At 46.1% G+C, this 288,358-nt stretch overlaps 4 protein-coding genes across 14 annotated transcripts in view; 2 read left to right on the forward strand and 2 right to left on the reverse strand.

Moving 5' to 3' along the window:
* The window catches only part of RAP1GAP2 (RAP1 GTPase activating protein 2), a 200,807-nt gene extending 159,232 nt beyond the window's left edge, over positions 1-41,575 (reverse strand). For 2 of the 6 annotated variants that reach the window (XM_083479631.1, XM_083479622.1), the window contains exons 1-2: positions 41,473-41,575; positions 30,105-30,221 (exon numbers count right to left, since the gene is read on the reverse strand). In XM_083479631.1, the coding sequence (XP_083335757.1) occupies positions 30,105-30,221; positions 41,473-41,525 (170 nt within the window). In that variant the 5' untranslated portion in view covers positions 41,526-41,575. Of the gene's footprint in view, positions 1-3,602; positions 3,777-26,036; positions 26,317-30,104; positions 30,222-41,472 lie in introns of those variants that run through there. The other 4 variants (XR_014520035.1, XM_083479623.1, XR_014520036.1 and 1 more) reach the window with 3 other exon arrangements.
* Positions 41,576-50,954: 9,379 nt separating this feature from the next.
* On the forward strand, positions 50,955-82,333 carry CCDC92B (coiled-coil domain containing 92B). 2 transcript variants are annotated; one of them, XR_014520041.1, is made up of 5 exons: positions 50,955-51,775; positions 56,490-56,646; positions 70,052-70,099; positions 77,452-81,530; positions 81,889-82,333. XR_014520041.1 is itself a non-coding variant. In XM_083479655.1 (4 exons), exons 1-4 carry the CDS (start codon positions 51,722-51,724, stop codon positions 78,213-78,215), a joined length of 1,023 nt encoding a protein of 340 aa, XP_083335781.1. In that variant the 5' UTR covers positions 50,955-51,721; the 3' UTR covers positions 78,216-82,333. The 2 variants fall into 2 exon arrangements, 1 of the variants encoding a protein (XP_083335781.1); XM_083479655.1 differs by having other exon boundaries at positions 77,452-82,333.
* An 18,458-nt stretch (positions 82,334-100,791) lies between these two features.
* Positions 100,792-176,995, forward strand: CLUH (clustered mitochondria homolog). Of its 3 annotated transcripts, none has more exons than XM_083479520.1 (26): positions 100,792-101,139; positions 136,253-136,446; positions 140,168-140,339; positions 142,404-142,547; positions 144,796-144,923; positions 145,826-145,980; positions 147,124-147,249; positions 147,982-148,129; positions 149,448-149,540; positions 152,777-153,471; positions 155,482-155,723; positions 157,748-157,852; positions 160,664-160,764; positions 161,027-161,179; positions 161,524-161,586; positions 163,582-163,826; positions 164,199-164,283; positions 166,742-166,895; positions 167,852-167,991; positions 169,083-169,163; positions 170,318-170,443; positions 171,000-171,121; positions 171,406-171,499; positions 171,624-171,758; positions 173,017-173,090; positions 174,539-176,995. In XM_083479520.1, exons 1-26 carry the CDS (start codon positions 101,022-101,024, stop codon positions 174,687-174,689), a joined length of 4,044 nt encoding a protein of 1,347 aa, XP_083335646.1. In that variant the 5' UTR covers positions 100,792-101,021; the 3' UTR covers positions 174,690-176,995. The 3 variants fall into 3 exon arrangements, with proteins under 3 accessions (XP_083335646.1, XP_083335645.1, XP_083335647.1); XM_083479519.1 differs by lacking the exon at positions 100,792-101,139 and adding an exon at positions 125,778-127,086; XM_083479521.1 differs by lacking the exon at positions 100,792-101,139 and adding an exon at positions 135,380-135,525.
* A 3,297-nt stretch (positions 176,996-180,292) lies between these two features.
* PAFAH1B1 (platelet activating factor acetylhydrolase 1b regulatory subunit 1) lies at positions 180,293-240,867 on the reverse strand. 3 transcript variants are annotated; one of them, XM_083479648.1, is made up of 12 exons: positions 238,628-239,118; positions 212,375-212,585; positions 200,340-200,381; positions 198,975-199,059; positions 195,527-195,601; positions 194,382-194,588; positions 191,501-191,669; positions 189,133-189,235; positions 187,909-188,137; positions 186,019-186,120; positions 185,518-185,674; positions 180,293-184,287 (listed from the first exon to the last, which is right to left on the reverse strand). In XM_083479648.1, exons 2-12 carry the CDS (start codon positions 212,404-212,406, stop codon positions 184,214-184,216), a joined length of 1,275 nt encoding a protein of 424 aa, XP_083335774.1. In that variant the 5' UTR covers positions 212,407-212,585; positions 238,628-239,118; the 3' UTR covers positions 180,293-184,213. The 3 variants fall into 3 exon arrangements, with proteins under 3 accessions (XP_083335774.1, XP_083335775.1, XP_083335773.1); XM_083479649.1 differs by lacking the exon at positions 200,340-200,381 and having other exon boundaries at positions 238,628-240,867; XM_083479647.1 differs by lacking the exons at positions 212,375-212,585; positions 238,628-239,118 and adding an exon at positions 204,307-205,074 and having other exon boundaries at positions 200,340-203,736.
* Positions 240,868-288,358: the final 47,491 nt, after the last annotated feature.

Raw genomic sequence — 288,358 nt, forward strand, 5'->3', positions numbered from 1 at the left:
GGATTTGACATCTTTCCACAGGGCCTGCAAGATGGAGCTGTTCCGCCTGGCCTTTGGTTTGGACTCAGTCTGACCCTTATGTTTCCCTCTCCTTATGATTTTGATTTATGGGCTACTACTAAAATGAGGCTGCATTTTAAATTGTAATTTAACTCATATTTTAACCCATATTTTAATTACCTTTTTTTCTTCTATTATGTTTTATTGTAATTTTATTGTTGTTAGCCACCCTGAGCCCGGTTCTGGCTGGGGAGGGCAGGGTATAATAATTATTATTATTATTATTATTATTATTATTATTATTATTATTACCTAGGTTCCTGGAGTGTCCATGTAAAATCTCCAGGCACGGTCATTATTGTGGAACTGTTTCGTCACCCATGAAATTTGGGGTGGGAGGAGACATAGGAATCAGACCATTGGTCAATCTACTTTAGTACTGTCCACACTGGCTGGCAGCAGCTCTCCAAGGTTTCAGGCTTGAATCCCAGCCCTACCTGGAGGTGCCAAGGATCGAACCTGGGACCTCATGCATGTGAGGCAGACACATTGCTTCTGAGCTATGTGACTTTCAGGCATTGTCCACAATACAACAGTCATATTTTACCCCCCAAGGATATTGCTGGGCGTGACAGGAAGTGGTGGCGATCCTTCTTCTGTTCTTCGGTGATTAAGAAAGAAGGGGGGGAAACCCCTCGGTTATCTTTAAAAAGAGAAGCCAAACAAACATCTGAAAAGTCCCCCCACTGCCCAATATTTGGCTGAGGCCCATCACTAGTGCAGACAGCAACATGAAAGATGAGACAAAGTCCAGTTTTGAAATGAGGAAGCTTCTTCTGTTCCTTCTTAAGAAGAACAATGCGGAAGAGGCAGAGGTCAGTGGTAGGTCACCTGATTTCATGTAGCCCATCTCAGGCTCAGTCCCCAGCATCTCCAGGTGGCGTGGGGTGGGCAGTAGTGGCCGCGGACCCAAGTGCAAATTCTGAAGGGCACAACTAGACCGCAGCAATCCTAAAGGTGCTGCGAGACTGGGAGTGAGGTTGCTCCCTTTTTTGGCCCAGCAATGCATGGCACAGGTGTCTCCTGGGCAGCCAGGTGGGCTATGAGTAGAGACAGGATGCAGCCGGCCAGGCCTTCCCCTGCTAGAGTGGAGCCCCCTCTCAATGCCTGCCCCAGCGTGCTTCTAAAGGCCACTTGTAAGAAAGTGCAGGGTGGGCAAGTTGCAGTTGCGTGTCAAGACCCCGAAACCACCCCCTCATTGAAGAATAACATGCACAAGGACACAGATATTAGGTTAATGTTATTGGGCTAATTTTGGCCACAACTTTACTGATTGCAGAATGTGAGCGGTATTGGCTTAGCCATTGAATGAACCCGACTATATCTGACTCCTGCCCGTTGTGAAGTGTCTGGTAAGGGTAAACCACCAGAAGGGGGAGCCCCATAGATGCAGACGAACTCAAGCTCCCCCGGGTGTTCCCATCGGGGTCGTGTCATGGCCCTAGCCCCGCCCCGGGCTTCGGACAAGATCCACACCCCCAGATTCCTTTAACGGAATACCCTTAAGCTTGGAGGGGCAGGTGGTGGCCACACCTCCCACCAGCCAGCGGATTGGCTGGCCGGTTGCTGACGTGGCCAGGATCCCTGGGCAACATGGGACTTTGTCCCACGCCCCCAGAGGAGAGTGGGTGGCCACGTGGTCCACCGCAACTCCTCCCCACGGTGAAGTGGAGCAGACTTGTGCTGCCCATAACTAACTACCTAGGCACAGGTAGGCAATGTGATGCCTTCACAATGTGCTTGGACTCCGGTTCCCATCCAACCTAGTCAACATGGCAAGCTGACAGCGATGGTATTAGTTGGAGGTGTGACGTTAACGTATGAGAGTGCTGGAGGTGAAATAGTTAAACAGGTTACCCAATCAGAACCCAGGGGGTGGAGTCAGAGGGACTATAAAACCAGCTCTGGGAGGGGCGAAGGGGAGAGTTTGTTGGGAGTTGGGTGGTTGGTTGGAGTGGGAGTGAATTGGGATAGAGTCTGTGGGTAGGTTGAGTTAGTGTAGCGAAATAAGCTGAGTCAGGAACAATTAGGAGCTGGGAAGACAAGTAAATATCTGAGAGGTGGTTTAGTGAGTGAGAGCAGGTAGCGGAAGTTATAGGTCTGGATAGGCACCCCATGATTGTAATTGACCGATACTGTTTATGAAACCACACGCTTGTTAAACTGCAATAAATAAACAGAAGTTTATGTTCCAATTTAACCCTGACTGGACTCAGTATTGTACCAGGTAGGGCCTGGGTGGTGGCAGCGAGAAATAAGGTGGTGGCACAGGGATCAATAGACGGTGAAACATCTGGGGACCCTGTGTGATCGCCACAGAAGGGCATCGTGTTGGCTTAGGGTCTTCCCATAGGGAGATCTGGTTGGCTGCTGTGAGAACAATATGCCAAACTAGATGGGACACTGGCCTGATCCGGCATTAGGGGGGGTCAACAGAATTTGGATGGGTCAAGTCTTCCGTGCAAAATCCAAGGATTCTCCCTCCACCCTTTGTTGAAAGAGGTGGGCAGAGTAGATACCAAAAGCCTCTGCATTGCAAAGGCTCTCTCTCTCTCTCTCAGTGCTCAAAGATCAGGGGCTCCTTCCTCTTCCTTCCACCTTCCCTCTTCCAGCGCCAAAGATAAACACTCACAAACTTACACAGAAAAACCTCAACATCATACAGATTAGGGTAATGTGTGCGCATTTGAGCCATGTGGTGTTAAGTCCTCCTGAATGTGAGGATGCATTTCAGGTGTGGGTGGGTGTGGGTGTGTTATTGTGCTGGATTTCCTGAGTACAATGCTAGCGCTTCTACCCTGGAGTCCAACCACCTTCGTCGCACTGCATTCATTACCTGTTGCATTATGGAATGGTGGCTTTTAGATCAGTATACCGGCACATCACACTAAATTTTAAAGGACGGGAAAGAACTGTGTGCTTGAACACCAGCACAAATTTCATCCCGGGGAAATTGGCGATGCAAAACTCCCACATTTGTCTGGATCAACAAGGTTGCAAACAGATTTTGTCTGGAAGCAAATAACATGGAAATGAGCGCCATGCTCCCACTAGATTCCGCTGGTTTTCTGCGCCATGTGAAAGATAAAGCACTGAAATTGTTGGGCACAGAAACATTAGGAAAATGGCATAAAGTGCAGTCTGAAAGCTTCTCCGTAATGGGGATATTTGTGAACAGAAATGCAGACAGATTCCCCACCCCCACCCCCAGCCACCAGCACCTAAACCTCTGGTACAGACAACACAAGCTAAACACTTTGTCAAAACATACTTTGTTGAGGTTGCGCTTAAGAGCCCCTTTCTGAAATTCTAAACAAATCGTAGAATTGTAGACTTGGAAGGGATCCTGAGGATCATCTAGTCCAACCCCTGCAATTCAGGAATATGCAGCTGTCCCATACAGGGATCGAACCTGCAACCTTGGCATTATCAGCACCACGCTCTAACCGACTGAGCCATCCAGGCTCAAATGGGTCAGAAAGACGCCAGGAAGATCTCCCTCGGCAACCTCAGCTCTGCAAAGTAAATGAAGACAGACCCACCATCCGTAGCCTCCAAAGGAGACGCTCCGCTTCCTCTGAAACATGGTGGCCGCTGCTTCTGGCTCCTGGCACTGTGGCCTGCTCTTATTCCTCAGGAGGGCTGCTCGCTCTCTGGCTCGCTCACACCGAGGTCGAACAACCGGGGAGACACATATTTCAAAGGGTGTTTCTTAAACTGCAGCTACATGTTGTATCCTTCTGGCACGTGAAGGAAACCGCTGTGACCACTTCCTGCCCCAAACGCCTCTGCGATTCTCGATTAAGGAGGTGCAGTCCCTCCCCTCTGGGAAATAGCATGCCCAGTTATTTATTTATTTTCTTTTAAGTGCCGTAAAACTTTCTTTTTCTTTCTTTCTTTTTTTCTTTCCTTTTGTCCTCTCTCTACTACTCATTCCTTTAACACAGTGGTTTTCAACCAGGGTGCTGTGGCTCCCTGGGGTACCCTGAATGATGGTCAGGGGTGCCTCAGGCAACACACGCCTCCATCCCTCTCTCCTTCCCTCCCTCCTCTGATGCCCTCTCATGTCTCTGCCTCCCAAAGGCTTGCACAGCTGTGTATTGCAGCAGCCCTGGCTATAAGATCCACAGGCAAATGGTACTCTTGGAGGCCCCTCTCTTTGGGGTGGGGGGCAGCTCAGAGACCAGGGGTGGCAGCAGCAGCTGCTCAGAGGACTCTCCCAAGTAGAGAGGGGAGAGGAGAGGAGGCTGAGGGAACACTCAATGAGGGAGGGTGTTCGAAAAAGGGTGAGAGGCTGCCAACTCTGCAGGCAGGGGGTGACAATGGGGTTGTTCCATTTTAAACCCATGACTAATGCACAATTATTACACCAACACTGTTGTAGAATACACCCACGGGAAGGGGGGGATACACAAATCTGGAGGGGCCCATTATGAATGTGGAAAATGCTCTGATGTCCGCTGTCCCCTAAAGCTTCAGGCCCCCAGCTTTTGCCAGGGAGTTGGACAGAGGGGATGGGCTCTGAGCCTCAACATCTGGAGACCCAAAGGTTTTCCACACCTGCCTAAGACAGCCCCACTGACGCCATGAGAACTCACATCCCTCTTTGCGTGGTTCCATTTCCTGGAAGAAAATTAGTCGACTCCGTGAAAGTAGACTGACCTGACTTCAAAACCCCATTTAAATGTAAATCTTGACCTTCAGCTTTCTCATGAAAGTCTTTTAAATTACTAGCTGCGAGCTGAACAAGATTTCTTTTCTTCTAAGTGCTAAGTTGGTGCCCCTTCCAAGCATCACACATTCCACTTTTCCCATTGCTGCTGCTCATTTTGGCTGCGTGAAGTGCAGCAATATGCACTCTGGCCTCTTCCTTGAAGGATGCTCTGTAGTGGGGGTGGCAGGCTGCTTCATAAGATAAAGGCATCTTCAAAACTCATTTCCATATGAAGCAAGCATCGACTGAGTTTATCCCCATCGAGGGTCCGCTGCCTGGTGTCTCAGCTATGAAATGTACCCGGCTGACAGAGCGACACCAGATTGAGTGGGCAAGAGCAATAGAGACTTCAATGGTCAAGAAGGCAGTTTCTGCACATGCTATAGAGGGAAGTGAGATGGGGCTCATTGGCTTGACTTCACCCCTGGAGGCACACTCCATTATCTCTTGGGACAGACGGATGCCAGGGGAAGTTTGCAAGAGAAGAAAGGAGAACTTCTGAACACTGCAGGTGCTCCAAGCCTGGGAATTAATGTGAAGAGTCAAATGGGAATTTAACTGGACCTTTGTCCAGAACCGAGCCATCATCCGACAGCAGATAATGGTCTTCAGTAAATTGCAAAGTACAAACAAACAGATGCCGTCTCCTATGACTTAAAGTGACAGCTATCCATCAAACCGCAAGGATACTGGGTGAAAACTGCTTCCTGGATGTTAAGAGCCCTGGAACATCACGGCAGCCAGACCAGCAGTATCAAGCTGCTTCAAAGGCAATGCAGCTTTAATGAAGGGAATAAACACTAATATCTCAAAGGCAAAAGCGGCAGTAGATTTGCTGCTGCCCAGTGTCAGGGCTCCGCAAGGCAGTTTTGTGTCCCCGTCCATGCCCTCTTAAATCCCTGGCAGAACGGAATGACCTCAGCACAAACCATCTGGGTAACATTTACAGAAAAAATTCTGCCAAGATCGTGGCGGAGGCATCCTCGGTTACAAGAAGCAATGCCCTTTGTGGCTTAGAAGCATCGCCTTCGAAGGCAAAGGACAGACAGCTGTGCCAAACTTTGGGGAATAAGTGGCATGCAAATCTGTGGTGGCTGCTGCCCATTGGGACTGGTAGGTTGGGAGGGAGGGAGCCCAACAGTAGGTGGCACCAGAGCCAAGTTAGAATCATAGAATCATAGAGTTGGAAGGGACCCCAGGGACTAGCCCAACCCCCTTGCAATGCAGGAATCTCAGCTAAAGCATCCATGACAGATGGCCATCCAACGTCTGCTTAAAAACCTCCAAGGAAGGAGAGGCCACAACCTTGGAAGGGAGACCATTCCACTACCAAACAGCTCTTACTGTCAGACGTAGGCACCAACTCCTAGAGGCCGAGGCAGTTCTAGTTTGGCCCCTATCCTCTCCGTTGAGTTCTGCAAGGGGCAACAATAAGCTCTAAGGAGGAGGAGGAGACTGGCAATCAGGGCCGCCCTCTGGGCTGGATGCAAGGAAGAAGACAGACAGTCCCAATGGACCAGCCTCTCTAATACAAGCAGTTGAAATAAATAATAATCGATAAGTTGTAACGAACAGCTGTGCTCAACTCCCCACACACATACACATTTAAAAATTATTTTCTTGTATCCTGCCTTTCTTCCATTATGAAACCCACAGGAATGTGCATGGGCCTTCTCGGTAGTGGCACCCGCCCTGTGGAATGCCCTCCCACCAGATGTCAAAGAGAAAAACAACTACCAGACCTTTAGAAGACATCTGAAAGCAGCCCTCTTTAGGGAAGCTTTTAATGTTTGACAGACTATTGTATTTTAATATTCTGTTGGAAGCCGCCCAGAGTGGCTGGGGAAACCCAGCCAGATGGGCGGGGTATAAATAATATATTATTATTATTATTATTATTATTATTATTATTATTATTATTACAGTGGTGCCTCGCAAGACGAAATTCATCCGTTCCGCGAGTCTCTTCGTCTTGCGGTTTTTTCGTCTTGCGAAGCATGGCTATTAGCGGCTTAGCGGCTATTAACAGCTTAGCAGCTTTAAGAAAAAGGAAACAAACTCGCAAGGACTCGCAAGACGTTTCGTCTTGCAAAGCAAGCCCATAGGGAAATTTGTCTTGCGGAACGACTCAAAAAACGGAAAACTCTTTCGTCTTGCGCGTTTTTCGTCTTGCGAGGCATTCGTCTTGCGAGGTACCACTGTATTATTATTAAGTCCATACATGGTCATCCCCCTAGGCATTCACCATTGGATCCATCTAGCTCAGTATTGCCTTCTCATACTGGCAGCAGCTCTCCAGAGCTTCAGGCAGGGAGCATCTCCCAGCCCTGCCTGGAGATGCCAGGGATCAAACCCGGGACCTTCTGTGCACAAGAAAGCTGAGCTACAGCTCTGCCTAGGATGCAAGCAAATCACCAGAAGCAAAGCAGCTTTGAGGCATAGGCAGCACCAGTGCACCTTATGGGCAAATCACATCCCGTTAAGCAGGTTACATAAGATGGCTTATGAAAGAAACAGGTCGCCTGTGAGAGCTAATCTTCCGCAGCCTGGCCAGTGCTAATCGAAAGCACCCACAAGTCATAGAATCGTAGGATTGTAGGGGCGGAAGGAAACCCAGGGGTCATCCAGCCTGACCCCCTGCAATGTCCCCGTCACAGAAGACGATTCGGAAAGAGAGGTTTGCGCAATTCTCTTTATTGCTAGTGGAGTCAAAGTGTGGAAAGAAGAGTTTGGATTTGGATTTGATATCCCGCTTTATCACTACCCTAAGGAGTCTCAAAGCGGCTAACAATCTCCTTTTTCCTTCCTCCCCCACAACAAACACTCTGTGAGGTGAGTGAGGCTGAGAGACTTCAGAGAAATGTGACTACCCCAAGGTCACCCAGTAGCTGCATGTGGAGGAGCGGAGACGTGAACCCAGTTCACCAGATTACGAGTCTACCACTCTTAACCACTACACCACAATGGGAACGGCCATGCCTTAGAATTCAGTGGTAGGATAAACAATAGCTCTTTGAGTTGGCAGGGAGGTGTTGTGACACGGCATGCAGAAGTTAAACTGGGGCCAAAATTGACACACACCCACCCAAGTTTCCACAACCGTCCCCCTGTGGAAAGAGGGGGGCAATCCTTTGCTGCTTTCTCCAGAGCGAAAGATTCAGAGATTAAAGGATTCTCACCCCCTTTGCCACATGAGGCGAGGTGGGAATTGCCAGCTCCTGCCCTACCCCACCAGAAGACAAGCAGCAGCACAGCACGCCACAATGCCTCTCTCTCAGTCGGTTAGAGCACTGTGCTGATGACGCCAAGGCTGCAGGTTCGATCCCCGTACGGGACAAATTCCTGCATCGCAGGGGGTTGGATGAAATGATCCTCAGGGTCCCTTCCAACAATTCTAGGATTCTCTCAGAGAATCGGCAGAAGTGGTGGAGTGAGTGGAGCGCTGCCTCTTGCACTAGGCCAATGCTCTGAGCTCAAGGGTAAGGAACGTCAGAACTAGGGGCTGAATGTGGCTCTTCAGGCCTTTGTCTCTGGCCCTCGGGAGTCTCCCCGGAATAGACTCCCTCTTGACTCTGCTCCATGCCTTCTTCCAGTTCCTTTGCCTGGGGGGAAACACAGTCTTGAATTGCAAGTATGTGTGGAAGGAGAGATGCGCAGAAGGAAACGTCTGGCTTTTGCATGGCTAGACTGCAGCCTACAGCATAAGGTTTCATCCACTACTGGTGCTGCCTTTGGGGTGATAAAAATGCTCTGATCCCTGCCTGAGCAGAACAAATCAATAATAATAATAATAATAATAATAATAATAATAATAATAATAATAACAGACGTTCTGCAATTTGGAGAGTGAAGGGGAAATATGTTGAAAATTGCAGGGCGAGCGAATCATTAATGGGAAGAAGTGTACATCGGGATGAATGTTCAATGAAGACCAGATATAATCTAACCCCGTGTAAGGTTCTTGCAAAGCAAATCAGAATGAGTTCCCCGATAAACAGAGACCATACACCTCTCTAACCTTCCTAACCTATTTTTCCTGTTCTCATTTCAAGGGCAGTTTTTCTGTTGTTGTTGGGGGTTTTTTTAAAAAAAAAATGTGTTATATGCTGGAAATGAAACCCAAAGGGAACTGCTCTAATTAACCTGTTAAAGAGGATTCGGCCCCTCAAGAGCCAAGGCAATAAGAGAGTCAGCGTTCCCAAGCTGTCATTTGCGAGTCCTCACCCATCTCCACCACCTGGAAGCCACATAAAATTGTTCACCGTGAGCCGGTGCCAAACCTAGGTTGATATGAACTAGATCTCAGTGTTGGGCAAAGTCAGATCTCTCGATGCTGTTTGGGCACAGCTGGTGCGTAAATAACGAAGCTTCACGCCACAGCTGGCAAATCTCCATTTGGCTAATTAATGTGTCACTGGTTGGCAGATGAGATGCGCAGAAATACGCCCCCTGCTGGCTGAGCTCATAGCAGCTGCTTGTCCTGACTTCCCCTTGTTCTAAAGCAAGGAGGGCCAGCTCCCACCAAGAGACTGCGATCTACTCACAGAGTTAAAAACTGGCAGTGATCTACCCCCTTTCGGGGGGTTCAGGTCAAAGTTGTTGAGCTCTTTTTTTATCCCAGCCAGGCCAGGAACTCCCTGTCAGGCATTCAGGCCCCAAAGACTTAGATTAAGTTATGATAGAGGACTAACATACCCTCCAACATTTCTCTGGTGAAAACAGGGACTTCCCATTCCATAAGAATTATTTTATTATTTATACCCCACACATCTTACTGGGTTGCCCCAGTCACTCTGGGCAGCTTCCAACATATATAAACACATAATAAACATTAAACATTTTGTAGTGGATTTGAGTTACTCGTGCGTAAACTGTCCCCGTTAGGGAGCTTAATTGCCTGGGTTAAACCGTCCTGACTGCACAGCCCATCTCAGCGTGGCTGCCTCAGTCGCTAGCAGAATCTGTCTGTGGGCGTTTCTTAAACCTTTTCCAGCATAAAAGCTGTTTGACTCCCAGTCGTCTCCGCCTCTCACTGCGCGGGAGTCTTCTGCGCAGGGAGGGCGTGGGTAGTGGAGGACCAGTGCTCTCATCACTGATGTCCAGGGAAGAATCCCGGAGCTCTCCCCCCGCTCCCCCCATTTGCCCTCCTGGATCCCTGGTGTTACGCCGATTTTCTTCCCCCTCTACCAAGCTGTGTCTCCCCCTGGTGCTGGTACCTTCTCCTGCAGAATCGGGGAGCCTCTCCTTCTCCTTTCGCTCTGATGTCAGTTCCCTGACATATTTTTTTTAAAAAAACCACTTCCCTATACAGGGCTGCCTTCAGACGGCTCAGGGGTGGCATAATACCATACCCTCCAACATTTCTCAAATGAAAATAGGGACGTCCTAAGGAAAAGCAGGACATTTTGGGATCAAATCAGAAACCAAGGTGGCTTCTCTAGATCAGGGACATCCCTGGAAAATAGGGGTGGTCTGGGCTAGTTAGAAGACCAACAATAACACTGACTGGTTCCAGATTCAGAACACTTCTTCGCAATATTCATCAGAGAATTGAAATTTACCTCAAAAGCCATCTATTATTATTATTTATTATTATTAATCACAGTCTACATAATTGTCTCAAGTCAATGTCCAGTCAAAACAGCTGTAGGTTTTGTTAGAAAAGATAAGAAAAAGGCAGGTCAATTTAACGGAAAACTAGAACAATACGTAATCATAGCAAAGACCTATTTATCCAGCTGGGAAAACCAGTTCGAACAAAAATGTCTTCAGTTTCTTCCAGGAAGTACAAAGCCCTTGTTTATATCTTGAAGGGCCTGCTATTCCACAGACAGGGGCAGCCACACTAAAAGCTCTGCTCTGACTTATTGGGCTTCTGGGATCTGTAACTTGCAGGAGAGAGACTTTGCTACAGACTGCAGGAGAAGGTGGCCTCTCAAGTAACCTGATCCTGAGCTGTATTTGTGCCGCCACCTTGAACATGGCACCCAGTGCGAATCTCGCAAGCAGGGTGTGCTGCTGACTCTCAAACGTTGGGTTTGTTGAAAAATACATACAACAAAAAAAATTAATCAATTTGAATCAAGCAACTCAAATTGGATTGACTAGACCCATTTTTTAAAAAGAAATGTTGACTAAACTCGCTCCAAGATTAAGGGCCCTGATCTTAAACTTCATTAGTTTCAGAGTCTATCTGTAATACTGTGCTTTACAATCAAGAAAATTCATTAATTGAAAACAAAGGTTTTGTATGAACTGAAGAGCATTGCAGAGACAGGGGTTAAGAACTGCTTTTGAGAGAGGGTGCTGTATTTACTTTTATCTTTCTCTCTCTGTTTTTATTTAGATTGGTTTCTTTTGTCTTATTGTATTGTGAAAAAGCTTTAATATGATCTTATTTTCAAAAAGAATACACACTTCTTGAGAGGTGGGCCTTCCTTTTACATTTCTGGAACGACAAAGTAAATGACGATGTTTCTCCCTTTAATTTTTTTCATAGTATTCTAGTATTCTGTTAGTTGCCTCTCTCCCTTTGTTAGTGAGAAGTCACCTGTATATTATTAAATAACAACAGACTATAAACTACTCTTAGACCCGTCTACTGTACTGTTCTCTTATACAAAGGACTTAGCTTCATCTGAGGAAAAATAGATGATGGTACATCTGCTAATGGCTGTCCAGATTATTATTTGTGTATACTGGGTTGGGGGAAGAACTCCAACACTCGAGGACAGGATCGTAAAACTTTGGGACATAGTGTACATGGTCAAAATACTCAACGCGGTCAAGGTTAGAAAACAAAGGCAACAGAGAGACGTTTTTATAGCAAAATGTACCAGAGTAATAAAGCTCAAGGAAATATATCACTGTTGGGGTCACCGTAACACATTCATGCTTATATATTTTACTCTTATTACATAGACAAAACAGCCATTCATTGGGGAAATATATGGGGAATAGAGAGAACATCCTTCACAAAGCTGGTGCCTCCCATGTAGATATCTATACGGCTCAGTTTTTGCCTGGAAATAGTTTAGAAATTGTTTACAGCAATGAAGATTTCTATTGCTAAATATAACTATCTCTAAAGTGTCAGAGAAAAGCTGGGCACCCTCAATTCTAGACTGGCTGGAAAACATCTGGAATATAGGAACACTTGCATATCACATTAGAGAGAGAGAGAGAGACAAGAGAGCAAGCAAACAAATTCATAGAACTCAATCTTTGTTGCATTTTGTAATGATTAGGTTCAATTCAACATAGATCAATATCATTTATTGACCTATATGAAATATTGTAACATGATTTTAGTTATGTTTGTTTGCATTGTTTCCTTTATTCTGTATTATCAGTTATTTTTCTGCATTCTCTATTACTGTTATTATTAACTTTTATTGTTAATATAGTGTAAGAACATCAGAAGTGTGGGATGTAATCCATTGGAGCAGTCAAATACAACATTCCTTGCTTTCCTAGAGTGGACACAGACAGGGGGATGTTACTCCAGCCAGTATAACTTCCTGTTACACCTGGTCTAGAGCATCCTCCCCCTGCATGTGACAAGGTACCCAACGAAAGGTCGTCACGCAGCCAACTTTCTCCTTTACTCTTTTGCTTCTCTTGGACTGCACTGCTGGCCATCAGCCAGCAACACATGGGGAAAATCCCCATAAGGGATGAATCCACACCTTTCTCTGTAACTACAAGCCAAAGCTTGCCTTCAGGGATGATACTGTGAACTGAATGCATAGCTGTCAACTTTCAGATTTGAAAATAAGGGATCAGCAGCCTCGAAAATAAGGAATCAGCAGCCTCACCTGTCCCAGGGACAGTCAACAGAATATCTAACAATCCAGGATAGCAGCGGAAAACAGCTGGAATAAGGGAATTTCCCACAAAAAAAGAGAAGGTTGACAGCTATGACTGAATGTGAGTAAACTTCTTGTTACATTTAAGGAAAGACTGTTGCGTCTTTATTCTTTTGAGAGGGATCAAAGGGAATTTACCGGGAATGAATCCAATCTGGGCAAGACAGACTGGATTGCTTAACTAAAGGGATTCAAGAATGCACACTTATTGAGAGCTGGACTCTTAATGTAATTTTGGACTCTTAATGTAATTTTGCCGTCTGCTGGCTCTCAGCCAGCAGCACATGAGTCCAGTCTCCCTATGAGATGATCTCACAGTTTATTGTGTAACTATCAAGTAAAGCCTGCCTTTCGGGGATCATATCGAAAACTGAAATGTGAGTAAACTTGTTGTTACTTTACTCAGAAAGACTCTTGTGTCTTTATTCTTTTAGGAAGGATAAAAGGGGACACCAGGAAATAATCTTAACTAAGAGGGATGCGGGTGGCGCTGTGGGTTAAACCACAGAGCCTAGGGCTTGCTGATCAGAAGGTCAGTGGTTCGAATCCCCACAATGGGGTGAGCTCCTGTTGCTCGGTCCCTGCTCCTGCCAACCTAGCAGTTCAAAAGCACATTAAAGTGCAAGTAGATAAATAGGTACCGCTCCAGCGGGAAGGTAAATAGTGTTTCTGTGCGCTACTCTGGTTCGCCAGAAGCAGCTTAGTCATGCTGGCCACATGACCCGGAAGCTGTACGCCGGCTCCCTCGGCCAGTAAAGCGAGATGAGCGCCGCAACCCCAGAGTCGGCCACGACTGGATCTAATGGTCAGGGGTCCCTTTACCTTTAAGAGATTCAAACAAATCTGCAAACTAGCTGTATAAGGGGAATGTATACTTGACTCACTAGCATGAGTGAGGAAGGATAATATTTAGAAGGAGAAGAGTTTGGATTTGATATCCTGCTTCATCACTACCCGAAGGAGTCTCAAAGCGGCTAACATTCTCCTTTCCCTTCCTCCCCCACAACAAACACTCTGTGAGGTGAGTGGGGCTGAGAGACTTCAGAGAAGTGTGACTGGCCCAAGGTCACCCAGCAGCTGCATGTGGAGGAGCGGGGAAGCGAACCCAGTTCCCCAGATTACGAGTCTACCATTCTTAACCACTACACCACACTGGCTCTCGATATAATCGATATAACCTCTCCTACAATCCACAACATTCCCACAAGAAGAGCCTGCTGGATCACGCCAGTGGCCCATCTCATCCAGCATCCTGTTCTCGCAGGAGCCAATCAGATGCCCCAAAAGGAAGCCCAAAAACGGTACCTGAGGCACAACACAACTCTCCCCACCTGCAGTTTCCAGTAACCAATATTCAGAAGTGTTATTGCCTCCGACCATGGAGGCAGAGCTTAGCCATATTGCCATTTTCTTCCATGAATTTGCCCAGTCTTCTTTTAATGCCATCCAAGTTGGGCCACAATTCAGGAGAATTGAAAGGCAGCTAACCAGGAAAATCTTTACAATTTAGTATATTCAGCCAGTTAGCCCTGGCGATTATCTAATTGAATTTTGATTTTTGTATTTTATTGTTGTTCATGTTTTTATACTGTATTTTATGCTGCTTTTATAATTAAGTAGTAAGTGTTTTAAAGTGTTTTAAATTTGTTGTTAGCCGCCCTGAGCCCGGTTTTTGAACCAGGAAGGGCGGGGTATAAATAATTATTATTATTATTATTATTATTATTATTATTATTATTATATTCTTCATACTAATTGGGAAAGCGGGGGGGGGGGAGAAAGTCAACAAGGTTCTGAAATTATGCCTAGGAAGGACGAAATAATTCTCTCCTTTGCAACCTTGCACCATGAAAGATTGATTGCGCCATTAATACTTCACGCAGCAGTGGGGCAGTTCATCTATTTATGATGATGGTGCGCAGAGATATGAAAGGCCGGGAGGTTGCAACACAGACAATGGCATTAGATAAAAATGCAACGCATGTGCTTTTAGCATTATCGACCAGCCTCCGCAGGGAATGCGGACCAAAGTCTGTAAGCGAGCCTCGCCTGCTGTCTTCTCCTACCCCCCAGATTTCATGTTACTTCTAGACTCAAAGCCAGTTTGGCTACTCTCCAGAAGCAGAAAAGCAAGCCACAGTGATTATTTTCGATGTCTAAAATGTCATCTTGTTAAAAAAAAAAAAAAAAAAGGAGGCGGTAGGGAAAGATGCATTATTTAGATGAAAGCCCAGCCCACGGATTCTGAAATGTTGCTCTCTGGGAGAGTACAGCCTCTAGTTCTGGGCTAGTGGTATCTTACGTAACAAAAATGATCACAGAAGCATGGGCTGTGGGTAAGCACCATAATTTAAAGCACAATTGGAAGCAGGTGGCTTCCCTCCAAGAATCCTGGGGCTGCAGATTGTAAAGAGTGCTGGGAGTTATAGAGTTATAAGGCTAAACTGCAGGTCCCCAGAGTTCTCTGGTGCATACACTGCCTTCCTCTCTGCAGACTTTGGACCAATAGTACTATGGGAGAGAGAGAAGTGGGGTTTTGGAAGGGTTAAGAAGAAGTGCCTGATTTTGGAAGGGTTCCCCTTCCCATCACACTACCGAGTTAGGAGGCTTTCCTCCTAGTCCAGTGCTGTGATTTGGAAAATAAACCAAGCTTTCCAAGGGTTTTCAATCTGAGCCAAGTGGAGACAAGCTCATCCATCTCTGTCCAAAACCAGTGATGTGGTGGTTTAACTTGTAAAGCACAATGACCTTTAATAATAGATCTGCAGCCTGCTGAAAGGCTTTACGTTGCAAAGACAAACTTGCAAACAAGTGCTGCTATTTAAACTGCTAGCCTGAAATAAGAAGCCCGTGGAAGAAAAGGGAAGCCGTACCCAGCCTCTGTTGCAAAATAATAGTGCAACTCAAAAGCCTCATTCTTGCTTCACTCGCTGTCCAGAGCAAGAACAGCCCATCAATTCCCCTGGTGTTCCAGTCGATGACATCATCACTCCTGCTCCGGAGTAGTCCCAAAGTTGTGCTCCCACCCACTCCACTTGTGAGAGAAATCCCAGGGAGCACTGGAGCAGTTGCTGGATATCAAGGCCATTAATCATAACTCAAGGGCCAGTCTATATTTTAAGGGGGGAAAGAAACAATGGCCGTGTTACACAACTGAAGAGCCTGTTTGCAAGGTGGCCCCGACTGCATCTCTTAGTCCCACAAACAAGATCTTGCAGACTTGGGCTGAGTCCCAATAAGGAAGCAAAGAAAGGAGCCATTTTCAGAAGCCAGGTGACCTTGAGATCAAATCTATCTGTATATCCAAATAGGGTGGTTTGTTTGTTTTGAGCAGCACACAGACAAGACCAGTGTTGCCCTGGATTTACTCCAGAATCATTAAAAACAGCGAGAGGCTCACTTCTGTGTAGCGTTTCCAGATATGGATTTGTCCTGGAGGACTGGAAACTCTGGCAGTCGCGCCCCTTTCGAAACATGCAAATCAGCATGCATGCACCCGCATGCACCCGCACACAACATGAGAGAGGTATCTCTGGGGTTGTGGGTTTTTGTTTTTTTCCCTGCCACTATATAAAATCCCTACGAAAACAAAATAAATCCTGTTGGCTGCCAACAGGGAAGAGAAGCAGCTCCAAAAACGCTCCTCCATCTGTTTGGGACTGGATCAGGCAAGCGAGGAATGCAGCAGCAAGGGCGTTGAGAAATGTAATTTGGGTATATAAAGGATGGACAAATGGTTCGCTGTCCAGAAACCATGAAAGCACATCGATTCTAATATATTAGAACCTAATATTTAGGGGAGAGAGGTGGGCATAAACATGTGTTTTTAAGGGGTTGTAGCTGCTCTGGTAGGGACACGGGTGGCGCTGTGGGTTAAACCACAGAACCTAGGACTTGCCGATCAGAAGGTCGGCGGTTTGAATCCCCGCAATGGGGTGAGCTCCCGTTGCTCGGTCCCTGCTCCTGCCAACCTAGCAGTTCGAAAGCACGTCAAAGTGCAAGTAGATAAATAGGTACAGCTCCAACGGGAAGGTAAACGGCGTTTCCGTGCGCTGCTCTGGTTCGCCAGAAACGGCTTAGTCATGCTGGCCACATGGCCCGGAAGCTGTACGCCGGCTCCCTCAGCCAATAAAGCGAGATGAGTGCCGCAACCCCAGAGTCGGCCACAACTGGACCTAATGGTCAGGGGTCCCTTTACCTTTATTCCATCAAGGCAAATCTATCAGGGACCACATGATGATGGTTGATGGGCCTCCTGTCAAATGGGGGGCATTCGTTTCTCTCTTTCTTCCACTCTCTTGGCTCATCCTAACTTTCCCCATCCAGTGGGCTGTGGGGAAAGAGGCAGATTGGCCCCATACCAACCTGAGGTTGCCCACTCCCAGTTTAGGGAAGCAACCTTCAGCCACATCCACTGCTTGCATTTAAGGAACTAGGATACCACTTCAAACAGTGATGGATTCTCCCAAATAATTCTGGGAGCTGTAGTTAGTTAGGGGTGCTGAGAGGCATCAAGAGAGCCTCTATTCCCCTTGCAGTGTCATGATTCCAAGAGTAGTTTAGCCATCAACCCCTCTTCAGGGAAGTTTTAAATGTGTGGCATTTTAGTGTATTTTTGGTCTTTGTTGGAAGCCACCCAGAGTGCTGGGGAAACCCAGCCAGATGGGCGGGGTACAAATAATAAATTATTATTATTATTATTATTATTATTATTATTATTATTATTCCGCCAATATGGAATTGTGAAGAACTGAACTTGAGATGGAAAAGAGTGAGAAACCAAAACTGCTTGATTCAACTATCCCTCACCCAAGCATTTTGAAATCTCGTTGTGGTAAGCTATCTAAGAACAGTTAACAAAAATAGTTTTGAGTGGGGGGGGGGGATAGAGAGAGATAGAGAGAGAAAGAGACCTGCAAAACTGTTATACTATGGGAAAATATTCCCCAGGAATTGAGATCAAACACCTGCTCAAAGGAAAACACAATGCAGAACGTTAACAGCTCCCACAGACATTATTGTATGGATGTTCTGAATAAGACTCGTTCCAACCTCCAGTCACCATGGTTACGTAGTTTGGAGTACCCTTTTCCAACAGCAGCACTGAGTTCCACAGAGGGACTTGAAAGCAAAACCGTCAGTATCACAACGCCATTATACAAATCTACTGTTGCTGGGAGTATTGTGTACAGTTAGGGTCACCTCACTTGAAAAAGGATATTGCAGACTTGGGAAAGGTTCAAAAAGGGGCAGCCAAAAGGGCAGGGGTCAGCATACTTTTTCAGCAGGGGGCCGGTCCACTGTCCCTCAGACTTTGTGGGGGGCCAGACTATATTGGGGGGGGGGGAATGAACGAATTCCTACGCCCCACAAATAACCCAGGGATGCATTTTAAATAAAAGCACACATTCTACTCATGTAAAAACACGCTGATTCCCAGACCGTCCGTGGGCCGGATTGAGAAGGCGATTGGGCCGGATACGGCCCCCGGGCCTTACTTTGCCTACCCATCATCAAGGGGATGGAGTGGCTCCCTTGTGAGGAAAAAATGCAGTATTTGGACATTTTTCGTTTAGAGAAAAGAGGTAGCATGGTAAAATGATACATGACAAGGAGAAAGTGAATCGAGGAAAGTTTTTCTTCCTTTCTCATAACGCTGGAACTGAAGGGCACCTAATGAAGCTGAAGATTCAGGACAAAGAAAGTAATTCTTCATGCAGTGCACAGTTAAACTAAATAGAATTGGGCAGACTCACAGGGGATGAGGGTATCAGTGGCTACAAGTCGTAATGTCTAAGCTCTGCTTCCACAGATGGAGGCAATCGTGCTTCTGAATGCCATTTGCTGGAAACCCAAGGAGGGCAGAGGGCTCTTGTGCTCAGATCCTACTTCCCATGGAGGGATCTTGTTGACCCCTACGAGAGCAGGGTGATGGACTGGACGGGCCATTGGCACGATCCGGCTCGCTCGTCTTATGTTCTTAGGTGTAAATTATATCCATTCTGGTTTCTCTCCATTTCTCATTTTCCGATCTTTAAATTCAGTTCTCCACATTTCTATGTCACTTGGTGAATTTTGCTTTTTTAAAAAAGAAGTCCTTGTGAAAATTCATCAGCATTCTCATGTGAATTCCTTCTACTATACACATTTTAGCCACCGTGAGCCCAGTCTTGGCTGGGGAGGGCAGGGTATAAATAAAAAATTATTATTATTATTATTATTATTATTATTATTATTATTATTATTATTAGCAATTTTGCCTAAAGTCCACATTTCTGCAAGGCATAAAGTAATGCATTTCCATACATTCTTTGCACTAACGTTCGCATTCCTGGGCACACTTTACCCTAGTATATACAGTGCCATTTTTTGAGAAAATGAGGTGCCAGAACTCACCATGAACGCCCCCCCCCTTGTTCTCTTATAATGGCAATGCCCACCTGAGAGGAGGCGGAACTGAGTTCTGGCGAGTTCTGGCTGGGAAAATAAGCCTTGAGTCTACGCATCATTGAACACAATAGTTGTCTGAAGAACCACGTTGCAGAATTCACAGAGTTGTCCAATTCAAAGAATGGTGATGTTTCAGTTTACAACATTGTGGATTCGGACAAGTTTCCCTTTAAATGCAGATGGAAGTGGATTTCTCCCCGAAGCCTACTTCCATGCCACTCACAACAATAACAAGGCATTAAAAACACACACAAGCACATTTCCGACAATATAATCAACACAGTGGTGCATCGAGAAAGCAAAAACAAGCAATGCAATTAAGAACCAATGTTGCTCAATAGAGAGGTCGCAATAATTCAAAAATACCATTATCAGAAACGGCTGCTGCGTGCCAGTGGAGAAATCCTTCTGGGAAGGGGCTTGGTTACCCAGTGCAGCAGCAGAATTGCCCATTTGCTCTTTTGTAGGGTTGCAGCTTCAATCCCCGGCAGCATCCCTAGGTGTGGCTGAGAAAGACTTCCTGCCTGAAACTCTGGAGCGCTGCTGCCAGTCAGTGTAGAACAGAGGTAGGGACCCTCCACCCATGGGCCTAATGCGGCTGACTAGGCTTCTCTATGGGACGCAGGTGGCGCTGTGGGTTAAACCACAGAGCCTAGGACTTGCTGATCAGAAGGTTGGCAGTTCAAATCCCCGCGACGGGGTGAGCTCCCGTCGCTCGGTCCCTGCTCCTGCCAACCTAGCAGTTCGAAAGCACGTCAAAGTACAAGTAGATAAATAGGTACCACTAGCGGGAAGGTAAACAGCGTTTCCGTGCGCTGCTCTGGTTTGCCAGAAGCGGCTTAGTCATGCTGGCCATATGACCCAGAAGCTCCCTCGGCCAATAAAGCAAGATGAGCGCCACAACCCCAGAGTCGGTCACGACTGGACCTAATGGTCAGGGGTCCCTTTACCTTTACCTAGGCTTCTCTATCTGGTCCAGGTCACACCCCACCAGCCCTGCTCCACCCACACCTTGGGGTGTTTTTGTGTGGCAAGGAGCATGTCCTTTCTGACCCATACAATAAGGTGGGAAATGTGGATTGGGCCAGTTCTCCCTGAGATTGTGTGGCACAAATTAAATTCCTCAAGCATCCTGCCTTCATCAAGTTCTAACATCATGCAAAATAAAGAAAAACACGTACCACACATGCCACACATCAGGGCCGGCCAGGGCCGGATTTTGGTTTGATGAGGCCCTAAGCCAGGCATTGACAAACTCGGCCCTCCAGATGTTTTGGGACTACAATACCCATCATCCCTGACCACTGGTCCTGTTAGCTAGGGGTGATGGGAGTTGTAGTCCCAAAGCACCTGGAGGGCCAAGTTTGCGTATGCCTGCCCTAAACTACTGAAGGTAATGGGGCCCTTTATATGTCCAGCTATCCTTTATCAACAACAAATTGTCGCTGTTTTTTTGTGTTGAATATATGCGATATGGTAATTTATGGACCGGGTAGGTATCTATAGCCACTTGCACATAACAAATAGGAGCCTACACAAAACACTGTTGCTGTATGTAGGTTTTATTTTATTTGCTTTTTATCTTTTATATTGGAAATGTACATCCAGGTTTTAATTCCTTTAAATTTGGGGGGAAGGGCAAGAGTGTGGGGCCCTAAGCTATAGCTTTCCTTTAAATTTGGAGGGAAGGGCAAGAGAGTAGGGCCTTAAGCTATAGCTTGTTTAGCTTATACGTAAATCTGGCACTGGGGCTGGCCCATTCATGTGTCAAGGTGAGGCAACTGCCTGAGGCAGCAGAATGGCTGCCCTCTGGGTCTCCCGGGGTCTCCTCTTGCCCAAGAGTGGGACCCTCCTCACTCTGTCTTTGATTTCCACTTCATCCATCCTTTAAGGTTAATTTGATTCCCCTTCTTGTAGATCTTTATTTCCCCCTTGTTCCCAACGTACATCTTCATTCACCCCTTCGGCAAAGGAGGACGCCATTTTGTAATTCACCTCAGGTGCCAAAATGTCTTGGGTCAGCCACAAATGTGCAGTCTTCAGGTTTTTCCTTTTCCTCTGCAGTTGGAAAAGGTGCAACCAGAGTTTCACACAAATATTCTCAGCTTAGCTCTGCCATATATCTGTAAGAACATAAGGAGAGACCTGCTGGAGCTAGACGTGCCTTCTTCACCTCTCATTGTCTCCCGTTCCACCTCCTGGTGGGCTTCCATCCAACCAGTCTCAATAGGTACCGGCTGTCATGGACCGGCCCCATCCCAACATCATGCCCTCTGCTACCAATTCAGTCTCCTGGCCTACCAGATGCCTAAGGGAGTCCAGAAGCAGGGCCCGAATGCAGCAGCGACACTGCCCACAACCAGTATTCAGAGGTACCCTGCCTCTGGCAGTGAAGATATAGGCATCATTTCACCCCAGTGCTAAGGACATTCCACCCATTTCCGAGTTAGTGTGGCATAGCTCCACATCTGTCAATGCATAGATGAAGGTGCTTAGATAGTCAACAGATGTTTGAAAGAATGACGTGTTTAGGAGACAGGCCAGATGTTTAGGTGCCGTCTAGGAATCTGCCTTAGGCTCGACTGGGATTGAAGATGGAGTAAACAGTGCCCAGCAGATTGAGGAACAGCTGGACATTGCCCTGGAGTGAATGTTTTGGATACTTTGAATAATCTGAAAAATGGGCAGATGGAGAATGGGAGGTCCTCTCTACTTCTTTCCTTTATCTCTCTTTTTCTCTTTCTATTTTATGCTATCTGAAATTATTTTTAATGACATTTAGCTTTCGTCTGTTTTGTTGCTGTTTTTTTGGGGGGGGGAGGTTGTTTAAGTTGCATTTGGTTTTTTGATGTCCTCTATGTTGGGTTGCGGGACGCGGGTGGCGCTGTGGGTTAAACCATAGAGCCTAGGACTTGCCGATCAGAAGGTCGGCGGTTCAAATCCCCATGACGGGGTGAGCTCCCGTTGCTCGGTCCCTGCTGCTGCCAACCTAGCAGTTCGAAAGCACGTCAAATAGATAAATAGGGACCGCTCCGGCAGGAAGGTAAACGGCGTTTCCGTGCGCTGCTCTGGTTCGCCAGAAGCGGCTTAGTCATGCTGGCCACATGACCCAGAAGCTGTACGCTGGCTCATAAAGCGAGATGAGCGCCGCAATCCCAGAGTCGGCCATGACTGCACCTAATGGTCAGGGGTCCCTTTACCTTTACCTATGTTGGGTTGAGGAGGATACTCACAAGAAGGTGATGGTTGACCAAAGAACCCTGCATGGGAGGCAGGGAAGGGAATAACTCCCAGGTGGGAGGCTGGAAGAAGAAATGGAAGCTTCCAGCTGTGAACTGGCAAGCTCCACTCCTTTTTGTGTGAAATAAGGGTTAAGGGTGCCACCAGTTTCACACAAATATTGTCAACGTAGTTCTGCCATATATCTGTAAGAACATCTGTCCTTGATTTCCTACAACTCAACATAGAGGACATCAAAAAACCAAATCAGTCCTTGATAGAGGGCTCTGTATTTTATTTTCTCTCTCTTTCTTTACCTTCCTATTTCCTCTCATTGTTTTCTTTCTTTCTTTCTTGGTTCCCCCCCCTCTCTATTTTTATTTAGTTTGTTTTTTATTGTATTCTATGTTGAAAACTTCCAGTAAATAATCAGATTTTTTAAAAAAAGAATCTGCCTTAGGATGAGTCAGACCATTAGCCCAGCCAGCGCAGCATTGTCTGCACTGACTGGCAGCAGCTCTCCAGGGTTTCAAGCAGCAGAGAGTCCTACCAAGAGATAATGAGGATTGAACAAATGCTCTATTGCTGAGCAGCAGGTCTTCTCTGCGGGGGGGGGGTGGCAAGGGGGGTCTCATTCCCTCTAGCAGTGTCTCAGGTGGGTGAGTGCCAGCAAATAAGATTTTAAAGAAAAAGAAAGAGCAGAGCAATGGGGAGGTGAGCGGGTGGTTCATCAAGCACCTTTGAAGTCCATTGGGCTCAAAAGTGCTGGTGGCAAAGGTATAACAGTTAAAGTGTTGGCTTGTGATCTGGGTTTGAATCATCACTCAGCCATGAAGCTCCCTGGGTAAACTTGGACCTGTCGTTGACTCTGAGCCTGATCTACCTTGCAGGTAAAATGGGGAGAGCGAAACCAGGTCTACCACCTTGAGCTCCTTGGAGGAAAAGATGGAGGTGTAAATGAAATGTACTACATAAACCAAGCCAGGGCTAGTGCAAGATGCACCCAAAGCAAGCCGTCGAACCTCTCCCCTCCCCAGGGCGAGCCATTGCTCCTCTTCCCTCATCTTTGCAAGGTAGTGAGCAGAGAAAGCAAAAGCCCACCCTTTCCTACTGACTGCCATGGCAGTGTTGATACGAGCAGCCGCCCCCACAGCCTTTAGAGATGCCTTCAACACCAGCCAGCCACATCCCTTGCTGCCACAGCAACCCATGCATCCTGCACTGCAGACAGCAGCCACAGCTCACAGGAGCGGCCGGGTAGCTGCTGACCACCTCCGCTGGACAGCATCCCAGAGAATCAAGGTGGGAAAGAAGAGTCGCGGTGCTCAGGCAAAACAAGAAAGCAGGGCCCACGGGAGTGCTTGTCCATCACCTCCATCTCCTGTCATCTGAGGCCATTGCTTCATTTTGTCTAATGGATGGACCGGCACCGAGTTGAACCCATAATCTTTCCATAGAGAATAGAGGGAGGAAGCAAAGTATGGGGAACCCTGTGGCCTTCTTGGAGTCCATCTCCCATCATTCGTGGCCGTTGGCCAAGCTAGCTATGCCTAATGGGAATAAGAGGTCAGCCACCTTGGGAGGGCTCCAGGTTCTGTGTTCTTGGTTCACAGAAACCAGAAGTCAAGCAGACAGTAGCCCTGCCCAGGAGCATCATTTGCCATGCAGTTAATACCACATGGAGGGAGGGTACAGGCTCATGTACAGAAGCCCCAATGAAGGCTGGGCCATGAGGGTGAATGAGGCACTGCCCCACCAACCTCACTCTGCCCTCAGCCAGATGCCAGATGCCTGCCTTCTTACTTACAACCAGTCCAGCTTCCAAAGGCTTCTGGCTGCCCTTGTAGAGCTCATCCAGGAGGACAATGGGGGGAAAACTGGAATTGGCTCTGGTGCCACCAACTGTTTGGCTCCCGTCCCACCAGTCTCAATGGGCACCGACTGCCACTAATCTTAATGGAACCACTGTACTGAATCTCTTCGCTGGTTTTACAGAGTGAGACGGTGTAAAGACGGGTCCCAGCTTCATTCCCTAGCACGTTCAGTTTTAAGACAGCGAGTGATGGGAAAGTCCTGTGTGTGTGTATGTGTGTTTGTGTGCGTGCGCGCGTGTCTGTCTGTCTGTCTCTCCCCAAGTCCATGGAGTATACTGAGCTAGATGAAAAAAACATAACCGTAGAATCATAGAATTGGAAGAGACATCTAGTCCAACCCCCTGCAATGCAGGGATCTTTTGCCCAACATGGGGCTTGAACCCACAACCCTCATGCTCTACCAACTGAGCTCTCTGACCTGGCATAGGACAGCTTCCCAGGTCCACCGCCACCCCACCTAGATGTGGGTTGCAGAGTGGCGCAGTGAAAGCAGACATCCCTCCGCTTCAGGTCAGTCCAAAGGAAGACTTCATATCATACCCAGCAGCAGTGGAGGCTGGATCATCAGGTGGGTCACTGCCCCACCAACCTCCATCTCAGTTCCTCAAGCCCATCTCCCTTCTTACTTGCCACCAGACCAGGAGGTGGCTCTGGTTGTCAGCTTCTTCGTATCAGCATTGCCCTTGCAGATCTCAGCAAGGAGGAGGAGGAGGACAAAATTAGAAGGAGTTAGTTCTGCCTCTTGCTGGTTCTGGCTCCACTTTCTGCTGGTCTTCCTGACTTCCAACCCACCAGTCCCAGTGAGCACCACCACACAGCAGGTTGTTGTAGACAACCGTTTTTAACCATCTGCATGCCAGGAAGCCTCTGTATAGAAGGCACCTAGCCCTTGTGGTTCTTGGAGGGACGATAACAATATTTGCAATTTTCTGCCCCTCGACACAGACCAGACCACTTTACAAACCATATACCCTGTTGCACCCTTGTGTTGCTCTTTCAGCTTCCATATGGGGCTAAACAATTTCAACCTTTTGCAATGCAGTTATTGGAAAAGGGTAAAAAAGGGGGGGGGAGACGATTGCCACTCTTTCTAGCAGTAATCTCACTCTGGTCATTTAACAGTGGAGGTCAAAAACATTCTGCCAAATCGTTCTCTTGCTGCTGCATTGGTCTAGTTTATAAACAGGGAGCCTCACTCACACAACACGGTGTGACCTATAGATGAATGCATTCCCCCCCCCCCTAAGCAAGCAAGACATCCTGAGTTGCAGGAGCAAAGCTTTCGTGAAAGATATGGGAAGGGGATCTCCCTCTCTTAGCACAATATTGATCCTGCATTTTCTCCTTCCGACAAGTTAGCAAATTAAGGCTTGCCTGCCTAGACAATCTGGAGCGCGCCCCATTTCGTCTTTGACATATTCAAACAGGAACCCCTGTCCCAAGTTGCCGCCACCTCCTCGGACCCTCGCAATTGCCCCAGACACCCGAGGAATGTTCAGCCTCCTCAAAACGATTTTCCGTACCCCCAACCCTGTAGCATCAGCAGACAACACAACCGCCTGTAAAGCTCCTTTGCTTTCCTAATGCTACACATGCCTCTACGGTTCTGCAGTAGTAATAGTAGAAAAAGCAAACATGTTGAAATGGTTATTGCTTGAGGAGCTTGAAAGGCACCCGGTCCCCATTGATGCAAAATATACAGAAGCACAAACAGACAGACTTTGTGCATAAGAGCATCTCTGCCGTTCCGGAGTGCAAATTCTCTTGACGCATCATGCTCTGGCACATGTTATATGAGCATTGTTTTACGTTCAGATTATGGCTCAGCCGAGACAAGAATCGGATCCTTACCTTAAAATTGCCTTGCTGCTTCACTTTATGCAACGTTGATGCTCACAGTCAACATCAAGGCAAGGTTTATTTATTTCAAAGACAAGGAAGGAGGGCGTGCAGTTATGGAGCCAGCCGCTCAGTGTTCCCTCGCAAAGGAGAAGCTTCTATGGCATTGTTGATTTGGAGTAGATGATGTGTCTGCATTTGCTAACCTGCTGTTTTAATGCTCTACGGTCTCTTGGCAAGAAACCAGCAGCATTCCCAGCCACAAGGGGGCGTTCGGTGTTTTCATGAGCCACCGCGCATCTCGCAAACCTTCCACGCTTCTTGCAAGAAACACAAAAGAATTGGTTCAGCAGCATTCAGGCTACTATACATGGGGGAGAAACAAAGAAAAACAGAGGGGGAGACCCCACAGGGCTTTGGGAGGAATCCATCTTCCATTCTGCCCTTCGACCAGTGCAGTGATGCTGCCACTATTGTTAGATGTGCACCAAGGAGACTTTGGTTCAAACCCCCGGCCAGCTGTGAAGCCAACCTCATAACTGCCTATGCTTGTTCGTTTATTTGTTTTTAAGAAATACTGTATTTATATCCTGCCTTTATAATCCAAGCAGCACAAGTTAGCTTGCATGGTTCCCTCCACCCAGCATTCTATCTCCGCAACAAATCCATGAGGTGGGATAGTTTAAGAAGTGGCCCGTGATCAATTAGCTAAGCATCCCAGTTTGAGTGGGGAATCAGACCCTTGTCTGCTACACTGTGCAGCGTTCTAACAGATCAGATCATGTCGTTCATTTGTCCATCGAGCTCAGCATTGTCAACTCTGGCTGGCAGCAGCTCTCTGGGGTCGCAAGCGAAAGCCTCTCTCATCATCTGCTATTTCCCTCTCAACTGGAATTGCCACAGGTTGAATCGGGGAACTATCTGCCTGGAAAACATGCACCCTATCACAGAACTTGCTCTACACACACACACACACAGAGAGAGAGAGAGAGAGAGAGAGAGAGAGAGAGAGAGAGAAACACAATTGGTCCATCTAGCCCTGTTCATCCCACTCTGATAGCAATGACTCTTCTCAGTTATTATCATGAATTCAAAGCATTGGTGTTGACCTTTAAAGCCCTAAATGGCCTCGGCCCAGTATACCTGAAGGAGCGTCTCCAGCCCGAACCCTGAGGTCCAGCGCCGAGTGCCTTCTGGTGGTCCCCTCACTGCAAGAAGCCAAGTTACAGGGAACCAGGCAGAGGGCCTTCTCGGTAGTGGCACCCGCCCTGTGAAACGCCCTCCCACCAGATGTCAAAGAGATAAACAACTATCTGTAGGCAGCCCTGTTCAGGGAAGTTTTTAATGTGTGACATTTTAATGTATTTTAAATCTTTGTTGGAAGCCACCCAGAGTGGCTAGGGAAACCCAGCCAGATGGGCGGGGTACAAATAAAAAATTATTATTATTATTATTATTATTATTATTATTATTATTATTATTATTTATTTTAAAAATATGCACTGGGGCAAATGGGGCACTACCCTACCATCCTTCCCACAGCCAGCTGCACCTTGACCACCTTCTTATTTAAAAGACATGGGGCAGGGCACAGCGTCTCAGCTTCCTCCCCTTTAGTTTCAGTGATACCCTTGCAGAACTCAGCAAGAAGGATGGGGACAACACTAGAAACAGTTGGCTCCTCTAGTCATTGGCTCTGGCCCTAACTCTGCCTGTCATGCACTCTGGCTCCCCCTACTGTTGGGCTCCCCACCTTCTGCCCTACCAGTCCCAATGGCACCAGCCATTGCTGAACATCTGTGTCTGCCCTATACAGCGTCAGACACTACTGCTACTTACTACGACCAGCTGTGGCTCTCCACGGTCTTATTCCACACTGCCAGGCACTCTTCCAACAATCACACTATCTCCCTCCCCACCCCTTTCCTCCATCTCTCAAAGTGCATGTCTTCCCCAAATGAATTATTTGCAGCTCCCTGTTTCAGCGCCATACCCCAGGAGATGGCTCACACACTTTCGCAAACAGAGGTGTAACTTGTGGGCAAAGTAACGCATGTATTTTTGCTCCAGTAAAGTTGCCTTGTTGGAAGGAATGGTTATTCTAGTGTTGATTAAGAAGGCCTGCTGGATCAGGCCAAACATCCTTCTAGTCCAGCTTAACACCAGGTGTCAGTGAAGTTAACCAAAAACAGTGCAGACCTAGTGATCACAGCAACTCTTCCCAGATCTTGCCTGAGTGAGGCAGTTGTGAGGACTGAAGGTCCCCATCTTCCTACCATTCTCTAAGGATCCTCACCCCGTTCCTTCCCCTGTAGCCAAAGCCTCTATTATCTTGTCTCTCTCTTTGGTCCACCCTCTTCATTTCTCTGCATGTTCTGGGGAGGGGAGCTGGTCACAGCAGGAGGGGGAGACTTACTGGGGTCTGCAGCAGCTTCCTCATCTATATGTCCTGGCCCCACTCCTCTCCTGCCTCTGATTCTGGGCTGCTCTCTGCCCCAGGCTCTTCCTGCTCACTAAACCCTGTTCCCTATTCAGATTCCGACATCTCCTCCTTCCAGGCTGCCCTCTCTGCTCCCTCTGACCACTCATTGTCATCCCACCACCAATCCACAGACTTCTTCCCCAGGGGTTCCCTTGGGGGTTCTCCAGCCAGTGCCTCCCACCACTCCTCTGCATCCAGCCAGCCCATAATAGTTCTGCATGATGATGGACTTTCCTTTCATTCCAGGTCCCACTTGTTGTCTTAATCCCGGTATCAAATGGTACAGTAATTATAAAAATGAGGTTTTCAGGTTGGCAGAGATAAATCGTTGCAGTACAACAGGCTCCAAGAGATCCCATGGACACATTCACTTACCACCGGCGGGGGGAATTGCCTTTACAGCGCAGAGGCCTACATTTACTCAGGGAATTTGGAAAACAGAGTACGAGGGCTTAATGGCTCTAAAAGCTTCCGAGGTCCACCCAAGTCAGAGAATCAAACTCAGAGAGTGCAGGAGTATCGATTTCCTTGCCATTAGCCTCTTCTCCGAGGCGTAGAACACATTCAACACAGAGGTTTCATAGGGGACAGTTCTGGCTAGGTTGTTTCTCTTAGAATTGCTTCCAGCTACAAATTCTGCAGAAAGCTATTTATCTCTCAGATTTGTGATCCATCCCTGGGCACGCATAAGGCATAATTAGATTCTACCCTCACGAAACTCATGGTGCAAGGAGAGAAAAGGCTAAGCAATAGCATACCCTCCAAGATTTTCAGTGGTGGAAAGAGGAGCAGGTTTGTAAGAGGGATTAATACGCAGTCCCCCTGAAAATGGGGGGGGGGAGCATGCGAGGGGAATTGTGGGTCACGACGCAAGGAGGGAGCAGCTTCCACCCTGCCTTGTATTCATCACAATCAGCATTGTTTCCATTCCACTGCAGTTTGGCTTCCACTAAAATGTACATTATTTGTCTCCGGTGAAACTAACATAACTAATGACGTAATCAACTTCTTTGCATTTCAGCGCAAGGGTTTGGGAAGGCTCTGGCAGGATCCTAGAGCCTTCCTTCTCCTTCCCCAAACTGTGCAAGCACTAACTGGGCCTTGGGAAAGAAAGAGGGGGACTCTAGGACCCTATCGGACCCTCATGTCTCTTTCCCAAATGCTTACCAGGATTTGGGAAGGAGGCAAGAAGGTGCCCTCTCAACTCGGCACCTGTGCAGGGGAACCAGTTGTGCCATCCTAAATCCACCGTTGGGGTGGCACAACTATCCATCTTCCTCCTCCTTGGTCTCAGTGCTGCCCTTGTAGAACTCAGCATGGAGGAGGATTAGAATTAGTTGACTCCACCTCTCATGAGCTCTGGCTGTTGAGCTCCCTGCCTTCTGCTGTACCAATCCCAATGGGTACCATCCACCACTGTCCAGAATTGGTCACATTTGTATTTCTGGACCATTGACAACCCCAGAAGGAAGGCACTATCCATAGGTTCCCATCTCTGCCTGGAACTTCACAGGCTCCCTGCCCAAACCACTTGTCCCACAGGCTTCTTAAGGGATCACAGCCCACTCTTTGAAGACCACCTAAGGTTTTTGGCTCACCGGCTCGGAACTTCCAGGTCTGCTCTGCTGACGATGCGATGCTGCTGCGGAGAGTAGAGCCACTGGAATGCTGTCAGGGTCCTCTCCTCGATCCGGAAGCGACCTTCCCTCACGTACCTGAAGAGCAGGGAGCACAGCATGGGAACGTTTGTCAGGGCAAGAAGGTGGAACAGCAGCTGAGACACAGGGGGCCATGGATCAAAGGAGGCCATGAAGCAGGGGCAGGGATCCTTACTCAGCCGCAGGGCCATGTTCCCTCACAGAGAACCTTCCAGGGGCTGTGTGCCAATGGTGGGGGGGGGCAGAGACAGAAGTGGGTGGAGCTATGGGAGTGGCTCTTCCCTTTGTACAACAGGCTATGTTCCAGCCATGCAAAAGTCAGAGGTTTCCACACGCACGTCCATTGAAGCAAACAAAAGACATTCTCAGAGTTCAAGGATACATTCCAGCTGGGCAAAAATACTCAAGGAGGCTGTGCAACAATACTGTGCTTCCATTGGGGTAGCACCCTAGAACAACTAGTCCAGTGGAAAGGTGTGCAGACAGTATGGACCCACCTCTTACCCTGAACAGTTTCTTATACCAACTGGTCATTTTAAGAATGACTGTTTCACAATGGGTGCTTCCCCCCCTCCCCTCCCCTCCCCTCCCTACCCCTTTCCCCTTGTTTGTCATGCTTATTTATTTGCAGCCCTGTGAGTGTCAGGGACTTGAATGAGGAGGAATGGTGAAGACCGCCTCCCCCTCCTCCTGAACCTTCCAGAGAATAGGAAGACCATATAGATTTACAATGGTGGTTTGCAGAAGGTCACGGCTCAGAGGGGCAAAGCTGGGAAATAACGGGAGAAGAAGAGGGGGAAGCAGAGCTGGAGCAGCTGGCTGACACATTATCACTAGAAAACATTCCAGACCCCTCTCCCAGAACCCAGCGAGCATTGAAGGCAGGAGAACAAAAAGCTAAGAGGCAAATGGCCCTAAACAGCCACCATAAGGGGTGTGCGCTGTTGATGATTGAGGAGAGAAGGGGGGTGGAGTTTACTTGGAGCAACACCATTACTCCAAGAGGAAGCATTTCTAAGCCTCTCTCTGTGAATATTAAATAAAAGACTTTGGTAAGAGCTTTTCGTGTTATCTATCCCTGGCAGCCTGCCTTGGGGAGAGGGGATCAAATTTCCTGATGCCTGACAGTGTGATAGGTTAGGCTGAGAGGCAGTGACTGCCCCCACAAGGTCCTTCAGCGAGTTTCATCTTCTTATATCTCTATCCTGCCTTTCTTCTGCTATGGAACCCACAGTGATGTGTATGGAGTTGCCAGGTGGTCACCCACACAGGCCTGACCATAGGAAGCTGCCTTATACTGAGACAGACCATCAGGCCACCTAGCTAAGCACAGCCTGCACCAGGTATCTTCAACCTGTTCAGACCCAGGAGGACCCAACTTTAGCCAAACATGCATTTGGAGACCCATTACTTTTACCATGTATTTGCACTCATGGTAGCACTCCTTTTGTGACCCACTTTGTTCAAGCCACGAACCGCTAGTGAGTGCCAACCCACCAGTTGTAGACCAGTGGTCTACACTGACTGACAGAAGCTTTCCAGGGGTTGGAGGAAGAGTTGGTGGGACTTGGTCCTTTGGGGGCCCTACCCTTTAAGTCACTCGAGGTAAAAGTCACTAAAGGCATGCAACATCCCTACTCTGAAACCACTTCTTTAATTTGGCATAAATGGTAACCACAGCTTTTGTCATTCTGCTCTCCTTTAACTCCAACACAAACCTACCTGGGTTTGGTGTGTCAGTCATTGAAAATATGCATAGGGTGAAGGGGTGCAAAGAAAGACGTAAGGTAAAGGTACCCCTGCCCGTACGGGCCAGTCGTGACCGACTCTAGGGTAGTGCGCTCATCTCACTTAAGAGGCCGGGAGCCGGCGCCGTCCGAGGACACTTCCGGGTCACATGGCCAGCGTGACGAAGCTGCACTGGTGAGCCAGCACCCGTGCCACACACGGAAACGCCGTTTACCTTCCCGCTATAAAGCGATACCTATTTATCTACTTGTACTTAGGGGTGCTTTCAAACTGCTAGGTGGGCAGGAGCTGGGACCGAACGACGGGAGCTCACCCCGCCACGGGGATTTGAACCGCTGACCTTACGATCAGCAAGTCCTAGGCACTGAGGTTTTACCCACAGCACCGTATTTTATATTAAAGAATTTTTAAGTGAACAAGCCTGGTAACCTTAGAGCAGCTTCATGTGGCATTGGGAGACTTGACTCTCTAACCGGTTCCATAAACATCAGCTCATGAAATTTATCAGGGACCACATTGTTCAATCTCATGCAACTGAACCTTTGATTGAATTTGAACAAACATTATTAGCAGTGGGAAAGGGACAGTGTCTGTGACTTAATAGGAATTCAAAGAGGACAGAAGAAAATCTGGAAATGTGACTTGAATATAGCAACAGCAGACCCTGTCTGGATGAGTCAGTGAACCAAAAAAAATTAAAACCGCAGCAGCCGGTATTCGTGAAATTCCAATGAAAACATTGTACTGCTGGCACAGAACACTGCCACAGCTGGTGCATATAACACCTGCTTGTAGCCCCAGCTTCTGGGGCAGTGATGTTAAAGGCACTTTGGGTGGTATTCAGCCTTTCTAGACGGTGGTCCAAGAGGAAATCTCTGTGGTAGTTAAGGAGCAGGTTGTTTGTGTGTCTGAGTTGTTTTTATCGTCAGCAGTGGAGCTAGAGCATAGCCATCACACAGAGATTGTACAGAGAGATCTTAGGGTCATACTCAGTTAAGTTTCAATCAGAGAAGACCCACCGAAATCAATGGCCCTAGGTTAGTCATGTCCATTCCTTTTGGTGAGTGTACTCTGGGCATGACTAACACCAGATAAAACCCATAATATCCGAAGCTGCTCTTCCAAGGAACCTCACACAGCGCCTGGTGTTTCACGGACTCTTGAATTTATTTTCCTTCTCAAAGGGCAGAGCAATCTCCCTGGATTTTACAAAGATGTTGCGACGCATGAATCACCATTTTTAAATCACCCGGGGTACCAGACTAACAAGGTATCCACAGCTAAACATGGCTGCCATTTCTCCAGTGATGCTTTAAAATCGTTTTGAAATCTCCATGGAAGGAGAAATGTGGGGCAGGGAGAGACCAGAATCTCTTCTTGGCATTAAGAGAAAATGTTCTTTCTGGATAGGCCATCTCTGAACAGAAGACATGGAATCAGAGTGGTACAGCTGCAAGGGAACAAAAGGGGTCATCTTGTCCAACCCGTCGTCTCCCGGGCGAAAAGGGGCGAGCCGAGGGCTGCCCCGACCTTAAGTGGCCTTTCTAAGGCCTGCCCCTGCCGCCAGCCGATTGGCTGGCGCCAAGGGGATGTTAATTGGGGGAATCCCGGCGGCCTCCCGCGAGGCTGGCACCAGCCTCGCGAGGGCGAGTGTGGGTGGTGTCGTGATCCCGCAACCCCCCCTCCTCCTGACGATCGGAAGGGGCATTCTGGCCCAGTGCTAGATTCAATGGGAAAAGTGGTGCAACAAGGCTGATTCAAGGTTACAGCACCACGGACAGCTCCACACAAGCAACTTGCTCCAACAAAGGCTGGGGGCAGACTGAGGCCTTTTCAGACTCTGTCTCCGGGCTACCTCCTCCAGGCTCCACCCCCTTGTGGGAACCCCAGAGCCTCAGAAGACCAACCCTCTGGCCTGCACTGCTGAGTAGATGGTGTGCAATGGAAGGCACCTGGCTCTTCACAGACCGTCCAAGTGTCCCTATTTTCCAGGGACATCCCTGATTTAGAGAAGCCGTTCCAGTTTCTGATTTGATCCCGGAATGTCCCACTTTCCCTTAGGATGTCCTTATTTTCATTGGAGAAATGTTGGAGGGTATGAAGTTATCCGACTCCCAAGCCACCTGAAGGCAATCCTGTATAGGGAATTTTTTATGTTTAATGCTTTATTATGTTTTTATATATGTCGGAATCTGCCCAAAGTGGCTGGAGCAATCCAGTAAGATGTGTGGGATATAAATAGTAAGATTATCATTATGGAATGGGACATCCCTATTTTCATCGGAGAAATGTTGGAGGGTACCGTATTTTTTCGTCTCCTCCCCTCTATTTGGAGGGGACTCAGATTTAAGAAAATGGGGGAAGATGTCCCCATGTATAAGATACCCCCTAATTTTTGACATTATTTTTAGGAAGAAAACCTAGTCTTATACGGGAAAATACGGTATGTCTTCAGGAGAAGATTCCTTAGAATCCAGGCTCTGGTCTTAAAGAGCCTGGTAGTTTGGGATGTTCCTCTGGGGACTCCTGTCCATCAGCCTTGGGTGTAGGTGTCTCCCTCTTTCTTCAGGATCCTGGTCTGAGCCCTGACCCTGACCTGCCTCTCCATCAGGTGACCCTGCAGCCTCCAACCCTCCCAAAGAAGACTGGAAAGAGGAGGTGTCAGAAGCTGAAAGGGTAACAGGACTTAGTGAGTGGAGAGAGTTGGAGTACCAGGAGAGGCATGAAGAGGGCAGAGGAGAAGCCAGCTTCATGCAGGCACAGTCTAAGAATGCTTGGGGGAAACCCTGGAGAGGAGGGGACTTAGGCTGCTGTGGGGAGGCAGGGACCTTTAGTCTCAGCAACTGCTAAATGGAGGGCAAAACGTACCAGAGATGAGTTGTTTGCACTCCACCAACTCTATGCCAATTGTGTTTTTGCCAGGGAAGAGTTCACTCCAACTTGCAAGGTCTGATTTACTGCTAGCTCGCTTCCGATACCATATGAACTGGCGTCAAAGTAAAAATTAATGGACTATGCAGAATTAGATAAAATGACAGGAAGGATTCAAAACCTGTGGGACCAGAGAGTCACAGAAGATTGGAAGAAATATACGAACTATTTGAAGAGCAGCTGTAATCAACAAATTACGCCAGAAGGACTACAAGAAGTTTTGTAAGGAGAAATATATGAAATATTGCAAAGAAAAGAAAGAATAGAGATAACAGTTTTGATAGTTAAATGTAATAGTGGAAGTAAGAAATGTATATTAGGTGATTAGATTGGAAAATTTTCAGATGTGATTGATGGAAGTAAAAAATGGTGTAAGAACTGAAAGTATGTTTAATTACTGTTGAAAATGATATGTTGAAAAATTAATAAAAATTTATACAAAAAAAAGAAAATTTCAGCAATAATAATAAAAAAGAACTGGGGTCAAAGTAAATCCTGAAGGCTCATAATAACAGCCGATCTAACACCAACCTGAGGCTTGTTGCACTAACTAGAAGCTATGTTTGCGCACTCAGCACCCAGTGCTAAAGCCACTTAAGGATTCAGTCACCCATCACCGCCATACTCTGAAATTTCCTACATCACAGAAGTTTGCACTGGCTGTCTCCCAGACAGAAAAAAATAGATCACAGCTCCTAGTAGACCTAGCATTGACCTTTATGTGTAAAGGCTTGCCATTTTATTCCTATGATTGCCTTGACAAAACCACACAGCGAGTCCTTTCTTCAGCTGTGGATTATTTCAGAAGGTGCCAGAGCAATGCCCCTCGAATCTCGTTCTGAATGTCACGGCAGATGCCGGCGCTTATTAAGCAATGTTAAGATGAATCAAGGCTTGTTATGCCAATTAAGGGCTGCTTCTCCGCCTATGTGCGAGCAAAAATATCTGTAATTACAACTGTTCCTTTGCTTTAGAGAAGGAACAAAGGCATGTTCCACGACTTCCACTTGGCAATCAGGAACATTAGTTAGTACCAACTCATTTGCATATGAAATGTTTACGGGCAAGTGATTCCTTGTTAAAGAATAATTATACTTGTCTCTCTCTCTCTCTCTTTCTCTCTCTCTCTTTGTCTTTCGGCGCACGCGCCCCATTCCTTCTGGAGAAGAAAAAGCAGAAATCAAAACCAAATCTAATTGGAAAGATGGCATATGCTTCATTAGAGAGGGAAATGGAGACTACAGCTGGCAAGGCAGTGATGTGGGGGTCAAAGGTCAGGATCAGAGGTCAAAGCAAGCTTGGTTTTTTACATTTTTTCATTTTTAGTTACTGGTGCCAAGGCTAGATTATCATGTTCCTTTTGCATATGTATTATAGAAGCAACTACTACAGCAACTACATGTATTATAGAAGCAACTGAAAATGCAGGGGGAAATAGTAATCAGTTTATTATTATTATTATTATTATTATTATTATTATTATTATTATTGACAGGGAATATGTGTACCCCAGCAGTGGAGTCTGAACTGATTTGTTGGTTGGATTCACTGGCTGCTGCCGTAGAGAAGAGAGGAAGGGTGTCAGTAAATAGGATCAGACTCAAAGATTGGAGGTTCTCCTAAATCTAGCTTTGTCGCTGGATCCCTTGCATCAGCCTTCTGCACCAGTTGGGACCCTCTCCTGAACAGGAGTAACCCAGCCACAGTTACTCATGTCATCTTCATTGGAATCAGAATGTGAAGGAACCTCAAAAAACATCTAGCCCAACCCTTCCGCCCAATGCAGGAAAAATCCTCTGTGACAGCTGTGTGTGGTAGCCTCTGCCTTAAATACTCTAATCAAAGAGAGTCCACAACTTCTGCTTAGAGACAGTCTTCATTTTCTGATTCAGTAAGCAATGTAAAGGTAAAGGTAAAGGGACCCCTGACCATTAGGTCCAGTCGTGGCCGACTCTGGGGTTGCGGCACTCATCTCGCTTTACTGGCCGAGGGAGCCGGCGTACAGCTTCTGGGTCATGTGGCCAGCATGACTAAGCCACTTCTGGCGAACCAGAGTAGCGCACGGAAACACCATTTACCTTCCCACCAGAGCAGTACCTATTTATCTACTTGCACTTTGATGTGCTTTCGAACTGCTAGGTTGGCAGGAGCAGGGACTGAACAATGGGAGCTCAGCCCGTCACAGGGAGTCGAACCGCCGACCTTCTGATCGGCAAGTCCTAGGCTCTGTGGTTTAACCCACAGTACCACCCAAGTGCAAGTAACCGATGTACATTGTGCTAAATAATAAGCATGCTGTCCGTTGGCCTTGCTTTCCTCCAGCTTTTTCAGTGAATGCAGGTGGGAGCAGGAAGGAAGGCAGGCAGACTAGATAGACCAGGGATCACCAATATTCATGGACCTGCAGGCATATTTTGAATTTTGAAAAAGGTCCTTGGGCACCAGTCACAAAATGGCTATTGGGGCAGGGCCAAAGCACAATGTGTTATAGATGTGAGATAGAAGACCAATCATAGCTTATGCCTACATATATATGAGAGAAAACTATTAAGTGCTGCAAACTCTGGCCACCACTGGAGTCTCCAGCTGGTGACTGCAAAGGAAAGGCAATTTGAAGTAGAACAGCACTCTCTGGCTCTGTCTTGTGTTGTTGTGTTCTCATTTGGCATTTTTGCCTTGTCCTGTGGCCTTCAGATGAAGGGCGGTATACAAATTTAATAAATAATTATAATAATATTGTTTGAAATTGCAGGTGGCTGCAGTGCTTGCCCTCATTTTTTTATGGCTCCTATATAATAACAATCATAGTGCAACAAAAACCCCTGCCAAATGTCAAGGGGCAGCGAGTTCCACAGAGTATTTATATGCTGTTCGACAGGAAGGAACCCTCATAAGCAGTTTACTCTGTCTGTCTGTCTAATGCCACATTAAAATTATCAACAACAACAAAAAAGACGATGTGAATTATATTCTCCCTCTATGATACTGTTTGCTCTTCGCAAAATGCAATCTGCAGAAATGAATTGTTTTGTAAACAGGAGCTGATTTCCTGAAATTGCTTGAATTCCCCCCCCCCCCCAAAAAAAAATGACTTGTTTTGATTCAATCCTAATTCCTAGCCCAGCCATAGGCAGCAGAGGGCGCTGAGTGAGCAGCTGACAAGCATTCCTTTTTAGGAGCCTCTTTCTCAGATGTGAAGGGGGGGGATTGCCTGTTAGGTGTGATTCAACCCCCTTTAAGAACCTCATTGGTTTAAGGCTCCCTTCCTTTGTATTGGTGGAGACGTGTTTCATTCAAACGCATGAGACGCCGACAGAACGTCATTCTGCTGCGAGCAGCTTGAATCAGGCAACTCAGCCCATTCATCGCGTCACGGCTGCCGTTGTTTGGGAGGAGGCGTCAAGGACACTTGGTCTCAGGATGCTGTCTACCTGAGTATTGAGAGGGAAGCATTAAGCAAGAGCAGCAGAGCAAACAGGGTGATATGTGGCTCCCGTAAACAAAATAATATGGAGCCGAGAGCTCTAGCAACAGAGAATCCTGTCCGGGGGTTGGGCAGCTTCCTTTGTTCCTAAAGCTGGAGGCGTGTGCCATTCTTACGCATCGAAATATTGCTTTATAGGGCAGGGAGCTGGCAATGGTTTAGAGATGCAGACTGCATCTGCACAACATGCAGAAAGCCCACCCTTAAACCATGAGTTCGCTGTTAATGTATATAGGCTTTTTAAATGTTCTATAAGGATCTGCAACTGGAAGCAACCAGACCTGAGATTTCCCCAGTCCAGGGTCACGATGTGAAATGAGCAGTGGGTGTGATTATGGCATATAAGGAAATGAAAAGGGCAGCCTCGGTCCAAGCTGACCTATGGCGCTGGTTGCTGTCCAAGGTGCTGAAATATTTTCCGTGCTGTCAGTTTGGGCTCTGACCCGATTTAACGGCTTTAAACTTACCGAATTCATCAATCTGAAGAAATGTCTATATGCCTAAAACAATTGCTTAGGAGAAGGAAGACAGGCATATTTCCTGAGCCAAGTTCTAACTCTTCAGCCATACAGCCTACACACCCTGGCCTTCCTGTCCCATTATTTTTCTTTAAGAAAACTAAGCACGCAAGTTCCTAGCAGCGGGTATGCACTCTGCACATGCCTCAGAGGCCCTCTTCCTTGCACTTCACACGTGCCGGGGCAGTGGTCAGTGCAATTGCAGTCGTTTGGGTCCTGCCTTCCCAAGTCTTCCTGCCTACGATCCAAAGGTGGAAGCACATTCAGCCAAAACCTGGCTGGCCTTCAAGGCTTACATAATTTTCTAAAAGCTGTAGCCCAGAAAAACAACAACATCTCATCACCTTGTGATGCAGCAAGGTGAGATATCAAACCAGTGAGAACAAAAAAAAAAAAACCCTAAACTAAACTAAAAGTGGTTAGCCTATTTTTGGCCTACAGGCCAAAGTTTGTGCATGCTTTAGCACACTGTACAGAAAAAGAGAGGGGCAGGCAGAGAAAGAGGGGGGTTAAGAAGACCCACCCACAGCCCCACTGTTCTTCCACTGAGCAATCTGGTCAGCAAAAGTGCGGGGGGGGCGTTATTCCTCCCAGTTGCACTGCTGCACTGGAAGAAGAGGAGCTCACCACTATGGAACTGATCTGTTTTTCAGATGCTGTGGAAATGCTGTGCATTTAATCCTGGGTCTACCCAGTCCTAGTCAAAAGCTCTAAACAACACACCAGCGGCATCATTATAAGTCTCCAGTAGAGAAACTCACTGCCTTTATGGTCTGGAAGGGCTCTATAGCTAAGTGGTTAGGGCACCCAAATTGCATGCAGAAGGTCCCGGGTTCAATCCCTGACATCACCTGGTAAGGCTGGGAAAGATTCCCTGCCTGAAACCCCTGATAGCTGCTGCCAGCCAGTGTAAACAACATGGAACTAGATGGACCAATGGTCTCAACTCAGTATATGCTCCTCCTTTTAAAAGCAGATGAATTTCTGACTTCAGGTAGCAATCCCTCTCCAACATTACAGATAAATCTCCTTCCTCTAGAGCAGCGGTTCTCAACCTTTGGGTCCCCAGATGTTGTTGGACTACAACTCCCATCATCCCTGAGCTCTGGCCTTGCTAGCTGGGGTAATGGGAGTTGTAGTCCAACAACATCTGGGGACCCACAGGTTGAGAAAGGCTGCTCTAGACTGTCCCAGGTGGGATCCTGCTGCCTGCCCCACCCCCCATCTCTTTAAGACCTTAAAACCTGCTCCTTTTGGACAGGAACTCTCAAGATTTACAGAGGTGCTTCTGCTTCCTCTAAAAAAATCGCCCCTCTCCTTGCCTCATGCTCAAGACAGAAAGGGATTATTTATCAAATAGGAATGTTCCTTACACAACGTCAGACTACTAATCTAGCTCATTTTTGCCCTTAATTCCAAGGGGGAGGGCATTGCTCCCTTGGTTCCATAAACTTATCCCTAGTGTTTCCCATCTCCTAAAAAGCATTGTTCACAGTTAGCCCTTCCATTTCCAGCTGGAAATCCAAGGAGAAAGAAGGTAATTTTTACCATATGTGGTGGTCATGCAATAAGGTAAAGGCTTTTGGGGAGATGATTTATAATGCATTGAAGAAAATGTTTAAAAATACATTTGTTTAAAAACCAGAGGCCTTTCTGTTAGGTACAGTAGGTGAAGCAATACCTAGAGAAGATAAATGACTATTTATGTATGCAACAACAGCAGCGAGAGTATTGCTAGCCCAGACTTGGAAAGAAGAATGGCAGACAAAATTGATGGACTATGTGAAGATGGTGAAATTGACAGGGAAGATCCAAAACCAGGAAGATCAAGTTTTTGAAAAAGACTGGAATAATTTTTTATATTACTTAAAGAACTACTGTAAACATGTAAAATCACTGGCAGGAATGTGAAGATGCTTGTAATGTGAAATTCTTATCACATGCTTTTTTCCTAATGGGAAAATTAGTAATTGGGTAATTTAAAAGTATGCAGATAACTTTGTATTATAGAAAGGACCCAGGGAGGGACGTCCGGTAGGTTCTAAGGAATCTTTTTTAAAAAATTTGGATGTTTGAAATGCTTAATGTCAATATATACAAAAATGTGGAAACTAATTGTAAAATTTATAATAAATAAATAAATAAATTCACAGTTAGTCCAGCTCACAGACACACAATATAATCCAAAACAGTCGCAATTCATTGAACATCTACTCAAAACCAACTATTTAGATTAATTCAACAAAATGGATTAAATCAGTCCAGCAATACCAGCTTCTCACATACACACACACACACGCGCTTCTTAACACACACCCCAAGGAAATCCCACTGCCCCCAGATGGTGGTCCTGAATTACTGGTCCACAGTGATTGGCTGTGTTTCCCCAGGGTTTCAGGTGAAGGGTCTTTCCTCATCTCTACCTGGAGATGTTGCAGTTTGAACCTGGGACCTCCTGCCTGGGACCTAACACTGAGCCTGCCCTTCGTGGATCCTGCACACACACACACACACACAGTGGCGCAGCCTGGACCCTCCCCTTCCTGGCAGGAGTTTGCAGAGGCACTGCTCTCCTCACTAGCCGGCATCCTTCCTGCATCACTTTGCATCCTTGTTTCTCACTCACCATCGCACCAGCTCCCATTTCTTCTCCCCCGGCCCTTTCTTCTTCGTAGCCATGGTGCCTCCTCCTCCTCTCGAGATCTTGGGTGAAAGGGACCAGCTCTAACCTAGTCCAAGGATGCTCTGCCTTCAGCCAGGGACAAATAGAGGGTGTTTTTGCAGCAGCAGCAGCAGCTACTCAGCAGCCAAACCAGGTACTTAGTTGGTGCATCAAGAAGCAGCAAAACTGCTGAGGGAGCCTGCCTTAACCTCCCAGTCCTGGCCTCAAGCACACAAGCCAGGTCCCAGTGGAAGTCAGGGAAGGTAAAGCTCAGAGATTTTTGCCTTCCCTAGAGGTTTAGGCTGGATGCATTCTGGAGGGTTGACCTTGGAGCTCAAGCCCACAAGCCAGGGCACTCCCAGTGATCACTCAGAAAGGAGCAGGTTATGGGGCATAGGGATCATAGATTTACAGAATCACAGAACTGTAGAGGTGTAAGGGATCCCTGGGGCATCTAGTCCAACCCCCTGCAATGCAGGGATCTACCTTATGCTCATTTTTACTCAGAAATCAGTGGACCCAAGTTAGCCATGCCTATTATTTTCAGCGTGTCTACTCTGAGGAGGACTAGCCCTGGAGACAACCCAGTGAGTCGGTCTATTGGTCCATGTAGCCCTATGTTGTCTACACTGACTGGCAGCAGCTCTCCAAGATTGGAGGCCGGTCCTCTAGGGCAAATGGGGCACTGCCCCACCAACCTCAGTCTGCCTTCAGCTAGTCCCCACCTGCATATCGCTGAGTAACAGTGCAGTCCTAACCATGTTTACTCAGAAGCAAGTCTTATTGAATTCAATAGGGCTTGCTCCCAAGCAAGCAGGGTTAAACCTGCAGCCATAATCCACTTTGCACGGGCCAGCAAAAGCAAGACTCATTTTGTTCCTGCAGTCATGATGGGGCTAGGATTCAAATGCTTTCCTGAAATGCAAACCTGCACATGTTCAGAGTACAGTGGTACCTCGGGTTACAGGCGCTTCAGGTTACATACGCTTCAGGTTACAGACTCTGCTAACCCAGAAATAGTACCTTGGGTTAAGAACTTTGCTTCAGGATGAGAACAGAAATCACGCGGTGGCGGCATGGCAGCAGCAGGAGACCCCATTAGCTAAAGTGGTACTTCAGATTAAGAACAGTTTCAGGTTAAGAACGGACCTCCAGAATGAATTAAGTTATTAACCCGAGGTACCACTGTATGTCTTTGACCAAGGCTGAGAAACTGGGTTTCGCTTTTTGCTTTAACAGTTTTGGGGGGTGGGGGGGGGACACAGAAGTGAGGAGCTTTTCTCATCCCACATTCATCCGTTCTGGGCAACCTTCCCATGGCCACAGGTGGATGTGGCCTGTGCAAAAGTGGGTGGAGCAATAATGTGACTGTTGCCTTTGTGCAGGGGCTAGTATCTACACACACTCACAAGTGTGCCTGTTTATCTTCCATCCAGGCAAGGAAGTAGCATTATTACAGTCCAAGGACAACTTCCAGCCAGGCAAAACACTTGAAGAAGGGGCAAAGCAGGACCAGTGACATAGATTGCCTGCGGAAAAGGGGAGTGGCCTGGGAAAAGCCAGGAGGGTCTGATAGAGAGGGCTGGAGAACCCAACCCCACCCCCCAGCTCTGAGGTCCTCCATTCCTGCTTTATCTTGTCAGGGATGTAGAAACCATTGCAATGCATTGAACATTGGGAGGGAGCAGAGAGAGGAATGTTAATGGTGTGCTTCACAGGTGAAATGTTAACAGTGTGCTTCACAGAAGAAGTAATCCACATGGTTCTCCAAAGCAAGTACCAGCGAGACAATGTTGAGTCCAGGGTCTAAAATGACCTGGCTCTAACCATGGATTCAGGTAGGATTCTGGCTCTTGTAAGTTACAGTGCGGTTTGCTCATGAATGCAGAGGATGCCAGTGTTCAAGAAGTTGTTTCCTCCAAGTGGGAATCCTCTCTTCCCTGATCTCAAGACAGCTGGAAGCTCTGAAAGAGAGGCATTATCACTGATTTCTGCTGCCTCTTTTAATTTGTGCTTTGCTGGTTTAATGCTATTTGATATTTCAAAGTGTGTTTTTATTATATTTTATTTTCACATAAGCCACTTCTAACATTGTTTGAAAATAAACACACACACACACCCCTGAAAGATACAGTGGTACCTCGGGTTACATTCGCATCAGGTTACAGACTCCACTACCCAGAAATATTACCTTGGGTTAAGAAACTTTGCTTCAGGATGAGAACAGAAATCATGCAGCGGCAGCAGGAGCTAAAGTTGTGCTTCAGATTAAGAACAGTTTCAGGTTAAGAACAGACCTCCAGAACAAATTAAGTTCTTAACCCAAGGTACCACTGTATATCTATGGTAGGTTTAACTACATCAAGGATTTGAAAAGTGAAGTTTGTAATTCCCTTCTACGTCACCAGAGGTCAGTATCGCATAAAGAAAACAGTTTTAATGTACAACACCAATCAGTGATGTGTCCAAGGATACGATATATCGTAAGCAAACCCTTAAAATATGTATTACTCAAACTCAGTGAAAATTTCTATGCACTCTTTGTACCTCTGAACCAACAGCCAAAGAGCCAAAGAAGTTTTATGTTGTGTCCTCCTCACAGGCAGAAGGAAATATACAGTAAAGGATTTTCTTCTTTGTTACAGAGTTGCTGCCCAAAGGAGGCAAAGGAAGTGACCACACACAGAAGGAACTCTCTGCATACTAGCCCTGTGCTTGTCTAGCAAAACATGCATTTGTGGTTTGGGCTGCAAACCCCACACTGAGGGCAGCAGGCTAGCTTAGTGGGCCCAGGGCAAAGCCAAACAGCACATGCACAGCTCTGTCCTACTTGCAAAGAGAAAGACCATCAGCCTAGGTAGTGGAGGCCCATCTGTTAGGGTGAATAAAACTCAGCCCCACTGACCTCAGTCTGCCTTCAGCCAATCCGTATCTTCCGGCCTTCTTACTTACAACCAGTCCGGAGTGGGGAGTTTGGCACTGCCTCTTTCCTCCTCCTTAGCCCTAATGTTGCCTTCTGTAGAACTCACAGGGAGGTGGCTCCACCTGTCATTGACTCTGGCGCCATGTACTGTTGACCTCCCAGCCTTCTGTCCCCAAGGGGCACCAGCTACCACTAGGCTAAGTAGAAATGCCGGAGGGAGTTGCCACCACTGCTCGCGCGCTCTCTCTCTCTCTCTCTCTCTCTCTCTCGCACACACACACACACAAAGACATTCCCCAGTACCTGCCACCTGAACTGGCTGTCTTGCTTTTGCCAGGTTACTTGTTGAATTCATTTTATAGCCTTCAACACACCAGGATCCTGCAGAATATTGATAGGGATCTCTCTGAATGGGCAACTTAGCACAGCGTTGGCTTCCCTGATTCTGTGGCATGAGTTCTGTCCAGCTAAAGTGGAAGCTTTTGAAACAAGAACACGAAACGCTGCAGGAATTATCCCCAGCTCAGATGACAATGGCCACCTTCTCATTCACCTTTAGCAGGAGGAGTGGCAGGACTGTGATGCAATGGCTCCTCCTCCCTCTTCCCCCCACCCCCACCCCATCCACTCTCTTCTCTCTGATTGTATCCTGGAGCGATGACCTCATTTAAGAAGACAGCCGTCTGTCCCTGAATATCTGACCTTGATCTTTCTGCAACCCTGTCTCGTTGTTGCATGGAGGGCTGTGTGTGTGTGTTTCAGGCAATAGGAAATCAATGAAGAAAGCCGAAAGGGCTATGCACTGCAGAAACAATGACCCTTTTTGATCAGGACCACTCACTTCCATTCACACAAATGTATAGTTTCCTAGAATAAGAAGGAAGTAGCTAGGGCATTGCCAGGGGTGGGGGGTGAAGGGGCTGGAGGCAGAAAGAGCAGGCAGCATAACAGGCGAGGCACATAATAAGCTAAGAATAGACACCCTCAAAGTCTGGATGGTTGAATATTGATTTGTGCATATGGGTTGTGGCACTGGAGAAAGAGGGCGTTTATCTGCAATAGAGTTGATGGCCCTGGTGGAGCAGGGCTTCCAGGCAGTAGACAGGGGTCCCACTCTGCCGAAGGAGTTGAGAAGCCACCACCATCACACACCCCCACCCCCAAATGTAGCTAGCTTTCTATATTGTGTTGTAAGCTAAATAAATACACGCTATCATCTGGAGATAGGGAGGCTGTAAGCCCATTAAGTCTGGAGTCTAAAGTTCCCTAATGCACCTTTGATTAGAGACTCTTTGCAAGCAGAAGACAGTGGATGTTTTCCAGATTCATCTTGAAAGGGGAGCTCTTACCAGTCCTACTCACATGCATCTATACACTCGGGATGCTATATCTTGCAGACATACTCACAGGCTTATCGTTTTAGAGGTCTTTACTGGAGACGATGGTGGCTCACTGAGGTTACTGCATGGGGTCTGTTGATTTAAGGCAGGCAAGCATGGCAGCAACATCTGGAGGGCCAAAGACACACACACCGCCCTTGGCCATCCCTCCAGGGACACTATGCCAGTGGTGCATGTGGCCAAAGCATACACATTCCCCAAAAACATATAGTAGAAAACAGCTGTGATGGGAAACCTGTGGGCTCTCCAATTGTTACTGGACTACAACTCCCATCATCCCTGACCATTGGCCACGCTACGCTAGGTGGGGTTGATGGGAGTTAGGAGTCTGCCAACAAGCAAAGGGCTGCAGGTTCCCCACTCCTGATCCAGAGGAAAGTGCTCCTTGAGAAACATAAATCCATCGCCACAGAGGCACATGGAGGCGCAGATGTTTGGGTTCACAAAACTAGTCATGCATTTCTAGCTAAATGTTGAGTTCAGAAATGTAAGGTGCTCTTTTCACAACCCACGCAAATGTGGCGAATCTGAAGTTGCAGCAGCAAGGTGCATGTGTTTCTCCACTTCTCCACTCAAGCGATTTCAGAAACAGTTGGCATTTTAAAGCCTTCACCAGGCAGTTGAGAATATTCCAGCAGCAACCTCTTTCTTCTAACCTGCCATACTATCTTAACAAGGGTCTAGCAGAAATGGCTCTTAAGCTTTAAATAGAGCCGGTTGAATTATTCATTGTCAATAAGAAGCTTATGTGAAATAAATTATTCAAAAAAATCATATGTCCCTTGTCCGACTAGCTCTGCTGAAATATAATTTCAGAAGGCTTTCACAAAGAGGAGCTGAGAGACACCTCCTAAGAACACAGAGCTTCAGCTATTCATAATCTGTGCCAGAAGAAGTTCAAATTTCATGCCACATAAACATGATTTCTGGTGATGTCTCCTTTTCTGCTTTTTTCTGCTTTTCGTTCTTTCCTTCTTTTCAACCAAATGCAAACTGAAGGCAGTCCAACCATGATCGTTAACATTCCACCTGTATTGACACACTACTAGCGATTGGCAAACCCTTCACCTTCATTTGCAATTGCCTCCGTATCTGTTAGCTTTCTCAGATAACTCTTTCAAATGAAATAAAAAGCCCTAATACTTTTCAGAATATTCTTCTCTAGTTTCTAACATTGGCCCTAGAAGACAATCGAAGCCCTAGAAGGAGTAAACCCTACACAAATCCAGAGTGGAGGCCCTAAGATGGTTGGATGATATCTTTGCATGCCTCCTGCAGCCAAGCTGGTGCCAAATGTATAGGTCTGGTTTTCTTTGGACCACATCAGCGAGGCTAAGAGGGGAGTCTTGTCGCCTGGGCAGCCCAGGACCTCCATACACACTGCCCAGGCTTGCACCCTGGCGAGTGTTGCTAATGCAGTGATTTGACTTTACCCCCAGAGGCACACACCATTGTCTCCCAAGACAGATGGATGCCAACAACTGAGAGTAGACCCAATTAAATTAATGAACCTAAGTTAGTCATGAAAGGGACGTGGGTGGTGCTGTGGGTTAAACCACAGAACCTAGGACTTGCCGGGGTGAGCTCCCGTTGCTCGGTCCCTGCTCCTGCCAACCTAGCAGTTCGAAAGCACGTCACAGTACAAGTAGATAAATAGGTACCACTCCAGCAGGAAGGTAAACAGCGTTTCCGTGCGCTGCTCTGGTTCGCCAAAAGCGGCTTAGTCATGCTGGCCACATGACCCGGAAGCTGTACGCTGGCTCCCTCAGCCAATAAAGTGAGATGAGCGTCGCAACCCCAGAGTTGTCTGCGACTGGACCTAATGGTCAGGGGTCCCTTTACCTTTACCTAGTCAGGAAAAGAGCCTGCTGGATCAGGCCAATGGCCCATCTAGTCCAGCATCCTGTTGTCAAAGGGCCCACCCAGATGCCTGTGGGAAACCTATAAGCAGGACCAAAGCAGTCATGTCTAATAGTCATGCCTATTGACTTAAGTGGGTCTGCTCTGAGTAGGGCTAGCATTGAATGCCACCCATTGGGTTGTATCCCATATTGGGTTGTTTCCCACTGAAAATCATGAGTATGACTAACTTGGTTCCATTAATTTCAATGGGTCTATTCTAAGTAGAACTTAGCTGGAGACAACCCTCTGATGGGGCCATATGCATGCAACATTTTTGGCCATATCTCTGCATCTTATCTACTGGTCCTCTAGAACTGCCTGTTCCCATGTGAACATGAGAACCTAGGAAATGCCTTATACTAGTCAGACCATTGGTCCATCTAGCTCAGTTTTGTTGGCACTGATGAGCAGGGCTTAGGACATCTCTGCCTGGATTTGCCAGGGACTGGACCTGGGACCTTCTGCAAGCAAAGCAGGTGCTCTGCTACCAAGGCTACAGCCCTCCTTTTTTGTGTAGAGTTGGGGGAATGATAAAGTAAAAACCATTCCTGCTGTTCCATTTTTCACTCCAGCCTGTGCCAACACCAAGCCCTACCTGGTGCATGCATTTGATATACTGTGTGGTACCCACAAAGTAGCTGGACAGCTGGGCTCCACAGTTACCATCCACTCACTCAACATCCAAAAAACCAAAGTGCTGCACCAACAAGCACAAAATAACCCCTCTGCAGCACCACAAATCCAACTCAATGGTGTAACATTGGGAAATGCCAATCACTTCTACCTGGGCAGTTATCTTTCCACAAGGGCCGACATTGATGCCGAAATCCAGCATCGCCTGAGCTCTGCAAATGCACCTTTCTCCCAATTGAAGTGCAGAGTGTTTGACAACTGGGACATTCACAGAGAAACCAAAATGCTTGTTTACAAAGCTATTGTACTACCAACTTTACTGTATGCTTGTGAAACATGGACCACTTATAAACGCCATCTCCAACTCCTCAAAAGATTCCATCAACAGTGTCTCCAAAAAAATTTACACATCACTTGGGAAGACAGGCGAACTAATACCAGTGTACTGGAAGAAGCAAAGATCACCAGTGTTGAAGCAATGATTCTTCAACATCAACTTCGTTGGACTGGTCATGTTGTGCGGATGCCTGATTATTGTCTTCTAAAGCAACTATTCTATTCCGGACTTTAAAATGGAAAGCATAATGCTGGTGGTCAACAGAAGAGGTTTAAAGACTCTCTCAAGGCAAATCTTTTAAAAAATGTAGTATAAAGGTAAAGGTAAAGGGACCCCTGACCATTAGGTCCAGTCGTGACCGACTCTGGGGTTGCGGTGCTCATCTCGCTTTATTGGCCGAGGGAGCCGGCGTACAGCTTCCGGGTTATGTGGCCAGCATGACTAAGCCGCTTCTGGCGAACTAGAGCAGCGCACAGAAACGCCGTTTACCTTCCTGCCGGAGCGGTTCCTATTTATCTACTTGCACTTTGACGTGCTTTCAAACTGCTAGGTTGGCAGGAGCAGGGACCAAGCAACGGGAGCTCACCCCATGTAGTATAAACACCAACAATTAGGAAACACTTGCCTGCAGGTGCTCCAATTGGAGAAGAGCCTTTACCAAAGGTGTCATGGGCTTTGGAGACACTCCAACTCAGGATGCAAGGGAGAAATGTGCCAAGAGGAAGGCACACTTGGCAAATCCACACCGTGATCAACTCCCACCCAGAAACCTATGCACCCACTGTGGAAGGACATGTGGATCCAGAAAGAAAGTTACCATCCAGACCAGAAGTTAATACTGTTTATTGTAAGCAAGATTTAGACCTTGGACTACTAAATGCAATTTACATATGGAAGATGGAAGCAATGGGCAATGGTTGTGTTTATGAGCAACCATGCTTTGCTAAGGTCTGACAGTGTGGGGAGAAGGATGGGGCACTGTACTGCATTTGCTGGAGTTCAGCACCATGGTCAGCTCCTTCCCAGTGAGATTACTCTGCTAGCCTGATTAAGTGGACTCCACAGTCTAGCCTGTGAAAGCTTCTGCTGCTATAAATCTGTTGGCCTTTGAAGCCCAGACCACCCTCAGAGCAGTGCATGTGATCCTCCCTTCCAACCAGATGCTGTCGGACCACAACTCCCATCATCCCTGACCACTGGCAATGCTTGCTAGGGCTGGTGGGAGTTGCAGTCCAATGACATTGGGAGGGTGCTAGGTTGGCAAAAGCTGGTCTAAGCCCTACACCGCGGTGGGCATATAAACATTGACAAAGGTATCATTTGGAATTCTCTTTTATATTTCTACAGATACAGCTGTATATTGGTGTGGGTGTGGGGGAGAGAGAGAGAGAGAGAATGGTTGCTTATGATGTAAGCTTTCATGTCCCAGAGCTTTCTTCATTTCTGTGCAACTCAAAACCTTACCTCTTTCTGGGCACCTTAAGTTTGGCACTTAAAAGCCAACATATTGTATCTTGCTTCTTACTTTCAGGCTTGGGCGCCAAACCAACTTTTTTGGCAAAATGGATAGCTTGGTTGGTTAGAGCGTGGTGCTGATAACACCAAGGCTGCAGGTTTGACAGGTTTGACAGGTGCGCAGCTGCATATTCCTGCGTTGCAGGGGGTGGACTAGATGATCCTCAGGGTCCCTTCCAACTCTATGATTCCACGATTCTATGAAACTAAGCTTAAAGCATCTCAGTTTGGCTGCATCTTTGGACCCAGTGACAAAATACAAGTCACCTTTGCTTGGAACTTGACCATTTCAAGCAGAGGTGCCAACTTGAATAAAATATGGGGGAGGCAGGTAAGCCCCACCCTGCATAATCGATCACAAGATGCAGCGTGCACACACCATTTGAATGGCAATGTTCATCAACATTGCCCCTCATTGCCTGCCCCCCAAAATATTTTATTGGGGGGCCAATGGGACCTCAGCCCCTAGGAGTAGGCTCCTATGATTTCAGGTAACTCATATATAAACAGCTGTAGCCCTGCTTTGCGCGAGAACAGCCTGCCTGGCCGAAGGTGGAACCTCCATGTAGAAGAGCAGCATATCTCTGAATGTCAGCCGCTGGGAGGCCAGCAAATGATCTAAGGCTATTTCCTTCAAGTCCTGCCTGTGAGCTTCCTCTAAGTACCCGATTGGCGGATTGGGTGCTCCGCTTCCTGCTCTGGGATCTCAGAGAGCTGCAGGGAAAAGCAAGGAGGGGGGAAAGAAGAGGAGGAGGAGGAGGTCTGGCTTAAAATAGATGTCTCCGCCTCTGTTCCCCAGGTGGGTCTCTGCCACCACCACCCCAGTCTCCATCCACTCTCCCCTGGCTCTGTGCTGAATCAGCAACCTCCAATGCCATGGCCGAGTCCCCAGGGGGAGGCACAGAGAGGTGATTTCATCGGCTGGATGTTGTCAAGTGGAGCCATCCTCCTCTCCCCTCCTCCTCCTCTCCCTGCTGCTCCTGCTGCTGTACAAGCCAACCCAGACTGATCTCACCAGTTCCGGTCACGTTATTCTGTGTTTACGCCTTCGCTCGCTCCCTCGCTCGCCTCTGCTTCTCCTCTAACCTGCCAGGGCCTGCTGCAAACCACCTCCGGCGCCCACCATTTCCATCACCATCACCTCCCCAGCTTTGCCAAGAGGGCGCAGGAGGAGGACGGGGACCGGGGAGACGGGGAAGAAGCAGCCGAGAGTCCATGGAGTCCGCAACTTTGGGACGGGTGCCCTTGTGTGTCCACTGCGCCAGGAGGCTTTGAAGGAGATCCAGGAGGAAGAGGAGGAGAAAACCCAGCAAGGGGGCGCCAGGGGTGGCGGGAGGGGATCTTCCCCCTCCATTCCCTCCCGCCTCCCTCCTTAATACCTCCCCCCGCCACCCGCCGGGTGTTTGTGGCTGACACGGAGGAGGGGAGCGTTTGGATAACCCTCCAGGGGGGACGAGGACGCAACCTGTTCGCCCTTCCTTGCCTTGGCATCTCCTTCCATTGATGACACCGAGTCGTGGCCACCAGTTCCTGCTGTCGCCTCCTCGTTTTGCCCAGGTAAGGAAAGCGAGGCGGCGGGAAGCGGGGAGAGAGAGAAAGATGTGCATATTGAGATCTGTTTTGGAGGAGAGAGAGAAAGAGAGAGAGGATTTTCCTAGGAAACCTGAATACAGAGCAGCTGCCGCTTTCTGGAGATGGTGATCCCACTGGCTCCCTGCTAAATAATAGAAGTTTGTGGATTGGCTGGTTGTTGTTTCTTAAAAAGGTCAGGGAGCAGAGCTGCTTTGCAGTCCTAGAATCAGAGAGGTGGAAGGGGGTTCCCTAGAGGTCATTTAGTCCAACCCCCTGCTGGTGCCTGGAATCCATGGCACAGTCTCAACTCATCCACCTCCGGTTAATTTCAGGGTCAGTATAGGTCAGTGTTTAGAGCAGAAGAGCGTCCAGAGTTCAGTCTCTGGCATTTCCCTGTAGGTCTGGGAATAGCCCCTACCTGAAACCATGGACAGAGGCTGCCAGTCAGTGTTGGCAATCCTGAGCTAAATGGACCAATAATCTGGCTTGGTATAAGACACTTCCTCTGTTCCTAAATTCAACAAAGGGAGGTTTTGAGTTTCTGAGCAGCAGAGGTGGGGACTCCTCAGGCTTGGAAGGTGCCTTTTTAAGCCCAGATTGGAGTAGGTGGGAGGGATCAGAAAATGCACTCTGCTTATGCTCAAAGGCAGTTGCCCTAGGCAGAAACAAGAGAGCAGCAATTCAATTTCCCTTAGTGCAAACACCAGAGTGTTCTCCTCTCCAGCTGCAAAGAAGAATAAAAGAGTCAGCGCCCAAGGTCTTTGAACTATGTTTTTTTAAAGAAAGGAGATAAAGCGGCTCAGAGGTCAAATACCCAGCGGAGGCTGGTCCATTTGGGCAAAGGGGGTCTCTGCCCCCCAACCTGAGTGTCTTCCCTCAGCCAGCCCCTGCCTGCCTGCCTCCTTACTCTCAGCCCAGGGGTGGCGCTGCCTGTCAGCTTCTTCGTCCCCCTTAAAGTGTTGCCTTCATACCACTTGAGCACTCAGTCTGGTCCTTCTGCTCTTCTGACCTGCAATGATGGGTGGAGGTTCAGCTAGAAGACCTCCCAAGGTCCTTTCCAACTCTATGAGTTGGGCAAACATCTGGAGAAGAGGTCATAACCACAGGGAAGAGCCATAGGTCAAGGGTTCAGCATCTTCTGTGCGTGCAGAAGGTCCCAGCTTCTGTCCAGGTAGGGCAGGGAATATCTCCTGCCTGGAACCATGGAAAGCCAGTCTGGGAATTTATTTATTTGTTGCCTGTATTTATACCCCACTTTCCTCTCCAAGGAGCTCAAAGTGGGATACATGGCTCTCTTCCTCCCCGCTTTATCCAAACAACAACCCTGCAAGTTAGAGTTTAGGCTGGGAGATGGTGACTGACCCAAGGTCACCCAGGGAGTTTCATGGCTGAGTGGAGATTTGAACCCTGGTCTCCCAGCTTCCAGTCCAACACTCTAACCACTACACCACACTGGCTGCAGACAATACTGAGCTGATGATCCCACTCAGCTTCGTATGTCCCGTTGGGTCGCTTCTGGGTGGGCAACCTGTTTCTTAGGACTCAGTGGGTAGATTGTGCTCTAGACTGCTGTGTATTCACAGGAGGAGGGGTTACGTTTTGCCTCTGACAATGTGGGCTGTGACCCCACACATACCAGTGACGCCACCATCAACCTCTTCCTTTTAAAAGTTTGGTCAGACTCAACGGCTGGACTTTGCTGCGACACACAAACTGAGGCTTCCTCTCTGGAGTTTGTCTGTCTAGTAAAAACGCCACTGGGAGCGATGTCTCTTGAGTTGGAAGATACCAAGGAAAACTGCATTGCCCAGGAACTGGAAACACTTCCCATATAAGGGAGCTGCTTTATATACCAAGTCAGATCATTGGTCCACGCAGACCAATAGCCGCCTCTGCTCTGGCAGGCAACTCAGCCTGCCTGTGTAATCCTAAAACAACCAAAAGTCCTGAGAAGATGAATCTCCAGAGCAAATGTTGTGCTTCTGCGGTACAGCTGTGGAATCGCAGTTCTGTCCTATGGTAAGGGTTGTAGCTCAATGGAAGAGCATCTGCTTTGCATCCAGACAGTTCCAGGTTCAATCTCCTGGCAACTCCAGGTAGGGTTCCCACTGGGGGTCAAGGGAACCCTGTCTGAAACTCTGGAGGTCCACTGCCAGTCAGTATAGACAGTATAGGGCTAGCTGCGCCAGTGGTCTGACTCAGTGTATGGCAACTTCCTATGCACCTTGTTTCCTCTTTTCCACAGTCACTTTCCCTCTGACCCACATGCCTTTCTTCTCATGAAAGGACCCCCTTCTTTCCTATGAACCTGGTTGAAATATTATAACCAGAAGCCCTGGTTTGGTTCCCAAGTGCCCATTGGGACTGATAGGGCAGAAGGCAAGGAGCCGAACAGTAGGTGGCGCCAGAGGAAATGACAGCCAGAGCAAACGGCTTCTAGTTTGGGCCCCATCCTCCTCCCTGCTGAGTTCTGCAGGGGCAACAGAGCAGAAAGCTGACAGGCAGGACCACCTTCTGGACTGGTTGCATGTGAGAAGGCAGGCAAGTAGGGAATGGCTGAAGGCAGACTGAGGCTGGTGGGCAGCACCCCGGGTGCCCTTACGGACAAGCCTTGACTGGTTGGAGGTTAGATGGGCAGATCAAGAGCAGAACCTCCCCGTTCCAATACTAATACTAATAATAAACATTCTTGCTAGAGATGTTTACTTGGCACGTCCCTTGATATTAGTTAAGTACCTAGAGAACATCACTGTATTCTCTTGGGTATACGGTCTCAATACTCCTTAATGCATTTGTACCTACTTTGCAATTGCCTTCTTGTATTTCAAGACTTTAGGTCTGCGGTTATACAGAAACCCACAAGGGGAAAGCACCTGAGTTTGCTCATTGTTTGTTCATTTATTGTTTAGTTTCCTTAAAAAACAGTAAGCCACTTTTAATAGCACCAGCGGAAAAGCAAGATCACAATGTTTGAAGGGTGCAGTTCAAGAAAAATGTAACCAACTCCCATTGTACTCAATGGGGCTTACTTCTGAGTAGGCATATAACATTCCACTGCTCCCTCTCTTATGAATTGGTGTCCTTTATGAGGTTCCCAGGTATGGATCTTTTCCTGGGGAGATATAAGACATTATTCTGCATCATTGATTTATTTTATTTGCATTAGGAGCAGAGACAGAGAAATATCTGCCAGAGGTTGGTTGGTTGTTGTCTTGAAATAGTTCAGAGGCTCAGTGATAAAGCATATGTGAAAGCAAAAGGTCTTGAAATCAATCCCCAGGTAAGGTTGGGGAAGACTTCCTGACTGGAACCCTGGAGAGATCCTGTCAGTCAGTGCCAACATTACTGATCTAAATGGACCGCTAGTTTGACTCTGTATAAGGCAGCTAGCTCTCTGTGCTTCTGTGCTCCTGGGCCATCTTTTAGGCTGGTGGCTGGCAACTTTAAAAACCACATAAAACTACATAATCATATTCTAATAAAAATCTAGTCATTTGAATTAGGTGTTTTAAAAGTTTCACATAGCAGCAGGGCACTCGTGTAACATTAACTGAAACAGTGAAATGTTTGAACACCAGCAACACTAACATTAAATTGTTTCTAGATTCAGACTAGTATCTCAGCTGGAAACCAAAAGAGATGGATTTTTAAGGCCTGTTTAAAAACCCTTGTTGATGGGGCCAAATGTATCTCTCTTGGGAAGGGGTTCCATAAACATGGAGCCACCACCAAAGAATCCCTGTGTCTCACGCCCTCCAATCCCAAGAATCTTAAATGTGGGTCTGTAAGCAAGCCCTTCAGAAGTTGAACTCGAAGGCAGGTTCAGATAGGATACCATGTATTAAATTCAGCTAAGTGCCTGGCGTGCTCTGGTCCATGGGGTCACGACGAGTCTGACACGACAAAACGACTAAGCAACAAAAACAAAGTGCCTAGCAAAAGGAGTTGCAAAAATAGGTTTTTAAGCCACTTTGCAATTCTGTGAGCGCATATCTAGGTGTAAGCCCAGCTGAAAATGGGACTTGCTTCAACAAAATCGTGTTGAAAATCATCTAACCTACAATTCTGTGAATAATCTTGATTTCTCATTCCGTGTCTAATTAAACACCATATTTGGAATTTTTAAAAAGAGCTGTTTTATTTTTATTTTTTGCATTTATAAACCACCTTTATCTTCTAAGGAGCACAAGGTGGTCACATGGTTCACCTCCTCCCCATTCCATCCTCAGAGCAACCCTGTGAGGTAGACTAGGCTAAAAAATGGTGACTGGCCCAAGGTCACCCAGTGAACTTCATGGCTGAGTTGGGATTCAAACCTTGGTCTCCCAGGTCACAGTTTTCAGTTGGCAGAGCGTGAGACTGTTAATCTCAGGGTTGTGGGTTGGAGACCCATGTTGGGCAAAAGATTCCTGCGTCACAGGGGTTGGCCTAGATGACCCTCGTGGCCTCTTCCAAACCTACGATTCTGTGGTTCTGCTCTGTGCAAGAACAGCAGCCTGTTTGATTTGTTTTAGGTGGAACGCGCAAATATATTCAGATATATCAATTGCTTGATGTGTTTAAAGCCAATGCCTTTCAGTACATCAACCTGCAGGAATCATTTGAGAGAGGGTAGAGGGAGAGGAGAAGCAGCTCCCTCTTCCCACAAGCCACTATTGCCGTGAGGGCAACTCATGAATCCACGTCTAATTCCCTCTAGGCTCTGACGGTTGACAACTGTGTTGCGATGGAGACCCTGTCCCTGGAGCACCATATCCAAAGTGTGCAAAGACACATCGCCTTCTTGAAGAAGGAGCAGATGGAACTCCTCCACGATTTGCACCTGGAGATCCTCCACTTACAGAAGCACTGCACAGGTGAGCTGTGTGGGTTTGGGGGCAGGGAACTGGTGGCCCTCCAAGTCTCGTGAGGCTCCCTAACCACACAGACCCTGCAGGTTGAGTCTGACGGGAGTTGTGGGCTTCCAGAAGTTATGGGTGTCCCGTCTCTCACTGGAGGAAGATCTTGAACTCCAACCTCTGCATACTATCCTTTGCTTTTTCCTGTAGGACTAATTGCAGTCGTTAATAGTCGTCAACAGGTTTACCATACGCATTGAGTCAATCACTCATCTCCTACTATGCTTCTGAGAAAAGCCCCACCCCACCCTCCCACTATATATAAAGGTCTGGTGACTTCTGTTTCAGTGTATCTGAAGAAGTGTGCATGCACACGAAAGCTTATATCCAGAACAAACTTAGCTGGTCTCTAAGATGCTACTGGACAATTTTTTAATTTTTTAATTTATTTCCAATGTCTGCTTCTGCCCAAATCGTTCAGACTTTATTCACTATGGTGCATCGGCAAGACAAAGGTTCAAAGACACGGCAGGTGAATTGCATGGCTTAGGGGCAAGCGAAGAAGTGGATGCAACCAACAACATGCCCGCTGCACCTTCCTTTAGAACAGGCCAGGTACAGTCTGTTTGCACAGCAAGCAAGAGGAGTCTCGGGACTGGACAAGGCAAGCTCAGAAGGCTCATCCACAACTTCCACTTGTCCCACCACTTTCCTCTGAGAAAAACCTGCATTTTGCCATTGAATTGGAGCAAAAGTCAAAACAGGTTTTCTGCAAGTTGATGTGTGCTCCAGTTCAGTGGTAAGGAGTGGGTTTTCCCAGGGAAAGTGTGGGTCAAACATAGAACCTCTCAGACCTGTGGTTTCTAGGCATGGGGCAAGCAGAAGTGTGTACAAGCCCTGAGTTGGTTGATGTTCACGCTGGAATTTCCAGGACCTAGGAAGGGGAGTCAATGCCAGCTCAGCATCCAACTTGTCTCTTCCAAGGGGGAAACCTTACTATTAGAGGAGGCTCTGGAGGGAACTGGCTAGGGTGGTAACACAGGGGAAAGGTCTTTCCCTGACAACGGGCTTAAACCATCTCCTGAACTGCAGCTCCTTGCATTCCTTCCCACCCAGTGGCATGGGGTGGTTGCCCGAGTCCCAAAAAATTTAGGGACACAAAATTTCAACACCTGGTGCTGCTTCAATACAGTTGCTTGCTTCTGTCACTGGGCTCTGTTGAAAATGACTTCTTCATGCAAACCAGGAAGTGGCCTCTCCAGACAATGGAACGACTCTTCTTTTCCTATCTCTATGGCTGCGATCTCCTGGGTGATGCAGACACCACTAGGCATTTGAATGCATATGTGTACTCTGTCCCTTTCCCTCCTTCCCATCCGCTCCTTATGGCCCCGGGCTCTGACAACCCATGCTATGCCACTGTGCCCACCAACTCCCTCTCTAGCTCCAAAGTTTCTTGGGGCTCCAGCATTGCTTTTTGGACTCCACTGGGACCTTCCCTGGGGTCATGTGGTTCTAACTCTCCAGGCTCCTCCCATCCCTCCTCTTGATCTGACCATTCCCTCCACGCCACCTCCAAGGGACTCCAGCTCCCATCAGGACCAGCCAGCATGGCCAGTGGTCAGAGGCAATGGGATTTGGATTCCAACAACATCTGGAGGGACCACTGGATCCCCATCCCTGACAAAGAGCATCAGTACGTACACACAGGCAGATGTTTCTGGTCGTAGACCCAACAGCTTCTGAGAAAGACCTTTAAGAGTCAGACGGCAATTGAACACATTGGTGTTGGGAGACTGTGTAATCTGCTGCCTGGAAAGGTTTCAAGGATACCAGAGTAAGGCCACATTCACACCCTATATCTAAAGCACTATAGCACCACTTTAACCAGCCATGACTTCCCCCAAAGAATTCTGGGAGCTGTAGTTTGGTGCTGGGAGTTGTTAGGAGAACCCCTATTCTTCTCCCAGAGCTACAGTTCCCAGAATGGTCTAACAGTCAATCCCTCTTCTGAGTTTTGTAGCTCTGTAAGGAAAACAGGGGTCTCCTAGCAAATCTCAGCCTCCTTATCAGCTCCTAGAATCATTTGGGTGAAGCCATGACAGATCAAAGTGACAACACGGTGCTTTAAATGTATGGTGCAAATGTGGCTTACGTTAGTAATCAGTTCTCTAATTGGTTTCCTTCTGGGAATACATGTTGAATGAAAGAGAGAGGTTTTTCTACCACATTCTCTCTCTGTCTGTCTTTTAGGAAACGCAGTTGGAATTGTAATTAGCATGGTTGGGCTAAATTTGATTTCAATGCAATCCAGTTTAAGACGTTCCTTTCTGTTAGGGCGGACGACTAAACAGTGTTTTGAGTTACAATAGACAAAAGCCTGGGGGTGGGGAGGGGAACATATGAGTGTGAGCATTTTGTTAATCCAGCAGTCCTTTGCCTGATCCAAGATTGTGGGAGGGAGCCATTGTGGGGGAGGGGCAAAGTACATTGTGTGTTACAAAGCCATCATTAAACCCCCTGTGTCTCCTCCTCTTCAAAGAGGATTAATTTCAGCCCTGTGCCATGTGCATCAGTGTTAAGTGATCTCATTTGTACTGGTTTTGGCGCATGGGTGGGGGACGGGCGGGCAACCGCGCATCCAGCCAGCTTGCAGAAGTCTCTTCTGAAGAGACAAAGGAAGCTGTGGATCCAGTATTTAGATCCCTCGGTTGCTGCTCAAGTTCCAGAAGCGTAATCCGAAAGGAAATTCGAGAAGCAAAAGGTTGCCAACAGAGAGTGAGGAGATTAACTTGGCTTTGGGTTAAGTCATTCTTCCTTGCGCTTGACCCAGAAAGTGCAGCTGGCGCAGAATGCTGCAGCAAGGTTGCTGACAGGTGTGAAGCCCCCATCAGCATATATAACACCTGTTCCCAGAGATCTGCACTGGCGGCCCATTTGCTACCAGGCCAAGTTTAAGGTGTTAGAATATAACAACATATGCCCACTCAACCTTCTTCCATCTGTGGAACTGGCACGGTGACGGGTTCCCTATAATATTCGTTCTGCAACTGTAAGAGAATCAGTCTTTTAGTAGCAACCTACGCTTTGAAACTCCCTGTGTATTGAACTCACTCAATTTCAATGGGGGAAGGATGAGAGGGGCAGGGCCCTGCGAACACCAGAGAAGACTTCTGTCCCATGGGCACCATATTAGCAAATCATGATCTTGGAGTGCTCCTAAGGTAGAAACATATTTATGGTTGACTTCTCTACAACCCACTGGACAACAGTGTAGGTATGACTTCCATTGGAGCTCTCTGAGGTCCTGAAGAGGCTTAACCTGCTTCCTACAGTACTTAGAACTGCTGCTCTAGGTAGTAGGCAGGGTGAGCCACTCCAGGACTTAGGAGAGCTCCTAGGGAGGACATATATTACTGTCCAGCTGTAGGTAGCTTCATATCCTAGGAGACCTCCCAAGGAAAGGTGGGTGATGTTGCTTCAGCAGTTTTTGGCTGAACCACAGGTAGGCATTTGCTCTCTTGTAAGTGGTAAAGGAATCTTGGGGGCGATTTAGCGAAGGAAAACAACTAAGCCTGGAAGACTTAAGCATACACTTACTCCTCACTGCTCAAAATTGTAACCTTCAATCAGAACTTTGTTACAGGAGAAGGACTAAGCCAAAACAGGAGTGGATGCTTCCCCTCCGCTATCCTCTCTCCTCTCCTCTCCTCCAGTTTCATTAGAAAACCTTCAATTGACTCCCCCCCCCAAAAAAAAAGAGCCAAGAGATGTATCACTTTGACCACACTTCAAAATAAAGTCGCTCTGTTTTCCCCTTACTTCAGGAGTCTTGCCCACCTGCATTTTCTTTTTATGGAAACGCCAAATGAAATATTTGTTTTCCAGTGACACAATCGTACCAACAAAGCAGGTTCATATAAAAGGAAGGCTGAACTTGCTTAATGCCTTCCTTCTGCCTCAAATGCATTAACCTGTTAGGAGGGGGGTTGAATTAGTGACCCACGGTTACAGCAAATGTGCTACCCCCAAGTCAGCCCACTTGCTTCTGCTTGCCTTGCTGTTCTGCAAGTTGTACATGGTCTTTTAGGTGCAGGAAACGGGCAGACAACTCCCCGGTGGCATGGAGATCAGCTAGGGGATCCTGCTTGTCCTCCTCTTCCACTGAGGAAACCCGTCTCCCCCAGGTTCAAAAGCTAGGCAAGGCTGTAAACCTAATAGCTTATTCTACATCAGGGGTGGGAAACACATTTTTTAAAGCCGGACGGCCACATGTCATTTCCAGTATCCTTCTGGGCCCACATGCCAGTGGTGGGCAAGACCAGGAGCAAATGTGGGTGGAGCCACATATGCTAATTTACTCAGACAACACCCTCTGTCCTCTACCCATTATCAGAATGCAAGGACGCATCATAGTGAAGCAAAAGGTGAGGTGTAGGGTCTGTAGAGAAGGGGTGCAGCTATAAAACCGCTAGCACATCTGCAAAGCTAAGCAGGGTCCGGTATGGTTTCAAATTGGGCAGGGGACTGTGTGTTGAGATTGCAGCGGGTTGGACTAGATGACCCTCGAGATCCCTTCCAGTTCTACAATTCTACAGTTCTATGGTATGGCTGGGGAGGGCGGTTTAGGGAGGACCACCCCACCCCCCATGAGTCAGATAGAGAGGCCTGGATGGCTGCGGTCAGCCTCTAAGCCCATCCTGCTCCCATGTGTGAGTCATATCCGAAACACAATTGTGTTCCCTGAGTAGCCACCAGAAAGAAAAAGGGCCAAACTCTCCAGTCCTTTGTAATCCCCACATTTCCAGTATCGGGTCTTGTGGGAAGATAAATGCTGTTAACAATACAGGAATGAGTCATTTCTTGGAATGAGCCTGACATACGAAAGGCGCAACTTGGCCCTCCTCCCATCCTGCCTAAACTTAGGCGGAAAATGTATGCTTCCAGTTCTCCTCACCCCATTCTTTCTGTAGTCCTGGGAAGGTAAAATGCAACCTTAATTAGCATTGCCATGAACAAAAAAGAAGTGGACCTCTCACACAAAGGGATCTTGAGGATGTGTTTCTTTAGACGCTAATCATCAAACCACTCAGCCAAAACCTTCAGTTTTGTTTCTGAAGCGATATTGAAATGCCAAAATTGGGCAATGGATTTGACCAACTAAGGGAAACAATAGTATCGCTCATTCTGCCTTGGTCAGACCACACCTGGAATACTGTGTCCTGTTCTGGGCACCACAATTTAAGAAGGATGTCGACAAGCTGGAACGTATACAGAGGAGGGCACCCAAGGTGATCAAGGGCCTGGAAACCAGGTCTGATGAAGAACGGTTGAGGGAGTTGGGTTACGTTTAGTCTGGTAAAGAGGAGACTGAGAGGAGATATGATAGCCATCCTGAAATATCTGAAGGGCTGTCACATAGAGGATGGAGCAAGCTTGTTTTCTCCTGCTCTGGAGGGTAGGACTCAAACCAGCAGCTTCAAGTTGCAAGGAGATTCTGACTAAACTTCTTGATGGTAAGAGCTGTTTGACAGTGGAATGTCGGTGGACCCTCCTTCTTTGGTGGTTTTCAAGCAGAAGTTGGATTGTCGTCTGTCATGGGTTCTTTGAGATAGTTGAGATTCCAGCATCGCAGGGGGTTGGACTAGATGACCCTCAGGGTCCCTCCCAACTACAATTCTATGAGTTTCCAAAAATCTGCACATTAGTTAAAATTGCGTACAAAACTGTCTGTGCCGAGAAAGAGTCACCCTGAAACGCCAGTGGATTTTCATGAGGACTTTCTGTTTTCTTAGAAAAACACAAACTGATGTGGAAATGGGGAGAGCTGAACATAACGGGGGGGGGGGGATGAAAAACTGGAATTGGCAGATTCGCCCGTCTCTGCCAGAGAGATGCTGCAGAGTTTTACTATAGCTGCAGGAACAAGGCAGGAGAAGGTGGGCATAAGGCTGCCCGTATTGATTTGCAATAGGATAGCAGGAGAGATTTGAATAGCTTACCAGAAATTGCTGTGCCTAGTCCATTACTTGCATGTTTCCGCCACTGATCTCATTCTCAGAGGATCCGGGGGGGAGGGAGAGGGAGAGGAAGTGAAGGTTCAGCCCTGTTGATCACTGTCTCAAAGTCACAGCAATGACTCGCACAAAGGTGGGGGACCTGTGGGCCTCCAGATGTTGTTGGACCTCCATCAGCCCCAGCTTGCATGGCCAATGGCCAGGGGTGATGAGGTTTGTTCTCCAGCGACATTGATCCACCACAATGCTCAAGCAAGGAAGGTTAGAGTCAACATGCAAACTATTTTATTTTATTTCTAAGAAAGACAATGATTAACTATTACAGTTTTTGTTCTTTTTTCAGCCTCCTCATTTTCCTAAGTGCTTTCCCCACCCCTCCCAGTTTTGTTCCACCATTGTTCTTAATTTCATGGTGGTCTATTAATTATTTTGGAGGCATCAAATAAGGCCCGGGATAGCTCAGTTGGTGGAGCATGAGACTCTTAAGCTCAGGGTTGTGGTCTTGAGCCCCACGTTGGGCAAAAGATTTATGCATTGCAGGGGGTTGGACTAGATGACCCTTGTGGACCCTTCCAACTCCACCATTCTAGGGTTCTATCAGGCTCAGTTATTAGAAAAGAAAGACTAGGGAACAAAAATAGACGTGGCACCATGGGAGATCCAGGATTTGGACTCACCTGTGGTTCTTGCTTTTGCTTCAAAACACTTCTGCGTGCCCAAGCTAAAGGGAAGAAATTCAATTCAGTTGACATTTAAAGGCACATCCACCTAATTCAAACCAAAACGCAGCTGTCCTTTGACATTTTCGCTTCTGCAAATTTTTCAACGAAGTTCTCCCACCAAACAATGTTTACAAAAGTTCTCCAACAGAAGTTCTGCGATAAAACAATGTTTACAAAAATGCATATACCAGGGAAAGTGTGCATGAATGCATATATTAGTGAGGTCATGAGGTCCTCTTTTTTTAAAAAAACCACAACAATAACAACAACAACAGAGAGAGAGAGAGATTGGACAGAAAGGGGGAGAACCGAACATAAGGCTGGGAAAATAAGGACGTGAAATAGATTGAAATTGGCAGAATAGCACACACCCCATCCTTAGGCATAGGCGCTGACTCCATGGGGCCTGAGGGGGCCCGAGCCGCCTTAAAAATTCATTTCGGGGGCTCTGTCCCCCCAATAATCTCGGGCACCCCTCCAGCAGAGCGCCGCCGCCCCTCCCCCAGCCCAAAATGCACAGGGTCGGGCTGCATGCCTCCTGCCCTCCCTCCCGAGCAAAAGCTCCACCCAATTTCCTTCGGAGCTGATTAATAGGCGCAGCACGCTCTCCCCTATTCGCTCACGAGGAGGCGGCGCCACTTTATCTGCATATTCATGAGCTTATTTATTATTCATGAGCTTTCGCGGGCTCCCCCAATATTTTTTATAAGTCGGCGCCCCTGTCCTTAGGCCAGACATGGTGGAGTTGAGCTCACAAGGGCTGGAGTGAGGAACGATGGCTCCCGAGTTTCGGCTGAACTCCAGCTCCCGTCACCCCTAAACAGTGGCCAGTTTGGCTGGGGCTGATGGAAGTTGAAATCCAACCACATCTGGAGGGCCACAGTTTAGCCATGCTGATTTAGACTAAAATCTAGAAGAGCTTCCTGGTGGTGCAAGCTGTTCAGTGCCTTGAATGTGGTGGACTCTCCTTCGTAATCAGAGCCCAAATGGCCACCTATCAGAGATGCCAGAGCAATGGGTTTCTGGTAACAGCATCCCTGATAGGTGAACCTTTGAGGCAGCTCCCAGCTCTGTGATTCTAAGGTTCTCTGCCCCAGGGAGAATCCACAGAGCAGGCGAAAAACTCCAGCGTGGTGACTTTTGTAGCATCAATGCGGTTTGAAGAAGGTACCCATCTGGTCTTTCCTCAATGGGGACCAAACAGGCACAACTACCTACAATAGGTAAAAGAAAATTGGAACAAACCCCTGTTAACAGAGGCAGTTGGGACATGTGGTTTCAATTGTTCTTTGCAACTAAACGATTTGCAGGAGCCCGTGTTTCATTTCGTTTTCTTGCAATTCTGTGATCGGCAACAGAAGAAAAGAGACAGGACAAAGAAGAAGCAATTGTGCTTGAACTGCAACTTTAATTTGCAAAGCTTTCATGGGTCGTACAAGTCAAAGAATGCAGTGCTTTTTTAGGGGCTGGCTGCAGAACGCTCATTCTGTTCTTTGTTTCGCATACTGGATATGAATAGAAGCCTGTTTGTCATAGGCTCTGAGTGGAGCAGGAGCTGGCCAGGCCAAGACAGAGGAGACAAGTGGCCAACAAATGACCACTGAGAAGGATCCAGTGGGCTGGGAAGGTCTCTACCTGGGTCAGGAGAGCCCAAGGAAGAGGATCCTGGGGAAAGTCCTAATGGGGTGAATTTCCCTTGCCTTGTCTCCCCACCAGTCCCCACAGTGCAAGGCACAGGTTCCACCTCCAGCTGTCAAACAGCTCTGTCCATCAGAAAGTTCTTCCTGGTGTTCAGTAGGAATCTCTTTTCTTGCAACTTGAAGCCTGTGGTGAAACCAGGTCTGCCTCCAGGAATGTATTCTGCTCTGGTCAGACCTCACCTGGAGTACTGTGTCCAGTTCTGGGCACCACAGTTCAAGAAGGACACTGACAAACTGGAACGTTTCCAGAGGAGTGCAACCAAAATGGTCAAAGGCCTGGAAACGATGCCTTATGAGGAACGGCTAAGGGAGCTGGGCATGTTTAGCCTGGAGAAGAGGAGGTTAAGGGGTGATATGATAGCCATGTTCAAATATGTAAAAGGATGTCACATAGAGGAGGGAGAAAGGTTGTTTTCTGCTGCTCCAGAGAAGCGGACACGGAGCAATGGATCCAAACTACAAGAAAGAAGATTCCACCTAAACATTAGGAAGAACTTCCTGACAGTAAGAGCTGTTCGACAGTGGAATTTGCTGCCAAGGAGTGTGGTGGCGTCTCCTTCTTTGGAGGTCTTTAAGCAGAGGCTTGACAACCACATGTCAGGAGTGCTCTGATGGTGTTTCCTGCTTGGCAGGGGGTTGGACTCGATGGCCCTTGTGGTCTATTCCAACTCTATGGTTCTATGATTCTATGAATGTCATAAACCATGATCTGCACTAAGGCAAGAATGTCCAGCTGCACAAATATAAGATAATAATAATAAATAATATTTTTTTATTTATACCCCGCCCTTCCCGGTTCAGAAAACCGGGCTCAGGGCGGCTAACAACAAAATTAAAACACTTAATTGTAAAAGCAGCATAAAATACAGTATAAAAACATGAATAACAATAAAATTCAAAGTTCAGAAATCAATTTGGGGGAAATCCATCTAATAAGCATTAGATAGTCACCAGGGCTAGCTGGTTGTATTAGTCCTACCTGGGCCAGCGAGGAGGCCAGGGGAGAATTAGCTGTGGGGTCTCAGAGCGGGCGAACTTCATAAAAGGGGAGAGGGAAGGAAGGGGAGGGAAAGAAAAGATCAGGCTGAATTCAAATTAAAGGCCAGGTGCAATAGCTCTGTCTTACAGGCCCGATGGAAGAAGGTTAAATCCTGAAGGGCCCTAGTCTCATGGGACAGAGCATTCCACCAGGTCGGAGCCATCACTGAAAAGGCCCTGGCCCTGGTGGAGTTGGACCCTTCCAACTCTACAGTTCTATGAATATATGTCCAGTCCCACCTGTTTGTTGCGCCACCTGTCCTATCCATCTATGAGAAGGCAGTAATGCCTCCTCCATCCCCCAGGTCACAGAGATGTCAGTGCAGGTGTGAATAGACACTGGTCTACCTGGCTGGCAGCAGCTGTCCTGGGATCCATGCAAGGCTCTTGTTGGGTCCCAATTGAACATGCTGGGGGTTGAACCTGCCACCTTCTGCATCCCCTTTCCGAGTGAAGATACAGTGTCTTCTCTTGAGTCAGGAGGAATGGCCCTGGCTCAGTGGCAGAGCCTCAGCTTTGCATGCAGAAGGTCCAGGTTTAATTCCTGGCACCTCCAGGTAGGGCTGGGAGAGACTCCCTACCTGAAATCCTAGAAGAACTGATGCCAGTCGGAGTGGACACTACTGACCACTACTGACCACAGAGTGGACACTATGGACTGACGGGCCAATGGGCCAATTTGGAGGAAGGCAGCTCCCTTCGTTCCTATTGAATCAAGACCATGAGTTGTCTTCTTTTCAATAGGGCATTCCTACCATCATCATCATTAATAATAATAATAATCATCATCATCATGTTTGTTTGTTTGTTTGTTTGTTTGTTTGTTTGTTTGTTTGTTTATACCGCCCATCAGGCTGGACTTCCCCAGCCACTCAGGGCAGCTTCCAACAAAATATTAAAATACACTAATGCATCAAACATTAAAAGCTTCCCCAAACAGGGCTGCCTTCAGATGTCTTCTAAATGTCAGGTAGTTGTTTATCTCTTTGACATCTATGGGAGGGCGTTCCACAGGGCAGGCACCACTACCGAGAAGGCCCTCTGCCTGGTTCCCTGTAGCTTTGCTTCTCACATCGAGGGAACCGCCAGAAGGCCCTCGGCGCTGGACCTCAGCGTCCAGGCAGAACGATGGGGATGGAGACGCTCCTTCAGATATACTGGACCGAGGCCATTTAGGGCTTTAAAGGTCAGCACCAACACTTTGAATTGTGCTTGGAAACGTACTGGGAGCCAATATAGGTCTTTCAAGACCAGTGTTATACGGTCTCGGCGGCCGCCCCCAGTCACCAGTCTAGCTGCTGCATTCTGGATTAGTTGTAGTTTCCGGGTCACCTTCAAAGGTAGCCCCACGTAGAGCACATTGCAGTAGTCCAAGCGAGAGATAAGCAGAGCATGCACCACTCTGGCGAGACAGTCTGCAGGCAGGTAGGGTCTCAGCCTGCGTACCAGATGGAGCTGGTAGACATCAAGACCATTAGTTGTCTTCTTTTCAATAGGGTATTCCCACCACTCAGTTGAGGGGCTTGCTCCGGGTGGCAAATGAAGGTGTCAGGGATTGGACTCGAGAGGCGGTGCGAGAGATGAGGAGGAATGGTGGGGATCATGCCCCCTGCTTCCCCTGATTCTGCTGAAGGAGAGGAATGCAGTATTGAATTACAACAGGGCTTTGAGGAGTTTGAGGGAAGTCACAGCTCAGAGACATGCGAACAGAAGATTTGGGAAGTGTTAGAAGAAGGGGGGAAATGTGGAAGGGGAACCAGCTGACATATTGTCACTGGAGAGTATTTCTGACCCCCCTTCCCCCAGAACTCGGCATTCATTAAAGGTGCAGGAACAATGGAATCAGAGACATTTGACCACAGGTGGCCACCGTAAGGGAAAGTGCTGTTGCTACGAAGGAGGAAGGAGGAACCCAGTTTGGAGCAACGCCATTGTTAAGGCTTGTTGCGTTCTTTTGTCTCTCACTATTGGGATTAAATAAAACTCATTAAAAGGGACTCTACCTTGTTTTCTCTGCCCTTGTTGCAACCAGAGAAGGAATAGCTTTCCCATAGCCTTGACAGAGCCTTGACAGAAGGCTGTAATCTGATACGCACTTACAGTGGAGTAAATCTCATTGACCTGTTCCTGCGCCCTATTCATGTCTCTACATAGGATTGTGCCATTAAGGCCCAATCAAAGGGCGAAAAGACCGTGTTTAATTGAACGCTGTTGGCCGCACTGCCAGAACAGAGCGCCATTTGGCATTTCCCTGGAAATTTAACTGGGTTTGTTGCATCGCACAGAGAAACCGGCATCCGATAAAGGATTGGTTTCCAAGTCTGGCGTGGAGTGCGCTGGGATTCATGCCTTGCTGCCAAGCAAAGTGCTGTTTGCCCTTCGAATGCAACCACCTCTGGGGCTGGCCTGGTTTTACAAGAGAGGAAGGAGATAGACTGAGTGTTCTCCCAGCATGCATTTCTGCCCCACTTCTGGGCCTGCCTCAGCTTCTCGGAGTTAATCAGGCCGAAACTGCCTTCAAATTGCACAGCCGGCATTTGAGTTTGATTTGGAATCTGGCAGCATGAAATCTGAGGCACTCAGGGTGCAAGAGCAGATCTGGAAGGGTGATCCCTTTGGTCTAGCCACCTCATCTTGGACCTTGCTATTTGGCAGTCGGCGTAGTGGTTAGAGCAGTGGTTCTCAATGAGTGCGGCACTGGGGTGGCAGGAAAGGATGGCAAATGTGGCAGGAAAATTCAAGGGGAAATCAAAGAAACATTTCAACGTCAACTGACGTTGGAGAGAAATTGAGTTGAGAAATAAAATTAAGGGTACATATTGATATGGGAATGTATTAGATAAAATGTAAAGAAATATACAATAATAAGAGTACATTCATTTGTAAAAAAAGGAATATACAACGGGATTGACAGAAAGTCCGTAGTGTTGTTGCATATAAGATTTTGGAATAGCTTTTTGTCTTTGTTCTTTCTTTTTTTCTTTCTTTAGGTATATAAATTTTGTATATGAACTTTGTATACATGTTGGAAATTATATTATAATAAGCCCTGTAATGTAATATGACAATGTATGCATATGTAACATAAGAACGTTAATAAATAAATAAAATGGGGAGGGGAAAAGAAACATTTAAACATTTCAAGAGCATTGGCTATTCTTCTGCAGTTCCCCACAACACCTTGTTCTAAACAGGGATTTCCAACTCAGACAAATGTGAAAGATCAGAAAAGAGAAAGGCCTCTTTGTGTTGATGCGGAGATGAGAGTTGGCTTGGCTCAAATTAGACCTGAAATAAATGAGATTGCCCAGCAGATGCAAGCTCACACCTCTCAATGACTTTGTTTACGTACATACTTAAGGCACATATGTAAAAGGCTCATTTATAATTATATTTTGGGAGTGATTCATATTCTTGCATTGCTTAATAATAATAATAATAATAATAGAATTTATATACTTCCCTATACCTGGAGGTCTCAGGGTGGTTCACAGAAAAGATCAACATAAAAACCAAAACGTATATATGATCAAAATGAAAACAAGAACTCAATAACTCACACCCCCGCCCCCGCCCAAAAGAAAGACTTTCTGGATGTCCCATGATCATATTATAAAGTGGTTGCATTCTATGTTTTAAAGCAAGCATTGTTGTTTCTTTTTGTTTTCCAATGTGTTTCTTCATTTTAAAATTTTAAAAAATATTTTGTTGAGAGCCACCCGGAGTGGTTACATAGCAAAACATGGGGGTGGGGTTTTTTTGCTGCAAACGCTGCAAAACTTTGGCACGAAGTTGGAGGGGATCCCAGATTTCAGGGTTCATAGTTCACGAATCCCATCTGGTTGGCCGCTGAGAGAACAGGGCGCTACGCTAGACAGGTCATTGAACTGAGCCATCAGGCTTCTCTTACATTTCTATGTTCTTACGATCTCTTTTCTTCTTCTAGAATTGACTCATGATCTTGAAACAAAGGAGCTGGAAGCCAGTCAGCAAGGTAAGAGGAAGCCCCCTTTGTGGGTGAGATGTTGTTAAGAGCATGAGACTCTTCATCTGTGATTCAAAAAGCGGGCGAGGCATTTGTATAGCTCTGTCCCAGGTTCAAAACCCTCTCCGGTTAAAAGGGTTTGGTAGCAGGAGGTGAGAAAAGATGCCTCTCTGCTTGACTCCCTCAAAAGCCACTGCCCCTCAGAGGCCACAGTGCTAATTCTTTACAAATATATATATATATTAACTTTAATAATGTGTTTTAACCTTCTAGAGGAGACCAGGCTGGCCTCATCCCTGTTTTCCTTCCACCACCAGACAAAGCCTTTTTTGTACCAATGAGCCTTTGGCCCCTAGCTAGCTGTTTTCTTTTGTGTGTGTGTGCTTTTAAATGTTGTTAAGTGTTTCCAGTGCAGTTTCTGATACGGCTACAGTCATACCTCGGAAGTCGAACGGAATCCATTCGACTTCCAAAACTTTCGGAAACCTGGGCGCGGCTGCCGATTGGCTGCAGGAAGCTCCTGCAGCCAATCAGAAGCCATGGAAGGCCGTTCGGATGTTTGGGTTCCAAAAAATGTCCATAAACCGGTACGCTCACTTCCAGGTTTGTGGCGTTCAGGAGCCAAAACGTTCAACTCGCAAGGCATTCGACTTCCGAGATACAACTGTAAAGGGACCCCTGACCATTAGATCCAGTTGTAGCCGACTCTGGGGTTGCGGCGCTCATCTCGCTTTATTGGCCAAGGGAGCCGGCGTACAGCTTCCGGGTCATGTGGCCAGCATGACTAAGCCGCTTCTGGCGAACCAGAGCAGCGCATGGAAACGCCGTTTACCTTCCCGCCGGAGCAGTACCTATTTATCTACTTGCACTTTGACGTGCTTTCGAACTGCTAGGTTGGCAGGAGCAGGGACCAAGCAACGGGAGCTCACCCCGTCATGGGGATTCGAACCACCGACTTTCTAATCAGCAAGTCCTAGGCTCTGTGGTTTAACCCACAGTGCTACCCGCGTCCCTCCTGAGTAGGACTAGCTTTGGCTAAAACCAGTGCTATTTTTTTCTAGAAAACGAGGTGCCAGAACTCACCGTGAACTCCTCCCCTGTTCTCTTATAATGACAATGGCACCCACATAAGGGGTGCCAAAGCTGAGTTCCAGATGGGGGTGGGGAGCCCTGGCTAAAACCCCAGGCCTTGAAAATAGTTTCATTTCCCCAGCTCTCCCAGGCATGAATGCTTTTCGACCCAGTCCTAATTCTTAGCGACAGTGCGGCCAGCAGAGGGTGCTGAGTGAGCATGTGATTGGCGTTCCCTTCTAGGCTTGGAACAGTTCCCAAGGATTCCACTATTATTCCACTTTGCCGTCTCGGTTTCTGGCCTGGCCTAGTTTCGCTCTTTACCAATGATGTTTACGGGTATTGTTTGCAAGTCTTCAGACTGAACAAGCTGGCATTGGGTGCTCAGAAGCCTTCTTTCCTCACCGCTTCCCACTGCGTGGGTGCATAGGAAAAAGAAGTCAAGATGTTTGGATCAGTGGTCCAGACTGGATTCCATGACATTCATTATTTGCACATCGCCCGTATTTCTTGCCCAGGATCGGTGTGATCATTAGAGTATCCAACTCTTTCTCTCTATCTATCTCTCTCTCTCTCTTTCTTACATTTGTATAGCAATCTTCAAATATCTAACAGGCTGTCACATGGAAAATGGCGCCTCCTTGTTTTCTCCTGCTCTGGAGGGTAGGACTTGAACCCATGACTTCAAGTTACAAGAAAGGAGAACATTTGGAAGAACTTTCTTACCACTTCTCTAGAGGATTTGGAGGGGGCAACATCCTCTGAATATTGAGGGGGCTCAGCCCCATCCAGAAAAATATTCAACTGCATCAGCCCCTGGGAGTTGGCACCTATGTCTGACAGTAAGAGCTGTTTGACTCCCTTGGGAGATTGTGGACTCTCCTTCCTTGGAGGTTTTAAAGCAGAGTTTGGATGGCCATCTGCCATGGATGCTTTAGCTGAGATTCCTGTATTTCAGGGGGTTGGACTAGATGACCCTCAGGAGGTCCCAACTCCACGATTCTATGATTTAGGGATTGCTGAAACCCCCAACCAGCAGTGGCCTTCGTGGTCAAGTGACAAAGCCACCAATAGGAGGACAGGAAGCTGCCTTATATCCGACAGTAGTTCTATCGTGTTTCCCAAAGTTGGGTCTCCAGCTGTTTTTGGACTACAACTCCCATCATCCCTAGCTAGCAGGACCAGTGGTCAGGGATGATGGGAATTGTAGTCCTGCAGCCTTGGCTGCTGGATGATGGAGGGGAGAGAGAAAAGGTCCCAAGATCTTTATCGCCAGGAGCAGCTCTTTTATCACAGCGAGGTGGTGCTGCTGAGCGTCTGGCGGCCTCGCCCCGGCCCCGGAGGCAAAAGGCGAGGCTGCAAGTGGCACAACAAAGGCGTTTGAGGCGTAGACGGCAGCAGGAAGTCTCAGGCGAATGGAATGCTGGTGGAAGGCAGACGCAGAGAAGCAAGTGGCCGATTCCAAAAAAAGCCTCTCCTCCTTCTCTGCCACACCCTGGAGGAGGAAACAGCACCGCAGCGAAATGTATCCGGTGCACCTTGATGTCCTCAGCTGCCCTTTGTAGGTTCAGATAAAGCAGAAGTCAGCCCGTTAGGGGTCACCAAAGGCAGCCCCACCAACCTCAGCCAGCCCTCAGAAACCGGCCTTTGATAACTGCCTTTCTTGAAAAGATGTCCCAGTCCCTAACAGCATCCAAAGAGCAGAGCTCGAAGGACCGTTTCTTTGCAATAGGGCACGATTTTATTTATTTCCATCGGAAGAGCATGGGACTCTTAATCCTAGGGTTGTGGGTTCGAGCCCCACATTGGGCAAAAGAGTCCTGCCCTGAAGAGGGTTGGACTAGAGGACACACACACACCAGCCCCTTTCAACTCTACAAATCTATGATTCTAGGCAAATATTGAGGTTGTTCAGTCCCACCAGCACATGCAAATGTCTGGCTCATTTAAGACTATGCAAAAGAGTTTTTTGGATTTGATATCCCGCTTTATCGGGGACACGGGTGGCACTGTGGGTTAAACCACAGACTTGCCGATCAGACTTGCTGAGCAGAAGTTTGGCGGTTTGAATCCCTGCGACAGGATGAGCTCCCGTTGCTCAGTCCCAGCTCCTGCCAACCTACCAGTTCAAAAGCACGTCAAAGTGCAAGTAGATAAATAGGCACCACTCCGGCGGGAAGGTAAACGGCGTTTCCGTGTGCTGCTTTGGTGGCTTAGTCATGCTGGCCACATGAACCAGAAGCTGTACACCGGCTCCCTCAGCCAGTAAAGCGAGATGAGCGCCACAACCCCAGAGTCGGCCACGACTGGATCTAATGGTCAGGGGTCCCTTTACCCTTTACCTTTATATCGGATGTATAACCAGATGTTGCTGGATTCTCCCATATCCAGCAACCCCAGGATGGTGACAGGAGCGAGCCAGCAGGAAACCACACCGAGCCAGTTGGCGTTAACTCTTTATTAGCAAAAGAAGGATCTGCACAGGTGTGTCGGGCCTAATGAACACAGCAACTGATCTCCAGCAGGCCTTTTCCCCATGAAACAGTTGCTGAGACTGAAGGTCTCTGCCTCCCCGCAGCTGCCTAAGTCCCCTCCTCTCCAGGGTTTTCCCCAAGCAATCTTAGACTGCGCCTACATGGAGCTAATTTCTCCTCCGCCCTCTTCATGCCTCTCCTGTTACTGGGAGACCAGCGGGGAGGGGAGCTTGTTGCAGCAGCAGAAGGAGACACCCATGCCTCTTCACCAGCCAGACTCATCTCTGCCTCTTGGCATCCCTCCTCTCCTGCTTCAGCTTCTGACTCTGGACTTCTCTCTGCCACAGACCCTCCCCGCTCACTAAGCCCTGCTACCTCTTCAGCTTCTCTTCTGACACCTCCTGTTCCCAGTCTTCTCTCTCTGACCACTCACTGTTGTCCCACCACCGCTCCCCAGGCTCTGAGCCTTCTTCTCTTGGGGGTCCCCCATCTGACTGCTCCCACCATTCCTCTGCACCCAACCGGTCTGTGGCATCTAGCCAATGGTCAGCAGGAGGGTGGGATGGCAGTTGTAGCCCCAGAACCTTCTGGAGAACCACAGATCTCCATCCCTGGGCTAGGTGAGGACTGTGCATGACAACATAGGATATCGGAATAACTCATTGCTCTCTAAACTCCTAACTAGAAGAGGGCAAGCGAGGTGATAGGGGAAGAGCAGGGCAAAAGGAGCATCAGCAAATTCATTTCTTCCTCAGCATCCTTGGATCTGCAAGCAACTGACTCACGAGCCACCCTATTCCACACAAGAGGCCGCCTCCCATGCTGTGGATTCTTTGCCTATGTCAGCTTTCACTATCCCAACATCTTATAGGACAATAAACTGATGATGAGTCAAATAATTGCTTCCCCCTTGTCACCTTGTGTACATCCACGTCTCTCAAAGAGCTCCTTGTAAGCCTCTGAAGAGGCAGTGCTGGGAAGCAATTGCGTGTAGGAGAAGGGTTGAAATAATAATAATAATATTAATAATAATGAAAGGAATCCACAAACTGGAACGCCCTCTGGACAGGTTTTTGCATGGCTAATCCTTTGGCTAGGATGTCTTTGCATTACAGTGTCTGAGAGGTGTGTTAGCAGGCATTTACATAGAAAGCTGGAAGTGGAAGCAAAGTGACTTCTTCTTCTGGGGAGACTGGATATCATCCTGCAGGCATACCAGATCTGTGCGCTCCAGCTGTCTTTTGCCTGGGCCAGTCCTGGGTTTTCGGTCTGGCAAGCCAAAACAGGTCCATGGCAAAGATCAACAAGAACACTACCCACCAGGCACTGAGCTTGTGGAGCTATCTGCAGGGAGTCGTTCATCCAAAAGCTGTGTCATCGGGCAGTGAAAAGGGTGGTAGAGCACATGCTTGGCAGCCTACATTGACAGAAAGCCCATTCTGTGTCCAGGGCGGCTGTCAACCAGCTCCGTTTGGTAGGCCGGCTGAGACCCTACCTGCCTGACCGTTGTCTCGCCAGAGTGGTACACGCTCTGGCTATCTTCTGCTTGGACTACTGCAATGCTACCTTTGAAGGTGACTCGGAAACTGCAACTAATCCAGAATGCGGCAGCTAGACTGATGACTGGGAGCGGCCACCAGGACCATAGAACACGAGTCCTAAAGGATCTGCACTGGCTCCCAGTACATTTCCGAGCACAATTCTAAGTGTTGGTGCTGACCTTTAAAGCCCTAAATGGCCTCTGCATTGTAAACCTAAAGGGGTGGCTCCAACTCCATTGTTTAGCCGCTGTTGTTTGGACTGTTGTCCATTGTCCGGACACTGAAGTTCCACCTTCGGGGGCCTTCTGGTGGTTCCCTCACTGCGAGAAGTAAGGTTACAGGGAACCAGGCAGAGGGCCTTTTTCGCAGCGTTGCCTTCCCTGTGGAACGCCCTCCCATCGGATGTCAAGGAGATAAACAACTATCTGATTTTTTAGAACACATCTGAAGGCAGCCCTGTATAGGAAAGCTTTTAATGTCTGAGGTTTTATTATGCTTTTATATTTGTTGGAAGCCTCCCAGAGTGAATGGGGCAACCAAGTGAGATGGGGTGTTGTTGTTGTTGTTGTTCTTATTATTATTAATCTTCAATGTTCTAGAATCTTCAATGTTCAGTCTTCTAGAATCCTTGAGTTGGAGGACAGCTTGAGAGAACATCTAGTCCAACCTCAACCCCATCCATGGTTCTTACATTTTCATCCCGCATTGGAAAATACCTGCATTGCAGGGGGCTGGGCTAAGCACTCTTGGGGTCCCTGCAATACTATGATTTCCCCTGAGGACATCTTGAAGGGTCTCAGGACTCATCCACACTTCCCCTTGTCCGTCTGCTTCCCCCTGGCTAAAACTGCTCTTTACAGTGATCAAATGGAGCAAAATGTGTTTTCTCCAGGTGGTTATTTTCTCTGATTCCGCACTAAAGATCAGGTTTTCCCAGGGAAAGGAGTGGGACAAGGGGAAACTCCTTGGACCCATATCTAGAAAGTGTGGGTCAAGCAGAAAACCGCTCAGCCCCATGCTTTTCAAAGCGAAAGTGTGAGTGAGCCCTCAGTAGACCATTATTTGTTTTCATTTCACTTAAAAATATTTCTATAGCCCAAATATATTTGGGGACCCCCTCCCCAAAAGGGCTCAGCCCTCAGGAGCTGCCCCCCCTCCCTGTTCATGATTGTCTGGGTTTTCTGTTTCTTCTGTGCATCACAAGTAGCACCGGGACTAAGTTCACAGTTACGTCTTCTGCATCTCGTCTGCCCTTGTTTTTGTCCACTTGAAAAATCTCAGTTAAGAAAAAGAAAGCCAAGAAGCCTCTAATTTTCTCTTGAATGTAGACCTTTTTCTTTTGAAATTCTTTTTTATTCAGTTTTACACTACGCATTTAAATTAGACATCATCACCAGCATTTAGGATTCCCTGAATCCTTAGACTCCCCTCCATGGTTTCCATTTTCAATCTTTTCCTACTTCATCACATATTTTCTCCATTTTTCTTAAAGAATCTGTTTTTACCTTAGTTTTTAGTATATTATAAGCGTTACTCAAATCCTGCCAAAGTTTTTAGTTGCTTACAATGTTCTCTTAAGCAAATTGTAATTTCCCCCATTCCTTATTTAAGTTCCTCTCTTCCTGGTTTCTGATTTTCCCGGTCAATTTTGCCATTTCGGCATAGTCCATCATCTCCATAAGCCACTTGTCTCTGGTAGGAACTTTTTCTTCTTTCCATCTCTGGGCCAGTAGTGTCCGCGCTGCTGTCGTCACATACATAAACAATTGTTTCTGCTCCTTTGGTATCTCTGCACCTAAAATTCCTAGTCAAAAAGCCTCTGGTTTTTCCCAGAAATGTTATTTTAAACTTTTTCCCCCAACTCATTATATATACAGTGGTACCTCGGATTACAGACACTTCAGGTTACAGACACTTCAGGTTACAGACTCCGCTAACCCATAAATATTACCTCAGGTTAAGAATTTTACTTCAGGATGAGAACAGAAATCGTGCTACAGCGGCACGGCGGCAGCGGAAGGCCCCATTAGCTAAAGTGGTACCTCAGGTTAAGAACAGTTTCAGGTTAAGAAAGGACCTCCAGAACGAATTAAGTTCTTAACCCGAGGTACCACTGTATATATATCATTTCCAGGAATGCTTTTGTTGTCTTGCACGTCCACCACGTGTGGTAGAACTTGCCTTCCTTCTCCTTGCACTTCCTTTTGGCTAAGATCAAGTGTAGTGTCTGTTCTTCTCAGTTTAATATCTTGATATGTTCTCTATTTGAATGCAGACATCATTGACCAGGAGCTGGAGGAGAAGTGCAAGATCATGGAAGCCCAGCTGCAGGAGAAGGAGATGAACAACGTGGAGCTGCGCAAGGAGCTGAGGCACAAGGAGAGTTTGGTGGCTGCCCTCCGCTCCAACCTGAGGAACAAAGAGAGGAAATTCCTGGAGGAGCTGAAGAGGAGAAGCCACCGGGTGACCATCCTCAACACAGAGCTGCAGAAGCAGACGGAGGCGGCTGCCTACCTCTCCTTCCAGCTCCACGCCACCAAACAGAAGCTCCACAGTTCCCGGCAGAGCGGGAAGGCCCTGCCCGAGATGCCCCCTGAGAAACCTTTCCTCCCTCCGCCCTGCGGCGAGGCGAGGCCCAAGAAACGGACGCAGAAGTCCCACACTCGCCGGCAGGCTTCCAGCAACTTCCACAGCAGGGGGGCCTTCAAGGAGCCTCCGCCCCGCGACCGGCTGAGCAGCTTCGAAGACGTCGAGCCCATGCCCGACCCGGCGCTTTTCCTGTACATGAAACGGCACCACACGCCGCCTCACCGCCAGAGAGCGGAGCATCACAAAGCCTCGGCCTTGTCCGCCAAGGCAGGTGCCGACCAAAGCGACCCCAAAGGCAGCCGGCTGAGGTCATCCGCCCGGCAGGCCTCCTCGGAGCCAACGGAAGCTTCCGGAGGCGCCAGGACTTTGGGCAAGCCGCGGCCGTCTTCCAAAGGGGAGCAGCACAAGCGAAGCGGCCCCAGCCCCCAAACTTCGAAAGATGTTGACTAAAAGGGGGCAGGCAAGTGAGAGAGATATGCTAGAAAAGGGGGGGGAACACGCAGCCATTTTGAAATTGCTTTTCTTAAGAGGTCACACTGGGGAGGGGGGCCGATCTTTTCAAGTACATCCCTAAATTAGAGGTAGTCTCAAGAGGGAGTGCTGTGGGGCCTCGTAGGTGCCGCCATTTTGTCTACCAAGTTGGGAACGGCGTCCACAACAGCGGAACTGCCAAGGCTGGAGTGGTTTTGAACATTGCGGTCGGAGCCGCAGTGAATGTAGCAAGCCGTTTGCCGCCACACCACTCAACAAGCACTGCACAACGTCTCAGCAAAGAGGATCGAGGAACTGAACCTGAAGTTTCCGTGCCTTCAGATTAACAGCTTTCTTCGTTGGTTTGCTTTTTTTAGTTTTCCCGTTTCAAATTCTGACATCAGCTTCGAAAGCCTGCTGTCTGAAATCTCTGCATCAGTGGCAAAAACTGATGCTTCGGTGCTGGCAGCTGGGTTTTTGGCTCTTCTGAATGTGTACGATTCATCCCATCTTAAATGGGTGTGATTTTCTTTTCCGTTTTAGCACTAGTTGCGATACCTTTGGCTCAAAGAGAAGGTGGCCTCAGAGGCTGGTTATGGGAGAGTGTTTGGGAAGGGGGCTTTGATGGGATTTGCTGGGGAGGGAGTAGGTTTTGGGGAGTATCTAGAGCAGGGTATTCTTTTAAGAAAGTAGCATTCAATCCACCTCCTTTGGGGGGTCGAACGACGAGGGGTTGGACAACAAAGTGCAACTCTAGAAAACATAAACATGAATGGTGACCATTGTTCTGCTTAAGTATAGGAGAACAGTATAACACCAGAGTTGAAATCCTGGAAAGTATTTGTGATGGATACCCAGGCTTAACTTACAGGGCTGCCAGAGAGATTTTAGCCCATTGGTCTTCTGTGACTGCCTCCTTGGCTGTTTTTTGGAAGCTACAGGGGAGGCTGTGTCTAAAATTGTGAGGGGTGTTCTGCCCAAGGGGGTTATGCCCTCTATCTCCCTGCCCCCCATAATGCAAGTACCAATGGGCATAGTGCAGTACAGGGTGTGATAGCAGGCATCCATCCTCAGAGGTATTTGGGGAGGGATTTAACTAAGGCTGGGTCTACACTGATCTGGAAAATGCTATAAAAATGCTGTTATAGCTCCCATTGCAATTTCCCATTGGTGAAAGTTCACTGCTCTGGGGCGCCCTCTGGTGTCACATTTTTATAACACATTTTTAACGTTATAACTCACCAGTGTAGATTAGTCCTAAGTCTTAAGTCTCTCCTGCAAGACTGAGAACCCTGTGTCCCTCCAGATGTTGCTGCACTACAACTCCCTGATCATCAACTGGGGATTATAGGAGCTGAATATCTGGACGGCCACCGGTTCCCCATCTGTGGTCTTCCTCTTTTTCTCTCTTTGCTTTTGCACTCTGCAGGCAGGGAAGATGCCTAGGCACACCCAGTGTTAAATGGGGAGATTTTGAAAGTGAAATCTGAATTTCAAGCCAAACTTAAATTCTGGGTTTAGGGTTCTTTTTCCCCCTTTTTTTCTTTTTTGGCCAAGTTTTGAATTTGGACAAATGTTTGTCTTGGGCAAAAGCTGAATCATAAACACAGGGGTAAGTATCTATGCATTCCAGTTCCTTGATTCTAACATCACAATACTAAGAGCTCAATTTAAAGTATCTACTCAGTGCTCAAATGATAGAGGGGCCTTTGGTGACTATTTCTAGATGACCACAAGAGGACCATGATTTGGGTGAAACTGAGGGGGAGCCAGCAGGAGCATCCAACATTAGTCGTACTCGGAGCAGATCCATTGGAATGAATGGGCGTAATTAACTTTAAATTTGTTAATTGCAATGGCTCTACTCCGAGTAGAATTTAGTTGACTGTGGAGCTTATGCATTCCTGTCTCCCGCTCCAATAATTTGAGTACTGACCTGCCCAAGAGGAATAATTCAGGTTTTTGGTTTTTGTCTTTCAAAAATATGTTTGGGGACCCAAATCATGAAGGACTGGGGATTTTTCCAGCCTTGGTTGGCCTCCAAGTTAGGGGGCTGAAAGCCTATCCAGCATAATGGTGGGGGGGTTGGATATGCTCGCATAGAACTGTAGAGTTGGAAGGGACCCTAAGGGCCATCTAGTCCAACCCCCTGCAATGCAGCCATGTATAGGAAGAGACAAAAAAATTGCACAGCAACCTGTTCACTGAAGTGGAGTGAACGGGGCAAAATCAACCAATCTCAGTCTAGGCTAGAACTCCGACATCTTCCATGGAGTTCTGAGACGGAGAGGTTTGGTTCCAAATTCTCGTCGACAGATCGCTTTACCTTTTGAGGCAGAAGACGGGCCGCTGAGTGACAATCAAGACGGTTGAAAGGGTATGGCTTGGAATTCAGGAATTCAGGAGTTCTGGGAAAGCCACCGAGGTCTAAAAATACGCATCCGTCCATGTCCATGCTCATGTGCTTGGCAGCATACACACCATGCACTGAAATCACATTTGCTCTCCGCAAAGAATCCTCGAAACCGTAGTTCACACCTCGCAACGCTACAACTCCCAGCGCCCTTAGCAAACCACAGTTCCCAGGATTCTTAGGGTGGGTGGGGAGGTGCTTAATATGTATGGTGTGTAAGTTTAGCTTACAAGTTTTTGCTTACAAGTTTTGCTCATCTGCTTCCATAGCGACGTTGTGCTTATTCAAGGCAGTGATCCAAAGTGCTCTTACGATGTACCCGCAGAGCAAATGTGGGAGAGAGAGGTCATGAATGAATGAAATACTAGGAACGCAAGTGGGGCCTACAGCAAAATGTTGCAGTAGGAAGCGATATTCTTTTTAGGATTCCAGCCATTCATCAATGCCTTTTCCCAGGATACTCCATTCCGTTGTTTTCCTCCCCTTGCCACTGAGAATCAGCTGCACAATATGCTGTATTTTTCTGTGTATTGGACGAGGTTTTTTGACTCAAAAATCATGTCAAAAAACTGGGGTCGTCCAATACACGGATAGTGGCATGGGGGGGGGGAGAAGCGGTGCGCCTGCCAGCCAGCCGGTTGGCAGGAACGCAACTCCCCCCGATGCCACTGCGTGCGGGCAACGATCTAGGGAGTGTTTCCTGCCCACAGCTGCGTGGGGGGAGAAGCTCAACAACTTTGGGCCATTTCCCCTCATTTTCTTAAAATTGAATCCCACAAAATAGAGGGGGGTCTTATACATGGGGGCATCTTATAGACGGGAAAATACAGTATATTTAAAGCAGTATCGTACCACTTCCCCCAAAGATTCCTAGGAATAAGGTAAGGGTAAGGGGACCCCTGACCATTAGGCCCAGTCATGACCGACTCTGGGATTGTGGTGCTCATCTCGCTTTATTGGCCGAGGGAGCCAGCGTACAGCTTCCGGGTCAGCATGATTAAGCCGCTTCTGGCGAACCAGAGCAGCGCATGGAAATGGTGTTTACCTTCCCACCGGAGCGGTACCTATTTATCTACTTGCACTTTGACATGCTTTTGAACTGCTATGTTGTCAGGAGCAGGGACCGAGCAACGGGAGCTCACCCCGTTGCGGGGATTTGAACCGCTGACCTTCTGATCAGCAAGTCCTAGGCTCTGTGGTTTAACCCACAGCGCCACCCATGTCACTTCCTAGGAATAGTAGCCTGTTAAGCGTGCTGAGAAATGTTTGGAGGTCACCCCATTCCGCTCACACAACTACAGTTTCCAGAGAGATTTAACAATCAACTCTTCCTAAGGGACCTCTGGAAATTATAGCTATGTGATGGAAATAAGGGTCTTCTAGCAGTTCTTTGGGAGCATCTGTGACTGTCTACAGGGGTGTAAAACTGCTTTAAATGTGTAGTGCAGATGGGGGCCCTGATAGATTTCCATGCCCACTGGCATGCTCAGTCTCCATTGGACTCTACTTGGGAGGGGGCTGACCCCTTAGTTTGTTTTGCTACATATTCTGCATGTGTGAACTTCTACATGCCTTTGGGTTTCTACTTGTCCCTTCTAGGCACAGATCTGAGTGGTTTTGCCCCTGTCCTGCCATTTCCCCTGGGGAAACCCGCTCTTTAGCAATAAATCAGCGCAAACAACAATCCGGAGAAACCCCGATTGAAGTTTGCTCCGATTCAGCTGTAAAGATCGGGTGCAAGGGCAAGTTCGGATGAGCCCTGAGCTTCCGAAGACAAAAATCTATTCAAGAGCAGATTACTAAACCCGGGGTGCACAAATCAAATCTAGATCTGGTCCATTTCATTTTGCATGCATGCATAAATCCATCTGATCCCATTTCCACATTCATCTGTTGTTTTTTAACTGCACAAAAATTCACATTGAAATAGGTATTTTCATACACATTTTAGAAATGTGTTTTGATGCATTTCACAAGGCAACAGAAGATTCAGGAAACACAAAAGCCAGTAATAACTTACAGCACTTACTCAGAAGTAAGCCCTCTTGATTTCAGTGGGTTATATTCAACGTGGCTTGAAAGTGAAAGTCACTTCATGGTATACTTGCTTTGTGGGCAACATGTTTTGCGCCAGAGGAACGTGGTTGCACAAGGGAATGCATCAGGTGGTTGTACGATAGTTTTTGCAATCAGCAATCAGTGCAGAGAGTTTCTGCTTCTGCAACTGTTGCGTTGGAGTCTTCTGTTGCTCAACATTAAGACTCACCTGTCTGCTAGCACAAGAGAATGTTGGATGCAGCCCACAGGGACTTACTCCAAGATAACTGTGATTAGGAGTGCAGATGTAAGAGGTCTTCTAGTCTATTTCATCTCTCTTCCACCTGTGTGGCATATCAAGAGATGAAACCCCCGAACTTCTGGGTCAAACCCAGAACCCGGTAACTCTGTGTACTACATTCAGCAGGTTGGCTCCAGACAAGTAAGCGGAAATTGGGTCCCGCGGAAACCAATTGGACAAGTTAATTTGGAGAAGGACGGCAGTGGTAGTGGTAGAACACCTGCTTCTAACATAGGCAGAAGGTCCCAGATTCTCTGGGTAGGACTGGGAGAGACTCCCTCTCTGAATGCCTGGAAATTCGCTGCCAGTCAAAATAGGCAATACCAAGATAGATGGACTTGGTATAAGACAGCTTGCTATGGGTGGTATACAACTAGGTTTTACTCAAGAGTTGAAATTAATGGACCTAACTTAGTCATGTTCATTAATTTCAATGGGTTTGCTCTTAGTAAAACTTATTGGGCTAGCTTCCTATATTCCTACTTTATTTCCCATTGAAATCATGAGGGAACTATGTTTCAACTGACATAGACTGGATCCTATCTAATGAATGAAGCAGTTCAGAGGTACCAACTTGGCAGTCTTTGGAATGAAGCTTTTGAATGACCTGCGGAGTCCGCAGAACCAGGCTCTGCTTATTTACAGCTACTCTTTCTTAGTCCTATGTTTCCTTTTCCTCTTGTGTAGGAAGGAGCAAATCCATGCAGTTGCATAGTGCAAAAAGATACAAGGTGCACAGTAACATAATTATTTTTCAGTTGGGCAATCAAACGTTCCAGTCATCAGGAGTTTTGTTTCCATGAGGGTCGCATTATGCTGGGAAGCATAGAGCAGTTGGGAAAACGTATAGATCTGGGCTGAAAAACCAGTTGCCTTCCAGAAGTTGGTGAACTCCAACTCCCATCAAGTGTGGCCAATAGCCGGGGATGATGGGAGTTGTAGTCCAGCAACATCTTAAGGGCCACAAGTTCCCCACCTTTGGAATAAACGCGAATGGGATATTGGCAATCACATGAATGGTAGTGGCTCATGCCCATTGGCGACTGGTAGGGCAGAAGGTGGGGAGCCCAACAGTAGGTGGCGCCAGAGCCAATGAGAATTCATTCTAGCTTTGTCCTCCTCCTCCTCCCTGCTGAGTTCTACAAGGCCAATACTGAGATCAAGGAGGAGGAGGAAGCTGAGAGCCCGGGCTCCACTCTGGACTGTGTGTAAGTAAGAAGGGAGACAGATGGGCGCTGACTAGAGGCAGACTGAGGTTGGTGGGGCAGAACCTCATTCGTCCTAAGGGAACAACCTCCGCTGCTTATATATGCAGCTACAGACAGCACCAGAAATCAGCGCCCGCCAACAGGCTACAGGACACATAAACAGAAGCCATTTTCTCACTGGTAAGCCAGTGTCTCTGTCGCACTAGGGATGAGCAAATCTGTCAATTTCGGTTTCTTATTTTTCTAGTCTTAAGTTTTCCCGTGTTTTCACATCAGTTTGCGAATCTTATTTAAAGTCGTCGTGGAGATTCATCAGCCTCTTCAGGCAAACTTCTCCTAACATAAGCATCTTCCTATGCCCTTTCCAGTACTGAAACCCCCTCTTTTCTTTTCTTTTTGCAAAACAGCTTCCCCTCAAATAACGCATTCTTGTCTGCTCTTTTCCACAACCACATGTGGGCAATTCCGCTCCTTTCCTGCTTCTTCAGTGGCTGTTTCGCTGCAGCCCGAAGCTCCGCGTGCTTCTGAGATGGGAATGAAGCTCTGGCTCGCCTGAGGCTGCTTTGCCCAGCGCTGTGCATGCGCGGCGAAGATTTCCCCATTGCATGCGCAGAGAAAAGCTCAGAACGGAGCCCGCTTTCGCACGCATGTAGCGCTACGTAAGCGTTGCGGTTTCTGGGTATGCAATGCGGCTTTGCTCATTCGGAGCAACTACTGTACATTCAAAAAGATTTGGGTTTCTTTTTTAAATAATAATAACAATAACAATAAAACCTTTGTATTTCTATAAACACAATCAGAAATATATAAATATATATATATATTACCAGTGTTTTTACATTTTTAAGCAAGGAGTCCCTGCGTCTGAAGGAATAACTCGCAAAAGCACACACCTGATGAAATGCAGAATCTTTTCTAACAGCTGTGGATGGGTGTATGTGGTTGTACAGATTGCCTTGTATAAATTATACACTGAACAAGAGATTTTTACGATGTTCTTTCTCCATCTTCTGTTATAGGCTTCCTGCAAGAGGATTATAAATAGCTGAAATGGCACATTTTACCTGTGTACTTTTACCTGTGCGCAAGTCCCACTGAACTAGGTGGAACTTAATTTCTGGAACTGACAACTGGTTGCGCGTTTGTTGTGTATATCGGCCTCCTTCAACCTGGCTCCCTCCAGATGTTTGGAACGGCAACACCCATCACCTGTGACTGACAAGGATTGCCTGGGGCCGATGGGACCCAACATCTGAAGGGCGCCAGCTTTGGGAAAGGTGTCGCAAATGTAAATATCTGCTGTATTTACATTTATCAGGGAGCGTACCAAATGAAATTGGCCCGCTTTGTACGATGAGGACCAACATTCAAATGTTTTGTTAACTTGTACAGCTTCACAACGAGACTTTGGGAAGGCTGAGGCATAGCAATAACTCATTGTAGTTATGTAAACAGTACGTCTTGTTATATTCACATGGGCTAAAGATGCCTTCGGTGTTGCTTAACAATCACTTGGGCTATGGTTTCCTGATTTTGCATCCGTCTCCTCCATTCTGGAATTGTCCAGCTGGCTGAACATCTCTTTTTGTCTTATTTTGTTGCACGTTCTCCTTCCAAATGAAAATGTTGCCTCCCCTCCACAATGTGTGTGTCTAGCTTTTAAGCGCTCTGAGAATTGTGTCCGCTTAAAGTGAAACTTTGGGGCGGGGAGGAATATATGAATACTGCTCTTATGGGAGTTGTTGTGCAGCAACCTTTGGAAGACCAAAGCTTGCCCACACCAACGTAAGATGTTGGATCTGGCAATGACAGTGTAAGGCCATCTTCTCACAACCGCTAGATGAGGTGGTAAATGCAGATCTCTGGACTGTGCCACTAGAGACCGTAGACGCAGACTCATGTCACTGAATGTTACTTGGCTGAAATAGTGTTCATAAAATCCTACAGTCTTTGCTCTTCCCATCAATAAATTGCTCCAGATGTTCCATACCCTCCAACATTTATCTGACGAAAATAGGAATGTCCTATTCCATCATCATTTTACTATTTATACCCCACCCATCCGACTGAATTGCTGGATTGCTCCAGCCACTCTAATATATATAAAACATAATAAATCATTTAAAAAATTTTTAAAAATCCCTATACAGGGTTGCCTTCAGATGGCTCGGGGGCTGGATAACTCCATTACCCCCCCCACACACACACATTTCTCTGACGAAAATAGGGACGTCCTAAGGAAAAGCGGGATATTCCAGGATTAAATCAGAAACTGGGATGGCTTCTGTAAATCCATAAAGTTAGGCAAGGCTACATGACCCCTTTTGGGGTGTATGAATGGCATATCTTCCAACATTTCTCCGATGAAATAGGGACATCCCATTCCATAATGATAATTTTATTCTGTTTATACCCAACACATCATACTGGGTTGCCCCAGCCACTCTGGGCAGCTTCCAACATATAAATTTTAATAATAAAAAACATTTTTTAAATAACAAAGTGCTCTTCAGGTCAACAGCACTTTGAATAAGACCAGCAGGTCTCTACACAATCTTCTCCAAGCTAAATACTGTATAACCAGTCCCTCACTGCTTTCCTCATAGGACTTAGCCCTGGCCATGTTTGACAACCTCATTCTAACCTCTTCCAATCAACAGACATCTTCCAGCTCCTTTACATCCCTCGTTCTTAAGATGCGGTGCCCAGACCTGGAGACAGGAGTCCAGATGAGGTCAGACTGAAGTAGCACTTCAGATTGAAGTAGCTCTTGCAGAATAAAGTAGCACTCTGGTGGTGGCGGCGGCTAGGAAACTCGATGGCTCTATTATTCAGTAGCCTTTTTTCTTTTTCTCAGTCACATCACACTGCTGATTTGTGCTCAGCTTGCTGTCAGCTACAATTCTTGAGATCTTGTTGATTCATTCAATTTCTTAGCTGCTCTTCCTCGTGAGGTGCCAGGGCAGGTTGCAGCAGATAGCACACAATGCCGTAAAATAACAAAAACCTGGCTCATGACCCCCAGACAATGTTGCTGCTGCCAAGACAGGGACCCCTTATTCTATACCTGTGCATTTGGTTTTTATTTTTTTTAAAAAAATATTTTTATTATATTTTTTCCAGATAAAGACATACAAAAAAAAACAAGAAAAAAGAAAACAAAAAAGAAAAAAGCAAAAAGAAAATTCCATCATTTCAAAACTTCTTTCCAATCATCTACCGGACTTCCCCACATCCCCCTCACAGTGCATTCTTAACAATAAAAATGTCAGCAAGTTATGACCTTGTGTCGTGCATTCTTTTATACTTTCAGATATTTACATTTAAGTTTAAATTACTTATTATCCATTTGTTGCTAAAACCAATATAGTGTTATATTTAAACGTTGGTCCTTTCATTAATATAACTTAGTTTCATATAAACCCAATCTCGTTGCTGGAGCTAGCCTTTCCAAATCCTGCGAATTCTTATAATTCATATAACTTATAAAGTTTTTGCAAATAGTCCTTAAATTTTTTCCAATCCTCCTCCGTTGCTTCTTCTCCCAAATCTCGGATCCTGGCAGTCATCTCGGCCAATTCCATATAGTCCATCAGTTGCGTCTGCCACTCTTCCAGTGTGGGTAAATCTTGAGTCTTCCAATGTTTTGCAATGAGAATTCTTGCTGCTGTAGTTGCATACATAAAAAAAAACGTTCTATCCTTCTTTAACACCTTTTGGCCGACAATGCCCAAGAGGAAGGCCTCCGGTTTCTTAGGAAAGGTGTACTTAAACACCTTTTTTTAACTCATTGTAAATCATTTCCCAGAAGGCCTTCACTTTTGGACAGGTCCACCACAGGTGAAAGAATGTCCCTTCAGCCTCCTTACATTTCCAGCATTTATTATCGGACAAATGGTATATCTTAGCAAGCTTGACTGGGGTCATGTACCACCTGTATATCATTTTCATAATGTTTTCTTTCAGGGCATTACATGCCGTAAATTTCATACCGGTGGTCCATAACCTTTCCCAGTCTTCAAACATAATGTTGTGCCCAATGTCTTGAGCCCATTTTATCATGGCTGATTTAACTGTCTTGTCCTGAGTGTTCCATTTAAGCAGCAAGTTATACATTCTCGAAAGTACCTTAGTCTTTGGTTCTAACAGTTCTGTCTCTAGTTTCGATTTTTCCTCCTGGAATCCTATTTTTTTATCCAACTTAAAAACCTCTTGTAATTGAGCATAATGAAACCAATCTTGCACCTTATTCTTTAGTTTTTCAAAGCTCTGTAACCTCCAATTGTCACCAGTTTTTTCTATTATTTCCCCATATTTCAGCCAACCGGCCTCCATATTGGGTTTTTTCCAAGCCTTGGCCTCCACTGGTGATACCCACCTCGGGGTCTTACTTTCTAATAAGTCTTTATATTTTGTCCAGACCATAAATATTGCTTTTCTGACAATATGGTTTTTAAACATTTTATGAGTCTTTACCTTGTCGTACCACAAATATGCATGCCATCCTAACGAATTATTAAACCTTTCCAGATCTAGGACGTCTGTGTTCTCTAAAAGCATCCAATCTTTCATCCAGCAGAAGGCTGCAGCTTCATAATACAACCTTAAGTCTGGCAGGGCTGTGCATTTGGTTTTTAAAATATATATATATATATATATATATATATATATATATATATATATATATATTGCTTTCCTCAGTACAAAACGTTGCATATGTCTCTGCATGTAGAAACCTCAATGTCAGAGGAAGGGTCTGAGTGCAGCCTTCTCCATGACACGCTGGCTTTCAACATGTAAGGATTCCTTTTGGTAGAGGATAATTCCATCCTTTGAACTGCCGCAGCCACAAACCCAGAGTCTGAAGTGGTACAGTCCAGACAGCAGCTTTAACAAGCTGTGGTTTACCAGGATTTTTTCAGGGAAATAAAGTGTTTCACCTGTGATTTGAAAGCGCAGTGTGGATAAGCTTACTGCTTCATTTCTGTTTCTGAGAGTTGGGCCTAACACAGACTGCAGATGTACACAATGGTTTCTTCTGGGGTGCTTTTTTTGTTTCGTTTTGCTTTCCTGAGGATGTTGGAAACGTCTTTCCCGGTCAGCGCAAACCATTTCAATTAAAAGCCATATTCTCCAAACTAGTCCATTGTTACTGATGGATACCTACGTTGAACCAATTTCCGATCTGAGAAACGTCCGTTCCTGGAGCGCACGTCTGATGCTGCACAACTGGGGGTGACAGGATTCAGAGTTACAGATAGGTAGCTGTGTTGGTCTGCCATAGTCAAAATAAAAAAATTCCTTCCAGTAGCACCTTAAAGACCAACTAAGTTAGTTCTTGGTATGAGCTTTCGTGTGCATGCACACTTCTTCAGATACACTGAAACAGAAGTTGCCAGATCCTTCTATATAGTGAGAAGGTGGGGAGGGGTATTACTCAGAAGGGTGGTGGGAATGGGTGATTGGCAGATAGCTGAGATTCACAGTGAGGATTCACAGTGTCAACACCCAGCACAACTGAACAAAATCTGGGAGTTCTAGCAGGGTCCACAGGGACTGGTGCCTTGCATGCTACTCCAGCAACCTCTTCTGGGATAGCTAGCTCTGCATTGCATGACGGGGTATAAAAACGGCTTCCTCCTAGCTAATTCTAGCCCCACAGCCAACTAAGCTGGGTTGGATCTGGACACGGGGGGGGGGGGGAGTCATAAATAAGTCAGAAATTAGATCTTTTCAACAACAACAAAAAATCTCTACGGAAAATCGCGTTTTAAAATTCCCTGCTCTCTGGCGCCATCTTGTGCTGCATGTTTATAGCACATTCAAATCGCTGTTTCTTTACTAATGTCGCTGAGTCCCTAGCTAGCTAGTTCACTAGCCCAGGACTGGAGGTGGCAGGCAGTGGCTGCAACAGCAGTCGCACCAACACAGCAGGGGGAGCGACCCGCAATGCACTGCAAAGTGGTTGGGGATTGGGGCCAATCTCTGGGAGGTGTCGGTGCAGGGAGTGTGTGTGTCCAGTTGCAATATATTGAGGGCTCGCCCTATCCTGAATAGCAAAATATTATTCTGGAGCTGGCTATATAGCATATCAACTTTCAAGAGCACGGGTGGTGCGTACGTGTTGCTATTTATCACACACACCACATTTCCCCCCGAGGCGGCATGCATGATTCTCCCTCTCTCCATGTTATCCTCAAAACAACCTTGTGAGGTGGGAGAAGCTGAAAGAGTCGGCGACTTGCTCAAGGTCACCCAGCGAGATTCGGGACTGTCAGTGGCGTAGCGTGGGGGGTGCAGGGGGGGCCGGCCGCACCGGGCGCAACATCTGGGCGGGGCGCGCTAGCACTCGCAGCTCTCTGCCCCTACCTGGCTCACTCACTCTCTCTCACTGCAGTGCTGGCTGTGCGAATCCGATCCGAGCCGCTGGGTCGCCACCCACTGTGGAGGGGGTGGGTGCCAGGCGTGCGGTGCGGAGAGAGAGCGAGGGACTATCTGGGGGAGGGACAGTGCAGCGGCCGTCCAGCGCAGCGCTGAGCGCGGGAGAGAACCACACCACACCAGACCAGGCAGCAGCAAGAAGAAGCTGGCAGCGGCGGCAGGTTAGGGGTTAGGGGGCGCAAATTACTTGCCTTGCCCCGGGTTAGGGGGCGCAAATTACTTGCCTTGCCCCGGGTGCTGACAACCCACGCTACGCCGCTGGAGACTGTTATCTGTATCCCAATCATTCTTCCTTGTGCATCCTTGAACCACTGATACGGGTCATATTTGGATTTAATATAGATCACAACCTCTCTTTTTCTAGTTTTAACTGATGTTAAACAGTCCACACCCAATCTTTTATTTATCAAGACTCTTCTATGTCGTTTTGCAACATGAGTTTCTGGAAGGCAAATCACATCTACCGTACTTTTCTGTGTATTACACGCCCCCATGTATAAGACACCCCCTGTTTTGGGGGACTCAAATTTAAGAAAATGGGGGAAGATGGCACAGAGCATTTTTTTATTTTTTTTTTGCAGAGGATTGCCCCAGAGTTGTTGAGCTGATTTTTGGGGGGATTACGCAGAGTTGCTGAGCTTTTTTTGGGGGGGGGGTTGCTGAAAATCACTCACCCGCACGTGTCCCAAAATCCGCCTCTCATCCGTCCCCTCGCCGGCAGAAGCTGCCAATCGCCCGCCCGACTCCCGCAGCGTCAGCCAATCAACACCAGCCATTGATGCAGCAACCAATAACACGCCCACTAGCCGCTGACAGCCGCAGCAGCAACCAATCAAATGTCCACCCTATGCACTATCCATGTACCGTATTTTTTGCACCATAACACTCACTTTTTTCCTCCTAGAAAGTAAGGGGAAATGTCTGTGCGTGTTATGGAGCGAATGCCTGCGGGTGGCGGGGGGGGGGAATCTGCTGCAGTCGTGAACAGAGGATCCATGGTTCCCCTTCCTTCCCTCCTCCATGGTTACAAAGCATGGATCCACATGGATCCTCAGGATTTTTGCATTGGGCTACTCCAAACTCACTGTCAGATCACATGTCTGTGGCCACAGCATGAACCACAAAAATCATATATCCACTATTTCGTTTAGAATATTTTTTTTCTTGTTTTCCTCCTCTAAAAACTACATGCGTGTTATGGTCTGGTGCGTGTTATAGAGCGAAAAATACGGTATAAGACGACCCCCACTTTTAAGCATAATGTTTAAAGAAACAAACCTAGTCTTATACACAGAAAAGTACGGTAATTTTTTTCTTTGTAACACACGTCCTGTCTTATTTATCTTTATTATTGAGTCCACGTTTTTTAAAAAATAGATCCATCTCAAAAAAAAAAAAATTAAAATTATTAGATTTATCCTAGTGCAACACTCTAAGCACTACATTACTTTTTTTTTTTTTTTTTACTGTTTGCACATTCCCTGTCCTTCGCAGAATGGTCTCGGGGCAGATTATACTGGGGAGAGGTGTAAGAGGCCTTGCTGTTTGTGTGTGTGTGTGTGTGTGTGAGAGAGAGAGAGAGAGAGAGAGAGAGAGAGAGAGAGAGATTGTGCGCGCACACTCCTGTTGAGTCACCCGCCGCGTGAGGAATATGCCTGTGCTTGCTGCCGAACGGGGAGAGCTCTTGTTTTCTCCCTTCCCCTGCCAAGTTTATACTGTAAACCTGGCAACTTTTCAGAAAGGATGACTCAGCAAAAGTCAAATCAATTGACCATCCGTTGGAGCCCAGGGGTAAAAGGCATCCATTGCTCCAAATTTCCTCCTCCCTTTCCAAGAAACTGGGTCCATTTAGCTACTAGATTCCTCGCAACATACCGTATTTTCCCGTGTGTAAGACTAGGGGGGGGGGGGCTTTTACCAAAAAAATAGGTTTAAAATTGGGGCTCGTCTTATACCTGGATAGTGCTGAGGGGTGTTTTCTTAATTTGGAGTCCCCCAAAAGAGGGGACGTCTTATACATGGGGGTGTTTTATACACGGAAAAATACAGTGTAGTTGTGGAAATTTCATACATTTGAAACAACAAAGGAAACTACAGTGGTGCCTCACAAGACGAAAAGAATCCGTTCTGTGATTCTCTTTGTCTAGCGTTTTTTTTGTCTAGCGAAGCAAGCCCATTGACGGATTAGCGCTATTAGCGGCTTTTAGCGGCTTATCTGCTGATCGGATCAGCTGATAAGCGGCTTAGCGGCTTAGAAAAGGGGGGGAGGGGAAAAAGCCAGCAGGAACTCGCAAGACATTGTCGTCTTGCGAAGCAAGCCCATAGGAAATTCGTTTTGCGAAGCACCTCCAAAACGGAAAACTCTTTCGTCTAGCGAGTTTTCCGTCTTGCGAGGCATTCGTCTTGCGGGGCACCACTGTACAGCAGTTGAAGCCAGTGAGGCCTCTTTAAATGAGAGAGGACGAAAAGTAATCCTTCGAATGCTCTCAGTGACCGGGGGATTTAAGTGCTACTATACCCTCCAACATGTCCCATTCCATAATGATAATTTTACTATTTATACCCCACACATCTTACTGGGTTGCCCCAGGCATTCTGGGCAGCTTCTAACATATATAAAAACATAAAACATTAAACATTTAATTAAAAAAAAACTTCCCTATACACAGGATTGCCTTCAGATGGCTCGGGAGTCAGATAACTCCATATCTTCCAACATTTCTCCAATGAAAATAGGGACATCTTAAGGAAAAGTGGGACGTTCAGGGATCAAATCAGAAACCAGGACGGCTTCTCTAAATCAGGGACGTCCCTGGGAAATAGGGGTGCTTGAAGGGTCTGGCTTTATAACGGGAAACCTGGATTGATTACAAGGAAATCTTGTCCTAGTGTTTCCCATGCCTGCTGTGCTCGGGGGAGAAGGAAGGCTGGCTTAACCTTTACTCAAGGCTTAATCTGTATCAGCAACACCCCCCTGCCCCTGAATTTGTTTGAAATGCCAGGGACGGCTGAATCTAAGAATAGGCACAGTAATGATCTGTGGTGCGGTATTCAATTAAGTTTTACAAACTAGATGCATTGAAATGACCTAACATAGGCCCCCGGATACTTAAAGCAGTATTAAAACACTTTAAACAGTCATGGCTCCCCTCCCACCCAAAATAAATAAAAATAAAAATCCTGGGAACTGTAGTTTGTAAAGGGTGCTGAGAGTTGTGAAGAGACCACAGTTCCCTTCACAGAGCTCCAGTTCTCTGAGTAGCTTAACAACCAAGGCTTCTTCCCAAGGAATGCTGGGAATTCCAGCTCTGTTGGGGGATAGCAGTCTCCTAACAACTCTCAGCACATTTGACAAACTACAGTTTCCAGGATTCTTCGGGGGGGGGGGAGCCATGGCTGTTAAAGCAGACCTGCTGAAATTAACAGATGGGACTAATTTTCATCCATTAAAGAGTAGGATTTGGTTGGCTTGCATACTATCATGTCTTAGCACACACCCAGCCTTTATACAGCATTGTTTTCTATTTAACTTACATCAAAATGTGGTAAATCCTGGGTCCCTTCCTCCTCCTTCTACTGGGAAGGGTCCCCAACAAAAGTCCTGCCTTGATAGCAACTCTATGAATAATAAAACAAATTGATGTTTTTAGCAGTTATTTGACTGGCTTTTTTAAAAGAACTGCTGGACTTCAACTGTTTTAACTGTACATTTAAAGCCGTATCAGATCGCTTGAAGCAGCCATGGGTCGTCCCCCCCCCCCCCCGCCGCCACCCAAAGAATATTGGGAAGTCTGGTGCTGAGAGTTTAAGGTAAAGGTAACGGGACCCCTGACCATTAGGTCCAGTCGTGACCGACTCTGGGGTTGCGGCGCTCATCTCGCTTTATTGGCCAAGTGAGCCGGCGTACAGCTTCCAGGTCATGTGGCCAGCATGACTAAGCCGCTCCTGGTGAACCAGAGCAGTGCACGGAAACGCCGTTTACCTTCCCGTCGGAGCAGTACCTATTTATCTACTTGCACTTTGACGTGCTTTCAAACTGCTAGGTTGGGAGGTGGGACCGAGTAATGGGAGCTCACCCCGAACCGCCCCCAAACCGCCAACCTTCTGATCAGCAAGTCCTAGGCTCTGTGGTTTAACCCACAGCGCCACCTGCGTCCCTCCCTGGTGCTGAGAGTTACAAGATGACAAATTCCTGGAGGGAAAGGCTATCCATGGCTGTTAGCTGTGGTGGCTAAGCTCCTGCTCCCTGGTCAGAGGCAGCAATGCTTCTGAATATCAATTGCTGGAAACCACAGATGAGGAGAGTGGTCTTGTGTTCAGGTCAGGCTTGCAGATTTCCCACAGACATCTGGTTGGCTATTGTGAGAACGGGACGCTGGGCCCTTGGCTTGATCCAGCAGCCTCTTCTGATGTTCTCCTTGGAGAGCTGAAACAGTGGCGTAGCGTGGGTTGTCAGCACCCGGGGCAAGGCAAGTAATTTGCGCCCCCTAACCCGTGGATTTGCACCCCATAACCCTAACCCCCAGATGTTGTGCCCGGTGCGGCCGGGGCCCCCTGCACCCCCCACGCTACACCACTGAGCTGAAATCCCCAGAGTTCCCTGGGAAAGAAGGAGAGCCATTCTTAAACCCCTCTGGGAACAGTAGCTCCGTGAGGGGAGCTGGGCTCTCCCAGCAATGCTCAGCACCCTTAACTGACTACAGTTCCCAGAGGGGAGCTGTGATGTGCCGCAGAAAGGCTTCTTAGCAGCCTGCTTCCTAGTGCTGTTGCAGGAATGAGGTGCTTGATCTGCGACTCAGAGGAACTGTGCTCGGCTAAATAGCGGAGTCTCCTTCCTGAACGTGCCTGTTCTTGTCTCATCCATCCTCCTGCTGCGTTGCCACGATTAAGCCTGTCTGTGCAGAGTCTCGGAGTGGGGGTGGCGAAGAGGGATATCCCTTCCTCGCTCTGGTGCCTGCCACACTCACACTGACTCACCCCCAGGACGCACAATGGCACTCTTGCATTCGCAAGCAAGGAAGCAAGGAAACTCATCCATGACGTCTTCTGCCGGAAGCGATGGAGCACTCCACAGTCGGACCCTCTCAACACCATCTTTGCCAGGCCTGGAAACAAGCATAGGATAAACATCACCACCCCAGAAGAAGTCTCATAGCATCCTCAACTGAGATGATCTTCAGCGGCGAGGGGACAGGCTGAAGGCATTCTGCTACGTCTGTTTTCAGAGGCTGGGTCAAAGTGGTACAAGCCTTTTCCCTGGTCAAAATTAGGGGGATGTCCGATTTTCAACAGTGTGATATATCACCAGCTAAACATCACAATATACTGATATATCACAATGTGGGCTCCCTATTGGGCCATTGCAAGTACAGGCAAACCCCCCATTTTAGGCATGACTGATATGTGTGCAATTGCGCACACACGCACAGCGCTGAATCCAGAAATGTCATGAAAGACGTCACTCAAAGAGTAGAGCAGGGGCAGAACAGCGTCTTTCCATTGCCCCTGATATTCGGGGTTGCCTGTACCCAATGATGATGACCTCTGCATCAGTTTGCAATTTTTTAAGTCCTCGTGAAAATTCGCAAAGTGTTAGTGCAAATTTCTCCTAAGGTTGTGCACATTTCTGCAAGCAATTCTTGCCTAATAGCATGTTATTTTCACAAATGTATGCGTTTTATGTACACTTGACACACACATAGAACTATATGCATTTTCCCTAAAACAAGATATTTGGCTGGATAATTGCACTGCAAATTTCGAAGCTTGGCTGTGGTTTCAGTTCAAATATCGTTTCAGGAAGTGAATTAGGCAGTTCCCCCTTTAAATGCCAGCTGGAGTTAATTTCTCCTCCATGCCTAATGAGAGGTCATATGGTTTTGGAGAGACAATAGGGCCAAGTGTGTTAATACGATAAGCATGAGTACTGTCTTGAACAAGGACCAATGAGCTTGAAGCCCCAGCTGTGTGAGAGTAAGAAAAACTACCTTGCTCTTCTAGAGGAATCAGGTTGAAGCTCCCTGAATCTGCCAACTCTGCCAATCACAGAGACCTTAACAGGTGTTTGCACCACAGAAGCAGGCAGGTGAAGCTTTCAGTAACACAAATCACTTGATAGCTGTGCTGGTTGCTTTCTAGAACGAACCATTGTTAAAGGGGCAGAGCTAACAGGAGCCGATTCAAACCTTTCTCTCCGTACTCCACGCTGAAGTATAGAAGTTTGCATATGGCGATGATCAGTTTTTAGTTGGGCAGGACAGAGAATTAGCTCTTACTTTCAACCTCCATTCCAGACCCTCCACGTGTCCCTATTTTCCAGGGACATCCCTGATTTACAGAATCCATCCCGGTTTTTGATTTGATCCTGGAATGTCCCATTTTTCCTTAGGATGTCCCTATTTTCATTTGTGAAATGTTGGAGGGTATGGAGTTGCCCTACCCCTGAACCATCTGAAAGCAATCCTCGATATGGAAGGTTTTTAACAGTGTGTGTGTGTTGAAAGCTGCCCAGATTGGAGCAACCCAGTAAGATGGGGGGGTATAAATATTAAAATTATCATTATGGAATGGGACATCTCTATTTTCATTGGAGAAATGTTGGTGGGTATGCCATTCCTACACCCCGGTGGGGGTCATGTGGCTTTGCCTAACTTTACGTGAATGGCAGGGAGGGTGAAAAAATAGGGGAAGGGTGTGCTGGAAAGAGAGAGAAATAGGGCGCGTACAAGAAAGAGAGAGAGAGAGAACGCAGAGGCAAAAGAAAAGGGAAATGGGGTGGCGTGGTGGGTTAAACCATAGAGCCTAGGACTTGCCGATCAGAAGGTTGGCGGTTCGAATCCCCGCGACAGGGTGAGCTCCCGTTGCTCGGTCCCTGCTCCTGCCAACCTAGCAGTTCAAAAGCACGTCAAAGTGCAAGTAGATAAATAGGTACCACTCCGGTGGGAAGGTAAACGGTGTTTCCGTGTGCTGCTCTGGTTCGCCAGAAGCGGCTTAGTCATGCTGGCCACATGACCCGGAAGCTATACGCCGGCTCCCTCGGCCAATAAAGTGAGATGAGCGCCGCAACCCCAGAGTCGGCCATGACTGGACCTAATGCTCAGGGGTCCCTTTACCTTTACCTAGTCTAGGGCTAGTGCCATTTAACTAACACAGGCAGTGGCCCCATTTCCCACCACTGGCCTGCAGCCCTCAATGTACTGCCCCCAAAGGAATGAGGCCCTAAACAGAAAAAGAGGTTTCCTCTCCTGCTTTGCCCCCTTGCCTGGGAGCAAGCCCCACTGAACACAAGGAGACTTCTCCCTGAGTAGGTATGGATAGGTTTACACGGTTAAGTTTCCTATGCATGCATTATAAATCCTACAGACATCATAAACGCACTCACACATTCTCACCAATCTAATACATATTAGAACATAAGCATTAGCACCTTAACGACTTTCCCAGTTCATTGTGGCCAGATGCCACTTCACTTGAGGCACAGGATGCTATCCTAAGTTGGCATCAGGTTGATTGGATGCAAAAGAGGACAAGGGGTGCTGTGCCTTTAAAACTTGCACTGGAAGGGGAATTTCAGCAGGTGTGCCTTGCATGACAAGCTGCACCTGCTGAAGTTCCCCCATCTGCACAACTGTTAAAGTCAGAGGAGCCCTGTCTCTTTGGCATTTGGCCACCAAAGTGGGTATACAGGTCAGGGTCATCTAATCCCCTGCAATCCACAATTACAGCAGACTGAATTGATTTGTTGCCCCAGTACAACAAACCCACTTGTTAAAAACTCTTTCTTTTTGCGGTTTGGAAAGTGGCAGGGAAACAAACTTAAAAGTGCCAGGAGTGGGGGAGAAGGAAACACAAATACATATATACCGTGTGCAAGCAAAATTAGGGTGCTCACTGTTGTATTACCTCCCCTCAAACAAATCGGAACCGACGTCAGTCCAACGTGGATATATTCTAACCTCCATGTAAGCTTTATGCAAGCAAAGCTGGATGAATGCTCAATAAATAGATCTTCTGCAAGAGACTTGTACCTATATATCTCTAAATATATACACACAGGTAAAGACAAAATGCACTGGCGTGCAGTGATATTTTTCATAGGGGAACAGTGCAAGGGTGATGGGGGGGGGCCTACGTTGCACGTGTGATGTTGTGACGTCTGGATGTCCCGCGTATCAGCATCGTGGCTCTCTCCTAAGCTGGGCAGAAACTTTCCACACTTTGCGAAGGAGGCACCAAGGAGACATTTAGGGGACTAGCCTAGCCCCTCTAGTCCACCGACCACACGCCACTGACAGAAAGTTTTTGGAGGGAGTGGGTCATGTTATTATAAAGCAGCATTGGAAGAGATGAGTGCGGCACTTGGCTTCAGAGAGAATGAAGGAAAGCCAGAGATATTCAACAGGGTGAAGATCTGCTGATAATGAAGTGCCCTGGATAAATGGCGTATTACATAAATAACCAAAGAGTGACAGGTACTTTCTCCCATGAGTGAGTCACTCCTAGTCACCGTTGAGCCCAAGTCTGAGAATGTGGCATCTACAGGTGATGGGACACCTGTTCAGAAGAAGATGCTGACTCAGGACTCACTTCTGGGTTCAGTTTCACTGGGCACGCAAGTTGACTCGAAAGCAATTTCCGTTGTGTTACTCTCAGGTAACTTTGCCAGGATTTTAGTGAGAATTTATCTTAATACACACATCTTTGCCTGGCTTCTTGACACATTCCTGGAAGCCATTTCCCACCCAATATAACACACACACTCTCCAAATATACACATTTTTGCACCTATTGGTTGGAGACCTGCATTGCAAAATTCAGAGAAGTGTGGATTTCAAAGGACAGCAATGTCTCGGCTTGTGTATTGGTTTGAGAGGTTTTAGGTAGGTAGTTTCTCATTAAAACCCAAACAAAAATCAAACTCCCCACCCCATCCCTGCTCTCAGGTAAGTGTGCATCAGATTGCAACCTTAGCAACATGAAAAAAAACTATAATGTTGCTGCAATTAGGGTTGACAGGTCAGTGTCCAGTTAGGTGGCTGCTAGGGACCACCCTCTTATTGCTCCTTGCTCTTTATTTATTTATAAAGGTATTTATATACCTCCCTCTAGCAAAACATCACGGCAGCATCCAGAAGAATTTCAGAAGGAATACAGAATAATCATTAAAATGCCGAAAAACATTTTTTTAAAAAAAATACTTGCTTAGGCCTGTCTTCAGAGGGAAAGTCTTCAAGAGACACCTGAATGTCAAATGCAATGATGCCTGCCAAATCTCTGCGGAGAAAAAGTATACCACTGCATAATATGGGCAACACTAAATGCCTGGCTTCTAGTTGAAGCCAATGAGGCCTGTTTAAATGGGAGAGGACTAAAAGTATTCGTCCGGATGCTCTCAGTGACCCAGGTGCTACAACAGTCCTTAAGGCAAACTGGGCCCCGGTTGTTTGGGGCTTTGCATAGCAACACACTGGCTATTCACCTGCAGTGACAGAACTGTACAGAACAACCTTACATTTGCAGAGCAAAATATCCTTTTGAATTATATGTCCAGCACATGGAACCTTACAAAAGGACAATATGAACGGACTCTTCGTACCCTTACCACGGCCAAAAGACTGATACAGGTGAATTGGAAAAATAAAAATGCGGCTCCCTTCTGTGATTGGAGACTTATACAAACTCGCAACATATGAACAACGTGACTATAAACGCAGATTCACCCTGGACAAATTCAATGAATTCATTCTTACAAATACTGTAATAGGTTAAGATCTGGTGAAGTACCATAACAACTTTGTAAAGTATACAGCTTTGGGGGGTTCCCCTCTCCCCCCTCTACTTTCCCTTCTAAACGGGGTGCTGTTTCTTTCATTTACGCCTCGCCATGTTTAGCGCACCTAGAATGATGTACTTTTTGAAGTTCCAATGAAGAAATCGGGGGGGCGGAATACAAATTGGGAAGCAAAGAGACACGACTTATTTTTTAGAAAATCATTTAAATTGCAGCTTGGTCATTATACTCCTTCCCATCTTCTTCTCCCCTCCTTTTCCTCTGTCCTCCCCCTCCCCCCTTGCCCTCCCCCTTCCCTCTGACTCCGCTGTCCCTTTAAGGCGTTTCTGCCCCGCCTCTTCCGCCCCCTCCCGTTTTTTGTCCCAGCCGGGGCACCGTCGCCGTCGCCGGGCGGAGTTTGACTCGGGCAGAGGGTGGGAGAGCGAGCGAGAGAGCGGCCGCCGGAGGTGAAGCGCGCACCACGTGGGGCTGCGAGTGGCTCTCTCCGTCCTTCGCAGCAGCAGCAGCAGCAGCGCCAGGAGCAGCGGCAGCGGCGGCGCCTTCGCCAGAGGCAGCGAGGAAGGGAAGGCAGGCGGAGGCGGCGGAGAGACCGGCCATGGTCATCAAGGCGGACGAGGTGGCTCCTGCAGGGGCGGCGGCGGCGGCGGAGGACGAGGGCCAGCAGCAGCGGGGCAGCCCGGGCCCGGCCGGCAAGGAGCCGGAGCTCAGCGCAGGTGAGCCGTCTTGCGCGGTCGGATCCCGGGTGGATCCTTCCTCCGGGTTCCCTGCAGCGTTTCACCTTCCCAAGGAATGACAGCCCTGCCCATGGGCAAAGTGTTTCAAACTCTCCTTGCTCCGGCTTGTTTCCTACTCGCGAGTAAGACCCCGGCCCGGAGCGGGTGGGTCTGACTCCCTTTCGTTACTCTCGAGCAGACCTAACGCTGGGTGCAGCCTTTTTCGCTTTGGGGACGGGAGTTACGCTGGAACAACTCGCCACCCTCTTATTTTTTTATGGGTGCAGTGTGTATATAGGTGCGCGCGGTTAGTTTCTTTTTTCTTTGCTTTTCCGACAAGTGTACTCAAACCTGTTCTCCTCTCCCCCCCTAAAAAAATAGAGAAAGCTGCAATCCTTTTAAGCATGTTTTACTATTTGGGGGTTGTTGGGGTTAGGGTAGGGAGAAAGCGCCCGCCCCAGTGTAGCTGTCTCGCTTGGACTGTTTCTTGGGGTAATGACCCCTGTCTCTAACTCCATTTCCCCTCTCCCAGCCCTTTGGAGACGGCGACCCGGAAAAATTTCCTGTTCCTTGGCCTCTTGCGGTTCCATATATATGACCTTTCCGACGGTGGTTGGTTTGCAAGGTGGCTTGTGACGTGTGAAAAGGTTGCAGTTCTGTATACGCTCCCCCCCCCCCATTAAGCCTTGCTGCTGCTCTATGTGGTGTTAGGGGTAAGGGTCCAGGCCAGTGAAGCTTGCTTGTCAGTAAAAGTCTCTAAGGTGGGTTTCTAAAGTAGGCGGCCCTAACTTCTGCTTGCTTTCACCACATTCTGGGCTAAATCTCCCAGCCCACCCTGCTTTGGAGGTGGTTGCTCCTGAATAATCTCCAATCGCTTTAGTCCCTTTCGATACATTCCCAGCAATGCATGGAAAGCGGCTTACAAGGCCAAACCATTAAAACAGAAATTAAAATGAGATATTTATATTGGGGGGGGGAGAGGGGGCTTTCTCCTTGAACATGACCCATATTTTCACAACTCGGCCGCTACAGTGGGTTATTGAGGTCCCTACTTCGCCTCCTGTGTCTATCCTTGCTTGCGAGTAAGCCCAGTGGAACTCACTGGGACTTTGACAACATAAGCATAGGCCGTGAGCTGTGACCCAGATTCTCCCACCCACCCCTTGGTGGTAGCGAACTTTGTGAAAGTGTCGGCCTTGTGTTGACAGCCAGTCGGCACCTTCTTTGCATTCGGGGACCCTCCCAAGTGTTGAACTTCGGACTCCTAAGGGGAATTATTTGCAACCTCACGTGGTCAATCATTTCCCCAGCCGACGCATGGACGCCTAGATCTACTTGTCCATATTGCGGAGCAGTGGCTGCGGTGTATTGCAGAAGAATAATCCTTGGGCTGGTTTTCCCACTCTTGGGACGGATCCATACTGGGGGGGGGGAGAGAAATAACTGTTAATCCCCCCCTCTCTCCATCTGCTTACATCATAACACATCTTTTTAGGCTTGAGGGTCATGACCTTTGGCCCTCTTCTCCCATGACTCCCAGGATTTGTGAATGACCCCTGCGTAACCTTATTTGCAAACGACGTCCCACTGGCAAGAAGGGAGGGTGGATAGCCTTGCCTTTTTCCTTGATAATACCCAGTTGCAAGGATTTATTTGTTTTTCTGTATTGAAGAGCATTCCATCCTTTGAGAGCGCCCCCCCTTTCCCCTGAAATGGTACAGCTCACACACAGATTCCCACCCCCACCCTGAGTTGGTGTGAACTAGGCCTGTCCTGTAGTAACTGTCTCATCTGATCTGATTCACACGCTTTGCTTGGGAGTCCCCTGACACCTACCCCTGCAAGTGTGTTTTGTCTGTAAGGGTTAGAGTACTGATCTCGCGCTTGGGAGGCCAAAGGTTCAAATGCTCCTCGCAGCCATGAAAGCTCAGTGGGGGGGTGACCTTGGCGCCAGTTGCTGCCTCCAATGTCCACCTTACAGGGTGGTTGTGCAGGTAAAATGAAGGGGGGTGAACCATGTAACTATGCTGAGCTTATTGGAAGGTGTGGGGCATAAATGTTAGTACGGTGGTACCTCGGGTTACATACGCTTCAGGTTACATACGCTTCAGGTTACAGACTCCGCTAACCCAGAAATAGTACTTCAGGTTGAATGAATGAATGAATTTATTAATACGGTCACAGACCAGCGTCAACACACACAATATCACAGATCATAAAAAATATCAGAAATACAAAGGACAATATGAGTATAACAAGGATTTAAATATAAAAATTAAAATTAATTATTAGCGTGCTCCCTGTAGTTAACATTTGGGGGTTTGGTCATTATGGGGTACTTCTCCTTTGGTACCTGCACCTAAAATTCCTAGTCAAAAAGCCTCTGGTTTTTCCCAGAAATGTTATTTTAAACTTTCCCCCCCTCCCAACTCATTATATATACAGTGGTACCTCGGGTTACAGTGGTACCTCGGGTTACAGACACTTCAGGTTACAGACACTTCAGGTTACAGACTCCGCTAACCCATAAATATTACTTCAGGTTAAGAACTTTGCTTCAGGATGAGAACAGAAATCGTGCTCCGGCGGCACAGCAGCAGGCCCCATTAGCTAAAGTGGTGCTTCAGGTTAAGAACGGACCTCCGGAACGAATTAAGTACTTAACCCGAGGTACCACTGTAATGAGTAATGTAATGATGTAGTATATATGTCAAAATAAATAAATAAAGCCTATAACCCAGGATCCGAATGTGTAGCAAAGTCCAGGTGTCCTCCGTAGTTTTGTGTCCCTGGGATGGTGCATTATAGAAGAATTAGGCAATCAGTAGCTACTAGCAGTGTTAGAAACTCAGATATATAAGCTAATCAGCAAACAGCACCTTAAACCTAGGTTACGGTCACCACAACGGCCTTTTTTTTTTTACAATGAGATTTTTTATTGCTATTCATTTCATTTCCATATAGCTTTATATTTTAAAGAAAACAAAAATCTCAAAGTGGTTTGCAGCAGATTAAAACATCGAATAAAACCATCCCGAAGTCAAGCTTCAAGGAAAATATTTCAGATCCTTCTCTTACTTACATTTTCCTTTCCTCATTCACCTGCTTAATTTATATAGCTGCCTCAAAGAAGAAGTGCTCTAGGAAGCCAGTGTGGTTGTGGTGGTTAGAGCATGGGTAGGCAAACTAAGGCCTGGGGGCCGAATCCGGCCCAATCGCCTTCTACATCCGGCCCACGGACGGTCCAGGAATCAGCGTGTTTTTACATGAGTAGAATGTGTCCTTTTATTTAAAAGGCATCTCTGGGTTATTTGTGGGGCCTAGAAGGTGTCCTTTTATTTAAAATGCACCTCTGGATTATTTGTGGGGCATAGGAATTCGTTCATTCCCCCCCAAAAAATATAGTCCAGTCCCCCACAAGGTCTGAGGGACAGTGGACTGGCCCCCTGCTGAAAGTTTGCTGACCCCGGGGTTAGAGTGTCAGACTAGGACCTTGGGAGATCAGGGTTCAAATCCTCCCTCAGTTCTGAATCTCACTGGGTAACCTTGGAGTCAGTCACGGTCCCTTAGCCTACCTCACAGGGCCGTTGTAGGGAACTGACCAAGGAGGGAGGTGAACCATGTACTCCTTGGAGAAAAAGGCGGGATATAAATGCAATAAACTCTTCCGCTTGCCTGCTTGAGAAAGTCACTAACCTGCCATCCAGAGATCTCCACGCAGTTGCCATTGGACCCGTGCCAGTTGCAAAACACGCCTGGCTAATTTCTGCTAGGTATGATGGCTATGGCTATACTCTGCCTCCGCCATCAGAGGCAATAATAACCAATTGCTAGAAGACCTCAGAAGGGGAGTTCTTTTGTGCTTGGATCCTGCTTCCGGGCTTCCCATTGGGGCCTCTGGTTGGCCACTGTAAGAGCAGGTTGTTGTAATTGCTCAGCTACTGGCAGGATCCAGTAAGGCTGTTCAGGAACCAGTGACCGCCCAGAAGCTGCTGGCCTCCCATCAGCCCCATCTGATGTGGTCAGCGGTCATGGACAATGGGGAGTTATAGTCTTCCCAACCCACCCAAAGCCCTTGAGGGTGTCGTCTTGTCCAGAGGCAGTGGAACGAACCTAGAAAGAGCATTTGCTGGGTCAGGCCAAAGGTCTCCTGTTAGCCGCATAGAGGCAGGCGTCCCCTCTGGTTGCAGGTCCTCATCATCTGATATTCCCAAGATACACTGCTCTTGGCAATGGAGGTTCTCACCTTGGTTGTCCAGTGGCACATACTGTACTGCCTCCTACACATGGAATCACAGACGCTTTCTTAGTGGAGAATGAGCTCCCCATCTTTCCTTGCTTTGGGGGGTGGGTGGTTTAAAGCTGTAGAATTTGAGTGAGGCGCCCTCAAGTTCCTCCTCTTTGAGAAGAGGGCCAGAACTACACATCAGCTGAGGGACACAGTGGAAGGGTGTCTCATTTGTGGAATGCGAACCCAGAATAAGTGAACCGAAAGTTGACAGACCTGGTCTCTTCATTTCTTGGGGTAATGTGAATAACTGGAAAGGAGTAACCTAATTGTAGAGTTGGTAGGGACCGCGGGGATGATCTAGTCCAGGTTTCCCCAAACTTGGGTCTCTGTTTTTGGACTACAGTTCCCATCATTCCTGACCACTGGCCCTGCCAGCTAGGGTTGATGGGAGTTGTAGTCCAAAAAACCAGCTAGAGACCCAAGTTTGGGAAACCTTGATCTGGTCCAATCCCCAGTGATGCAGGGATCTTTTACACAACGTGGGGCTCGAACCTGTGACCATGAAATGAAGAGTTGCATGTTCTACCAACTGAGCTCTCCCACAGCAACAGTTGTTGTCAGCCCTTGATCTCCTGCTGCTCAGAATTGAACCAGGATGACAGAGAGGGAATCCTGGCCCTCCAGATGTTGTTGGACTCCCATCCATGCTGGCAGTCCAGCCTAGAAGACCACAAGTTCCTACACTTGCGAAGTTTGGTGTTGATCAGAATTTCCCACACTTGAGTTAATGGCTGGGGAAACCCAGTCAGATGGGTATTGGGTGCTCTCTTGGGGAAACGGGTAGGTACCTATGCTATAATCACCAAGAGCCCATGGGCTAATATTGGGGGTTCTTTATTTATGAAATGGTTTATATCCACTATTTCAGCTGTCCCAGAAGGGCCCTCAAGATAGCGCAAATCATCGAAATAATACAGTGCAAAAAAGTGACGTTAAAATGGCGGCAACACCCAAATCTCTTTAGGACCCAAGGATGTAAGTTGCTGAAGGACAGGTCATTGGGTTAGAGAGGGTCTGTTTTGCATACAGAGGGTCCCAAATAGGGCTAGGAGAGACTTCCTGTCTGAAATCCAAAAAAACTCCTGCCAGTCAGTGTTCAGAACATAGAGCTGTATAGACTGATGTTCTGACTTGGTAGGAGATGTTTCTTTATGTGCCAGTAAAGGCCAGGTGGGAGGGCAAGTCTAATCTCTGAAGGTTCCATTGAGAGGGCTTTGTGATAACTTATTTTGTGAAGAGTCGGACTGTGGATCTAAGAGTTCTTCCTGGTGCTGGTTTGTTGTGGAATCAGATCTATCTATCCATCCAAATAACATCTTCTTATCCGTATGGCAGCCATTTATTTTGTCCCATTTTATCCGCTTTTATCCTTTCTGGGGGAAATCTGATAATTTTGAAAAACTGATGTAGACCTGTAGCCGACGCCCTGCTTGCGATATCTTGGAGACCCATTTACAACCACTGTTAGAAACTTGGATATAAAAGCCGATCTTACACCTGGATTACGGTTGCCGCGAAGGAATGTCTAGGTGCCTTTTTATTATTTTTCGTTTCACTTCTATACCACTATATATTTTAAAGAAAGAAAATCTCGAAGCAGTTTATAACACACTAAAACATCAAATAGAAACAACCCAGAATCAAAACAAATTCAAGCATCAAGGAAAATATTTCGGATCTTTCTCTATGTGACGTTTTCCTTTCCCCATATTTATTTACCTACTTAATAGAGCTGCCCCATAGCAGAAGTACTTGGAGTGGATGTTGTCTGAAACTCTGGAGAGTTGCTGCTGGTCAATATAGCCAATGTGGAGCTAGATGGACCATTGGCCTGACATGGTGATGGAGGAAGATGGCAGCCGTGGCCACTGCCACCCCCCAAACGGACTGGTTGTAAGTAGTAAGGCAACCAGGTGGGGGCTGGCTGAAGGTAGGCTTAGCTTGGCCACCTGAAGGATGCTTCCTATCGTGAAATCCTGGAGAGGCAGCAGTTGCCTGCCAGTGTAGACAATACTGAACTAGATGGACTTGGTTTAACGCCATTTACTATGTTGCTAAGTCTCTGGGTTTGTCTATGTTTACTTTGGGATAATAAAGGCACCGACAGACAAAATTGCATTCCTGTGCTCTGTTCAACAGGAGCAGCATTCATTGCCTCCTTTGGGGCTCCTTAAAGGTAATGGAAAAGGGCCCCTGACAGTTAAGTTCAGTTGCGAACGATTCTGGGGTTGCAGTGCTCATCTCACTTTACCTACCGAGGGGGCTGACGTTTGTCCGCAGACAGTTTTTCCGGGTCATGTGGCCAGCATGACTAAGCCGCTTCTGGCGAACCAGAGCAGCGCATGGAAACGCCGTTTACCTTCCCGCCGGAGTGGTACCTATTTATCTACTTGCACTTGGACATGCTTTCAGATTGCTAGGTGGGCAGGAGCAGGGACCGAACAATGGGAACTCACCCCGTTGTGGGGATTTGAACTGCCAACCTTCTGATCGGCAAGCCCTAGGCCCAGTGGTTTAGACCATAGCGCCACCCACGTCCCTGCTCCTTACACCTTCTAAATGTGCATTTGGTGGCATTAGATACCCACCCAGCTTAGCAGCTTGCATTCTGCTTGTAGGAAGGCTCACAGCTCTGTTGGTAGAGCATGGGGCTCTCAATCTCAGGGTCGTGGGTTCGAGCCCAACGTTGGGCAAAAAGATTTCTGCATTGCAGGGGGTTGGACCAGATGATACTTGTGTTCCCTTCCAACTCAACAATTCCATATTCTAAGATGTGTACCTGTACCTCTATCAATTCTGTTGCCTGTATGACATTCACCACCTAATCATTTCCCCATCCCTCAATCCGGGGTTTCTCAAACCCCTCTCCTTTTGGATTGAGAGCTGGGGAAAGTGTGGGAAGGCATATGGAGAAGAACCTTCACAATTCACAGTTAAATGACAGTATGAATGAGCCCTGTAGCTTACCCTTATTTCAGTAATCTTTTGAGCACAGGGCTTTGCCAGTGAGTGTGTTGACTTTCTCTTTTGTGATCCTGGGCTGGTGCTTCTCTCCCATTTTTTTAAAAAAGGAAGGGGAGGGTGTTAAGAAGGTTTTACCTGGTATTGCTGCCAGAACTTAAATTCTCTTTGTTTCTTTCTTTCTTTCCCTCCCTCCCTCCCTCTTTCCCTCCCTCCCTCCTCTAACGGAGTTGGAGCCAGAGGCTTGTACTGTACAGGGTTTAATCTGTGCCAGACTCTAATGCTGGGGCTAAATTTCAGCACATGTGTCCTAACAAACTCTGAGAATGTGCAGAGTGCAGCGATGTGAGCTTTCCAGAAACTTTTGAAGGAAGGGTGGTTTTCACTGGACAATTTTTAGTTTGCCTCGGGGGGGGGGGAATTCGGATGCTCTAAGCATGATGTAACCTAGCATGTTTAGTTTACTTGCATTTAGTAAATAAAGCTTAAAATGCAATTAATGTTTGGTGTTTTACTATGTTTTTATATGTGCTGTAAGCTGCCCAGAGTGGCTGGGGAAACCCAGCCAGATGGGCGGGCTATAAATAATAAAATTATTATCCTAGGTTGGCCTAATACTTATTTGCAGTTGGCACCTATTCATTGTTTATGAATGAACTTCTAAAACAGAACATTTTCTGCCACACACTGCTGAGGCTAAGTCACAATGGGCTTGGGGAAAGTTGCAATGGGTATGAATCTGTGTGTTCTCTGTGTATATATTTTATTTTGCCAGGGAGAATAAGACTCCTGCAATCCGACTTTCAGAATCCATATTGGTGTTCTAATGTTTATTTTCCACATGGTTGCAATTGGACTTGCGCCAGTTGCAAAACGTGCCTGGCTAATTTCTAACACTGGGCACATACGGGTTATGGTGGCCTTACCACCCTCTCACAAAACATCACAGCCATGTGCAGCAGCATCCTAAATAAAGCTTTGAAAGCGGTTCAGCCTCATATGAAAACTTGCTGGATGGAAAAGTCCCAAGAAGTAGTACATAGTTGAGTTTGGGCTGTTTGGTTCCTGTTCTAACGTAACAAGACATACTGTTTTCTCACCTGCACAGTCATTCTCTGCATGTAGGCTATAAAATAGGTTTGATTTTGGCAGTTTTTCCTGACTCCTGCCCCGCCCTGATTTAACCGCACACTTGAATCAGCTCGTCGGTAGACCAGGAACCTTTGGGGTTTTTTTAAAATGCTGCTGTAAAACTTTGCTGCTAAACTTTGCACGGGTTTAATGCAGCTCAACGGACCTGCCATGGGTAGCAAAGAACTGCTACTGTGAATCTGCCCCCACTTGCAAGTGACCATCTGTGCTACAGTTATCTCGCTAGCTACGTATTATAACACTGGGTTGCTTTGCTTTGTTTTGGCTTCACGTGGACCTGCTGAAAATCAGCCGATGGACTACGACAGGTGAAGCCGCTTCAAGAGCAAAAGTGGGGGTGTAAAATGTATTGTGCTTTCGGTCTGGTAACACAGATGGGGTAGATTGCAGTGCTTCCCATTCTACAGATGGGGAAAACTGAGGCTGGAAAGCAAAAGCTGCACACTTCGCTCCTCCCAGAGAGGGCACTCTTTGGTGCAGATTTGAAATAGTCTTGGGGGGGGGGGTTATTCTGCTTTATTAGTTGTTCTATTATGCTTCCCCAAGGCTACCACACTGGCCTATTTGGAATAGTCTCTACATGGACCCACACAACTTTCTCCTAGCTATAGTGGAAGGGATGACCATCTCTGAGTCTTTTAAATGCACTCACAAATTCTCCTAGACTGCCACGGATTTTAAAAAATATTTTTAGCAGCCCGCTGAGAGGCCCGTAGCCTGCATTCCCTGCAGTCAGCATAGAAACACTGATTAGGACCAATTCCCCACCCCTTTTGTCCAAGCAGGATCGAACAAGAGGGACTAAGCGATCCATCTCTCCTCTGCCAGGTCTGCACCTGAATGCAATTCCTTATCACCTGTATATTTGGCAAACTGAATGCTGATTTAGCTCATTATGACCCAAAAGCAAAGCAGTGTAATTTGGGCAGGGTTTGCCAGCATGGTGTCGGTGAGCGTAATGTTCCCACTCTTCCGCCCCCCTTCCCACTTTTTCTGGTGCATCTGAACTGCCCCCCTTGGTCATGTGGGGACCAGAGTGCCTACCTCCCCCACTTGAAAAAGAGCATAGCGTTGAAGGAGGAAGTGTGGCGCTCTGGCCCACTTCCTCTTTCAGCTCTATGTGCTTTCCAAGGCTCAGATAAAATTTGGCCAGAGCCCAGATTCACCAGATCTCTTTGTGTGCATGCATTTAATATCTTAACTTTCTTCCAACCGAGAGGCTAATGGGAGTCAAAATTGGCAACGCAGCCCATGTTAAAAATTCTGATATTAAAAGCTAGGGGCCCAGTGGCTCTAAGGTCTTGTTTTTCAAATGATGGACTGACTGTGATTGCTTCTTAGTTAAACATCTGCCTAGTTCAGATGGCAGCCTTGAGCTAGGTTAAGAACATTGAGAACCTAAAGAAGAAAAGTCCCTTGATTCAAGGACAGTCTGCATATCCCGTACTTTTCCGTGTATAAGACTAGGTTTTTTTTATTTAAAAATAATGTTTAGAACGGGGCTCGTCTTATACACAGGCAGTACATTGTGGGGCCGGGTGATTGCTTGCAGCTCCCAAAATAGGGGGCGTCTTATACACAGGGGCATGTTATACACAGAAAAATACAGTATATTGGCCTGTTCTGAGCTCTTTTTCTTAATGGTGACTGCTCCTGCTCAGCATTTCGGTTCCAGAAATTCATTCTGCTTGTTTGGATAAAGCAGGGGTCTGCAACCTGCGGCTCCGGAGCCGCATGTGGCTCTTTTACATCTTTGCTGCGGCTCCGGGGCGGATACTAGCGAGGGGAGGAGGCGCATTGTGCGCCCCGACACTCCCCACTGTGGCGGGCGCTGTACTGGCTGTGACGTTGCATGGGGGCAGTGCGTGCATTAGTCACGCACCGTCCCGACGTCACCTTCCCGCCCGCTGTCAGATCGTGGCTCCGGAGATATATTTGTTTTAAATGTCGCAATGGTTTTGCGGCTCCCAGTTGTTGTTTTTTCTTCGGAAATGGGTCCAAGTGGCTCTTTTTGTCTTAAAGGTTGCAGACCCCTGGGATAAAGTATAACTGATAGAATTCTACAGGACGGGGTATTAGTGTGTGAAAACGGTCCACATCCAATGATCCCCAGATGGCGGAAATGTCAGTTGTTCCCAAGTAGTCAAAAGCCAGGTGCAAGATGCGCCTGGCTAATTTCAAACGCTGGCAACCCCAGGGGCTATGAGAAGCTGGATGGAATTTGAATGGTTAGCCATTTGACTCTGTTGCTTTTCCCACTCCCACGGCTGACATGTTTTGTATTGGATTGGGGCCTTAACACGCTCCCACTTAAATCTCAGTGATATCTGCCTGAACCTGGCTGAAAATTGATACAGACCTAGCCTCTGCCTGCTTTACTCAGGAAGCAAGCCCTGCTGAGTTTGAGCCGCCTGGCTTCCAAGTAAGTGCATATCGTTGCAGCCTTGGAGAGACCAACCTTTCGTTTGAAACCCTGACCTTTCAGTCATTCTACTTCTTCCCTGCACTCTGCTTCCCCAAACCTAACCTTCCTTGCCTTATCTCCCTGCGTCCAGAGCAGCCTTTCTCAACCTTGGGTCTCCAGATGTTTTTGGCCTACAACTCCCATCATCCCTGACCACTGGTCCTGTGAGCTAGGGATCATGGGAGGTGTAGGCCAAAAACATCTGGGGACCCAAGGTTGAGAACCACTGGCTAGAGCATGGGTAGGCAAATTAAGGCCCAAGGGCCGGATCCGGCCCAATCGCCTTCTCAATCCAGCCCGTGGACAGTCCGGGAATCAGCCTGTTTTTACATGAGTAGAATGTGTCCTTTTATTTAAAATGCATCTCTGGGTTATTTGTGGGGCCTGCCTGGTGTTTTTACAAGAGTAGAATGTGTGCTTTTATTTAAAATGCATCTCTGGGTTATTTGTGGGGCATAGGAATTCGTTCATTTTTATTTTTTATTCAAAATATAGTCCAGCCCCGCACAAGGTTTGAGGGACAGTGGACCGGCCCCCTGCTGAAAAGGTTTGCTGACCCCTGCTTCTAGAGCATATAATTGTCAGCCTTCCCCCAGACCAGCTCTTAGACTGTTATTGCTGCCTTCCTTGGACTGTAGTTTATAGGTGGGGGGAACTTTGTTTGCTCTGATTAGTTCAACCTCCTGTCCTCTGTGCCGCTTCAAAGCTATTCGACTAGGTCATAATAAGGATCGTTGGCGGACCTTTTTCCACTTGGGGTGGGAAGGCTCTTCGGCAACCAAATTTATTTTTTGAAGAAATATCAGGAACAAATTTAATGCCCTATTCAGGGTTCCCCATATTTAGCCCTTTTGAGCAAGTGTGATGATCAAACAGCTGGCCGCAGTGAGAACTTATTTGGCCCTGGAATGGAAGGCCTGCTTCAGCTTTGTGTTGCATTATGAAATATGTGGACTCTGGCTGCCACAGAGAAAAATAAGCCACAAGTTGCACATTTCTAAGGGACAGGGAGACCCAGAACATTCCTGCACCGCTTGGTGGGATTTATTATTATTATTATTTTATTTTTTACATGTCAAATTCAGATGCGCAAAACTCTGGTTCAGTTGGTAGAGCGTGAGACTCGTAGTCTCAGGATCATGGATTCAAGCCCCAAGTTGGGGCAAAATATTTCTGCATTGCAAGGGGGTTGGACTAGATGACCCTTGTGGTCCTTTCCAGCTCCACCATTGGATGATTCTTAACCCCACCAAATCACAAAATCCGGCTTTCCAGGATGTGTTTCGCTTCTTTTATTTTTCCACATTACCTGCTCTCTATCTGTTTGGTAAATACAAGCTCCGTACTGCTCCTGCGGTTTGTGATTTTGATGGTGTTTTCTTTTTTATTTGTATTTTTTAAATTTTATGTTAATGAAAAGCTCTGTTGACACTAATCACGAATTCATCTGAAGTCTTTAGAAAACCTCACAGGGGAGAATGCAGGATGATCTCCAGGTTGTGTAAACCATACTTACATAGGAGATGTGGCTGCTTCCTAGGCTTGTGCTGTTGAGTGTGGCATCACCGGCACTTCGGAACTCCCTGCCTATTGATGCCAGGCAGGTGCCTTCACTATATTCTTTTTGGTGCCTGCTAAAGACATAATAGTTTGAAAGCACGTCAAAGCGCAAGTAGATAAATAGGTACCACTCCGGCGGGAAGGTAAACAGCGTTTCCATGCGCTGCTCTGGTTGTAAGAGTTTTAATGTGTTTCAGTATTATTGTGGTTTTAACTTTCTGTATGTTTTAAATTGCGGTTGTAAAATTCTTTTAAGGATAATTTTATTATCTTACCTTTCGAGGTTTTTTCTTTCCTTTTCCCTACAATCAAGCGGTATATAAATTTCATGAAATAATAAAATAATAGCAGCAGCATACAAGCGAGGAACCTGCATTCCTCCAGATCAGCCGTTCTCAACCTGTGGGTCCCCAGATGTTGTTGGACTACAACTCCCATCATCCCTGAGCTCTGGCCTTTGCTAGCTAGGGGTGATGAGAGTTGTAGTTCAACAACATCTGGGGGACCCACAGGTTGAGAAAGGCTGCTCCTGGTGATGCTGGACTACAGTTCCCATCATTCTCTGCCACTGGGCATGTTGGCAGGGGCTGATGGGAGTTGCAGTCCAGCGACAGCCAGAGGGGGCCACAGGTGTTCCCCTTAGCCTTGTAAATGAAGCACATCTCAGGGGTTGAGCACATTCTGAGTGTGCAGAAGCTCTGGGTTGGATCCCTGGAAGTAATTTCCAGTGTGTTCTTAATGTGGTGTTTGTGTAGGGGAGGCAGCGGCAGATGGTACTGGCATGGCGTAGAGGGTTAGGCTAGAAATTCCCACTCTGCCACTCTCGGGGGCCGGTAGCAATCTCTCTGCCTAACCTATCCCACAGGGTCGTTGTGGGGATTAAACTGAGATGGGGAAAGATACGTGGGAGCCACCTCGACCTCCCTGGAGGAAAAGTAGGATATAAACGTCAGAATGAATGGGTGAATTTTAGGGGGCAGTGGGGGGGGGGGAGAGAACTGGCAAGATTGCAGAATGGAACCTCACCTGGTGGAAAAGAGACCTGTGAGGATAACCTGAAGAGGCCAGATCTGATGTCACCAGCTCTGGCACCCTCCAAACTACAACTCCCATAAGCCCTGAGGTACCCCTGGGAGTTGTAGCGCACATGTATATGGAGGGCGCTCGCTTGGAGTGTATCTCACTAGGTGGAGCATCCTCTTCTCGGGCGCAGAAGGTCGTGGGTTCAATTCCTGACAGCATCACTCTCGTCGGGGCCTAGAGTCTCCTTGCCCCTGGAAACCTGGAGAGCTGCTGCCAGCCAGAGTGGACAGTGCTGAGCTTAGTGGCCTCACTCTGGTCCCCGGCAGCTTCCCCTGCTGTTTGCAGAGTTATAATCTGAGGAGGGGGCTGGGAAATCGGGGTGGGGGGGGAGGGAGGAAAGGAAAGCAGGAGGATTGTAGATAAATTTTTGGAAGGGGTGACTTTGAGATTTCATATGTGCCAGGTTTTTTTTTTTTTCAGTGGGGAGGGGGCCTAACATGGAGAGTCTGCATCCCAAATTCGTCCTGCCAGGGCTACTTCTGTGCCCTCTGCAGCTGGTTCCTCTGTCTCCTTCTGTCCCCCCCCCCCCCAGCTTCCGCCACCTCCTTCAAGGTGACCTTCAAAGGGGTACAGGCTTCGCCCAGCCAATCGGAGCAGAGTGGGAGGGCCTTCCTCCCCTCTACCCCTCCTCTCTTTGTTTAAGATCACAGGATCCTTTAAAGTATCCTCTCTTCTCTCCCCCCCATATCTTTTCATTGAGGGGGTGGGAACGCAACACCCCCACACCCCCTGATTCCCTCAGCCTCCCCTCTTCAAGAGGGAGTCCAAAATTAACTATATCCTTTTTAACGTGGTGTGCGCACGCACGTGGTTTTATAGAAGTCTCATCTGAGGCTTAGGAAGCGGAAGAGTCCCGGGGAATCCAGTTGTCCTTCAGCGTTGGTTGGAAAGGGGATTCCCGCCCCCCCTCCCAGTCTGAAATGGCCTCTCCCCCTCCTCCCCCCCTCCATGCATGCAATTGGCAGGTCCGTAGCTGCTCCCACATTCCTGCAATATTTTTAAAGAGACAGGCACCCTTTTCCTTCCCTTGCATAGCAGGCTTAAGGTAGCAGCAGGAGCCTCTTGCAAACAGGGCTTTTGCAGGGAAGGACCATCGGGTAGGTGGTCCGACATGCATGCAAAATGTCCCGTGTTCAATCCTCCAGGGGTCTCTAGGCTTGGAGTGACCTCTGAAAGTCTTCCAGACAGTGTAAACGGTGTTGTGCTAGACGGAGCAATGGCTTGTCTTTGGATAGGGCAGCTTCCTAACATTCCTTTGGTTGTTTGCTCATAGAATCATAGAGTTGGAAGGGACCACGAGGGTCATCTAGTCCAGCCCCCTGCAATACCGGAATCTTTTGCCCAACGTCGGGCTCGAACCCACAACCCTGAGGTTAAGAGTCTCCTTCTGTACTGGCTGAGCTATTCAGGTCGTCGTCTCGAGGAGGGCAGTAGTGATTGTTGCGTGAAGAATAATCTGTATATATGGTGCCTTCGGTGTGCATGGTGGTTTATGCAGAGTATAAGAAGGCAGGTCTCTGCCCACAAGGAGCTTACAGTTACAATTATTAATAAGTGGTGGGCTTGGAGGGCTGTTTAAGTTAAAATGTGTAATTCACTCCAGATCTCCTGGGATGAACCGGAAGGGTCTGTATGGAGAAGAATAGCTCTGACTTACAAAGCATTTTTGATGCATCTTTTTAAGATGATGGATATCTTATTTCTGCAGCCGGTGGCATCTGAAGGGAGGCAGTCCCTTTGTGTATATATAAGCCCATGGGTAGGCAAACTAAGGCCCGGGGGCTGGATCCAGCCCAATCGCCTTCCACTTCCTGCCTGCGGATGGTTTAGGAATCAGTGTGTTTTTACATGAGTAGAATGTGCCCTTTTATTTAAAATACATCTCTGGGTTATTTGTGGGGCATAGGAACTAGTTCATTTTTTCCCCTTCAAAATATAGTCTGGCCCCCCACAAGGTCTGAGGGGCAGTGGACTGGCCCCCTGCTGGAAAAAATTGCTGACCCTTGTATAAGCCAAATGGCACCTTAAACCTAGGTTAGTCGCCACAGCAGAATCTCGATTTGCTAGGGGTTTGGGTTCGATGCCCCTCAGGATCCCTTCCAATGCCACAAGTCTATGTTTCCGTGATCTCGAGTACAGTGGACGCTCGGGTTGCGAACGTGATCCATGCGGGATGCACGTTCGCAACCTGCAGCGTTCGCAACCCACAGTGGCGCGCCTGCGCACATTCAGGTTGCGATCCAGTGCTTCTGCGCTTTCGTGACCCCCCAAAACCCGGAAGTAACCTGTTCCGGTACCTCCAGGTTTCGGTGGGTCCGTAACCTGAAAAAACGCAACCTGAACCGTCTGTAACCCGAGGTATGACTGCACATTGCTTGACTGCAGCTTGCGTTTACTTGTCCCTATATGCAACAAGGAGAAACTCGCACAGTGGAAGTGGAAATGGTTATTAACTCTGGACTAAGGCAGAGGGTTCTAAACTGGCTCGATGGAGATGTCAGTTGCCAGCCTGACGCCCAGAGATCTCCACGTAGTCACAATTGGACATGCGCCAGGGGCAAAACATGCCTGGCGCCCAACGAATTTCTAACACTGTTTCCGAACTACGACTCCCTTCATCTGTGGCCATTGGCTTTACTTGCTGGAGCTGATGGTAGCCCAGAACATTGGCAGCTTCAAAGTTTCCCCCACATCGGAGTTGCTGCTTCTGTTGCTTGAGACTGTAAGCTCCTCAAGGCAGGCTGCTAGACCCCAGCAAACCATCCTGCACACGTCTGGCATTACTCTGATGTTGTTGAACTACAACTCCCATCACCCCTAGCTAGCAAGGCCAGAGCTCAGGGATGATGGGAGTTGTAGTCCAACAACATCTGGAGAACCACTGTGTTAGAGAGACTGTGTGCATAGAATATGAAGTCATCTCCCACTCACGGTTGCTTCCTTCTTCCCACCCTCTGAAAACCGGTATGCTTAACACACTTAATTTCTCTGTGTCGGGTTGTCGGAGGCTCTCCCTGTAGAGTGGAACAAGGTGCGAATTCCTCCTAAGGCTGAAAAAATGGCTTCTGTGGGCTTCCATCCATTCTGGGGTTTGGCGACGGCAGTGCCAGGGTTCAGAGATCGCTGTCTCTCTCTAGCATCTATTTCTGCCTCGACTTGTTTAAAAACCGGTTCTTGTGTGCCAGGGCTGCCTGCAAGGGGAGTTTGCCAAAATTTGCCAGAGCGTTTCTGTGTCTACATTGGCGGGAGCTATTGCTAGAGTGTGCCTCCTCCTCTCAAAGGTGTTTGGGAAGTACATAACCTCTATGTCAACATTCTCCTGTCCGCATTTGCCTGCTTGACAAATCTGGTTTGGCTAGTGTGTGTTTTGGTTGGCAGACTGCTATGGCAGTGGGGAGTGCGCCTTCCCTTACCAAGAGTGTTAGTAGACCCTGCTGGATCCTTCCAATCCTTATCCGTCATTCTCACCAGTGCGCCACAATGCTTCTTATTTCTCAAAATGCTGCAAGGTTCCATAGGAATGCGCGAATGAAAAATTCGGCAGCTTTTGTTTCCAGTTCCTTTCCCCCTTAAAAAACATTGTGAAGGTGGAAATGTAAAGATTCAGACGGTGATTTTTATCATATGTGGTGGACTTGTGATAAAATAAAAACATTTTGGGAGATGATCTACAATGAACTAAAGATGTTTAGATATACCTTTCCCCAAAAACCAGAAGCATTTTTGCTAGGTTTGATGGGAAATGAGATTGCAAAGGTGGATCAAAGAGTATGTATTTATGTATGCCACAGTCGCAGCGAGGACTTTGCTGGCCCAAAAATGGAAGTTACAAGAAATACCTACTATTGCGGAGTTGCAGGTGAAGATGATGGACTTTGAAGAGTTGGCCAAACTGACTTGCAGGATCCGAGACCAGGGCGATCAGAAATTCCAAAGAGACTGGAGTAAATTTATTGCATATTTGAATGATAATTGTAAAAAATTGAAGACACTAGCAGGACTGAAACAAATCCTACAATGTGGATATATAGTAAAGATTTAAATTGCGCGACTGGATGTGATATGGAATACCTGTTGAATGGAAGGAAGGAAGTCGTAAGCTTGGCAGAGCAAAAGGCTTTGTGTTTGTTACTGTAATGTTGGAAATGTTGTTTAAAGGAAAATAATAAAAAGTTATGGGGGGGGGCATTGTGAAGGAAGTTGTGTGACACTTGTGTCGTAAAACATCTTTAGCTATCCCACCAAAGCATATAGCCTCTAACTTATTACAGTACCCGAAGCCCATTAAGTGCTCTTGAATCCTTTCCTAACAATAACAACAAATGCCAGTGCATATTGGGGATCCTTTTTCTTACGAAGCGTGTAATAAGGCTCTCCGTGTACTTTTGACTCATCTAGTAAGTGAATCCTCAGGTGGGAAACTTTCCATCCTGGAATTTCCTAGAAAACTCATCACTGGTTCCTTGTGGGCCGTGTTGGCTACCCAGAACGGTGGATGGAAGTTGCAGCTGCAACATCTGGGAGGGCAAAAGGTCTCCGCACCTCTTTTACGGGACCAAACCCGGTAAGCCTGGTGCTTGAACATATAAGCAAAACATGTACAAACTGGTGTAGTGCTGGATACGCAGGTGTAGTGCACCTGGTTGTTCATGTGCCACTGAGCTTGCCAACAATGTGCTCTCCGAGTTTTTGGAACTACATCTGAATCTTCCATCAGAAGCAACCTTAGAATCTCAGGTATATAATATACCGGTAATCACCAAATTGCATTTTAAACCTAAGGTGCGGTTGCCACAATGGAATGTCTGTTTTACAGTGGGATGATGATGATGGTGGTGATTCCATTTCTTTTTTATATTTAAAAAATAAGTCTCAAATTGGTTTGCGCCACATTGAAACATCAGTTAAAATAATCCGGAATAAAACAAAATTCAAGCTTCAAGGAAAATATTTCAGAGCCTTTTCTAAGTTGGCTTTCCCCAGGTGCCAACCTGGCATTTCCAGAGATCTCCCGCGTGGTTGCAATTGGACCCACGCCAGTTGCCAAACACGCCTGGGTTACTTCTAACACTGGGGCCCTGAAATCTACACAGCAAATTTAACATTTCTCTTCGGGCATGGCCATTGCTGCTTCTTCCACCACCACCCCCCAAAAAAAATTTTTGTAAAAAAATTGGAACCATAGTGTTTGTGAGGTGCTGAGGATTCTTCCCCTACAGACCATGGGTAAGCAAACTAAGGCCTGGGGGCCGGATCCGGCCCAATCACCTTCTAAATCCAGCCCGCGGACGGTCCGGGAATCAGCGTGTTTTTACATGAGTAGAATATGTCCTTTTATTTAAAATGCATCTCTGGGTTATTTGTGGGGCCTGCCTGGTTTTTTTTACATGAGTAGAATGTGTCATTTTATTTAAAATGCATCTCTGGGTTATTTGTGGGGCATAGGAAATCATTCATTTAAAAAAAAAATCAAAATATAGTCCGGGCCCCCACAGGTTCTGAGGCACAGTGGACCAGCCCCCTGCTGAAAAAGTTTGCTGACTCCTGCTACAGACACTTTTTTGTAAAACCACACTTTCCAGGGAAGGGGAGTCAGGGATTTGGGTCAGGACTGGCTGATGTGGTCCTATAAGCCCCTCTCTTCGCGTTCTTGGATACCCGTGTAAAGAGGCCCTCTCGTGACTCAGAAGTGGGTGGAGCTAATTTTGCATCATGGGCTGTAGGCGTGGCTTGTTGTGCAAAGCGCGGGGGGGCACTATACTTTCTGAATTGGTCTTCTTCCAGGAGGTAGGGTGGTTTTGCTGCAGGACTGGGGGTGCATTTGCTGCGCTGGCTCACATTTGGACCTATGACTGGTTCAACCCTCCTGTTTTAATAATTTGGCGTTGAATGGCTGGCTTAATTCTTCAGCGGCCTGGTATATCTCCGTGGGAACCACCCTTACCCGTACATGTATGCGCGGAGATCCTTTTAAGTCGCCGGAATGTGCAACTACATGTTTTTTGAAAATTGCGTAACGCAAAATTGCACTGATTACCTTGCAAGGAAGGAGGCTGCCTTTGACCAGCCCAGAAGAGAGTGAGAGATCCAGTTACAGGAGGCGACTTCTCTGTTTTCTCTTCTCCATCCCCCACCCTGACCAGTCTCACGAGCCATCTGGGGTGACCAGTAACACTGGTTTTTCTGCTTCATGAGTGCTGTGGAATGAGCCGGGCTCTCAAATCAGCCCGCTCAGCAAAAACCATTAGGTCTTAAATCAAAGGGGTGTGTGTGTGTGTGTGTGTGTGTGTGTGTGTGTGTGTGTATTCAGTAAGTGCTTGGGAAAGATGGACCACTGAGACCAGTCTGCACCTGGCCAAAGTTTGTGGCCCCCTGACCACCAGTGGTAGTTTGCCAAGAAGTTTAGCAACCATACCTTGTAGGGCCCAGCTACAATACTACCCATGTGAAATCAATATTAAATTCCATGTCAGTGCTCAGGGTATAATAGGAAACTGGTCAGTATAATTAATAAAAAGGTAAAGAACTCCTGGACGGTCAAGTCCAGTCAAAGATGACTATGGGGTTACGGCGCTCATCTTGCTTTCAGGCAGAGGGAGCCGGTGTTTGTCCACAGAAAGCTTTCCGGGTCATGTGGCCAGCATGACTAAACCGCTTCTGGTGCAACAGAACACTGTGATGAAAGCCAGAGTGCATGGAAATGCCATTTACCTTCCCGCCACAGCGGTACCTATTTATCTACTTGCACTGGCGTGCTGTCGAACTGCTAGGTTGGCAGAAGCTGGGACAGAGCAACAGGAGCTCACCCTGCCACAGGGATTCGAACCACTGACCTTCTGATCAGCAAGCCCAAGAGGCTCAGTGGTTTAGACCACAGCGCCACCCACTCCCTAGTATAGATTAGTTAGCATAGTATAGCTTGCCCTACTTATACCTGGTTATTATAGTTCCCTTACGAGATTGCCTTACCCTTCATGGGCCCACTAGACCGCTTTGATCAACAGAATTGGCACCACCACAGGTGAAGCATGATGCCCATTCCTCAATTGTAAGAACCGGACTGCTTAGCATGGCAGTGCTTTCCCTTTGGAACTCCCTGCCTCTTGACACCGAGCAGGCACCTTCGCTGTTCTTTTCAGTGCCTGCTGAGAACATTCCTGCTTAGAAATGCCCACCCAGGTGCTTTAGAAAGCTGAGGTCCTTTTAATCTGTTGTAGTATTTCAATTTTGGTATGCTTTAAAGTAGGGTTGTAAATCTCTTAATTTAATTGTTTTATCTTTCTCTAAATCACTTTGAGGTGGGGGTATTTTAGGGGGAGACCAATCAAGCAGTGTATAAACTTGATTAAACAAATATGTAGCTCACATTGTCCACAATGACACGGGTGGCGTTGTGGGTTAAACCACAGAGACTAGGGCTTGTCGATTGGAAGGTCGGCGGTTCGAATCCCCACAACGGGGTGAGCTCCCGTTGCTCGGTCCCTGCTCCTGCCAACCTAGCAGTTCGAAAGCACGCCAGTGCAAGTAGATAAATAGGTACCGCTCCGGCGGGAAGGTAAATGGCGTTTCCATGCACTGCTCTGGTTCGCCAGAAGCGGCTTAGTCATGCTGGCCACATGACCCAGAAGCTGTACGCCGGCTCCCTCGGCCAATAAAGCGAGATGAGCGCCACAACCCCAGAGTCGGTCACGACTGGACCTAATGGTCAGGGGTCCCTTTACCTTTACCTATTGTCCACAACAGGGTTTCAGGCAAGTGGCTGGGTTTGAACCTAGGATCACCCCCATGTCTTCTGCCCTGCTCTCCACCATACTTGCAGCAAGAGCAGCCAGCAACTCAACAATGTTTATTGTTCTTACGGGGCAGGTGTTTCCTAGACTTTCCTAGTATGCTCATGAACTGAATGCATGGTTCCTGGGTATGTAAGAAGGCATCGTTTTCTGTATTTGCCACCTGCGGAGCTGTTTCTGTTCCCCTGCAGATCACCTTCTGCCAAAAACCATGTTGCTCGTCCTTCTGTCCGCTGCGGCGAGATTATGCAACTTAACGTAATTAATGGTGAAGATTGCATCATTCCACCCCACTGATTTTGGTTCAAAGGGGGTGTAATCGATTGTGTACCATTTGCTAACTGAACACAACAGCGGCAACATGGAATCCCACCTGCGTTTGCTGGGTTGTTTTCTGTTCTGGACAAATAAGTATTGGCCATTTCCGCTCCCTTTTTCGTCGGCGTTCTCCGACGTCTCTAAAGGCCGCTGGCAGGGGTGCCAACATGGACCTTTCTTCCCTGCCGAGGCCCAAAGAATGCCTGTTAAGAAACCTTTCCTAGGAAGACTGCAAAGCCGCCGTTGTTCTACAGAGCATGAGAACCAAACCTCTTGCCAAGAAATGCCAGCGTGGATGAGCCGAAGGCTTGTCAGACTAAACCGATTCCCAGTTAACTCTCTTTTTTTCTTTCTTTTTCTCTTTCTCTATACTCCCCTTTTAAAGTAGTTGTGAACTATTCCCCGCTCAACTCTCCCAAGTTCTTAAGAGTTTCTGGTTCCTGCTAATCTCTTACTTGTCAGTCCTGGGAATGTGGGGTTGCCTCCAATGTTGATCGGCAACAGGGTACAGTGGTACCTCGGGCTAAGAACTTAATTCGTTCTGGAGGTCCGTTCTTAACTTGAAACTGTTCTTAACCTGAGGTACCATTTTAATGGGGCCTCCCACTGCCGCACAATTTCTGTTCTCATCCCGAGGTACAGTGGTACCTCAGGTTACATACGCTTCAGGTTACACACTCCGCTAACCCTGAAATAGTGCTTCAGGTTAAGAACTTTGCTTCAGGTTGAGAACAGAAATCGTGCTCCGGTGGTACGGCAGCAGCAGCACACCCCATTAGCTAAAGTGGTGCTTCAGGTTAAGAACAGACCTCCGGAACGAATTAAGTACTTAACCTGAGGTACCACTGTACTGTTTAAGGGTTAGTGGAGTCTGTAACCTGAAGCATCTGTAACCTGAAGCGTCTGTAACTCAAAGTACCACTATTGCCTATTAAAGCTAATGAACATTGCAGATCCGGGCTGCCTATATGTTACCAGACCAGGTTCAATGCCCTTGTCTTAATTTACAAGGCCGTCAGCAAGACAGCAACCTAGGTCCCATGCATCTTAAGGATCTCCTGATCCTGTGGTTCCCCCACAGCTCTGATGCAAGGCTTGTAATGCCTACAATTCAGTGTTGTGGGCCTAGACCTGTGGAACTCTCCGCCACTAGATTGTATTAGAAGACAGGCACCCTCCCTGCTGAACTTCAGACGCACAACAAATGCTTGTATTTCCACAGGCGTTTTAAGGTAGCGTCCGGGTTTAAGTTCAGTTTTATGATGAATGTTTTGTCCTCTGCACGGTGCATAGAAATGCTCGTGATTAAGCAGTAATTAACTACCTTAACATAAAATTTAAAACCAATACTTTTAGCTCCCGTTTCAATTGGGGGGGGGGGATGACTGTACTTGTTCTCGGTGCTGACTGATCCAGAATAGCTGTTACATCCCATTTTCATATTTGCAGTTGCTAATGCCAACTAGGAATACGTGAAGTTGAACTATGCCGAGTCAGAAAACTGTGTGTTTTATATGTACCGAGTCAGACCATTGCTCCATCTGCACCAGTGTGGTGTTATGCATAGTGTTAGACTAGGACCTGGGAGACCAGGGTTCAAATCCCCCCTTGGACTCAGTCACCTTCTCTTAGCCTAACCTACCTCACAGGGTTGTTGTGAGGATGAAATGGGGGGGGGGACGACAAACACCACCTTGAGCTCCTTGGGAGATAAAAGGTAAAGTTAAAGGGACCCTTGACCATTAGGTCCAGTCGTGGCTGACTGGGGTTGCGGCGCTCATCTCGCTTTATTGGCCGAGGGAGCCGGTGTACAGCTTCCGGGTCATGTGGCCAGCATGACTAAGCCACTTCTGGCAAACCAGAGCAGCGCACAGAAACTCCATTTACCTTCCCGCCAGAGTGGTACCTATTTATCTACTTGCACTGGTGTGCTTTTGAACTGCTAGGTTGGCAGGAGCAGGGACCGAGCAACGGGAGCTCACCCCGACACGGGGATTCGAACCGCCGACCTTCTGATAGGCAAGTCCTAAGCTCTGTGGTTTAGACAACAGCGCCACCCGCGTCCTTGCGAGATAAAGGTGGTATATAAATGTAATAAATAAATAAATTCTAGCTTAGTATTGTCTGCAGTGACTGCCAACATCTTTCCAGGGTTTCCAACACAAGGTCTCTCCCAGCCCTCCCTGCAGATTTTACTCACTGATCTATAGTTCCTCCCCTCTTGGGTGGACTCTTGGGTTTTGATCCAGACACGCTCTTGCATTTTTGCTATGTCCAGGAAAGGCTTCAGGGTACCTTTCCCTGTGCAGAGAATTATTATTACTTGGAATATTACTTGGCAGTGGGGGGGGGGGTGTGAGAGGAAGAGAGCATTCCATCACGTGAATCGCAGAATCACAGAATTGTTGAGTTGGAAGGGAACCCCAGGGTCATCGAGTCCAACCCACCGCAGTGTGATTCCTTAATGTGTGCTGCCTGAAGCATTGAGGATTCCAGACTAGGGATGTTGGGGAATGCCAGCAAAAACAAAAACTGGTCTAGAAACTGCTGGTGCTTGCTTCTTCCACCCGTGTTCAGAAGAGAAATGAGTAGTGTGTGGAATATGTAATGTAATGGCAACGGAACTTGCATATTTTTGCCCCCTCAGACAGCAAGACAAACAATATCTGTTTGGGCGGAGGACGATACGCAGCGAAACGCAAACAGCGCTGCATGTGATGGATTCAGGGTGGCCTGGAAAGTGCTGCCTTCTTATTTCTCCAGTCCAGACTCAGATATATTTTTTGGCTACCTCAATGAGAACTGGGCCCCAGACCTACTTTCTGCCCCATAATTGTTCTTCTGTTGGACTCTGTTTAGTATGGATATCTGTGTGGAAGTCTCAACGTGCCATAGTAACCGGCCTTGGCTCTGCTATTCAGCCCCAACCCCATTTGTTTGTATGCTTGACAAGGGCAAAACTCTTTAGCCGCAGTCCCAGGTTGCATTGGTACGGAGCCCGGGCTCTGGGCTCTATTTATAACTTGGCTTCGGAGCCAACGCTGTCCTCCTGCTTTCAGTCTTCTTGCAGAGTTGAGGGTGGAAAAGAAGCACTCTCTGCTGGAACTTTGTTCTCCAGGAGAACACGGAAGAAAACCCATCGTGCCTTGATTGCAGTCTTCCCTGGCAACGCACGGTTGGCGTCTGGTTTTGCAGAAAATGAAGGTTGCTGGCGGGAACTCCTGGAGAATTTTGACCGTAGAAATGCAGCCTGTCAGATGTTGGTGACAATATTTTTTTTTTCCAAAGAGAAACCACCCATGACTAAAGCAGCGATTCACCAAGGTGCTCTGCATGTGTTCTCCCTGATTAAAAACGACCTTGGTCCACCTTCTGGGGAAAGAGGGTGTGCCCCTTTGGAAAGCATTTTGCCATCCAGACCGTGAATTTCCGGAGAGCGTCGCTCTGCCCATAGATTGCGCCGTTGACTTTGGATGTGACGGAAGTCCCGTGCTGGTTTTTAACACGTGCCCCCTGGCAGGGGACCATGGGGAACGGCCTCTTTGCCAGCTGCTGCCGCTGCATCGCCAACCTCGTCTTCCAGGTCCGTGTGGAGGGCTCATCGGACGAGAGATCCCCTCTCTTGCCTGTGCCAGCTGTCGTAGCTCTAGAGGGTGCTCGGGAAATCCAAGCCATGCTGGCCGTCTCCAGAGCTTTCGAGGGCTCTGCACCATACCCGGATATCGTCATGAGCAGCGTGTCGCACGAATGCCTGCAGAGTGGGGCAGAGCCGCCCAGCGGCTTAATCGAGGGGAAGAGGGTGGAAGAGCCCACCAAGGCTTGCGTCAGGTGCCTGACACTCGTGGCTCCCGGCTTGCTGCAGCATGCACCGAGATCTTGTCTGGTGCATGCCCTTCCTGCCGACCTTGAGCGAGAATCACCGCGGCCTCCAAACTATTCTTGGCCGCTTGGTCGAGCTTCCAAGGCCCACGAGGTTCTTGGAGGTGTAAGCTTTCAATCAAACCAGCTGGAAGGCAGTCCGGGCAGTGGAGCAAATGCCAGGCACGGGACACCAGCTCCTGGGCTGCACCGGTGCCAAGGAACCATGGCGGCGAGCCAGAACGTGGCTCTGGGGCCCACGCCAGCTGATACTGGCTTGGCAGCTTGCAGTCGCCAAGTCTCTTCTGCTGCCTTCGATTCTGGTGGACCCTCATGGGGCAGCGCACCGTTGGAGAAGCCTGCGCTTCGTCCATCGGGAGAGAAGAGCTCGGTTGTCCTCCAGGCTTCTTCGTATGAGCCACAGGAAGTTGAAAGCGTGGAAGGAGTTGTGGATGCTAAAAGGGACGCAGGTAGAGAGTTCGGCCTTGCACCTGAAGGGGAAGCTGGTGCATCATACAATCAGAGGAGGAGGAAAAGGGCACTTGTCTTGGGGAGGTTTCTACTACCCGCCTTGGGGTATATACAGTGGTACCCCGCAAGACGAACGCCTCGGAAGACGAAAAACTCGCTAGACGAAGGAGTTTTTCATTTTCTTAGCCGCTTCGCAAGACGCATTTCCCTATGGGCTTGCTTCGCAAAACGAAGCTTGCCCCGCAAGCTCCGGGGATAGCGGGGAAGCGCGCACGCCTTCCCCTCTCTCCCCGGACCCCTTTTGAACCAAGGGGCGGCAACGGGGAGAAGCGATTCTCCCCGCTGCCCCTTCCCTTGCTTTAAAACAGGTCCGGGGACAGAGGGGAAGGCGCGCGAGCCTTCCCCTCTGTCCCCGGAGATTGCCGGGCAGGCAACGGGGAGAAGCAATCTTCTCCCCGCCGCCCCTTGCTTTAAACAGGTCCGGGGACAGAGGGGAAGGCGCGCGAGCCTTCCCCTCTGTCCCCGGAGATTGCGGGGCAGGCAACGGGGAGAAGCAATCTTCTCCCCGCCGCCCCTTGCTTTAAACAGGTCCGGGGACAGAGGGGAAGGCGCGCGGCGCTTCCCCTCTGTCCCCGGACGGTCTTTAATGCATTCCTATGGGAAACCATGCTTCGCAAGACGAAAAACTCGCAAGAAGAAAAAACTTGCGGAACGAATTAATTTCGTCTTGCGAGGCACCAATGTATCCTGTTTGCCCTGACTGGGGCCTAGTCTGTATGTAGCATCAAGTGAGGCTAGAGCTGGGCGATATTGGGTTTTCCACTTTGTGATCTTTCACCAGCTAAACATCGCAATACAGTGGAGCCTTTGTTCTCGGACTTAATCCAAGGCGCGGCTTCCGATTGGCTGCAGGAGCTTCCTGCACTCAAGCAGAAGCCGCGTCGGACGTTTGGCTTCTGAAAAATGTTCGAAAATCGGAACACTTCTGGGTTTTCGGCGTTTGGAAGCCAAAACGTATGAGTACCAAGGCGTTTGAGAACCAAGGTACAGCTGTATAGTGATAAGTCGCAGTGTGTGAAATAAGGATAGAGCTATGTGGAGGCATTGGCTGGCTTCAGGGTTTCCCCCACATTGTGATTTTTGCAAAGCACACACAGACAGACACACACACACATTGTGACTTGCAATATATTGCCAGGTCAGAAATCATGAAACCTGATCATCACGATCTGGACTTGAAACCGGTTTTGGACACAAGGCTCTGCATGCGATTTTAAAGCAGATACGTGTGAAGGAAGAGGAAGTAGACATGGAAGGCCAGGAAGAGATGGGGGAATGATTTCTGACAGAACTCAAAGGCTGCTCCTGACCACATTATTCCCCTCTGGACTCAGAGTGGAGTTGCTCTTGACGTAGCCATTGCAAAACCCAGGTAGTTTTGCATTAAACTCCACCCCACCGCCAAAAAAGCCACCTGGTCCAGTTTTAGGCTTGAAGTGCTGGAAATGATGGCAACAACACACTTATTATTCCTCTCCCCCCACGCCCCAGTCCCTTTGTGAGTAGAGAACATGGTTTCTTGAGCATGGAGAGGATTAGAGTTCGATTCCTGGCGCCACCTGTTAAAAGGACCACAGGTAACTCGGCTGGGGGAGGCATTGGGCAGCTTCTGCCAGTCAGGCCCCAAAGACCCAGTGGGTCCAGGCATCAGAGCAGGACGCCATGTTCGTTCACTCATTTAGCAACCCTTTCCATTGAAGCCTGGAGCATGTATGTTTGGGTGCTGCAATGATTATGCAGCGTGGTTAGTTTTGGACTAGGACTCGGGGAGACTGGGGTCTGACTGCTCGCTGGGGGACTTTGGACCAGCCATGAGCACGTCAACTTAACCCTACCTCACAGGGTTGTTGTGAGGAGCAAGCGGAGAGGGCGAGTACCATACACACCGCCTCTTGCTCTGTGGAGAAGAGCTTAGGTATAAGCTTAGTAATGGCAGCTGTAGAGGACCTGTCAGCTTTCAAATCATTCAACTATGGTGAAGCTAGAGTGTGGTTCGGGTGGACTCTTCACCAGCCCTGGTGGCTTCTAGATAGTTTGGACCACAACTCCCATCAGGCTGTGCTGGCTGGGCCTGCTGGGAAACGTAGTCCGGAACGTTTGGAGGGTGCCAGATTGGGCAAAAACCGGTTTTGGCTCTCTGTGTTTGCATGTGCTTCTAAAACTTGTCAGTGGAGAAGCATGTACCTTACATATTGCAAAGCTGGAATTTCCGGTAGAGAGACACACATGCACCATGTATGTTGATTTCCTGTGCATGCTTTCAGGGAACAGGGGTTAATGTTTAATGTAGAAAGGCCAGCCGCAGGTCTTGCTGTGCGGAGTGCCATTCAAATGCCTTTTTGACGGTTGTTACGGAGAAGAACGGCTTCTGTAGAAAAGCAGGCCGTGCCTGGAGATCAAACATTGAGCCAGAAAGAGGACTTGGAACCTTGACCTCGCGTCGGTGTGGTAGTTTTAACGTTTTCCTCCTGACAGAAGGGGGGGGGGGAAGTCATGTGTTTTTTGAAAAAACAACATTGTGGAAGTGCAGAAGCCGTCTGTTGTGTGTGTCTTTGGTTCACCCAGCATGTCATAGAATTTGTATAATTGGAAAAGGACCCTGAGGATCATCTTGTCCAACCCCCTGCAAGGCAGGAATATGCAGCTGTCCCATACGGGGATCGAACCTGCAACCTTGGTATTATCAGCACCACTCTTTAACCAACTGAGAACATTCCACCTTGGCAGCCCTGGGCAAATAAAACATCAAATGTTTAAAAACTTTCCTATACAGGGCTGTCTTCAGATGTCTTCTAGAAGTCAAATAGTTGTTTGTTTCCTTGACATCTGATGGGAGGGCGTTCCATAGGGCGGGTGCCACTACTGAGAAGGTCCCTCTCCCTGGTTCCCTGTAGCCTCACTTTTCGCAATGAGGGAACCACCAGAAGGCCCTTGGCACTGGACCTCAGTGTCCGGGCTGAATGATGGGGGTGGAGACGCTCCTTCAGGTATACTGGACCGAGGCCGTTTAGGGCTTTAAAGGTCGGCACCAACACTTTGAACTGGGCTTGGAAATGTATCAGGAGTCAAAGTAGATCCTTTAGGACCAGTGTTATGTCATGGAAGCATAGAGTTGCAATCCAGGGATCTTTTTCTCCAGGGTGGGGCTTGAACGCATGACCCTGAGATTAAGCGTCTCATGCTCTACCGACTGAGCTATCCCAGCTAATGGAAGAGTCAGTTGAGGAATTTTGAATGAGCTTCCATCCGAGACGCAGAAACATTTTTGCCAAAATTCTTGGGAGTTGTATTAGCAGATGTAGAGAATCAGCAATCCAAAAAAACAGTGTCCCTCCTTTTTTGTTGCCAACTCCCACAAACCCCCAACTCTTCCATGGGGCAAAGAGAAGTCCCCACAGTCCAGAGGGCCACATTCGGGGAGGGGGAGTTCCGAGAGGGCCGCATTTGAAAATAGCTTACGGCTAGCAAGCACGCTTGCTGCTGAACTTAAGCAGCGCCAGCCCTCGCACCAGTGTAGCATCCTCTTGATCTTCAAGGTTGAGAGACTTGCGTGTCTCTTTGAAACAAAACCCAAAAGAAACTTAACACCTGCGTGGCTGGCACACAGACGGGTTAATCTCTTAAACACGGATAATCCAATTGGGGATATTTCTGTTTAAACACAAGTTCTTAGAGAGACTGCTGCGTCTGACAAGAAGATGTCTTGATGGGTGGGTTTTGCAGAAAGCCAGGACTCTGGAAACCTGAGCACAAAGCCTGCTGTGGGAGCATTGCGTGCATTCGGGCTATCAAGTGATGCCTGCTGTTTTCGCATATCGTTCCAGCACTATAGCTGCGTTCTTCTTCCTGCCCCATGTGGAACTGCTGGGAAGTGTGCTGGCACTGTGGCTGCGTCATGAGCGCTGCGGGAAACCCCCTGGCCTTCCGGACGTTGCCGAACTACAACTCCCATCAGCCCCAGCAAGCGAGCCAGTGGCCAGGGATGATGGGAGGTGTAGTTCCTCAACACCTAGCGAGCTGAAGGTTCCCCACACTGCAACATTTCTGCAAGACTTGCTGCATGAACAGCTTTTCAAGGTTCAATACACAGGATCAGCTGTTGATTAGAGTGCGGTGCTGATAACTCCAAGGTTGCAGGTTCGGTCCCTGGGTGGCATGGCTGCATATTCCTTGCATTGCAGGGGGTCGGATTAGATGATCCTTGGGTCCCCTTCCAATTTCATGATTCTGTGACATTGTCTGCATGCCATAGAAGATCTGCGCGTCTTCTCCCCACCCCCTTGTGAGGCTTGGCATTCAGATGCTGAAATGTTCTTGCAGAGAGAAAAATTTGAGAACCACTGGCTTGCTGAGAAAGCAGATACTTTTCTGCATGCAATAGTTCCCTTGTTCTGTTCATGGGGCTTTCAGCTGAAAGACTCTCTCGGAGGAGGAGGAGAGAGAGAGGGAGAAAGACCAGAATGGACAAAGTTCAAGCTTTGAGTAAGGCAATTCCATGTGTTTATGCTCACTTGAGCTCACATTTCTCGCTGTGTGACTGCTATTCCCCACCACCATCCACCACCCTTTAGCTCTTACTAAGGATGGAGAAGAAATCGGTTCAGTTCACGATGAAAGGTGAACCTACCTAACTCATGCTGGCTGAAACAATTTGTGAAACTAAAGTCACCCTTAGAGATTCGTGTTCCTATGAATTTTTCAAATCTGCCAGTGTGCACAAAAATGCACCTGTTGTGGTACAATGCACATGGAAATGCATGTACTGCTGAAACCAACACACCCAACTATTAATGAAATCAACACAAGTGCATTAGTGTTAAGGCTATCGGGTGGTTGCTCGAGAGCAATCAGGCAAGATGCCTCACTGGTCTGTTCTAAAGCTTTATTATTGGTGCTAAAAACCTTTACAATGCAGAGCACCTCTATTCCATGTCTTGCTCATTCACTAGCAGAATCTGAGAGTGGGCGGTCCTTAAATCTTCCCCAGCAGAGTAGTCTCTTGACCCCCAGCCTACACCTCCCCTCTCTGCGCGAAAGCCTACTGCGCAAGGAAAGCCTGGGTAAAGGGGGACCTCTCTCCTCCCCGCTTTGCTCAGGCAAGGTGTCCTGGCACCGCCTTGCATCCTCCGAGCCCTGAAGCTCCTCCCCACTAGAGGCGTGGCTTCCTTCCTCCGCTGAGGAGGTGCTGCCCCCCATGATCTTTGGAGGCTCTCTGTAATCCATCCGCCTTTCCCCTTCTCGCCCCTGAGCCGATGGCAGTTCCCTGACAATTAGGTTAAGGGAAACGGCTTTGCAGAAAGATGTACGCAGGCAACAACCTTTGCGTGCGGCGGTTATGTTCCTGAGCCCTGCATGCAATCGCATAAGCCCATTCTGCCACCTCCCTTCTGGCCACTTTCGGGTTGCGGCCATGCGCGTGTGCAAGGTCACACGTCGATTGGATTGCGCGTAAATTGCTCGCTGCCTGTGTTGGGATGACTTGGCGCTAAGATGCTCGTGAATTTCCAAGGGAAGTTTTTTTTAAAGCCACAACCAGATGTGGGGAACTGAAGAGAAGGTTGGGAGATTGAGAAACTGAGCAGAGCCGAAATGGGCATGCAGAGGGGGTCCCTATGCCTTGCCCGCGCTCTGAACTCTCGGGATGTGATAGGATAGCTGTGGAAATCGGTTGTGCAATGGATTTTTAAGTATTCCAACCCCTGTGCAGGAATGCTGTTGTGCAAAAGTTCGCAGTGTTTCCACATCGTCTGAAACTTCTCTCTGTAGGAAACGGTCCTGGAATGAAGGAACATTATTCAGGGTCTCGAGTTTGTTCATTTTAAATTGGGGGGGCTGAGAGAGATCTCTAGGAAGGATGTTGCCTTGCAAGCCGTTCTTCTGTCTCTCCCGCTCTTCCCTCTCCCTTCCCAAACTTACAGGACAAAGGTACCCCCTCCTTCATATGATTGCCCTTTGATCTTGCTGTGTTGCAATTTCTGGCTTCACGGTGTTTGTCCTTTTTGGCAAGGAGACGGCTACTGGTCTGCTGCACCACCCTAGATTGAGCACCGGTGGTTTTTGCCTAAAGGAGTGCTGCATGCCTTTTCACCCACATAAAATCCCCCTTCCTTTATCTTATTTATTGAAGATCTCTGCATACCCTCTTTCATCCTATTTAGGAGTCCAGGGCAGCAAACGACCGATTGTGTTGCAGTCCAGATACAATACAGTCGTACCTTGGTTTTTGAACAGCCTAGTTTTCAAACATTTTGGCTCCCAAACAATCAAAACCCGGAAGTGAATGTTCCGGTTTTCGAACGTTCTTTTGGAAGCCGAACATCCGGCGGGGCTTCCGATTGGCTGCAGCGTCTTCCTGATGTTTACTCAGAATCTCCTTTTTTGCAACTAAAATAGGATTTGACTGGCATCTTTTGCAGATGTGCTAGGGGGATGAATCTGGAACTTCAGCGTCCAAATCATTTGTGCTGTCCTCAACCCTTACGCAAATGATTATCCGAGACTATTCGGAAGTTGAGTCGGCATTTGCTGAAGGCAGGGACTTATCAGTGGTAGCCCCAAGTTGCTGTAGAATATAAGAGGGCAGAATTGTGTTGCAACATGAGTATAGCCTTTATGGATCGGACTTAAAGGCCCGTCTGATCCAGCATCCTGATCTCAGTCGCTAACCAGTTGCCCTAGTGGGAAGCCCGAAGGTTTTGATGTTGTGTGTTGGCCTGTCAGTTGCCCTTGGGTGTGTTTTTTGTAAGCTGCATTAGGAAGCACTGATACTCACATTCACCGCAAGCTCCCAATCTGGTTGCCAGAGAGGATACGATTTGAAAAGAAGAAGAATAGTTAGGCCATTGATTGGCAGGACTGTGCGTCTCCCGCGAGCGTCACATAAATGCAGAATTGGCAGCAGGAAAGAAGCATCCTGAGAACTCTACAATATGCAGCAAGTTTCCAGTCCTCAGTGTGCAAATTAGAACCTCTAGTGGCCATGGGGGTGGGCTGTGTAGTACCTCCCTCTTTCTTTCTTTCTTTCTTTCTTTCTTTCTTTCTTTCTTTCTTTTTTTTGCCTTACTTGCTTGAATTTTGCAAAGTTGTGCAAAGTTTATTTAAGTTGCACGACTTGGGAATTGAACTCTGCTCCCGTGGCGCTGAAAGGGACGCCGCTTCTCAAAAGGCACGCCTGCTTGCTTTGTTGCACGGCCTCTCTTTCTCTGCGCCTCCCTTCCGCACGCTCTGGTACCTAGCGTGAGAATAAGTCCTGCCTTCCGACTTTAAACTCCTCAAAGTCGCCAGAGTCCCCTAAGCCTCTGTCTTTGCAAGCTAAGGAACCATATGTGTGGTGTTCAGGGGGCAGGGAGGGAAAGAACTGCGGCAGCACAAGACTCTCTGCTCTCCCTCCCTTCCTGCATGCGCGGGAGGAAGGAAGATTATCAAGGTAACAATCACTTTTCGTGCCATTGGCAGCTCCTCTGCAGGAGTTTAGAGATGCCTCAGGGCTCTGCAGCTCTGCCCACACCCAGTGCCTGGTGATTTTAGTTAAATAAGTCTCTTCAAACCTGTACTGTGAATGATTCTTACTCTTCAAAAAAAAGGGGGGGGAGAATTGCAATCCACTCCCTCCCTGCATTTTTGCCTCTTTTTTCTTTTAACCATTCAGTTAAAGCACTCCCCACTCCATTCCTACCCAAAAAAAAATAGAATCCTGGAAAACGTACTGTGTTAAGGGTGCCGGGAGTTGTAGCTTTGTGAGGGGTAAACTACACTTCCCAGGGTTCTTGTTTTGGGTGCTTTAAATGTGCCTTTACTGTGTGGTAGGCAAACTAAGGCCCGGGGGCCGGATCCAGCCCAATCGCCTTCTAAATCCGGTCCATGGACGATCCGGGAATCAGCGTGTTTTTACATGAGTAAAATGTGTGCTTTTATTTAAAATGCATCTCTGGGTTATTTGTGGGGCATAGGAATTCGTTCATTCCCCCCCCCCCCAAAAAAAAATAGTCCGGCCCCCCACAAGGTCTGAGGGACAGTGGACCAGCCCCCTGCTGAAAACGTTTACTGACCCCTGGTGTACAGTCCTACTCTGTTGGTTGCCTGTGTTATTCCCCTCTTGGGGCATATCCCCTGCCTCAGGCAGAGAAAAGGGTGTTGCTCATTTGGGCAAGGGAAAAAGAGAGATAAGGTTAAACGCGCCTTTCTCGTAAGCACCAGCTTGAAAAGGGGATGGGGAGGGAGAACCCGAGTGGAATTTGCAACCGGGCTCCTGGCCCAGTGCAGCTCGGGAGCTGTGTTTTCAGCTTGTGAACCACCAAGGCGTGTGCTGTCACAATCGAGCCTCGCAGGGCTGGTTCCCTGTGGCAAGTTGGGATCTCCTGCCGGCGACCCACACCCAGGTGAGCTTTTGTGAAATGTGGGAAGGCAAGAGACTTGGTTTCAGCTTCTCCCTCCCTCTCCTTGCTGTGCCAGGATTTGTGCTGTTTCATAGGAAGTGTGGTTTAGTGGGCAGTGTGTCTGGTACCCATTGGATGGAAGGGAGGGAGGCCAACAGTAGGTGGCGCCAGAGCCAACGGCAAGCAGATTCAACTAATTCCTGTTTTGTCCCCCATCCTCCCTACTGATTTCTGCAAGGGCAGCACTGAGACTAAGGGCGAGGAGGAGGTTGGGAAGACAGAGGTTGAATTGTTGTTTGAATGCTCCTGCCTTGGACATTTTCAGAACTGGAAAATGCAGCATTTAAACTCATGTCGATGACGCTTTTATCTGGTGTTTTCACAATCGGGTGTTTCTGTTCCAATATTTCTGACTGTTGGGAGAGAAGTTAGCTGAGGCTCCCGATCCCATGTGGTTTAGGGCAGCGGAAACTACAGCCGTACCTTGGAAGTCGAATGGAATCTGTTCCGGAAGTACGTTTCACTTCCAAAATGTTCAGAAACCAAAGTGCAGCTTCGAGTTCAAAGAATGTTCACAAACTAGAACACTCACTTGCGGGTTTGTGGCATTTGGGAGCCAAGATATGACTGTATTACTTTTCCAGAAAACAGAGACCACTGTCTGTATCAGTGTCCTTTAGGGTCTCCAGCTGGCGAAAACCTAAATTGGTCTCCCTTTCTTTTCGGCTAGAGCAACCCCCGCCCAGCATAACCCTGATGAATGGCGACGGCTTGCACGAGAACCACAACGAGGAGACCAGGCAGAACGGCCACGAAGAAACAGACCACACAGACGATGGGAACGACCAAGAGGTTATCGTCATCCAGGACACCGGTTTTACGGTCAAAGTCCATGCGCCGGCAGTCGAACCTTTCCCCCTGCAAGTGAGTGTCTCTGGAAGTAGTTCGGGTCTAAATCTCCTTGGCTGGCCCCCCTTCCTCTCCAGGTGTACAAATTAGGACTGCTGTGTTTCATTGCTGTTGCTGTTATTGCCTCCGAATCTGTCTTCCCCGATAGGGTACCCTCTAAATTATGCTGGGCTACAATTCCCATCATCCCTGACAATTGTCCATGCAGGTCAGAGCTGATGGGAGCAGAAGTCCAACAACATCTAGGTCACTGTTTCGCCAAACTCAGGTCTCCAGCTGTTTTTTGTACAGTAGTACCTTGGGTTAAGAACGTAATTTGTTCCGGAGGTCCATTCTTAACCTGAAACTGTTCTTAACCTGAGGTACCACTTTAGCTAATGGGGCCTCCCACTGCTGCCGCACCGCCAGAGGACGATTTCTGTTATCATCCTGACGCAAAGTTCTTAACCCAAGGTACTATTTCTGGGTTAGCAGAGTCTGTAACCTGAAGTGTCTGTAACCTGAAGCGTCTATAACCCGAGGATGCGGGTGGCGCTGTGGGTTAAACCACAGAGCCTAGGACTTGCCGATCAAATAGTCGGTGGTTCGAATCCCCGCGACGGGGTGAGCTCCTGTTGCTCGGTCCCTGCTCCTGCCAACCTAGCAGTCCAAAAGCACATCAAAGTGCAAGTAGATAAATAGGTACCACTCTGGCAGGAAGGTATATGGCGTTTCCGTGCGCTGCTCTGGTTCGCCAGAAGCGGCTTAGTCATGCTGGCCACATGACCCGGAAGCTGTATACCGGCTCCCTCGGCCAATAAAGCGAGATGAGCGCCGCAACCCCAGAGTCTGTTATGACTGGACCTAATGGTCAGGGGTCCCTTTACCTTTACCTTACCATTGTACTACAGTTCCCACCATCCCTGACCACTGATCCTGCTAGCTAAGGATGATGGGAGCTGTTGTCCAAAAACAGCTGGAGATCCAAGTTTTGGAAACCCTGATTTAGAGGGTACTGCATTGGGGAAAGCTGCCTTGGATCCCAATTGCTTAAGCCCAGAGTGGCTAACCGGGTTGGCCGCCATTTTGGCATTTGCGTTGGGTGCCTCCAAGTGTCCTCAACTTGGTCAAGAGCTCAGGTGAGTGAGAGAGCAAGCGCATCTCTGAGGGGAGCCCATCTTCTGGAGCCGAGGGTGGCTATCCTGCAGGTAGATCTGGCCTGCCAGCCCTTAGTGGTGGCTTAGAAGAGACTTAGGCTTTGAGCCTGGAAAGAGTAAATATGCAGGTCTGGTCTTCGTATGGGACAACTGCATATTCCTGCATTTCAGGGGGTTGGACTCAGGGTCCCTTCCAACTCTGCAGTTCCAGATTCAATGAAACTCAGCTTAAAGCATCTCAGGTTGGCTGCATCCATCTATTATGCAGTAGACTGAGGAAAGTACTGCCCTGGCTGAATTTGAACATATTTCGTATTCAGAATGAAGAATGGGCATTATATTGTAGTAGCGGTTGTGGTGTCGGTAATAATAATAATAATAATAATAATAATAATAATAATAATAATAAATGCATCGATTTTGTGTGGATACCTATTTGGACATCTGGAAGGCTCATGTGAACTTATAGGTTTAAGATCCATGCACTGCTGATAGTAACTGCATAAACACACCTAATAATAATAATAACAATAATAATAATAATAGTTGTTGTTGTTGTTTTATTTATACCATGCCCAGCTGGCTGGGTTGCCCCAGCCACTCTGGGCAGCTTCCAACACACATAAGACATAATTTTAAAAAATCAAACGTTAATATTGACAATCTGCTCTAATACAAAAAGTCACAATAACTTTAAAATAAGAATAACTTAAATCAAATAAAGCAATATTCCATAATCCATTGGAATATAATAGTAAAGTAAAATTAAATATCGGCAAATAATAGTTAATTCTCTCGATTTATAGTTTAGCAATTCTTTAGGATTAACGGCAAGTCACAATGCATTAAATACCACAAAACATACAAAACTACGTGAAAGGATCAAATTGAGAAACAAGGGCACATAACTTAGATTAGCCAGTGTCCTGCTTCTTCTGCAGCAGCAGCTTACTATAAACCACCTCCAATCTAGGAGCTTAACCTGATCAGTCTGGGTGGCCTTTGTCCGGTGATAGCATTTATCAGGCAATTCCTAGCAGGGTTCTATTTTTATTTCTATTTTTTGGTGGTGGTGGTGATAAGAGGAAGAGTCCGTTCCAGCATCCCTGGGGAACGTGCGGAGGGCTTGATACACAGCCTCGTGGCACACGCAGCCGAAACGTGTAAAAAGCAGGCTGCGGGGCAGGCAAACTGTTTCGTTGTATGCAGTCTTTTTTTGTTCCCAGTAGTGATGGGCCCTGGAAACCCAGAAAACTGGAGTCAAACTCTGCATTCAGGAACATAAAGTCGGAAGGCAGTATAAGGACCCCCTGCCTTTGGGGAGGGGGAGACTGTGGGGTTGCTATGGACTGGCGCAGGGGTCAGCAAACTTTTTCAGTGGGGGGCCGGACTATATTTTGGAGGGGGGAAAATAAACAAATTCCTATGCCCCACAAATAACCCAGATATGCATTTTAAATAAAAAGACACATTCTACTCATGTTAAAACATCAGGCAGGCCCCACAAATAACCCAGAGATGCATTTTAAATAAAAGGACACATTCTACTCATGTAAAAATACGCTGATTCCCAGACCATCTGCGGGCCGGATTTAGAAGGCGATCGGGCCAGATCCAGCCCCCAGGCCTTAGTTTGCCTACCCATGGACTGGTGGGTGGTTTTTGTGTGTGTGCGTGGGTGTATTTTGCAACATGCCATTGATGGCGACAGTAGTGCAGCAATTGGTGATGGGTTTATACTGGGCCATCCACATATCATTCTAGTTTGTTAGTGGTTCTGCAGTGCTTTCCCAGTTTTACAGAGGGGCAGTTGGGTGCTGTGGTGCAAGAAAAGTGGGAACCAGAAAACAAAACAAAGCTCTGGGGTATGTACCAAATGGGAGCAAAGCGGTGTGCCTGCACCAAAACGTTTGCAGGTACAGAGTGGTGTGGGTAGTAGATCCGTGCATAACTACCTGGATGCGACCATAAGCACAAACCATCCAGAATGCACTGTAAAGGGATGTCTGGAGCAACCCCCTGTCTCAGTGTTTAGAGCCCGTGCTTTGCATGCAGAAGGTCCCAGGTTCTCTGACACCTCCAGGACCAAAACAAAAAACTTCAGGGAGTAGGTGATGGGAGCAGGTGTCTGCCTGAAGGCCCCTTGGCAGTGAGAACAAGCAGTGCTGGGCAAGAGGGGGAAATGAGACAGGGTCTTCTCACTGCTAGGTCAAAAGCTGTGGAGTTCTCTAAGGAAGGAGAACAAAACTCTTCTTCCCTTTTTAACTTTTTAAATATTTTATAAATGACCTTCCCCTCCAGGGAAAACCTCCTTAAGCAAAAAAAAAAAAAAGTCTTCAGTAAATGCCTAAACGTCCTGACACTCAACGCCTACCTAATTTCAACTGGGAGCTGATTCCAGAGGGCTGGAACTGCGACACTAAAAGCCCGTTTTTGTTTTGTACAAAACACCTTAATAAGTTTGTGCACCTTAATAAGTTTGTCGTTTTTGTTTCATGTGCGATGAACCTTTTTTGTAAGCCGGTTTGAGTTGATACCGTTCTTCCCTTTATAAAAAAAATAAGTATATGTAACCTCTGTGTCCTGGCTTCTCTTTCAAGGTATCCCCCCAAGAGATGGTCCAGGAAATCCACCAGGTGCTGATGGACCGCGAGGACACCTGTCACCGAACGTGCTTCTCCCTGCAGCTGGACGGCAACGTCCTGGACAACTTTGCCGAGCTGAAAACCATTGAAGGGTTGCAAGAAGGCTCCGTGTTAAAAGTAGTTGAAGGTAAACTTGGGAGAACATTTGCAGCCTCCGATGCGTGGCAGGAAAGTTCTTAAAACAGGAGGCTACCTATAAATTCCAGGTAGGGAGACTGTGGTACCTTAGATGCTGTTGGAATAAGACTCACAGCAACTGATGCTGTTGCCATTGGGCCCCTCTCCATTAGTATCCTCACAACATGAGGCTATTATTATTATTATTATTATTAAATCAAATTTGTATTCCACCCTTCATTCAAAGATCCCAGGGTGGCTTACAACATACCCAGAGTCTCTCCATCCCTTGTTGTTGTTTAGTCATTTAGTCGTGTCCGACTCTTCATGACCCCATGGACCAGAGCATGCCAGGAACTTCTGTCTTCCACTGCCTCCCGCAGTTTAGTCAAACTCATGCTGGTAGCTGCAAGTACACTGTCCAACCATCTCGTCCTCTGTCGTCCCCTTCTCCTTGTGCCCTCCATCTTTCCCAACATCAGGGTATTTTCCAGGGAGTCTTCTCTTCTCATGAGGTGGCCAAAGTATTGGAGCCTCAGCTTCACGATCTGTCCTTCCAGTGAGCACTCAGGGCTGATTTCCTTCAGAATGGAGAGGTTTGATTTTCTTGCAGTCCATGGGACTCTGAAGAGTCTCCTCCAGCACCATAATTCAAAAGTATCAATTCTTTGGCGATCAGCCTTCTTTATGGTCCAGCTCTCACTTCCATACATCACTACTGGGAAAACCATAGCTTTAACTATACGGACCTTTGTCGGCAAGGTGATGTCTCTGCTTTTTAAGATGCTGTCTAGGTTTGCCTCTTCATCCCTACTCTCTCTCAATTCATGCACCACTCTCCCACACCCATTTACACACCCACATGCCCAAATACAAGCTCCTTTTCACAGACCTAATAGTGCTCGATAAGGTTTCATCAGTTGTAAGGTCCAGCTCACTTTATCTGGAGGAAAGAAAACTAAGCTGCTAGCCGCTAAGCATTGCACAGAGACTGGGGGGAAACTGTGGATTCTTCGAAAGGTTATTGGACACATATATAAGTTAATTAGCAGAGTTAACTAAAACCAAACAGAATGAAATTCAAGGAGAAATCAAGGATGAACTAAGAACTGGAATAATGAAGAAAATGCAGTGTCAGTAATTAAAATAATATAAGGGAACCTCAAAAGGGAGGAACTCGAACTATTCCTGTTAATTGTAACGTTGGATTTGTATTGTTAAAATATCTTTAAACTGAAAAATATATATATATATTTAAAAAGCTAAGCACTGCGCAGCCATGCAACAGACCTTGATCCAGCCATTTGCACACACTGAGCTGTTCCTCCTTAGGCAACCTGCTTGGCTACTACGCTGGGCAGGGAGAAATGTGGAAATGCAGCAGAGATAGCCAAGGACTGAATACACTACGGGCCAGATTTGGCCCAGAGTCTCATAGTTGCCCACCCCTGATATAAAGATGGTTCCTTCAAGCGCTGCCTTGTACCTCCCTTGGCCCATCTGTGGAGTACTCATTCATGGAAAAGGAGCCAGGATTAGCAGTGAAGTCGCTGCCCACAGAGGAGAAATCCTAAAAAGGAAGCCTACTTAAAAGCCTCTTTTCAAACATAATATTTTTCTCCTAAGTGCATACCTAGGACAGAATGGTTAGAGACAGTCACGGGCCCCCAAGGTCACCCAAGTTAGCTTGAAGACTGGGGGAGGTCTTGAACCCGCGTCCTACCCAACGCTATTCAACCAGCAAAAGTTCCAGCCATAAGTAAGAAACCCATGGCCATTGGTTCTTCTGACTGGGGATCATGAGGGCTGGAACAGAACATCATTTGGAGGTTGGGGGGGGGCGGCTTGAGTTTAACATTGCCAGACTAGGGCTGTAGAAACCTGCCTTCATGCCCCCCATGTTGCCATCAAGCTCACCGGGTCAGCCAAGCATCCCTCAGGTTCTTCAGAAAGTGCAGCCCCCAGAACTGGACACAGGATTCCAGATAAAACCCGGCATGCTCCTCAATCCTTTTTTCTTTTTCTTTCCCCTGCCCCTTCTCCTCCTCTCCTTGAAACCCCCAAACCTTCCCAGAACCCTACACAGTCCGAGAAGCTAGAATACACGTCCGCCACATCCGAGACCTCCTGAAGAGCCTCGACCCCTCGGACGCTTTCAACGGCGTCGACTGCAACTCCCTGTCGTTCCTCACCGTCTTCACCGAAGGGGACCTTGGAGGTACGCGAGAGAAAGAGAGGTCGTGGTTTCCCTGTTGCATCTGTTTTGGGAAGCAATGCTTTGCTTTGTGCTCCCATGGCCTGTTAAGCAAGGTCAGGGTTTCTCGATCGTGGGTCTCCAGCTGTTTTGGGACTACAAGTCCCATCATTCCTGACCACCGGTCCTGCTAGCTAGGGATGATGGGATTTGTAGTCCAAAAAACAGCAGGAGACCCACAATTGAGAAACCCTGTCTTGGACCAAGGGGGGAATGTGTTGGGATTTGATTAGATGCTAGGAGAATATGCATTTTTATTAGATATTATGCTTACTTCCACACTTTAGTGAGTTCAGCAGAGTTCCATCCCTTTGCAGCTTAAAGGCAAGTTTGGATAGGCTAGTTTTAGCTTTTAAGTATATTGGTAATCCTGGATGTTTTAGGGCAGACTGGATTTTCCTGGTATTATTCTCCCCCCCCCCCCTTAAAATATAACATTTACTCCATGTAGGTCTTGAGGACTATCAAGATACAGCAACTTGGTGCAGGCAGGCTTAAAGTGTGTAATGGATTTACTAAGACATACAGAAGTCTAGCTTAAAAATGGAGTCTGAGCTGGAGCTCAGAGTTACAGGTGTTCTCACGTTGCAGACATACCGTATTTTTCGCTGTGTAGGACGCACCCGACCATAGGACGCACGTTGTTTTAGAGGGGGGAAACAAGAAAAAAAATTTCTCCTCCTCTCTGCGCAGTGCCCCTTCAGCGAAGCGGCAGGAGAAACGGAGCCCCTTCCATTTCTCCTCCTGCTTCGCTGAAGGGGCGCTGCGCAGCTCTCCCTCTCCCACATTGCCTTCGCCTTCAGTGAAGGCAACCCGAAGCCTCCGGAGCGCAGCAGGAAGAAGAAGAAGAAGAGTTTGGATTTGATATCCCGCTTTATCACTACCCAAAGGAGTCTCAAAGCGGCTAACAATCTCCTTTCCCTTCCTCCCCCACAACAAACACTCTGTGAGATGAGTGGGGCTGAGAGACTTCAGAGAAGTGTGACTAGCCCAAGGTCACCCAGCAGCTGCATGTGGAGGAGCGGGGAAGCGAACCTGGTTCACCAGATTACGAGTCTACCACTCTTAACCACTACACCACACTGGCTCCCACTGCCCTCCGGAGGCTTCACGTTGCTATCGCTGAAGCCAAGGAGCCTGCATTCGCTCCATAAGATGCACAAACATTACCCCTTAATTTCTGGAGGGGAAAATGTGCGTCTTATAGAGCGAAAAATACGGTAGTTGGAAAGTGTTCGTGCCCAGACAGGGAGGAGCATCTATAGTTAGCATGCTCTTCCTGTTGAGAAACGAAGGGGGAGTGACCTCATGGAGTTCCCTCTAGCAAGTTTACAGGAAAGCTCTGTGAGCCTCAGCCCCTTCCCCTTCAGGTGCCTATCTGGCAAAGCATAAATTGTTGGTTTGACTGCAACAAATATATTAGGGAAGCTTTTGTTTCTTAAGGAAGCGCATTCTGGCATGTGAGCTCTCACCTATCATCTGAAGGGGCATAACTCAAGTTCCGGAACAAGGACTGAGAATTGGTAACCTTAGGGTACTGCTAGACTCCCAGCATGCATCAACCCAGACAGCACTGGATGATGGGAGTTGTAGTCCAATATCTTCTGGAGAACTGCAGCTTTCCCACCTCTTGGAACTAGTGCAAGGGAACCTTTGGCCCTCTGGTTCTTGCTGAACTACAACTCCCAGCAGGCATGGCCAAAGGCAAGGGGTAATTTCCCACCTCTTAGGACAGGCTTCCTCACACTTGGCCCTCCAGATGTTTTTGGCCTACAACTCCCATGATCCCTAGCTAGCAGGACCCAGTGGTCAGAGATGATGGGAACTGTAGTCTCAAAACATCTGGAGGGCCGAGTTTGAGGAAGCCTGTCTTAGGAGTAAGCATTGGGCATTTTAATTCAGGGTCCCGAGAATGAGCTTGTGTCATGAAGCAAGTCTCTAGGCCAGGCATAGGCAAACTTGGCCCTCCAGATGTTTTGGGACTACAACTCCCATCATCCCTGACCACTGGTCCTGTTAGATAAGGATGATGGGAGTTGTAGTCCCAAAACATCTGGAGGGCCGAGTTTGCCTATGCCTGCTCTACACCTCATGGTCTTTTCTTCCCACACCCAGCCCCAATGCAAAAAAGGTGACGATTTTGCTTCTCCCCTGCAAAGGTTGCCTCTTGATTGTGCTGACTGTTCTCCTGTTCCCCTGTGCTTTGTTCCAGACAGTGGCAAGAGGAAGAAGAAGGGCGCAGAATTGGAGCAGATCGACTGTACCCCTCCTGAACATATCCTGCCTGGGAGTAAAGAGCGCCCCCTCTGCCCCCTTCAGCCTCAGAACAGAGACTGGAAGGTAGAGACCAAAGAACCAGGCTTCCCCCACCTGGGCCAGCGCCTTCCCAATGGCAGGGCATCCACCTGCCTGCCCCCTCATGCCCCCCCCCCGATGATCATAGCTCGGGGGCAGAGTATCTGCTTGGTCCCAGGTTCTGTCCCCAGCTAGAAGGACTCCCTGGCTTGAAACCCTGGGGAGTTGTGGCCCGTTTCAGTGTCTCATAGGAAGGGGACCCTGAGAGTCATCTAGTCCAACCCCCTGATTGAATCATTGCCAATGGCACCTGATTGGCTCTCTACACACCCATGCTCATTGGCTACATTCAAATCAAGGAAAGCTGCTGCATATCAACCTGAGCAATTGCGCTTCCTTTTTCTGGTTATTTGGCTATAACCTTTGATAGAATACAGATAATTGAACAAACTTCGTGGCATTAGATTCTTCATTTAATTACCTTTCCATTGATACATAATTTTATGGTATTACTCCCAAAAGAAGTGGTGTTATGAGCCATCAGATCTCAGAAATAAGACTTTTCCCCAAAAGGTTTCCGCAATTTTGGCCACTAGTGTATATAACAGTACAGTCGTACCTTGTTTTGTGACCAGGATCTGTTCTGGAGCCCCGGATGCTAGATGGAAAGGACGCATGACAAAGCGTCGCTCTGCGCATGCGCGAAGTACGATTTAGCGCTTCTGCGCATGTGCGAGCATCAAACCCAGAAGTAACCTGTTCCGGTACTTCCGGGTTTGTCGCGGACGCTCGACGAGTCGGACTCAAAACGAGGTACCACTGTAATTCAAAACTAGTGTGCTGGGAGACAGATGTTCTAGGGTCACCTGATCCCTGAGAAGCTAGCTTTCCACATGCACAGACCTCTTTCTTTTCCCACTCCATCTCTCTCCCCCCTCCCCCCAAAGCCTCTACAGTGCCTAAAAGTATTGACCATGAGTGGCTGGAATCCTCCTCCCGGCAACCGCAAGATGCACGGAGACCTCATGTACCTGTATGTCATCACGATGGAAGATCGCCATGTGAGCATCACGGCCTCCACCCGTGGCTTTTACCTCAATCAGTAAGTGGCTAGGCGGGCTTGATTAAAAACAAAAACAAACCATTTACCGTATTTTTCGCTCTATAAGACACACATTTCCCGTCCTAAAAAGTAAGGGGAAATGTGTGTGTGCGTCTTATGGAGCGAATGCAGGCGGGAGGCTCTGACAGCGCTCCCTTTAAAGAGCCGTGTGGAGCGTGTGTGCGGCTCTTGGGGGCTTTTCCCTGAGAAGGGCTGCCCTTCTCCCTCCTCAGGGAAAAGCCCCCAAGAGCCACACACACACTCTTTAAAGGGAGCGTGACTCTTGGGGGAGCCTTAGCCGCGCGCAGCCTCTCCCAGGCAGGGGATGAAGGCTCCCCTTGCTCGGGGGAGACTGCGCATGGCTAAAAAAGAAGCCAGGGCAGCCAGCAGGATCGCTGCGCTGCAGTCCCGCTGGCTGTTCTAGATTCTGGCTTAGCCGCGTGAAGCCTCTGCAGGGGAGCCTTCATCCCTGTGCCCTGCAGAGGCTTCACGGTGCTATCTCTGGCTTTTGCAGGAGGTGGGGGAACGGAGAGAGAGGGCAGCTCTGTCCCTTCCCCCACCTCCCAGAAAAGCCCCCAAGAGCTGCGCTCCCTTTAAAGAGCGTGCGGCCCTTGCGGGAGGAAAGCCAGTAGGCTTGCTTCGCTGAAGTCAGGAGAGCAAGAGGGATCGGTACGCACCGATCCCGCTTGCTCTCCTGGCTTCAGGGGTAGCCCTGCAAAGCCTCCTGAGTGAAGATGGAGGAGCGCTCCCTCTTAGCTCAGGGTGCTTTGCGTTCCTTTCTTGTTTTCCTCCCCTAAAAACTAGGTGCGTCTTATCATCTGGTGCATCTAACAGAGCGAAAAATACGGTATCTATTTGTAAAACATATAAGGTACATATAAAATCAGGAGTTAGCTATGCCACGACTGCAGCCAGGATTATTTATGCTCAGAAACGGAAAGATGATTTTCAGTACCAACCAAGGAGTGGCGGCAGACTAAACTAACGGCTGATGCCGAAATCGCAAAACATACGGGAGCAATAAAGGAACCAAGAGGAAAGAAAACTTTATCACAGACGGGGGGGAAATTGTGGATTATTTGAAAGGCTGTTCCTTGCGATGTTCTTTGACCAAAATATGCTGCCGGCGGCTTCTCTTTTCAGGTCCACGGCCTACAACTTCAGCCCGAAGCCTGCCAACCCCAGTTTCCTCAGCCATTCCCTGGTCGAGCTTCTGAACCAGATCAGCCCAGCCTTCAAAAGAAATTTCGCTTCTCTGCAGAAGAAACGGTAACCTTCCTCTCTCTCCCCCCCCCCCCAAGCTCTTGTCTTAGAACAAACTTTATCCCAAACTTGGTCCAGTCGTGGCCAACTCTGGGGTTGCGGCGCTCATCTCGCTCTATTGGCTGAGGGAGCCGGCGTACAGCTTCCAGGTCATGTGGCCAGCATGACTAAGCCGCTTCTGGCGAACCAGAGCAGCGCACGGAAACGGCCTTTACCTTCCCGCCGAAGTGGTACCTATTTTTCTCCTTGCACTTCAACGTGCTTTCAAACTGCTAGGTTGGCAGGAGCAGGGACTGAGCAACGGGAGCTCACCCCGTTGCGGGGATTCGAACCGCCGACCTGACGATCGGCAAGCCCTAGGCTCTGTGGTTTAACCCACAGCGCCACCCGCGTCCCTTATAAACGGGCAGATAAGGTGTAGCAAAAGTACAGGGAAGGTTTCTGGTTTTCTACCCCCATCGCATCAAACGATGAGAGATGTGTTAAAGGCAGTTAAAGCCAGGCAAAGTACGGAAAGCAGTGACTTAAATCAGAAAACAGGAGAGGGAGCAGTTTAGATGAAGACGCTTGACTGGAAAGAAGAGAAGATGGCCTTTGCTCCAAAGCTTGGCTCCTAAAACTCTTCATTTGAGTTTGATCGGTCTCGTGGTCTTTAGCGGGGTGGCGAAAAGATGGGGGAGTTTTGCAGGAGAATGGAGCGCGACAACTTCTGTGCATTGTTTGACTCCAACCCTCCAGGGTCCAGAGGCACCCGCTGGAGAGGATATCTACCCCTTTCCAAGTCTACAGCTGGACGGCCCCTCTGGCTGAGCACGCCATGGACTGTGTGAGGGCGGAAGATGCTTACACCTCAAGGCTGGGTTACGAAGAGCACATCCCAGGACAGGTAGAGATGGCTTGGCTTGGCTTGGGGGGCTGCTCTTCGCCTTGGCTCTCGGCTGAAACTTGCCCTTGGGGTCTTTTTGCAGTCTGTGCGTTCCTCAAGGACCACCTCTCTCCCTCTGAAATGACCCAGACCCTGAGATCATCATCTGAGGCCCTTCTTTGTGTGCCGCCTCATCGAAAGGCCTGGAGGGCGGCTACACAAGAACGGGGCCTTCTCTGTAGTGGCCCCCCGTTTCTGGAATGCTCTCCCCAGGAAGGTTCGCCTGGTGCCTAAAATTATATATTTTTAGGTGCCAGGCGGAAATGTTCCTCTTCAACCAGGCCTTATTCATACCTTACAGCTTTTTAAATGCTTCTGTGAGAAGGGGGTGTTATTGTTTTGGTTTAATTATTTACCTGTGTTTTATTTTGTATTTTATTCTGTCAACTGCACTGAGATCTTTTGATGAAGGGCGGTATATAAATTTAATGAATAATAATAATAATAATAATAATAATAATAATAATAATAATAATAATAATTTGACACGTTAACCATTATACCACCCTTGGCTGTCTTCTTTTAAAAAAATTAAACCTTGAAAGAACAAAGAAGAAATATCAAGCTTTTTTTAACATAACAATTAAAGAAAAGAAAAGGAGAAAAACTTCAGATTTTTACTTTTTGATATCTAGCACACACTTGCCATGCCTGGGGGCGGTGTGGGGGGAATTTTTCCCTTCAGCCTCCATTTCTAGTCCTCCTGAGGGCAGAGGAAACATAAAGTTAAGATAATGAAATCTTAGCTGGTCCTGTGTGCATCTATTATTATTATTTATTAATTTTCCATTTTATAAATCTCTTCACAGCCAATAACTACCAAAGCAGTGCATAATAAGATAAAATTCAAAAGATTACCAAATTAATAAACTAAAAGCAATACAACAGTTTCTGCAACCGTGCAGTTAATACTCCATTAAGTGCCTGGGTCACACTTCAGGAAAAGCCTTCTTAAACAAAAATTTGTTCAGTAGCCACCTAAATAGCAAGGCACCGACACCCTTGCCTAACTTGAGCTGGTAACTGTTTCCAGGGGTCTGAAGCTGCATCACTAAAAGCCCAATTTCTAGTACATACTGAGCACCTCTTTGGGGCATGCGGTGGTACTTGGCAGCAGTGCAGTTGCTGGACAAAGATATATGGGGCTTCTTAAACCCCTTTACATCTGATCTAGAGAGGGCAACATCCTTGCAATTTTTGCATCTCTCTCTCTTTCCCCGGCTAAAATTGTGATTTCATGTGATGCCTGTTATCTCTTCTTCCCCAACCTTCCTTTCAGACCAGAGATTGGAACGAAGAGTTGCAAACAACCAGGGAACTGCCACGCAAAAATCTGCCAGAGAGGCTGCTGAGGGAACGCGCAATCTTTAAGGTAACCTCGAGCCCTGCAGAGAGGCAGCCCAGAGAGGACTAGCAAGGTTCTAGTCCTCATTATGCAGCCAAGCCATGAGCACAGCTTCAGTTTTCAGTTTGCTGCTCAGTAACTGGAAAAGGGAGTTTGGAACAGGGTGCCCTGTGATGTATGCATGAAGGAGGGATGGGTGGGTAACAAATTAAACTGATAAGGAATTGTTCAGAGTTGTCCAGGTGGTGTGTTGGGGAAGCCACACAGCACAGCTGCAAACCTCCTCAAAACATAATTTCATTCATTCATTCATTCTGTTTCTACGCCACTTTTTACTCACAAAAACCACAAAGCGGCTTACATACAACAAATGACAATAGCACAATAGGTAAAGGTAAAGGGACCCCTGACCATTAGGTCCAGTCGTGGCAGACTCTGGGGTTGCGGCGCTCATCTTGCTTTATTGGCCGAGGGAGCAGGCATACAGCGTACATGTGGCCAGCATGACTAAGCCGCTTCTGGCGAACCAGAGCAGCGCACGGAAACGCCGTTTACCTTCCCGCCGGAGTGGTACCTATTTATCTACTTGCACTTTGACGTGCTTTCGAACTGCTAGGTTGGCAGGAACAGGGACTGAGCAATGGAACCGCCGACCTTCTGATCGGCAAGTCCTAGGCTCTGTGGTTTAACCCACAGCGCCACCCAAATTCCCAAATTCAACATAAATCATGTAAATTAACTAACAAGTAATCAGTTGGAACAAATTAAAAATCATCAGTAAAACACTTAACAAAACAAGTTTTTTAAAAATAGGCAAAACGGCACAACCACAAGAAAAGTCATGAAATTCACATAGTGTTTCAGCACAAAGCAGTATGAACATTGGCAAACTAAGAACCCAAAAGAAACAAAGCACTGTGGGGTTCTCTCTCCCTCTTGCCACCCGCATGACTCTTAGTCTTCCACTCAGTGCATCCAAAGCCTCCATTTCTACTGCCTTATTTATAAAGAAAGTTCAGCCAGGAATAATCCTGCCTGCTGCTGAGAACGAGAGTGATAACAGAGCAGGCTGGCAACGCATTCCCATGCCTGGATTATGCTTATGGAAAGGTAAAAGGTAAAGGACCCCTGGACAGTTAAGTCCAGTCAGAAGCAACTATGGGGTTGTGGTGCTCATCTCACTTTCAGGCCAGGGCAGCTGGCGTTTGTCCGCAGAAATATTTCTGGGTCCTGTGGCCAGCATGACTAAACCACTTCTGGCACAATGGAACACTGTGACAGAAACCAGAGCGCACGGAAACACCACTTACCTTTCCTCCGCAGCAGTACCTATTTATCTACTTGTGCTGGTGTGCTTTCAAACTGCTAGGTTGGCAGGAGCTGGGACAGAGCAACAGGAGCTCACCCTGTTGTGGGGATTCAAATCACCAACCTTCTGATCAGCAAGCCCAAGAGGCTCAGTGGTTTAGACCACAGCGCCACCCACATCCCTTTAGGACCTACAAAGCCCTATGGATCTTGGGCCTTGGCTCTCTGAAGGACCAAGTCTAAGCCTGCCTGGGTTTGGAGATCTTCTGGGCAGGCCCTTTCCTCAGTCCTGCCCACCTTCACAAGAGAAGGCCTTCTTGGTGGCTGCTCTCAGATAGTTGGAACTCCTTTCTGCAGGAGACCAGGCTGGTCCCTCTCCTTGCTTTCCTTTCACCAGCAGGCAAATGCATTTTCGTTCCAGCAGACATTTGGCCACCAGCTGGCTGTTGTGGCAGGATCTTCTGAGGGTGGATGCTATCGTGTGTGTTTGCGTGTGTGCACTTCTAAATGATTTTAAGGGTTTTCCTGTGCTGTTTTTAAGTCGGCTGCTTATTCGCTTTAATATGTGTGTGTGTGTATGCTCTTGTATACGTTGTAATTTATGCTCTGAGCCACTTTGGGTTCTGCACTGCGAGAGAAGTGGGATATAAATAAAATAACTAAATTCTTTTCAGCAAACCCGCTCTGAGTAGGACTTGCATTGACTGCAGCTTATTTGGCTTTTTTAAAATATTTATTGTGTGTTTTGGGTGGTGTCTGTTTAATTTATGCCATTGAGGTGCTTTCCAAACAGGTCTGATGTCATGGACTAGTTGGACGCAGAGGAATGGTGGGAGGAACTAGCTGGGGAACTTGCAGGGGGAGAAGGCTCAGAGCCCAGGGGATTGGTGGTGGGACAACGGCTCCAGAAGTCTGGAAGCAGGAGAGGAGGGAGGTCAAGAGTCAGACTGGTGAAGAAGTCAGGGTGTCGCCTCCTTCTACTGCAATGAGTTCCCCTCCCACCTCTCCCTCCTGGTCTCCCAGGACCAGGAGAGACATGAAGAGGGCGGAGGAGAAGTTAGCTTCATGCAGGCGCAGTCTCAGATTGCGTGGGGAAGACCCTAGAGACGAGGAGACTAGGCAGCTGTGAGGACCTTCAATCTCAGCAACTGCTTCATAAGGCAAGGCCTGCTGGAGATGAGTTGCTGTGCTCATTAGGCCTGACCCTCCCATGCAGATTCTGTTATGATTTACTAATGTACAGTCGTACCTTGGAAGTCGAATGGAACCTGTTCCAGAAGGCCGTTCAATTTCCAAAACGTTCGAAAACCAAATCTCAGCTTCTGATTGGCTGCAGGAAGCTTCGATGTTCGTGTTCTGAAAGAACGTTTGCAAACAGCAACAATCGCTTCCGGGTTTGCGGCATTCGGGAGCCAAAATATCTGAGTTCTAGGGCATTTGGGATCCAAGGTACGGCTGTAGCTGTATATATATATATTAATTTTATTATTATTTAAATATTATTTAAATTTTATTTTCAGTGCAAAATTACAACAAAAATTACAAACATTGAATTCAAAATAAAACTATACAAACAAGAAAGAAAGACAAAACACAAAAAAGAAAAAGAAAAAACACATACACATCTACAAATAAAACCATATGTATATGTATGTAATGACTAGATTAGAATGAAGATATAGCTGTATATATATATTAATTTTGGTCAATTACCAGTAGAGAAGACAAGAAGAAAACGGAGCACATAAAACACAATGCAATACTTAAAGCATACTATTAAATGTAGTTAAAAACAATGTAAGGTATTAAAACCCCCCAATGAAAAATAGAAAATAATTATATTAACATTATATTTACTGATGCCTCGCTCCTGTCCTCTTCTGCTCTGGGGTCGGCGAGCGCCGTCTCTCCTTGCGGCCGACCATCTCCCATGACTTTGCCTCTCTGCCTCGCAGGTCCACAGCGACTTCACTGCCGCGGCGACGAGAGGCGCGATGGCGGTCATTGACGGCAACGTGATGGCCATCAACCCCAGCGAGGAGACCAAGATGCAGATGTTCATCTGGAACAACATCTTCTTTAGCCTGGGCTTCGACGTCCGCGACCACTACAAAGACTTTGGCGGGGACGTGGCCGCCTACGTGGCCCCCACCAACGACCTCAATGGGGTCCGGACGTACAATGCGGTGGACGTGGAAGGGCTCTACACCCTGGGCACGGTGGTGGTGGACTACCGGGGCTACCGGGTGACGGCCCAGTCCATCATCCCCGGCATCCTGGAGCGGGAGCAGGAGCAGAGCGTCATCTACGGCTCCATCGACTTTGGCAAGACGGTGGTCTCTCACCCCAAGTACCTGGAGCTGCTGGAGAAGACCAGCCGGCCCCTGAAGATCCAGAAGCACGCGGTCCTGAACGACAAGGGCGAGGAGGTGGAGCTCTGCTCGTCCGTGGAGTGCAAGGGGATCATCGGCAATGACGGGCGCCACTACATCCTCGACCTGCTCCGCACCTTCCCTCCCGACCTGAACTTCCTGCCCGTCGATGGGGAGGAGATGCCTGAGGAATGCCAGAAAATGGGCTTCCCCAAACAGCACCGCCACAAGCTCTGCTGCCTGCGGCAAGAGCTAGTGGACGCCTTCGTCGAGCACAGGTAACCCTCGCCACCGCCCAGAATTTATAGAGAATTCATGGAGTGGGAAGGGATCCTGAGGATCATCTAGTCCAACCCCCCTCCCCCCGGCAAAGCAGGGCTCGAACCTGCAACCTTGGTGTGATCAGCGCCACACTCTCACCAACTAAGCTATTGAGGCTTTTTGCATCACTGCGCTAGGTTTCTGTCCGGGGTGTGTGTGTAGTAAATGACCTCATTGGCCCAAGGGCCGCGTTCCTTCTTGGGCAACCTTCCAGGGGCCACATGTCAATAGGTGCGGGGCCAGAGGCAGATGTGGGCGGAGAAATGGTGTTGATTTTTGGCTTAGTACAAGAAGTTGCGTTTCAACCATGCAAGGGCTATGAGAGTTCAGGCAGGGGAAAGCAATCGAGTTTGATCTGAAGCAGGCTGGGGAGGGGTGTAAGCTAGAGGAGAGTGGGAGCCCCAAGGTATTAGTAGTACTACTACTACTACTACTACTACTACCCCACTCATCTGACTGGTTTGCCCCAGCCACTCTGGGCAGCTTCCAACATAATAAAAGCGCAGCAAACGTCAAACGTTAAAACCTTCCCAATGCAGGGCTGCCTTCAAATGTCTTTGGAAAGTTGTGTGTTTATCTCCTTGGCATATACTTGGAGGGTACTCCACAGGGCGGGTGCCACTACCGAGAAGGCCTGTAACTTGATATCCCGCAGTAAGGGAACCACCAGAAGGCCTTCGGTGCTGGACCTCAGTGTCCGGCCCGAATGGTGGGGGTGGAGACACTCCTTCCGGTATACTGGGCCGAGGCCGTTTAGGGCTTTAAAGCTCAGCACCAACACTTTGAATTGTGCTCGGAAACGTATCAACTGCCGTGCTTATGATACGAGGTGTCTGCTGAAATCGTCTGTGGAGCAGACACAGGATTGCGCGCGAAAAAAATTTAAGCGCCTTCAATTGTTTTCTTAAGTGTTATATTATAGAAGGGGAGGCTGTGCAGTTAAGATACCTTTCAGTATTGTCGAGTAAAGTTTTGAGTTTGAATATTACATATCGAACATACTTCATTTTCTAGCATCCACCCGCTGAGTAAACCAAATTTTAGTCCATCGGCAGTTGAGCAGCGGGGGAATCTCTTCAGGTATTTTTTGCAGCGTGAAAAATTAACAGCGGCAGACACTTGGGCCCAAACATGCCCAGTCCAACCTCCTATTGGTTTTAGAGCTGCATAATGTTTTGTTGGGACATGGGTGGGGCTGTGGGTTAAACCACAAGAGCCTAGGACTTGCCGATCAGAAGGTCGGCGGTTCGAATCCCCGCGATGGGGTGAGCTCCCATTGCTCGGTCCCTGCTCCTGCCAACCTAGCAGTTCAAAAGCGCATCAAAGTGCAAGTAGATAAATAGGTACCACTCTGGTGGGAAGGTAAACGGCGTTTCCGTACGCTGTTCTGGTTCGCCAGAAGCGGCTTATTCCTGCTGGCCCCATGACCCGGAAGCTGTACGCCGGCTCCCTTGGCCAATAAAGTGAGATGAGCGCCACAACTCCAGAGTCGGCCACGACTGGACCTAATGGTCAGGGGCCCCTTTACCTTTTTTATGTTTTGTTGTAAGTTTCCGAGGGCATTTTCCAGCTCACCTGTGGTTCCCAAAATCCTACATCATCACAAACAGAAACCCCAAGTTTCTAGTCCTTGTGATGGAAACTTTGAGGGCTGTGTGTGTAGCCGTTGCTCCAAAGCAACAAGGGAGCCACTGTGATACAGTGCCAGACTAGGACCTGGGAGACCAGGGTTCAAGTCCCACTTGACCATGAAGCTCACTAGGTGACCTTGGAGGGGCCAGTGGCTGCTTTTCAGCCTTGCCTACTTTGCAGGGTGGTTGTGAGGATACAGTGAGGGAGGGGGGAGACCCCTGCACCCCACCTTAAACTTCTTGGATAAAAGGTGGTGCTAGAAATATGTGTGTTCTTGCAACCCCTTTTGCGTTGGGCTGCTTCATCCCTTCTCTCTTCCTCCCTCTCCTCGATAGGTATCTCATGTTCATGAAATTGGCTGCGCTGCAGCTGATGCAGCAGAAGGCGATCAAGCAAGAGACCCCCTCCCCTCTGGAGAACGGCGGGAGCCCCACCTCCTCCTCCTCCTTTCCCGAGAACGGGGTGGAGGATGGCGAGGAGAAGCCCCCCTCGGAGGATGGCAAGATGGAGGACAGCGTCGCAGGGCTGGACCAGGTGAAAGAGCTGACGGAGACGATTGCGTCGGACGATGGAGCAGGTAACTTGGTGCTCTCTCCCACTGGGAACACTGCTGCCACCCCAAAAAAGAGGGAGACCCCCCCTTTTCCTGTGCATGAAGAAGCCCTTCCATTCATAAGAATGGGGTTTTTTTGCTGGATCTGAGATAGACTGTGTCTGAACCCATAGGATCCATTTGACCGTCGGACCTCGTAGCTGTGCACAGGTCTTCGCCATGCATTTACCTGCCTTTTTAAAGGCTGGTACAAAGTCATTTGATGGTAGTGAGTTCCCTCGGTTACATTAGGTAAAGGTAAAGGGACCCCTGACCATTAGGTCCAGTCGTGGCAGACTCTGAGGTTGCCGCGCTCATCTCACTTTATTGGCCGAGGGAGTGGCGTACAGCTTCCGGGTCATGTGGCCAGCATGACTAAGCCGCTTCTGGTGAACCAGAGCAGCGCACGGAAATGCCGTTTACCTTCCCACCAGAGCGGTACCTATTTATCTACTTGCACTTTGACGCGCTTTCAAGGAGCAGGGACTGAGCAATGGGAGCTCACCCCGTCGCGGCGATTCGAACTGCCGACCTTCTGATAGGCAAGTCCTAGGCTTTGTGGTTTAACCCACATCGCTATCTGCGTCCCTTCTCGGTTACATTACCCCCCCCCCAAAAAAAAACAACAACCCTTGCTAGCCCAAATCTCCCTCATCTCCTTTTGGGAAAGTACGTCAACCTTTGGATCATTTTGGCTGTCCTTTGGGAAGAGGTGAGTGGTACCAGAACTGGACACAAAAATTTCCAGATCCAGCACAGATTTGTATAAGGACATCGTGAAATTGGCAGGCTTTTGGTTTTTCCAGTTGAACCTGGAAGGTCACACTTCGCCCACCTTTACAGTTGGGGGTCAGGAACCTCCAGCCTGTCAGCTGAGCTTTGCCCACTACAGGATCCAAGTTGGCCAGTGAGGCTGTTCTCCCCCCTCCCACATGTGACATCATCTGATGGGTGGGGTTAAATCTTGCATTGGCTACATGTGACATTTACCCAGAACACACTCAGCGCTCATCAGCTGCCATCACTTCTCCTCCTCCTCCTCCTCCTCCTCTATTATACAGTGGTACCTTGGTTCCCAAACTTAATCCGTTCTGGAAGTCTGTTCCAAAACCAAAGCATTCCAAAACCAAGGTGCACTTTCCCATAGAAAGTAAAGCAAAACGGATTAATCCGTTCCAGACTTTTAAAAACAACCCCTAAAACAGCAATTTAACATGAATTTTACTATCTAACGAGACCATTGATCCAAACAAAATGTACTGCAGTCATACAATCAATCAATCAGTAGCTGAACTGGGTTCCACACAGTCACAAAAACAAACAAAAAGAGCTACAAAAACGCAAAATAAATAGCAAAAACAGACAGACTTCAGGGTAACATTCAAAACGGAAGTGTGGCACTCAAATCGGAGCACGTTGGGCTTCCGAAAAAAGTTCGCAAACCGGAACACTTACTTCCGGGTTTGCAGCGTTTGGGTTCCAAGCTGTTTGAGTACCAAGGCGTTTGAGAACCAAGATTCCACTGTATTGTATATCACCCTATACCCGCAGGTTTCAGGGTGGTTCAGATGATAAAATCACATCATCTGCTGAGCAGAGCTTAAATCCTGCTCAGGTCAGCAACATTCCATGCAAAGCCCTTCCTGAATCAATAAGGAAATTTGAAAGCTCTGCTTAAAATGGAAAGGGGGGTGGTAGTCTTCATTTTAGCAGCTGCTTTGTGATGTCATGGGGTTGAAAGGTCCGCAGCCCCTCCCACCTGTCAAATTTGGCCCATGAAGGCCGATCCCAATAAGGATGCTGGTCGTGACTTACATGCTTCGCTCAGTCGGTAGAGCTCTTATTTATCTCGGGGTCGTTTGTTTGAGCCCCACGTTGGGCAAAAAAATTCCAGGGGGTTGGACTAGATGACTCTCGGGGTCTCTTCCAGCTCCACAGTTCTATGGTTCTGTGAAGCGGAAAAGGTCCCCCCCATTTGCTCTGCAACCTATTTTGTCTCCTTTACCCAGTGGACCCCAAAAGCCGGGAAGTGATCCAGAATGCTTGCAAAGCTGTCGGTTCCATCAGCAACACGTCCTTCGATATCCGGTTTAACCCAGATATTTTTTCGCCAGGTAAGAAGGCGCCCCAGGTGCGCTTGGAGTCCTTTGCAGCACGTAACCCCCTTCCAAGTGTTTGACCCTTTTGAGTTTAGACGTCTGCGTGTTTTCTTTCGGACACTTAAGAGATGCTCTGCACACAGAAGCTCCCAGCTTTTAATCCACCCAAGCATTTAAGTTCTGTATTTCCCCCAAATGCATCTTGATCCTGCCTTTCTTGTCAGCGATCATCAAAGCAGCTCCTAAGCTGCAAGAAACAGTGAGAAACAGGAGGGGAGAACCACGTACACCCTCTTGAGCTCCTTGGAGGAAAGGTGGGGTGTGAATGCTATAATCAGTAAATAAATCACAATTATAGGATCCGCAGCAAGCCTTGGGGCCAACACACGCTTCCTGTGCAATTGCTAGGAGAAGCTCAGAAGCATCTGCTTCTGCTGGCACAAATCATAGATAGCTGAGCCCATTTTTGTCCAAACTGGTTAACATTGGGTTGTAGCAAGCTAAGTTTATATTCAGAGTAGGTCGGTCCCGTGAAATAAATAGACTGCAAGTTAGTCATGTCCATTATTTTCAGTGGATCTGTTCTAAGTGGGACTAACATTGAAGTACAACCCATTACTTTGACCATCGCTAAACCAAGAGAAGATGACGTACAAACTGACATGGGTGGATAGCTCAGTTTGTTAGAGCATGGTGCTGGTAACGCCAAGGTTGCAGGTTCGATCCCCCTATGGGGCGGCTGCATATTCCTGCCTTGCAGGGGGTTGGACTAGTCAGGCTTTTCCAAACTTGGGTCTCCAACTGGTTTTTGGGACTACAGTTCCCATCATCCCTGACCACTGGTCCTGTTAGCTAGGGATGATGGGATTTGTAGTCCAAAAACAACTGGAGGGCCAAGTTTGGCCATCACTGATTTAGACGATCCTCAGGGTGCTTTCCAACTCTAAAATTCTGTAATGGCTTGAAACCATGTTAAGCAATCTGTCTGGTTGAATTGACGGGTTCTGACCTGGAGCAAAAGTGGAAGGTTTTTATTTTTTATTTATTTATTCAAATCCTCTGAGGAGCTCTAGGTGGCCTGCATACTTCCCCCTCCCCTTCCCATTTTTATCCTAACGGTGAAGTAGATTGGGCTGAGAGTGAGTGACTGGCCCAAGGTCTCCCACTGAGCATTGCCTGGTCTCCCAGGTCCTACTCCAGCCCTCTAACCACTACACCACACTAGTCCTATCTTATCCTGGGCAAATGGGGGGTGGGCCTGCTGTGAGCCCCATGATTTCCATATCGTTCATTCTAAGCTATGGTTTAGCGCAATGTGTGAATGCAGACCACTCTCTGACCTGCTGCAGGAAAGTTCCTAGCTAACCATCCTTCCCCAGGGTTAACATTGAAGGGGAGGCAGCTTTGGCCAATTCTGAGAGGTGTGTATTCCCCCCCCCCCCCGGCAGAGTTGGGCAGAACTTGGCAAAATCTTGCTAACAGAAATATATGCCATAAAGGCAACTCTCAGCTTAACACAGCAGTTACATTCCAGGGGCAGCACACAAAAGCCAAACTCCCATCCAGCCGGTGGTGGGTGAGATTGTCAAAACCTTTTTTTTCTCCCCACCTTCTTTTTAGTATTTTTAAATTTAAACTTGTTAATTTAAATTACATACAGGTAGTGTGTGTGTACATACACACACACACACACACATATATATATATATATATATATATATATATATTTGTTTTCGTAGATTTTCACGGGTACAGGAATGCAGGTTTTGGTGTCCTCGGGTGTCTTCCCGTGTAAAAGTTGGGGTGTCTAGGCGACGTTTCGACGAGGTCTCACTCGTCATCTTCAGGCTGGTGCTTTCGGCTTCTTGTTACTGGAACAGAGCGGGATCTCAGTGTTTGAGTTCCTATAAATACTGTAGAGGGGTGTGGTGTATTGCCTCAAAAGTTCTGGGCAGAGGGGAAGTTCTAATGACCCACCTAAGTGGTACTCAGAATATCACTCAAGAAATCACTCAAGATATCCCTCAAATAATTAAGGAACAAAAGAAGAAAAGAACACTAGCCTGGGAACTTCCCCTCTGCCCAGAACTTTTGAGGCAATACACCACACCCCTCTACAGTATTTATAGGAACTCAAACACTGAGATCCCGCTCTGTTCCAGTAACAAGAAGCCGAAAGCACCAGCCTGAAGATGACGAGTGAGACCTCGTCGAAACGTCGCCTAGACACCCCAACTTTTACACGGGAAGACACCCGAGGACACCAAAACCTGCATATATATATATATATATATATATATGCAGGTTTTGGTGTCTTCGGGTGTCTTCCCGTGTAAGAGTTGGGGTGTCTAGGCGACGTTTCGACGAGGTCTCACTCGTCATCTTCAGGCTGGTGCTTTCGGCTTCTTGTTACTGGAACAGAGCAGGATCTCAGTGATTGAGTTCCTATAAATACTGTTGAGGGGGTGTGGTGTATAGCCTCCAACGTTCTGGGCAGAGAGGAAGTTCCCAGGTTAGTGTGCCTTTTCTTCTTTTGTTCCTTAATTACACCACACCCCCTCAACAGTATTTATAGGAACTCAAACACTGAGATCCTGCTCTGTTCCAGTAACAAGAAGCCGAAAGCACCAGCCTGAAGATGACGAGTGAGACCTCGTCGAAACGTCGCCTAGACACCCCAACTCTTACACGGGAAGACACCCGAAGACACCAAAACCTGCATTCCTGTACCCGTGAAAATCTACGAAAGCATATATATATATATATATATATATATATATATGGCCCTTTTCCCATCTGGCTGATCTTCCTTTCCTGTTTTCATAGGGGTCCGCTTTCCAGAGTCCAGCAAAGAGCAGATTCAGGACCAGAAGCGGTTGCTAAAGGATGCGGCTGCTTTTCTGGTGTCCTATCAAATTCCAGGCTTGGTGAGTGAATTTGCGCCAGGAGGAAGGGGGAGAGAAGAGGGTGGGGAGCAGTCTTTACATAGGAACAGCATGGAAACAGCCTTATACTGAGCCCTAGACCCTCCGTCCATCTAGCTCAGTATTGTCCGCACGGACTGGCAGGAGCTTAAGACCAGAAGACTCTCCCATTTCTGTCTGGAGATGTAATTATGGATTGAACCTTCTGCATGCAGAAAAGCCAGGCTTGCTAAGTTCTGCTGTGTGTTTTCTTCTTCCTTGGCAGGTGAAAGACTGCCTTGACCACACCATGCTCCCAATGGACGGCGCCACCTTGGCCGAAGCCATGCACCAGCGAGGCATCAACATGCGCTACCTGGGCAGAGTGGTGGAATTCATCACCAAGACCCCTGGCCGGGCTCAGCTAGATCACATCTATGTAAGCCTCAAAAGTTTATTTGTTTTTTCCCCAACCTCTAATTGACACTTAAAAATAAATAATTGTTGTTGTTGTTTCTTGAGGATTATTTGCCCTGGCAGAGATCCAGCTGGGATAATTTGTCTTTCATGAACCGCAGCTTTAAAAAAAAAAAAAAAAGCCCACATATATTAGGGCTGCCATATGTCCGGGATTTTCTAGGTATATGCTGTGGTGCTGTGGTGTAAACCACTGAGCCTCTTGGGCTTGCCGATCAGAAGGTCGGCGGTTCAATGTGTTTCTTGTCTCCTGCTTGACCTGTTTGCTCTTTTGTGCCCCCCCCCCAATTTGTTTCCTTGGAACAGAAAATTGGAATCACAGAACTGATCACCCGGTCGGCCAAGCACATCTTCAAGACATACCTTCAGGTACAAATCGGATTATGCAACCCCAAACACCTTCCCTTACATGCCCTCTCCTGCGCAAGGGTTGCCCGCCTCTCTCTCTCTCTCTCTCTCTCTGCCTTCCCCCCGCCCAGTCCCGGTCTTCCCAGATCAAGAGAGAAGCCATTTCCTCCTTAGGCTTCTTGCACAGGTTGCCTAGCAACCGGAAGCACAATCTCATTAAGGCCTAAAATAAGTGCAGGCCTGTGTGGTTGAGGGAGAACCAGTGGCAACTTGTCTGTGTGTGGTGTGTGTGAGAGAGTGATTCAAAAACTATTCCTTCATGGCTGAGCTTGCGTTTTTGTCTTCCGCGCTCAGCAGGAAAGGTTTTTAACAAGGAGGGGCAAGTGTTTGTGTGAACTTGTGTCAGACCCGCGGCGCAGTTAATGAAAGCCTGGTGTTCCCAGATCCCTGGGAAGCTGGGAGGGGGCTTGCATAGGGTTCCTCTTTCTCCACCCCCCCATCCCCAAAAAATGCTTCTTCAGCGCATGCAGCAATCTGCTTGGGTTTGTTTCCAGAGCAGTGACTCCTCCAAAATGCTTTGCATGCTAGTTAAGTCTCCCAGCCGCCTTCCACAGTTGTGTGTGTGTGGAATCCCACATGGGGCTTCTGGCATCCGGATGGCTCAGCTGGGGAGGGACGCCCACAGTGTAATAGCTCCCTGCCCCCCAAAAAATCCAGTTCAGTCTTTGTTTCATTTCATTCACTTTTTGGGCAAATCTGATCCAGAAGATGCAACTAATCATTCTTGGAGGTTTTGTTGGTTATCGATTTACTGCCATCCTAGGTTCAAGCTCCTGTTAATTCACAAAGCCCCGAATGACCTGGACACAAAGTAGTAGTAGTAGTAGTAGTAGTAGTAGTAGTAGTAGGAATTAATAATAGTAATTTTATTGTTTGTATCCTGCCCATCTGACTGGGTTGCCCCAGCCACTCTGGGAGGCTTCCAACATTTATAAAAACATAAGACAGTCAAACCTCGGCTCCCAGACGCCTCCGTTTTAGAACATTTCGGCTCCCGAACCGAGTGTAAATGCTCTGGTTTTTAACGTTTTTGGGAAGCCAGACCTCCGACGCAGCTTCGGCTGGAGTGCAGGAGGCTCTTGCAGCCAATCAGAAGCCACCCCTCGGTCATCGAACATTTCAGAAGCCAAACGAGCTTCCGGAACGAATTACATTCGGCAACCAAGGTTTCACTGTAAAACATCAGACATTAAAAACTTCCTAACTTTAGATGTCTTCTAAACGTGGTATAGTTATTTGTCTCCTTGACATCTGACGGGAGGGCGCCACTACCAAGAAGGCCCTCTGCCTGGTTCCATGTAACTTCACTTCTTGTAGTGAGGGAAATGCCAGAAGGCCCTCAGAGATGGAAAGTACCTTCAGGACTGCTTGATTCCTCCTCCTCCTCAATTGCCAAGGCCTTCTGAGGGGGCACTTTTGGTGGTCCCACTTATCCCTGAGGTTCGTCTGGCCGTCACCAGGGGATGAGACTTTAGCATGGTAGGTCCAGCTCTGTGGAACACCTTGCCAATAGAAATTGGGCAGCAGCCGTCCCTGCTCGTTTTAAGATGTCTCATAAAAAACATGTTATTTGGGCAGTCTTTTCAAACCTGAGATTCTTTGCCAACCAGCTCTTTCTTATGTGGTTTAAGTTTTTTATTGTGATACTGTGTTTTTAGTCGACATACCACCTTGCGATGGTTTTTTATGAAAGTGCAGTTTACACATCTTTAAATGAACAGATGATTAGCTGGGTAGTCCTGAGGGAGTTTTCCTCTGTATGTTTGGTTGAATGTCTCCCTGCCATGTAGAAGGCCTGAAGTAAGGAAAAGGAAACCTCTCTGTTCCCTTCGCCTCAAATCACACACTGCTTGTGTTGGGTTTGCTCAGTAAGGACTTTTCTCCCCGGACTCCGATTGCATTATTTGACTTCACTAACATGTAGCGCGCTAACGGTCTCCACTTTCCCTCCCACAGGGAGTGGAGCTGTCGGGCTTATCAGCTGCCATCAGCCATTTCCTCAACTGCTTCCTCAGCTCCTTCCCAAACCCCGTGGCCCATCTCCCGGCCGATGAGCTGGTCTCCAAGAAAAAGAACAAGAGGAGGAAAAATCGGAATTTGGGGGCCGCTGACAACACTGCCTGGGCCACCATGAGCCCTCAAGAATTGTGGAAGAACATTTGTTCGGAAGCCAAAAGTTACTTTGACTTCAGCTTGGAATGGTACGTCTCTTAAAAATAAAACCTAGGAAACTCACAGCTGTTGTGTGTAAGGATTGCTGTCGGTCCATGGTGAGAGATCCACGGTCTTCCACACAATACTGGACTCCAGAGACCATCAGATTACATCTCTATCTTGCCCTGTGCTCTCTACTTTGGCTGGCAGCAGGATGCGACTTGGGCAGTGCAGAGCTTAGGGGGTAGGGTTGTAGCTCATGGTTAAAGCACCTGTGTTATGTGTGGAAAGGTCCCAGGTTCAATCCCCGACATGCCCAGGTAAATCTGGGAATGTCTCCCCTGTGAAGTCCTAGTTTGAAAATGTGGCTCCCTCTGGTGTGTTGCTTCCTTTTGACTCCCCCTTCTCCTTTTTTGCAGTGAGAGTGTTGACCAAGCAGTGGAAGTATACAGTCTACAGAAGGTCACCCTGCTACGTGAGATCTCCCTCAAAACTGGAATCCAGGTGGGGAACAACGTACACAACCTCCAAGTTCTTCCCCCTCACTTACCCCTCCGAACACAACTTGGAAGAACATAGACTATTTTTAAAAGGCATTTTTATCCTGCTCTTTAGCTCAGTTTCTCAAACTTGGGTCTTCAGCTGTGGTTGGACTACAACTCCCATCATCCCTAACTCTCAGGACCAGTGGTCAGAGATGATGGGAGTTGTAGTTACAACAACAGCGGAAGACCCAAGTTTGAGAAACACTGCTTTAGCTGGAAAAGGCTCCCAAAGCAAGTTTGCAAATATCAGCAGTAAAACAGCCCCAGGCCTTAAGCTCTCAAAATCTTAAGGGTGACAGCACGAAAGGAAAAGGAACTGGGAGGGAAGAGGGAGGAATCGCTCATTCTTAGTTACTGAGCTCTTCTAGCGAACAGGAGGAACGCATTGCGTTCTGCCAGCCACTAGGTTATGCAATGCCACCTGAGATTAATTTCTAGCTTTGCTGATGGAAACTGTCATGCATCCCCTTCAGTAATCTCCCTAAGAAGGAACTTTCGCTTGAGGCAGGAGAAAAGTACAGTAACTGCTGCATTTTAACCATTATTTTGCTGCTGTTCTTCAGCAGTCATAGGTGCGGCCTGAAACCCACACACCACCTGGTAGAGCCTAATCCAATTAATTCTGCAATCTCCACCTACACTCTTAGTTTAAGACTGTGAAAATAAAAAAATTCCTTCCAGTAGCACCTTAAAGACCAACTAAGTTAGTTCTTGGTATGAGCTTTCGTGTGCATGCACACTTCTTCCGATACACTGAAACAGAAGTTGCCAGATCCTTCTATATAGTGAGAAGGTGGGGAGGGGTATTACTCAGAAGGGTGGTGGGAATGGGAGATTGGCAGATAGCTGAGATGAGCCTGTTGACGACTCTTAACGACTGTAATAGGTCTTACAGGAAAAGGCAAGGGGTGAGAAGGTGAGAAATGGCTTAGTCATGTATAATTTAAGACTGTGACTAAGAGGATGGCTCCCAATTGAGCTGCCCACGATGCCTGGTTCATCTGTAACTCGTGGGGAACCTTTGGCCCTTCAGATGTTGGCTGAACTCCAACTCCTCCCCAGCAAGGATGGCCAGTGGCCAGGGATGTTGGGAATTGTAGGTCAGCAACAACTGGAGGGCCAGAATATTCCCCACATCTGCTCTGAGCCATGGTTTATAAACCATGGTTTTAGTTAACGGTAGCTGGTCTCGTGAACCCAGCCCCTGCAGCTTAACTATGGTTTATAAATCATGGTTAAAATGAGATAGTTGACTAGGCTTTCTTGTTACAAGCCTCGTTTGGTCACCATTAACCATGGCTCACTATTACGCGCAGACCTAGGCCTCCTCCTTAGCTATGGTCAAGGAGCCATCACCACCCCACAGCTGCAGAGCAGCTCAGAACTCAAAGAGCAGTCAATGAGGGTCAGGGGGTTTTTTTGGGGGGGTGAGAAATCCTGGGTGGGGGTAGCAGCAGAAACACAGATGCCGAAGGGGCAGCATACTCTGCATAGTTCCTCTGATGAAAATGTCCCTATTATCATTGGAGGGTATTAAAATCTATTTTTTGAGAGAGGAGTTTGCATTTTCTTTTCTCTTTTGTTTTTTCTTAGATAATATTATATAGTGCTTTTTATGGGGGGGTGCAGGGGTACGCATACCCCTAAATGTTTTGTGAATCTTTGTACTTTTGTCCATTTACTGTATTTATTTTTCCCGATTTGAACTATAAAATGGTCATTTTCTTGAGTCAAAATGAGAGTACCCCTAAACATGTTTTTAAAAGGGAAAGAAAAAGCACTGCACATATCCAGCATACAACATAAAAACAAGATTCCAAAGAATCTCCTGGACTTCCCTCCTCCCCTTTGTGGGTCCTATTCTTAATCATTTCCTGCTGCATCTTTTATAATAATCCAAATTTGTTATCTCTCCATAATGTCCAAAATTCACCATTAAACTGCAAGTGTTACTCCAGTCCTACTAACGATTTTAGCAGTTTACAATGGTTTTTAAGATAAATTGTAAAAAATTCCCCATTCCTTATTAAAATTTTGGTCTTCCTGATTTCTGATTCTTCCGGCCATTTTTGCCTTTTCGGCATAATCCATCAACTTAATCTTCCATTCTCCTCTAGTAGAGACTTTTATCTTCTTTCCATCTCTGGAAAGTTTAGTTAGATAAGTTGCTTTGTATTGCATTGTAGAAAAGCTTCAAAAAAGTTTTTTTTATGGAAGCAAGCAACAGCAACGCTTAGGATCAGCCCTCATTGAGAACACTGCTTGTCGATAGCCGCCTTAAACTGTGGCGCCCAGAACCCGGACGCAGGACTCCCAATTGGGGTTGGACCGAGGCAACGTAGAGTGGTACTTAACAACTGGCTTTTCCTTTTCTCTTAGGAAAGGTATGGAAGCATTTGTGTGTGTTTGTGTTTCAGATCCTTCTGAAAGAATACAACTTTGATAACCGCCACAAGCCAACGTTCACAGAAGAGGACATCCTCAACATCTTCCCGGTTGTGAAGCACGTCAACCCCAAAGCCTCGGACGCCTTCCATTTCTTCCAAAGCGGCCAGGCGAAAGTGCAGCAAGGTATGACTTGCAATGTACTACTGGCTGTGAATTCGGCTTCAAACCGAGGTGGATAGGTCCTGGGGGTGGGGTTTAACCTTGGCAGCCCAGGGGCTCTTATATGCCGGATCCTGACTCCCTGAGAAGTTTAAAAAAATAATAAAATAAAACGAAAGTTTACCCAGATCTCTGTGCAAGGCATGTGGCAGGGAGATAGGCACTTACTTTGCAACACGTACGTACGGCACAGTCATTGGGGTAGGGTAGGGCAGAATGCAGGGAGCCCAACACTAGGTGGCGCCAGATCCAGCGGCAGACATGGCCACGTAATCCGTAGAATTGCAGACACTGAAGGGGCTGCAACGGTCTTCTAGTCCAACTCCCTACAATGCAGAAATTGCTTGCCCAATGTGGGGCTTGAAGCGTCTCGTGCTCTACCAACTGAGCTATCCAGCAACGTTCTCCTTTTCGTCCTCCCTGCTGAGTTCTACAAGTGGGCAATATGGAGACATATAAGGAGACGTCTCCCCTCCCCAACTGGTTGGAAGCAGCAAGGTGGGGGCAGATTGAGAGGCGGTGGGGCCAGTGCCCCATTTGCACTGATAAAACCAGCCTCCACTGCTTACATCCTCCACATCCAGAAGAAAAAGCTAAGGGGTAAGCCCTACACAAATCTGGAGTGAGTCTCTAAGATGGTTGGATGGCGTGTTGCATGCCTTCTTCCTGCAACTCCTGCAGCCAAGCTGGTCCTCTGCTTTCCTTTGGATCACATCAGTGAGGCCGAGAGGAGGGTCTTGTCATTTGGGCCTCCATATGCACTGCCCAGGCTTGGTCACTTTAGCGCTGCTAATGCAGCGGTTTTGACTTCACCTCCAGAGATGCACTCTGTTGTCTCTCGAGACAGACGGGTGACAACAACTGCTTATAGTTAAGCATCACCTGCAATCTCAAGAGTGCTTTTTCTTTGCGCATTTCAGGTTTCTTGAAGGAGGGCTGCGAGCTGATCAGCGAGGCCTTAAACCTGTTCAACAACGTGTATGGCGCCATGCACATGGAAATCTGCGCCTGCCTTCGTCTCTTGTCTCGCCTGAACTACATCATGGGAGACTACTCAGAGGTACAGGGAGCCCTGGCCTCTCGCTGCTCCCAAATCTTCTGTCTTACGTAGGGAGGAGGCCTGCTGGGTTGGACCGAAGGAAGGCCTCTTTAGTCCGGCATCCTGTTTCCCACAGTGGCCAATCAGGTGCCTCTGGGAAGCCCACAATCAGGGCAGGAGAACCAACAGATCCCTTCTGACTCCCCAGCCACTGGCATTTAGAAGACACCTGCCTCTGAAACCTTGAGGGCTAACCGTAGAAGTATCATGACTTTTATCCCTTGATGGGTTTAGACAAATTGGTGGAAGGAACTCGCCCACATCTTGTGGCAATGAGTTCCGCATGTTTAGCTAAAACATGGTGTGAAGAAGTACTTCCTTTTTCTCTCCCGAATCTCCCCCACCAGTTATCTTCGTTGGATGACACCATTGGGTTATAGGCTGACACTCCTTCCCAAAGAATCCTGGGAACTATAGTTTAAGCGTTCTGAGAAAGCAAGAAAGAACAACTGGTTTTATGAAGCCCAAACCCGAAAATCTCCTGGGTGTTTTTTAATAAAAAAATTCCTTCCTGTAGCACCTTAAAGACCAACTAAGTTAGTTCTTGGTATAAGCTTTTGTGTGCATGCACACTTCTTCAGATACACTGAAACAGAAGTTGCCAGACCCTTCTATATAGTGAGAAGGTGGGGAGGGGTATTACTCAGAAGGGTGGTGGGAATGGGAGATTGGCAGATAGCTGAGATGAGCCTGTTGCCTTTTCCTGTAAGACCTATTACAGTCGTTAAGAGTCGTCAACAGGCTCATCTCAGCTATCTGCCAATCTCCCATTCCCACCACCCTTCTGAGTAATACCCCTCCCCACCTTCTCAATATATAGAAGGATCTGGCAACTTCTGTTTCAGTGTATCTGAAGAAGTGTGCATGCACACGAAAGCTTATACCAAGAACTAACTTAGTTGGTCTTTAAGGTGCTACAGGAAGGAATTTTTTTATTTTGACTATGGCAGACCAACACGGCTACCCATCTGTAACTGGGGTTTTTTGTGAGAGGCGGAGGAGGTTTTACGTTTTCCTGGCTTTTCAACTCTGTCTTCTTCCTTTCGTTCCAGGCCTTAAGTAACCAGCAGAAAGCAGTGCTCATGAGCGAGAGAGTCCTTGGGATAGAGCACCCCAACACAATTCAGGAATATGTAAGTAGCAGACAGCGGGGGGGGGGGTTGAAGGGATTCTGCAGCAGGCAGCTGAGGAGGCAAGGAGGAAGCGTCATGCAAACACCCCCTTGCCCACAGAAAACTAGCATATCAAGGAGAAGTCAGAACCCTTTTCCCTGAGGTGCTAGCTTTTGTGTTTTCTCAATGCGGGGAGATCTTGAAATCGGAACATTCCAATTCCCCTTACCAATTGCATTTGAAGTCTCCCTCCCCCCCCCCCAAAGAAAACCAGCCCACTTTTCTACCATTGAGATCTGTTGCCTACAAGCAACAGTCTTTTGGGGGTTGGTGCCAGAGTTCTGAGTTTCTCTTCTCCCCCCCCCCCCAGAAGTTGGGCTACATCTGCACCATGCACTAAAATAAGCATTGTTATAGCATTTTAACAGTCGTGGCTTTCCCCAAAGAATCCAGGGAACTGTAGTTTATTAAGGGGTGCCGAGCATTGCTGGGAGACTCCTGTTCCTCTCATAGAGCTACAATTCTGAGCTCCCTAGTTGTTGGTTAAACCTTTCTGGGAATTGTAGCTCTGTGATGGGGATCAGGGTGCCCCCAACAACTCCAGGCACCCATAACAACCTGTAGATCCCAGGATTATTTGCGGGGGGAAGGCCTGACTGTTTAAAGTGGCATAAGAGTCCTTTAAATATAAGGTGCAGGTGCAGCCTTGGATTGTGTGTTCTTCCCTTGGTGGAGACAGCTGGGTTCTGCAACAAAACATTGCAGCGCAAAGTCCTGCTGCTCAGGATGCAGCCTGTTCCATCCCCAGTGGCAAGCAAATTTTATCATCTTCATCCTAGCAGTATTCCATAGTCACTGAACACACGCTATCCTCACCAGGTTATCTTTGAGTTCCTTTCACCCACCCCCAAATCCTGAAGACGTGTATTTCTCCAAACTCCCATCCCCCTCCAGCTGCTATTACCATGAATGATGCCAATTAGGACTATGGAACTAAAAGGCATCACAGTCCAAATTTTGGAAACAGAAGGAATATTCTCCGGGGGGGGGGCGGGGAGGACAGCAAGGAGGGATGATTCTGACTTTTAACCGTTTTGTTTCTTGTTGAGATGATGATGATGATGATGATGATTAGTGTGTCTAAATTGTTCATCTGTTCATTACGCCTCTTTTAGATGCACCTTGCTTTGTACTGCTTTGCAAACAGCCAGCTGTCTACAGCGCTCAACTTGCTATACCGCGCACGCTACCTCATGCTGTTGGTGTTTGGCGAAGATCACCCAGAAATGGCACTCTTGGATGTAAGTTTAGCTGTTGGCCGGCCAGGGTCTCTGGAGCCCCAGCTAAAGAGCCTGTGCGGTTTCTGCAGGCGGAACTCGACTTTTTCCAATGAGATGCAGCGTCTTGAAAAACCTCTGCCTTTTGCGTTTCTAATTTGGAACACAAGTTTCCTTTGCCCTTGTGGGCTTCTAGTTCTGTGGTTCAGCAGACTTGATTCTGTGCTGTATAAACCTTTTTTAGAAATTACCTCAATAACCAAAAGTAACTGCAACGGATTGTGGGGGACGGGAGAGACTGCTATCTTCCTGTGTCCCTTGTTTTCAGATTTGATTTAAAATATTGTATATAAAGCATTGTAAGGATTATGATGATCGTTCATTTTTATGCAGCGTTTCTGACAAGCGGAAGTTCTTCTTTTGCATAAAAATCTCTGATCACTGTGTGTCCAGTATGTGCCATGAGGGTGGATTAGGGGGGTGGGCTCCTTAGGGGTTCTTTTGTTTGTGAGAAGGCCAGCTCTAGCACTAAAGGTCTACTTTTGGTGCTGCCTCACTGGAACATTTCTTCTGCCCCTAGAACAACATTGGCTTGGTCCTCCATGGAGTGATGGAGTACGATCTCTCCCTGCGGTTTCTGGAGAACGCGCTGCTCATCAACTCCAAGTACCACGGCGCCAAGTCTCTGAAAGTTGCACTCAGGTGAAACGCCCAATCCTGTTGTTTGCCCAGTGGGGAGGGAGGGGCTTTCGCAGCTAAAATATATGCATTATATGCAAATGTGTATATCGTGACCTGCCAGCCACGGAAATGCAATTGATCAAACGTTATATGAAAGTACTGAAAAACACTGTTTAGTGTTAAGTTGGTGGGCAGGCATCTGCCAGACTTGCTTCTGCAACCGAATTCTCACCCACGTCGCGATCGCTTTCCAACCATGCGCAGAAACATCATTCTGCCGTCTTCCCTTTGCATCCTCTCTGCAGTCACCACTTGGTCGCCCGAGTGTACGAGAGCAAAGCTGAGTTCCGGTCGGCTCTGCAGCACGAGAAGGAAGGCTACACGATCTACAAAAACCAGGTAAAGGTCCCTTGCTTTGCTTTAATACATTGAACGCCTTCTGTTTCCAGTATGTATGTACATTTGTTTAATATATATATATATATAAAAGTATTAATAAATATCTGTGTGTGTTTTTGGCTAGCTTGGTGAGCATCACGATAAGACCAAAGAAAGCTCGGAGTACTTGAAATATCTGACTCAGCAGGCTGTGGCCCTGCAACGCACAATGAATGAGATCTACAAGAATGGATCCAGCGCCAACATTATGCCCTTGAAAGTGAGTTGCCCTGCGGTAGCTGCCTAGATTGGCTTTGGCAGTAAGATGTACCTCTTGATTTCCCTTGTCTGAGGAATTAAGCAGCAATGCGTAGTACATTTCAATGTCCCAGAGTGCTGTTCAGTTTACTCTACTGCACCACTACTCGGGGATTTTTACTCCCATCTCGTCACAAGAGCTCAGCCGTGGTGTTTTCCTGTCTCATAGCTTGGCATTGCTTGTCTTTGCAATATCCTTGAGCTGTGGGGGTTGAGCAGCTGATTGTTGAAGATCAGCCTGACCACTTCGCAGCTGGACAGGGACCTGAACTTGGGTCTGGGTCAAAGCCACACTGTTGATCGTGTGTGTGTGAAGCACTGAGGGCTCTAGGCAAGATAAAAATGGCAGATAAAGTCTAGGCTTAATTCATTGTAGTGCAGATACGAAGCAACTGAAGTCAGCATAATGATCCTTTGGTGACCTGTTCCCTCCCCACTCAACTGAACTGCCAGGAAACAACTCCCTTCTAAGCCTAACCTTACCTAAAGGGTTCCTGTTCTTAGGAATCAGGCTCAGAAGGGTGGAGAAGTGCATACATTTTATTTACTTGCATTTATTTCCTGTCTTTCTTCCAACCTGGAACCCAAGGTGTGGTGTACACCTGGCTCCCAGATACCATTCCAGGCATGTTTTTTTAAAAATGTTGTTACTATAGTAACAAAAATTATGCCTCCCCCCGCCCCAGTGTAAAAGGCCATAGTTTAATTAGCTGAAGACCAAGGAGAAAAGAAATGCTTCTGCCTAGTGCCAAAAGATATGTAATGAAAGTGCCGGACACGCCTCCCTGGAGAGATCATTCTACATATGAGGAGCCACCGCAGAAAAGTCCTGTTCTTGTGTTGCTGCCCTCCGGATTTCTCATGGAGAAGGCGCACGAAGAAGGGCCTCAGATGCAGGGTCCAGGCTGGTTCATAGGGGGAGAGCCGATCCTTTGAGGTATTGCGGTCCTGAGCCAGTCTTCGTATCCTCATTGCTGGGAGCCCTTCCCAGTGGTCCAGTCACCAAGTCCTGTTTGCGTCAGAAACCCTGTGTTCTGCTCGCTACCCAAATCACCACCTCCCTTTATACAGGGGAAGAGCGTTGGCTGCCTCTAGGATCCACGGTCCCATTTTGGCAGCCCGGCATTTTTGTTTGCTGCTTAGAGCTGTGCGTTGGTTTCTTAGCCCCATGTGTTGCTTTTATTTTGTTGGTTAATAAGCTAATCTCTTGTTTCGTTTAGTTCACAGCTCCCAGTATGGCCAGCGTCCTGGAGCAGCTGAACATAATCAATGGGATTCTCTTCATTCCACTAAGGTAAGAGACCCCAGACTTTGTGTATCCGACTGTCTTTCTCTCTACCACTCCAGGTGTATGAATGGCACTGGGTGTCGCCTCCATTGTTTTCAATGGGCCGGGGGGGGGGGGGGCTCAGCAGAATTTTGAAGCTTAGGTGTAGGTTGGTTGGTGATTACAGGCCCCTTCTTTGGTCACTTCGCTGGCCCTCCAGAGGTTGCTGAACTACAACTCCCATCAGCTCCAGCAAGCATCGGCCAGTGATTAGGAGAGCTGTAGATGAGTAGTTGGAGAACCAACTATTCATCCACACCTAACTTTAAAGTGCATAGCAAACTCTTCATCTGCTCTACAGTGATGGGAGTTCCTTCGCTGGGTTATTAAGTCTCTCCTGCCTTTATCTGTTCCTCTAGAGCAGGGGAGGGGGAAAGGATTTCATCCCAAGGGACAGATTCCCTGCTGGACACATGGCAGGGGTGGGCGGGGCCAGGGCCAAAAATGGGCGGAGCAACTGATGTACATTTTAACATTGTACTGTAGGCTAGCACACACACACGACCCTCCATTCTGAATCATTATCAGAGTTCAAGGATACATTTCAGCCAGGACAAAAGCACTTGAGATGCAAGGCTGGTGAGGGGTGTGACTTGGAAGAAGGGGGTGTGGCCAAGGGGGAGTCTCTAGAGAAGCTGGGTGGGGGGGCCCTAGCCTGCAGTTCCATACCCCTGCTTCAGAAAGCACCTGGGCCAAATCTGCATTGCCAAAACTACCTTTCGAAAAAAGCTAGGAGCTATCTTTCGGTATAAGATTATCAAGGAATGGCTGGACACCAAGGAGTGGGGGTCGGAGACTGACTTGGAAGAAGGGGTAGGTGAACTGGGGGAGCTTGTAACAGCCAGGTGAAAGTCAGAGGCAGGAGAAGGGGGACAGAGAGCTCAGGCTGGTGGAGAGTCAAGGGCATGGGTAGGCAAAGTAAGGCCCGGGCCGGATCTGGCCCAGTTGCCTTCTAAATCTGGCCCGCGGATGGTCTGGGAATCAGCGTGTTTTTACGTGAGATGACTGTGTGCTTTTATTTAAAATGCATCTCTGGGTTATTTGTGGGGCATAGGAATTCGTTCATTTTTATTTATTTTTTCAAAATATAGTCCGGCCGCCCACAAGGTCTGAGGGACAGTGGACTGGCCCTCTGCTGAAAAAGTTTGCTGACCCCTCTTCTGTCTCCCATGACCCAGGAGAGGATTGAAGTGGGAGGAGCAGAAGCAGGTTAATCGCAGGCGGAGTCCTTGCCTGCTTGTACGTAGCTTGGATAGGAGAGATGCATAAACACAGGTCAGGTCTTTCTGTTGCGGCAACAGCTAGGGAGATGAGCTACCTCTTGTCTTCCGTCCCGAGCGCCCCGCTCTGCGCGCCATTCCTCTGAATTTGCTCTGCCAGGGATTGCCCAGCCTTTCCCCCTTCTCCCTCCGCAGCCAAAAAGACTTGGAGAACCTTAAAGCCGAAGTGCAGCGGCGCCAGCAACTTCAGGAGGTCCTCAAGGGCAGCGAAGAGTTGGAGTCGGAAGAAAAACCCACAGAAGAGAGCGAATCCGAAGCAAGCCCGCCTGCAGCCACGGCTCCCTAGCTTGGGGGTCTGCGTCGGGAGAAGGCTCTGGATGTTTGAATCTGTCCCGGGTTGGGGTTTAGGGGGTTGCTCAGCCTCTCCTCGGGGCAGCTTCTCCTCGGCAATGTGTTTTTGTGTTGTTGTTGTTTTTATTTTTTAATTTGCACTGGTACAATGAATACACAATGCAAAGAACTAAATTTTGAGAAATGAACCCTACCTGTCAAGGCGGGCACTGGGCACCCGAAACGGGGCGGTGCCCGGAGAGTCTAACTGGGGCGGGAGAATGCAGGGATGCTGTGGGGAGGGTGGAAAGGGGGCATGCGTGTGTGCGTGTACGTTTCAATCCATTTTTACCGTGTACATAAGAGATTTAATTCCAAGTGAGGTATAATAACATTTCTCAGGTCATTTTTTCTGTTGACTTTTAAAGGACATCTATAACTTTGCAGAAAAGGAACCTTCCCCACCTCCCGGGCCTGGTGGTTCTTCCTCCCCAACCCCCCCCCCAAAAAAAGTTCTTTTTCTTCCAACTTTTGAGGCTCAGCCTGCTGCTGCACTGTTTAGGTGATCGTGACACTATAAATATTATATATTAAATATAAATTCAGCCATATTTTTTATCTCAATGTTTTATCTTTAAGGCCTGAGCAGAGTTGGTACTGCAGAGGAAACTGTTTTGAGGAGATGGCATAGAACTTTTTTTTGGTCTACATTTAGGAGACAGCCATTGGATTCCTTTTAGGGTTCCTCTTTTTATTCTTTCCTTGTCTTCCCCCCCCCCCAAACTATTTAGATTTGTTGGGAACGTGGGGTGTGGTTTTGTTTTTTTGCAAGTTTCATGGCCCAGGAAAGGAGATGATGTGTGGTTTTTGTGTCCGCCTAAATTCCTTGTGCTTTGCTCCCTCTTGAGCACAGCATAAGAAACAGCATCCAAAAAGGGGGGGGGGTATTTAAAAAGAAAACTAAGGCATGGGATGCTAAAGCTCTGGTCATCCAACTGCCCCCTATGCCAAGTTAACTGTAAAAGCTGAATTGATGGCTTGGGGGGCAGGGAGGGAGTGCTGAGTAACTAGGCTAGGCTCCTCCCATGTCAAAGCATCCCTAAAGTCTGGTATAAATTCCCCCCCTACCCTTTTCAACTTATACAATGGAAAATCCCTAGTGCCTATACTTTACCTCTCTCCCCACCCCCTTCTCAAAGAGTTGTGTGAATGGCATGGAACAAAAGCGCCTCGGTCGTCTCTCACAAGTTACGCGCCCCAGAATCGTACCGGAGGAGCTGAAGACTGCTGTCTCGAAAGCAATTGGTTCAATTGGTGAGCTGAATTGAATCAATGTTTGGGTTGTTGTTTTTAAAAGGTTTATCTGTGAATGTACTAAACAAGAATCATGAACCTAAATTGAAGCTCTTTTCTCTCCCCCTAATTTCCTTCTCACAGTGAAAATAATAATAAATTTGTATTAGATACTATATAGTACGGAACAAGATGATTGGGGGGGGGGGTCTTGTTCGTGTGGAGGTTTTTTGTCCCAAAGCCTCATCAGCTTTAGAACACAAGTTTCCCAAGAAGGCATTCATTGCTGGCAATGGATGCTCTGCCCAATATTCTGCTCTCCCCTGAAGGGGGAAAACGGTGATACGTTCTTCAGCTACTCTTAATAGCTCTCACTACTGTACGTCCCTGCTATTACCGACAGGTTGAATGTGTTCGTAAGAACAATAAAGCTGATTTCCTAGCTCTGCCCTCCCTGCCTAGAAAAACACACATCATGTTGAGTTCAAAATGCAGAGTCTGGTGGTCACCACCTCCCTCCTCTCCCTTTTGTACTAAATTGCATTTTGTCAGCCGCCACCCCTGCTCAAAACCACAAGAGTGAGAGGTCATGTTTCTACCATGTGACTCGAATATTGTATTTTGGGAAAGGATGGGTTGGGGGGGGCAGGACTTGTGTTACAGACTCAGTGCAAGGGGTTGGGCAACTTACGGTCCCTGCGGCCCTATAAAACCTGCCAAAAACGGCTACCAAAGAAAGGTGGGTGGGAGGGGAGTGTGTGAGTGAGTGACGTCATCGTAGCGTGGCTGGAAATTGCTGCTACAGAGGGCAAAATAAAATAAAGCGAAACTTTGGCATGGTTCTGGGGCCCAGATAGCGAAGGTTGCCTATTCCTTGACGTGAGTGCAATTTAGGTACATAGCAAGAGCCCTGCCCCCCTTCCCTGGGGGAGAGAATGTTCTTTGGTCCAGATGTGGAGGTGGGGGGCGAGAGAGAAAAATACAGAATTTCCTTGGAAGTGTCTGAATAAAGAACAGATTTCAATGCAACTTTTACTTTAGGTTTTGTGTGCTTTGTTTTGAGTAGTATCTCCCAGTAATGGTTCCCCTCAAATAAATTTGTGACATAAGCAGAAAAAGAACAATCTGCCCAATTTTTCTCGCAGACAGTGGACAATTTGGCTTAATTTTATAGTTAAAGCCAACAACAGCCTTGGGTATCTGTCTCCTGAGGGGCTAAGGTGGTATGGTCAGAATCTTGCCAGACGCTGTGGCTCAGCTATTCTGCCACGTTATTTCCTTACGTTACAGACTACATGACCTCTATAATTTGTGGGTCCAGAGGTGTGCTGGGGTGCTCTGGGGTGCTGCGACTACCAGTGAGAGGGAGACCCAAAAGGTCTGCCCACCAGTCCTTAGCTTAATGACCTCAAGGAGGCACACATGCTTAAGAACCTAAGAAAAGCCTGCTGGATCAGGCCAGCAGCCCACTTGGTCCAGCATCCTGTTCTCACAGTGGCCAACCAAATACCTGTGGGAATCCAGCGCAAAAGCTCTCGCGCCCTCTGTAGTTTCCAGCAACTGGTATTCAGCAGCACTGCTGCCTCCGACTGTGGAAGCAGAGTACAGCCCTCTCTCTCCACCATTAATTTGTCTGATCCTCTTTCAAAGCTTCCTAGCTTGGTGGCCATCACTGCCCTCCAGTAGAAGCAAGTTCCATACTTTTAACTATGCACTGCATGAAGGAAGTGCTTTGTCTGCTTCTTCCACTCCCTAGTGTAGGTGAGTGGCTAAAAAGGTCACCAGTGAGCTTCGTAGCCAACGGGATTTGAGCGCGCCTCTCTGAGCCTAGTCGTCTCAATCAGTTGTAATGTGGGAGGGCACCACAAAGTGCCAATTGCACAGAAAACTGATCTGCATTCTGCCCCCACACCCCCTAAAAGAGTAAGCCCTCAGCAAGGGTGTCTGCATCTATCTTGGGGTGTCATGGTGCCTGACTACAGCTGCCAGGTTAGGAGCCTCGCCTGTAGGCAATCTTCTCGCCACTGTTCACACACAGATGCTTTGTAACTCTACAGGCCTCTTGTGCTTTCATCCACATTTAGCTGAGAACAAAAAACTGCTATCTAGACTATTTCTACAGTCCCGATCCAGCAAGGATAAAAGATACAGTGGTACCTTGGGTTGAAGAACAGCTTAGTTTATGAACAACTTGGATTAAAAACGCTGCAAACCCGGAGGTAGGTGTTTTGGTTTGTGAACTTTGCCTTGGAAGCAGAACAGATTTCGCTTCCTGTTGAGTGTGTTCCATTTGTAAATTGAGTCCCCCACTGCTATGGGAAAGCACACCTTGGTTTAAGAACGCTTTGGTTGAAGAATGGACTTCTGGAACGGATTAAGTTCGTAAACCAAGGAACCACTGTATTTAACTGGCATAATTAAACCATGTGAAAACAACTATAGGCCACCTCCATGAGCTGGCCTAGCAAGCTTCTAAATGGGAATGGGATCTCCCCAACATACCCATCAATAGGACCAACCAGGGGGCCATTTCTTCATATAACCCAGATATCCCTTTGGCCTACCCGTGAATTAACTAGTCTTAGCTGATTAGGAAAAGGGATATAGATGCCACATTAGCAGAACAGCTACATGGGGAGTGGCACTCAGAATTCAACCCTGCCATCACCACCCCATTTCAAATTAGATCAAACTAGTAAAATTCCACCCACTCTAGATGACAAGCTTCTTTGGTTTCAGTCAATCAGAAGGAAAACAAGAAAAACTAGATGATTTTAGAGGTCAGAGCTGTTAAAGGCTTACTGTGGGATAACCACTTGTGTGAAGCACAGAAAATCTGTTGTTTTTTTCCAATGCTAGTTAACAAGGCTGCTATCGCCTATTGTGGAAAATCAAGGTCAACGATAGTAATGTAGGTAAAATCAGCTCAGTGGAAAGAGGTCGCCCTGTCAAAGAGTCAATACTAATTAGGTTAATAAAACTCTACTTGCCTACAGTTAACACAGTTGCTCATTTGGGTGTTAGATTTATTTAGGTCAAATTACATTTGTACGGCTTGAAATTAATTGATGTGGCTTCTCCCTCCCTGGTAACTTGAGGCGTTTTCTGCATTGGGTTGCTACCCATTGGGGGAGGGTGGGGTGGCAAGTCAACACGAAATACATGATAGTAAGCCTGAAGAGTCCTGGGAGACACTGCAGCTTCTTCACAAGCATTTGAAAACAAATTGGCTCCAATGAGTTTTGGTAATTAAGTATTACAGCAACAGGCTAAGAAACCAAAAAATCCACCATTCCCACAAACAAGTGAACTGTTCTCCAGTAGGGACCTTCAGCCTCAAGCATTAATCTGGGCTGCCCACTTCCAAGTGGCAAGATGTACAGGGCATTCTGCAGTGCTGCTATCTAACCTTACCAAGACCCCAAGTTGCATTACAGCAGAAACTCAACATTGGCTAGATTGGCTAGATGCCGGCAAGAAGCTCCAATGCGGGGCCTGAAGGCAACACACAGCCACATGCCACTGCCCTTAATCACCCCCCTCAACATACTCCATTCTGTGTCACCATCAAGACGACCTCCAAATATGTCTGCTTTTAGATGCATCTCTAAGCCATGGTGGCTGGTGCCCACTGAGACCGGCATGACAGAGACCAACAGGAGGTGGCGCCTGAGCCTGCTAGGCCTAGCTTTGCTCCCATCCTTGCATTCTAGAAGTGGGCAACACCAACTAAGGAGGAAGGTGAGAGGCAACAGCACCTCCTGGACTGGTTGCAAGCAGGAAAGGGCCAGCTGAGGGTAGGCTAGTGGGGCAGTGCCCCATCTGCCCTTAGATGCCAGTCTCTGCTGTCTCTATGCCCGTGTCCCTCACCACATTCTACGACAATGAATTCCACAAGCAGATTTTGACTGCAGGTGTCCCCCGCCGCAACTTAATTTTTCCTTGCTCTTCAACTAGAGCTGAAGTTCTGGGGCTGGCTGGAGGCTGTGCAGGAACCCGGCTGATAGTCTACCATGCAAGTCAGCTGTCAGGCGGGGAGGCTGGGCAGCCTAAAAAAAGCCCCACTGTGCCTAAGGTCTCTCTGGGGCTTCCTCTGCGCTCACTGACGTCCTCACTGATGCCCTGCTGTACCAGCCCACCCCTCCTTTTATCTGCTCTGCCCCACACCACTCACCCAACTTGCATTGTCACTTGAAGAACTGCTTTCCTCCAGCTTGAAACCCAACATGATATTCTTTTGCCATCTGCTTTTAACTGCCTAATCAAGCACAATCTAAAAACACATGATCTTTTCTGCACCTAGACAAACAAAAAGAACGAAACGCATTTAGTTTTATATGCATTTAATAGTTTACCAATTGGTACAATAAGATTTTTGTTTTAATATGCAGAAAACATGAATAAATTTTGTTTTACACAGTCTGAGAGCAACAAATCTTACTGTAAAACACAGAGCAGTATTATATACATTCCTTTACTGATTTTTTTTAAATTTTAATTGTGTCAATATCTTCAGTTAACTCCTACAGTCTGGGGGTGAGGGGGGAAGCTTTCTCCAATGGCAATCTCTACACCGTTCTTATGGGGGGGGGGGAGAAATAAAGATGCTTGTCGTCATGTCAGTGTTGGGATCAAACTTCTAAAAACGTGGAATATTTTGCTAATTCTCTTCAGAAAGAACTTTGGACAGCTTGAAGGATATGCTTAGGACAAGAAAGTGGTTACTTACAAGGACACAGCAGAAAGAGAATAAAAAAGGCTGGTTAACATCCAGTCATGACTTGCCAATCTGGCTCAAACTTTTGCCCACCCTCTGCCCCCCCCCCCACAAAAAAAGAAAACCTCCCAAACAAGTTTCCCTATTTTATACACATCATTTCTGCCACTAATGGAGAGGTTTTGCAGTAGCTAGTACCCTGGGTATTTATTTATTTTTAAATATACACAGCCAGAGTGAGAATATGGAATAATTAAGTGGTTTTTTTTCTTTTTCTTTTTTCCTTCATTCAAATTCTGTTAAAATTTTGCACTCAAAACAATCCATATCAGGATTATCAAGCCACTGCGGAAGAAAAACCCAACCCAAACCGTATCTTTTTAAATAGCTTTCATGGGGTGGGAAGATGGGATGAGGGACGGGCAGAGAAGTGAGGTGAGAGGAGAAGAGAAAGCTATTTAAGAATGATTTAAACAGGCAGTTCATTTCACATTAAAAAAAAAGAGAGTTTAGAGGTAAATGGGAGAAGCAGCCAGGTGTCAACAGATTAGACCAGGGGTGGAGGAGTAGGGGTAGCTTGGTGAGGCGAGAGCCAAAGCTTTCAAAATACTACAGTGCTCCACAGCTTGACAACTTGCTAGCAACTAGTATTTTCTGGGGAGTTTCTTTAAAAAAAAAAAATGTGCCCTGGGCACTTCATTGGTCACACCACACACAAAAGCAGGACGGCTTTAAAATGAAAATGGTAAAGTGCAGGATGCTCCAAGTCATCAGCTCTCAGATTGTGTCCAAATCAAAAAAGAGGGGAGGGTGGATTTTGCACTTTCAAAAAGAAAAATGAATCTAGGATTTATTAATTTTTTCCTGGGCACATCTTAATAATCCATGCAGTTCTGGAATGTGTGTGTGTTGATATACGTGTCTAGGTATGTATTTGTGGCTTTGTTTCAAGAGACTGGACACCGAAACTGGTCTGTTTGGAAGCGTGGTGCTTGACCACTGCCCTTTCAGTTTTAAAAACAGAATGCCACTCTTTGTGTGACGGAACACACAGCAATACACTCCTGAATACCTTCTGATATATTTTAAAAATCCTCCTTCAATCTAAACCAGTAAACCTTAGCGCTTGAGACTCTTCACGGGAGAAAAAGAAAAGGCACAGGATTAAGATAGCCAGAGAGAAGCACAAAAGCCAACTCCTAGGGACAACTCCACCACACCACCAACTTCTCCCCTCTTCCATTTTCTTTTGTTTTAAAACCAGGGGTGTAACTGCTGGTGCAGTCTACAACCACTCATGGTAATGCGCCTATTATTGTAAACCGGCTAAATGGACGTGTAGCTTACAATTTTAAAGTTACTCAATGCCAAGGAGGTTTCGTGACTACTAGAGGCTACAAAATGGTTCCTTTTTTATCCTAAAACCATGTATTATGTTCAAAGGAGTGAAGGGAATAGTGGTCAAGCTCCCATGTTAATAGGTACCATAGTTTCACAGAGTCTGTAAATGCAGAGTTTACCTTTAACCCTTAAAAAAAGAAAAGAACCAGGATTTCTACACTTCAGCCAAGAATTACTTTACAATTGCTAACCAGCATTGCTATGACTGCCCCACTACAGATTCAGAAATTCTCAAAAAAGCAAAAACAGCAATGAATTTCCTGTCAAAAACAGCTTAAAAACGAGGGTAAGACTTCAAAATGTGTAAGATTCAGCTTGTGGGAAACTTGCTCACTAAAAAACTGCATTCTCCAGAAGTCAGGACTTGCACCCTAACTTACTCCCCACCCTTTCAAGTCCTTCACTGCCTTTGGTTTCCCAGCTCCCGTAAAAGAAGCCAAGCACCAAAAAATCCTCCTTGCGGGTGAACCAAAATGTGTGATTAAGCCTTATTTCTACTGACATGCAAGTAACCCTCCAAACAAGTGGGGGGTTTTGTTGCTTTTTTGTTTTAAGGGCCAGTTCTTTTTAAAGCCACAGAGCTAACAAAACAAAATACTTCACGTGTGTTAAAATTTGTCAGACCGGCAGTTTGTCCAGACTGGGGTACGTGGATTTTTGGAACAGACCTGGTTAGTGAAGGGCTGGACTTAAAAATGCCTATAACAGAATGTGACCAATAAAAGGATGATTGAACAATGCTTGCTCCTTGGAAAAAAGATGAATTGGGGGGCATTTCTTTCTTTTAGAGCTCTTCAAATTAAGGGGGCAGCTTCCAAACTGAAGCTGGCTTCAAAACTCTGTAACAAGAGCAGGCTTTTGCATGTCAGCAGGTGGATTTAACATGCGGTTGTAAGGTTATCTAGAAGCTTGCAAAGTACCTGCTAGCATAAGTGGTTCCCCTCCTCCTGTTTCCTTCCTTCTTTCTTTCTTTCTTTCTTTCTTTCTTTCTTTCTTTCTTTCTTTCTACAGTGCTTTCTTTGGAGCACTGCAAACTCTGCTCTCATGTCCCATCACATCTGACCATCCTGTGGCTCCCTGTCCTGCTTTCAGACCTTTTCGCTAACTGGAAAGGAGAGGGAATCACACCACTATTACCCAGTTTGCTGCACACTCACCAACTACCAGGGAAAGCAGGGGAGGAGAGAGGACACCCTCAGATATTGTGGACATCGCACAAGCCTGATAAACCACAACCAAAGCCAACAGAAAGCTGAACTGTCAGGAGTCAACTGGGAGATTGAGTCCAACTGTCCAGTTAAGAGCTACGTTCAAGCAAGACCGACAGACTCCCTAAGACACATTTTGCATGGAAAGCATTAAGCTCCAAGTGTTAGAATGCAATAGAACTCCAACAACCATTTCTTTAAAAAAAAAAAATACACGTCACATCATACCAAGGTTTCTCTTCCTATATTGCAGCTTGTTAGTATCAGGATACTAACCTCTTTTTTTTTTAACGTGATAGGAAGCCAAAATAAAAATATATCCTATTGATTTGGCAAATATATAATGACGAGAAAAAACTGGAAGTTTTAATTAGTTTCCATTAATTACATAAGGTTCTAAGTTGCAGCCTTGTTTATCTAGTATCCTTAGATTTCTTAAGCACACTTAAGTGATGTTGTTACAGAGATACGTGTTTCTTGAAAGAGCCCTCCCCACCCCACCCAAAAAAAGAATCCGTATGAGAGTCACTAGTTATAGGCACCACCCAACAGAAGAGAACGGGTGTTCAGTTTATCCAGCACAGAACGGGATTTTGCTGCTGCTGCTGCTGCTGCTGCTGGTTTAAGTGCCCTTAATTCAACCAACCAGCTTCTGCCTTCGCAGGTCTGATGTGACCAATGCCAGCCCATGTCCTTAAACCTATGGTACTTCTAGACAACGTATGTAAATTTACAGTATACAATTTGGATTCACCATGCATGAATACTTTGTGTGTAACATTTAATAAGCTCAATCTACATCCAGAATAATTTACATGAAAGGACAATATTTATTTTAAACAGAGCTCAATGGGTAACCATGGTATCCGAGTGCATCCAGAGGGGGAGGGAAAGAGGGGGGTGGGCCAGGTGTGAATTCAATCAACGGCACTCCCACACTTTTACTGTTTGATCTACGCTGCCGGTAACCACAAAGGGCGCTGTCTTGTGGAAATCTGTAAGAGAGAGGGGGGTGGGGGAAGACAGGAAGTTACTAACAGCATCACAAAGGATAGGTCAGTACTAGAGCTGAAAAATGTCCATGATGCTGGATCAGCCAGAATATTTTAAAATTCAGTACATATACTGTGAGTGGCCACGGCAAAACTTTATTGTTTCCTACACTGTAGAGTTTATGCCTGAAGGGAACCTGCTAGGACTTGCCGGCTTTCACTGTTTTCCTTTAGCTTTTCATCAAAAACCTGTATTTTGAGGCAGTGGAGAAACTGCCTCCGAGTGTCCTCTTGGGTGAGGGTTGTATTAATTGAGGGTTCCAAAAACACACTTGCTCCTCCTCCCTAAGGAACCTTGAGAAGTGCAGTCTGTTCACAGATCTGTGAAAGGAGGAGATACCCAGCTTACCCTAAACTACAGCCCTCATTATTTCCCCCTCTCACAGGGACAGCCATGCCAGCAGATGATGCATACTATTAGTGTAAACTAACAGTGCAGACATACCTTTACTCTGCCCTCCTCCTCCTAACATTTTTTTAAAAGAAAAATTATGGTGCCACTGATGCAACGCACCTTGAGTTATGTCAGCAAACGACTAGCTGAAAGGCCCACGTCACAGATCAGCCATCAGCCATCATTAGCAGTACAGTCAGCACAGCAAGTCAGGGATGGCTAGCCAATAAATGTAAAGCAGCTTGGCTTTTATGGGTCCTGTGAACTGGAGAGGTGGGGGCAGAGGAACAACCAGCTCTGAACAAAGGAACAGGAAACAGGGAACCTCTACCTCAAGGGATATAAAGGAGCTTCGCTCCTGTTGAAACCAGCTTCAGTTTTCATTATGCCTGTACAAGCAACTAATTTTCCCACTTTTTCCTTTGCTTGAAAAAAAGGTTGCTGCACAGAAACAAATGAAACCCAACTGTCTTCACTAGCTTGGCAAAACACTACTAGCATATACTTTCCCTGTAACTTCCAACATGCCCCCTTCCCCTTTCTTCTTTTGTGAAGAGAGGGAGGCCAGACATTTTTTGTAGCATGGGGACTTTTAAGCCAGCCTGACACAGGTATATTTTGACAGTCTAGAGAGTATTTAATGCAGTGCAGTGCATCCCTTCTTAGCTGAAGAGTGGTGCCACTGGTTTATGCGCCGGGCTCCAGGTAAAGACCAACCTACAAAGAAGACGTAGGTCTGTACTCAGCTGCGCTGTGCTGGAATAAGTGCACATACATACCCAACGAGGTAACAAAGTGTTCGTGCGCATTGAGAGTCTTCATGCATCTTTTGTTCTTGTAGTCCCAGACACGCAAGGTCTTGTCATCAGCACAGCTCAAAATAAATTTCCCCCCAGAATGGAACAGGACGCCACGTACCCAGTTATCATGGCCCACCTGTTGAGAGAGAAAAAATGGCACAAGGTCACAAGAGAGTATGTATTGTGTGCACACCTGAACATTCGCAACATGATTTGAAATCCAATGGTAAGATCATTCCACTACTTGCCCCAAACTAACCGCCTTGGAACTATAGGAAATTGAATTCCCCAGAAGAGGACAGGGCCCTGTGATGGATTATTCCTTCAATCTGTACAGATTCTAGTCATTCTAACTAGTCTGGCTGGATTCCTCAGAGACTGTTTTGAGGTCATCCAGGCAATATTGTCTCTTCTACTCCCTTTTGAAGCAACAGTATACAGGATTGCAGTCCGACAGGAGGGGGACACACAGGAACTTACAAGTGTCATAAGGCACATGCCAGTACTAATGTCCCACATCTTAATGGTCTTGTCTCTAGAGCCAGAAAGCAGGAAAGGCCCAGGCTTGCCACTCTTCTTAGTCTATAAAGGAAAGAGAAGGAAATTACAAAAATGAATACTTCAGGTGGTAGAAACGCAGACCCACCTTTGGAGTACCTGAGACCTAAAGCAAGCACAAAGAAAGTTGTGCTCCAGGTAAACAGGACTCAGAAGTCAATTAAACACTTTATGTTAATGAACACGGCAGCAACACTCACACACTTTTAAAACATAATTCTTTAGACTTTGCCAATGAACATAAAAAGTTGTTTATGTTCAATTACAATTAATGATCTATTTAAAGAGAAGCTTGTTTTTCTAATGCACCAATACTACTGTCTGCATTTTTTTAAGCTTACAAATAGAGTTTAGCCACTCAAAGAAATCTTAGAACTAGAAGCAAGTTTCCTACCCCTCAATAACGACATTGCCTGGGGTAACATGTGGGGCAGGGGAGAGAAATGTCCTCCAAGCACTAGGCACTCCTGCCAAATTTGGCCTCCACTGGCTGTTTTCTTCTCTCTTACTCCCTCCCTTCAGTATCCAGCCTGAAGAAGAGTTCTCGAAAATTTAAAGTCACTAACTGGTGCGACTATTTAGCCCATTACCATAAAAAGTTATTATGCTACTGTTTTGGACTGTTAAGTTTTACACTGAGGCCACATTTCTATGTCAGATTGTCATGCCCACTGCCAATTATTCTGTTCACCGTTATTCTCCACCGAGGCTCACACCTCCTTCTTTCAAATACGTGTGTCTCCCCCCTTTCTCCTTTCACTCAAGACACCCACTAGAGCTGCTTAAGATACTCCCCCAAAATTCAACTGGGAAGTCTAAAAGAGAAGGGAACCAGGGACATCTATCATACGATCTTTTGCTCTTAGAACAAGAGAGATAAACGCAAAACTCCATAATCTATTGTTCACATTCAGCCAAAACGCATTAATCTCTCTTAAGAGTGTGGAATTCTTAAGTGTATGTGTCTCCCTTGTACATGCCTCCATTAATATCTAAGTCAGGATAGGCTCAGGCTAAAATGACTTCTTGAGCTTCACAACTCTCTTCACCTTCCATGCCTTTCTTGGGCAATCATTTCTGCAACGAGCCAGTAGAGGGCAGAGGAGAGAAAGTGAAGCAGCTAAGCAGTCAGCTGAGAGATATGACCTTAAATCACACACACATACACCTTTTATTTTAAGTAAGTGAAAAAAGGGACCAGGTTCAAACTTGGCCACTGTTGAGTGATAGCATATGTCCACTGTGGTGCCCCAAATAATTCAGAAAAGAAACGTCACTTCCATAAAGGGAGATAGCCTATTTCAAGAGGCCAAGTATGTAGGATTCTGACACGCTCTAGAAGAGCTCCAGAACACTGCACTGAGCAAGAAGGAGTAAGAGTCTAGTGCACTTGGGGAGAGGGATGTTCTTTAAAAAATGGGTTTTCAGTATGTAACCACACAAGTTTGCCCAAAGCCACCACCTCTTCCTTTTCGAGTTAAAAAAAAAAGGCTTTGAGCTTTAGATCAGATGTTTATCTGAATCAAAGGGGTGGAATGGCTGTGGGAGACAGCACCAGTATGTGATGGAAATCCGAAGCAACAAGACAGCCACTACAAATCCCACATGTCCATGCATGCCCCAATGAAGAGTAAGAGGTTGAAATGTACACTGAGGGGAGGGGAGGGGAGGGGAGGGAAGAGGAGAGGAGAGGAGAGGAGAGGAGAGGAGAGGAGAGGAGAGGAGAGGAGAAGAGAAGAGAAGAGAAGAGAAGAGAAGAGAAGAGAAGAGAAGAGAAGAGAAGAGAGAGAAGCGCAATATAAGACTCCTTACCTCAGATCCCGTAGCTTCCGATATGGTGGAATAAGAGCTCTCTGGAGCCCAAGAGATGCACTCTACCACATGCTCATGTTCTCTGAGCTCAGCTTTGCACTCCTTTGTTGCTACCACCCAGACACGCACCGTCTGGTCATTAGAACTACTGGCAATCAGCGTGCCATCCTGGTTGGGCCGCACCATGCGGACCCATTCTCTATGCCCCGTGAAAGTCTTCACGCAGTAGCTGTTTGCAAGGAAAATAAACAAAAAGAAGACCGCTGTTGACAGAACACTACTATATAAAGCAAGAATTGAAGTATTGATGGTTTAGGGACAATGCTGGCGTTGCCAGCAGTTGTAAACAGAATGCTTTGATAAATGAAAGGTCTAAATTGAGTTGAAAGACTGGGGGAAGTTTCTGCGAATGGACAGGAAGAAAACAGCAGCTAGAACAAGGGGTTGAGCAGAAGGTTAAACCAAAGGCTATTTGGATCATTTAAAGCAGGCATCCCCAACCTTCGGCCCTCCAGATGTTTTGGACTACAATTCCCATCATTCCCGACCACTGGTCCTGTTAGCTAGGGATCATGGGAGTTGTAGGCCAAAACATCTGGAGGGCCGCAGGTTGGGGATGCTTGATTTAAAGAATCCATTTCCAAAAGGTAATACAAAATATATATCAGAAGGAGAAGTTGGGAGAATCCTCAACACTGAGGCAATCTTGAGACTCTCTTTAAAAATGAACATTAATTATGCCACTTTCTTCTTCCCTCATACTGTTCTTTCTCCTTCTTAGCATTTCTACACTGGTGACACACTAGTTTGTCATTCCTTCTCTCAGAGATCTAATAGGATTCCAAGAAGCACCAAGCCACAGGATCGGAGGGAGGTATAACAGTTAAGCTTGTACAGAAGATATCCCTTTGCTTGCGGTCTTCTCCACCTTTCTGAATGTTTTAAGAGCAACTGCACCAAACCTTGCCTACATCAGGCTGTTCATCCATTCGTGAGCCCTATCCTACTTGCTGAAGACCAATGGCATATACCACTAGCCTTCCAAGATGTTGCAGACTACAATTCCCATATTTCCCAACTGCTGGCCATTCTGGCTGGGGCTGATGGGAGTTGAAGTCTAACAAGAGCACATGAGGTTCCCAATCCCCATGCATTAGGGAGAATCTTCAAAAAGCAACCAGGCACTGTTTCTTCCATCACATGAACACATCTGCAAGGTCTTACCCTGTTTGAACTTCCCACATTTTGATGGTTTTATCCCTCGAGGCAGAGACTATATGATCCCCATTGGGCATGATGGCTACTGAAGAAACATTATGATCATGACCTAGAAGAAGAAAACAACACAACAAACACGCTCACATCAGGCTTCTACTGTGACTGTGTTAGCTCACAATGTGTGTGAAGAGTACTCGATTCACACAAGCGACAATAATCCTGTATAACCCTCAATATGCAAACCAGGGACCCAACTGAGAGAAATACAGGATGTCTACAGTGGTTGTCTGGATATTAGAAGAAGTGTGCGGCATGGTTTCCAAAAAAGAATCTCGTGAATCTAAATTCTTCTTAAATGAACTTGAGCAAGAAACCAGGGCGCTTAAGGCACCCCCAAAACACACACATCCACACACCCACTGGCAGGCTGTAATGAGAAACATGAAACTATCATGGCTGCATTTCCCAGTTTCAAAGTCAGGCAAGGCAGGTGCGTTAGATGTTCAGCACTTTTGCCAGCAAGAGAGAAAGTGATGCTGCAGCAGCAATGAAGAGGGAGTGTGCAGTACCGTGTGTTCCAGGCAAGCAGGCATCAGGTGGTCATATATGAAATACTGAGAACACTCTGGTTGCCACATCTCAAAAATATACCATTGAGCTGGTAACAAAAGTTTGAAAGGGAGAGGCAAAAAGGTGCAAAGGTGGAAACACCATTGCCCCCTTGCCCAAATATTGCATGCATGCCAGAAGACCTGGGGAGGATATCACACAGCTCTCATCTTTGTACTACAAAATCTTAGGAGAAGCTGGAAGCAGCAACACTCTTCTTTAGAGGATTTCCTTGCTCCATCACTGCATGAAGAAGCAGACAAGGGGCAAGCAATGCGGGGAAATCTATTTATCCTGTTGGCTTTCGGGGCAAGCAGAAGCAGCCCAAGTCTTTCTTTCACAGCGAGGCTTGATTTGTATTGCTCCAAAGCTCCGTGTGGTGTAAGAAGCTTCTCTCAGATTCTAGAGAACTGGAATGGGAGGGGAGCTTATGAAGATGTGCTCTCTCGCCAATGCTTCTCTGGGAAACAGCAACCATCATCTCCCATGCTGGGTCCAGTGACACAGTACTCCTTTCCACAGGCCGCAAATGCAGCTATAGAGGCACATTCTGCTTATACAGGCTCTTTAAGGACACTCCTAGGCAGCAACAAGAAATGGCCAGAATCGCTGCTTCTGCTATTTTTCCCTGGTAAGAAAGGCAGACAGCTGCCTCCAGAAAGCTGAACAGAGCAGGAGGGGATTGCACATGAAGCAGAATTCACATTTGCAAAACTCTAGCCTAGCCTAATTCACCCAATCCCTTTCAAGTCATATTTTCCCATTTCAAATGTTGAGTCCTTCACATTGTTTTGAGCAGTTAACAATGCTTCAAACAAGCAAGCTATGGTCTGAACACAGAAGGCAGGCAGGTTTCAACTATGGAGCAAAAATTATGCCCTCCTTGGGAAATATCCAAGATTCTTATATAGCTGGCAACAGAATGAACCAAAATGTGATGCTTCCCATGGGTACTTCAGCTCTAACCATACTATACAGTAGAGCAAGATTGCCTCGTCTCATTTCCCAGCAAGCTAAGGAAATGGGCCCATATTAAAGCCTTACAGCTCCCACTTCGTCCAACTAGCAATAGGGAACACAAGCCTATTAACATTTCAAGCACAGACTGCAAAATATACCCAGGATACTGACCAGGTAACAACCATCTTTTTATCTAATAACTCAAAATGCAAACATGGTGGGTCTGTGTTTTGACTATACAAATTTCAGATTGCAAGTGACAGCCCCCATGATTATCTTCTTTCATACAGAACAATTCTCTGCTGGAGAGTCAGAGAGACAGCTAAGCTAGAATCATTCTTTCCAACAACTAGCTTTACATGTGCAGTAATTTTTATTGAGAGGAGAGCATTCAATCGTGTGGTGCCCTCCCCTCCACATGTCTGCTGACTGAAGTGGTATAGTTCAGCCATGAGTTTACCACATCATATGTGTAAGGCAGGGGTGGGAAACCTCCAGCCCTCCCCCATTTGACCTGCAAAGCCAAAGCCGTGCCTATCTGCCCAGTACACCATCAGGTGTGGGGCGGGCACCCTCAATCAGCTGATTAGCAGCATCTGCAAAGCACGCTGAAAGGGATTTCTCAGGACCCAATAATCAGCTGAGAAGCCCCTTGCAAATCGCTATCTTGCAGCATCCCCCCCCCCCCCAACCTTGGTTTAAGAGTTCTGCATCCCCTTCCTAATTTCAGTTTCAAGAAAAGGGCAAGTCTGGACTGGTTTGATTTTAACTCACAATCCAAGTGTGGGATTCCTCAATTCCTTACCATGCATGGTTCTGATGCACTCAAAGCCCTGGAAATCCCATAGCTTAATTGTCATATCTGCAGAGCAGGAGGCCAATAACTTGCCGCTGTGGTCGAAGGAAATATCCTGCACTGAGTCTGTGTGGCCCTTCAGGGTTCGTTCAAAATCACCTGTCTCATAATCCCATACCTAGGAAGCAGACAAAGAAATTGATGAACATCTGCCCTCACAATATATATATATTTCTTCCAGGCTCTCATTTGCATTCAAAGCAGCTCTCTGGCACTCTGTTCAACATTAATTCAAAATGGAAGAAAGAAATGGAGCAAGGGAAGAACCAGTAACATTTTCAAAGGGTATAGTGACTTTTCAAATTAATTAGACAATAAGCAGCACCTCTCCTTCTCTCTCCACCCAACCCATTTCCAAGATAAATCAATAAGCCAGAAGACAGCACATTTTGCTGCTCTTCCTGTTGCCTTAAACAAGAGCAGACCCCCTTTCTATGGGATGATGCACGTTTTATTTGTGTAGACACATAAAACTCCTGCTTTCTATGAGACAAAAGCAATATTCAGACATACCAAGGTAGAATACTTTATTTTAAATTCTTGAATATCTGCCTTGCACACATTGGCAACCAAGAATAAAGCCAGAACAAAAAAAATGGGAGGAACCAGTCACCCAAATGGGTCATTGGATGCAGGGCAGGACACAAGTTTTTAAAATATTATTATTCCATTTGCCTTCACCCAAAGGTCCCAGCATTGGTCACAACAATTAAAACAGAGTTATAAAAAAACAGTTTAAAGCAACTTAAAACTACAGAAATAAAGTGGGTCCTAAAAATATACATTCTCAAGTGTCAAAAGCCAGAGGTGTATCTTCAGCATTTGCCATGAACTATATAATGAAAATGCCAGACACATCTTTGTCAGTAGTGACTTCCACAACTTAGGGCCTGCCAAAGAAAATGCCCTCTCTTGGGCCATGCCCCCCTTTTTGAGGGACGTGGAACTACCAAGAGGGCCTCCTCTGCCAATCTTAGCAGCCAAGGGGGTCTGTAGGGAACGAGTCAGTCTTTAAAGCAGTATTCCCAACTGGTGTTCTGCAGACATTCATGTAACAAAAACTACCATAGAGTTTTCAAAAGTAGGGGCTTGGCTTTTGAAAAACAGGGGATCTGCTGTACTTAGCTAATTGGGAACCACTGCTTTAAAGCAGTGGCCAAGTGGCCTTAAGCAGTGGCCTTAAATGGCCAAGCCATTTAAGGATCTGTCTTGTGATTACCCCATCCTCCACTGTTCAACTCAGTCTCTTGTGACTCCAGAGGAAAAGGTGTGCTGGGGTTTGTTTTTGTTTTTCATGGGTCATGTATGAAAAACCCAATTGCTTCAGGTGATGTATTAAAACAATATATTATACGACACAGCCCTTAAGTATTAATATATTCACTACAAGTCTGGCCAGTGCCTCCTTGCTTGCCAGCCTCTCCCCACTAATTGTGCCAAAGATATTTGACTGTACCAATGCCAGCCCCAGCAACTCCTTATATGCAGAGTAAAAGTGGCTAAGAGACAGAGAAGTTCAGGGAATGGGGGAAGAGTCCTCTGAGGGGAAAGGAACAGAGATGAATGTAAAAGGACATGGAAGCAGGGATGAAAGAAACTAGCAGTTGTGGGGAAGGAATAAGGGACAAGTTGAGTGGAAAAGGAGAATGAGGAAAGACATTACAGGAGCTGGGCTAAAATACTTATGAGAGGCATGTGGGGGTGGGAACAAAAAAATATAGAAGAAAAGCTGTCTCCAATTAAAGACACTAGATGAGCAAACACTGCCTGAAATAGGGAGGCTGAATCACAATGCCTCCAAGAACAAATGTCTGCACTTAGCTTGAGGAAAGTTGAGCTATAGAACTCAACCTGCCACAAGGAAAATGCTGTGGCAAAGTATTTAGCTACTTCCAATGATGCATTAATATCAGAAGAAAGTTATGCTAGTATTTGCCAGCTGATTGTGCCAAACTCTGCTTCCATCTGCCACACTTTTATAACTGGTTCTGCCCCCAGGACCCCAATTTTGACTGGCGGGCCTGAGTTTTTTAGCCATCCCAAGTGGGCCCTGGGTAGAAAGTATGAGGACCCTTGTTCTAAGCAAAAATTCTTCCACCAACAAAATATGGGCCCAGTACTCACCAAGGTGACCAACCTGTGTTCTAGCAGTTCAGTGACTGAATGCTCCTCCACACAATAATCACCACCATTATCCCTGCCTACAGAAAGCTAGCATGTCAGGGGGAAGCCTAGCCCTTTGTGGAGGGAATCTGTGTTGTGTATAGAAGAGCAATAGTTATGGCCCAAAGTGAAGCCTCAGAGCGAAGATAACAGGTTGACCACCTCATTGAGAATGAAGCTATAACGAGATTCAGGCTCCAGCAAGCTTCCACATGAATGAGTCCCAAAGACTGGAAACTACTATCAACATACTCATCATGTGTTCTTGGTGTTCTTACTAAGGGCCACAATACTACAGTACCATAAGTGGCATACTTGAAGAATCCTAAGCTGTTTAAGATTGTGCATTATATTGTGCCCAGGAGTGTGCCTGCAGCAAACAAACGCAGCTTCGAAGAGTGGGTGAGAATAGTACACCAACCCATGCCAGCTTCAGGAGGCAAACCACCAGGCTGTGTATTAACTGAAGCTTCTACATTTCTATGGGTGACCACAAACACAGAATGCCATTTTGCAAAATATATATATATATTATTTAGGCTAATACAGTCCAAAAAGCACAATGGGAGCCATATCCCAATTCTGATCAGCTCACACCTCCTGTGTCAATAGCCTGCAGCATCCCCTTGAGGTGCACAGACAGACCAGGTTTATAGAAGAGTCTTACCTTTATTGTGGCATCCTCTGAAGCAGAAACCATAACACTGAAAACTGGATGGAAAATTACTCTTGTGACAGGACTCCTGTGTCCACTCAACGCATACTTTTCTGGAGGACGAGGGATCCATTCTTTAGGGTCTCGCTTCTGACCAAGTGGTCCACCTGAAGTAAATTCTTCCTTAGCTTCATTTAGTTTGGATTCCAATTCCATAACCTAAATGGTTTTGGAGAGAGGGCAGGGAGAGAGGAGTGGAGAGAACAAACAAAAGTGTAAGACAAACAAAAGGTGATACCTGGTGATCAACTTTGTGATATATCACCAGCTAAACATCATGATATACTGATATATCACAATGTCTGAAATAAGACCTTGCAAGTCCTGAAGGACCAACACACATTGACCATCACCAAATCTACAGCAGCCCTGGAACTGTGCCACACAGCTCTCAAATTATCTCCAAGTACAAGCTGTAACAGCTAAAAGGAACCGAACAAAACCTGAGAGCCACAGGAAAATACCCGTCTGGTTATCTTGAAATCAATCCAACCCTCCTTAGCTCATTTTAGAGAAAATGTGTTTGTCGTCATTTTTACTTTACCTGAACTTTGTTCCGTTAGATATGAGTGTAAGTCTACTGCTCTGTCATTCCTTCCTTATCGGCCAGAATTTTTCTCTTTCCTGCATTTTGAATCAAATATCCTTGCTACGATTACCTTTAACAATGCTGCTTGTGTTTGTTTAAAGCAAAAACCTGCCAAGGCTTCAGCTGGATCCTATCTCCTACATACCTCCTAGCCTTGAGACCAGTGGGCACATTTAGAGGAATTAGGAGACTAGAGTTGGGTGATACTGGTGTTCAACTTTGTAATATATCAACAGCTAAACATCATGATATACTGATATATCACAATGTCTGAAATAAGAATGGAGCTATGTGGAGGCATTGGCTGACTTCACGGTTTTTCACACATTGTGATTCTTGCATAGCACACACAGACATAAATCATGATTTGCAATACATTGTCAGGTCAAAAATTATAAAACCGGTTATCATAGTATGGACTTCCAACCGGATACGTTGTTTTGCATACTTCTTTTAAAAGCACTGCAGCTGTGTTGCCAGCAATATACCAACTGAGCCTTGTACTTACCTTCTTTTGTAATCTTATAACTGATGTCCATTTCTTTTCCAAGAGTCCAGCATACTTCTTATCTAACTCTTCATTCTGAAGATCAAGACAATTGTTGTGAACACATAAATTGTAGGACTGGAAGGCACCCTCGTGGTCATCTAGCCCAACCCCCCTGCAATGCCATCAGTCCTGCTTAGCAGCATTTTCTCCCAAAATTAAGAACATCAAACAGAGCAATATTTTGCCAGCTTTTTTTTTTTAAATAAGAATAGCATTTTCTATTGTCTTAGAAATTGAAGGCATGGAGTTGCGGGGCTTATCAAGGAACCCTACAAACCTTTATATATTGCTTGATGCAAACATGTATGAAGCCAGAGATAAAACACATCCAGATCAAAAGCCAAAGGAACTAGCTATTTGGGGGGGAAAGCTCCTTCCATCTGCTTTCATGAGTGCTTCTGTGCTTTGGGGGGGGGGTCTTTTCCCCCCCTTTGGACCATGTGAATTGTTTAATGTGGCCACAATGAACTGCCACCCTTGCAAGTGTGGTGGTTTAATGGGAATGATGGGCTGATACACATTTTCCAGAACTGTCTAACTTCATTGTCCCACAAGTGGCCAAGCAGATGTCTTTGGGAAGGAACAAGCAGGGAATGAAAGCAATAACCCTCCATGTTTTGTTGCTCCCCAGCAATCAGTATTCTGTGGCACAGTGCCAGTAAATGTACAGGTTCTGCTTCTTAATTGTGCCTAATAAGCTCATCTTCCTCCATGAATTTGTCTGATCCCCTAAGCTTGGGTCCATCTTGTGGCAGCCAGTGCCATGCTCACACACATTCTGTCAATTACTCTGCCAGGAAGCCACTGCTGTAGTCATCAGTGGATGACCTTGATGAACAGGTTTGTGTTAAGAGGCACAATCCTCAGGATATGCATGATCCAACATCAACCAAGAGCACAAAGCAGACACAAGCACTGAACTATCTGGTGAAGTATCCTGAGCAAGTTTCCCTCCTTACATTATTTCTTCAGGGAAATAACTTATTGCTTACAGGAAGTTCTCAAGAGTTTATGAAAACCAAAAAATCACACCCTCCTCTCTGGTCTGCCACCATTCTGATTATCTGTGGAGTCAGGGTGTTCAACAAAGGCATGGCCAGAAACCACAGCCCAGCTGAGAAATGAATGTCAAGGGGAGTGGCACTGGTTAAAGTGCATCAGCTCCCCCACAACTACAAAATTATTATTATTATTATTATTATTATTATTATTATTATTATTATTATTATATTTAAACAAGTTGTGTGCCCTATAAATTAAGGGAAGAGGTTAATCTAAAAAATCAAAGGAAGTGCAAACAGATGCTATATGCAATGTTGAAGTTCTGGGGTCTCAGAGAGTCCAGCAATACTGGAGATTGTAAAAGGCAGGAGAATAGCAGAACGTCAGAACTGGTAATTGGATTATCTTCTTGGTTAAGAGGCCACAGTGGAGGCATTACCACCCTCTGTGCTTGGGGGAATTTGGGGTTATTTGTGGAACTAATTTGTGCTGGAGCCAAATGTAGCCCCTGAAGCAGTTGCACGGATAAGATTCCAATTCACTGGTGCTTGGGTTTTGGGGTCTTTTAGTTCATTAAGAGTTCTGCCTAATTCATACTCCCACAGCTTCACTACACAGCTCTCTCATAAGGAAGTGAAACACATCTCCCTAATGACTGCTGTATAACAAGGCTGCTTTGCATATCCAGGTCCTCCTTCTTACCTTTTGGGGGAAAGAGTTTTTAATGAGGTTGACGGGTATGCCAGCACTCCTTTCATCAAGCCCCATTTTCAATTACGCGTACAATGAGATTACAACCAGGACTTTATTTGAATGAGATTTGGGGAAATGAAATGTAGGGCCTCAAGTGGGTACTTTGGTTAAGGCAGACAAAATTCTACGCTTTTACAGCATGATTGGTAGGCCTAAAGGGTACTTAGGAGATTAGCATATATTTAAATGGTTCAGAGTCAGAGTCGCTTATATGATCTGAAGAAATAGTACAGTATTTATAGATCACACCAAGATAGCTATTCTTCCTTCAAAACCTACAAAGTAAGAGCTGAATTAGGAGTTTCAATTATTTCAAAAAGAGTTGGGTCAAATGCCTTAAGGCTGGTAGACATACACTTCCGTTACAAAGAAAGCCTAAACGCCATCACTTAACATTTAGGTAGTATAAACTGCATGCTTGTTGTTGTAGGGAGCATGGAACACAGAAGCAGCACTGCTGTTTCTACCGAAAGCCTGTATTATTCAAATAAGGTCAGCAGGATAAAACATGGAAGAGGAAGACAGGAAAGTACAGATGAGGTGAGGATAAACTGGTAGCAAATGACACATTACTAGCAAGGCCATGGCAGTCCAGGCAAGGCTTTGCAAGAAGCAGAATCAAGTAAGTGCTAAACAACACTGTCTCACAAGAAATGTGCTTAAAAGCGCACCTAAATATTATACCAAGATGGAATTGTTTAGAAATCCTATATAATCTGAAAACAAGAACTGCAGATGGTATAAAAACTTCTGTTAGAAAGAGAATTCCTATACGGGACTGCTCTTGCATTTTCCACAGTCCTTTGGTAAGGTTTCTATGTCCATGTGATATTTTGGCCTGTATGTGATGAAATATGGCTGGAGTTGCCACTGAAGAAATTTATAGTACCCATTTTAACCTCTCCCAAATCTGAGTTTTTTATTGGAGCCTTTAGTTTTTGCTGCAAGTGTAAAACATGTTGATTTCAAAATGTATTATATACGTTACACATAGCTAGAACTATTCCAGAGGAATTCCCCAATTAAAGGTGATCAACCAGGTCCTTTCTAGAACAGTTAAAGGCTATAGACTTGGATTAAGGAATGGGTTTTCTTTTAATGAGATAGGCCATGTGAAGTTAATAACTACAATGTGATAGGATAGATATCCTTCATGCTTTTTAGTTTCAAGGACAATGTGACATGGTGCAAAGGTTTATAGACATGTGAACATTGTAAGAGCTTCTTTGTTCAGGCAATGTCCCACCTAGTCCAGCATCCTATTCTCTGTGACCAACCAGATGCCTGTGGAAAGCATGGAAGCAGGACCTGAGCGCAACAGCACTCTGCCCACCTGTGATTCCCAGCACCTGGAATTCAGAGGCAACAGTGCCTGACAGTGTAGGTGGAACATGGCTATTGTGGCTAGTAGTGAATATCTTGGTCCATTTGCCTTGCATTCTCAATGTACAGACCTCAAGTAAAGATAGGTGGAAAATTAACAATTCCACAAACTTGGTTAACTTAACAGTCACTGATAGCAGAAGCTTAAGTAACCATTGCAGAGATTTGTGAGCATTCCATTCCATTACCTCTATTTGGAAAGTTACTGCATATATGACAGAAAGGTTAATCAGGAGCATCACACAAGGAATACGAAGTCTGTACTCACCACATCAAGCTCTGCTTCCTTTTTAAAAACAGAGTATGCCTCTTCATAGCCATTAGAACGAAGGTAATCTGCTATCGCTCGATTTCTAAATGAAGTAAGATTTAGGTCTTTAATTAATATTCTTTTTATAATTAATTCTGTAGAAATTTCTCTCCCCCTCCCATCCACAAAGCTATGTACCCAAACATGCTTGACTGGAACAAGTAAAAGAACAAGTAAAAGAATACCTCCTTCCCTTTTTCTTTGAACTAATGGCTAGTTCTCTTTTGGATATTGTGCACAACGGTTTATTGAACTTTCTGGTGGTCCTTATAACTTCCCTCCATACTCGTTGTAGTATAAAAAAAGGTTCTTCACGTGCTGTAGGATAATAGTTATCTACTGCCAGGACACTGATTGGGAAAAGCATTCTTGTTGTTTTGCCTTAGCCTCTCAGATACTTTATAGACCATGGTATAATCTTGGACCACCTAATAGGAATGGGAAAATTTGCTGCGGTTCCCTTGTGGTTAGGTGAGTTTTCTACTGTTGTGCCAGGGGGCAGGGGAGATAGAACATCCTCTTCTGACCAATGCAAATAATCCCAGGGGCTTTTCCTATTACTCAAATATCTAGACGTTGCTAACTGGAGGTGGTTGTCCAAGGATCTGGAGTTTACCATCATCAGTGTGCTGATGAAATTCAATTATGCTTCTCCTTTTTCTTAAATCCCACTGCGGCAGTGGAAACCCTGAATCATTACTTGGAACCAGTAATGAGCTGGCTGAGAAACAATAAACTGAAACTCAACCCAGGTGTGACAGGAGTGGTGGGGAGTGTAGGATTTTTTGATCAAGTAATTAGTGAACAGGACCTGGGCAGTGGCATATGCATCCTTGAACTGCTGATCCACAGAATGGGACTTCTCTAGGATTCCTAAGAAGTGGCGGTGGCCCAGAGTGCCTTCTTCTTCACAAAGTGCGCCAGCTGTACCCTTGCCTTGATAAGGGATACATGCCCTATCACTCTAATGCACTCTGTGCAAATCTGCATTTGAAGAGAATTCAAAAACTTCAACAGGTCAAAAATGCCAGCATCTGTATTTGTAACTGGTACACTCTGCAAGGACCACACAACACCCCAAGAGATCTATGTTGGTTACCTGTTTCCATCTTCAATTTTAAGTGCTGGCTTTGACCCTAAAAGTCTTACTTAGCATTAATATCTGAAGCAACATTCCCTCCCATATCTTTTATTTCTTTTTTTTGTCTCATCATCAAACCTTTTATTGGCATCACATACAAACATCCATAGTAAATCAATACAGAATTACCACCTCCCCTTCATTTGTCAAATGAAAAGAGGCAAAAAAAAATCTAACATTACATCTCTAGGTCTCCGGGGAGATCAGGCGTCTGCAATGTGTTTCTGCGACAAAAAACCAAATAAAGATATTTAGCCACTAATTTGGTGAGCTCCTGATCATTCCCCAGTAATAGAAAATGTATGACCTCCAACTCTGGTTTCCATTTGGGAATGCAGCGTTGTTCTAGAAACTGCTGGCAGAGATCAGCATATAGTTTACATTTAAGAACCATGTGAGTAAGAGTTTCCATCAGGTGATCTTCACAGGGGCAAATTCTTTCTCCTTCCACCATTCCTGAGAACCTACCCCAAAGGAGGTTTGATGGGTTTGAATTAAACCTGGCCATCAAAAATGCCCTTCTTTCTTGAGGGATAAGCAGAAATTCAAGATAATTATAATTAGTTTCATGTGCCCAAGAAAGCTGAAAGTAAAGAGGGGAACATGTTTTCTCTGCTGCTGCTGTTAGTTCCTGGCATTAAATGTCCCACAACTAGTTTTTATTATAGCCTTGGCAGACGGTGGAGGCATCGATCACAAAAGTTCCATTGACAGTCCAAGGTGCTGTATCTTTATGTTAAACTGTTGTAGCCCTGGGGAAAGAAAGGGGTCTGACAAGACCACCGAAGAAAGGATCTTTATCTAATGTGGGGTAGATGTTTAACCAACATAGAAGAAATCTCGCCCAGGCAACAGTCTCTACCTTGTGTTGACCTCCCTCTAGACACAAGGCTGCATAGGGTACACAACGTGGGACAGCAAAAATCTTAAAAAGGAAAGCTGCCTACACTAGTTCTACCAGTTGGATAAACCCTGGCAGCCAGACTGGAATTCCATAGAGCAACTGAGCTATTATTTTGGTGTTGAGGACCTTGAGGGCAGAGGGGATATGCGAATTACCTCTTGTTATGAAAAATCGCATTATGGCCTGCATAGACATCTTACTGGCATTCGCCGCCGTTGCACGGTGCGAGGACCATAGAAGCCTATGATGGAATGTAATTCCCAGATAGTTAAATTCAAATACCTGCTGGATGGGTTTTCCACCAAGTACCCAGCTATAGCTCTTGCGTGAATTCCCAAAAACCATTATTTTGGTTTTATCAAAGTTCATGCACAATTTCATTCTGGACAGATAGTCAATACAGGAATTTAACAATTGTTTTAGGCCAATTCTTGTCCATAAAAGCAAAATCATGTCATCTGTGTATAGGAGAATGGGGATGCTTGATGCATTGAGTTTTGGGTTATCCACCTGTTTTAGTGAAGAAGTGAGGTCATTAAGAAAAAGATTAAAAAGAGAGGGAGTGAGTTCACAGCCCTGCTTTACTCCTCTGTTTATAATGACAGGATCTGTCATTACACTCCCTGGTGTTGTTCTTATATGACAGGTGTTCTTTGTATAAAGCTTTTTGATCAAGTATAGTAATCTAGGTTCTAGGCCCATTGTCTCCAATTTGGTCCATAACAGCCCCCTGTCAATAGTGTCCAAAGAAGCCTTGATATCTAGGAAAGCCACATAAAGACATTCTTTATGAAGCTGCATATACTTAGCGGCTAAGTGAGATAACACCATGCAGTTGCATAAAGTGGATTTCCCTGGCCTAAGCCCTGCCTGCTCTTGGACCTATGATGTTATTTTCATCAAGCCAAGTAGTTAGTTTATTTAGCAGATGTTTAGCGCACAATTTCCCGATGTTTGACAATAGACATTGGCCGATAGTTGGATGGCAGCTTTTTGTCACCCTTTTTAAAGATTGGGATAATTAAAGATTGCTGCCATGAGTTAGGCATGATACCAGCTCTATCTATCACAGTGAATAGATCCGCTAGTATCAGAGCCCACCACTCTGACTTGGCTTTGATCAATTCAGAGGGAATACCATCAGGGCTGGCAGCCTTTCCTGCTTTCATCTGATCAATTAAACTTGTAACTTCGGTAATGGAGACAGGGGGCCACTCATTCGCGAAAGTAAAAATGGCATGGTCCTGACTTTTCCAAGATGGTGGCCCGAGACAGCAGCCTAGGCAGAGCTCTTGCCTTCAATAAAGCTTTTAAGTAGTTTTTAGCTACTTCCTGATTCTAATCTCACATTTTTAACGTCTTACTGGCTGTCTCATCGCCTCTCCTTGTTTTTAGTTTATTGTTTTATTGTTTTACAGCTCAACCTGATTTACCACAACAATGAATGCCCGATGAAACCTGCCTCTGTGACTGACTTGCAGTTTTGTCTACTGACTAAAATTTTCCATCCCCAGTTCAGAAACCGAACAAATCGTAAGTAACGAGGATTGTTTTGGATTGTTCCGGGGGTCTTGACCATGCCCTGATGCCCAAGAAAAAGCAGTTCTGTGCCAAGCCACTTGACCAGATCCAAATCTAAACAACTAAGTTTCACTGACTTCTCGGAATGGATAACTCCCAAAATAGCAAAGGGGCTACTGATAATGGGCTAGGAACAAGTTCGGAAGTCCAAACGGCGGAGGGAGATAATCTCCATGGCGGTGACAAACAATCCCTAGATCGTTCCAATCCCCAGCAGTTAGACAGTGAATGGGAAGATCCCCCCAAACAGCTAAAAGGCCTTAGATCAAAAGGTTCAAAGAAAAACAGACCTACAGGAAAGCCCACAAAGATTAAAGCAACCCAAGCAGCTCAGAGTAACAGCCCATACCGCCATTCAAATAACATCTCAAAAGCTAACTAATCTGCCTGGAGCAACAGAGGAGTTATTTACTGGAGAATTGTTAAGCTTGATTGGTGAGCAAAGCCTTCTCACTGCAAGGTCTCTAGCGTTGATCGTCTGGAAGTTGGAGAGCATTGAGGATTGTGTGGCGAGGGGTCAGAAGGAGGAGAGCCTGGTGCGGTCCCCTGAACCCCAGGGGAAGAATGCTGAGAATGCTCAACCAAGCAGGCTGGAGCCCTTCAATTCTTCAAGGAAGAGCACCCAAGATGCTCAGACAAAATTCTGGCCCTGGAACGTGACCAATGGCCCACACCCCACTTGAAAGTGTTTGCAGTTGGATCAGATAGTTTTGATCATCTAAAATAATTAGGAGAACAAAGGGTGCTGGATTACCAGACCAAGAGTTTGTTCTTCCTTATCTGATCTACTGTGATTAGACATAGGCTCTTTGGAGCTAAAAATGATAGAAAAATTGCTGAGCCACCCAAACGTAATAAAACTGCTTCTCAAATTTCATAGCCATGCCATTGCCCTGCTGCTTCCCAAAATGTGTGTCTTTTTAAGTCGATTTCACATTTCAATTAGAAGGGTGTTTGCAGACTTAGACGCTGTGCCTTTATTTTTGTGTGTGTCACACACCCCTACATTCACAGAACGGTGCAAAAAAAATAAAACAAGTAGGAATTTAATTTAAAAAATCAATGAATCAAAATTACAACATAGAAAGCAACATCTTAAAAACAAACAGTACAAAAATAAAAAAATTCCTTCCAGTAGCACCTTAAAGACCAACTAAGTTAGTTCTTGGTATGAGCTTTCGTGTGCATGCACACTTCTTCAGATACTTTCGTGCATGCACACGAAAGCTCATACCAAGAACTAACTTAGTTGGTCTTTTAGGTGCTACTGGAAGGAATTTTTTTATTTTGACTATGGCAGACCAACACGGCTACCTATCTGTAACTAGTACAAAAATAGAAAAACTTGTCAAAGCCCTACTACTCCCCTCCGAAATATTGGTAGGAGTCAGGTCCTTACTTCTTGTTTAAAATACAAAATGGAAACATGCACCTCAGTGGAGAGTTGCATATACTCAGAGCCCTGCCCCAGATCCCAGACCTCCTATCTCATCCAAAAAAGGAACCAACGGGAAGGCCTCATTTGCTGATCTAAAGAGATGAACAGATCGGTAAGAGAGAATGAGCTCTTTCAAATCCTTAGGGGTCCCAGGTAATTTAGGTCTTAACTCAATGTAACCACCATGGATGACACCTTGGGTGTCATCAGCATTATTTTTTGACACCTCAAACCAAATCCTTCAATGACTGCTTCCAGCAACTTCATATAAATAATAAAAAACTGATTACAAGACACTCCTCTATACATTAGGACCATCCAGAGTCTCCTTTGCAAATGTTCCTGCTATCTGAGGTACTGTGTGTGGTCATATGATCTAGACCAGCATTCACCCATTTGGTGCCTTCCAAATGTTTTGTTGACTGCAACTCATCACCTGTGGCCATTGGCCATTCCAGCCAGGGGCTAATGATTGTTGGGAGTCTGAAACACCCAAATGGCACCAAGATGGTGAAGGCTGATCTAGTCGCTTCTTGGCAGTGATATGGCAGTTATGAACTTCCTACCCCAATAATTTCCCTTGGCAACTTCTTTCAGCCTTTTGAAGGCAGAATGAAAACCTTTCCACTTCAGAGAGCTTTTAGCAGAGTTCCAAAGCTGGCTTAAACTCTCTTCTCTGGTGTTTTAAGAACAATGGACAAGCAGGGAGCTAAGATGAGAATGGTTCAATTGAAGCTCTCTTCAAATTGGCCTGAAATAAATCAAACAAAGCTAACATGCATCACCAGAGATAAGGCCACCTGGAACCTAAGACTATTTACTACAGAGGTCCCAGTACAATAACTGTTGGAAGGGAGTGTCTTCTGGCCCAGAATCTGCTCCTTGTTGGATGGAGCAGAGATCATGAAGCATCTGCATCTCTAAATGTAAACGGGAGAATGAGAATATCCCCATTCTTAAAGTCAATTTGTGCTACAATTGATTTCCCCCTTTATTTACTTTTTTAAAAATTGCTCATGCTTTCTCTCTCTCTCTCTCTCTCTCTCTCTCTCTCTCTCTCCCCCCCCCCCCAATAAATGAAGGCCCTTAGTTTAATTATTCAGTGGAACAAATATAACTCATTCGCAGGGACTGAAAATTTTGGGCTTTCCCCTGTGATGGAGGTGTGTGTGTGTGTCCCAATTCACAATCACATTAAACCTTAGTTTATTTTAAACTATGCTTTAAGATGAACAAGCAAATCATGCTTCACTCCTTTCTTCAGTTTTCTAGGGAGGAAATAAAACACAGAGACATTAGACATGAACCAGCACTACTAACAAGCCATGTCAGCAAGCCAAGAACAAACCTTGGTTTAACATTATGGTTAGGAGAGAAAAATCCCTGAGTGCTGACTCACACTTTAGCATCAAGCCAGCCTCTGGTTTGTTTGCTCCCTGGTGCACTGAAGAAAAGAACAGGGAAGCAGCAGCACTGGGACTATTGAACAACATGCACCACCAGAACATTACTGGTTCACTTCAACTCAGAGTTTAAGAACTGCATTGCATTGGCTTGGCAGGTTCAGATCTAACAGGATGCATAAGTCTAATCTAAGCTGTGGTTTAAAGCAGGTGAAAGAAAACTGTGGCCCTTCATATGTTGCTGGACTCCCAACTCCCAATATCTTGCTGGAGGTTGGGAGTCCAACAACATCCAGAAGCCCACAGGTTAGCAACCTCTGGTTTAAAACAACACAAGTATTGGCCTTTCTACTACTCATTTACTATTGCTTTTTATAATGACTAGGTCATGGGTAGGCAAACTAAGGCCCGGGGGCCAGATCTGGCCTAATCGCCTTCTAAATCCAGCCCACGGACGGTCCAGGAATCAGCGTGTTTTTACACAAGTAGAATGCACCCTATTATTTAAAATGCATCTCTGGGTTATTTGTGGGGCGTACGAATTCGTTAATTTTTTTTTCCTTCAAAATATAGTCCAGCTCCCCACAACATCTGAAGGACAGTGGACCGGCCCCCTGCTGACAAAGTCTGCTGACCCCTGAACTAGGTTCATAGGAGGGTGCCAACAGACTTGCAAAAAAAACACCAACTCACTTATCATATACAAGTTAGAGGAACATTAATCAAATGGCATCTTCACAGCTGTGTCCTCCTGTCACGCAAGTAACATGCACACGAGGATGTCAGCCAAACCTGCACTGCACTGGCCTGACATCTTCAGATGCACCCTTGCTGCGCAGTAACAGGATGCACAAGTTCCTTGTGTTTGTTGTTGCTCTGCAACGTCACACCTGCTAATTTGAGGCAGCCCCACCCATACCAGATGGAACAAGAACAAAATGAATCTCTCAAATATATAAATGGCTAACAAGCCAACTTGTTGACTCTGAGAGCCAGTGTGGTGTAGTGGGTTAGAGTGTCAAATTAGGATTTTGGAGATCAGGGTTCAAATACCCACTTGGCCACAAAGTTCACTGGGCGACCTTGGGGACCAGTCACTGCCTCTTAGCTTAGCTTACCTCACCTCACAGGGTTGGTTTTGATGATTAAATGGGTGCCAGAATCGTGTATACCACCTTGAGCTCCTTGGAGAAAAGGTGGGATATGCATTCAATAAAATAAAATTAAAAAATGAGGGAGCCTTGACTGTCACTTTGGGGACTTCATTGTCCTTGTTTTGGCTATATCACAAAGTTGCACACAGGTGTTGCTGGTCTACAGGGGCATTTTCATTGCCAAGTGTTGACAGACATGGGCTAGAATAATAATATTCATTTACAGAGGTGATTGCCAAACAGGACCAGTGGTCAGGGATGATGGGAATTGTGGTCCCAAAACAGCTGGAGGGCCAAGTTTGGTCATCACTGATTTACAGGGTCAAAATCAAATGTTGGAAGTACTTTACAGACATTTTCAAGTATTCCTTAAAATACTGGACTATTCTATAGGCTGGTTATCTCATCCCAAATTGCAGGAAGGGGAATAAGAGCCTATGGGGGAGCTGCTTGCCTAAGGTGTGCTCATTGCTGAATTGGTCTAATAAATCCCACCTTATATCTGTATCTGCTCACAGCAGGGTTGACTAATTCTGCAAGGCTTGGAGGCAATCACTATTTCTTAAAAAGAAAGACCAGGAAACAGAGGTTAACCTTGATACACAGCATCACCAAGCCCAGGAAGAGCAGTGTAAGGGGTTCTGCAGTTATGGAGCACTTACACACTGTGATAACATAACACAGCCCAAAGAGATGCAGCAACGAACTGTTATGCCTGGTCTTTACATGCAGCAAAAATGAAGTGGCAGAATGGACTATTTTCATTTCAGATTGCGGCCAGATCAATTTCTGAATGCTTCGCTGTATTAAAAAATGCTCTGAAATCAAAACACTAATACCACAGGGTATCCCTGGTACCTGGTACCCTGGTACCCCAGGTAACTTTTACCTGGAAGACACTTAGCACACAGGAGAGCAATGAGAAGTGGCATTTCCTCCCACCTCATTCTCCTGCATGCCATGACTCCAGTTCAACTCCTGAAAACAATTTTAGTTTCTGTTACAAGCAAAAGTGTGGGCAGGCTATTCAACCACACCTTCATTAAAATGCTGTAGTCATCAGAGGCACTGTGCAGGCTAGGAGTCACCTTCCCTTGTAAACAGGTATGTGGGTGTGGGTGTAAAAATACACTAATTTGTGGAAGGCACAGAACTTTGTTTCTCTTTTTAAACAAAATCTTGCAGAGATAGTGTTGAAAGTGTGGGTACAAGGCTTCAGGCTCTGCATAGCTTTCTGCTCCTCCTCATGACTGCCAGCAGAACCATTACTAGACGATGTTTTTAATCAATGAAATCAATCGTGGAGATATAAATTCAGCATTTGTCACATAATTTGTCATCCTATTTGCAGATGTTATGCAGTTAAAACTTCAGAACACACAGTCTTTATTCCAACCATTTGCAGTTGTTTTTGAGCTACCATGTGACCAAGAATGAGCAAAGCAAGAAGTCAATTTAACAGCAGCAGACATCACAATGCTGGCACATGCTCCAGAGATTAGCATGCATGTCAGTGCAAGCATCAGATATTGACCCCTGCAGTGATGAGGACAAAAGAGACACCCTTGTTCTAACAGATGGTGCTCTGACAGTCAAGGTAGACTGTGGCCTAAATGAAAGGGACCTGGCATTTACTTGGCTGGCTGAAGCAGGACAATATTTGTCAGCAGATCAGTTAGCAATTAACTGACCAGTTAACTGTTCAAATACTGCTGAAAGATCACCTTGCCAGCATTACAGGTTTGCTTAACATACAGTGTTAAGTTCTTGGAATGCCGTAAGTATCTTAACAGGAGTATCAAATAATTTTGTCTACCGCCTAACTCATGCAGAAAGAGAAAAGCAGTGCCCTTTGTGAGCAAGTGCTCTCAGCCTCAGTGAATCCTTATCTTGCTTATTCAGTTAATAGAACTCAAACATATTCTACTCACTAAATGCTCTCCTTGGAATATGCAAGCCAACTCTGCCCAAAACCCCCCAAATACAGAAAAATGTGCACCAGCAACTGCAATAGATGTACATTTACGGAAAATAAACCCTTCCTCAAGAGAGCATTACAATTATTTATTCTTAACACAAACTTTTGTTAGCAATATAGAAACCATATTCTGCAGACTGGGACTGGGTATATTATAGCCATACTTTGAAAACTGTAACAGTTCCTACCTATTTTCAGGCCCAACTGAGAAGAGCTGGTTTTGACCTGTAAAGCCCTTCACAGGTCAGGACTGGGAACGTTAAGAAACATCTCCCTCCATATATTATCTAACAGGTGCTTTCCCCACCCATGGTCTTTCCAGTAGTGGCACCCCTGTTGTGGTACACTCTCCACAGAAGTTCCACCTGGCACCTTTCTTACTATCCTTTCAGCAGCAAGTAAAGAAAGACCTTCTTACTTTCCTGTGCATTTTAGATGTCATTTTAATCCTGCATTTATAACTTTGAAGCTTTTAAGATAAATTTGGTATTCAAGTTAGAACAGGCATAGGCAAACTTGGCCCTCCAGATGTTTTTGGGACTACAACTCCCATCAACCCTGACCACTGGTTCTGTTAGCTAGGTTTGATGGGAGTTGTAGTCCCAAAACATCTGGAGGGCTGAGACTTCCGGGTTAGCGCCTCCGGCAATGGCGGATTTCCTCTGATCGGGAGGAATCCGCTTCGTGGAAATCAGGGTCTGGACCGCCACGGCGAGGCGGAGACCCATTAAAAACCACAGGCGGGAGAAGCCTGTGGACGTGGGATTCGGCTGGCACCCTTTGCGGCTCCCCTACTTGCGGGGAAACCCAGTTTCAGGGATCCGGAGCGACGTGGGGTGAGTGGCGTGGTGCTTCGAATCGACTGCTCTTTTCACGGAGTGAAGCCGCACTGCTGTTGTCGAAAAGCGCTGACTTTTTCCTGTGGACAATTGGACTTTAAACAACTACCCGTGAGTAGAACGGAAAATTGGATTATTAAATATCTTAATTTGGCACCGAAGCGGGAAGGTTCCAAACAGGAAGTCCGCCTTCCGCTTTTGTAAATAGATTGAAGCAAAGACATTGCAAGCTAAAGTCTGGAAAGTCTTTTGTAAAGGATTAAACCTCCATCGGCTAAAATTACTAAACCCCCCTTGGAAGCAGGAGAAGAGGGGGGAAACTTCAGATTGTTTAAGCCTGCAGGAGAGAGAGTGAAGAAAGATAAATTACCACCGTTTTGAACCTGGGAACGGGCTGCCAGGAAGCGACGTTTTGGGAAAGTTCATTGACTGTGAATAAAACGTATGTTGACAGATAGTCAAATAAGAGAAACATATTGATTCCAATGTTTCCTTTTGCACTTAAAAGGAGCAAAATATCTGAAAATCGAAAATAACTTTGTTGCTGGACCTGCTTGTAAAAGGACGGATACAAATATAAATTGTTTCCCCTAGAGGGAGCTTTTGAAACTGTTGCAGGAGTGGATCTGGGGAATTCTCCAGCTGCAGAGATTAAAGACCGTGAGAATTAGACATTGACCTTGGACAAGAATGTGGACAGAAGAAGCCTTAGTGATTGCTTTCTGCAAGACAAGTGCCTTATTGGAACAGCTTCATGAGAAGACGGATGTGATGATTACTAAAATTGACAATTTTGGACAAAAAATGACTGATTTGTGACAAAAAGTGAATACTTATACAGAAACTACCCAGGAACCGACCCAGAAATCTGTTTTGACATGGCAAGCTGTGGAGAAGATAGAGGAGGAGGTTGTTGTTGAACCTCAAGTAATACAAGTGGAGAGAGCCTCGGCCTTGTATGAACATAAGCTGTTGTTTTTGATGACCGAATCTGGAGAAAGCCAGATTTGGAGAGATGGAGTCCCGCTTGGATTGGAGAAGGAAAGTTGGATAGATCCCCTTATGCAGGGACGTTTTGGCTTTTGGGATCTGGTTTTGGGCCAGGGGGAGATTGGAGTGGTGGGGGCCTTCAACTGTGGAGGGATTTTGAAACATGGTCTGAAATATCCTTTGGATTTTAGTTCTGACTATGGAGAATGGGCTGACCTGTCGAGAAGGGATAAAGACATTGTTAGGTTGGAGTCTCCCCGAGATCTACTCCTCAGTGCTAAAGAAAGGAAATTAAGAACAAGATCAGCAGAAGACAAAGTAAAGTGCAGATATAAATACGAAGAAGATCTGCAGAAGGGACATGGAAGAGAGTTAAGAGCCTCGGCAGAAGGTCACCAGGTTGATGGACTATATGGAATGGATAGAAAGGACTGACAGAACCCGAGACCAGGGAGAAGAGACGGTGGATGAAGATTGGAAAAAAGTTTAAAAATTTATTTAGCGAAATACTGTAAAATTAATGAGTGTTAGAAAAATGTTGGAATGAAACTATACGGCTTTAGTAGAAATGTTATAAGGAGTTATGTACAAATAAGTTTTAGGGTTTTTTATGGTAAGATAAGGTTAAAATAAATTAAGACAATTAAATGACAGAAAATAGTGAAAGATGGAAAGGATTTGCTGAAATAATTAATAACTAGAATACAAAAAAGGGAGGTGTGAGGAGGTCGATGAAACAAGTTAATGAAAGATAAAGATATGGAAATATTGGATGGGTTTTTAATTGTTTTTTTTATTTTTGCTTTGATGTATTGTGTGCTTTGTTCTTTTTTATATGTATTGATTTGTATTGTTTAATTTCTTTTTTCTCTCTTTTTCTTACTTTTTTCTGTACTCTTAAATTTTCAATAAATATCATTTTTTTAAAAAAAAGAGTTTGCCTATGCCTGAGTTAGAATAAAACAATTAATTTTGTAAACAGTCCTATCACTATAGCTGAAGTGTGGGGTGAAAATATTTAGAAATAAAAACATATTAGATATTGTACAGCAAAACACTCATGTTCCAGACCACAATCTCACAATATAAAAAACCTGGAGCAAATGACAGGCAGATAGGGAAGAAAAGCAGGGAGTCAGGAATGTACTCAGGCTTAACTGTATAGGTTTCTGACAGGTCTGTGTTTCTTTTTATAAAGAATGTATGTCCAACCAATCAAGGGCACTAAGGATGGTCTACAATAAAACAAAAATTTCATCCTAATACATATTAACAGCATCGACAATCATTAGAACAGCAGCAGGAGGAACAAAATGCTCAGTCCAGATTGAAGACTTGGCAAAGACAGCCCTCTGAGCAGTAAAAATAAACCTGAAAAGAACTGGGCTTGCCACCGATTTCTTGTAAGGACCTTCTGTAGCATGAGTAAGGAACCTCCAGAATGTGAGGTAACTGGGTCCCAATTTGACCTGCAAGGCAGTTTCTCCCAAGCCATTCCCACCTGTCCCACTCCTGATATCCCATGGCATCAACTGTGGAACAGCCCACAACCACAGCTTCAAAGTTAACAGAAGCATATCAGACATGTGCTTACAAAGCCTGCCAAGTTGAGTAGGAAGATATTTTTTTTCCAGAATACAAATTCCATCCTATTCCCACCCATCTCCCCAAAAAACAAATTAACATCATGGCCAGCACACTGCTTAGCTCCAGAATTTGGAGGATCCCACAAAATTACTAAACCCATTTCTTCATTCTTGCTTTGTGGCCAGATCTATTTTTTAAATTATTTTTAAAAAAACTAATGTCTAGTGCATTCTTATTAAGATGCCCACAGAAAGCTTTAAAATTGGTTAAGAAAACATGATCGCGTCCGATCCATAACAGCCAACTGAAAGCAAGGTAAGATTAATATTCTTGAGCTACTTACAGTTCATCTCGTTGCCTCTGTGACAGCACCATTGTGGCTGTGATGTCAAGTTAACGTGATTCAGCTGTCTCCTCCTCGTCAAGCAGCTTGGGATTCTGGGATCCACAATTCAGTCTGCCACAAAGTGGCTTCAACCCAAAGGACAATGTGTCTCCACAAGTAAACTCTACCAAGCAGACCGGATGCATTCAACAAGGAAGATTCATTCCATCTAGAAAATGCAAGAGTTTGTGCAATTATTGCTATGAAGAACTTCGGCAACACTGAAGTACTGACTACTCATTAGACAAATGTTATTTTTATTTATTTGTTGAAAACATTTATAAACTGCTTAATAAGTTTTTAAAAAAAAACTCTTATGCAGTGTACAATATTCTATTAAAAGACAATTACAGCCTATAGCTAATAAAACATAAAAGCATCTAACACACAGCTAATAAAACATAGTTAATAAAACATAAAAGCATCTAACACAGAAAAAACAGTAAGTTCAAACACATTAAACGGGGGCAGAAAAGTAAGTCTTGTTGGTAGAAGCTGGGAAAATTAAGGGTTGCATATAATTTGGCCATCCATCGTAACAAAGAGAAAAGCAACAACTATGCAGAGTGCAGAAAATGTAATAAATACTTTTGTAATTCCACTAGGGTCGGCCTTTAGAATGGGGACCAACCTTTAGCTCCATCCTGCCATATGAAATTCACTATTTTGTTTTATTTTTACTACAGGTGCCCACCTTGCTCCTCATCCTCTTTCTTTCTCTCAGTTTGGGGACACATGCCAAACTTTATATTGGCTTTGTACTGGTTTAATGACTTGATGAGGTGCAAATTAGTTTGCTAGAGACCCTTAGTTCCCTTCCCACAGAACATCAGTTCCAGGCAGGGGTCTCCAAGAAGAAGAAACAACTGTAAAAACAGTCAGTCCTATAGCATAAAAATGTTCTCTTCCTCTTAAAATATTTTTAAAACTGAAAACAGTATTGACAACACTAATACAAGTCAATACAAATTAGGGAGCAGCCAAAACCCAGTGAACTACAGACAACAGTCCAATAACATTATTACTACACTCAACATACAAAAAATTAACAGGCAGGTTACAGAGTACCATAGTGACCCAAGAACTCAAGTCATTTCTTTCTGTACTCAGAGTTAACGGCTATGATTGAACACTTCTCCACTTCTTTATGGGGTACAGACAGGACAGCTCAATCAATAGGGCATAAGACTCAATCTCAGGGCCATGGATTCAACCCTCTGTGGGTAAAAAAAGATTCCTGTATTGGTCTAGATTACCCTTGTGATTCCTTTCAACTGTACGATTCTATGATTCTATGAAAAGGCATTTACTTTTACATTATTTTTTTATGTTGTCACTGTCTCTCCTACAAAATCTGAAGCCTTGATGACACCAGAATGGCAGGGTTACTTTGCCAAACTGCCACACACTCAATCCATAGAACCTCTCCAAGGCCAGTCCTAAAAAAACAACTATCAATGAAACATTTAAAGAGAGAATTGTGATCATCAACTATTTTCAGGTGATCAAGTGCAGCAAAGAGTTTAAAACACCAGACTGAAGTGGTACAACTCAAGACACAGGTTTACTACACACCTCAATGAAACTAGTCCATACCAACTTTCCTTGGTGGTATAAAGGTGGCATTTTGGGGAGAAGAGTTTAATGCAGTGCTTTTTTGCTTTAAAAAAATGTTTAGGGGTACTCTCATTTTCCTACTCATATTGAAACACTGCCCCTCAATGAGGCCAAACTTAGATTGACAAAATGTTTAGGGGTATGCATACCCCCGTGTACCCCCAGAAAAAATCACTGGTTTAATGCATAGCAATATTCAAGCAACAGCACAACAAAATGATTTTTGAAAAAAAGAAAACACAACCGTAAGTATCTACACAAAGTGTTAACTTTGCCATGAGCTCACTAGATGGCATTAGGATAATACTGACCCACCTGAAGCTCTGCCTAAATGCTATTTTTAAAATGATCAATGAGGAAGGAAGAGCTGCTCAATATCAACTTGAGATACTTCATGCATCCTGTTTTAAGTATATAGTCAGCTTGTGAAGTAAGCCCACAACTTACGCGGGGCTTACATTCCAGGATCTCGCCTAAAGCCAAAATTGCATATACAGTGGTACCTCAGGTTACATACGCTTCAGGTTACAGACTCCACTAACCCAGAAATAGTGCTTCAGGTTAAGAACTTTGCTTCAGGATGAGAACAGAAATTGTGCTCCGGCGGCGCAGCAGCAGCAGAAGGCCCTAAAGTGGTGCTTCAGGTTAAGAACAGTTTCAGGTTAAGAACAGACCTCCAGAACGAATTAAGTTCTTAACCCGAGGTACCACTGTAGTCAAAACACATTGGGTTCAATGGCATGTGGGATTGCCAAAGTCTTTTTTCTGCAGGTACCTGCCCCCCCTTTAAATTACCAAGTACATGAAGCTGAATGCGCACAAGTTAAATGCCAGTAAGTTGCACGCTTACTGTATCTACATAGTTTTTCATAAAACTTGGCTATCAAACTAGAGTTGGTAAATATGAAACACTTGAGATTTTTCCTGGAATTCTGCACACAGAAAGCAATTCAGCTCCTCAAGAATTTTAGCATTCTTTTACAGATGCTAACTTCATTAGAGTTCTCATTGGCACTACTTTGGAGACTCTTATTTTATTCCCCAAATATGAGAAGTCGTGAACATATAAAGATTCTTAGCAGAGCTTGCATGGTATGGGACGGACTCTTTCACCTATGATAACAATTTGCTATCATTTTAGGAGTCAGACAGAATATTATTTGTTGTTGTTGACCTCACAGACACACACACACAGTGCCTCTTCTCTCAACTGGCATCATTCCGCTGCTGCAGTTCTCAGCGAGGACAGATGTGCCATTCCGACAAAGAGCTGCCTCTATGATCTTACAAGGAATCCAAGTACTGCAGGTGTTGCTGCTGTGTAAACAGCAGTGTCGTCATCCTGCACAGTGCCAGAAGCACTGCCTGGTTGTTATGTATGTACTCTGACAAGAAGTTCTGCATGCCACAAGTCACTAGTAGCAACCAAAGCTACAAAGGCAATCGAAATAAATTAGATCCAGGAAAACAGGTCAAAGTGCATTAATAACAAACTCCTACCAGATACCATTTGTAGCCTCCCTGTTTTAAAAGAACCGCCAGAAGGATCTACCATATCCACTCATTGCTTTCACTACCTGGGCCAGGTCAGGTGGTCCCTCCCCAGGATTTTGGAACCAACTGCCTATAAGAACAGCAACTATCTGCTGTGAGGATGATGGTATCAACTGGGCCCCTGAGAACCTACCTGCAGCAGTGGGAGGAATAAGTCACTGGCCTATGCAGCTAGGCTGAACATGCCCCACCCTGTAAGGGAGCCTTTCCCAACACAATGCCCTTCAGATGTTTTAGACTGCAACTCCTATCAGCCCCAGGCAACATCTGTCAGGGAAGGTAGTTGTAAAGTCAACAACTTCTGTCTGCATTACAGTCACTTCCAAGATGGTGTGACTCATTAAGACCTAATTTGTTTTTGACTATAAGCAGCTCGTTTCCCTTCAAGCTGGTCATTGCAAGAACTTTTTATCAGGAGCCTATGTCATTTTTCTCTTCCCTCTCCATCACTTTATTCTTTTGTGTCACATCTTTTCAGATTCTAAGCCTGAAGTTAGGGACTGTGTTGTTTTTATTACTTACTCTTAAGCCATTCTTTCTCAAGAAAGGGGTATAAATGCTGTGACTAGTAAGTATTTCCCCAAAATCACAAACAAGAAAGTCTGGAAGTCTGCATCATAATTCTGAAACAGAAGCAGAAAGAACGTCTGCCATAATTTATGCACATTAAACCAGTCTAAACTTAAGAACTAATGCATGACTCCTACTGAATTCCATCTGATCATCCTAAATTTCTCATTTTTCTACATGAGGAGGAGGACTAGAAGAATGCTTATAAGCTGGAGGTTGGAATTCTAATGGAAGCAAATCAGTATTTTGTTGGGATACTTACAGTCTCAAACCGAATCCAATATTACTTGACTCCAAAGGGATTTACATTGTCTTGAACAACAGCCACTCTTGCTGAATAATAAACTGCATTTGAAATTAAGGAGGCTTTCAAAATGAAGAGTCAGCCGTTTTAAAAAGATGCAAATCAATTTTATGAGCTTAAGCAGCTTTTTGGATCCTACCGGATATTCTGCACTCCATGCCAAGCAGAGTAAGACCACCATCCAGTGATATTCTTTAATCTTTTTGCCAGGTGCTTCTTAACCTTGAAGCAAATCTATTTCAACCTTCATTCTAAACATAGAGCTGGAGAGGTTATTGTCAGTCACAGAATCCAACCCATGCTAGATTTGGCCTAGCCAGGGAGGACCCCCCAAAATCAGCTGTTTTAACTCCTTTCTCTCTGTCAGAGGCCCAAGCAAAGAACCTTGCACTCAAAGACCTGCCACAACCTTCCATATTTCATTATCACCATGGTTAAGATAGGGGATCCATCAAAATCAAGTTGTAATCGCCCTACAACAGTATACCTAAATGAAATATCCTCTTCTGCCTCTAAGTAAAGTGGTTGGGGGGAAAACAACGTGAGTTGAGTTAAAAAAACAATGGTGAGTTAAATGGCACTTATGTGCATGCATGTTTCCTTGTCCTCTTCAAATGGGATCATTCCTCAGGATAGCTGAACAAGTACGTACAAAGCACAACAAAAAATGGCTTTCCTGGGTGAAAGGAAGTTTGCTACCCTTTATAAAGCAAGAGACAATAATACAAATCAGATCGTTTTTGTTTCCTCTCAGCTGTGGCCCACATTGTTATCCATTCACACAACTCACTGGGAAGCTACTGAGAATGGAGCCACTGCCTCTCTGCCTAGGTCCACTCCAACGTTACCATCAGGACCCATTTCTTGCTGCAAGGCTAAAGCACACAGTACAGAGATCAGCTTTCTACATATATCAAATAAATTCTCAGAAATTACAAATAACTATCCTGCTTCTTTTAGGATTATCTGATTGTATACAGAGTACAAAACATCACTGTTGGTGTTGAAAGCCTGGGAGTTCATGAACCCGAGTCTTTTCTTAACAGATAGCTACTTATCTAAAATGAGAGCTGAAAATTATTTTCAGATCCAAAAGGCCTGTATCAATTTTTTTAAATGGAAGATAGAATCATTTTTTTCCAGCCTAGCCATGCAGGCACCTAGAAATCCAATATAAGTAGCTTTGATTTTGAAGAAATTTAGTTTCAAGTAGAAATAAGAGTTTGATTTTGATACCTGACATTTGCTTTTTTCCAGCTTAGGTTTTGATTTTCAAAATAACAATGATAGAATATAATGTACAAAGGGCTGCAGATCCATGGTAGAGCACATGCTCTGTGCACAGAACATCCAAGGTTGAATTCCCAGTATCTCCCAAAAGGGCTGGTAGAGACTGCTGGTCAGAAACACCCTGAAGACCCACTGCCAGTTAGTGTAGACAGTAATGAACTAGAAGGACCAAAGGTCTGAAATAGTGTAAGGCAGCTTCCTGTATTCCCAAGAGCGCAATTTCCATCAAATGAACAGAGGCAGAGGAAAAAAATAATGTTGGACAATACAGCAGCATGCCATGTGCGATAGGGCTGCCATATTCCGAGGATCAAAAACCCAGACACACACACCCCACCATCAGAACACACACACCCCACCATCCCGCATCTCCCTCGCTCACCCCCTCACTGCCTCTGACCCCTTCCTCGCTGGCCTGCTCCCTCTTCCTTCCCCTGTCTTACCTTTCCTGTCTTTGGCCTCCTGCTCATGATGGGAGGCTGAGCTGCCCCAGAAAAGCCGAACAAGGCCTGGCAGCCGCTGGGACCAGCACAGGGCCTAGCACAGCCCTGGGAAGGCCACTCCAGACCACCCCACTTCCTGTTCTGGGACAAAGTGCCTTCTAGGCATGCACGTGCCCCACAAAAAAACCAAAAACATAATAATAAATAAATAAACCAACCGCAGACATTTAATCCAAAATGCAAAAATCTGCCCGGATAGGGGTGCTGGCCCCCAAAATACAGACATGTCTGGGAAATCCCAGACGTATGGCAACCCTAATGCATGACAACTAGAGTGTATTGTATTTTACTACTTCCCTGGTCACCACTGGTTCCATACAGCAAAGTGCATGGAATTCACTCCAAGCAAGTAGGCAGAGTGGGGAAGTAGGGAGAGATCAGTTTTTTCCTGTGACATCACAATGCGCTTCTAAAGTACAAAATTTACTTGTTTAAAAATACTCATTGCTTATTGGCTTTTCTTCACCTGAATTTGATTGCTGTTTAAATTCCTCACACAGAGCTTACTGTGGTAGATGTGCAACCTATATGGAATCAAATCGCATTGAACCAAAGATGGTTCTAACATGAACATTTCCCTTTAAAGCAAATGCACTTCCTAATAATTATAGAAACACACAGTTGTGTCTAAATAGAATTACCATGGTGCATTAGCTGCTATTTATATGCTAATACCAAGAGAGACTAAGGACCCTGACCTTTTGATCTGGTTAAAGTGCATTTACTCCACATGGATGGCTATCCACACACAACAAGTGCACCATTCAGTAGGTAGATTTCCTTTTAAGTTCAACCAAACTAGGGTTAGATAGAACTCTTATGGCCAGTGCAGCTTCACCAGAGTTGCACTTCCATAGAACTCCCTGACACATTAACCACATTCGGACACAAAGCTAAACCAGGGGCTTAACGCCACAGGAACAAAAATTGGCCTCCCAGGTACACATGCTCCCTTCAATTTTCATGAGCAGCACTGCGTGAGTTCAGAAATTTTTGCTTCTGCTTTTAGTTAAGTGTAGCTTATAATTTCATCCAAACCAGGAACTGTGGTTAACATTAACTAGGGTTACTTTCAGAAAGCCAGCTTCATACCCTGTGATTTGAAATTGGCTTGTTTTGAGACTAAACATAGCTAACTGCAGTTGGTTGGTTGGTTGGTTGGTTGGTTGGTTGGTTGGTTGGTTGGTTTGGATAGAAAGTGCTGCACAGAAGGAGCCCAATAGCCTAGGATGACTATACCTGATCATAATAGTGCTAAACCATGGTGGCTCTAAACAAGATAAGAATGCTGCAGAATGCCTGTGTATCTTAAAAAAACAAGCAAGCAGGCTAGTACGCCTTTTGTGACTTAATTTTTAAAAACTTTTATGCAGGACTAGATTCATGGTTGTCAACATTTTAACCACTACGTACTAAAACAAATACTCACACTCTTACAAAGTTACTGTGTGGGAAAGTTAGAAATCTTTTAAGCATTCATCACCAAAAATCCAGACACCAAAGCTGCTTCCATGCAAGAATGCAATGCTTCTCAGCACTAATACAGTGGTACCTCGGGTTACATACGCTTAAGGTTACATACACTTCAGGTTACAGACTCCGCTAACCCAGAAATAGTACCTCGGGTTAAGAACTTTGCTTCAGGATTAGAACAGACATTAAAACTTCCCGAAACAATCGATGAACAGAGCTAAGCCTTAATTTGTGACCTGAGTATCACATACAACAGGAAGCTGAGGAAAATAATTGGATGTTAGATTTTCAAATAGAAAAAACATTCTGTATCAGCCACTTGCCCCTATGGGAGAAGTGCAATATAAATGCAATGAATTAAAAAAAAATTAAAAAATGTCAAAAAGCATTCATACCCAAGCTTGTTTTAGGTTTTTATTCTACGCTGTCCCAAAGGCTTGGAGTAGTTACAACACATCCAAGCTAAAATATAAATACAGAAACAGCAAGATCAAATCAAATTTCTAAAAACCTACTCAATGTAACCTTAGCTTGGCCAGTAAGTGCCCACCTTACAATTTTTCCTGGAAAATGTTTGATGAAATGTTGTATTCCTGTTGGAATAGCTAGGATGTTATTACCAATTTTCATACCACCTTCCATAAGTAGATCCAAACACAGCTAATGTATCCTATAAATATTTTCATCATAATACAGCCAAGAACCAGGGGTGTCAAGAGGATTTTAAGGGTGCAGTGCGCTGTATGTTGATTGCATCCTCTGCTATGTTCGCAAGAGATGGCACACACTTACATATGCTTTTTGACATAATTTTAGCAACATTATTTGTTTGCTACTTAATTGTAAATAAAGCCTCTAAGCGGTTTATAAAAATATATACATCGGGATACCTAATAAACATCAATGTCAAAACAAGTTTCTTAAATAAATAAATAAATAAATAAAATCAAGCATTAAAAATAGAGGCTAAAATTACATAAGAAAATGCACACTGGCATATCTGGATAGGCTTGGCTAAACAAAAAACAGCTGGCAAATTTATATCATTTCTTGTAGATGGGGTGAAGGGCCCAAAAGCAAATCAGGGCCCAAAACTGTTTTTCCATGTTTAAAAGGTCTTAACCAACAGTTGTTAAAGGCTCAACATCCCTGCTCAAACCAGCTGTAAAATCATATAAAGAACTTTCATGGTTTCATGAGGTGTGTAAAGCAGTTTATGTTACCAGTGACATCTCTCATCAGCTGAACTCTCACCAGCAGAAATACATACATTCTGTTGCAAGAGCAGACGCGGTATTTTAAAGGGTAGGCTAGAGTAGGGGTCAAAAGATCAAGATTTGAAGCAGCCAAGATTCAGGTGCCTATGCTAGGATAAATTCAAGAGTACAGTAAACTGTTTAAAAGAAAGCAGTGTAGTCTAACAGCATTTACCGAGCATCAGCATGAGTCAAGCTGCCTTTTGTGTTTTTTGAGCAAAACCAATTTGAGCCTTGAATATACATAAACAGATCCATTTAAGTGTTTATTCCAGCAACAAAATCAAAGACACACAACCCATTTCCCCATATGAGTGGGCAATCTATATATAAAGCCTCTGCACATTACTGCTCCCATCTACTTAACAGCGCTCATGCACACACACTGTATTTCTATATACAAAAAAACCCCAACACAAAGAACGCTAACACCAGATGACATTTAGGTGGGCAGAGTACTGTTGCACTCAGGTCCTGCTTGCAGGCTTCTCATAGGAAATTGGTTGGCCACTGTGAGAACAGGATGCTGGACTAGAAGGGACACTGGCCTGATCCAACAGGCTCTTGTTATGTTTTTTTAATAAGCTCGTTTCGTCTTACGCAGGTTTTATTCCAGCTCATAATACTGGGCTGTGAATACGCGTGTCATAAAAAATTCTCCAATAAAAAGACTGATTTGTATCGCCTTTGGTTTTACTTGCTCTCCACTCAACCCCTACAGCACCAGCCATGGAGAGCCACTTGGAAATTCACCTGGTCCTCCCCAATTAATGTTTATTGTGGCGAGTGCTTTTCTGAGGTGTCTAAAACGGAAACATTTTTTAAATCCAACCATGTATTTCTTAGTGCTTTTTTAAGCTACATGGTGTCTCTTAAACCTGTCCAGCTTAATTACCGTATTTTTCGCTCTATAACACGCACCTGACCATAACACGCACATCGTTTTTAGAGGAGGAAAACAAGGGAAAAAATATTCTGAATGAAACAGTGGACGTATCATTTTTGTGCTTCATGCTGTGGCCACAGACATGTGATCTGATGGTGAATTTGGGGTGACCCAATGCAAAAATCCTGAGAATCCCTGTGGATCCATGCTTTGTAACCACGTTTTTGCACCATTGCAGCCCCAGGCAACAGTGGGTGCATGATTTTTTTGGGGGGGGGACAGGCTGTAGCCATGGACATGCTATGTGCTCTGATGGTGAATTTTGGCTGACCCAATGCAAAGATCCTGAGGATCCATGTGGATCCATGCTTTGTAACCACGTTTTTGCACCATTGCAGCCCCAGGCAACAATGGGTGTGTGATTTTGGGGGGGCAGGCTGTAGCCATGGACATGCTGTGTGCTCTGATGGTGAATTTGGGGTGACCCAATGCAAAGATCCTGAGGATCCATGTGGATCCATGCTTTGTAACCACATTTTAAGTGGGGAGGGAAGGAAAAACACAGAAGGCTAAGAATGCAGGAGAGGGCTATAACGTGAGGAAAGGAAGGCAAAAGTTTCCCCCCACCCACCCACACAAGCCAGCCACTGTTTAAGGATTTCATCCTTTTAAATGGAAGAAAGCATATTTGAATGCTGTGTGTCTCCAAAAACAAAAAGCAGGAAGTCAAATCAGAATTTTAAGCCGAACCTGTAATCTCTCTTCCCTTCACATACATTGTTCCCTCCGGAGCAGGGACAGGATAGAGCGACGCTCTGCTCTCCTCTCTACTTGCCTGGAGGGGAGGGGCTTTCCCTGCTCTTTGTTCGGACGCTCTGCTTTCCTCTCTACTTGCCTGGAGGGGAGGGGCTTTCCCTGCTCTTTGTTCCGTTTGAGCAAACACAGCAACGAAACAGAGCAGGGTGGGCAGTAAGACCCTGAGGCAGAATGAAGGAACAGCAGCTTCCTGTCTCACGGAGCTCCCTTCTCCCTGAAGCGCGGTTTGATTTTTGCCTTATTTTTCGGCTCCAGGGACCACACATTCGCTCCATAACACGCACAGACATTTCCCCTTCCTTTTTAGGAGAAAAAATCTGCGTGTTATAGAGCGAAAAATACGGTATATATACCAGAACAATTCTATGTTAAGGAGTTCAGTAAGAAAAGTGTTCATCCAGCCTTTGTGCTGCTATTTCTTACTCTTGTACATCTCTTTTAGAAAGAGAAAAAGAAAAACAGTCACAAGAACACATCCACCTACTTCTGGCTATCTTCATTTCAGTTATAGCTGTTTCATCTTTCACTTTTGATATTAATACACAGCTAACTTAATCTTTCATATAGATAAAAGTACAGCAAAGAGTGCCAACAATGCAGTCAAAGGTTTGATTGCTGACCACTACCATAAAACGCGAAAGTTGTAAACAAATGTCCAAGTGTAGCAGGAACATTTTATCTGCCTTGCCTGTTCATAACACATAAAAAGTATGTTTATAAAATTCACTTCAGAGAGGACTATAGGGATTAATATTTAGCTTGGGGAGTGAGATGACCTTTCCTGCCTGTTTGTTAAGGTTTCAACCTAATACTAGATTGTTTAGGTGCTTGGGGTTCCTCTTTCTTATTCTGTTGAGTAGGGCCCCGAACTTTGGTCTTAAAGTCCTGCCCTGAAAGCACCACTGAGAGCAGTGGTTTGCAAACTTCTTTTCTCCACAAACCACTTGCTAATTATTTATTTTGCCCATTTTAGCAATTGTAATGAGCTGTGCTAGAGTCTGTATGATATTTGAATGTGTTTTTATTTATTTAGTATTAGATACTGTATTTTATTGCATTCCATAGAATTCAAATTCTAGTATAGTAAAATACAATAGAAGAAATTTAAAAAGCAATTCAGTACAATTAAATATCCATATGAATACTTAATAGGATGGATTTGCTGTCTTCCAGCTTCAACTGGAAATCCACAGGCACACTGTGGAGAACCTGAATGAAGCTCGCAGACCATTGGTGGTCCACAGACCAGTCTGGAAACCTCTATCTTGGCAGCTAGATAACTCAGTTGGTTAGCACGTGGTGCTGATAACGCCAAGGTTGCAGGTTTTATCCTTGTAAAGGACAGCTGCCTATTCTGGCATTGCCAAGGGTTGGACTAGATGATCCCGAGAGTCCCTTCCAACTCAGATTCTATGATTCAAGATCCATCAGAGTAGTTGGCAGGGTTGCTGAAAGGGGTATATTGCTGTACTGGTCCCAGAGCCGCATGGGACCCAGACCGAGTCCTTTAAAAAGTAAATCTCTAGCCCACTCTACTAAAGTTTCAAGCACAATGGAAAAGCTATAAAGAGCACCTGGTAGTAATTCTACAGCCTGCTTGAATGTTTTGCTCAAAAAGCAACTTATTGGGATAAAGTCAATACTGCTTAGTCTGTTGTAAGGAAGGCCTGACCGGGTACTAAAGTGTCAAGATGGCTGAAATGCTTTTGATCTGGCCGTTTTTCTTCCCATGTGCTTTGTTCTCAGTCTCCTTCCAAAGTTCCTAACTAGGATCGGTTCTTTAAAGGCAGCTTCCTGTGTACATTTTCAAATCTTATTTTCTGTCTTCATGGCACCGGCATTAAGCAGAGAGATACTACAAGTGCAAGAGGCAGAATATTATGTTTTCAGTAATGCCACCAAACAGCAGACATTTTTCACGAGTAACATACAGAGATTTACTACTAAAAATTAATGTAGTATCCCACTATCACTCAGTGCTATACAAGAAGTGAACTTAAAATTCATGTGCAGATTTTGCACAGTTTAAGCAATGAGTTAAAGGTTTTCAGAATTAGAACAGGGTAACAGAAAATAATCAACCACCTCATGGGACCACTTTCCACACATTATTCTTATCAATTTAAAAATTCAAGTCCACCTACAGAAATTAAGCTAGATCAGTGTTTCCCAACCACTGTTCCGCGGCACACTAGTGTGCCGCGAGATGTTGCCTGGTGTGCCGTGGGAAAAATTAAATTCGAAAGATTTTTTTTTTTAAAGTCAAATTTTCGATTGGGGCGCCGTCACTAGATGACCCCTGGGGTTCCCTCCCTCCCTACCGCTCTACGCCTCCCTCCTCCTCCTCCTCTGGGGAGGCCCTTCCTGGCTCTCGGCCAAGGCTTGGCGGCTGCCACTCACTCACTCGCTCGCCCACCCGTCCCTCCATCCCTGCACCCGGCCTCTCCCCCTCCGTCCCCGGCGCAGGGGCTGCCGGGATCCGTAGTCCCCTCGCCCTTGGGCTCCGCGCCCGCGCGGGGTGCGCAAACTACGTTTCCCAGCGTGGCCTGGCGGGCCGGGCGTTTTGTTTGAAGCGCTCTTCTCCCGGCCATGGAATGAGCGCAGCGGCAGCGGCCGGGCGGGCAGGGGCTCTTCCGCGCAGACCCCGCGCAGCCTGCCTGCGCCCCCGCGGAGATCGGGCGGCAGCATGGAGCCCGGGGATCCCCGCGGAGGCGGGGAGGCGGAGGCTGCCCCCCAGGTAGGGCTGCGTCGGGGGGGACACATCGGACCGCGGGGAGACCCCTTGGCGGGCGTGCAAGGCAATGCATGCGTGCAGGCGTTGCATGGAGTGCAGTGCAGTGCAATGGCAACGCGGCGCCCTGCATGCATGCATGCAACTTCCACCGGCGCTCCGGACTTGGCAGGTGAGGGGGGTTCCCAGTGGGCGGCAGAGAGAGCCGGGAGGGCGAAGGGGAGCCGGGGAGGGAGCAGCGCTGCTCCCCGAGCCAAGCCCGGGGGGAAACTTCGGCGTCGTTGCGCTGGGTGTTGGAAGCGGAGGCTGGCGGGGGGCCCCTCACCTGCAAAACCTGGTCGCCTCTCATATATTTCGTGCATTGCATTCATCGCCCGCTTTCTCCTCCAAGGAGCTCCCGGGGGCGCGCGTGGTTCTCCCCGTGTTATCCTCGTAACAACAGCCCTGCGAGGTGGGTCAGGCGAGTGGCCCAAGGGAGCACCCAGGGATTGTCCTGGCCAGGTGGGGTGATTTGAACCCTGCTCTCTGCCCGGTCTTCGTCCTCATTTAGCCCCCACATGTGCATGACTGTGCATGACTGCGGTTTTCCCCCCTCGTCTTGGCTATGGTGTGAGTCTGTGCTGTTAATTAATGGGGTTCTGCCTTCGGAGAAGATGAGCCAGCCCTCAAGGAGGTGATTATGTAATTTGCTAGCAATTCATGTCCCTCCTGGCGTGACGCTGCGCGCTGACGTCACGGGGCTGTAATGGTGGTGTGCCTCGAGATTTTTTTAATGAAACAAGTGTGCCTTTGCCCAAAAAAGGTTGGGAAACACTGAGCTAGATAAAAAGAAAAAGGTTTTCCAATTGAAATTCAAATTATAAAAAGTAGATGTTAATTTGGTGTGTGTGTTAAATTCTGTGCTGGAAAAATGTTTTCAAACCAGAGACTAACATCAGGTATTTGGATCAGTGGTGCATTCTGGAAACTTGTTCAGCTCTTGCTTCTTGACTGCCTCAGTTGAACATCATGTAGAAGAAACGGCACATGAAAAGCTGAGAAGTTAGTTTCTATTTGTCCCAAGTTTTTAGCTTTCTAGAAGGCTATTGTATTTCTATTTCAAAACTGGGGGTCTTTTCAACCTGGACCAAACAAAACATTTCACCAAACAAGAAATGTTAGTTATGCAAACATTTTCAAGAATATAAAGTAACATACAAATTTAGGATGGCTAGTTGTCTGCAACACTGATATGTTTGCGTGTTATTAAAGAATCCAGTATTACAAAGCTTGCTCAATACCCAAATGCACCATTAGTCCTCATTGGCCACTGTAGTTCCACCTTGGTTTCCACTAAAGGTGGTATTTAAAAACAACAACCCCTATGACAGCAATATTGTACATAACAACCTGGGATTAAGAGCCACTGAACTGAGAAAGGCTACTTCAGAGTAAGTATGTGTGGTGTCAGACTATGGATCACCTTTATTTCAACCCATTTTTACAAGAATCTATCTGAGGTTCTCTTGAGATGGGACCAGATTATCAAGTTGTCAATTGCTCAGGGAGAATTTACAGGATATTTCCTTTGTAAAAAAAAAATTATCCACCAAGACAAGCAACTCTCCCACCATGGATTTGTTATATGCATCACTTTTTTACAAAATAAAATTAATTTTAAATATCTATCTGTTTCACTAGCATTTATGAGGTAAAGGGATTTTGCTCCTTTAAGCAAGAATTCTCTGTAAAAATGTTCACAAAGTTTACTTTCAAGCACCGGCACCTCCTTCTCACTTTTGCTTTTCCATTATGATCCCATTAATGCATTCAGTATATGTAATCACGGGATACAATTTCATGTACATAAATGTAAATGCTGCTTTAGATCCCAATTCTACTAGGAACTAAACTAAAGCCTTGATCTCTTGTAAGCAGTGATGAAGCCGCCATTATTTTAAAAAGTAATCTTACTTCTCCCCTTTTAAACACTCACACAGAATTGTCTCAAGTTCCTGTTCACAATATAAGGACCGGGGTGGGTGGGTAGTATTTTGGCACAGTAGTTTTGAATGCGTATTGACCCAAAAAATGGAGAAAAACACAGTAAAATATGGTCTCAAAAAACTCCATATGCTTAAAAACTAACATTAAAACTGGGTCCCTCTCATAAGCATGATATAAAAATGCAAATACATAACTAAGTATTTTCAGACATGGGGAGGGGAGCAAGATATTCTCATCTTCCAAAGGGAAATGGCACTAAACATCCTGGCTAGCTGCTGTTCTTCAAAGTTTTGATGAGGACACAAATACCAAGCACCAACACAATGATTTGGACCTGGAGAAAACTGGTGGCTTCGTTTAAGGAAAACACTGGACAGTCCCTTCTGAATTCATGTAAAGGGTGACTGAATGGTTTGATTAAAGTCGTATTTCTTTAAAGAACCTGAGCTCTGCCAGATCAGATCAAAGGTCCATCTAGTTTCTGTTTCCCACAGTGACCAACCAGGTGATTTGCACAGCCTACAAGCAGGACATGATGGCAGTAACTTTTGTCTGCTGTTCATCTGCAACTGGTAGTTAGTGGCATACTGCCTCTGACTTTAAAAAAAAAAATTATTCTCCATCCCATCTGTATATGTCCTAGTAAAGGCCTGATCCCACATCTTGAAAGCTGCAATCCTGAAGTAGACTTAATTGGATGTTAGACACAGTAGTAGCAATAAATAAATAAAATAATAATAATAATAATAATAATAATAATAATAATAATTATTATTATTATTTATACCCCACCACTCTGGGCAGCTTCCAACTGAATATTAAAAGCAATACAGCATCAGACATTAAAAACATCCCTAAACAGGGCCACCTTCAGATGTCTTTTAAAAGTAAAATAGTTGTTTATTGCCTTGACATTTGCTGGGAGGGCATTCCACAGGGCAGGCACCACTACTGAAAAGGCCCTCTGCCTGGTTCCCTGTAACCTCATTTCTCGCAGCGAGGGAACCGTCAGAAAGCCCTCAACGCTGGACCACAGTGTAGGGCTTGCTTCTAAGTTAACATGCTCGGGGTTTCACTCTATTGCAGAAAACAATTCCTGAAGTTACTTCTACAGTTTTTAAATATAATATTGAAATATAATATTACGCTTAAAGAATAGATCATACTTAAAGTTTGGTAGGGTATATGCAAACCTAATCTAGGGAGTTGGTTGGTTAATCTGTTTTGCAGATCATATATTGAACTGCTGGCCCTAATAACAGCTATGCTGTTGGTTTTCCTGTATGAGCAAAACATACACCCAAATGCCACACACAAAAACCCTCTCACCCTTTTCTATAAGTGTGAATGTGTGTGTGTGTGTGTCTGTCACAATTCCTTGAGTGATAATCACCTGATATTTTAATACACTTTAAGAATTACAGTGCAAGTAATTAACAAGGCAGATATCCATTAGATTAAAAGGAAGGTATTTAAAATTCCTCAGTGCAATTTGCATGTGCACTACAGTTCACTGTAAGAAAAATTAAGTCACTCAAAGATGGAAGGCAATTTGTAACATGAAAAGATTCAAACTCTTAAGTTTATTCAGAGAAAACTGATTTTTCAATCTTTCATTTCCTATTAGAGGAAAGATAAGAGAGAATGCCTAATGACCCAAGTTCTGCACTACCTGTTCACATTTCTACTGCTATTTTATTAGTCACATCTTCCCTGACTTGCCTCATTACACCAGCACTGCAGCTGTCCGTATACCTTTGAAAGGCAAAACAATATAACCATTTTGAAAAGGGTACGTCCGATTTATTTATTATTAGAGAAATTGGAGAAATTGGTAATTTGATCCAGGTATATACATAGTGCTTGAGAACAGCCCTCATTAGTTATTAATAATTAAAAAGTATATTTATATTGCTTGACCCAAGCTCTGGAAAACTGAAGCTTTGGCCCAGCAAGAAATTGTGGAAAGAGGAATGTTGAAGGCTGTATTTTAATTAATGAAGTGGCACACTTAATCACCACACTTCCCTACAATTTATATGGGCTCTTCAGTTACTGGAACAGATAATAACTTGAACAGATTCATATCTGATTAGTTTTTTAACGTCAACACCAGATACAGTAAATCATATGGGGTTGGAGGGGAGTTATGTAGAGAAAGCTTGTGTGCCACTAATGGCCAGCCAAGCATCTGGCACAGAAATTGGTGACCATATCTGATTTCCCTTGGTTACAACAATAAACAGCGACAAGGTCTAAAAGTCAATCAAACAGAATGCAACAGAATTGGATGGTAGGACTTACAAAGAGGCAATACTCTCCCTTATATGCATTCCTATGTAGTTAGCCCATCTCATCCAAATCATAACATGCTGCAAAGAGAACACACCATCATGGTGTTACGAGTTCTCATTTTTCATGGTCAAGGAGAAAAACATCATCACATTTTAAGCCACTTAGCAACTCAGTGCAGTACACACCAGTTCTCCATGGATTACTTATCTGGATTACATGCAGTGACTGAGTGGGATAAGAGAAAGCCACTCATGGGCAAAATGTTCTGCTTGGAGGAGGTAAGTCTTTCGGCAAGACAACCATACTACAACTACAGAATTCTGTAAAAATAGTCCACCTCTGACCAGCTGCAGGATTACATAAAGCAGATCATACTGAAACAGTATGAACAAAAAGATGTATATTCCATCTTAAATCAAGCATTATTTTTGTTACCTGACAATAACTATGAATTCATTTCCAAAAGGAAATGGATTAAAACATATGCATTAAAGAGAAAGGACAGATACCGTAAGTCAATAGTAATTAAAGTAGGAAAATTTTTGATTGCATCAATTAATCACTGATTACAAAATAGAGTGTTCTCCTCAGAAGCATCTCCTGATAAAGTCTGATTAGTACCGGTGGACAATACAATCTATAAACATCTTCTGATCCAGGCACAGAGATGTTCCAAAGAATAAAATGCTTGGGATGTATCCAACTAAATTTTCTTAAGAGTAGACACACAGTAAACACATTTAAATTAACGGACCCAAATTAGTCAGCCATTATTTTCAACGGGTCTACTCTGAATAGGATTAGCACTGGATACAATCCTATGGTCACCTTAGGTGTTCTCATCTTAATTTACTGGTTACATCTCTATATTGTCCTTCCTCCAAGAAGCTTTGAGCTGTATGCCTTAGGACTGCATTGTTGGTAGATAAAGCAAATAGACAATGGCTGAATTTAAACAATATTGTAACGATGGTTACAAACATGGCTTACAGCAGCTTGCCTGCATTGCTTTTTATCATCTTTGCTTTGCAAGTTCACTACAAGGAAGTAGCCTCCAGAAGCAGAACATTGTTTTAAGCTATAGTTTATTGATTCAAGCATCACACCAAACCACAGTCTGCAAGTCCCCTTCAAACCATTTGTTTAAAGTTGTGGTTTGCCAGCTGATGCCTTGTCAGTTCAGACATGTCATTAAATTATCATTAAGCTTCAAACACTGTTGACTAGCTTTCCTAAACCCACTCAGTGAGCTGCAAGGCAGAATTCAAACCTGATCCCATTCCCCACACCTAAACCCAACACTTTAGCCCCTAAACAACCATTGCTCTCAAACAGCCCCAATTGTTAATCTGCTTTAAGTCCACAATGTAGATATCCCTTCAAGTTCCATTTCAGCACTAGCTGAGCACTGATTTTCTGTGTCCAATCTCTAACAAAGATACACTTTAAATACTTCAGAAGCAAAAATTATGAAAAGCATTATGAAAATTATGCTGAAGAGAATGCTAAAATCATCTAAAACAGTAAGGTTAACATTTCCATGATGTGTCAAAAAAAGAATGGGAAGAGAAATTTGACATCTCAGAAACAATAGCTTCACAGATGCTTGGAGCACCAGTAAGTGGCTCCCTCAGAGAAAACCTTTTTGTTCCAGAAGATCCATCCAAAAACTTGTGGGACACATTAAGCTTAAACAACTCATTGCTGGTTAAGCTGAGCACACACAATGTTTCAGAATTGTCAGAACAATTGCTTCATTTAATACCTCAACTTAAAAGGCACATTTCAAATTGTCCTCCTAATGCGTTATCAGACACTACTTTACAAGAGCAACCTCTTAAGACTGCAATTTTTTATTTATCAAACATTCCAACATTCTTAACACTGTAAGCATAACTAAACCACCTAAAAGCACTGCAGGAATTTGGATGGATGAAATTTTAAAATAGTGTTTGGAATGAAGTTGACAGTACTCAAACTGACACTTCCTAATGTTGACTGTAAGAAAACTTAGAACAGAATGGCTAAAAATATATTGTGTTGACAGATCAATTTATTTGGGAAGCTGTCACTAACAGAAGTAATTAAATTATTTGTATGATTTTTTCAAGTTCTTACAAGAGGGGGGAACTAAATGTATTTTGGATTGAACTTATAAATTTCAATTATACTAAATCTACAATTATGCAATGGCTACTACCCACAATGGTGTATTCTACCTCCAGAGTTGGAGGCAGTATGTCTCTGAATACCAGTGGCTTGGAATCAATGGGAAGAATCCTGCTACATTCAGGTCCTGCTTGTGGGCCTCCCCTTGGGTATCTAGTTGGCTACTGTGAAAACAGGGCGCTGAACTAGATGGGCCTTTGGCCTGATCCAGTAGGGGTTTTCTTTTCTCTTTAGCCAATGTTTAAAAAGGAAAGCTGGTTAAAAGTCTACATTTGCCATAAAACTGAGTCATGACATACCAAACAGCAATTTAAATGTTCTGTAATAAAATCATATACAGACATATCAAACTTTTGAACTGAAGCATTATAAGAAACATAAGTAGTAATACATAATATTTCAGTTATTGTGTGCTTTCTATGGGACCTAGGGACTAGGGTGTGAAAGGTGTCACATCTCAGGAGATGCCATCATGTGTCTCATCAGGATGGGACCCACATTAATTTTCTTGTACTCCTATCATCAAAGTATCTCAACTCTACCATGTTTTCTGTTCTCAAATTATGAGTGTTTACAACAGCTAAACAGCACTGACACTTCCATCTCATTGATAAATACTTTTTGAGTAACTACCACCAGTTCCTTTTCAGGAAAGTTCTGAACACTTACTTCTGAGACTGAGCTGTAAATATCACTTTGACTGCATTCTGAGCCTTCAAGCAAGTGATCTTGCTTAGTATTCTCATATATATGTAGAGTCAGACAAAGCCGAATTCTAGTTAAGCAGGTATAATTTTGCAGTGCAAAAGACATATGGGCTGCAAGGCCAAATGTTTTAAATTGTAATCCTATAATGACTCATTTAGTTATCAGCCAATATGTGGTAATTGTTATAGCAACTAGTTTGCAGGCATGCTGTTCAAAAAAAAAATATCAGAAATGGGAAACTTGATTTACAATAATGATTTAAATCGTCCTGATGCATGTCAATTTTTAATAGACATAGATGTTTCTCTTCTAATGGGGTAGCCTTGAATGAAGACATTTGATTCCTAGCTGTGTATTTGTATTCAAGAGAGTACACTGTCAAAGAGTAGCAGCAGCAGTAAAGTCTGTCAAACTCCTAGCAGTCCTTTAATTTTCCTCTTAAAGTGCATGGTAGACTAGATTAGGTGACGTATAAACCAAACATGTTCCATCTGAAACCCCACCTTAATTAGCAAACACCATACATTAACAATTAATGACTGCCCAGCCCAGATTATTGCAATTGAACCCACAACTTCCAAAACCAGAACTCTAATTTATAGTCTCAATCCAGGTTTATCCTATTTAAGATACATTGCCCCATGTTCAAATAAAGACACTATTAATCTTCCATTAAAAGTAGTGCTAAGGCAAGTGTAGTACTCAAGAGTAGCTAAGCATCCTTTCCCTTATTTTACAGTTGACAGAAGCAGAGTTCCAATTATGACTGGTAGCATACAAGGTTAACTCAACAGGCCGTGTGTATCCTATTCACTATATTATTGCTAAAAAGTACAGCAATACAAAAAAAGTTAAGAATCTGACTGGACTTGGATCTGGGCTCTATTCTCCAAGAAGCCATAAATTCACTTTATGAACTCTTAGATTGCAATTCTAAATGCACTAATGAACAGTGAGACCTCTGCCCAGATATGATTCCATTTGTACAGCTGATTCCATGACTCAGCTTACAGCACTGACAAAGATTATGCATAGCATAATGTAGCTATATTACAAAACAATTTAAGGTACAATTTAAAAGGGAAAGAATGGAAATTGCAGAGTACAACATCATAAACCAGAAAGATTTTTACAGAGGCTGAGAAACATGACAATGCATCCTTTTACTAGGGAAGGTTTCCCATACTTCTAAGAGACATGATAAGCACACACACACCAGGATGCAGAAGTTCACCCCAACATTCACAACATAATGTTAAATTTTATGCTAATATAATGACAGCCACAATCTTTGTTCTGTATTCACCATGTGTCAGATATGAACTGTCCACCCATAAACAGGCACTGAAAAATATAGAAAGGGTCAAACCTTTTTGCCACCTGAAATGTAAATACCACAGGCTAGAACAGTAGGCATCCTTAGAAGTCTTATAGTAGTACCGTTTGGAAGTAAACAACAACAAAAACACCAAAAACAGATTTTCCTAATGACAACTTTATTCACAAAATAAAAGCACCTCAACACTGAGTATCACTATATATAATAATTAAGACCCTTTTAATTTCTGGATTATAGTCAAAGGCAATGTGTGACATTCTAACCCAAAAGAAAGGATATTAAATCTTGCCACAAACTTTGCAAAACATTTAAAACGTGTTCCATTTTAGGTTGCACTTCAGCAAGGCCAAAAGGAAGATTATATAATCAACAAGCAAATCATATAGGCATATAATAAGCTAAAAAGACTACCTATATAACTATATATCTATATATAAATAAGCCTTGAAAGTGGGAGGAGGAGACAGAACAGGACCTATAATCCTATTAATTCCCATTTTTTTCTTTGCATATATGCATTTTCTTCTTGTGTTAAGTGTGAGTATTCAGGGTCAACCCAAATCTCAAGGTCAATGGTTTTAGTCAATTTAGAGTTTGAGTCCCCTAATACAATAGACACTCTAGCGAACAACCAAACTATTTGGTTTAAAGAAATGCAGGAAACAGTAGCCACTCATAAAAGAAATGCTAAAAAATTATACTGTATATGGTACAGTTTAATCCACACCCATATTGATAAGAATCAAATTGTGCTTTGTCCGATACAATCTATGTATATTCACCCTTGTTAAGAATTGGATTTGGCATGACAAAGATTGAATATCAATGAGAACACTGCCATCCTTCATTAGGTAAGTGTAAAGAAAGATGGAACATCATGTTTACCATTCCATCAGAGTATTTTCCATATCCTTTTGTCCTACATTTTTTCTGTACTCTTTAAAAATGTGTCAAAGGATAACAGTGCTCAATTTGATCATATTTGTGGAGAGAAGACAAGACAAGACAGAGTGTAAAGGTAACACTCTGCTACAGAAACCCACCACAAAATGTAAGAACAAATGAAGTCACCATTCACTAATGTAGAAATTTGATATGTACTATGTGTGTAAATATATCATATCCCAAATGAAGTAAAAAAGTGAAAATCTGTGTCAATCAGAAAGATAATCAAACAACAACAAAAACCCTTGCTTTCCAACATTGACTGGCTACTTTACTGCTAGACAAATCAAGATCTATGGAAGGGGGGTGGTGAGATAAATAAAGACTACTACATTCACTTGATTTCTATACCACTAGACTCCTCCCTAAAGAACAGACTTCATTGTTACTGCAATTACTATACCTTCCACTCCAGCAAAAACACAAGCAGAAAATGGGTGGTGTGAATGCTATGAAAAGGGTAATCTAGCCATTTCACAGCTTCTGCCTTACTCCACCCAGTTTTCTCCTCAATGGCTGTGCTCGCTGTACTCGCCCTCCATAAACACAATCCAACCAAACAAGAACACACAAAACATTACTGACAAACTAATGTATCTGTGGCAGAGGCTTTTGTTAAAAGTGTTCTCTTTGTTCAAAATATCTGATTCAGGGATATTCTAAACCACTTTGAATAATAATAATAATAATAATAATAATAATAATTCAGCTACTGAAAAAATCCTGTCCCACACTGCCAAGAAATTCAATGGTACACAATTGTTTAATTATAAATCTGAGAATTCGGACCATTCCACCCCCTCCTCCACACCCGCTAATGAAGTCCACAAATGTGACATATGCACAGTAGCAAGATGTAAAAGAATTTGGGGGGGGGGGAATTGAATATGCAAACAGGTTAATGCACCTAAATACATTACTATTCTCCCCCCCCCCCCCGCCGCCCTTTGGGTGGACAGAGGGAGAGGCACAGTGAAAACTGTTAGTATAGCTTCCAACACTCATGGCTAGGAAACTCACTGCAAAAATATTTGACCTGCATCAATCAAGCCATACTGCAGTAGTACGGAACATTTCTTTTCCCCAGCCAATGCTACTAAAGCAAATAAGATGGGATGTGACTAGTCTCAGAGGCTGAGTGCATAATTTCTTTTTCCCCCCACCCACATCACCACTCCAAAAACCTCTCCTATAAGTGTGTGACCCACCTTAACTTCTTCACAGAAGTAAGGTAAAAGGGAAGAGAGAATCACAAAGCTAAATTGTTACAATAAGAGCTGTATTCTTAACAATACAGAACAAACAAGCACCTTAATGGAATGAGATTCCTTGCTGGCATCTCTAGCATCACTCCTCCTCCTCCCCATCTTTCAAAAGGGCAATTTCTTCTCTAAGCTGCCAGCAATGAGGTTCTACCAGCATTGAGGTGCTAACCCCCAACATGTGGAATCTGATCTCCCTAAGTCTTCCATCACATCGTCCTCCCATTTTTGCTGCAGCTTGTTCTGACGGTCTGAGCCACCTCCTAGCAATGATTTTTCTCTTACTCAGTCACTGCAGGGAGAAGGGTGGAAAAGGGCCTTTTGACAGACCACCAGATTAGAGCTGCCAGACATCTCTTTTATGTTGTGTACCACAGGTCATTTATTTTAATGAGCCAGTACCCCAACACTCATCTTGTTTAAAACAAACAACACAGAGAAGCAGGCCAACTTGCCAACAAACAGTAATTCTCCTCCCATTTTTGTCAACAAGAAAGGAATAAAGAAATGTAAGGAGCATGCGGGGGGGGGGGAGAGATCTATGATATATTTCCTTTCAATCTGACTTCCTCTCTACTTCCAAGCCTTTATTGGGGTCACTATCACTACAACCTCCTCCACCCCATTTATTGTGAAGTCGCCAGAAGAAAACATCATTATGGAATGCAGGTGGTCAAGCAGTGGAGTGGCAGTAAATACGAAGAAAAGATAATGAAAGAAGAGAAGAGTGTGGTAGGAGACCAGAGTTGTGGGCTGTGAGACAAAGCTTACAGAAATATGGAACTGAAAAATGGACCGGAGGTTGCAAGAAGAGAGATTCAAGAATAAGAGGCTAGTAAAGAAATACTACAGATATAACAACAGAGCTGGGAGTAGAGGACTAAAGCTGAAGAAAAGCAGGATTCTGAATGTCAGAAGCAAAAGTAAGATGGGTGCAAAGGCTGGTCTAGACTAGAGCACGAAGGGCCTTCAAGCAAGGCAGCATGATGAGGTTTCAGAGTGACAAAGCAGATGCAAGAAGGGGAGATGATAGAGCTAGTAACAGAGGATGCAGAGAGATGCTGCGGTAGTAGGAGGTAGAGGGTACCAACAAATTATGCTTTAAAAGATGGCTTGAGAATGGGGAAAACCAGAGAGCAAAGGGTGTGATCAGACTCCTCCAGCTAGAGAAAGGAGATGAAGAGGTGTGTACAGAGGGGAGGGGAGAAATGCAGTAACGCAGGATTATGGGGCGGAGATGCTACGGCAGAACTGAGGAACTGAAGAACTGGAAAAGATCACATCCAGCTGGAGAGAGATGCTGAGAATTCAGATAATAGTAAAACAGCAATATTAGGAGCCTCTCCCCTCCCTCCAATGGAAAATCTATATCCTTTAATGGAAAATGTAACAGATTCTCCATTAAAGGGAGGCTAGTTTCTCAGCCAAGGTGAGGGGGCACCGACCTCCTCTATAGATAAACAAGATTGGAAGTCAAAGGGCAACTATATACTCATTTGTACACCCTCTCTAACAGGAAAGAGGGGTAAGAAGGAAAAGAAGCCCTTTCGCTTCCTATTAGAAGACAAGAAAGTGTCATCTATAAGATGGGTGTGGAAGAGGAGAAACAAGGTGCAGCCCCACTAGAGAGGGTCACACGTGCCCCACTCCCATTATAAGGGAAAGTAGGATGAAAGAGCAAAAATAACCTTGATTCCACTGGAGACTGAGAAAGGGTAATATATCAAAAGGGGGGGTAAAGAGGGGAAACCAACCTACCCACCCACCTACTATGGGGGACCGAGAAAAGAATAAACAGGGTCATGCCGTTTGGCAGGAGGTGGGTGCGGGGTGTGGGTGCATGGAGAGATGTTCAGGAGAGATGCTGGATACGGGGAAAGAGGCAGAGGTAATCATAGTACAGGGGTGGCTAAAGGCCAGGAGGAAGAACAACGTTTGTGTGTGGAGGGTGGATGAGCGGGAGCAAAGGAAAGCACGCCATACGCGTTTTTCTTGCCTAGTCACCTAAGGAAAGAAGGGGAGAAGAGAGGGGGGTATCCGACAGAGGAGAAGAATGGGCAGCGTGCATTTCAGAGAGACGTGCGAATGAAGGCTGGGGCGTGAACACAAACACGCGATGACGACGGTAAGGATGCGAGTCGGAGAGGGAGAGAGACAGAAGGGAGGGAAGCCTTATTCATCCCTCCCTTTCTCCTTCTCTCCTCCCTTCCCCCCCCACCCCCGTCTCAATATCAACGGGCGCGGCGGCCATTTTGAGAGCGAGCTGGAAAGAAGCGAGGAAGGAAGGAGGGAGGGAGGGAGAGGAGGAGGAGGCGGCGGCGGCGGCGGCAACAGCAGCAACACGAGCAGCCCCAAGCCGGGGCCTACTGCCCGTTCACCCCGCGCCCAATATACATAAATAAATAAAGCCATAATAAAGCAAAGCGCCACAGTACAAGCCCGTGTCGCGCCTTATAGGTGTGACACCCTCCCTTCTCCCGCTGGAGCCAGAAGCCGGCCGGCCTTACCCGAGCCTCCGAGGCCGCTCCCACCAGTTCACCGGCGCCGGTTCCGCGCGCGAGGCGAACGCGTACAGTGAGGGGGGGGGGCTGCTGGTCGCTTCCTTGGGCCCGGGGGAGGCACAGAGCCGGCCTCGCCGAAGAAGGGCTCTCTCGGCCCCCTCCCCTTTTGCCGGCTTGTGGAGAAAGAAGATGGAGGAAGCTTGTGGGAGGAGGCTGGCTGAGGAGGGGCGGGCGGAGGGGTCGCAGCGGTGTTCCTTCTTCGGCGGTAATGGTCGTCGCGCTCGTCGTCGTCGTCTTCCTTCGTCGTCGTCGTCGGCAGCAGCAGCGGCGTCGACCGCCCTTTTCCCGCCCCGGTCTTGTCAGTGGCGCCCCGGCCGCCAGGAAGGAAGGAGGGAGGGAGCAGCAGCGGAGGAGGGAGCAGGCTCGGCCCGCTTTAAGAACTGCGCATGTGCGGAGAGGGGAGGGGATAGCAGCCCGGAGACCATCTTGCGGGGAGGCCGACGCGCGCCGACTCCCGGCGTGCAGCGCGGCCGAGGAGAAGGCGGCGGCGCGGGGTGGGCGGCGACGACGACGAGGGTAGCCGCCGCCGCCACAGCAGCAGCACCCGCCCGGACTCTGTTCCCGACCTGCACCGCGGCCAGTTTACCTCAGCCCGCCTGGCTGCTTCTGCCTGTGTGGCGGTCGGTCGGTTTCTCCTCAACCCTCTCCCGTTTACAATCACCATTGTTACTCTCTTGTCACTCATCAACAATATGATTATGGTTATTATTGTTAAAATACTTCTATTGATCTTAATTTCAAACAATCGTCCTTGTGATCGTCGCGTTTTCTGACGAGCTCAAGGCAGCGGACGAACCGCAGCACCAACAACATTTTAAAATTCAAAAACGGCTCACAAGTCGCGCTGTCAAAACAATATATTAAAATTAAAGACCCCCTTTTAAAACAACAACAACAACCCACCCGCAGAAATCAGCAGTCCTTCACAGACAAGCAGCGGAGAAAAATGTCTTAGCCAATTATTTTATGAACAATCATGTCTTTTGTGTTTCTTAAATGACTGGCGGTTCATTTTCATTATCTTTTAGCTTTTTTTTGTAAACCACCCATGAAATATACAGTGATGGGCAGCAATATAAATGTAATATTATTAATGACATTACTAACGTCCTCTTGCACGTTTTTCTTACAGAACAGGTGGAAATTCTCCTACACAGTCTAGTTCCACTAAAATTTGTTCTCAACACCTCTTACATTGTTATGTTGTTACAAGCTAAATCTCTATGTACAACCTCCTGAGTTCCATAGGTCTTATTCCCAAGTAAAAAAATACGGTGGCGGCCTTATTTATTTATTTTTACTTCAATGTGCCTTTTTCATAAAAGCATTCATAGCGCTACTCTCACACCCTCAAAAAAGGCTTTGGAATAACAATAGTGTCAGTCTTAGTTGCGCTAACAGCACCACGTAGGTGGAAATATCAGCACAGGTGTTTTGTTCTCTAATACTGTAGCCTTTTTAATCCTTTTTAACCTTTCAGCCATCGAAATGGCCCCAAACAATACAATTCAAAGAAGAAAATAAAATTTAAAAATCCCAAAATAGGTAAGAGTTGAAAGTTTGGCCAATTAATAGTTTCATTCTGAACTTTCATTCCAAAGGTGTGACGGAGGTTGCAAAGTATAAGGCTACAGTTTGCTGTCTGAAAAGCTAGTACTGTAATCTAAAATTAAACTCACAAGGAAGTGGAGGCAGTGGTATACTGGGGAAATACTGTTGCTGTAAATTATCATTTACAAAGCACTTTAATTTTCCTAGGGACAGTACACAGATTAACCTGTGCATAGGCTTACAGTCTAATAGACACCACATTGGAGGAAAAGGGAATGGGGAGGGAAGAGGAAAACAGGTACACAAATATTGCCATTTTTAAAGTTACATACAGGCAACTCAATTTATGCTGGGGTTACATTCCAAGGAGAGCATGTAAAGTCAAAATTGTGTATGGTCAAAACCAACCTGGCTACCCCATGTCTGCTTGGAAGCAGGTCTCATGGACTCTAAACTGCATAGGAGGTAGGCTGGGCATGTGGGTCAATGCTGCTTATGGTTAACTAGAAGATTGGTGGTTGGCCTATCCAGGGACAGTTGTGGGCAGGACTAGAAGACCCTTGGGGTCCCTTTCAACTCTACAATTCTATGATTCAATTCTATGTCTTCATTTGCAGAACTCTCCTCTGTTGGAGCCAAATTTGTTTTGAAGAGGAAGAACCATAAGAGAGAGAAGTGGAGGGACTTGTACTTCTCCATCAAGTTAGCACCTGGACAGCAGACCGAGCTGACACATTATTCTCTGTTGTCATGATTTTGGTGAGATGGATTATTATTATTATTTATTAAATTTATGTACTACCCTTCAGCTGAAGATCTGAGGGCGGTTTGCAACATAAAAGCACAAAATACATAACACAATAGCAAAAAAACGACGACACAACAACCAAGCATGACACATAATGTTGTGACTCAGAAAAGAAGTTTGCTTTGTTCATTATTCTTTTATTAACAGAAGTTTACTAATAGAAAAGAGAAACTTTTTTTTGTATAGTTTCTAGTTTAGTTTTTGGTGGAAGTTGAACTGCAGCAGAATGGAAGCAGAATTGAATGCAACAAATACATGGTGGGAATGAAAATAATACCTTCCTACATCCACTTTCCCCTTCATGGATCAATGCCTTGCTGTGGCGAAGGGGCTTGAATAACTCAGAGAAGCTATGAGCTATGCCGTGCAGGGCCACCCAAGATGGACAGGTCATAGTGGAGAGTTTTGACCAAACGTGATCCACCTGGAGGAGGAACCGGCAAGCCACTCCAGTATCCCTGCCAAGAAAACTCCAGGGACAAAGACAAAAGGCATATAAAAGTTATGACGCTGGAAGATGAGCCCCTCAGGTCGGAAGGCGTCCAACATGCTACTGAGGAAGAGCGGAGGACAAGTACAAGTAGATTCAGAGCTGATGAAGCAGCTGGGCCAAAGCCGAAAGGACACTCAGTTGTGGATATGCCTGGAAGCGAAAGGATGAGGAAGCGAAAATGAGATGGCAAGAATAAATATTGACATCCTGGGCATCAGTGAACTAAAATGGACGGGAATGGGCGAATTCAGTTCGGATGACAATCATATCTTCTACTGTGGGCAAGAATCCCGTAAAAGAAATGGAGTGGCCCTCATAGTCAACAAAAGAGTGGCAAAAGCTGTATTGGGATGCAATCTCAAAAATGATAGAATGATCTCGATACGAATCCAAGGCAGACCTTTTAACATCACAGTAATCCAAGTTTATGTACCAACCACTGGTGCTGAAGAAACTGAAATTGACCAATTCTATGAAGACTTACAACACCTTATAGACGTGACACCAAAGAAGGATGTTCTTCTCATTATAGGGGATTGGAATGCTAAAGTAGGGAGTCAAGAGATAAAAGGAACAACTGGCAAGTTTGGCCTTGGAGTTCAAAACGAAGCAGGGCAAAGGCTAATAGAGTTCTGCCAAGAGAACAAGCTGGTCATCACAAACACTCTTTTCCAACAACACAAGAGACGACTCTACACATGGACATCACCAGATGGGCAGCATCGAAATCAGATTGATTATATTCTCTGCAGCCAAAGATGGAGAAGCTCTATATAGTCAACAAAAACAAGACCTGGAGCGGACTGTGGCTCAGATCATCAGCTTCTTATAGCAAAATTCAAGCTTAAACTGAAGAAAGTAGGAAAAACCACTGGGCCGTAAGATACAATCTAAGTCAAATCCCTTATGAATACACAGTGGAAGTGAGGAACAGATTTAAGGATTTAGATTTGGTGGACAGAGTGCCTGAAGAACTATGGATGGAGGCTCGCAACATTATACAGGAGGCAGCAACGAAAACCATCCTAATGAAAAGGAAATGCAAGAAAGCAAAGTGGCTGTCCAACGAGGCCTTACAAATAGCGGAGGAGAGAAGGCAAGCAAAATGCGAGGGAGATAGTGAAAGATACAGGAAATTGAATGCAGATTTCCAAAAAATAGCAAGGAGAGACAAGAAGGCCTTCTTAAACGAGCAATGCAAAGAAATAGAGGAAAACAACAGAATGGGAAGAACCAGAGATCTGTTCAAGAAAATTGGAAATATGAAAAGGACATTTTGTACAAAGATTACCATAATAAAGGACAAAAGTGGTAAGGACCTAACAGAAGCAGAAGACATCAAGAAGAGGTGGCAAGAATACACAGAGGAATTATACCAGAAAGATATGGATGGCTCGTACACCCCAGGTAGTGTGGTTGTTGACCTTGAGCCAGACATCCTGGAGAGTGAAGTCAAATGGGCCTTAGAAAGCACTGCAAATAACAAGGCCAGTGGAAGTGATGGTATTCCAGCTGAACTACTTAAAATTTTAAAAGATGATGCTGTTAAGATGCTACACTCAATATGCCAGCAAGTTTGGAAAACTCAGCAGTGGCCAGAGGATTGGAGAAGGTCAGTCTACATCCCAATCCCAAAGAAGGGCAGTGCCAAAGAATGCTCCAACTACCGCACAATTGCACTCATTTCACACGCTAGCAAGGTTATGCTTAAAATTCTACAAGGCAGGCTCAAGCAGTATGTGGACCGAGAACTCCCAGAAGTGCAAGCTGGATTTAGAAGAGGCAGAGGAACCAGAGACCAAATTGCAAACATGCACTGGATTATGGAGAAAGCTAGAGAGTTCCAGAAAGACATCTACTTTTGCTTCATTGACTATGCTAAAGCCTTTGACTGTGTCGACCACAGCAAACTACGGCAAGTTCTTAAAGAAATGAGAGTGCCTGATTACCTCATCTGTCTCTGAGAAATCTCTATGTGGGACAAGAAGCTACAGTTAGAACTGGATATGGAACAACTGATTGGTTGAAAATTGGGAAAGGAGTACGGCAAGGCTGTATATTGTCTCCCTGCTTATTTAACTTATATGCAGAATTCATCTTGTGAAAGGCTGGGCTGGATGAATCCCAAGCCAGAATAAAGATTGCCGGAAGAAATATCAACAACCTCAGATATGCAGATGACACAACCTTGATGGCAGAAAGTAAGGAGGAATTAAAGAACCTTTTAATGAGGGGGAAAGAGGAGAGCGCAAAATATGGTCTGAAGCTCAGCATCAAAAAAACGAAGATCATGGCCACTGGGCCCATCACCTCCTGGCAAATAGAAGGGGAAGAAATGGAGGCAGTGAGAGATTATACTTTCTTGGGCTCCATGATCACTGCAGATGGTGACAGCAGTCACGAAATTAAAAGACACCTGCTCCTTGGGAGAAAGGCGATGGCAAATATAGACAGCATCTTAAAAAGCAGAGACATCACCTTGCCAACAAAGGTCTGTATAGTTAAAGCTATGGTTTTCCCAGTAGTGATGTATGGAAGTGAGAGCAGGACCATAAAGAAGGCTGATCGCCGAAGAATTGATGCTTTTGAATTATGGTGCTGGAGGAGACTCTTGAGAGTCCCATGGACTGCAAGAAGATCAAACGCATCCATTCTTAAGGAAATTAGCCCTGAGTGCTTACTGGAAGGACAGATTGTGAAGCTGAGGCTCCAGTACTTTGGCCACCTCATGAGAAGAGAAGATTCCCTGGAAAAGACCCTGATGTTGGGAAAGATGGAGGGCACAAGGAGAAGGGGATGACAGAGGACGAGAAGGATGGACAGTGTTCTCAAAGCTACAAACACGAGTCTGACTAAACTGCGGGAGGCAGTGGAAGACAGAAGTGCCTGGCGTGCTCTGGTCCATGGGGTCACAAAGAGTCAGACACGACTAAACGACTAAACAACAACAACAACAACACATCCACTTTAACACAGATTGGGATTAAGGTTTCCTCTCAAGCGTTCCTGGTACTTTTGTGATGCCGCAAAATAGCAGGTAGATACACCTCATCCTGTTTTGGAGGTATAATCTATCTGGCTTAGATGTAGGTGCATGGGTGAACTGGTCTGAACGAAACTTGAATTGACTTTAATATATAATGCAGACATGTTATGTAAGGAGTTGTAAATGGTGCTTCACCCTCTACAACAGGGGCAGCTAACCTACAGCTCTCCAGATATTGTTGGAATCCTACTCCCATCCGCTCCAGCTATAATGGTCAATGGTCAGAAATGATGAAAGTTGTGGAAAGTGCTCTTGTTAAACTTTAGTATCCTTCAAGCTTCCACTAGCAGTCCAGCATTGCCTAGGAATTCAAATAACACAATCCCTGTGAGATTTTTAGATGGAGAGAGTAATTTGTGAGCTTTAGTCATATTTTAGTCTGCCATCTTGATTCAAAATGGCACTTGGCATTCAAACATCAACCAAGACTGCAGCCCCTACCTTGGGAACATTCGTGTCAGATTTGGCGGCAATATCTCAAAAGAGGTGGCCAAACCTATAGAGCACAGATGGACAGACAGACAAACTGTTTCCAAAATATACAGTAGATTAGACAACAGGTAAGACCAGTGTTAAAACAGATGTTCATCCAGCCTGCTTGATTGCAATTGGCTAAACACCTGACTTCTGGAGACAAATGGCTTCTACTCAATTATGATGTAGTAATCTATTAATGGCTCTTAAGTAACAAATCAGGTCTCCCTGCTGTCTTGAATGTGACAGAAGCATGCTAATAATGAAAAAGAACCAACATATGCAGTCTTGCCTAGAAAGGCCGTTAGTCTTTATGAGCTTTTTCAGTAGGGAAGACTAGTAAAAGGAATGAAAGACTGCAAACTATATTTTAAAGCTCACTTTGCATGATTGAAGACAAGATCAAATGGTGTATGAAATAGGAACAAAACTTTTAAAAAGTATTAAACCATGGCTCTGTTTAAAAAAAGCCTTTGAAGATTGGGCATGCAGATATGTGTGTATAGCATCAAAGAGGCTTCTCTGTGATCATCTATGGGAATTTTTTTCTTCAAATAAAATAAAAAGAATTTCAGAGAGAATTTCAGTGGGCTGAGGTCTCACAATATTATCTAAGCTTCGGTGAGGCACCAGAAATTTATATTACATGTTTATTTCTTAAGCATACAAATATACCATAGCATTCTAATAATTTAGCAACTGTTGTTTGGTTGAAATGCTTAGGGCACATAGCATAGATCTGAATTTAGTCTCACCCACAGAATGGAACAATTGTTTACCCCATTAGCAATATCCAATCTGCCTTCATTATTACTTGAGTCTATTGTTAAATAAGATGTGCCCATTATATTAATTGGAGACTGTAGCAAAACACAGAGGAAAGAGAGGTTGAAACTGCAGCAAGTAGACTGTTGTTTATCTAAGTTCTACTCAGAGCAGATTCGGTGAAATTAATGGAGCTCAGCCAGTCTTGTCCACTCTAGGACAGGGGCACATCATGCTTCCTTTCTCAATACCAACCTCAGCAGCTTTTATTAGGTATTACAGCATGTTCTAAATACCCCTGTCCAGTGTTTTTTTTTTCTGGGGGGACGCAGAATCTAAGTTTGGCCTCTTTGAGGGGCAGTATTTCAATAAGAGTAGGAAAATGAGAGTACCCCTAAACATTTTTTTAGAAAAAAGCACTGCCCCTGTCCATGCCAGTGATGCCAACTTAAAAGCTCTCTTACAAACAGTAAGTGCAGTCCTTACTTTCTGAAGCAACTGTGACTTGGCTTTTCTTCTGAGACAGGTATGAAGAAGGGGTAAACTCTCTTGCCATTCCTTTCCAGGAGCTATCCATGTTTCCAGGTCTGCAGACACTGTAAAGGTAAAGGGATACACTACATGAGGTCTGCTTCCCTGTCTACACTTACTCCCTTTAGGGATTCAGGATTGCTCCTTTCTTCGTATAAAGGACTACCACTCACTGAGTGCCCAAGGTTACTAATCCAGGAGTTTTCTCTCCATCTGTCTCTGACTTGTTAGGGACACAAGTGTGCTCCTCTGATCCTGCCCCTCTCCCTGGTCCACAACTCCTTTTATAAAAGGATCAGATGCATTTTCCAGGTCCTTCCCCACATCTGCACCTAACTCCCAACAGTTCTCTATCAGAGTCCCTGATATGGGGCCCTGATTCTGCATTCAAGCAGGTAAGAAACTTAAAGTGCAGAAGGTCAGTCCCTAGCACTCCTTCACTTCCACAGGAGCCAAATCCTAGGGTCAAATATTTGAGGGGGCCAGACCCTCCAAAGGTGATGCGCATTGCCATTCAAATGGGATTCATGCACCGTGTCATGTGATCAGTTATGCAGGGTAGGGCTTACTTGCCCCCCCCCCCAATATTTTATTCAAGTTGGCTTGATTCACTTCCATTAATTTAAGTGGGTCTACTTTGACTAATGCTGGGTACAAGCCATTGTATTTCCCAAAGTAGAAGCTTTGAGTTGTGGCTATGTTCCATAAATCACTTCCTTAGCTAAAAATAAAACAGGAAAAGGAGTTACAGACTAGTCTATCTGCAGCAGAATGTGCAAGCATGGCAAGTATCCATTACCAGAACTTGGACAGCACATGCACTGTAAAGCCCTGATCCTAAAATTGTGACCATTCAGTGGTAAGCGGCAGGCGCTCGGTGGTCCTACCAGACCTGAAGAGCAGGCACAGAATGAGAGAATATGAGGGCTACTTGACATTTTACACCTGCCTTTCTCAACTTATTGCCCTCCGGGTGTTTTGAACTACAACTCCCATCTGCTCCGGCCAGCGTGTCGATTCCAATTGGGCCTGATGGGAATGGCTATTTATACACTACTGGCTTAAAAGCAGCTAGGTCGTTCTTTTTCTCAATTAGGATCAGAGCTGGTTTGGAGGGAAATGCATAAAAAGCTGTATTTCAAAATGCAGTTTTCATTTTGAGGGTGGCTGGCTACTAGGCAGAGGCTTTGCTCAGTAGCTGTGACACCTTGATTATGGAATACCTTCCCTGGGCATATTGCCTGGCTCATACGTCATTCACTTTTAGATGCCAAGTGAAGGCTCCTTTATTAAGCTACTATCAGTTAAATCTAGTGTGTTTGGCTAATTTAAGACTTTTATGGAATTTGGTGCTGCTGCTTTGAATCGCTTGCTGTTTTCATTTATTAGCCTGTTTTAATTTGAAACCAAGTGCACTATAGTAGATGCTGGACTTACACCATGGGGACCCGGATTAAATTCCCTGGTCAGCTATGAAGCTCGCTGGATAACCATCACTCTGTACAGAAGAATCCTTCCTCAGCTAAAATGATGGAAACAAGGAAAGGCAATCCCCTTTGTGCCACCCCCAACTCATGCAGCCCCCCAAAGACCACTGCTTTTCAGTACTACCCTGCCAGCAATTGCTTACAGAGCAGCAGTGATAATTATCCCACCCTGCAATATAATCAGTTGTTTTTAATGAAATGACATGCAGAATCGCTTGCATGGACCTGGTATGGGAGATTAATGCTCTGTCAATCAGGCATAAATCTGGCGGCACAAATATTGTCATAACTAGCTGTCCGCGTATTTACTGAAGGAAATTAACTCCTAGAAATATCTTACCATTTAATTTAATGAGTCAGTGGGCATGCCTGCCGATGCCATTATCTCTGTCACCTACATATATCATATAAAACTTATTCTGTGGTGGCAAAAGCCAAAGCCAGTAAGCTCTTTGTAGGTCGTTTGTAGGTCATCTCAGCATGACGGAATTAATGCTACCTTTGTCTTCCGATGCTAAGGATCTTATTTATATACTGTGGGCAGTGCTATTTGTCTAGAAAAATACATACTGGAACTCACCACGAGCACCTCCCTCATTCTCTTAGAATGGTGCCATAACTGAGTTCCAGCTGAAAAGAAGACATGACTATGCTTCCACTGTTGGAGGCAGCCTGCCCCTGAATGCCAATTGCTGGATGCCACAAGAGGGGAGGCTGCCATTGTGCTCAGGTCCTGCTTGCAGGCTTCCCAAAAGCATCTAGTTTGCCACTGTAAAAATGGGGATGTCGAACTAGATGGGCCGCTGGCCTGATCCAGCTGGGCTCTTCTTATGGCATGCATAGTCATCTCCTCCTAGAAAATGACTCCTATCTAACCCACCCATCTTGGAGCAGTGACAATACCTTTCTTTCCCCCTCCAGATTTAGGTTTTTGCATACCAGCCCTTTCAGCTATCAAAGTGCAATAGTATCTCCTGCTTTAGGTAACCTCGTAGCAGGGGGAGAGAGATACTCAAAGCCCCAGCTTCTTCTAACTTTGCCTCACCCCACTTCTAGGGAATAGGAAATACATATGTTCATACCAAAACCTATATCAGAGTGGTTGGAGTGGGGGGAAATAAGAGACTGAACTGAAACTCTCCCACCCACCTATCTACACACACAAAGTTGACTAGCACTGGTTGATCATCCCATCTTGCCATTGCTGTGTGGTAGTTGGCTTGGTCCTGGCTGTAGCTGGGCAAGTAGCTGTAGCGGCAGAGAGACTCATCCAGGCCTATGGTTCACCTCTCACACTCTTGCATGCATACACACGGCATTGGGCAACCTCTCTCATTCCTATCTCCTCTTCCTATACAGTACATCTTGCCAATGTGTAAGGAAAAGAGAGATTGTCTTATGTAGTTCTTCAAATGGCTGGTACTGCTCTCTCAAAGGTAGTAGCAGTTTTGCCGTATTACTGCAGGTGGGAGACCTCATCTCCCTGTTCTTCCAAGAGGATATACCTCGGGTTAAGTACTTAATTCGTTCCGGAGGTCCATACTTAACCTGAAACTGTTCTTAACCTGAAGCACCACTTTAGCTAATGGGGCCTCCCACAGCTGCCACGCCGCAGGAGCACGATTTCTGTTCTCATCCTGAAGCAACATTCTTAACCTGAAGCACTATTTCTGGGTTAGTGGAGTCTGTAACCTGAAGCGTATGTAATCTGAAGCATATGTAACCCGAGGTACCACTGTACATGCTACTGTCCTCCAGTCAATTGGCCAAAGAGTTGTGTTGGGGGATTTATTCATTCGGTTTTTATTTAATTTACCAGACATGCACTTTCAAACTAATAGGTAAAGGTAAAACACCCCTCTCCTTCACACTGTGCTCTTCTCCAGTTTTTGTGATATGGTTCTCCAGCCGTATAACGCATACAAAAATTTGTAAATTAGTGAAAAGTGTGCGCAGAAATGCATATATCAGTGAAATTAATGTACAAAAATGCATTCTCATAAGGGAAATGGCTTGCAAAAAGAAACACGCTGAATAAAATTACACACACTAACAGTATGTTAAAAGAAATGAGCTAAAAAAATGAGTGCATTTTTTCATGCAGACCTTTTAAAGAAAAAATATCAAAAATCAATATAGAAATGGGATGATCCGAAGGCTGGAAAAATGAGAAAATGAGAGACATGGAAACTGACAGATTTGTACACCCCTCCCTAAGAGTATCATATATTTATTCTAAGAGCTGTGGCTGCCAATCTTTCTCTCCTCTCTACATGCACCAGATTTGATATATGAGGAGCAAAGAAAGGATATCATAAAAGGGTCACTCACTGCAGTCATTTACATGGAGGGGGGACCTGTGTTTGGGTGGTGTTCTTGGAGCTGCACATGGTCTAGATGTCACCTGGACCACATCAAAGGGGGAAGCTCACTGTATAAATTTTAGCTAAAAATCAGGAGTTTTTTATATGACTTATCCACTTACATATGTACACATACATACATACATATACGTTCCCTTTCTTTATGGCTGCAGACACACCATACATTTAAAACACATCCCCGCCCAAGAATCCTGAGAACTGTGGTTTGCCCCCCACAGAGCTACAATTTCCAGCACCCTTACAGTTCCCAAGGTTCGGGGGGGGGGGAAGTGTGCTTTAAATGGATAGTAGGTATGCAGCATGATATATAATATGATATTCAAAAGAAGAGGAGGGGGTGCTCTTTTAAACAACTCTGCTTTTTCACTGCCTGCTAAAAACATTCCCTCAAGTGTTGTTGTTTTTTTAGAGAATTAATTTAGTTCACTGTTGGGAATTGGTTCTGCTCTGTATGCTTTTATAATTTTAGTACATTATAATGATTTTATTGTACACCACCACAATTTTTATGAGTTGGTTGTTTAGAAATACTCTTAGAAAAATAACAAAATAAGGATTTTTTTTCCTTCATGAAAATATTTCAATAAATTGTTAATAGCAAAGGGGGGGGGGGGTAACGCCTCACAAAAAGATATGAGAGGAGCATAGTGTGGGACACACAAACCTTTTTATTAAAATAATAGCAGGCATAATTTTAAAGCTGCCAATCCACTCAGACATGAAATTTGTCTGCCTTCTAGAACAGAAAACTGGAAAAGACAAATTAGTAATTATGAAGTACCTGTATTGTTTTCCTTTGAATGGGAATGTCTGTTTCCTAATTTCATGAATTGCCTGAGACTTCCTTGAAAAGGCCCTTGTAGCAAAACTGATATTGGATTTTATTATTTTAGTACGTTTTAATGATGTTACTGTACACCACCACTTTTTTATGAGTTGGGTGTTTAGAAATACTCTTCGAAAAATAACAAAACAGGGAATTTTTTTTTCTTCGTGAAAACATTTCAATAAATTGCTGGAAGGGACCCAAGGGTCATCTAGTCCAACCCCCTGGTGTGCCGCCATCACTTGTGCAATTTTATATCAGACCCATCCTTCAATATATAACAACCAGCTGGTTTTTGTTTGTTTTTCCCATTTTGAGGTGGTGGGAATCAATTGGCAGTTTGCTACCTCTTTCGAAATGAGAGTTCAGTTCATTCCAAGAGAATAATCCCTATGGACGTCTCTGACAACCAGTACATTTCTCTCTCCCTGAGCTCCCTCCCCCACCCGGCCTCATCCCCATGTGCAGGTTCTGCCATTAAATCTGCAGCCACTTCCAGACATAACACAGGAGCTCTTTTAGTATTAAGGTGGCTTTGTGAAAGCTATATTAAATTAAACCACTTTTGACATTTTATCATGCAAGAGAATACAATAATCATTTCGACGTCCTTCTGACAGGTTACAAAGCATGCGGCTTGTTGGTGTAGAAAGGCATTGATCCCAGGCGTGCAATCAATAGAATGTTTCTAAAATGTTATGGTTATTGAGCTGCTCTCCTTTTCTCTTTGTTTTAAGAAATAGCATGCCCTTTTAAGGAGGTGTTTGGGAAGGTGGTTATAGGGGAATCAAATAAGGAGAGTATGCCAAGTCAACAGAATGAACATTATGTAAATCTGAAGGTGTCTGTCTCCTCTCTGCTGGAGGCAAAGTTATTTTTCCCCAATATAGATGTTGGAGAGAATCCAGAATATAAGGCTCAATTATTTTAAAGATGGTGTCACAGTCTGTGGGGGAGTGGAAATCGTGTAATGAAATGATTTAGGATGTGATTCAGTAATACAAAAGGCTCTTTCCAGGTAACCTTCCATAATGGCCATTATAACTATTCCCATGGCCACAAATGCAAGAAACCTTTTTGATGCAATCTTTTTGATGCTGTTTGTTATATCTGGCCTAGCAGATACTACTAGGCTCGATAGAGCAGGGGCCTGACTGTCAGGTATCTTTGTATGAAAAACCAGGCATAGTACCTTGTTTCTCCATCTGTTCCAACGACATGCCGGTCCAGCGAGACACAAGCATGTCAGCAGAATTTCTCAAAGACATTTCTGTCATCATGGGGGACCAAGACAAGCACACCCTGAAATTCCAGATACAATGGTCTCAGGTGTTTTTTCCTTCTTTTTCAAGAGAAAAGATAAGGTTGCAATTTGAAAACAGGGACATCCACATTGTTCTTGCCTTTAGACAGCCAGACTTCAGTTTGCTTTGGCTAGTTTGTTGTGAGTTCTCAGCTTTGGGCCCTTGTGATTCCCTCCAGTGTTAATTAAAATTTAGGGTGAGCCAGCCTCACCCATCTAAGAGGCTGCTGGCAGTTTAGTCCTTTCCTCCATACTTCCTTGTGATGCTGAAAAGCTGAAGGGAAAGATGGTGGGACTTTTGCACCCAAACTTTCCTTCCAAGGCTATCATGGATGGAGAATAAGGCTATCAGAGAGGCCACAAATCCTAATGCCCAACTTCTACCACTGTTGGAGGCAATATGCTTCTGAATGCCAGATGCACCATTTTTTTTTGTTTGCACCTGCACATTGGTAGCATGCAGCACCATCCTGTGCATGTTTACTCAGAAGTAGGGGTGTAAGAAGGCAGCAATTTCCATTCTAACTCTTAATGGTCACAATCAGTGCTGTTGCTGTTCCACTGCACATCATTTCCCAACGAATCCTACATGAATCATCTCACCAAACACTATTTCATTTTCAAGACTTACGTTCATTTCAATAAAAAGGAAATGTCAAAAGAAAGTCATTAATTACATCTCTTTTGTGGACTTAAAAATGTGAACTGATACAGATTATATTCGCTTGACTGATTTCCATTCCTGACTGCAGGCGAACAAGCGAACTATAGCAATTTCCATGTCCCCCCTTTTGTTTACACAATTCCTCAACATCCTTACTCAGAAGCAAGTCCTTCTGTATCTGCCTTATCCCCTGGTGAGTGTGTATAGGATTGCCATCATCGAGAGGGAAATCGGTCAAACAAAGTAAAGGAGATGAAAGTTGTAGAAAACTGGAATTAATTCATTAATTAATTCCATAAATTATTCTAGTTATTTCAGAGCTTAGGAAGCGTTGGATGCAGGGCGGGGTGAACTTACAGAATAGTAAAGGAACCAATCAGGGAAAAGCTGCTAATCTCTACAAGCCTTCAGCCACTTCTGGGTTCTTGGCATCACTGGTATATTAAGTAAGGGGCTGCCTACTTGTACCATTGTGGTTGAATCCTCATGTGTGTCCAGCTCTGCTATCCTCCTCTGTCCAGAGGGTTTTCCCTGCACCATGTGCCTTACGAAACATGCACCTCATCAGGGAGAAGCGCTTGCACACAAAAGCTCCCCTTCATCATTGCAATCCACTGCATGAGGACTGTACCAATTTACGCTGTATACTGGCCACATCAGTTTCCTATCTGTGCGCTCTTTGTGAAATCAAATGGAAAGTCTCGGTTTTAAGTCTCTGTATTAGCCCCTGCCACTCTCATTTTGAAGTGCCAACCTGTGGGGACAAAGAAAATCCAAATGCACCGAGGTCGTGCTGGGAGTGCTCTGTCCCTCGTGGAGGATAATGCCCTCCGATTGGCATAAATATCACTCCTGAAGCCGTAGTACATCAGACTAAGCGGAATCCTGTACTGTTTAATGAGATGCTTTAAGCCTCGCATTCTAGGAAAAGTCCTTGATAGCATTATCTGTCATTACTTACACATGCTGTGCCTACTGCTCTGTAGAAATCTATTCCTGTACAACCTGGGCCAGAGAAATGGAAAGAACCTCAAAGCAACCTAATCCCGTACAGTGTACCTTATTTTAAAGCCCAGTAAATTACTTTTTAAAAACATGTAGTATTACACACTGATCAAGGCTTCGAAATAACTAATGAAGGAGGCAGTAACGATGTACTATGACTGTTGCACAATTAGACACACATTTTCTAGCTGTTAACAGATCTGGTTGTGTATCCCTTCACAGCTACGTATGAATCCATATCTTACATGTATGTTTACAAAAGTGATCACTTCAGGGAACTTTAAGCTGAATATTCATTCATTCATTTATTTTTGCCACTGTGGTTATTGAACTGGATTATTACAAATTTAGAAAAGCCAGGGCTGCCTTGCTAACTTGAGGGAATTAGCTAAAACTGCCGTATAATTGATATAACCACACAAAATGGCGGACAGCGAGGAAAATTTGTGACTTGAAGCACCAGGATGGAAATATAATAGTTGTTATGAAATACACAGGCTACCCAAATAATGCCAACCATCTCAGACCCTACGATTGACAGGTGAAGCTTGCTGGTGATGTTGCCACTGGGAGCTGCCCCAGTTGGCAGTGACTCTTGACAGGGCCTTTTCGGTGGCAGCTCCCCATTTGTGGGTGAAATATACTGTTCCTGGCAACCCCTGAGATTGTTGGGACTGCATGAGCTGTGCTCACCAGAGATCGAAACCTGGCTGTTGGTTGTTGTTTTTAAGCCCATAATCCCAGAATTGTGCCAGCATGCTCAGCAGAGGCAATACAGTCAAACACTTTGCGGCGGTAAATGCCAAGTTCAGAAAGGACACTTGAGCTTCCTTGTTCTGCAGCCCTTTTCCAGCTGAAGATTAAAAACGATAATAATAATGTGGGTCCTTGCCAAAGGGTTGCATTGTCAGCCGGGGAAAATAGAAAGCACTCTCTTGGGTAGAAAAAGGCTGAGGCAGCAAAAGGCATCAGAAGAGCCTCAGAGCCAATGAGCTGTTACCAAATAACTTGGCTGCTTAATCTCCGGGAGATGGAGAGGAAGCAGCAAGCTGACAGGGAAACAGACAAGTTGTGTGTGCGATGCTTTGGCACCTGAAAAGGGGAATGGAATGAAATCGCAGCTTTATTCTGTACACACACACACACTGCAAATGCATTCATTGGTTCTGAGGAGCAAAAGAAGCAGGCTAGACCCAACCCACAGCACAGATCTCCAAAGGCAACCGAAGAAATATCAAAACAAAGGAACAGGAGTGGAAACCCATTTCTAGCTATTCTACACTAACAGATGTTACTGTACACATTTTCAGTTTTCTTTCTGCAACCACGAGGGCCAGAAACTTGACTCTTAGGAGTTTGACTGAATTTTGCATTACAAACCCTTATATTCCATACTCCCATACTGTGATTGCAGTCATATTTTTTTTGTTTTGTTTTACCTTCCTGACCGGTAAATAAGAACAGAATTTGAGTTCACCATTCCCACCCAGTTCCACTGTCAGAAATGTGCTTATATATGCAAACCGTCATAAACACGTACACCGATGCAGACAGAAATATGAAATTGCAATCAGCAACGCTTAAGAGACCAGGATTCAGGACAGGCGATGTGGCACCCGAAACTAAGGAAACTGAAAGGGGAGAGAGTGCTATTTTGACTTCAATTTAGCAATTATGAAAAAGGCCTCCGTTTATCCTTGGCGGCAGACAGGAGAGGGGGACGAGTCTTCCTTGCTTGGGGAGCAGCAAACTCAGGCAAGGCCACTGAGCAAGGATGAAAAGAGAGGCTACTTTCAATGTCAGCTACAGAAAAATGCCTCATCAGGCCGACAGCGAAATGTTCCATAGCCCTTTTATTAGCCAGGTGGCCTGTTCTCCTCTGAGCTTGCCAAGTGAGCTGATCGAGCCCAGGAGAGTGCCAGCTCCATCAGGCTGCAATTAACAATCAGCCTGGCCCAAACCCAAATAGGCAGGCGACTTCCCCAAACCGGAATGAAGTGGGCATCGCCCATTTGTGCTCTGCCATGTGCCAGTCTTGATTTGGTGTAGCAGCAACACTCCTCTGGCCTGCACCAAATGCGCTGCAAACATCTGGGAATTGGTATCGTGTGTCGTGTTAGCATGCTGAACGCGGCATCGGTTTGGAAGGAGCATTTTTGCTAGCTAAGCGCAATACCGTGTCTACTCAGAAGGAAGCCTTGCTGAATTCAGCCCAGGCAAATGGGACTGCAGCTGCAGCCGTAATAAGCATGCAAGTATTTGTGTGGGCCAGTGAGAAACAAAAAAGCAATGTGAGATCGCTTCATCTGGGCAGCTGTTGTCAGTGCCTGTGGACAGTTCTGAGCTAGATAGACCTGTAGTCTGACTTGGGATAAAGAAGTTGCCTTTAAAATGTAAGTTAAAGGACCCCGGACAGATAAGTCCATGGAGTGAGCTCCTGTTGCTCTGTTCCAGCTTCCGCCAACCTAGCAGTTCAAAAGCTGTTTGTATAGGTGCAGAAACAGCTTTAGAGATGCCTGGCCAACCAGTCCTAAGCGATTGCTACTGCCAAGTCCAACACTGAGTTGAAGGCGCAACAAAAGCCATGTTGTTTATCTTCCTGTTGCCCACATGAGCCCCTCTCAACTTACCTCGTGGACCTTTAAGCTGAGTGTATTTGAACTGCAGAGATGGGGCAACCCAGATCGATGCACCTGTAACCCTGCAAAATGTGCAGAGACATTTTGGAACAGAATGGGAAGCAGTGCCAGAACTGTGGGGAGAAAGGAAGGGAGCTTGAAGCCACACCACCCAAGCATCGTTAAGTTTTTAGCCAAATCACGGACCCCTTGCAACCTTCTTAAAAACAGTGGCCAAGGGAGCAGGGACAGACACCCACCATTCTAGGTGATCCTTTCAACATCCAGTTTGTTCAGCGTTCACCCTGATTTCCTTGCACAAAGCTCAAGTCTTCGCTGCACATTCGTTCTGAAAGCATTCTGATTTGTCCATAGGGTGGGTAGACAATGAGCCTTCGTCCTGCCTCAATCCCAATTTGTTTGCAGAGAGTTTACACGTCTTCCTGTTAATCACTCATTCCAAGCTTCAGTTTGCTTTTTAACATGATTCACAGTTCCCCAAACAATATGTAAACTGGAACGGAACTCTTCTTCGAAATTTGCACTTTTCTGAATTTTGCAATGCAATTCTCCCATGAAACAATGTTCACAGAAAAATGTCTATGAGGGGAAACAATATACAAAATGCACAAACACAACCTGCAGAATGCATACAATTAAGAAACATTGGTTTTGGAAATGTGCATATTAGGCCAAATGTGTATGTTAGGAGAAGTGCACACTAAGAGGCTGAAAAATTCCAGAATTTTTCATTTAAAAAATCTTACAAACTTGCACAGGAATGTGGAGAACTGAACTAAACCTCGGAAAAGCAAGTAGCTGCAATGGCCAAATTCATCCACCCCTATGCTTTTTTAAAAGTGGAAACATTGTGCTAAGGTGACAAATGAGTGCTTTACAATGGTACCTTGGGTTGCAGACACTTCAGGTTACAGACGCTTCAGGTTACAGACTCCGCTAACCCAGAAATAGTACCTCGGGTTAAGAACTTTGCTTCAGGATGAGAACAGAAATCGTGCTCTGACAGCGCAGCGGCAATGGGAGGCCTCATAGTCTAAAGTGGTGCTTCGGGTTAAGAACAGTTTCAGGTTAAGAACGGACCTCCGGAACGAATTAAATTCTTAACCTGAGGTACCACTGTACTCTGCTTTTAATTGCACAAACAAAAAATCTGGGTATGCGCCTGAATTCCTCCCGGAGCATACTAAGAGTCCAGAGTCTCCCTTATTCAAGCACTTAGCCCAAGTTGTGGTGACCGGCTCTCCCTTGCTTAGAGACGGTTAACAAGGAAGAGAGGAAGGTGTTCTTCCTCTGACCTCTGGCACTGCTGCTTCCGGCCTAGCCTTGTTGTCTGTCCTGGATTCACATGCCTGGTCTCCTCCTCTGGAAAAGGGCACGGCCTAGCGATTGCCACAAGTGAAGCCAAAGCGGTTGCATCATCCTCTCTCTCTCCCTCCCTCTTTCAGCAGAGCTGCCACAGGAGCAGCCAAATGAGGACTGGAGGAGCTAGCTGGCTGCAAGCATCGCTGCCCACATGCTCCCTTTCAGGAATGCTCACAGCAAGGCGGGGTTTCTTTCCTCCCTGCTGACGTGGTGATGTTTTCAGCAATCGGCGTGCTGGCTGGTGGTTCTCGCGTGTGCCATTATTCTGTCCTTCCTCTCCCCCCCCTTCCCCAATGACGGCATCCCCCACGCCCAGTCGACGTACATAGCAAGGTGTCTGGTGACAACTTGTGGCGCGTGAGCATTATACGATTCTCCGGAGGCCCCTGGGCTGCTCGGAGACAAGGCCTACCCGAGACCAAACAAATATCTTTCCTGGACTGGTAGCTTTCACTAGGAAATGGACAAAGCACAATTTAGGAGCTGGGAAAGGTTGATCAGGATAGCAATTTCAAGTAGACAGGTAGAAGAACAGAACGTTTGATACAGAAAAGATTGGCAGGTCAGTTCTTAATACGATAATATAGCTGAGCATTGGGCTTGGTGTTTTGTTTTGTTTGTATTCTCCCTGCTTGGGTTGCATCATGCTTGCGGCGAGTTAATATTAACTGTGCTAATATTAGCTCCTCCAAAGGAACCCTGGGAATGGTAGTTCTGCAATGGTGCTTGTCAAAACTCAGAGATCAGGAGTCCTGTCCTTTTTTAAAAATGAAAATCTGCATAGGGGTGGGGAAGGAAAGACTGGAGGCTGACAATTGCTTTAAAGGGAGTCAAGAGCAGTATGACCAGATCACTTCAGATGCCAGTATGCACTATTCATGCAAAAAAGTGTGCCTTCGTAATCTAACCAAAAGAAAGCAGGTATATTGGAAAACAAAACAAACAAGCAAATAAAAAAATTGCTGGCACTATAGAACGCTTGCATAACAAAACCACTTTTTAAAAAATTAAAAAGAGACTCTTTTGCAGAAGGGGTTCTTCCAGACAATCTGTTTATTGATCTTTTAATACTGATTTGTTTATGCACACAATTTTGTGTGAAGCAATTGCTATCCTACATTTTCCAGTGTGTTTTTCCATGACTTTCCGTACTGCAAAAAGTAGGTGGGGTAGGAAGAGGGCAGAGAAGTGGGTTTTTATGCAGCAACCTCCCCCCCCCCCGAGTCCACTTTAACTGTGCAATCTAAATTTGCCTTTCTGTTATTTGTTCCCCACGACTTAAGATGGGAGAAAGTTCTGGAAAATGCAGGACAACTGCCAGTTGATGGTGATTTCGTACGACCACCGCACATATTTGGTGCAAATAAATTAGGGCAAATGCTCAATAAACAGGTCATCTGGGGCATTCATCCTGAAAAACAAATCAGGACGAATGATCCCTGGGTGCTGTTTCCTGGGGCAAATGCATTTATTTCTTCCAACACGCCATTGCATCCCTCCTGGTCACTTACCCTAATTTGGCAAGAGGAGGAGGAATCAGCTGAATCCAAGTGTGATGGGTAGGTGCAAACCCTGATCGTAGGATCCGGATGAATGCTGTGCTTCTATGCAGTGAGACTTAGGGTGGCCAGGCTCAAGATGCAAAGAGAGCAGGGCTCCTTGCGCCTTTTCATGTGTTGCGGAAGGCATTCCTGCTGAAATTCCCTATCCTTTGCAACCATTGCAACTTCCTCTGTATTCTTTTCAGATGAGAAAAAGGGTCATCTTCATGAAGCAATGGGCCATTGGGCATTGCCCAATCTGCTGCAATGATTCACTAAGGGCAAACTGAAGCCGGCTCTGATAAATAGGGATAGTTGGAGCAGATTAAATTCTCGGGCTTATCTGAGATTTCTCAATAGGATGACCAATGGTGGACAAACTCCCTGGAAAGACAGTCGAACCACATGCAGTTGTGGGCAGGGGTGCCAACATGAATGAAATATGGGGGGGGGGGTTAAGGCCAACCCCATATAATCAATCACAATGGCACACACACCATTTGAATGGCAATGCCCAACATCTTGAAGGGCGCTGGCCCACTTAAATATTTTTTTGGGGGGTGGGGGGCTGAAGGGACCTCAGCCAATAGGAGCTGACTCCTATGGTTGTGCAACAGTGGGTGGGGGGAGGAGCCCCCCCTTTCAGAGCAAGAACCAGGAACCAGAAATATACTCGGAGCTGAGAGTGGATTTCATGCTCTTTATTCAGCTCATAGTGGTGAGGAGGAATGGAAGTTCCCCCAGAATGTCTGCTTTATATACATTATTTACACAATGGGCCCCAGGTGATTGGCTAATTCCGGGGTTCTCCTGTAGGCCAATCAGGTTGCGGATTCACTTCCACCTGGGTGGCTCCTGTGGACCAATCAGACTGTTGCATTCTGGATCCTATTGTTCTAGGACCAATCAGACTGCTGCATTCTGAATCCTACTGTTCTAGGACCAATCAGACTGCTGCATTTTTGACCCTATACAACTCAGTACATAACAAACCTTAAGCCATCCTTTGTGAGGAGTCATTTGAACTGCAGGTCTAGACACCTTCCTGGCAGTGAAGTGGCCTCTGCGCACCTAGGCTGTCCACTGGACCCTTCTAGACAGGAAAGACGATAAAAGCCGTCTGGTTTGAACTGGAATTTTGCCTGATCAACTGCGTTCTGCTTTGTTCCTTGGCTGCGTCTCCTGGCACTGTTTCCTCGACTCCTGGCTTCCCTCGGGAAGCTGTCTGCAGCTCAACCCTGACAAGGGTGTACTCAGGAGGGCGCTGTCAGATCAGATGGTGCAGCAGGAAGTCCCAAAGGTGCTAGGCGGTGCACTGGGCGAGGCCTAGAGCACATTCCAGAATTCTCTGTAGTGCACTGGGGTTTCGATGCACATCTGCAGCGTGGAACAGGTTAATCTTCCAGAGCAGCAGCAGAGAACCTGTGGCTTTCCAGATGTTTGGGGACTACAACTCCCAGCATTCATAGGCCTTGGTCATGGTGGGAGGGGCTAGTGGAAGCTGGAACCTATCCATGTCAGGAGAACAGCAGGTGATGTAGGGCAGATAAATAAGTCAAAAATTAGATCGTTATAACGAAAGAAAAAAAAATCTCTATTGCGTTTTAACGTTTTCTGCTCTCTGGCGCCATCTGGTGTTGCATATTTATACAGTGGTACCTCAGGTTACATACGCTTCTGGGTTAGCAGAGTCTGTAACCTGAAGCGTATGTAACCTGAAGCTTCTGTAACCCGAGGTACCACTGTGGTGGTCTTGGGGAGCCTAAAACAGCCAGGAGATGAGAATCTGAGGCAGGAGAATCTGCAGGATTGGAGAGTGAAGAACAGGAGCAGGAGAGAGAGAGAGAGAGAGAGAGAGAGAGAGAGAGAGAGAGAGATGTCAGGGCTTCCACACACCCGCCTCCTCCTCCTCCTCCTCCTGCCCCCACCTCTCCTGCTCCACTGTCTCCCAGGACCAGGGGAGGATTGAAGAGAAAAGAGCAGAAAGTTACCTGTGTACCTGTGGGTGTAGCCTTCTCCTGCTTGCATGCAGCTCGGATGGGGGAGATACACAAGCCGAGCTTATAGAATACAATCATAGAATCATAGAATTGTAGAATTGGGAGGGACCAGAAGGGTCATCTAGTCCTACCCCTTGCAATTGGAGGGGGGCTATCTGTTGCTGCTTCTGCTCACCTAGGACTAGCTGGAAAAAAGTAGGACTGATGCACGTGCCTTTCCCTAACTTGTAAGTGTACTTTTTGACAACAGTTACCGGTACTTCCTTCCTCTGGACATGCCTTGCCTGACAGCCCCATGACACCAGCCCTGATTTAGACCACCGAGCTATCCTGCGCAACATTCAGTTTACACATCATTTGGGGTGTAAGAAGGCATTGTTTTCCTTTCCACCCTGAATTTGCCGCATGCAGCACGGCTGCTGTGACAAAGTTTGGACTAGATGATGTTGGTGGCCCAGCCAGACTCACAAAGGCAGCCACATTCCCTGAAGGGCACAGAAAAAACTAAAGAGAAGGGATGTTGCCTAAAGGAAAGAAGCAGCAGGTCTTCTTCACAGACAAATTGCCCTTTCACAGGCTGCATATGCTCTATACCCTTAAAACACATTCAAAACACACAGAGAGAGACAAACACACATACAGAGAGAGAGAGAGAGAGAGAGAGAGAATTATGGGTACTGTAGTTTGTGAAGGGCTGCAGGGAATTGTAAATCTGTAAGGGGTAAACTACAGCGCCCAGAATTCTTTGAGAAGGAAAATGGGCTTTGAATGTGCCTTAAAGGTTGTATTGTCTGTTCAACCAGTTACTGGATTTTATGAACAAAAGAAGCTAGCAGGTATACAGTGGTATCTCGGGTTAAGAACTTAATTCATTCTGGAGGTCCGTTCTTAACCTGAAACTGTTCTTAACCTGAGATACCACTTTAGCTAATGGGGCCTCCTGCTGCTACCGCGCTGCCGCTGCACGATTTCTGTTCTCATCCTGAAGCAAAGTTCTTAACCCAAGGTACTATTTCTGGGTTAGCAGAGTCTGTAACCTGAAGCGTCTGTAACCCGAGGTACCACTGTATTGTGTATTTCCCATTGCTATTTTAGAGCTATATCTATATAAACTTCATTTCATTGCGAAGGAAACACAAAGCAAATGGTGGGAAGCTGTAAATCAATTACGTGTTGATCGTGGACCGAAAGCAACAATGGCGAACGATGATTGCATTTGCTGGGTCGATTTATTTTGTGGTCATGGGATGAATAAGCAAAAATTGACAATTGCCGCTCCTGCTTCTGTTTTGGTCGGAGTTATCTGGCATCCCTGCAGGTTGTGACCAGACAGATGGTGCTGGAGCCTGCAGATCAGGCAGGGATGATATCTGAAGCCAGCAATGGAGATGGGTCTCCTTTATTCTCTCACTTAAGAGAGGAATATTTCTTCTAATACAACAAATGCAACCTGCAGGTTTTATAAAAAGCAAGGGGAGCTGCAAAATGCTGAGAATTTTTTTTTTAGTAAAATCATATTTTAAAAGCTGAGTCCACAAGCCTCCTGGTGACATTGTCCAGCCAAATGTGGAAAGGCTACAGTCAAAGTGTGTGCATAATATAATTTTTAGAAAGCAGAGGAACATCGGCCTTACATCCTTTGTAGGATCTGAGGGCTGGGAAGATGTGATCAGACTATTGGAGGCCAAAAGGAAAACATTCCCCTTTTAAGCTGTTTGCTTATTAGCACCCAGATGGCAGATGTGGCCTTACTCAGCAGAAGCAAATATGGTTAAATATTGATGGGGAGAACATGGCCATTATTTTTCTTGTACCTAAAGAGCGTGAGGACAAAGCAAAGGCATGTGGGTTTCCATCAAACTTTCCTGCTGCTAAATGGTTAGCCGGGATCATCATACCCTCCAACACAGAATCATAGAGTTGGAAGGTCCCCCAAGCCCCTTGCTGCCTCTCGCCAGCCCCACCCTTACCCACCTGCAGCTCAGAATAGAACGTGCCAATTTCGGTGTCTCCGTTTGTCATTTCTCCAAGCTTCAAATCTGTTGACATCTCAATGCAAATTTCTCCCAACATGCACATTTTTTGCAAGCAAAGTGCCCCAATAGAAAGCTTTACAGATGTGATTGGGGGGGGGGCATGCTTTCCTGCAGTAGCCACAAATTTTTGTATGTGTTATTTGGCTGGATAATTGCATTGCACCAAAGCTGGAGGCATGAAAATGCTGGAAAGTGCAAATTGGGTAAAAGGTAAAGGGACCCCTGACCATTAGGTCCAGTCGTGACCGACTCTGGGGTTGCGGCGCTCATCTCGCTTTACTGGCCGAGGGAGCTGGCATACAGCTTCCGGGTCATGTGGCCAGCATGACTAAGCCGCTTCTGGCGAGCCAGAGCAGCGCACGGAAACGCTGTTTACCTTCCCGCCGGAGGACTTGCACTTGGACGCGCTTTCGAACTGCTAGGTTGGCAGGAGCTGGGACCGAGCAACAGGAGCTCACCCCATCGCAGGGACTCGAACCGCCAACCTTCTGATTGGCAAGTCCTAGGCTCTGTGGTTTAACCCACAGCGCCACCTGCATCCCAATGCAAATTGGGTAGACTTGCATTAAAATCTGAATTTCCCTCCAGCACACTTTTTAGCTCTGCTCAACATGGATCCACCTCCTCTAGCTCACTTGAGAGGGGGAAATTTCCTTCTCATTGTTTCAGTCCATACTAACAACGGAAGGAGATTCTACTGCACCTTTGCGACCGTGAGTTCAGATCTTTTGGATTCACAGCTGCAGAACAGAATGGCCTGGGTCAGGGTGGGGCGCAGACAGGTCTCACTCCACTTCCTGCTTCAATTGAATAAACTTTCTCCTTGCCATCCTCTTTCTTCGCCTGGCTCAAGGCAGCCCTATCAATCTATCCTTACCATTAATTAAGCAAAGGCAGGCCTGTAACTGACAGCGTGCTGCAGCCACTGGACTGGTTACTCAAGCTGTAAAATCCAGCATTATACCTTGACAGTTTAATGAACATATTCATCCTGCACACATCCTTGCCCTCAAACAGTTCCAGGCAATGGAGTCTCGTTTCCATCCAGCAGGTACACAGTTTTACTCTTACGGGCAAATATACGTCCAAGCCTTTGAGGGTTCTAGGAAGTCAGATAAAATAAAATTGAGGCTGAAATGAGAGTCATTGACCTGCGCTGTCTGCCCAGGATTTGAAAAGAACTCTGAAGATCCAATGGACTCTAGAGAAAACTTGACAGCACGATGAAGATCCCATTATTGGTCTGATCATCTTTATCTAGAGGAATTCTACCCTGGAGGTTCTGCATCTGTGACCCTACAACAAAACATTGCAGCGTAGACTGCTCCTGGTCAGGATTCCAGCCAGCTAGCCAAGTCATTTCTCAGGATTTCCCATTCCAGTCTTCCTCCTCCCTGGTTTTCTGGTTTTCTAATTGCTCCCCACAATAGTCAGTAAGCATTTTGTTGCCACGTCAGTCCTGATTAGATTGATTTTGGGATTCTCCCCCCTGCTTAATTCCCCCCCCCATTGCAAAATGGTACTTCTGTCAACTTCAGATCCGCTCAAGCCTGCCGATACTTTCCCCTTTCGCACAAGTGATGCTGTCTTGATGCTGACCAAACTGAGTTTGCTATTAGTGTATAGCAGGAGCTATATACCCTTTTATCAATCAAAGTGCTCCATTCCCTTTGTAGAGAACAGCTCTTTTCCAAGCTGGATCAGCGCACTCTGATCCACTTTAATCGCGCAAACCTCGAGATCTGGTACGCATTGGAATATCTCCTGCGAAATACTAACCGTCCCTCTGTTTAATTGTTTTCACCTGTCGTATAAGCCTTTGTTTATTCTTACTGCAATACAGTGCTACCTCGGGTTACAGACGCTTCAGGTTACAGACTCCGCTAACCCAGAAATAGTGCTTCAGGTTAAGAACTTTGCTTCAGGATAAGAACAGAAATCGTGCTCCGGCGGCGCGGCGGCAGCGGGAGGAGGTCCCATTAGCTAAAGTGGTGCTTCAGGTTAAGAACAGCTTCAGGTTAAGAATGGACCTCCGGAACGAATTAAGTACTTAACCCGAGTTACCACTGTACTTCCTGGGATAGCTCAGTTGGTAGACCACGAGACATCTCAGGGCTGTTGGTTCGAGCCCCGCAAAAGATTCCTGCATTGCAGAGCATTGGACTAGAGGACCCTCGTGGTCTCTTCCAATTCCACAATTCTATGATCATTTTGCACATAGCCTGCATGACAAAGGTGGACATTTCCTCTTTGGTTCCTCCCACTTTTCACTTCTGGGTTTTGAATATAATTTGGGATGCCCCTAAACAGCCATTCACCTTTAACCAGCAGGGCCCCCTCCCCTTCTTTTTTGAAACTAAAATGAATTATTCATACAGACTTAAATGATTCATAGATATCAGCATGCTATATAATGAACTGTGTATATTACTGATGAAATAGCATTGTAAGGTCCTATGGATCAGGGTGGGCCATATAGCCTGTGTGGTCTGGTTTTACAAGAATCTCTGAGTCCTGCCAATGTGTGTTAAATTTACATCCATCATCCTCAGGATCTTCTAAAAGGGCATAACTTAGTGCTGTAAGCCAATTAACTTCTACAATTTGATTGATTTAATCATACGAGTCCCTGAATCGATCGAGCCATTAATTAATTGATTGCATGTGGGAAATAGCAATGGGTCGTTGCCAACCAAGTTTTACTCAGCGTACAGCCCAAGTTCGGCTATTATTTTTAATAGGTCTATTCTGAGTAGGACTTGCAAGCAATATGATTATTTAAATAATGTATAAGCATGTATGTATAGGAAAAGAATTTTATCATATTTTATTTAACTAGGGCCGCCATACGTCAGAAATGTGGCGCTTTGTCCTGGATCTTAGGCAAGTCAATCCAAAAATTGGGGGGGGGGGTTGTAAAAAACAAACAAAAAAAATCCTCAGCAACTTGGGGTTTGTCTAAAAAACCTTGGGTTTTCCTTTAAAAGTTTAACAGTTTGGAGGTGTCCTGGTTTTTACTTTTTGAAATATGGCGGCCCTAATTTAACAGAAGGCTGACAAACGCCTGGTGTTCTCTGCAAAAGCTGGATCCCAGAGCCCAGCCGCCCTGAGGCAACTGCCTCACCTCGCCTCATGGGCGGACAGGCCCTGGGTCCACCCAGTGGCGTAGCGTGGGGGGTGCAAGGGGGGCCGGCCGCATCGGGCGCAACATCTGGGGGGGGCGCTCGCTGCCTCTGGAGTCGCCGAAGAGCCTCGGGCGCAGGCTGTAGCAGAGCCGCATGTCTCGCGGAACCGACGAGCTGTGCGCGCGTCCGGGCTGAAGGCGTCCGGCAGGCAGCGGCTCTCAGCGCTCGTCGCGGTCCCCGCGCGTCAGGGCTGCGGAGGACGTGCCAGGCAGCCCCTCCTCACAGCCCCGCCTCCGCCGCCGCTGCTGCAGCTGCTGGGCCATGTTGCATTTTCCTCGCCTCTCTGCCCCCCTCCTCCTCTGGGCAAGCAGCGTTGTTTGGGCGGCAGCGCCAGCGGCAACTCGCCTCAGATCACCTGACGCGGCAGGTTAGGGGTTGGGGGGGCGCAAATTACTTGCCTTGCCCCGGGTTAGGGGGCGCAAATTACTTGCCTTGCCCCGGGTGCTGACAACCCATGTTACGCCGCTGGGTCCACCTCAAATGTAGGTGCAGCGGAAAAACTGCCGACAGCACCCTCAGATATACACACCCATGGCACATTCTCTGCACCTTCAGATTTTTATTTTTGTAATGGAGGGTTTTGTTTTGTTATGTTTTGTTTTGTTTTGCTGGGGCAGGTTTGAGGCTGCTCGTTTTCATGGGTGGTCGCTGGCTTTTTCCACCTGGTTTTATTTGGGGGGTTTTTTTGGGGGGGAGGTGTAGGTGTTTTGCCTAGTTTTTCCACAAGGAGGGTCGTGAGCATCACCAGTTTTTCCTTCTGGGAAATGGGTCGTTTGGTGTGCCCACAGCAGTTCCTTAGAATTCCAAGAGCTTCCTTCCTTTCCTTTTTTTCTTCTTCTATTTTTTGTCCTTTCTTTCCTTTCCTTCTTTCTCTGAAGTCCCATGTCTGAAGCCTTTGCTAAGGTCCAGGGATTGCATACAGTGGTACCTCGGGTTAAGAACTTAACCTGAAACTGTTCTTAACCTGAGGTACCACTTTAGCTAATGGGGCCTCCTGCTGCTGCCGCCGCGCCACCGCCACACAATTTCTGTTCTCATTCTGAAGCAAAGTTCTTAACCCGAGGTACTATTTCTGGGTTAGCGGAGTCTGTAACCTGAAGCGTCTGTAATTTGAAGTGTCTGTAACCCGAGGTACCACCGTACTCCTGAGGGTGGCAGATGGTGGATGAAGGACCCTGGGTGGGAGACAGGAAGATGTCGGACTCCCAGGGTAAGAGGCTGGGAGGAGAAAGGAAGGATCCCAGGTGAGAGTCAGGAGGGGCTGCTCCCTTCTGTGGTTGGTGGGGGCTGAGAATGTCCATTAGCAGAGGACTCTGAATTTTACTTCTTCTGTTTGGGTTTTTTTGTAGCTGTTATCTTATTATATTGTGAAAACCTTTAATAGAAATCATGAAAGAGAGAGAGACAGAGATTCCAAGAGCGCCCCTGTGGTCAAATACAGTCGTACCTCAGTTTTCGAACAGCTTCGTTCACAAACAACTTGGAACTTGAATGTCGCAAACCCAGAAGTAGGTGTTCCGGTTTGCGAACTTTGCCTCAGAAGTTGAACGTCTGGCGTGACTTCCGTGGCTTCCGATTGGCTGCAGGATCCTCCTGCAGCCAATCAGAAGCCACACCTTGGTTTCTGAATGTTTCAGAAATCGAACGGACTTCCGGAACGCATTCTGTTCAAAAACCAAGGTACGACTGTAGGGAGTGATCTGCTGCTGTAAGGCAAGGTTGACAGAATTTTTATTTTAGTTTTCTGGAGAGGACGATTTCCTTGGGCAGGGGTAAAACTAGACTTTATTTCACCCAGGGCCAAAAAGCCCAGTTTGGCAACCCACACACACAAGGTAAGGAATCTTATATCGCTTCTCCCTCCCTTCCTCCTTCTCTCTCTCTGCCAGCCCCTTTCCTTCCTCATTACCACCAGTATGAAATGAAGCAGAGGACTGCGTGGCTCTGAAAGTACATCAGGTCTTGACTAGTTAAAAAACCCTCACTCCTCGCATTTTGTCCTGGGGGAGAAAAAAAAGCCCCCAAACCACCAGAGCCAAGTCAGTAGGCCAGGATGATCTGGGACACCTGGCAGCTCTGACTTCCTCCGTGGGTACAATGCGGGCTTTTTAGTGCCCTTCCAACTGGAAGCTGCGGCACAGTGCCGGTGCCAAGGGCCGTCTGAGCCGATCTGTGATGCCATCCATCCCTGTCCCCCAGCTGCAGCAGATCTGTGGGGCACGCATTCTCCCTCGGAGAAGGAGGCGCTGAGCCATAATCGGCAGCCATCCACCGAGAAGCCCGTTGAAGGGACAGGGAGCTGTCCATCACCCGGGGCAACTCAGAGATGCAATAGATCACCGGAATGAAGACGCAAAATGTGACCTTGCCGGGAAGGTGGAGGCGGGGGGAGTTACAGAGGAATGGAGCAGGTGGTGTCTACAGCGGAGGTCATGTCCCTTTTGCCATTGTCCTCTGCTCACAATGCAGTTGTGTACCCACTCCTGTGCCTTTTGGCATTGCCTCCCCAAATGAATCTGGAGTGAATCTGGCTCATTGCTTCTGCAGAATGCTGTGCCCCTCAGGGTTCTCTCCTGGAATTTAGGAAGCGGAGAAGGATGCTAAGCCTGTTCAGAATGCCTTTGCCTTCGCCACCAGCCTGGGGTCTGGAAAGGAGGTTTTCTATTGGCTCAGAAAGAAGAGGTGGTTGTGGGGCACATGCTTCACATCCAGAAGGCCACAAGTTCAAAGCCTGACTTCCCCAAGATTTGGGGAGCAGGTGATGGGAAAGGAACCCCCTCTCTGCCTGAGAGGCCACGGAGAACTGTGGGCTAGAAAGTGCAATATTCCTAAGGCTGAAGGCCAGGAACTCTCAGACCTCTAGATGTTGTTCAACTCCAGCACCCATCAGTACCGAGCGATCAGGGAAGGTGGAAGTTTATGGAGGGCACGTCATTGAATGTCGCTGATATAACGGCTGTCGAATTAGATGAGCCTTTCAGTCCAGGTTTAAAAAGGGCACAGGAAGTGGGGGTGCAATTGTGCTCAGGTGCTAATAATAATAATAATTTATTTGTACCCCACCCATCTGGCTGGGTTTCCCCAGCCACTCAGGGCGGCTTCCAACAAAGATTAAAAATACATTAAAATTACATTCAAAATTAAAAATACATTAAAATGTGGGTTTCCCTGCATATCTGGTTGGCCACTGTGAGAACCCCCATTTCCTGTGGTTTCCATCAACTACAATTCAGAAGCATGCTGCCTCCAATAATGGAGACAGAACATAGCTATCATGACTAGGTGCACTGATAGCTGTTGATCCTCCATTAATTTGTCTAATCCTCTTTCAAAGTCATTTAAGATGGTGGCCATCGTTATGTATTCAGTGGTCTGTGTTTGCCTGAGCTTGAGCCTGGACTAAGGATTCTCAGCCCCTGTGTTCTGATTCGATACATGATATCCAATCACAGGACATTTCAGGATTTGGGCCTCTGCCATTGGCCCTTAAAGTCTGATTCATGATTCGCAGCTTGAAAGTTTAGACAGCCAGTCACGGCGGGAGTGGGAGTGGCCCAGGCCTTCAGAAATGTATCTAAGCAGTTGCTTTGCCCCTGTTGTCCAGTTCTGTTAGTTCAATAAAGGTTCCTGCTGTTATCCAGGCATAGGCAAACTCAGCCCTCCAGATGTTTTGGGACTACAACTCCCATCATCCCTGACCACTGGTCCTGTTAGCTAGGGATGATGGGAGTTGTAGTCCCAAAACATCTGGAGAGCCGAGTTTGCCTATGCCTGCTGTTATCACTGTGTCTTGCCTTGTGGGAACCCACCTACACTTCAGCCATCACTGCCTCTTGTGGGAGAGGTGCTGACTGAAGAACTCCTCCATTTTCGTCTTTCCTGAATCTTCTGACGTTTGCCTTCATTGGATGTGCACAAGTTGCAGGGTTGCACGAGACAGAGGGAAGCTGAGGTGCGAGCTGTACATTTGGGAAGGCGTTATAACTTTGCCCGGTTCACACATGACCTCAGTTCCACAGCCAACATATTAAGTTGGCTCTGAGGCCCAGTTGCCACTCTGATGCCAGAGAGGACATAATGACAATATTGTATTTCGGCTAATAAAAAAGCCTTTTTTCTGGGAGCCATTTGACACAAAAGCGAGACTGTCTCCCGCAAAAAGCAGCCCTTCTGACACGAAACATAAACAGCCCAGCGGAATAAATTATTGCCACATCACCAGCCTGCTGAAGTTTACAAAACGAGCAGTGGCAGATAAGGTTCTGGGGCTGGAGAGAAAGGCTAAATCTCAGAGCAGAAAGGTCCCAGCGTGAATGGTCAGTTCACAGCCTGTTTATACGGGAGCAGAGAGTTTGCTTCAGACTCACTGGCCCTCAGGTTTACCTAACTACTGTTCTTCGGCTGAAAGCGGCATTGCCAATTTCCAACTGTCTTTTCCTGTTTCTGATGCTGGTGTTCACAGAATTGTTGAGATGGAAAGTAGAGTTGGAAGGGACCCAAAGATCATCCAGTCTGGCCCAAGTTACATCTGGTTCTTTTCCAACAGGGGTGGAGAACCACACATAGCCCTCCAGGGTTCTCTGCCCAGCGCTTGGAACCCAGGACTCATCTCCTCAGGCCCACTAGCCCTCCCTGACCTTCCTTTCCAAATTGTGTGTTTGTGTGCCAGACCCCTCTAATCCCTGGTTTCAGCGAGTGTTACAATCTAACCCAGCCTTCTAATTCCAGGAAATGGCCAAGCTATTTTCCTGGTGAGGTGATGGGGGGTTCAGTGCAATACAGCAAATGTGGGGGAGAGGGACGTCCCTCGACAGAAAAAGCCAGAGTTGACGGCAGAGTTTGGGGGACTGGTATGAGTGAGATGATGATTTATTAAATTGGTACAACGCCCTTCGTCAGTAGATCTCCGGGCGGTTTACAACATAAAAATACAGTGGCACCTCGGGTTACATACGCTTCAGGTTACATACGCTTCAGGTAACAGACTCCGCTGACACAGAAATAGTACCTCGGGTTAAGAACTTTGCTTCAGGATGAGAACAGAAATCGTGCTCCGGCGGCGTGGCGGTAGCATGAGGCCCCATTAGCTAAAGTGGTGCTTCAGGTTAAGAACAGTTTCAGGTTAAGTACAGACATCCGGAACAAATTAAGTATTTAACCTGAGGTACCACTGTACAATATAAAAACACAAAGTCCATGATAAAAGCAACAACAATAAAACACAAGCCAGTGTCCCATACCCACTGCTGTGTGTGTGTGTGTGTGTGTGTGTGTGTGTGTGTGTGTGTGTCCCTTCGCCAATAAAGCGAGATGAGAGCCGCAACCCCAGAGTTGTCCGCGATTGGACTTAACGGTCAGGGGTCCCTTTACCTTTACCTTTAAGGGCTAAACATAGCCTCGGTTTTGCTCGGTTGTGAGAATATTATGAGCTTGGTGCAAAGTGCATTTATCCCCATACACCCCAAATCAGTGGAAATGCTGTGCTCAAATATACACAGCCCCGTGCCCTCCACAGACGACAGAAAACAGCGCAGAAAATTGTGAACATCATAATTCCACAGGGCCCTGCAGAGGTTAAAAGATCTCATCTGCAGAGTGTTTTAATTGCCACCCAGAGAATCAGGTTGGGAAGGTTCAGTTCATTATTTTGCACAGGCTGCATAGCATGTTCTGCTTTTGATGTACGGCATGAGGCACCGATTAGGAAGCTTTGATGCTTTCGAAGTTCATAGGTTGAGATTAATCATTTGTGACCTTGGGACTTGGCACCTTCGTTCCCAGAGGCTGAAGATCAGCATCTGGATCTCTGGACTTGCCCCGTTCGTTTGTCTGCATGGATATCTGTGTGTGTAACACACACGCGCATGATCTGAGCAAATAGCTAAAATGTACTTCAAAAGAAAATAGAGTTTTCCCTGTTAGAAGAGAAGAACGGAATGATTTAAAAGAGAAGAGGTGTCCCTGGGTCATTTCTCAGTGCAGCAAACATTACAAATTAATAATAATAATTAAGTTTATTGGTCACTGTCAAGGGAATTGGGGTTGCTTGTGTGTAAACCTCCAGCTGTTCCAAACTGCTTAAGGGATGGTTGTGTCTTTCCCTGACTGAGCAGCCCTTGACGCTGCTGCTCAGTCGCTAGCAGAATCCGTGAGTGGGCGTCTCCTAAATTTCCTCCAGCATAATAATTCCTTAACGGACAACCTTCGCCTCACCTCTCTGCGCGGAAGCCTTCTGCGCAGAGTGGGCGTGCCGAGTGGTGGTCCTCCACCCTCCTCACTGACTTCACTGGAAGAGTCTCAGAGCCTCACCTCCGAGATGCTCTCTGCCTCTCCCTTCTTCCTGGTGTCACCTGGACGTCCTTCCCCAGATGACGTTCTCTCTCTTCCCTTACTCGTTCCCTCTCCTGCAGAATCCGGGAGCCTCGCCTCTCCCCTCTGCTCCGATGTCAGTTCCCTGACAGTCACCTTTTTCTCAAGGTGACTCAAAATGATTTACAATATAGAAATGAACACATACATTTCAACCCACAAACAATATATAACTCATTGCTTCCTGCCCCCATTTGTGTTGTATTTCCTTTGCACTGAAATGCATGAGGTAGAATAGCATAATGACAACGTACCATGTATTTTTCTGTGTATAACACGCTCCCATGTATAACACGCCCCCTATTTTGGGGGACTCAAAATTAAGAAAATGGGGGGGAGATCCCCCAAAGTTGTTGAGTTTTGGGGGGGAAGGATCGCCCAGAGTTGCTGAGCAAACCAAACTATCCTCTGTCCCCTCACCGACAAAAGCAGCAAATCACCCGCCCAATTGCCAGAACGGCAGCCAATCAACACCAGCCCTTTGCCGCAGCCATCAATAACAATCTCAGACTCGTGGCAGCAACCAATCCCACGTCCCCACAATGCCACTACCCATGTATAAGGCTACCCCAAATTTTGAACATCATTTTTGAATAAAAAGAATAGCCTTATACATGGAAAAGTATGGTAATTTCTTGTGTAAATTACATAAGGTACATAATGCTGTCACAGCGTACACTGAGACATTTATTTTTGGGGGCGGAAGACAGGCTGCAGCAGAACAGAAACAGATTTGCATGAGACAAATACAGGGCAGAACGGAAAATGGAAATAGGCACTGCTGGTTTCTTCTTACCAGTGTTCCCAATGTAGATCTTCAATCACCTGGTGGGGGAGGCACAATTTTGTGGTTCGCCTCAGGAACCAATTTTCCTTAGGCCAGGTCTGTGCACATGTCCTTAAAAGCAGCAATTTGAGGCAAACACCTGGCATATGCCCCGTGTTTATCAGAACTGGCACAACAAAATTACATCTTTTGGTTTGATCAGCTGCATTCTAGCGTCAGCTATAGGTGTTCAGAGTGATCACATGCCCACCCCCAACAAAACCACATTCTTCTTTCCCTCATTCTGGTCAGGCTGGTGCAATTCTACATTTCCCCCACCCACTGGGAATATGGTTATTGCAACTTAGGACTCAGCTACATTAGTAAAAAAAACCAGTGTTTTTGAATGCATTATATACATGCAACACCAGATGGTGCTGGAGAGCAAAACAAATTCTATACAATTTTCCATAGAGGTGTTTTTTTTTTCTTTTGTTATAACGATTTAATTTCTGACTTATTTATAGCAGGTTTTTCCTGTGTGTAGATCCACCCCCAATTTTAGGAAACTGCTATGTTCTGAGCTGCAGGAGAAATTTTGATACCAGGGATCTGTTTTAAGAAAAAGTCAACTACATAAACTATAAAGGCATCCGACTTAGGCTGAGAGCCTACCATTGAGAATCCAATTTATTATATTTGTATATATTGTTGAACGCAACCTTGATCTCTTACATGAGATGGTGGTACACAAATGCTCTTATACATGAACATTACATAACTGTGCTAAAGGGGGGGGTTACGCCATTTAGAGTCGTGATCCGAGGTCTGCCTCCCCCCCTTGCTGTAGGGGAACTGCTGCCCCCTGCAGGCATAACCAGGCAACGACTTAACACTTTTCACGGTCCAGGCATCCACATAAAATGGCCCCCAGCCACGGCTGATATCACCATCACCCGGATGATTGCATTGCGACGCATGAGTGGTTTATAAATAAATCTAATTTTTGGCGGGGCGTGGAATATATAAGAGGTAATCGGCACAAGGGAATGCCGGCTGCAAAGCGGGCTGTGATATAATAAAAGCATGTGGTTTGTCTCCTTTCAAGGATTTTTTAAAAACCAGCGGTTGCAAAAAGAGAGCACCTGGAATGTGATGTTTTTAATGTTGGAGCTGCAAAGAGCCGAGGTTTGTGGGAAGGGACGGGGAATGCAACCAGGCAGATTTGTGATTCCTACCCTCCCTTTCTCCTTCCACTTTGAAAGGCCTTAACCTAGTTTTTTCCCCCTCCTCTTAGATAGTGGTTTTTTCTTAAAGGACCGCAGAGGCAGCTGACTCCTACCATCTGAGCAGAAAGGACCGCAGCAGAGTCAGAAGCTGAAAATAAAAGCCCTTGTGCCAATGTTACACCCAGAGCCCATGGGGATTATTTCCCTTTTCTCTGTCATGCATGAAAATCATCCAGGTTATCACGGCCGGCTTCACCAGTCCATTAAGCAGCACAATGGAGGGCTGGGGACAGCTGCCCATAGCCGAGGGGCTGAGAGGAGAACCTCTCCATAAAGACAGTCCTCTCCTTCGGAAGCAGAAGTGGCAGAGGTGAGGAGGGCCCAGGGCAGGCACCTCTGTTGGGTCACGGGGCTTGTGGCCCCAAATGTCAGGAACATCTTGGAATGGAGAGGAAATGTGGGCCGACTTTGCCTTTAAAGCTCATCCTCCTTCATTTGCACTTCCTAGGACAATACGCAGACCAAAGCACCCTTTGACAGCCGCAACACCTTTGAATCTTGGGGTGCCCTTCTCTGGCTGAGTAATACATACAAAAATGCACAGACTATAGGGGGGAAAGTGCTTCAAATTTCATATATCGGTGGTGATAGAAATGCATTGCATACAGGGAAGTCACTTGCAAAAATAAAAATAAATGTTTATTGGCAACATACAGACCCTCCAAGTGCCCCTATTTTCCAGGGACATTCCTGATTTAGAGAAGCCGTCCCGGTTTCTGAATTGATCCCAGAATGTCCCACTTTTCCTTAGGATCTCCCTATTTTCATTGGAGAATTTTTGAAGGGTATGGAGTTATCCGACCCCCCCCCCAAGCCATCTGAAGGAAATCCTGTATAGGGAAGTTTTTTTAAAAAAAAAAAAAAGTTTAACGTTTTATTATGTTTTTATATATGTTGGAAGCTGCCCAGAGTGGCTGGGGCAACCCAGTAAGACGTGTGAGGTATAAATAGTAAAGTTATCATTATGGAATAGGATGGCCCTATTTTCATCGGAGAAATGTTGGAGGGTAGGAACATAGCCCACCAAAAAACGTGTAGATCAGGAGAAAGTTGCACTAACTAACAAGTCAACGCACTTCCACAAGGATGTTTTCTTTAAAAGAAGAACATGAAAACGGATTTGGAGAACGGAATCTAAGCATGGAAGGACGAAGAACCAAAATTGACAGGTTTGCTCACCCCTAGTCACCCCTTGTCTGGGAAGGAAGACGGCTGATTTGGGGAGCATTTGAGAAGGATGAAAGGGAAGGAGCTGCAGCTCAGTAATAAGGGTGGGGGGCAGGAAGTCCACACCCAAGGGTGGTGAGCATAAGCCATGGGTAGGCAACCTAAGGCCCGGGAACCAGATCCAGCCCAATCGCCTTCTAAATCGAGCCCAAGGATGGGCCAGGAATCAGCGTGTTTTTACATGAGTAGAATGTGTCCTTTTATTTAAAATGCACCTCTGGGTTATTTGTGAGGCCTCCTTGGTGTTTTTACATGAGCAGAATGTGTGCTTTTACAGTTATACCTCGGGTTAAGAACTTAATTTGTTCTGGAGGTCCATTCTTAACCTGAAACTGTTCTTAACCTGAGGTACCACTTTAGCTAATGGGGCCTCCCATTGCCACCGCGCCGCCGCCATGTGATTTCTGTTCTCATCCTGAAGCAAAGTTCTTAACCCGAGGTACTAATTCTGGTTTAGCGGAGTCTGTAACCTGAAGCGTCTGTAACCCGAGGTACCACTGTATTTAAAATGCATCTCTGGGTTATTTGTGGGGCATAGGAATGTGTTCATTATTATTTTTTTCAAAATATAGTCCGGCTCCCCACAAGGTCTGAGGGACAGTGGACCGCCCCCTGCTGAAAAAGTTTGCTGTCCCCTGGCATAAGCTGAAAACTGGTGGCTGGATGAGTGGGCACCGGGAAAAGCGGCGTTCTGACTGGGGGAACCTGTATCAGCCAAGAGATGAGAGTCAGAGGCAGGAGAAACTGCAGAATTAGAGTGAAGAACAAGGCAGGAAGAGGTGAAGCAAGATCAGACTGGTGTCTTCACACCAAGGGCTTCCATACTTCCTCCTGCTGCTGCCAGCACCTCTCCTGCTCCTCTGTTTCCCAGGTCCAGGAGAGAATTGAATCCTGGTTCCTGGGAATCTCAAGTGCAGAGAGCACTGTTGCTCTCAGGTCCCACTGACGGGCTGCTTCCAAGTAGCATCTGGTTGGCCACTGTGAGAAGAGGACGCCGGGCTCAATGGGTCCTCGCCCTGCGCTAGCAAAGTTAGTTCTTAAGTTTGTCAGGCCTAGCAAAGACCATTCATCTCTCCACGGTTGCTAGGCTGGCTGCCCGCTTGCAGCAGTGAGGGCCAACGTTCCACGGAGCCGTGTGGTGCAAAACTGCCTCCGGCTAGCCCAGAATTAATATGGGAGAGGGAAACGGCTTTCATGGGGCTCGGTCTAATTAAAGCAATCATCCCTCAACAGAGAAAAGAAGGGAAATTAATCTGCAATTTGATTGCGCTGTTCGCCGCCGCTGCGATAAACCCTCATTACATCTACCAGGTATGGTTTGGCATGTCCAAGGATGAAGCTCGCAAGCCTACAGGAGCCATCTTGCTCGTTTGTTTATTTATTTCACGGCCCCACCCCACATAGAGAAGCGCCTACGGGGGCTTCACGAGGTGGTTAACCTCGGAACACTCCATTAAGGCTTTAATATGACTGGGAACCCATTTGTTTAGTGATGATAGACTAATAAATTGTTCCACTTCATTATCTCCGTAATAACTCTGGAATTGCTTCCAACCATCAAGTGGAGATTGCTCAAAAAAATCCAGCTGCTTTGTTTTTGGAAGTCGGCAATTAAAAAGATGTCGGGGAAGTGACAGGCGCAAGAGCTTGCTACAGGTTATCTGCTGCCAGGATGTACAGGTTATCCGCTGCTGTTCAGCATAATGGTTGTGGACCAGTTGGGTGCAGAGGAATGGTGGCAGGAGCCAGCTGGGGATTCCTCACAAGGGAAGAAGTCTAAGGGCCCGGGGAGTGGGGGTCGGACCACAATGATTGGTCAGAGGGAGAAGATTGTGGAATGCTCTCCCCAGGGAGATTCGGCTGGTGCCTTCATTATACAGTGGTACCTCGGGTTAAGAACTTACCGTATTTTTTACTCTATAAGACTCACTTTTTCCCTCCTAAAAAGTAAGGGGAAATGTGTGTGCGTCTTATGGAATGAATGCAGGCTGCACAGCTATCCCAGAAGCCAGAACAGCAAGAAGGATTGCTGCTTTCACTGCGCAGCGATCCCTCTTGCTGTTCTGGCTTCTGAGATTCAGAATTTTTTCTTTTCTTGTTTTCCTGCTCCAAAAATTAGGTGCGTCTTGTGGTCTGGTGCGTCTTATAGAGTGAAAAATACAGTAATTTGTTCTGAGAGATATTAGTTATGAGATTTTAATGTAATACAGTCATACCTCGGGTTGAAGTAGCTTCAGGTTGAATGTTTTTAGGTTCCGCTCCACAGCGACCCGGAAGTAACAGAACGCGTTACTTCCAGGTTTCGCCGCTTGTGCATACACAGACACTCAAAATGACATCACGCGCATGCGTGGAAGCGGCGAATCGCGACCCGTGCACGCGCAGACACGGGTTGCGTTCGCTTCAGGATGCGAACGAGGCTCTGGAACGGATCCCATTCACATCCAGATGTACCACTGTACTGAAAGTAAGAAATGTATATTAAGTGAACAGATTGGAAATTTTCAGATGTGATTGATGGAAGTAAAAAAAAAACGGTATAAGATGTTAAAGTGTGTTTAAGTATTGTTGAAAATGATATGTTTAAAAACTAATAATAATTTTTAAAAGAACTTAATTCGTTCTGGAGGTCCGTTCTGAACCTGAAACTGTTCTTAACCTGAGGTACCACTTTAGCTAATGGGGCCTCCCGCTGCTGCCGCGCTGTCGCTGCACGATTTCTGTTCTCATCCTGAAGCAAAGTTCTTAACCCGAGGTACTACTTCTGGGTTAGCGGAGTCTGTAACCTGAAGTGTCTGTAACCCGAGGTGCGACTGTACACCTTTAGGCACAAGACAAAAATGTTCCTCTTCTTCAACCAGGCCTTTGGCTGATGAACATCCGATGCCCTTTTAAAGTGTTGTTGGAGGGGGGGATTACTGATTTGGTTTTGAGAGCCAGTGTGGTGTAGTGGTTAAGAGCGGTAGTCACGTAATCTGGGAAACCGGGTTCGTGTCTCCGCTCCTCCACATGCAGCTGCTGGGGTGACCTTGGGCCAGTCACACTTCTGTGAAGTCTCTCAGCCCCACTCACCTCACAGAGTGTTTGTTGTGGGGGAGGAAGGGAAAGGAGAATGTTAGCCGCTTTGAGACTCCTGAAGAGGAGTGAAAGGCGGGATATCAAATCCAAACTCTTCTTCTTATTATTATTATTTTTATTATGTACAGTGGTACCTCGGGTTACATACACTTCAGGTTACAGACTCTCCTAACCCAGAAATAGTACCTCGGGTTAAGAACTTTGCTTCAGGATGAGGACAGAAATCGTGCTCCGGCGGCGCAGCAGCAGCAGGAGCAGGAGGCCCCATTAGCTAAAGTGGTGCTTCAGGTTAAGAACAGTTTCAGGTTAAGAACGGACCCCCGGAACTAATTAAGTTCTTAACCCAAGGTACCACTGTATTTTGTCTTTTTTAAAAATATTGTGGTTTTCTGTTGTGAACCACCCTGAGATCTATGTTTCTGAGCAGAATTCAAAGTGTTGGTGCTGACCTTTAAAGCTCTAAACGGTATTCCTTTACACATCTGCAGCGGCCAGAATACTGATCGCAAAGAATTGGAAAGGGAAGAAAATCCCATCATTATCAGAATAGCAACACAAACTCTGCGAGTTTGTAGAAATGGCAAAATTGACGGCAATTATTAGAGGCCACTCAAATCGGAGAATAATCAAAGAGTGGGATGGTGTGAAGGAATACATGAAAAAATATTGTTCTGGAACTGAAATATTAATAGATAATGGGTAAAACGTGCAGGGGTAAGCTAGAAAATAACAATAGAATTAATTGAATAATTATTAAACTATAACAACACAACAAAATGGAAGAAGTAAAATACTGAGATCACATATGTGTGAAGGGGAGTGGGGGGCATGTGGGAATCTATAATATTATTTATAATATAAAATTGCTAACTTTGTTGTATTTACATATAACAAAAGGAAGCCTAGAGTAATTATGTATATTTTAATTTAGGTAATCTATGTAATAGGCTTATGTTAGAAAAGAATACGGATTTTGAATTTGAAAGAAAAAAGAAAATCTAGGGGTTTTGTACTCATTTTAGCCAATCCATTCTAATGGAGAAGGGAGGGGGGCTTTTAGATGAGTAATTCCTATAATTCCAATATTTCTATTGTTCTATGTTCTCTTCCTAGAGCTTCCTGGATGTTTTTTTATTATTCTTAATTGAAAGTAGGAAAAAAAATCCTAGTGAGCAATGACCTAAAAAAAGAAGCTCTAAATGGCCCCGGTCCATTATACCTGAAGGAGCGTCTCCACCCCCATCTTTCTGCCCGGACACTGAGGTCCCGCTCCAAGGGTCTTCTGGCAGTTCCCTCACTGCGAGAAGTGAGGTTACAGGGAACCAGGCAGAGGGCCTTCTCAGTAGTGGCACCTGCCCTGTGGAACGCCCTCCCAGCAGATGTCAAGGAAATAAACAACTACTTGACTTTTGGAAGACATTGAAGGCAGCGCTGTTTAGGGAAGTTTTTAATGCTTGATGTATTTATCATGTTTTTAATATTCTATTGGGAGCCGCCCAGAGTGGCAGGGGAAACCCAGCCAAATTTGTGGGGTAAAATAGATAGATAGATAGATAGATAGATAGATAGATAGATAGATAGAGTATAGGGAAGTATACAAATTTAATAAATAACAATTATAACTTTGAAATTATTTATATCCTGCTGTCCTCCAAGGAGCTCAAAACAGCATATGTGGCGTTCTTTTAGCACGTCGGTAAAGTACACCAGTGTGCATCTCCAATTCAGGTACGTGCAAGGAATGGGATTTCCACACGAAAAAGCTGGTGGCGTTTCTGAAAACAGCGTCACGATGCATTTGAGATAGGGCTTTTGATGAGCAACCAGGTAGACTCTGCTCTCAGTCGCGAGCCTGGATAAATTTGCGGCCACTCTCCTCTGATTCCACCCCCTGTTTCATTCTTCAAATCAAACCAGCAAACGAAAAACAGATGTGTACACGGCAAACTGTCAAAGGCTTAATGAAGTTAGACAGAGGCCGCTAACGGCTTTTCAGAGGAGGGCGAAGAGGATCTCTTCTTGATGGCTAATTATGGAGGACAGCCACACCTGTCATTAGACGAATGAGCGGACCAAAGGAACAGCCATTTGTCTCGCCTGATTTCTCTTCCTGCCACATGTGGCTGAAATGACAGGCGTTGCAGGAGAGGAATAATTGAGCTCTCGCATCCCAGAATTCAACTCAGAGATGCTGAATGGCCTAAGAAGGAAGGTGTTGAGCATATAAGCTCAGCAGAGCATATATCAATTACTTCCTAAACATCGGAAGAAACCTGGAATGGTGGTTTAACACAAAGTAGAGCGCATGCCTTTTATCAGACAGGCTGCTTGCTTAGAGACTGCAGTCAGCAAACGTCACACTCTTTATTGCTTTCTTGCTCCAGGAACTGCCTGAATTCTGCTTCCATTGACAGAATTTCTGAAATTTGCACATTAAGAAACAAGAGCAGTGGAACATTCCTCAGGCATCTGTTGCTTTTTAGAAATAAGACCCAGTAAGGCATGGGGACGCCGGTGGCGCTGTGGGTAAAACCTCAGCGCCTAGGACTTGCCGATCATCAGGTCAGCGGTTCGAATCCCAGCAGCAGGGTGCGCTCCCGTTGCTCGGTCCCAGCGCCTGCCAACCTAGCAGTTCGAAAGCACCCCCGGGTGCAAGTAGATAAATAGGGACCGCTTACTAGCGGGAAGGTAAACAGCGTTTCCGTGTGCTGCGCTGGCTCGCCAGATACAGCTTGTCACGCTGGCCACGTGACCCGGAAGTGTCTTCGGACACCGCTGGCCCCCGGCCTCTTAAGCAAGATGGGCGCGCAACCCCAGAGTCGGACACAACTGGCCCGTACGGGCAGGGGTACCTTTACCCTTACCTTTTTAAGGCATGTGCAGTGAGAGTTGGGTGAATCTGCCCATTTTTGTTTCTTTCCATTTCTCGTTTTCCCAGACTTAAATTCCATTCTGCACAAGTCCACATCAGTTCATGGTTTTTAAAAAATCATGAAAATTCATCAGCATTTTAGTGCAAATTTCTCCTAAACATACGCATTTTCATATGCAATTCTTGCCTAATATATACATTTTTGCAATGCATTTTCTCCTACTATAATGCACTTTTTAACGTTATTTTCTCAAATGCATGCATTCTTTGCCTCAGACGGCTCCCGCGCTTTGAAGGATAGCTGTGTTTCGATCCTTGTATGCCGTCTTTTGAAATTCACACTGCTCTGTGTTTGACTGTACAGTTCTTTAGCCAATTAATGTGTACCAAAATGCATATACTAATTGCTGTTATTTGTTAAATTTACATACCCCCCCCTTCGTTCGCAGATCACAGCACAGTTTACAACCTAAAAAAGGTATATGAAGATAACTTGCACACAAAATGCATACATTTGTGAAAATAGCATTACAGTGGTACCTCGGGTTAAGTACTTAATTCGTTCCAGAGGTCCGTTCTTAACCTGAAACTGTTCTTAACCTGAGGCACCACTTTAGTTAATGGGGCTTCCCGCTGCTGCCGCGCTGCCGGAACACGATTTCTGTTCTCATCCTGAAGCAAGGTTCTTAACCCAAGGTACTATTTCTGGGTTAGCGGAGTCTGTAACCTGAAGTGTATGTAACCTGAAGCGTATGTAACCTGAGGTACCATTGTACGTATCTTACAGAAAATTGCACTGCAACAATGTGTACATTAGGGGAAATGTAAACGAAAACGCTGGTGAATTTTCGTGAGGACTCTAGAAATATATCACAAACTGATGTGGGAATGCAGAGAACTCAGCTGCAAGAAACAGTTCTGTCGGACCTGAGCTACAACCGAGACTATCCATAAAGGAAGTGATATCACCACTCTCATAGCTGTCCCTCAACATCACGCCTTGCATTTGCTGTCACTTGTGGGTGGCAGGGAAACTCTGAGCATGAAAGCACAATGCCAGGTTGCCACGGAGACAGCAGCCAAGCATCCCTCCTAATGCCTAACCTGGCCTGGAGGCAAGACTTTCCCATCAGCAGAGGCAACTGATGAAATGGGCTTTGCAAGTTCACCCTACGATACATTGGACAAGCGTTTCTCTTATTCCAGCCACTCCCATCCCAACTTTGTGCTGAGACCTTCCAAGCGGGCTTCCAAGCAAACGAACGATTCAATCGCACAAGCAAATCAGAATTCCAATTAAATGCAAATAAACAAAAGGAAGCTATATGCACCAAATCAATCACTTTGAATCTGTTGAACTTAGAATTGTAGAGTTGGAAGAGAAGCACGAGGGTCATGTAGTCCAACAGGCAGCGCAGGAATCCTGTCCACAGCCATCTCTATGCCACAGAGGCTTCATTTCCTCTTTTGTAAGGAATCTTTTGTAAGGTGCTGGAGGAGACTCTTGAGAGTCCCATGGACTGCAAGAAGATCAAACCTATCCATTCTGAAGGAAATCAGCCCTGAGTGCTCACTGGAAGGACAGATCCTGAAGCTGAGGCTCCAATACTTTGGCCACCTCATGAGAAGAGAAGACTCCCGGTAAAAGACCCTGATGTTGGGAGAGATTGAGGGCACAAGGAGAAGGGGACGCCAGAGGACGAGATGGTTGGACAGTGTCCTCGAAGCTACCAGCATGAGTTTGACCAAACTGCAGGAGGCAGTGGAAGACAGGAGTGCCTGGCGTGCTCTGGTCCATGGGGTCACGAAGAGTCGGACACGACTAAACGACTAAACAACAACAACAACAAAGGAACTATTCCATTAGCATAACAGCACCTGAACTTTGGAACTCCTTGCGTATTGACATCCTGTTTAGACACATGATTTGGCTGCAGCTGTTCTTCAGTTTCTTTAATATATCTCTTATTTCGTTTTTAGATGTTCTTAACACTTACAAAAATAACTTTTTACTTGTATCACAGAAGTGTTGGCTGCCCTGGTCTCCTTGGGGAGGAAAGGCAAGATATAATTTTAATAAGTAAATACAGTGGTACCTCGGGTTACATACGCTTCAGGTTACAGGCTCCGCTAACCCAGAAATAGTGCTTCAGGTTAAGAACTTTGTTTCAGGATAAGAACAGAAATCATGCTCTGGTGGCGCGGCAGCAGCAGGAGGCCCTATTAGCTAAAGTGGTGCTTCAGGTTAAGAACAGTTTCAGGTTAAGTAAGGACCTCCGGAACGAATTAAGTACTTAACCCGAAGTACCACTGTAAACCTAAATTTCCAGTATACCCTTGAATCCCTCCTGCGGTCTGGGGGCAATCTTAATTTTTCACAACGTCTCTGAGCAGCGCTAGGTCAGAGGCATCGTGGGAACTTAAACAGAGGGAGAGATCCGCTTGCTTGAAACTGCTCGGAGTGCTGGGTGTCGCCCCTCTTTGTTGTCATTTGCTGCAACACACTGACACATTTCCTGCCGCAACAGACAGGCATCGTGACCCTTCGTATTGCAGCGGCGACAATATGAAAAGAAACCCAACGCACACCCCCAGCCGTACCTCTGTCTTGACTTCCCCTCCAGCGGATAGCTCAATGTAATTATGTGGATCCCGAGGGAACTGGAAACTGCATGAGAGAACTGTCATAGCTGAACTGACACAGATCGCTTGCAGATTGAGATGTTCCGTCCCTGCAAGAGCCTCTGAAAGGGAAAGGTGTGGCCTGCAGCCACCTGCCTCCCCAGCTGTCAGGCACGCTTGTAAGCAAGGAGATTTCAACATGTGCTGCACTTAAGAATGATAAGGGCCACAGAGGAATTGTGGGGGTGGGCGTGTGGATTTTGATTCAGTTCTCCTTTAAAGCTGCTTTTCGAAACAAGATGGCATAATACTCCGCAGTGTGAATTTGGGGGTGGGGTGGCATTGCAAATGCGTGCACGAGGCAAGCTTGCAAATAAAAACCTGTGCATTAGGTATGATCAATTCCCATAGGACAAGACCTGCCAAGGAAAATAAAGAATTTATTTATGTATGCAACAACAGCGGCAAGGGTCTTGATAACACAAGGATGGAAGAATGAGGAAACCCCGACAAAAGAACAGTGGCAAGAGAAATTGATGAACTATGCAGAGCTGGCTAAACTAACATATAAACCGCGAGATAAGGACAACTGTGACTTCAAAGAAGAATGGGAACTTTTTACAAATTACTTAAAAAGACAACAAAATGAATTTGACTCCTTGGCGGGTTTCGAATAAACATACACAAATTTATTGATTGTTAACATAGCAGATAGATAATATAAGGATTTATACAATTTCACAGTATGCAGAGAATAATATGTGTTGAAAAATCAGAGAGAGGAGCTGAGGGAAGTCTCGGGGGGAGGGCTTGATGGGGAGGGGGGAAAGGGGGGAAAGAATGAATATGATACGTTTTGATATTTTGATATGTTGAAATTGTTTATAAAAAACCTTTAAAAAAAAAAAAAGGTACGATCAATTCCCACTAAGATACTGGTGAAATTTCACAAGGGCTTTAAAAATAAATAAATGCTGCTGTGTAAAGAGAAACAGTTTTGGCCCTGTGTACCTGAAGGAGCGTCTCCACTCCCATTGTTCAGCCCAGACACTGAAGTCCAGCTCCAAGGGCCTTCTGGTGGTTCCCTCACTGCGAGAAATGCGGTTACAGGGAACCAGCCAGAGGGCTAGTCCTCTGAGGCTCAGTCTAAAGTTATTCACAAGCTGGTGGAACCTGGAAAAGGCAGTCTGGAGACAGAGGCGTGAAAGCCCCTCCAGATCTGCTTCCAACCTTTGTCCAAACCGGTGGCTCACTTGGAGCTCTCCATGGTCCTGCAACTTCTGACCCACCTCTTCTGTGGGATCCATCCGTGGACTGGAAAACAACAACTGACATTTGCAACAATGAGAAACCGAGAGATGCCAAACTGGGAAGATTTGCTCATTTGTTTTTATTTTATTTCCTCCCCCCACCCCGGAAAAAAAAAAGTCGTCTTTGCAGATTTTGTAACTGAAAATCACAGTTATAAATGGCAGGCGCAGATTACGAATTGAATCAAAGGTTTCTCAAAGGTTGCCAGTGTTTCTCAAACAAGGATCCCCAGCTGCTGTCGGACTACAGCTCCCATTATCCCTAGCTATTGGGACCAGTGGTCAGGGATGATGGGAGTTGTAGTCCGACAACAGTTGGGGACCCAAATATGAGAAACACTGAAAGCTAATGGGAGAAAAGGTTCCAACCAAGGAGGACTGCCAGATAGAACTGATGGAGTATGTGGAGATGGGTAAACTCATGGGAAGAATAAGGAACCAGGAAGAAAGAATATTGGATATTGTAGACAACTTAAAACGTTAGCAGGGTTAATGTAAAATGAGCAGTAAAGAAAACATAGGGAATTTTTTAGAGAAAATAAATAATTAAGGAATTATTGTGGATATGCAGTAGTAGAGAAAAAATGGAAGGAACTACAGATGGGGAGGGGAGTCAATTCGATGTTATTATTTGATGTTATTTTTGGTTTTGTTAATCTGTATGTTTTGTTGTAAAATGGAAAACAATAAATAAATTCCTTCCTTTTAAAAATGGTAAGTATTTTTGCAGTCTTCACAGATTCTTGCCCTGTTTCAATATTTTAGGAGCACTGATAGTCTGCCCAAAACAATCTCTGTGTGTTTGGGGGCCAGCAAAGACCCTCGCTGTCCTGTTACATAACCGCTAAAGGTGCCTAGGTCTTATCAGACTTATCCATCCTTTACATGCCCTTAGGGACCCAATACAGTGGTACCTCAGGTTACATACGCTTCAGGTTACATACACTTCAGGTTACATACGCTTCAGGTTACAGACTCCGCTAACCCAGAAATAGTACCTCGGGTTAAGAACTTTGCTTCAGGATGAGAACAGGAATCACGTGGCAGCAGTGGGAGTCCCCATTAGCTAAAGTGGTGCTTCAGGTTCAGAACAGTTTCAGGTTAAGAACGGACCTCCGGAACAAATTAAGTACTTAACCCAAGGTACCACTGTATATTGCAAACTTGGATGTTTAAGAGAACCAGTATCTCTCCTTTTTTTGGCCTGGCCACCTTCAAGACTTTGGTCAACCGTGATGCTCAGCCGTTGCCATCTCCTGTCAAAATCCTGCAGCTGCCACCAGCCCTTTGCTTTCATGCTGCATTCCCCAGTGCTCTACCAGATGCACTTAAATGAGGGAGCAAGAGAGAGAGAGCGAGGCTTCTTGGTTTGTAGTAACCCAGCAACAGTTTCTTAGCATTGGCCCGGCCAATGTGTGCGCACACAGAGAGACCATTTTCCCAGGAACGGGAGAGGGACAAGGGCATCCCCACTGCCTGGTGGGGGGGGGGAATGGGAAATCGACTCTTCCACATGTCCTTGCTTAATCTGGGTAGGCGGAAGAATACATCAAGCCCAGGAGCCAGCTGAGCAGAAATATTGGCCTATATTCTAAACCCGAACCTCTGTGGTTGCACTGTTTCTATGGTAACTTTGGCTTTCTGGCCCAGTGAGTCCTCTGGCTCCTTTAGGCAAAAGAAAAGCCATGTGGTCTTTCAGAAAGAGGGTTTTTCTTCCCTGCCAAAGATGGCCAGGAGGGTCAATATCCTGGGCAGGACATCAGTTGGCCGCTCTGTCCAGCGTCAAAGCTACAGGGGCTGGATAAATTGGGTGGGATGTGTTTGCTACACACAGGATTGTCTCTCAATTTGAGGGGGTGCCCAGCAGAATGCCCTCCAGTGGACTTTCTCCTACATTGTGAGCACCCATTGACACAGGTAGGGCGAGAGGCAAGGAGCCTGACAGTAGGTGGCGCCAGACCCAATGACAGGCAGAACCAACTCATTCCAGATTTGCCTCCCCTTCCCATCCTCCTCCTACCTGATGTCAGGGGCTGGCTGGACA

Source organism: Podarcis liolepis (genome assembly GCF_965112155.1).
Source record: "Podarcis liolepis genome assembly, chromosome: 16".
Classification (NCBI taxonomy): Eukaryota; Metazoa; Chordata; class Lepidosauria; order Squamata; family Lacertidae; genus Podarcis; species Podarcis liolepis.

Excerpts from the sequence above, each read along its gene's own strand:
- CCDC92B (XM_083479655.1), top strand. The coding sequence starts at position 51,722 with ATGACACCGAGTCGTGGCCACCAGTTCCTGCTGTCGCCTCCTCGTTTT. Across the intron at positions 51,776-56,489 it reads CGCCTCCTCGTTTTGCCCAG|GCTCTGACGGTTGACAACTG; the intron begins GTAAGGAAAGCG and ends AATTCCCTCTAG. Across the intron at positions 70,100-77,451 it reads GCTGGAAGCCAGTCAGCAAG|ACATCATTGACCAGGAGCTG; the intron begins GTAAGAGGAAGC and ends ATTTGAATGCAG.
- CLUH (XM_083479519.1), top strand. The coding sequence starts at position 126,285 with ATGGGGAACGGCCTCTTTGCCAGCTGCTGCCGCTGCATCGCCAACCTC. Across the intron at positions 153,472-155,481 it reads GACGCCTTCGTCGAGCACAG|GTATCTCATGTTCATGAAAT; the intron begins GTAACCCTCGCC and ends TCTCCTCGATAG. Across the intron at positions 171,759-173,016 it reads CCAACATTATGCCCTTGAAA|TTCACAGCTCCCAGTATGGC; the intron begins GTGAGTTGCCCT and ends TGTTTCGTTTAG.
- PAFAH1B1 (XM_083479647.1), bottom strand. The coding sequence starts at position 200,665 with ATGGCCAGGTTTAATTCAAACCCATCAAACCTCCTTTGGGGTAGGTTC. Across the intron at positions 199,060-200,339 it reads CTCCCCGGAGACCTAGAGAT|AAATCGAGCGATAGCAGATT; the intron begins GTAATGTTAGAT and ends TACTTCATTTAG. Across the intron at positions 184,288-185,517 it reads ACACTTTGTTACCTCGTTGG|ATTTCCACAAGACAGCGCCC; the intron begins GTATGTATGTGC and ends TCTCTCTTACAG.